This window comes from Ovis aries, chromosome 5 (assembly GCF_016772045.2).
Source record: "Ovis aries strain OAR_USU_Benz2616 breed Rambouillet chromosome 5, ARS-UI_Ramb_v3.0, whole genome shotgun sequence".
Classification (NCBI taxonomy): domain Eukaryota; kingdom Metazoa; phylum Chordata; class Mammalia; order Artiodactyla; family Bovidae; genus Ovis; species Ovis aries.
Window position 1 is genome coordinate 50026365 of NC_056058.1, and position 227292 is coordinate 50253656.

At 43.7% G+C, this 227292-nt stretch overlaps 4 protein-coding genes and 1 long non-coding RNA gene across 30 annotated transcripts; 2 read left to right on the forward strand and 3 right to left on the reverse strand.

Annotated features, from left to right (window-relative positions):
* Window positions 1-6819: 6819 nt before the first annotated feature.
* On the reverse strand, window positions 6820-28630 carry LOC101104234 (mitochondrial ornithine transporter 2). Its single transcript, XM_042250589.2, has one exon. The coding sequence runs from the start codon at window positions 24365-24367 to the stop codon at window positions 23462-23464; it is 906 nt and encodes a 301-aa protein (XP_042106523.1). The 5' UTR covers window positions 24368-28630; the 3' UTR covers window positions 6820-23461.
* Window positions 28631-28743: 113 nt separating this feature from the next.
* Window positions 28744-31010, reverse strand: TAF7 (TATA-box binding protein associated factor 7). Its single transcript, XM_004008893.6, has one exon. The coding sequence runs from the start codon at window positions 30307-30309 to the stop codon at window positions 29260-29262; it is 1050 nt and encodes a 349-aa protein (XP_004008942.1). The 5' UTR covers window positions 30310-31010; the 3' UTR covers window positions 28744-29259.
* Window positions 31011-43342: 12332 nt separating this feature from the next.
* LOC105608309 (protocadherin gamma-A1-like) lies at window positions 43343-52017 on the forward strand. 2 transcript variants are annotated; one of them, XM_060416536.1, is made up of 2 exons: window positions 43343-43734; window positions 45043-52017. In XM_060416536.1, the coding sequence occupies exon 2, from the start codon at window positions 48075-48077 to the stop codon at window positions 50505-50507; it is 2433 nt and encodes an 810-aa protein (XP_060272519.1). In that variant the 5' UTR covers window positions 43343-43734; window positions 45043-48074; the 3' UTR covers window positions 50508-52017. The 2 variants fall into 2 exon arrangements, with proteins under 2 accessions (XP_060272519.1, XP_060272520.1); XM_060416537.1 differs by having other exon boundaries at window positions 45614-52017.
* A 2041-nt stretch (window positions 52018-54058) lies between these two features.
* LOC101105495 (protocadherin gamma-C4) lies at window positions 54059-225676 on the forward strand. Of its 25 annotated transcripts, none has more exons than XM_027970335.2 (4): window positions 54059-56691; window positions 210410-210468; window positions 218547-218635; window positions 223693-225676. In XM_027970335.2, the coding sequence occupies exons 1-4, from the start codon at window positions 54271-54273 to the stop codon at window positions 223917-223919; spliced, it is 2796 nt and encodes a 931-aa protein (XP_027826136.1). In that variant the 5' UTR covers window positions 54059-54270; the 3' UTR covers window positions 223920-225676. The 25 variants fall into 25 exon arrangements, 24 of the variants coding, with proteins under 24 accessions (XP_027826136.1, XP_014951583.1, XP_042106525.1 ...); XM_015096097.3 differs by lacking the exon at window positions 54059-56691 and adding an exon at window positions 59018-61649; XM_042250591.1 differs by lacking the exon at window positions 54059-56691 and adding an exon at window positions 64115-66668.
* On the reverse strand, window positions 141416-144109 carry LOC121819649 (uncharacterized). The gene is made up of 2 exons (XR_006059969.2): window positions 143811-144109; window positions 141416-143563 (listed from the first exon to the last, which is right to left on the reverse strand). It is a non-coding gene; the product is annotated as an uncharacterized LOC121819649 (long non-coding RNA).
* Window positions 225677-227292: the final 1616 nt, after the last annotated feature.

A 227292-nucleotide genomic window follows, 5' to 3' on the forward strand; every position in this document is an offset into this window, starting at 1 on the left:
AAGATGTTTAGAATATCCCATGTGTTGAAAATTTTAAAATTCAGTTTGAAATAACCTGTGGGTCAAAGTAAACATTACACTAGAATTAGAAGCTATTTTGAACTGAATTATTTTGATATATCATAAAAAAAAACATGATGATGCAATTAAGGAGTATTTAGAGAAAAGCCAAGAGCTTTGAATAAACATATTAGAAAAAAGAAAACGGTAACAATTAATGAATTAAATATCTTTCTCGAGAATGAGAAAAACAGAAGAAAATAAATCCCAAAGAAGACAAGAAAATAATTAAGAAGAAACTAATAAGATAGTAAACAAATATCTAAGAGAGAGAATCAAAATACCTAAAAGTTGATTCTTTGAAATAGTAATAAAATAGTCAAGTCTCTGGCAATACACAAGAAAACTAGAGGGAAGGCACCAACAGCCAATATCAGGAATTTAAACAAGAATAGCAACTCAAATTTGTAGACATAGACAACAAAAAGGTAATGAAGAAATATTATGCACAAAGCTATGCCAACAAGCTAAAATTTTAGTTGGAATAAACAAATTCCTAGAAATAATAGATTAACCAAACTATTCATCAAGATTAGAAAAAACAGAAGAGTAAGATATTTCTTTAGGTTTAAATTCAGGACCAGTTGGCTGTACTACCAAAAACTGAAGGAAGAAATAATTCCAATCTTATACAAACATTACCATAGAAAAGAAAAAAAGAAAAAGGGAGACCATTCCCTTAAAAGGTTTAGCATGACCCTGAGACCAGGAAAGGAAAATTAAAAGCCAATATCACTCATTGACATAAAGTAAAAGAGAAAAAAATCCCATGAAAAAATTTTACAGACACAGAAAAAGGATTTGATAAAACTCTGCTTATAATGGGGGGAGGGAGAGAATCTCAAACTAGAAATAGAAGACTTCCTTAATCTTTAAATTATATGAAAACATTTACAACAAACCACATTAAGTGAAATGTTAACAGTTTTCTTCTAAGATCAGAAACAACACACAAATGTCCACTATTACATCTATTTGATACTGTACACAGGTTTGGTGAGCATACGGCAAAGAAATACCAGTTACAAAGAATGCAGAGGAAGAAGAAAAGTTGTTATCATTTGTAGATGATATTAAGGAATACAAAGAAAATCCAAAAGTACCTACAGATAAAATATTATCATTAAAAGGAGTTTATTAAGATTGCTGAATTTGAAGTCAATAACATCGATTTGTTTTATAAAATATCAAAGAGAAATTAACATTTAAATAAAAATAGAATTCATAACCAAAAAGAAAAAATCGAGTAGTTAGGAATAAGCCTAACAAAGTATAAGACTTCTATGGAATAATCATATGACTTTGTGAAGAGACACTAAGATGACTTATATAAATGGGGCAATATTGGGTTGGCCATAAAGTATATTCTCATTTTCCCAGAAGATGCTGCAGAAAAAAATCTGAACAAATTTTTTGGCCAACCCAATATATAGTATTCCTAAATTGGAAGATTCAGTGTTTTAAATTGAGGCTTAATTCAGACTGAACTTGAAGAAAGTAGGGAAAACCACTAGATCATTCATTTGGGTATGATCTAAATCAAATCCCTTACGATTATACAGTGGAAGTGAGAAATAGATTTAAGGGACTAGATCTGATAGACAGAGTGCCTGATGAAGTATGGACGGAGGTTCATGACGTTGTTCAGGAGACAGGGCTCAAGATCATCCCCAAGAAAAAGAAATGCAAAAAAGCAAAATGGCTGTCTGAGGAGGCCTTACAAATAGCTATGAAGAGAATAGAAGCGAAAAGCAAAGGAGAAAAGGAAAGATGTTCCCATTTGAATGCAGACTTCCAAAGAATAGCAAGGAGAGATAAGAAAGCCTTCCTCAGTGATCAGTGAAAAGAAATAGAGGAAAACAACAGAATAGGAAAGATTAGAGATCTCTTCAAGAAAATCAGAGATACCAAGGGAACATTTCATGAAAAGATGGGCTCGAAAAAGGGCAGAAATGGTATGGACCTAACAGAAGCAGAAGATATTAAGAAGAGGTGGCAAGAATGCACAGAAGAACTGTACAAAAAAGATCTTCATGACCCAGATAATCGCAATGGTGTAATCACTCACCTAGACCCAGATATCCTGGAATGTGATGTCAAGTGGGCCTTAGATAGCATCACTACGAACAGAGCTAGTGGAGGTGATGGAATTCTATTTGAGCTATTTCAAATCCTGAAAGATGATGCTGTGAAAGTGCTGCATTCAATATGCCAGCAAATTTGGAAAATTCGGCAGTGGCCAGAGGACTGGAAAAGGTCAGTTTTCATTCCAATCCCAAAGAAAGGCAATGCCAAAGAATGCTCAGACTACCTCACAATTGCATTCATCTCACATGCTAGTAAAGTAATGCTCAAAATTCTCCAAGCCAGGCTTCAGCAATGAACCATGAACTTCCTGATGTTCAAGATGGTTTTAGAAAAGGCAGAGGAACCAGAGATCAAATTGCCAACATCTGTGGATCATGGAAAAAGCAAGAGAGTTCCAGAAAAACATCTATTTCCTTGTTATTGGCTATGCCAAAGACTTTGACTGTGTGGATCACAATAAACTGTGGAAAATTCTGAAAGAGATGTGAATACCAGACCACCTGACCTGCCTCTTGAGAAATGTGTATGCAGGTCAGGAAGCAACAGTTAGAACTGGACATGGAACAACAGACTGGTTCCAAATAGGAAAAGGAGTATGTCAAGGCTGTATATTGTTACCCTGCTTATTTACCTTACATGCAGAATACATCATGAAAAACTCTGGGCTGGAGGAAGCACTACCTGGAATCAAGATTGCTGGGAAAAATATCAATAACCTCAGATATGCAGATGACACCACCCTTATGGCAGAAAGTGAAGAAGAACTAAAGAGCTTCTTGATGAAAATGAAAGAGGAGAGTAAAAAAGTTGATTAAAGCTCAACATTCAGAAAACTAAGATCATAGTATCCGGTCCCATCACTTCATGGCAAATAGATGGGGAAACAGTGGAAACAGTGGCTGAGTTTATTTTGGGGGGGCTCCAAAATCACTGCAGATGGTGACTGCAGCCATGAAATTAAAAGACACTTACTCCTTGGAAGAAAATTTATGACTGACCTAGATAGCATATTGAAAAGCAGAGGCATTACTTTGTCAACAAAGGTCCGTCTAGTCAAGGCTACGGTTTTTCTAGTAGTCATGTATCGATATAAGAGTTGGACTATAAGGAAAGCTGAGCACCGAAGAATTGATGCTTTTGAACTGTGGTGTTGGAGAAGACTCTTGAGAGTCCCTTAGACTGCAAGGAGATCCAACCAGTCCATCCTAAAGATCAGTCCTGGGTGTTCATTGGAAGCACTGATGTTGAAGCTGAAACTCCAGTATTTTGGCCACCTCATGCGAAGAGTTGCCTCATTGGAAAAGACCCTGATGCTGGGCAAAGAGTCGGACACGACTGAGTGACTCAACTGAACTGAACTGAACTGAATATTTTAAAGTTATCAATTCTCTTCTCTCCCAGGACATTCAGTTCACTTCAGTTCAGTCACTCAGTCGTGTCTGACTGTTTGTGACCCCATGAATCGCAGCATGCTAGGCCTCCCTGTCCATCACCAACTCCTGGCGTTCACTCAGACTCCCGTCCATCGAGTCAGTGATGCCATCCAGCCATCTCATCCTCTGTCGTCCCCTTCTCCTCCTGCCTCCAATTCCTCCCAGCATCAGGGTCTTTTCCAATGAGTCAACTCTTCACATGAGGTGGCCAAAGTACTGGAGTTTCAGCTTCAGCAGCATTCCCTCCAAAGAAATCCCAGGACTGATCTCCTTCAGAATGGACTGGTTGGATCACCTTGCAGTCCAAGGGACTCTCAACAGTCTTCTCCAACACCACTGTTCAAAAGCATCAATTCTTCGGCGCTCAGCTTTCTTCACAGTCCAGCTCTCACATCCATACATGACTACTGGAAAAACCATAGCCTTGACTAGATGGATCTTTGCTGGCAAAGTAATGCCTCTGCTTTTCAATATGCTATCTAGGTTGGTCATAACTTTTCTTCCAAGGAGTAAGCGTCTTTTAATTTCATGGCTGCAATCACCATCTGCAGTGATTTTGGAGCCCCCCAAAATAAAGTTTGACACTGTTTCCACTGTTTCCCCATCTATTTCCCATGAAGTGATGGACCAGATGCCATGATCTTCGTTTTCTGAATGTTGAGCTTTAAGCCAACTTTTTCATGCTCTTCTTTTACTTTCATCAAGAGGCTCTTTAGTTCCTCTTCACTTTCTGCCATAAGGGTGGTGTCATCTGCATATCTGAGGTTATGGATATTTCTCCTGGCAATCTTGATTCCAGCTTGTGCTTCCTCCAGCCCAGCTTTTCTCATGATGTACTCTGCATAGAAGTTAAATAAGCAGGGTGAAAATATACAGCCTTTATGTACTCCTTTTCCTAATTGGTACCAGTCTGTTGTTCCATGTCCAGTTCTAACTGTTGCTTCCTGACCTGCATATAGGTTTCTCAGGAGGCAGGTCAGGTGGTCTGGTATTCCCATCTCTTTCAGAATTTCCACAGTTTATTGTAACCCACACAGTCAAAGGCTTTGGCATAGTCAGTAAAGCAGAAATAGATGTTTTTCTGGAACTCTCTTGCTTTTTTGATGATCCACAGATGTTGGCACTTTGATCTCTGATTCCTCTGCCTTTTCTAAAACCAGCTTGAACACAAACATTACATTATTTTAAAATTCATATGAAAGAATAAAATAAGAGCTAGGAAACTTCTTAAGAAAAACAGTAGGATAAAAAATTTGACTTCCTTATTCTTGACTTGTTATATAGCTGTCTTAATCAAGATAGTCTGCTATTGGTGCACAGGTAGAAATTTTGACAAGTGTAATAGATTAGGGAGCTCAAAAACAGACATATATAAATACACATATGGAATTTTTGACTATTACAGAGATGGCAATCCAAAATGTCTTAGTCTACTCAGTAGCTGAATACTGGTGGCTTAAACAACAGGTATCTATTTCTCATCATTCTGGAGGCTGGTAAGTCAAAGATCAAAGTACCATCAGTTGGTTTCTTCTTGATGATGGCCTTCTTCCTGGCTTGCAGGCTACAGCCTTCTCTCTTTATGTACATATGGTAGAAAGAAGCAGCTCTGGTGTTTCTTCCTCTTCTTATAAAGGCACTAATCCCCTGCTTCCCTAATGGTATTGTGGATAAGAATCTGCCTGCCAGTGCAAGGGACAGGGGTTCCATCCCCAGTCAAGGAAGATTCCATGTGCTTGAGATCAACTAAGCCCATGTGCCACAACTACTGAGCCTCCACTCTAGAGCCCTGGAGCCACAACTATTGAGTCCACTGCAACTACTGAAGCCCACAAGCCTAGAGCCTGTGCTCTACAATATGAGAAGCCACTACAATGAGAAGCCAGAACACCAAAACAAAGAACAGCTGCCACTCAAAGCAGTTAGAGAAAGCAGCAATGAAGACCCATCGAAACCATAAATAAATAAACTAATAAACAGAGCATGAGGTAGCTCAAAATTACTTGCAAAGACATCCACAGTTAAAAAAAGGCGGCAGGCACTAATCACATCATGGACTCCACCCTCATGATTTTCAGTTCAGTTCAGTGCTCAGTCGTGTCTGACTCTTAGCGACCCCATGAATCGCAGCCACACCAGGCCTCCCTGCCCATCACCAACTCCTGGAGTTCACTCAGACTCCTGTCCATCGAGTCAGTGATGCCACCCAACCATCTCATCCTCTGTCATCCCCTTCTTCTCCTGCCCCCAATCCCTCCCAGCATCAGAGTCTTTTCCAATGAGTCAACTCTTCGCATGAGGTGGCCAAAGTACTGGAGTTTCAGCTTTCCCTCCAAAGAAATCCCAGGGCTGATCTCCTTCAGAATGGACTGGTTGGATCTCCTTGCAGTTCAAGGGACTCTCAACAGTCTTCTCAACACCACAGTTCAAAAGTATCAATTCTTTTGGCACTCAGCTTTCTTCACAGTCCAACTCTCACATCTATACATGACCACTGGAAAAACCATAGCATTGACTAGACGGACCTTTGTTGGCAAAGTAATGTCTCTGCTTTTCAATATGCTGTCTAGGTTGGTCATAACTTTTCTTCCAAGGAGTAAGTGTCTTTTAATTTCATGGCTGCAGCCACCATCTGCAGTGATTTTGGGAGCCCAAAAAAATAAAGTCTGACACTGTTTCCACTGTCCCCATCTATTTCCCATGAAGTGATGGGACCAGATGCTATGATCTTAGTTTTCTGAATGTTGAGCTTTAAGCCAACTTTACATAAATCTAATTACTGCCCAAAGACCTCATCTCCTAACACCATCACAGTGGGGTTAGGGCTCAATATATGAACTCGGCAGGTGGAGCACAAACATTCAGTCTATAATACAGATCTATGGGAAAGATTAAATGTTCAATTAAAAGTGATTGTCCATACAAAGATTAAATTGAATCTTAATTTAAAAATCAACTTCAAATGGATCTAAGACTCAAATGTCAAAACAAAGACAAAACCCAAAACAACTTTCAAGCTCTTAGTGGAAAATACATGTATTTTAGACCTTGGAGTAGAAATAATTTCTTTAAAAAGGCACTGATGATAGAATAAAACATTTGTTGTTCAATTGCTAAGTCATGTCCAACTTTGTGAACCATGGACTGTAGCATGCTAGGCTCCTCTATTCCCCACTATCTCCTGGAGTTTACTCAAATTCATGTCCATTTAGTCAGTGATGCTATCTAACCATCTCTATTTGTAATAAAATCAAGAAATTTTATTCATCAATAGACATCTTTAAAGGCGTGAAAAGGTACAAACCAGGAGACGATAATCACCATATACACACTGACAATTAATATCAAGAATATATCAATATAAAGAAATTCTACAAGCTTACATAAATAAAAATAACAATAAAAAATGGTAAAAGACATGAACAGACATTTCACAGAAAAAACATATAACCATTAGACACATGAAGAGAGATGTTCTTTCACTGTAATCAGAAAAACACAGCTCAAAACCAAGATGAGGTAGATTTATTTTTTTCTTTTACTCACAGTTGTTTGACAAAAATTTAAAAGGGTAACAATGCCAAGTGTTGGAAAGCATATGGATACAACAGATTCAGGCCTATATAGTGCAAGTGCATGTAAAAACCAGTACAACTACTTTGAGTTGAGTATTATCTATTAAATGTAACAATTCAGTTCAGTTCAGTTCAGTCGCTCAGTTGTGTCTGACTCTTTGTGACCCCATGAATTGCAGCATGCCAGGGCTCCCCATCCATCATCAACTCCCAGAGTTCACCCAAACTCATGTGCATCGAGTCGGTGATGCCATCTAACCATCTCATCCTCTGTCATCCCCTTCTCCTCCTGCCCCCAATTCCTCCCAGCATCAGAGTCTTTTCCAGTGAGTCAACTCTTATCATGATGTGACCAAAGTACTGGAGTTTCAGCTTCAGCATCAGTCCTTCCAATGAACACCCAGGACTGATCTCCTTTAGGATGGACTGGTTGGATCTCCTTGCAGTCCAAGGGACTCTCAACAGTCTTCTCCAACATCACAGTTCAAAAGCATCAGTTCTTCGGCGCTCAGCTTTCTTCACAGTCCAACTCTCACATCCATACAGGACCACTGGAAAAACCATAGCCTTGACTAGACGGACCTTTGTTGGCAAAGTAATGCCTCTGCTTTTCAATATTCTATCTAGGTCGGCCATAACTTTCCTTCCAAGGAGTAAGCGTCTTTTAATTTCATGGCTTCAATCACCATCTACAGTGATTTTGGCCCCCCAAAATAAAGCCAGCCACTGTTTCTTCTGTTTCCCCATCATTTGCCATGAAGTGATGGGACCAGATGCCATGATCTTAGTTTTCTGAATGTTGAGCTCTAAGCCAACTTTTTCACTTTCTTCTTTCACTTTCATCAAGAGGCTTTTTAGTTCCTCTTCACTTTCTGCCATAAGGGTAGTGTCATCTGCATATCTGAGGTTATGGATATTTCTCCTGGCAATCTTGATTCCAGCTTGTGCTTCCTCCAGCCCAGCTTTTCTCATGATGTACTCTGCATAGAAGTTAAATAAGCAGGGTGAAAATATACAGCCTTGATGTACTCCTTTTCCTAATTGGTACCAGTCTGTTGTTCCATGTCCAGTTCTAACTGTTGCTTCCTGACCTGCATATAGGTCTCTCAAGAGGGAGGTCAGGTGGTCTGGTATTCCCTTCTCTTTCAGAATTTTCCACAGTTTCTTGTGATCCACACAGTCAAAGACTTTGGCATAGTCAATAAAGCAATGTAACAATTACCCCTCGATAAATACTTGAGAGTCCCAGAATTTCTATTCCTAGTTATATAGCCCTCAGAATTCTTCTATATTTACATCAGGAAGTATATATATAAGGATATTTACCTTTACATTACATTTTGCTCCTGGGCAACAGGAGCAAAAATCAGAATGCAATCTGTATGTCTATCAGCTGAATAAATAAATCATGGCATATTCACAAAATGAATGTTTCACAGTAGTCTAAATAAATGAATTACAGTAACACAAGATTATTGGATTTTAACAATATTAAGAGAAAAACAGTACCAAAGTATCACATACAGCATTTTAGCCTGATTATAAAACAACTTATTTGTTAAAAACCCTTATTTAAAACAACTGGAAAAATATATTTGTGGGAGTAACATAATACCAAAAATTAAAAAATCAAAGGAATGAAGAATGATGCACCTAAAATTCAGGATGATAATCATCTTCATTTGGTGGGGACCAGGTAGGTCTTCTCTGTAGGAGGGCTATTTGTGTGATTAGATATATAATACTACCAAGGTCCTGGCATTTATTGGGGAGGTGCTGTGTTCACAAATTCTTATTATTATTTTGATAGATAACCACATATATAGATATACAGCTAAATGATATTGGACAGGTAAGTAAATAAACAATGCACTTCAGGTATGGACTACTGAGGACAGTTTATCATAACCCAATTCTGTGAATTTGAGGTCCAACAGGATAAAATTAGAAAAAAACAGCACGTGATAGAATGTAAAGTACATACAATCACTACTTAAGTTTTCTTGCCAAAAATGTTTAAGTTCAACCAAGCCTTTAGACCAACCTCCCAAGGAGACACAGTCTTGAAACCCAGGGACCTTCCTGCCTAGGTCTTCGCAGTAACAGAATAGAATCAATCTGGGGGGAAAACGCTTGGAAATAGTGCAAGGCTATCATTGACACGGATCAGCTTTGACTCCAGATGGCAAAAAGAAGTGGAAAGGTAAGCATAAAAACAGAATCAGAGAATAGAAAAATAAAGAGTAGTGTGTGCTAAAATCCTTGAGCCATTACAAAAGACAGTAATGGCATTGTGGCAGCCTCTGAACTCAAAACCGAATACAAACCTTGCTTCACGGCCTCTCCATGACCAAGTGGGCACCTGAGTCCGAGAAGACTCCCATGTCTGGGTGCTAAAGACACAGAGAAGGCTTTTTGTGGGCAACACCTCTAAGAACCTGAATCAAAGCCCAGAGTGCAGGTTGATGAGTCTGCCATAACTGAAAGGCAAAAAGAACTTTGTTCCAGATGCACAAAAAAAATTTGTAAATCAATGATCAAAGAACTTAAGTGGAAAGATGCTTCAATTAAAGTCTGCTGAGAGTCCAGGTTGCTGGGGAGGGCCCAGTGAAACTACTTTAGGCTGGAATAGAAACTCTGACCATATAGACAATTATCTGGCTTCCCTGTAACTGAAATAATACTCTTTCTGAGGGTAATTTTTCCCCCCATGGAATGTGCATAATTATTATCAGACATCAATTTTCTACAAAACTACTTACCTACCTGTGAAATTTTTTGTCTCAAGGTTCAGACTAAAGCCAGTAATACCAGATTTTCTGAAGGGGTTTTGCAAAAAGCCTTTATTACCTGTCGCCATAAACAGAAGCATTAGAATAGATGACCTCAATCAACCTTGAAGAGATAGGGACACAAAAGGGCCTAAGTCTGCTTTTAAACATTATTTACATCATTCACAAGGAGCATGTATTTTAAAGTGCTGGCATTAGGATGGAGCTGAAAACACAGTGGAACATGGAGCTCAAAAGGCAGATCACAGACATGAATGATAGTTTCACACCGAAATAATTTACTTTCTAAAAGGACTCTCAGAGACGCTTTCTGGGCCATGACACATGAAGCTGGAGAGATCAGAGAGACCAGAGAGCCACAGACTTTGAAAATAGGGATTTCAGAGTTCAGAGGGTGCTTGAGTTGGAAATGCAAGCTCTGAACAGAGGGTACTTTCTGACTTGAGCAAAAAAAAACCTGTGACTGTTTTATGTAACAACTTCCTGATAATAATTATCTCTCCTTCTTAGAGATCTGGGCCAGAAGAAAAAGAACCTACGTTTCTTCCAAATTGAACAACTTGGGGACATTTTCTTGTTTAATTCAAGAAAATGCTCAGGTTTGATCCAAATGGAGTATAGGGAACTGAACTCCATGGCCAGATATGATCCTTCTGACACTTAACTGCTATAGCTTGTGTTATGCTCCAAGCCCGTATCTCCGAACAGACCGAGAGAGCAAGTCCACCACAGTATTGCAAACACAAGAAGGGAGTTTATCTCTAGCGCACTAGGGCCCAAGTCTCATCCCACACAAGGGAATCCGACAAGAGCCCCGAACAAAGGAGTATGGCGGCTTATATACAGGCAGTTCTTTGTCTCAGTTACAGGAGTAGCTGGCGTTACATGATTGGCCAGGCAGGATGAGCGCATATCCTGTCTCTTTCTGGTAAACATGACTCAGGTCCTAGAGTCCGTCGTTTGGTCCCTAACACTCCCCCCTGTCCTTAGATCATACAGAGGAATCTTCCTCTCAGTCTTGAGACACAGTTTGATATTGTTGTCGAAGCATAAACAGTTGTACTGTATTTATGCGTTCCTTTATAAAGGCTGCAAGTCTATTGATAATATATGGGCCAAAGGTAAGCATCAGTAGAAGTACTAGCAAGGGTCCCAGCAAGGTGGAGATTAGGGTGGTCAACCAAGGGGATTGTTGAAATCAAGATTTAAACCATCCCTGTTGAGCCTCACGTTCTGGTTTACATTGGGCTAGTCCTTCTCTCACTTTGACCATAGATTTTTTAACTATTTTTGTGTGATCAGCATAAAAACAACACTCTTTTTTAGGGCAGCACAGAGTCCCTCCTGTATCCCCCCACAGATCTTTCAGTTATGTCTGGGCGCACCTGGACATGCCCAGAATGCATGATTCCGGAGCTTGCCCCTCTTTCAGGGTACATTTACCACCGGCTTAAGGTCAAAGTGTAAGTCTGGCCACCAAGTATTTGGTGGATGTATTGTGGTGGTGGAGTTAAGCATCTCACGCGTTAGTCCATTTTGCAGCTTCCAGGTGATTTTGATGGATTGATGCGGGTTCACGCTGGCAGCTCCGGAGCAGAGTAACTGGGTCATCCACAAGACGGCCCAGCCGAGCTGTCCTGGTCCTGTTGGTGCCTTTGAAGCTTTAGCCTCAGGGGGTTGGACAGGTGCAGAGATGCTTCCCATTCTTTCTTAGCGTCTCCTTGTTCTGCTGAAGTAGCTGGGCGTACGTGGTTGCAATGTACCCAAGGCCCGATACCGTCGACCTTTAGGACAGTTGGGTGGTAAGAAGAACAACATAAGGACCCTTCCATCTGGGTTTTAGTGCCTTGGTTTGGAGCCTTTTGACCCATACCCAATCTCCTGGGCCAATGTCATGTGAGGGAATAGTTCCCTTATTTTGACCCACATGTATTTCCCGGAGCAGTTTCCAGACACGAGTGCACCTCGCTTAAGGCCATCAAGGCCTCTTGGAATTGTCCCAGCGTGGGAGGTGGTAGTTTCTTTTCTTTAAATATTGGACATACAGGGGGAGGTCTCCCATACAGAATTTTAAATGGGGTCAGATTAAGTTGATAAGGAGTATTACGCGCACGGAAGAGGGTGAAGGGAAGGCGGGTCACCCAGTCCCCGCCAGTCTCTATAGCCAATCTAGTTAAAGTTTCTTTTAGAGTCTGATTCATTTTTTTTTTTTACTTGCCCTGAGCTCTGTGGACTGTATTCACAATGTAACTTCCATTTAGTCCCCAGGGCTAGGGCAAGGCTCTGAACTATTTGACTTACAAAAGCAGGTCCATTATCAGAGCCGATGGTCACTGGCAGGCCAAACCTGGGAACTATTTCTTTTAAAATCTTTTTTTGCCACTATCATTGCGGTTTCTCCCTCTGTAGGAAAAGCCTCTACTCACCCTGAGAAGGTATCTACCAACACTAACAAGTACCGGTAACCATACTTGCCTGGCCTTACCTCGGTGAAATCTATTTCCCAGTGTTGCCCTGGTCCTTTTCCCCAATACCTCAGTCCCGCATGTTGTCCTTTTCCTGGCCTCATCTGTTGACACGCCTTACAAGCATGTACTATGTTCTTTACAGTCGTCTGGTGCCGGGGAAATTGCAGGCGCGCAGTTTGAAAGAGCATCAGAGTCTTTTTTTTTTCCCAGATGAGTAGACAAGTGTAAATGCTCACATAGTTGCCGTCCCAACTGAGCAGGGAGTATCAGGTAGCCGTCTGAGTCTCGGTACCATCCATCTTTACCTTTTTGAAGGCTGGTGTGTTTTTGGATCCAAGCAAGGTCTGTGGATGAATACTCAGGGGTTGGGGGCAGAGTTCCCATACCTGGAGGTGGAAGTCCGATCGCCAACACAGGGGTGATGAAATCTTCATCAGCTACTTTCTGAGCTGCCAGGTCTGCGGCACAATTCCCTCGTGCCGTGGGGCTGTCACCCTTCTGATGTCCAGGTATGTGTACTATTGACACAGCCCGAGGCATCTGTACAGCCTCTAAAAGTCTATGGATTTTAGGCAAGTTTTTAATTTTTTTTTCTTCAGCTGTCAAAAACCCCCGTTCCCGATATATCGGGCCCTGGATGTGTACCGTGCCAAAAGCATAGCGACTGTCAGTGAAAATAGTTCTTTTTTTTTTTTTTGGCTCTCTCTAATGCTTGAATCAGGGCAATTAACTCTGCCTTTTGTGCTGAGGTATCCGGGGGAAGGGCCTCTGCCCATATCGTCTGTCCAGAGTCATCTACTACTGCGGCTCGCTCCCGTCTCTGTCCATCTTTTACATAACTGCTGCCATCTGTGAACCATTTTAGCTCACTGTTATCCAGTGGAGTATCGGTTAAGTCCTTTTGCATTGCTGTTACCCCGGCCAGTATCTCATCACAATCATGGAGGGGGCTATTTTCCTCCGGATTGGGCAAAAGAGTGGCCGGATTTAGAGTGCAGGGCATTTGGAAATGAATCCGTGGGGTGTCAAGTAGCAAGGCCTGGTAGTGCGTCAAGCGGGCATTAGAAATCTATTTACCTGGGGGTTGCTTTAAAACTCTCTCTATGGCATGAGGAGTATAGACCAAGAGTCTCTGTCCATAAGTCAGTTTATCAGCATCGTGGACTAAGAGCGCGGTGGCCGCGATGATACGGAGGCAAGGTGGCCAGCCGGCTGCCACTGGGTCCAGTCTCTTGGAAAGGTAAGCTACAGGTCGCTTCCATGGTCCCCATCTCTGTGTTAGTACCCCTTTTCCTATCCCCCACTTTTCATCTACAAATAATTGGAAAGGCTTAGATGGATCAGGGAGGGCAAGGGCAGGAGCTTTTAGCAAGGCTCGCCTGAGCTCTTGGAAGGCCTCTTTTATTGGCTCAGTCCATTTCTAGTCTTTGGTTTGTTTGGTTTTTTTTTTTTTGGTCCCTTCATATAGGGGCCTGGCCTTTTTTGCAAACCCCAAGATCCATAACTGGCAATATTTCACAGTTTCCAGAAATTTTCTCACTTGTCTAGCGTTAGCCGGCTCAAGGATCTGGAGGATGGTTTTTTTCATAGCCTGTGTTAGCCACGTCTGGCCCTGTTTTATCTTATAACCAAGGTATGTAACCTCTTGCTTGGCAATCTGGGACTTTCTGGCACTGGCCCTGTAACCTAAAGTCCCCAAGGTTTGGAGAAGGTCACCTGTTGCCTCTTGGCACTCTTTCTGTAGCCGCTGCCAGCATAAGGTCATCAACATATTGTAATAAAACAATGGTAGGAGGTTCAGCCCGATACTCACGGAGGTCTTTGTCCAGGGCCTCATTAAATAACGTGGGCGAGTTTTTGAAACCCTGTGGTAAGCGAGTCCATGTCAGCTGCACAGGGGTCTGACCACCGTCTTTTCGCCATTTGAAGTCAAAGATCTCTTGGCTTACGGGGGCAAGAGGCAAACTGAAAAAGGCATCTTTTAAATCCAAAACAGTGTACCAAATGTAGTTTGGAGGCAAGTTGCTTAGCAATGTATAAGGGTTAAGAACCATAGGATGAATATCATTCACCCATTTGTTGACTTTTCATAGATCTTGAACCGGTCTAAAATCAGTTCCCCCCAGGCTTTTTCACAGGCAACAGGGGAGTGTTCCATGGGGACCGGCACATTTTTAGGACCCCAGCGTCTGTGAGGCGTTGTATATGAGGAGTAATTCCTTGTCGAGCCTCTTGACTCATGGGATACTGTCGTACCCTCATCGGGGAAGCACTGGCTTTCAGTTTTACAATGATAGGGGGCCTCTGTTTGGCTAGTCCCATTCCTGCTGTTTTAGCCCAGGCCTGAGGGTATCTTTGAACCCATGGTTGTACTTTGGGGCTTATTGTCGCTGGGGCTTCTGGCAAGTAGAGTCTGTATTTATCTTTTAATGCCAGAGACAGGACCTGAAGAGGATGCCCGGTCCCATCTAGAACTGACACTTGTCCGTGGTTGAAATGAATTTGGGCATTTACTTTAGACAGTAAATCCCTTTGCAACAAGAGCGCTGGACACTCAGGTATCACCAGAAAAGAATGAGTCATCTGGTGGGCCCCTAAGTTCACTTGCTGTTTTGTAGTCTATCTATATCGTTTAGTCCCGGTTGCTCCCTGCACCCAGCTACTTTTTTTTTAGACATAGGTCCATCTTTTTGGTTTAAGACTGAGTATTGGGCTCCCGTGTCCACCATGAAGCCAACCGGTTTTCCCTCCATATTTATAGTTACCCAGGACTTGGGGAGGGGCTTTGAGCCCTGACCCCCTAGTCGCTATCCTCACCGGCGTAGAGGATATGACTGTCTAGGGAGGGAGTCTCGTTTTTGGGGTTCTTGGGCCCCTCTTTTAGATTTGGGGGGGGGGCATTTATCTTTTCAATGTCCAAACTCTACAAAACGCACATTGGTTTTTTTCAAGCTTACGCCTTGTCGTTTTTTCTTCAGTTTTTGAGTCAAATTTTTTTCCTTTCTGGAACCTGTTTTTGTTTTTAACCCCAGCAAAAAATATCTGGGCCAGCTCTTTTTTATTTTTACGGTTTTTTTCAGCTCTAATTTTTTTTTTTTTAATACGGTCCTCTCTCTCTTCTGGGGTCTCTCTATGATTAAAAACTCTCTCGGCTGCCCTCACTAGATCTTGCAAGGATTGTTCACTTAACCTCTCTATCTTTTGTAACTTTTTTTAATTTTGGGGGCTGCTTGATTTACAAATGCTAACATAACTGCCGCTCGGGACTCATCTGCCTGTGGGTCCATAGGGGTATACTGTCTAAAAGCTTCCAGTATCTTTTTAAGGAAGGCTGCTGGGCTCTCATTTGGCTCTTGCCTCACTGAATTTACCTTGGCCAAATTAGTTGGCTTTTTGGCAGCCACTCTAAGGCCAGTCATGAGAGTCTGATGGTACACTCCGAGACGCTCCCTACCTTTAGCGCGTTCGAAGTCTCAGTTGGGTCACACCAAGGGGAACCCCTCCTTAATGAGGTTAGGCTGTATTGTGGGCCTCCCATCTACCCCTGGCACATTTTTCCGGGCTTCTGACAGGATCCGTTCCCACTCCTCTGTAGTAAAAAGTACCTGTAACAGTTGCTGACAATCATCCCAAGTGGGATTGTGAGTAAACAGGATAGACTCTAAAAGATCAATAAGACCCTGCGGCTTTTCAGAGAAGGAGGGAGTCTGGGTTTTTCAATTGTACAAATCACTAGTGGAGAAGGGCCAATACTGATATGTCCATTCTCCACCCTCTCTGGCCGCCCCGCCCGGACCGGAAATGCATGAACGGTGGAGGAGGGAACCTCCCGGTCTTCTTCCGCTACGCCGGCCATTTTTTTTTTCGCCTTTTCCCGAGTTCCCTAGGCAGGGCCCCTTTTTCTGGGAGGAGCTGAAGGCTTGGTTCTCTTTCTGGCTTCTCCCAATGAAACCTGTGGAACCTGTGGAAGCAAGGGCGGGGAAGAGGGAAGGGAAGTGAGGGGCTGAAAAACAAAAGGTTTTAGCCAGGCCAGGGGTTTTTTCACCAGGTCCTGTCAGACCAAAATGTATGGAGTTTGGTCTGGCTGGGTGTCCCAAAGGGTAGGGGGCGAGCACCTTCTCTCTGACAGCTCGAATAGTAGGCAGGCTGAAGGTGCCTTCTTGTGGCCAGCTGACATCAAAAGCAGGCCACTCAGCAGAACAAAAAGTTACTAACTTGCTTTTCTTCACCAGCAATGATAGATTCTGTGCTCTAGACTTGAAATCAGAGAAGTGGTTAATCATAAGAGATAAAGGAGTAGAAGTTCTTTGTCCCATGATCACAGAAAAGTACACTGGGAGCCAACAGAGCACACAAAGAGCAACACAGACACCACAAATAGACAAACAGAAAACAAATGCAAGGTGGCCACCGACAATGCACTCAATCTTACCTGGAGGATGTTCACAGAGCCAGCCGCCTCCCCGGCATGAAACCGGGCCCCGGCCTTACGCTGGACTTAATCCAGTAACCAGAGCCAGCCACCTCCCCAGCACGAAACCGGGCCCCAGCCTTACGCTGGACTTGCCTCTGCACTTTACACCCAGATGCCTCCCCAGTACGATACTGGGCCCCGGACTTAATCTGGGCTTCTGCAACGTTAGCACCGGTGCTCAGTGCTCTCATCTCCTAATGAGGTTACTCCCTTTTACCAGGAGAGTTGTCCTCCCCGGCGGGACGGAGATCCCGGACGAGCCCCCAAATGTTATGCTCCGAGCCCGTATCTCCGAACAGACCGAGAGAGCAAGTCCACCACAGTATTGCAAACGCAAGAAGGGAGTTTATCTCTAGCGCGCTAGGGCCCAAGTCTCATCCCACACAAGGGAATCCGACAAGAGCCCCGAACAAAGGAGTATGGCGGCTTATATACAGGCAGTCTTTGTCTCAGTTACAGGAGTAGCTGGCGTTACATGACTGGCCAGGCAGGATGAGTGCATATCCTGTCTCTTTCTGGTAAACATGACTCAGGTCCTAGAGCCCGTCGTTTGGTCCCTAACAGCTTGGTATTTGATATCCCATGAAAGTTGGAACAGAGAATGAATTTCTAGCTAGAGTATCACTGTAGCATTGCAAGATGCAGACCATCTGGCCCTGACAGTAGACCGAAGGGTATAATAAATATACCAAAGGGATAAGATATTTCAAAGTTGAGGAGTACCAGGTAATTCCCTGGCCCATGCCCAGTGGTTAGGACTCAGCACTTTCACTGCTGTGGCCCAGGTTCAATCCCTGGTAGGGAACTAAGATCCCGCAAGCCAGAAAACATGGCTAAAAAAAAAATTGAGGGATACCAGAGAAAACTCTAATTTGAAATGACATATATGCACCCCAGTATTCATAGCAACACTATTTACAATAGCCAAGACACAAAAACAATCTAAATGCCCATTAAAAAAATGAAATAATGCCTTTCACAGCAACATGGAGAGGTTTAGAGTTTATCATATTTAGTGAAGTCAGACAGAGAAAGACAAATATCACATGATATCATTTATTTGTGGAATCTAAAAAAATGTACAAGTGAACTTATTTACAAAACAGATTCACATGGCTATCAAAAAGCAATGGCAGAGGGATAAATTAGAAGTTTTGGATTAACATATACATGCTACTATGTATACACCTGGTAAACAACAAGGGCCTACTGCATAGCACAGAAAACTATACTCAGTGCTTGAAATAACCTATAATAGAAAAGAATCTGAAAAACTATATATATGTACACACACATATATGTATAACTAAATCACTTTGCCATACACTTGAGACTAACACAACATTGTAAGTTAACTACTTCAATGAAAGACATTTTAAAAGTTGAGGGATAAATTTATATTTTGTGAAAGGACATTTAAAATAAGGCTAGGCGTCAGACATATGGATTTGACCAATTTAAATCTTAGACATAAACACCATCTAAGGACTTTCCTGGTGGCGTAGTGGATAAGAATCCACCTGCCAAGGCAGGGGCCACAGGTTTCAATCCCTGGTCTGGAAAGATTTCACATGCCAAGGAGCAGCTGCACCACAACTGCATCACATGCAGCACAACTACTGAAGCTCTAGAGCCCTCGAGCTGCAACTACTGAAGCCCGAACACTGTCAGGCCAGTGTTCACAATAAGCCCCTGTGCCACAACTAGTGAGGCCCGTGCGCCTGGGGCCTGTGCTCTGCAGCAAGAGAAGCCACTGCACTGCGAAGCCCGCACACCACAGCTAGAGAGTAGTCCCTGTTCTTCGAAACTAGAGAAAGCTGAGTACAGCAATGAAGACCCAGTGCAGCCAAAAATAAGTAAATAAATTAAGCAGCGTGAACCTGTAAAAAAAATACCATTTTACCTCAAATAATAGTAATGAATAAATAGTCATCTGTGAGGTAATAGACATTACTAATACTCAATATGTCAGGAAATTTGGAAAACTCAGCAGTGGCCACAAGACTGGAAATGGTCAATTTTCATTCCAATGCCAAAGAAAGGCAATGCCAAAGAATGCTCAAACTGCTGCACAATTGCACTCATCTCACATGCTAGTAATGTAATGCTCAAAATTGTCAAGCCAGGCTTCAGAAATACGTGAGCCGTGAACTTCCAGATGTTCAAGCTGGTTTTAGAAAAGGCAGAGGAAGCAGAGATCAAATTGCCAACATCCGCTGGATCATGGAAAAGCAAGAGAGTTCCAGAAAAACATCTATTTCTGCTTTATTGACTATGCCAAAGCCTTTGACCGTGTGAATCACAGTAAACTGTGGAAAATTTTAAAGGAGATGGGAATGCCAGACCACCTGACCTGCCTCTTGAGAAATCTGTATGCAGGTCAGGAAGCAACGATTAGAACTGAACATGGAACAACAGACTGGTTCCAAATAGGAAAAGGAGTACGTCAAGGCTGTATATTGTCACCCTGCTTATTTAACTTCTATGCAGACTACATCATGAGAAACGCTGGGCTGGAGGAAGCACAACCTGGAATCAAGATTGCCAGGAGAAATATCAATAACCTCAGATATGCAGATGACACCACCCTTATGGCAGAAAGTGAAGAAGAACAAAAGAGCCTCTTGAGGAAAGTGAAAGAGGAGAGTGAAAAAGTTAGCTTAAAGCTCAACATTCAGAAAACTAAGATCATAGTTTTCCCATCACTTCATGGCAAATAGATGGGGAAACAGTGGAAACAGTGGATGACTTTATTTTGGGGGACTCCAAAATCACTGCAGATGTTGACTGCAGCCATGAAATTAAAAGATGCTTACTCCTTGGAAGGAAAGTTATGACCAACCTAGACAGCATATTGAAAAGCAGAGACATTACTTTGTCAACAAAGATCCGTCTAGTCAAGGCTATGGTTTTTCCAATGGTCATGTATGGATGTGAGAGTTGGAATATAAAGAAAGCTGAGCACTGAAGAATTGATACTTTTGACCAGTGGTGTTGGAGAAGACTCTTGAGAGTCCCTTGAACTGCAAGGAGATCCGACCAGTCCATCCTAAAGGAGATCAGTCCTGGGTGTTCACTGGAAGGAATGTTGCTGAAGCTGAAACTCCAATACTTTGGCCAGTGAAGAGCTGACTCACTGAAAAAGACCCTGATGCTGGGAAAGATTGAGGGCAGGAGGAGAAGGGGACGACAGAAGATGAGATGGTTGGATGGCATCACCGACTCAGTGGACATGGGTTTGGGTGGACTCTGGGAGTTGGTGATGGACAGGGAGGCCTGGCGTGCTGCGATTCAGGTTCATGGGGTCACAAAGAGTCAGACACGACTGAGTGACTGAACTGAACTGAATAGACATTAGTAATAGATATTACTAATAAACATGTATATCAAAGCATCACATTGTATACCTTAAATAAGCACAATGTTATCTATCATTTATATCTGAATAAAGCTGAGGTTCGAAGAAGAGAAAGAAATACCATGGAAGTAATTTAAATGACAGAAAGAAACCACAATATAAAAACAAAAACACAATTAAAGATTTTACACACATACGTATCACTCACTTTACACACACACATATAATTTGCATGCTAATCTTTTGTTCTAAACTGTATTCTAGAAAATCACTCTTTTGACTGTAAAACATCTAGACCATCAGATCCTTAAGAACAGAAACCAGACCATTAATATCTGAATCCCCAGAGCTCAAACAGTATACTGTAAATAGTGTAAATTCAATAAATACTTCAATTTAGGTAATTTAATGACCAAACACTCAAATTTCTTTAAGCACAATATTTCAAGTTACTATATTTTTCTCTGAGAACAGGTCTGAAGTGCTACAAGTTGTACCTCAATATTGAACCATGAATTAAGCAAAGAGTAGAAAACAATTCTGACTTAGGTTTCAATTCCTTACTCTTGCTTGTCACAAATTATTTCTATTGAAGATATTTAGTGAAACCTTTAATGGACTACATGTGAAAAGGTCCATTGACAACAGGGCTATCGAGACCAGCCCATGGATGCTGGGCAGGGGCCTGGAGCCTCTGAAGGGTCCACTTCCTGCGGAAGTCATTCCTGTTCTCTTTCCTGCTTTAATGAAGACCTGCTTGAATATAGCCTCGCTAAGTAGCTACTGACCACTTATGTATGTAACATATAACTTAAATGTATAAATAACTCAGAATTAGAAAAATGGTTTTCTTTTAAAGAAAAAGCAAATGGAAGACCAGCCATCGCTCTGGGGCACACCAGACATGACACTGAGCATCTCTTCCCCAAATGTCTGCCACAGCCCCTGTTTGTCAACATCCATCACCCTGACCCTTTTGCCTATGGCAATATGGCTAGTTACTACAGAAACTTGATAGACAGCAAAAAGCTGAAGGAAATTGGGGGTTCCACACCAGATGTACTTTTCACCAGCAGTGATTTACACACATGCTATGGACGATCATTAACATGGGAACCTGCCAGTTTTCAGCTTTACAAACTGCTTAAAAACACTTCTTAAGGAGAGTGACTCTGCTTGTCTTGAATCAGCAAGGAAATGTGAGGCTTACTTTATAAGAATGACCCTCTTACACCATAGGGCCAAAGAACAGATGCACAAGCATGTAGGGGTCAGATGGACTCTGTCATTTTGATTTTTGTCAGTGCCTATATACATACATATGGTATAGTTTAATAAAGTTGTTTTCAATGTTTTATTGTTTTGTAAGGTCTTATGTATAATCACCAGTAAAATTCGCAGATGACCAGTACAAAATTTAGAATGTTCCAACACTGTAAAAAACAAAATGACTAGGAGTTATGGATCCTCAGGTAAGCTTCAGACTGGGTCAGCTCTAACATTAATCACTGTGAACTGCAAACACTTAAGTTCTGTCTAGTTCTGTTTGAGAGGAGAGGACTTCATTCATCCACTGGTAATATCACTTGATCACCATTAGGGAACAAAAAGTTCTCATGGCTTTTGCACTTGCTGTTCCCTGGAAAGGTTTCTCACTGGTGGAGGCAGAGAGGACAATGAATGATCCAAGGGGGATCCTCTGTCCATGGAATAATCCAGGCAAGAATACTGGAGTAGGCAGCTAATCTCTTCTCCAGGGGATCTTCTCCATCCAGGGATCGAATGCGGGTTTCCTGCATTGCAGGCAGATTCTTTACCATTAGCTACCAGGGAAGTCCCCCCAAAGGGGATCAATAACCTCTAAATGGGCCAACAGTAAATCCTGGAATCCTTCCCAGCCCAGGACCCTGAGACTGGAAGCTAAGAACTGTTGTCAGCTACATGGGTCTTCATCAAAGCATAGAAGCACAGCTCCATTCTTCACCATTTCAGTCTAAAGTAGTGCATAGGGGAAGCTCTTTGGGAGAGTAGAGGAATGAAATTTGACACAAAGGCCAGGCTACTTCCCAGAGACCTAATGCCTAACTAAGCCACACCTAAGAGTGTGGAATATGATCCCTCTTTGAAAATGAGTAGCATTATTTTAAGAGTAGAGCAATCTTGGGGAAATCTGGGATGCCTACCCTGAAACTTTAACAAATGTGGAAACCACATCAGTATGCAAGTATATTCTCCTCTTAAAAATCTAGATGAGAAAAAAAGATAAAATCTTGCCATTTGCATCAACATGGATGGACCTTGAAGGTATTAAGTGAAATAAGTCAGACAGACAAAGACAAATACCATACGACTTCATTCATATGTGGAATATGAAAAACTAATAAACAAACAAAACCCAATAATAATAAAAGAACAACCCCAAACCAAACAAAACAAACATAATTACAGAGAACAGAGTAGTGGTTATGGGGGGGAGGGTGAAGGAGGAAGACAAACTGGATAAAGGGGATCAATTATATGGTAATGAAAGAAAAAATAAATTTTTGGTAGTGAGCACATTATAGGGTACATAGAAATATAATCCTATAAATCAGTTACCTCAGTAAAAAATAAAATAAATGAATCATTGTAGATTCAAAAAATTGTAGATGGATATTTTGGTTTTCAAGCACCACACAAAAACTTTTTAAAAACTTTAATTGGCTAGAACAGTGCACATTTTAAGCAGAGTTTTCCAGAGACCCTACATCTTGAGTGGATTAAGCAATCATTTATAAGCACCTTCAGAAACATGCTTAACTCGGTTTTTTCTTGTGACATAAGATTAAACAAAGGAACCAAGGTCTATTTAATTCACACAACACAGAACCAACCAAACTCCATGTACATATGCACATTTATGCAAAAACTCAACTATAATTCTTTTTCCCTCAACTATATTTAGCTTTTCAGATTAGGTACCCAGGACCACCCACTCCCGCTGTGTATCTCACCAAACATAAGAGCAGCAACTTTTCTATTTGAATACAATTATGGGCTGAAATTATATGATATAAAATGAAGTTTCTTTCATAAAGTTTAAGAGTATAAGAAGGAAAGACAAAAGCAAAGCTCCCAGGAAGTCAACAATAGTACCGCACTGGTCTAGAGCTTCATGAAACTGAGTTACAGTCCCCAAAGGCTTGTACTTGGATCCAGACTCACCAAGATACTTCAGTATGCTTCAAACTGGCTCATCATCATTTTCCTGCTGTATTCATAAGCCAAAAATAGTGCTGCATTGGCAGGAAACGCTCGAATCAGAGTAGCTTTCAGACCAGAATATAAAGCTGCTATTCCTTCGGTTCTCACAACACTTAAAAGAGTTCTGATGAATCCTGTCTGTTTTCCAAACATGGAAAGAACCTGAATTCTGGATTTGATACAATCCACGGGGTATATGACAAACCAAAGGCAAATGCCAGCAATTCCACCACTTAACATCAAGGGGACAGGGCCTAGTTCATCTTTTGACCCCCCCGAGGCAAAAAATGATCGGCTCAGTTCATAGCCACCGAAGAAGAAGAAATAGCCTGGTACTACTTGAAACAGAGTACTCGTGAGTCCGTGGTAGAAGCCCCAGGGGCCATCCTTTCTAAGGATACTCTTCACGACGGACCAAACTGTATCATGGCTTTTGGCTATCCTCCCTGACATCTCCAGTTCGTGCATGGTCTGCAGCCGGCACTTCACGAGCTCAGTGGGGCACAGGGCCAGCGCGGCAAACGCTGAGGCGATGGAACCCGCGGCCGCAGTTTGCAGATCATTCAGCTTCGCCTGCTCGTCCAGTCCAGCCACTTTCCTAACGAACTGTTGGCAGAAGCCATAGCACATGAAGAGGACCGAGTTCTCGGCGACGTAGGCCAGCAGCGCGGGGCCGGTCCCCTTGTAGAAGCCCCGCAAGCCCACTTGGGAGTACGTCTTCAGGGCACAGTCGGTGAGGCCCTTGTACAAGCCGGGGAATGTCTGCATCTTCACCTTCATAGTGTCGAAGGGCTGCCCGGTCAGGACGCACGCTGTGCCCCCCAGGGCCCCCGCGGTGAGGTCTATGGCAGCCTGGATAGCAGGACTGGACTTCATGTTCGCCCACCCGCCGGTCTCCGCGGAGTCCACTCTCTGGAGTTTAAGACGGGCGTCCTGTGTCCCGCCCCCTACTCTTAGCTGTCTCTCCCCGGCGGGAGTAGCCGCTTAACCCCAGATTAGGCCTCGGGCCGCCATCCCCGCGCACCGTGGCCCAGCGCTAACCCCCGGCGGTGGCCCAGCGCGCGCCGCTCCTCGCGCCGCGTGACCGCCGGACCCCCGACGCGGCGGTCTGTTAGCTCCGCCGCCTGTTAGCTCCACTCAGCCGGGCCGCCCTAGCCCCCGCGGGCTCGAGGACGGACTAGATAAACACTTCAAATGAATTACAATACAGCAGTTGAAAGCGATTCGATAAATTCCTGAGATTAGGGGCAGAACTCTAGGCGCTGCTGCAGCGAAGGAGGAAATGCCTTCCCTTACGGCTAGACCCCGGCCTCGCGCATTTTCTACTCGCCCAAACAAAATGGGAGGTGCTCCCAGTTGATCGCGCCTGGAGTCAAAGGTCAACCTTCAGAGACAAAGGTTTATAATAGAGAAAACAAACAAACACGCGGTGGGGGCGGGGGTGGTGGTGGTTGTTACCTGACTGTCGGTGTATTCTACAGGTCAGAAAACTCTCGATCGCCTCGGGAGAGGAACGGCGGCTCCGCAAAGGTGCCGACCGCCGCGCCTCTCTCCTGGGGACTGGAAGGGAGGCCTGAGGCGGACAGAAGCCTTATTTCGTGGCAACATCCCCGAGGCTCTGGGCCTGGATCCCTGCGCGATAGTGGACGCAGAGCCCTTATTTCCAGAGGTAGGGCACGGCCTTGTACAATCGGCTTGGAAAAGAGGTATTTATATATAGCTAAGAAAGTTGATAGAAAAGAGCTGTGTGGTTCTGGTGCTTCCGGGCTCTCGTTGAGGAGCCATGCAGCTTTGTGCAACAGAAGTTCTGGGTGTAATTTGACCACAGACCTAGTAGGCAAGATGTGGTTTGGGCCATCAGTGAGGGTACCGCTGCCGGGACACTTTTTCCTCCCAGATGCTTATAATCCAATGCTCTTCAAGTTTACGTTCTAAGCCCTAGGCGGTATTTTTACTTTGGGGGTTAAAAACAAAATGGGGAGGGCATAAAGTGTTTAAATGACTCATTTTGAAAGCTTTCTTTGATCCTCTGGCTATCAGCTAATATTTTAAAGTGAGGCTTCTAAAAGCAGATGGTGCATGGACAGATGTGTTTGTCATCAGGTAGACTTCATTGCCATAGAAAATAGTGACCTGGTCTTTTCTTTAGAGTGCCCAAGTGTACCTGGATTTCTTTCCTCCAGTACCACATGGTTTCTTCAGAGAATAATCTTCCAATCTGTCTGTTTGTCCGTGCTTGGGGATGGGGGAGGGGCAGTGTATGCCTTGAGTACTGATGTAAGGAGACCAAATGGGAGAAGAGGGTTGACATTCTGCAATCAAAAAGACTTTCACCCAATTCCCTTGTTTAAGTGCTGTAGAACCCAGCCTTCATCTGGGTCTTCCTTAGTTCAGTTGACCCATAAAATAAACTCCTTCTGCGGGATGGGTAAGGAAGTCATCTGGCTTCCTTGAGTGAGATAGGGTTCCTGGACATCCAACCGCTCTGAACACAGACTTTTATTATTTGGCTGCATTGCCGGGCCTGTGGCATCTTGGTTCCCCCACCAGGTATCTAATCTGTGCCCTCCGCAGTGGAAGCTGGAATCCTAACCACTGGACTGCCAGGGAAGTCCCTGAACTTGGACTTTAATCCTGTTTTCAGCCACACACCTTCTCTTTTCCTTGGAGACAGCCTGCACAAAGGACCAGGCTCACAGTGTCTATGTCAAGTGCGTTTGTTTCTCCTTGGTATACCTCCTTGTAGACATTTAGCATGAAACTTTCTGCCACCTCTGAATTAATCATTTCTTCACCTGCTTTGGTTTTATCAAAACAGATTGACGTCTCTCACCCCCTGCTGTCTCACCTCCTATTCTTTCCCTTAGGGGCTGCTATGCTATTATCAACAGGCTTTCTGGGAGAGAAAAAAGATTCACAAGAACAATGTGCCATTTTAAACTAGAAAAAAAAATTTTAGTCCTATTATATTTGAGTTTTTAAAAAAATGTTTTGGCTTTTAAAACTGTCCATTAATGACATATGGTTCATTGTTTATTTTTAAAATATTTTAAAATTGTGTTTATTTTTAAAGCACATACTGAGTTTTTTCAAACACAAGAGATGGAGGTTACTGCAGTAAATCATTAACTGGTTCTGCATTAAGTTTATATATGTGTTATGTTTTGGAAAAACCAAATTAGTAATCAGTGCCAGGGACCATGCAGGCATTAACAGAAACATGGTCTGGAACTTCATTGAACAGTCAGACATAGTTGTACAAATATTACTGCCAGAACTCAAGTTCCATAAAATATACTAAACAGCTGGACTTGGAGCTGTACTGTATATACTGTTTACAGAATATACTGTAACATTGCCCAAGACAAAAGGCAGTCTTAACCATCTGAAACCATTTTTTCCTGATTCTAACTTAATCAAAATTATGATGCTTCTGTTTTAAATTTAAGCACACGTACTCCCAAGCATACATGGAAAATAATGGCAATGAAATTTCCAGATTTTCAGTGAAGTCCATCACTCTTAAGAAGATGCATACCTACATCACATGGTCCCTAGATATCTGATTGAGTAGCCAGGTAGGTTTACCAGAGAAAGTAAAGTCTGAACTGAGGGCTGAGTAACAAAAAGCTAGCCATGAGATTATCTAGACTGTTCCAGAAAAAGGGAAATGTAAGTGTAATAAGAGTAAAGCTCTGTAGTGTGAAAGAGCTGGGCATCTGTAATACAGAAAGGCCAACATCTATACTTCCTGTGTGGTGAGCAGTTTTCCTAGTCTGTTTTTACACAGAATTCTTACTGGATACTAAAAAAGATAAAAAGCAGAGTTCAAGACACAGTCCTTCAGAGACTTGACTTGTCACAATTTGTCTCAATTTTTCATCTCAAACATTTGATCTATAAATTCAAAATGTCTAGGCTTTATGACATTTAGAACTGAACATAAAGATCCCCATGTACCTAATCTATAAATACAATGAAAAATGGAGGCCACAGTGATATGCTTATTGCAGCATTCTGTGTAATAGCAAATTTAAAACAGAACAACCTAAGTGACCAGTAATAGGGGAGTGAGTAAAATTAAGAATTTGTAAAATTTCTGCATTGCTTAAAATTTTCAGTGAGTTTTTTCTTTTAAACTTTTTTTTAAAATTCAATTTCTGTTCACAAACTCAGAGAAATATTGAAAACTGTAGCCCAACTATATATCACACTCATCAGACAAGGGAGCTGTGAGAAAAGTGAGTCTTTTTTGGAAACTCTGGGTTTACATGAAGGGAAATGGATCTTAAGTTGTTCTCTTTTGAAGTTATGTAACAGATAATTACTCTTCATTATGGAGGCTTTATGCAAAACCATAAATAAATCAAACAAAAAAAGCTACAGTAAACTCAGTATGCTTATGCTGTAGATGTATGTACTGGAAACAAACTTTGTTTCTGCTGTAGTTTAAGCTTTGATTTAGATTCTTTAATTTGAAATCAGTCAACATTTAAAAGTTTCTTCATACACTTTTCTACCATTTTGATCACTTTCATTGAAGTTTGTAATCCCTATTACGTTTGTAATCCCTGTAACGTTTGTACCCTGCCTAGAAAATAGGCAATAATTTGTTTCTATTCCAGAAATTGTTTTCAAATCCTTTATATTAAGTCAATAGCCAAAATCAAAGGTCCCGAGGTAGATGATATTATCACCTCCACTTTAGAAATGAGGAAATTGAAGCAAACAGATTAATTTACTTGCCCAAGATCACTCAACTCAGGCACTACATCACCTGACCTTGTGATTTTTAACTGCTTTACTCTTCTTTACAGTGACTAACAAGGCAAAATGCCTAATCTCAGTGAATTAACAGCTTAGTAAGGATATGAGCAACAGGTAACTTAGACTCTGGTATGACAGGTGCATAAGAGTACTTATCCCATTAGACTATTATAGAGGAAGAGGAGTAATTAAACTCCTTGAAAAAAATGTAAATAAGCTCAGGATTGAAAACAGTGGAAGAATGGGAGATTAGGCTGGAAAAAACATTCAGATAGTTTAGGAAGGCTCTTTATTTCCTAACCTCCAAATGGAGCAGGTGATACTGCCTGATTTCTTTGCCCTTGCTGTGTTCTTTTCTTAAAATCGAACATAACTGCTTCTTTTCCTACAAAACAGAATCCAATTGGTCAATATATTAAACCCCACCAGGAAACCACTTCAGAAGAGGATAATATCCATTACCCCTAAAAGAGCAAGACACATTATAAAGTGAAACTTAACTTGCTTTTATTTATTGTTGAACGTTACGAAATGACTTGCAATGCAAAAATACGAAAAAATTGCTTTGAATAGCTGGAAAATTAGCTATAGCATCAAAAAACATATGCAAACAAACTTTACTGCCTCCAGACTAGACTCTACTGATTTACCTCAGATGTCATCACAGAGTAGCAATGGAAGCTTCTAAACGGAGAAACAGCCACAAAGTCCTGCAATGAAGCTGTGATTAATAACAAAGTTGAACTTTTCACTCCACTAATCCTACAACTTCTCCACATTTATCTGTCTATACATTCCTACTTCCTATGGGATAAACACCTAGCAAAGTGGTTCCAAAAGACAAATGAGATAGAAGTTCACATTTGTCTACAAGACAAATCCAATAGAAGACAGTGGAAGAAACTGCGAACTGCAAAGTTTTACAAGCAATGAAAACAAAAAAAATTTTCTCTTTCAATGCTGACCTCTCACAGTAATGAAATTAAGTATGAAACCACTCCTCACTTCTCTAGGAGTGATTCTAGCTCTTCTTGCAAAGAGCTGAGCTGCTCCTTTTCCCGGTCTTCCTTTTGTTTCAGTTCATCCAGCACAGCCTGAAATCTGTTTTTGAGAGCCAGGTTTTCCACTTTCATGATGAGATCCTCCTGTCTCTTTGCTCTGTCCTGGGTCTCTTGGAGCTTGCCTTTCATGTTATCAATCTGTTTCTGAATTCCCATAACCAGCTGATTGGTTCCCTCGTTTTCTTGGTGCTGTTCATCTGATTCATTTAGTTTGTCCTGTAGCTGCCTTTCCAGATCTTCTTCAGTGTCTATGATGTTTATATCTTCTTCATCTTGATGTTGTGTTTCATCTTCATCTTCACTGCTGCTGCTGAGGTCATTGAATATCTCCCGAAGCTCATCATGTTCTAAGGAGTCATGGCCCTGCCTGTGGCCAGACATTCCTGGGGAAGAGATATCAAGGCCTTGATTTTCTGTTTCTTTTGTCTCATCTTCAGCAATTATTTCCCAGCGGGTACTGACAGCTTCAGCATCTGTGCTCAGCAACCGCTTTACTTCTTTTTCCACATCTGGAGACTCAATATACTTTTTCTTTGCTGTCTTACGGAATCTTCTCTTTCTCACATTTTTCAGAGGCAGAGTAATTCCATGGTTCCAAACAAATTTTTTCTCTTTGTCCTTATCCTTCTTTTTGCTTGCTTTGGGATCAGCAGTAGCAACTGGTTCCTCCACAGGAGGATAGAGATCACCATCAACTGTAGAGACAAGCATCTGACAGACATCAGCTGTCTTGTAAAAGGTTTTTTTATCAATGGTTTTCAAACTCTCCATAACACACGGCAGGTCTACCAACTTTGCGGCCAAAGGGACTCGGTCCACTCTGACAATTCCATGACGCCCATCAGGGTGTAACTCAATTGATAGTCTGTCCTTCAAGTTGACATGGCCAGACTGTACTGCCCGCCTCACAGTAGAGGCATATTCCGGGGGTAGGCGTAAGATAAACTGGCTCTCTAGTTCATGAGGAGCATCATCTTTGCTCTTACTCATTTTTATTTCTTTGTAATTCACTTTTTCTCTAATAACCACTTGTTGCACTAAAAAGTTCCAGGTACTTCACCAGAAAGACCAGTTCTGTATAAACTTGAATCCTTAATTACAAAGAGTTCTAGGTAGAACATCAGCTATATATCTGTTTTTAATTAAGTCCCAAGTCTTTTTGAAAACGCCGTGACTGAACACCAGTTGTTACTGATGCATTGTCTTACTCGTTTATGTCCATTTAAATCTATTAGCTGCAACGCCAAGTTTCAACCTCTAGATGCCGCTGCAGAACAATGCAGAGAAAGCAAATGGCAGCTCCTACGGATTTTCAGCACAGAAAGTAAGGCTCAGCAGATACGCCCAAACCACAAACTCTCCCGGAACAAAGATATTCAAAACGCGGGGCGTAGTGAGCTCTCTTCGCCTCGGGTACTTACAATCCAGTGACGATTATAAATCCAGATTCTCCGGACAGGAACGAGCGGAAAAAGCCACTCAGAACAAGGCCGGGAGCAGAGCGTCTCTTTCTTGATTCCTTTGTTCTTCCCGGCACTTGGCAAAGCGATCCGCTATTGATTATCGGTGAAATGACTCGGAACTGGCAAGGTGAAATCTCGCAGAGAACCGCAGCTCCGAGCGCCAGACTTTGCAACTCCGCAGCTCGGCGTGCCTCCGTCCGGAGCTGCAGAGCTAGCGGAAAAGAAAGCGTTACGTCACCCCGCAGGACAGGAGGAGTCCGTGAGTGACAGCACGCCTTCGGCGGAAGTGCAGGGCGTTTCAGCGCGCGCAGGCGCAACGCGCGATTACGCCGTTCGGCGTGACTTGTTGTCTCGCGAGATTTTGGTTTTAGGAGAAGGTAGCGATCATGTTTCCAAAACAATCACTGTCTTTAAAGTGTTTAAAACAGAAAGCAATTCTAAGAAAGATTGTCTCGCCTGCCTCTGCTAAGCCAGAGCTTTAACTAGCTCGCCTGGGGCCGGTTACTTCCTTAGGCTTCCGTGTGATTACTGGAGATAGGGCGTCCGTGCGGAAATAGTGTTTGTTTCTGGAAACATCTCAGAGTCTCCCAGACTATATTCTTAAATCTGGAGCCGATAAAAGAATTCATAACTAACCATGCCTGTAGATTTTAAAGTACCCGAATCAGTGGCGTGAGGACGTGCTGCCCACTATGTAATTCTGTGTTTGTTGATAATTAAAGTGTCCTTAGGGGGCCTGTGACTCACGGTCTGTTTGTGTTTTGGAGACTTCCTGAGGCAACAAGGGTGATTTCTCTTTTAATGTGTTAGGTGTAGGTATAAGTGTAAACAGGGAACGTAGTGTTCTTCGGGAGGACCGTGTTCATTTAGGACCGTTGTCTGAAAGACGAATGGTCTGATTAACCTTTAACTGAAGTATTATCGCCTGCCACTAATTTGCCAGTAATTTTTTAGTTTGGAATTAAAAAAAAATTCACCCCTACTGTTGAGCTAACTTTTCTACTTGCCTCTTTAGGTTGTCAGGTATTCTTAACATGGATTTATAGTACTTTGGACTAACAGTGTAAGAGTTTTCACTTCTGTTCATTTCCATTTATTAATAGGGTCAATTTAGTAGAGTTCCACTATCATTAAAATTAAAATTCTGTTCTCTAAAATATCGACACCTGCATCTTAAGTTTAAGGGAACTCGCTTAAGATGTGATTAACATGTAGAAAATTCACTTTATTTATTTTGTACTTATTGTCTCCCTCACCGAAGATTGGAAGGTCCATGATAATTAGAAGGCTAACCGTGTGCTCATCTGGTCCCATTGCCTCATATCAAAACGTGGGGCGTAAGAAATATTTGGTAATTCAATGAAAAAATTGACCCATCCGAAGAACATAAATATAATCTAAATCCTCTAATAATTTGTGGGAGAAAATACATTCTGTATTGCCTTAAAATGAAAGAGAGTCACTTGATAGACATTTCCTCTCCAGTCAAGGGTCCTACAAATTGTTAGGAGGCTGGAGGTTTGCAAACAGCAGATGTGAATGTGTCCCTTTTGGTTTCAGCAGACTTATATTGCGTATCATGGGGTGGAATTTAAATGGCTTGACCCCAGTTTGGTTTTTCATGCTAAGTCTCCAGGGAAATTATGCACTTGCACATAATTGTGCTTTAGTTCTTTGTTCTGTAACGTGTTGAAGAATGTTCAGTTCAGTTCAGTGGCTCAGTGATGTCCAACTCTTTGGGACCCCATGAACCACAGCAGGCCAGGCCTCCCTGTCCATCACCAACTCCCAGAGTCCACCCAAAACCATGTCGGTTGAGTCGGTGATGCATTCCAACCATCTTATCCTCTGTCGTCCCCTTCTCCTCCTGCCCTCAATCTTTCCCACCATCAGTCTTTTCCAATGAGTCAGCTCTTTGCATCAGGTGACCAAACTATTGGAGTTTCAGCTTCAACATCAGTCCTTCCAATGAACACCCAGGGCTAATCTCCTTTAGGATGGACTGGTTGGATCTCCTTACATTCCAAGGGACTCTCAAGAGTCTTCTCCAACACCACAGTTCAAAAGCATCAATTCTTCACTGCTCAGCTTTCTTCATAGTCCAACTCTCACATCCATAATTGGCGGATGGAAAAACCATAGCCCTGACTAGATGGACCTTAGTCGGCAAAGTAATTTCTCTGCTTTTGAATATGCTATCTAGGTTGGTCATAACTTTTCTTCCAAGGAGTAAGCGTCTTTTAATTTCACGGCTGCAGTCACGATCTGCAGTGATTTTGGAGCCCCCAAAAATAAAGTCCGCTGTTTCCCCATCTATTTCCCATGAAGTGATGGGACCGGATGCCATGATCTTCGTTTTCTGAATGTTAGCTTTAAGACAACTTTTTCACTTTCCTCTTTCACTTTCATCAAGAGGCTCTTTAGTTCCTCTTCACTTTCTGCCATAAGGGTGGTGTCATCTGCATATCTGAGGTTATTGATATTTCTCCTGGCAATCTTGATTCCAGCTTGTGTTTTTTCAGCCCAGCGTTTCTCATGATGTACTCTGGATATAAGTGAAATAAGCAGGGTGACAATATACAGCCTTGACATATTCCTTTTCCTATTTGGAACCAGTCTGTTGTTCCATGTCCAGTTCTAACTGTTGCTTCCTGACCTGCATACAGGTTTCTCAAGAGGCAGGTCAGATGGTCTGGTATTCCCATCTCTTTCAGAATTTTCCACAGTTTATTGTGATCCACACAGTCAAAGGCTTTGGCATAGTCAATAAAGCAGAAATAGATGTTTTTCTGGAACTCTCTTGCTTTTTCCATGATCCAGCGGATGTTGGCAATTTGATCTCTAGTTCCTCTGCCTTTTCTAAAACCAGCTTGAACATCTGGAAGTTCACAGTTCACATATTGCTGAAGCCTGGCTTGGAGAATTTTGAGCATTACTTTATTAGCATGTGAGATGAGTGCAATTGTGCGGTAGTTTGAGCATTCTTTGGCATTGCCTTTCTTTGGGATTGGAATGAAAACTGACCTTTTCCAGTCCTGTGGCCACTGCTGAGTTTTCCAAATTTGCTGGCATATTGAGTGCAGCACTTCCACAGCATCATCTTTCAGGATTTGAAATAGCTCAACTGGAATTCCATCACCTCCACTAGCTTTATTCGTAGTGATGCTTTCTATGGCCCACTTGACTTCACATTCCAAGATGTCTGGCTCTAGGTGAGTGATCACACCATCGTGATTATCTGGGTCATTAAGATCTTTTTTGTACAGTTCTTCTGTGTATTCTTGCCACCTCTTCTTAATATCTTCTGCTTCTGTTAGGTCCATACCATTTCTGTCCTTTATCGAGGCCATGAAATGTTCCCTTGGTATCTCTAATTTTCTTGAAGAGATCTCTAGTCTTTCCCATTCCGTTCTTTTCCTCTATTTCTTTGCATTGATCTCTGAAGAAGACTTTCTTATCTCTCCTTGCTATTCTTTGGAAGTCTGAATTCAGATCCTTGTATCTTTCCTTTTCTCCTTGGCTTTTCACTTCTCTTCTTTTCACAGCTATTTGTAAGGCTTCCCCAGACAGCCATTTTGCTTTTTGGCATTTCTTTTCCATGGGGATGGTCTTGATCCCTGTCTCCTGTACAATTTCAGGAACCTCATTCCATACTTCATCAGGCACTCTATCTATCAGATCTAGGCCCTTAAATCTATTTCTCACTTCCACTGTATAATCATAAGGGATTTGATTTAGGTCATACCTGAATTGTCTAGCAGAACTCACGGGTATGAATTTAACATGCTCGCCTCTGCATAATGCTTTATTTAATCCTATAAAATGTGAGGCCGGCCATGCTTATACCTGAAAATAATCCAAATGTTGCTTTGCATTTCAATTGCCTGTGAGTTTTATGATGCTCAAATATCTTTGTCACTGAAAATAATTTGAGATAAATTCTGGGAAATTTAGATTTTCCAAGATTATGATCTATTTCAGTTAGTAAACCTTGAAATAGAAGGTTGTCAGAGATAATTAAAAGAATCAACTGAGGTTACCCCAAAAGTATCTACCTCCTTCAATGTGAAACATACTTTCTGCCTTTGAGTTTAATACATTTTCTGAGTGCTGTTTATAAGGGGTAATTACACTGATCCTAGAGCTAAGGGCACTGCAATATCACCATTACCTTAATGTCTGTCGATAAATTCAGTTTTTTTTTTTTCGTCAAATCCATTTGACATATAGAAACCATTGAGTTAATAAAAGAATTACACTCCTGTGGTTGTTCCATAGAATATCTGTGATACTGGTGAACCAAATATTTCGGTGAAGCAGTAAATTCCCCACTGTGGGAACTAGCCTCAAAGTGCTTCCTACCTGTGATAAAGGAGTCTCACAATCAGGATAGTGCTGTATGTTTGAAAATTCCTCTTAATAAACTTTCAAGTTCCTTATACTATGGAGGTTATGTCGTGTTGGGAGAAGCCTTGTTTATATTTTGGAAACTGAAAATTATAGGAGTGAGGAAATAGAAATTGCCCCCAAAATATACCTTATATACTGTTCCAGCAGTATATAATCAGTGAAAAGCAGGTTAACAATAATGTAGCAGCCTCTTGTATCAAACAGGAAGCTTTCTATAGGAAAAAAGGTCAACCTACACTGGTTTAAACAATAAGAAAATGTGTTATCTCAAAAACTAGGTAGTCTAGAGTAACTCTGTCCAAGAGAAATACAACGTGAGCCATAGGTGAAAGCTATATATGTATGTTAAATTACCTAGCAGCCACATTAAAATGCCAAAAAAAAGCACATTAAATTAATTTCAATAGCATTTTATTTAACCTAATTATCAAAAAATATTGTTAAACATGTAATCAGTGTATTTTTTACTGACTCTTCAAAATCAGGTGTGTATTTTACACTTAAGGCACATTTCAGTTTGGACTAGCACTAGCCCAATGGCCACATGTGGGTGGGTGGTTACAGTATCAGACAGTGTAGTTCTAGAAGTATGGCTGCCTCTAGGCAGGATAGAATCATGGTCTGGCATGAATTGTTTAACTGTTGCTAATTTTGGAGAATGAGCATTTATTTATATTTTCTAATTTTTTCAGCCTTACCCTCACCTCCTTGTAAACTTCCAAAGTTTGTGGTCATAAGAAACCTGCCAGCAGTAACTGAGGAACTTCCTCCCTTGTCCATGGTAAATTCAGAGAGTGGTTCTTTCCAACCAAAATCTTTCAGTTTGATTGGACCAGCTTAGACTATATGCCTATCCCTGGCTCAATAATAGTCACCAGGGGAATACCTTAAGCCTGTATTTTCAAAATGGTGGAGAGGAAGAGACATTCATTGATGTCTGGAGACATTTTGATTGTTGCACCTGTGGGATCTACTGGCATCTCATGGGTGCTGCTAAATATCCTACAATGCATAAAACATCCTCCCTACAACAAAGTTATCTAACTCAAAATATTGCAGTAGTACCAGGGTTGAGAAACCTTGCCCCATGCTTGTTATTTTTTAACTCATGGTTTTTAAAAAGACATCTATTTACTTGTCTGTGTTGGGTCTTAGTTGCCACACTCAGGATCTTCGTTGTGTTTTTTGGGGTCTTACTTCCCAGACCAGGGATTGAACCCACGTGCCCTGCATTTGAAGGTGGATTCTTAACCACTAGTCCACCAGGAAAGTCCCACACTAGGACTACTTTTTAATTATTAATTGCTTTAAGCCATATTCCTAACTAAACACTGGCAAGAGCAATGAGATCACCAGTATGGGCTTAGATCTATCAGAACTTACTATCACTGTAAATAGGTTCAGCTGCCCTTTAAGTACACAGAGGATGGCCCTCTAAAAAGGAAGTGTTAGTAGAGAGGAAAGGGCATGGGCAACTGTCATAATCTATTTGGGCTGCTGTGTCAAAATACCATAACTTGAGTGGCTTATAATCAATGGAAATTTATTTCTCAGATCAGAAGGCTGAGAAGTCTGAAAAAGGCAATGGCAGCTTTGATGTCTGATGAGGGCAGGCTTCCTGATTCATAGGTGGTAGTTTTTTTGCTGTAACCTCACATGGTGAAAGGGATGGGGGAACTCTCTGTGGCCCATTTTACAGAGGCACTAATGCCATTTATGAGGACTCCACTCTCATGACCTAATCATCTCACCAAAGCCCTCTCTCTCAATACCATCACATAGATTAACTTTGAACAAATGAATTGTTTTGCAGGGGGACATAAATATTCAGTCTATAGAGGTAATCAGTAGTATCCATGAGAGCGGATTATTATGAGGATTATAATAGCATGTATGTATGTGTGTGTGTGTGTGTGTATATATATATATATATATATATATATATATATATATATATATACACAATTCCAAAAAGGACACAATGACCAATAAGCACATTAGAAGATTAAAGCTTAACATTACTAATGGAGAAGGCAATGGCGCTCCACTCCAGTACTCTTGCCTGGAAAATCCCATGGACCGCGGAGCCTTGTGGGCTGCAGTCCATGGGGTCGCTAAGAGTCAGACACGACTGAGTGACTTCACTTTCACTTTTCACTTTCATGCATTGGAGAGGAAATGGCAACCCACTCCAGTGTTCTTGCCTGGAGAATCCCGGAGATGGGGGAGCTTGGTGGGCTGCCGTCTATGGGGTCGCACAGAGTCAGACACGACTGAAGCGACTTAGCAGCAGTAGCAGCAACATCACTAATTATCCAGTTCAGTTCAGTTCAGTTGCTCAGTCCTGTCCGACTCTTTGCGACCCCATGAATCGCAGCACACCAGGCCTCCCTGTCCATCACCAACTCCTGGAGTTCACTCATACTCACGTCCATCGAGTCAGTGATGCCATCCAGCCATCTCATCCTCTGTCATCCCCTTCTACTCCTGCTCCCAATTCCTCCCAGCATCAGAATCTTTTCCAATGAGTCAACTCTTTGCATGAGGTGGCTAAAGTACTGGAGTTTCAGTTTTAGCATCATTCCTTCCAATGAACACCCAGGACTGATCTCCTTTAGGATGGACTGGTTGGATCTCCTTGCAGTCCAAGGGACTCTCAAGAGTCTTCTCCAACACCACAGTTCAAAAGCACCAATTCTTCGGCACTCAGCCTCTTCACAGTCCAACTCTCACATCCATACATGACCACAGGAAAAACCATAGGGAAATGCAAATGAAAACAACAGTGAGGTACTACCTCATACCCACTAGGATGACTGCTATAAAAAGAACAGAAAATAATAAATATTGTCGAGGATGTAGAATTGGGAAACCCTTGTGTACTGTTAGTGGGAATGATGTAAAATAGCATAGCCACTGTGAAAAACTGTCAGTGGTTCCTCAAAAAATTAAAAATAGAATTACTATATGATCCATCAATTCCACTTCTGTGTATATACCCTAAAGAATTGAAAGCAGGGTCTGTAAGAGATCTTTATCGCCTTTGTTCATAGCTGCATTATTCACAATAGCTAAAAGTTAGATACACCCAAGGTATTTATCAACCAGTGAATGCATAAGCAAAATGTGGTATGTGTACATACAATGGAATATTATTCAGCTTTAAAAAGAAAGGAAATTCTTTTTTTAATTGAAATATAATTGACCTCAGTTCAGTTCAGTTCAGTTCAGTTCAGTCGCTCAGTCGTGTCTGACTCTTTGCGACCCCATGAATCGCAGCACGCCAGGCCTCCCTGTCCATCACCAACTCCTGGAGTTCACCCAAACTCACGTCCACTGATTCAGTGATGCCATCCAGCCATCTCATCCTCTGTCGTCCCCTTCTCCTCCTGCCCCTAATCCCTCCCAACAGCAGAGTCTTTTCCAATAAGTCAACTCTTCACATGAGGTGGCCAAAGTATTGGAGTTTCAGCTTTAGCATCAGTCCTTCCAATGAACACCCAGGACTGATTTCCTTTAGAACGGACTGGTTGGATCTCCTTGCAGTCAAAGGGAATCTCAAGAGTCTTCTCCAACACCACTGTTCAAAAGCATCAATTCTTCGGCCCTCAGCTTTCTTCACAGTCCAACTCTCACATCCATGCATGACTACTGGAAAAACCATAGCCTTGACTAGACGGACGTTTGTTGGCAAAGTAATGTCTCTGGTTTTTTTTTTTTTTTTTGTCTCTGTTTCTTAATATGCTATCTAGGTCAGTCATAACTTTCCTTCCAAGGAGTAAGCGTCTTTTAATTTCATGGCTGCAATCAACATTTGCAGTGATTTTGGAGCCCAAAATAATAAAGTCTGACACTGTTTCCCCAACTATTTCCCATGAATTGATGGACCAGATGCCATGATCTTCGTTTTCTGAATGTTGAGCTTTAAGCCAACTTTTTCACTTTCATCAAGAGGCTCTTTAGTTCCTCTTCACTTTCTGTCATAAGGGTGGTGTCATCTGCATATCTGAGGTTATGGATATTTCTCCTGGCAATCTTGATTCCAGGTTGTGCTTCCTCCAGCTCAGCATTTCTCATGATGTACTCTGGATATAAGTGAAATAAGCAGGGTGACAATATACAGCCTTGACATATTCCTTTTCCTATTTGGAACCAGTCTGTTGTTCCATGTCCAGTTCTAACTGTTGCTTCCTGACCTGCATACACATTTCTCAAGAGGCAGGTCAGATGGTCTGGTATTCCCATCTCTTTCAGAATTTTCCACAGTTTATTGTGATCCACACAGTCAAAGGCTTTGGCATAGTCAATAAAGCAGAAATAGATGTTTTTCTGGAACTCTCTTGCTTTTCCATGATCCAGCGGATGTTGGCAATTTGATCTCTGGTTCCTCTGCCTTTTCTAAAACCATCTTGAACATCTGGAAGTTCACAGTTCACATATTGCTGAAGCCTGGCTTGGAGAATTTTGAGCATTACTTTATTAGCATGTGAGATGAGTGCAATTGTGCGGTAGTTTGAGCATTCTTTGGCATTGCCTTTCTTTGGGATTGGAATGAAAACTGACCTTTTCCAGTCCTGTGGCCACTGCTGAGTTTTCCAAATTTGCTGGCATATTGAGTGCAGCACTTCCACAGCATCATCTTTCAGGATTTGAAATAGCTCAACTGGAATTCCATCACCTTCACTAGCTTTATTCGTAGAGATGCTTTCTAAGGCCCACTTAACTTCACATTCCAAGATGTCTGGCTCTAGGTGAGTGATCACACCATCGTGATTATCCTGGTCATAAAGATCTGTTTTGAACAGTTCTTCTGTCCATTCCTGCCACCTCTTCATGATATCTTCTGCTTCTGTTAGGTCCATACCATTTCTGTCCTTTATCGAGCCCATCTTTGCATGAAATGTTCCCTTGGTATCTCTAATTTTCTTGAAGAGATCTCTAGTCTTTCCCATTCTGTTCTTTTCCTCTGTTTCTTTGCATTGATCACTGAGGAAGGCCTTCTTATCTCTCCTTGCTATTCTTTGGAAGTCTGAATTCAGATGCTTATATCTTTCCTTTTCTCCTTGGCTTTTCACTTCTCTTCTTTTCACAGCTATTTGTAAGGCTTCCCCAGACAGCCATTTTGCTTTTTGGCATTTCTTTTCCATGGGGATGGTCTTGATCCCTGTCTCCTGTACAATGTCACGAACCTCCATCCATAGTTCTTCAGGCACTCTATTAGATCTAGGCCCTTAAATCTATTTCTCACTTCCACTGTATAATCATAAGGGATTTGATTTAGGTCATACCTGAACGGTCTAGTGGTTTTCCCTACAGTCTTCAATGTAAGTCTGAATTTGGTAATAAGGAGTTCATGATCTGAGCCACAGTCAGCTCCCGGTCTTGTTTTTGCTGACTGTATAGAGCTTCTCCATCTTTGGCTGCAAAGAATATAATCAGTCTGATTTCGGTGTTGACCATCTGGTGATGGCCATGTGTAGAGTCTTCTCTTGTGTTGTTGGAAGAGGGTGTTTGCTTTGACCTGTGCGTTCTCTTTGCAAAACTCTATTGGCCTCTGCCCTGCTTCATTCCATATTCCAAGGCCAAATTTGCCTGTTACCCCAGGTGTTTCTTGACTTCCTACTTTTGCATTCCAGTCCCCTATGATGAAAAGGACATCTGTTTTGGGTGTTAGTTCTACAAGGTCTTGTAGGTCTTCATAGAACCATTCAACTTCAGCTTCTTCAGCATTACTGGTTGGTGCATAGTCTTGGATTGCTGTGAGATTGAATGGTTTGCCTTGGAAACAAACAGAGATCATTCTGTCGTTTTTGAGATTGCATCCAAGTACTGCATTTTGGACTCTTTTGTTGACCATGATGGCTACTCCATGTCTTCTAAGGGATTCCTGCCCGCAGTAGTAGATATAATGGTCATCTGAGTTAAATTCACCCATTCCAGTCCATTTTAGTTCGCTGATTCCTAGAATGTCGACATTCACTCTTGCCGTCTCCTGTTTGACCACTTGCAATTTGCCTTGATTCATGGACCTAACATTCCAGGTTCCTATGCAGTATTGCTCTTTCCAGCATCGGACCTTGCTTCTATCACCAGTCACATCCACAAGTGGGTATTGTTTTTGCTTTGGCTCCATCCCTTCATCTTTCTGGAGTTATTTCTCCACTGATCTCCAGTAGCATATTGGGCACCTACCGACCTGGGGAGTTTGTCTTTCAGTATCCTATCATTTTGCCTTTTCATACTGTTCATGGAGTTCTCAAGGCAAGAATACTGAAGTGGTTTGCCATTCCCTTCTCCAGTGGACCACATTCTGTCAGACCTCTCCACCATGACCCGCCTGTCTTGGGTGGCCCCACACGGCATGGCTTAGTTTCATTGAGTTAGACAAGGTTGTGGTCCGTGTGATCAGATTGACTAGTTTTATGTGATTATGGTTTCAATGTGTCTGCCCTCTGACCTACAACACTATATTAGTTCCAGGTGTACAACATAATCATTCAGTATTTCTGTACATTACAACATAATCACCGCCACTGTTCGTCTAGTTGCTGTCCGAAACCGCACAAAGTTATTATGATTTTATTGACTATATTGTATTCCCCATGCTATCGATTTCATCCTTGTGACTCATTTATTTTGCATCTGTTTGTTTTATGTTTTTCTTTTTTCGGTTCCACATATAAGTGAAATCATATGGGATTTGTCTTTTTCTGTTTGACTTACTTCACTTAGCATTATATCCTCTATGTCCATCTATATAGTAGCAAATGACAAGATTTTTTAAAAGATTTATTTGTTTATTTTTTGGCTATAGTGACTCTTCATTGCTGCACTTGGGCTTTCTCTAGTTTAGGGAGCAAAACTTTGTTGCGGTGCACAGGCTTCTCATTTCCCTGGCTTCTCTTATTGTGGAGCATGTTCAAGGGCTTCAGTAGTTGTGGCACATGGGCTTAGTTGCTGCAGAGCATGTGGGATCTTCTGGGACCAGAGATGGAACAGTGTCCCTTGCATTGCAAGACCATTCTTAACCACTGGACCACCAGGGAAGCCCAAGATTTTGTTTTTATTTATGGCAGTGTACATATGCCATATGTAGACATATATATACCGCATCTTATTTATCTATTCATTTATTGTTGGACACTTAGGTTGCTTCCATTTCTTGGCCATTGTGAATGGTGCTGCAGTGAAAATAGTGGTGCTTAATCTTTCCAAGTTAGTGTTGTTGCTGTTATTATTGTTATTTTCAGAAACATACCCAGAAATGGAATTGCTGCATCATGTGGTAGTTCTGTTTTTAATTTTTTTAGGAACCTCATACTCTTTTTAAAAAGGAAGGAAATTGTGACATAATACTGCAACACGGATGAACTTTGAGGATATATGCTATGTAAAATAGGCAAGTAAAAAAAGACAAATACTGTTTGATTCCACTTATATAAGTTGTTTAGAATAGTCAAAATCATAGAGACAGCAAGTAGACTGATGTTTGCCAGGGGCTAGAGAAAGAGGAGAATGAGGAATTGCCATTTAATGGGTAAACGGTTTCAGTTTTATGAGATAAAAAAGAATTCCGGAGATGGATAATTGTGATAGTTGCATGACACTATGAATGTACTTAATACTACTAAACTGTACACTTAAAATGGTTATGTTGGTAAATTTTGTTTTATGTAAAATCATAATTGAATAATGCAATTACTGATACTTTAAATTTTTTGTCGGTATTTTCTACTTTTTATAGTGGTGATTTCTTTTATATTATACAATATACAGTAAGAATTTCCTTTTCTAATGTAAAATTGTTTTTACAATGGATAATTTCTTGAGTAAAAAATGTTTAAGAAAAAGAAACTTCAGTAGTATTCTTCAAAAGAAAATGTCAGGAGGGAAATTGTGTAAGAATGTTAAGCTGATGTGAATTTTAATAAATTTAAACATTTGTTTTAAATTTTGTAGAAAGACCATTTTATTAATATTTTGTCAAAAAGAGATAGTGACCGGTAGCCTTTATACTGAATTAACTGGTATTTTAAAATAAATCCCGGAAATAAAGGAGGACTTTCAGAAATAACAAGCGGTAGATATCCTACTGGACCTCTGGGTGCCGCTGTCGGCCAATCCGTGGCTGGAGTGAAACAAAGGGGTCCACTAGCTATTCTGACGCAGCAATGTCCGCAGACTTTTGAGAAATGCACCAGGAGCAGACTCTGCACACCATCTCTCCCGCAATCTGCTCCAGATATCTGGGTCTAGAAGGTGAGAAAGAGCCGCTGCCTTTTCTTTCCAGCGCACTTTGGTAATCCGAGAAGCAGCTGTAGTGAGATGTATTCAGACCTTCAAAGCAGCATCAAGAAGAGATGGAAGTCTCCTTACAGGGAAGACGCGGGAGCGAAGGAAACGCTCTTTCCTTTCCCGATGTCTTTGTTCACCTTAGTGAACTGCGCAGAAGAGGCACTGTGAGATTCCTTCCGGGAGATGTAGCCAAGGATTTAAAAGTGGGGATTCGCGCCAAAGATCTACTCGGTGACCAGAACCATGGGTGAGTGCTGAGCAAGGAGCAGGGAGGAGCAAAAGAATGACAGGATAGATGTAGCCAATAGGCCAAAGGGAGTCCCTAGGACCCTTGAATTCTGAAGCGTCACTGGAAATTTTTTTATATAATAAAAATATATAAATATTTTATATTTATATTTTATATATTTATATATTTTATGTAAACTATTTCTATAAAGTAGGGCTTCCCTGGTGGCTCAATGGTAAACAATCTGCTTGCCAATGCAGGAGGCGCAGGTTCCATCCCTGGGTTGAAGAGATCCCCTGGAGAAGGAAATGGCAACACACTCCAGTATTCTTGCCTGGGAAATACCATGGACAGAGGAGCCTGGTGGGCGATAGTCCATGGGGTTGCAAAAGAGTAGGACACGACTTAGCAACTAACCAACAATAATTTACCCTAGATATAAATAACATATGGCTTTGAGCACAGCCATTTTGTATTGAAAATTCTGGAATCCTGTCTTAATAGGAGCAAAGTTTACTTCCAAACTGAAGTAGATATGGATGCCGCAAGTAATTCTCTACAAGTTTATCAGATTAGTTTCAGTTAGACAGCTCTCTCACTGCCAAAAGTAAAAGAGAACACTGGGGCAGTAAATTCTCTGGTTATTTATTGGGAAAATCTGGACCAGTGTAGCAGAGCTGTCATCACTTAGTGGTTAAGAGGAGATTCAGGGGAAGATGCAGGTCTTGGATGCCAAAGCCAGTCCTCCCATAATGAGCTACAAGAGTACAGCAGTCTGTCTGCCAGAGAACCTCCTTGTCTGCATTCTTCAGGTGATCCCTGCGGAGCTAGATGACACCCTTAAGGTAGAGTTCTCCTCCACTTTTCACAGTCTCACCAGGCATACAGAATATATTCCATAATGACGGCACTTGTCTTTGATTTTGAAGAATGACAGTTACATCACAGCATAGAATAGAAGACGGGACAGTTAAGGGCCTTTTTCACAATCCTGGTTGAATTGGAGTTGAGAACTATAGCAGTGCAGATGACTTTCAGCTGGATGTTTAGTCCTATTAGAGATAAGAACTGTTGTTGGTGTAATCAAAACAACAGGACTCAGAGACTTGCTTGAAAAGAGCAGTTGAAAGATATTCTAGAGAGTAATAAACAGAGAGCCAAACAATTCACCAGTGAGAATTAGTAATTCTTTGTAAACCACTGGCAGATGAAGTTCTAAACTGGGGGCTGATTTGGAATTATGAGCTAACTGACAGGACAAGCTGTCCCTCTCCTCCCACACAAGCAACAGCCTGAATATAACCCACATCACCAAAAATGCTCTAGTTTTCCAACAGGTCTACTGTATGGTCCAGAAGACTGAGAGCACTCACCCAGCGCCCCATCCATTGCACACTTTAGTGCTTCCAACTCAAAAATTTGGTGCCCTAAGTGCATCCTGTTTTTCCTGACCAGTGACCTGGTGCTGTTGTCTGACATGTCAGCGAGTGTAGAGCACAATGGTGTTCACTGCAGCCTACCTTTGAGCTGATGCTATGCCCCTCGACCAGGGCTCAGTGACATCCTGAGTCAGCCTGTAATAGTGGACTACCACTGCCAAAACTTAGAGAACACTCGCTATGCCAGGAGTTGCACCTGGAAGTTGTGTCCCTTTTCAGTGGGGCACTGCTTACTGTGCAGCCCGACTACCTGGTCGCCAAGATGGACACTGACTGGGCACAACACCTGACTGTCCTGTCAGGTGCTTCAGACCACCTGATCCAACTCTTCAACCTGAGGATGCCCAAGAGTGAGTTGTCCACTGGGGCACTATGGATGACAGGGATGTTGCTCTCGGGGACTTGCTGGTCACTGTGCTCAATGACAATATTCGTCACACTGCCGCTGGTCTTTGCAGGAGCTATGGACAGACTTCCGTGACCACCCGGCACCTCCTACCAGAGCTGCAGTTTTACCTGGTTATGGCCTTTTGGCCTTGATCTCCATGCTCTTCTTCCTACAGTGACTCTGGCCATAGCCCAGTGCCTGCACTGCTCTTCCAGCCCTGCTTTCAGCCTGGTCCAAGCCTGGATTTGGAGTTGCTCCCACTTTAGCAGGAGAGATTTGCCGTATTCTACTGTCAATACATGGCTTGGCTTCAGATCTTGCAATGTTAATTTCTTCAAATTAACTCGGAAACCTTTTAACTGGATAGTTTCTGTAGTACAATCAGTGAAGCCTTAAATATTACATTGGATTTAAATGTATATGTGTGAATTTTAACACTTTTACTTCATAACTATCCTGCTGTAAGCAGTTCTGCTTACTTTTGTTGTCTTTAGGGGTGTGGGGAGCTCTACAAATTCTCTTGCTAGTTTCTATGTATATTTTGATTTGTTTCATTAGCCAGAAAATTCCTGTGGGCAAAATTTTGTGCCTATTAATGCATGGTCTGAGAAGTTATATTTCCTGTTGAAGAGTTCTTTCTTTGAAATAGTGAAGGAAGTTCACGGCATCTTTAAGTTTCTGCTCTTGGGCTCCATTATACTTGTCTTTGAGAAATGGAAAATTGTAGATTTGGTTATATAAGAACATAGATTCTCTCTCCCAAGACTATTCTGGCCTTTGTTTCCTTTCTTTCCTCATTTTCCAGACCCTTCTCAGTCATGGTGTCCATGGGCTGGCTGCCAATATCTGGCCCAATTTGTTCCTGAAAAATGTCAGCCTCTAGAATGCAGAGATCATTCTTTCCTAACTTTTGTGTAAGTTTAAATAAATGACACTAAGTCTGAGACATTTTAGTTAGTAACCATTTACTAATTTTGCAATGAGTAAAAGAATGAAGGCAGTATAGTTTTAAAATCTTGCTACTTTAGAAAACCAACTTCTTTTGGAGAATGTATTAAGTGTGGATGTAGGAAAATACGTGTTATTCTATACAGACTATCTAAAAATAAAGATGTGGCATTTTTATTTTCAGTTTTGAAAAATAATATCACTGCCTCTTATGTCTCTTAAAGTCTAAATTAGATACTCATGTGACATTTTTCCAATGAAATGTCAAGAACCCAGTGTTTTTTGTTTGGTTTGGTTTGGGTTTTTGGCCACAACTCTTAGTGCCTGGATCAGGGATTGAATCCATGTCCGTTGTAGGGGAAGCACAGAGTCCTAATCACTGGACTGCCAGGGAAGACCCAGCCTAGTGTTATTTTATTCAAAATGTATTATTTTCAGCTGAGTTAAAGGTCTTTTTAAATTCCATATTAAAGGTCTTTTTAAATGCACATAATACATAGATACTACAGTAAAAGAAAAATAGGATGGAGTAAAAAATATGTCCTTCAAAACGCCCAAGATTTCTGCTAAAGATATTCAGAGCACAACATATAGGAAATAGGACAGTCCAATGTGTTAAAGCCTTGCTTCTGCTGCTGCTGCTAAGTCGCTTCAGTCATATCCGACTCTGTGCGACCCCATAGACAGCAGCCCACAAGGCTCCCCCGTCCCTGGGATTCTCCAGGCAAGAACACTGGAGTGGGTTGCCATTTCCTTCTCCAATGCATAGAAGTGAAAAGTGAAAGTGAAGTCGCTCAGTGGTTTCTGACTCTTAGCGACCCCATGGACTGCAGCCTACCAAGCTCCTCCATCCATGGGATTTTCCAGGCAAGAGTACTGGAGTGGGGTGCCATTGCCTTCTCTGAAAGTCTTGCTTACACTCTGAAATTTTATTTTTTCCTTTTAGTTTTTTTTTTTCATCCTCTAGTCAAAGGGCAGTTACTCTTCTCTATGGCTTATGAAATGACTAGGCGGTCAACATACACTCCAGAGGTGGAGGGATGATTAGTCTCCTTTGTGTTATTTCCTGAATAGCAAACAGGGAATGCTTGGGAATTCCCAGGTAGTTTGGGAATCCTACTAGAATATCCAACAGAGCTTGGATTCTACTGTATGATACAATTTAGCAATAAGTAGTTGTAATTAATTAATGAACATAGTAGTTTCTCCTTTTCATAGTGTTAATGTATTATGCTTAGCGAGTTTCTCGACAATAAACTAAGACTTAAGGAAACGTAGTAGCTGAATGAGAAGAGAAAGTTCAAGTGTTATCTAGGAGTGCAGTAACTGGTTAGGACTCTGGGTGCCGCTGTTCACCAGTCTGGAAGATGAAGACAGCACGCATACACCCAGGGCGGGAGGGGGACTTCTTGAACCACCATCACTGCCGGATTGAAAAGTCTCTCTGAGGCTGCCCTGATCATACTTCTGGACCACTTTCTGCTCTGAATTCTCCTGAAAATAAAATTCTGTTAATTTAGACTCAGAGAGCAGGTAAACAATACTCTTGGTGCCGGACTGAGAGATTACGAAGCAAGAGAGCAATGGCGATTCGAGTGAAGGTGCTCGGCTGCCGCAGGCTGGTCCTACTGTTCGTTTTTCTGGGGCTGTTGTTGGAAGCCCAGGCTGGGAAGATCCGCTACTCGGTGTCAGAAGAGACAGACAAAGGTTTTTTTGTGGGCAACATCGCCAAGGATCTAGGGCTACAACCCCAGGAGCTGATGGAGCGCGGAGTCCGAATCGTCTCCAGAGGTAGGAAGCAGCTCTTTGCTCTGAACCTGCGAAGCGGCAGCTTGGTCACGGCGGGCAGGATAGACCGGGAAGAGCTCTGCGCTCAGAGCGTGCGGTGTCTGGTGAGTTTTAATGTCTTAGTAGAGGATAAAATGAAGCTTTTCCCTGTTGAAGTGGAAATAATTGATATTAATGACAACACTCCTGAATTCCAGTTAGAAGAAGTGGAATTTAAAATGAATGAGATAACTGCGCCAGGTACCAGGATCCCCCTGCCTTCTGGGCAAGACCTTGATGTGGGTATGAATTCGCTCCAGAGCTATCAGCTCAGCTCCAACCCTCATTTCTCCCTGGATGCTCAACAGGGATCTGATGGGTCCCAACAGCCAGAGATGGTGCTGCAGAGTCCCCTAGACAGGGAAGAAGAAGCTGTCCATCACTTCCTCCTCACTGCTTTTGATGGGGGCAACCCAGCCCGTTCAGGAACCCTCCGAATTCGAGTTCAGGTGGTGGATGCAAATGACAACCCTCCAGCGTTTACACAAGCAGTGTACCACACGAGTGTACCCGAGAACGTGCCTCTAGGCACTCGGCTGCTCATGGTAAAAGCCACGGACCCAGATGAAGGTGCCAATGGGGAAGTAACATATTCATTTCATAATATAGACCACAAAATGGCACAGATATTTCACTTGGATTCTTACACGGGAGAAATATCAAGTCAAGAACCTCTGGATTTTGAAGAATACACAATTTATCCAATGGAAATTCAAGCTCAGGATGGTGCAGGCCTCATGGCCAGAGCTAAGGTGCTGGTCAAAGTACTGGACATAAATGATAATGCCCCAGAGGTAACCATCACCTCTGTCACCACTTCAGTCCCAGAAAACTTTCCTCCTGGGGCCATAATTGCTCTTATCAGTGTGCATGACCAGGACTCCGGAGACAATGGTCACACTTCATGTTCCATTTCTGGAAATCTACCCTTTAAATTAGAAAAGTTAGATGATAATTATTACCGTTTGGTGACAGAAAAAACAATGGATAGAGAACTTACCTCCCAGTACAACATTACAGTAACAGCCACAGATCAGGGAACTCCGATTCTATCTACTGAAACACACATTTCACTGCAAGTGACAGATATCAACGACAACCCCCCTGTCTTCCCCCAAGACTTCTACTCCACCTACATTTTAGAAAACAACCCCAGAGGTGCCTCCATTTTCTGCGTGACAGCCCATGATGCCGACAGTAATGAGAATGCACAGGTCACTTATTCCCTGGTGGAGGACACCATCCAAGGAGTGCCTCTATCCTCCTATATCTCCATCAACTCAGACACTGGAGTCCTATATGCGTTGCGATCGTTTGACTATGAGCAGTTCCAGGACCTGCATTTGAGATTGATGGCTCGTGACAGTGGGAACCCACCACTCAGCAGCAACGTGTCTGTGAGCATATTTGTGCTGGACCAGAATGACAACACACCTGAAATCCTGTATCCTGCACTCCCCACGGATGGTTCCACGGGTGTGGAGCTGGCACCCCGCTCTGCAGAACCAGGCTACCTGGTCACCAAGGTGGTGGCAGTGGACAGAGACTCTGGCCAGAACTCCTGGCTATCTTACCGCCTACTCAAGGCCAGCGAGCCGGGACTCTTCGCGGTGGGGCTGCACACGGGCGAGGTGCGCACAGCGCGGGCCCTGCTAGACAGAGACGCGCTCAAGCAGAGCTTGGTGGTGGCAGTCCAGGATCACGGCCAGCCCCCTCTCTCGGCCACCATCACGTTCACCGTAGCTGTTGCTGACAGCATTCCAGAAGTGCTGGCCGACTTGGACAGCATTGAAACTTCCTCCCACCCGGACAACTCCAGCTTCACGCTGCACTTGGTAGTGGCTGTGGCCGCGGTCTCCTGCGTCTTCCTCGCCTTTGTCATCGCGTTGCTGGTGCTCAGGTTGCGACGCTGGCACAGACTGCGTGCGCAGACTTCAGCAAGTGTATTAGCGGGCTTGCCCGCCTCTCACTTTGTGGGCGTGGACGGGGTGCGGGCTTTCCTGCAGACCTATTCGCACGAGGTCTCGCTCACCGCGGACTCTCGGGGGAGTCACGTGATCTTCCCGCAGCCCAACTACGCCGACACGCTCATCAGTCAGGAGAGTGGTGAGAAAAAAGATTTTTTGTCAGTACCCCAGTCTTTACTTGAAGACAAAAAGGAAACATTTTCTCAGGTAAATCTTTTGTAGTAAATTTTTATCTAGAAAAAAATAATTTCTGTGTTTACTTACTTGCTTTCACTCTTTACTGCTAAAAAGTCTCTATTTCCCATCTTTGTGTTTGTCTTTGTGTTTATATTTACAGATCCTGGGAAATCATTATTGTTTCTATCCAAGTATATTTATAATTGTTCTTTCATTGAAAAGATCATAATTAATCATAATGTAGTTGGTTGGGACAGAGTTGTGGAAAGAGCATTGCATCAGAAACAAGGAGATTTAGCTTCTAACGTTTTCTTGCTTGCTTCTGGCCAAGTAATTTTTTCTTTACCATGCTCTTATCTGACAGTGATAGAGTCTGACTAGGTCTACAAATATTTATGTGACTGATTCTGTTTTCAGATATCCTTAGATTATAAATATCTCATCTATTCCTAAATTTAATGTATATGTCATCTGTTGGGGTGCTGTTTTATTTGGGAATATTTGAAGAGGTAAAGATGGTCTAAAGTAGTATTTTAAGTTGTGTTAACATAAAATTATGGAAATTTAGGTAACCTGAAAATTTAAACTATTGTTGAATATTTCAGCCCTTTTGCTCATTTATTTTTATATGTTTTATGCACACTCAAGAATACACCAAATGTTTAAGTAAGTTACAAAATGAAGTAATAAAATGGACGACAGAAAATTTCCTCTGCAACATGAGAAATAGTTTGAAGCCTCCTGACTTGTATATTATGCCTATAATGTAAACAACTAACAAAAATCAAATGTATCTTCCACTTTAATGTATTAGCTCTTCACAAGAAATGTATCATAAGTCCATGCTTTAAAATACTCTGTTCCAATAAATTAAAGAGATACATAAAATATGAAATGAAAAAAGCAAAAGCATAATAAGGCACAAATAAAAATAAATAAATAAATGGGCCAAAGATGGGAAGAAAGTGGTGAGCCAGGCTAACACTAAAGCAGGAATTCTGGTCTTGGACTTATCTTGATTGGACAAATCTGTATACAATCTTATACACAACAAATATAGAATGACCATTTTTATATGAAAATATGGAGAATCTACAACAATTTAATACATAATCATCACATGCACAAAAAATGGCAGAGAAAATTTCAAAGTACCAATAATATACATGCTTTATAACATGTGCTTAAGTCACAAAGTGGGTGGTAGGGGGATAGGGGAGAGTTATTAATGATAAAAAGGTACAGACCTTGCATTGTAAGATGAATAAGGCTGTAGGACCCAATGTATAGCATGGAGACTATAGTTGATAACATTACATTGTATAATAGAGATTTGCTGAGTGTAATTTAATTCTCTCATACACACAAAGGTAAGTATGTAAAGTGATGAATGTATTATTAGCTCAGTAGGAGGAATCCTTTCACAGTGTGTATATGTATCAAATCATCATGTTGTACACTTTAAGTATCTTAAAATTTTATTTAAAATTGTAAAGCTGGAAAAATCACAAAGCAAATATTTTAAAATAAAACAAAATGGGCATTTAAATCTATACCACTAAACTACTATTGGACTTAAAAAATCACAATGGAAATAAAAACTCAAAAATTAAAATATTATTTATTTAAAATTGTGGAATGCCTCTAAAAGATATTTAGGGTTAAGTTTACAGACAACCATAAGAATTTCAAAAAACAGATTATTAAAATTAGTGAAGTTAGCTCAACAATCAAGAAATAAAGCAAAAAATATATAATATCAGTATAAAGAAAATAACAGGAAAGGAAACAGAGTATAAATTATTGAAATGCAAACCAGGAAGAATTCTGATGGTGAAGCAATAGAAGCTGACACTAGTGGGGAGAAACTGAATCTTCTGTCAAGTCAAGTGCTGGGACTAATATTGGCTAGGCAGATAGCAAGACTAAAATTCATTTTAGAGATCTTAAAAGAAGACCCAAAATTCTGATTATAGACAAAGACCTGGAAAAAGAAAAGGAAAAGCAAGTGAGACTGGGAAAAAATAAAACAGCTTAACACGAAGCAAGAAGCATGAGTGGGAAATAATATACTGTGTAAAACCAAATGTTGTCAAAGACAAACAGAAAAATCTTTAGAGAAACTGCAAATAACGGATGTCAAGTGGTTACTTAATGAGACTCAAAAGTATCAAAAGACTGCTGAAGAAAAAGTTTTAAGAAACAAACTAGAGGTTCTATTGGAAAACATGATGAGTTGATAAGAATTGTTTCCAATAAATATTTCATCAGTGTTCTCAGAGGAATGGATTGAAAATGAAAAAAGTTCAACAGGGAAGAACTCAAAAGGCAAAAAGACTGAAATAAGACCAGAAGTGTACGATCTTGCTGAAGAATTGATTCTAAGTCCTATCTACTGTGACTTGTGACTAAATGGGATTTATTAGTTGTGGATGCAAGAATATTTCAGTATAAGAAAATCTAATATAAAATTTCATATGAAAAGATTAAAGATAAAAGCTGTTCATTTCAATAGAGGCATAATAAAGGTCTTGAGAACATTCAACACATGATTAAAATCTTTTAGCAAACTGAAAACTGAAGGAAATGTACTTAAACTGACAAAGAATATTTGTCAAAAACTTATAGAACTATCCAAAGCAATCTACAGATTCAATTCAATGGCTATCAAAATCCCAATGCCTTTTTTATAAGTAGAAAAAAGTCTATCCCAAAATTCATATGGGGCATCAAGGGACCTCAAATAGCCAAAACAATCTTGGAAAGAGAACAAACCACCTTCAGTTTCCTTCATGTTTATGCTGCCTCTCACTCCAAGCATTTGTACTAAGGTTCTAGAACACTATTCTAGCCTTTCTTGATTCGGTCATACCCTTTAGGATCCAGGTTCAATCCTGTCCTGAAAAGTGTTTTCTGACCACCCGCCCCCCCCCCCAGGCTGAATATCCTTCCTGTGTATTTTCCCACTGCGCAGAGTTTCCAACCATCATAGCAGTTGTGATACTCTATTAAAATACTCCGTTTACTGTGTCTTCCCTTATCATGTAAATTCCCTTGAGAACTGGGACTGTGTTCATCAGGTGCACCAGTTCTGTCTACAGCATCAATCAAGCAAAGTGTCAGGCAAAGGTTAGTCACTCAATTAAGTGTGATAACTCAATAATTTAAATACAGGTTTTGAAGTTCAATACTAAGCCATTAAGCACAGAAATTTAAAATATATAACACTAGAATATAATGTAGCTAATGTTTTTAGATTAATCTTACTTTCTCCCAATATGGAATTAGAGGTTGAAGATTTTTGGTCTAAGGGCAGAGGCTACCTTGATTAGTGCCTCCAAAGTTCAACAGTGCTTTCCTTGCTACTATCAAGATCACATTCATTCACACCATTCTTATTCATTCTGAAGAGAAAAAAAAGACTCGACTTGAAAGAGCAATCTCTCAGTTATCTTAGAACTGTAAAATTCTTCAAAGCATCTTGAAAGTGACAGGAGTAACACGAAGTAACTGGATTTGCCTGGGAGAATGCAGAAATTACTTAGGCCTCTGGGTGTCGCTGTTGACTACCTAAGAAGTAACCCCGTGAGCCATCCAATCCAACATTACGATTTCCATAACACAAAGGGCTGGGCATTTGGCCCGCAAGGTTCGGGGCGGCAAAGAAATTCAGTCCAACAGCCCACTAGTTCTCTCCACAGTGACGTGGTTCCTTGAATGCTGGTCACCTCAGACCCTGAGGAATAAAGATTGGAATCCCGAGCTGGAGGCCGGAAGTTGCCTGGGAGAAAAGACTGCCGCTCAAGAAATGGCGGCTCTGCTAAATTTGCCCCATCGCGGAAGGTTTGTCCTGCTGTGCCTGCTTTGGGTGGCCCTGTGGAAGGTTGGAGCTGGGCAGATGCGCTATTCAGTGCCAGAAGAGATAGAAAAAGGGTCATTCGTGGGCAGCGTTGCCAAGGATCTCGGGCTAGAGCCTCTGGCACTGGCGGAGCGCGGAGCCCGCATCGTCTCCAGAGGTAGGACGCATCTCTTCGCTCTGAACCCGCGAAACGGCAGCTTGGTCACCGCGGGCAGGATAGACCGGGAGGAGCTCTGCGCGCAGAGTGCGCGGTGTCTGGTGAGTTTTAACATACTCCTGGAAGATAAATTGAGCATTTATTCAGTAGAAGTGGAAATAAAAGATATTAACGATAATGCCCCTCGCTTTGGAGTAGAGGAAGTGGAGCTAAAAATTAGTGAAACGACTACGCCAGGATTTCGGATCCCTCTTAAGAGTGCGCATGATGCAGACGTCGGAGAGAACACTCTCCAAAAGTACGAAATTAATTCAAATGACCACTTCTCTCTGGACGTGCGAAGCGGGGTGGATGGTAACAAGTACCCGGAGCTGGTGCTGGGACGCGCTTTGGACCGTGAGGAGGAGGCCGTACACTACCTCGTTCTCAAGGCTTTGGACGGGGGCGACCCTATCAGATCTGGGACCTCCCGCATCCGCGTGACGGTCTTGGATGTGAACGACAACGCTCCTGTTTTTACACAGCCCGAGTACCGGGTAAGTGTTCCAGAGAATACTCCGGTAGGCACCCGGATACTTACAGTGACCGCCACTGATGCAGATGAGGGATACAATGCCCAAGTGACTTATTTTCTGGAGAAAAACCCTGAAGAAACCTCAGAGGTATTTGAGCTTAAGTCATCATCTGGGGAAATAACAATCACAAAAAGCCTAGATTATGAGGATGCCAAATTCCATGAAATTGATATTGAAGCTCAGGATGGTCCGGGCCTTCTGACCAGAATGAAGGTCACTGTCACAGTTCTGGACGTGAATGACAATGTCCCAGAATTCTACATGACATCTGCTACAAGCTCAGTTCCTGAAGATTCTCCTCCAGGAACCATAATCGCACTTTTCAATGTACATGACAGAGACTCTGGGCAGAATGCATTTATCACATGTTCACTCCCAGAGAACCTTCCTTTCAAATTAGAAAGGTCAGTGGACAATTACCACCGATTGGTTACAACTAGAGTCCTTGACAGAGAACAGTTTTCCTCTTACAACATCACTGTGACTGCTAAAGATGGAGGGAGCCCATCTCTATCCACAAATGCTTACATTTTGCTGCAGGTGACAGACATCAACGACAATCCCCCCACCTTTCCCCACACATCCTACTCTGCCTACATTCCTGAAAACAACCCCAGAGGTGCCTCCATCTTTTCCGTGATGGCCCGTGACCCCGACAGCAACAACAATGCCCATGTAACTTATAGCTTGGCTGAGGACACCCTTCAGAGTGCACCCCTGTCCGCCTACGTCTCCATCAACTCTGACACCGGTGTTCTCTATGCACTGCGTTCCTTTGATTATGAGCAGTTCTGTGAACTTCAGTTATGGGTTACAGCACAGGATGGTGGGAATCCACCCCTCAGCACCAACGTGTCTGTAAGCATATTCGTGCTGGACCAGAACGACAACACACCTGAGATTCTGTACCCTGCACTCCCCACGGACGGTTCCACAGGCGTGGAGTTGGCACCCCGCTCTGCAGAGCCTGGCTACCTGGTCACCAAGGTGGTGGCGGTGGACAGAGACTCGGGACAGAACGCCTGGCTGTCCTACCGCCTGCTGAAGGCCAGTGAGCCAGGGCTCTTCTTGGTGGGGCTGCACACGGGCGAGGTGCGCACAGCGCGGGCCCTGCTGGACAGAGACGCGCTCAAGCAGAGCCTGGTGGTGGCGGTCCAGGACCACGGCCAGCCCCCTCTCTCGGCCACCGTCACGTTCACTGTGGCTGTGGCTGACAGCATCCCAGACATCCTGACTGACCTAGGCAGCCTGAAGCCCTCAGTGGACCCTGACGACTCCGGCCTCACACTCTACCTGGTGGTGGCGGTGGCCGCGGTCTCCTGTGTCTTCCTCGCCTTTGTCATTGTGCTACTGGCGCTCAGACTGCGGCGCTGGCACATGTCGCATCTGCTCCAGGCTTCGGGCAGCGGGTTGGCTGGCGTGCCTGCGTCTCAGTTTGTGGGCGTGGACGGGGTGCGGGCTTTCCTGCAGACCTATTCGCACGAGGTCTCGCTCACCGCGGACTCTCGGGGGAGTCACGTGATCTTCCCGCAGCCGAACTACGCGGACACGCTCATCAGTCAGGAGAGCTGTGAGAAAAAGGATTTTCTTTCAGAACCTCAATTTCTACCTGAAGATAAACAAGAAACATTTTCTCAGGTAAACTCTCTTCCTAATATTGCTGTGAGTTACTTTGCTAAAAGACATAAATTTACCTAATTACTTAGCTGTCTCCACAGTTTACCATACCTTTTCTATTTCCCATATTTCTTTGTGGACATGTTCAATTTTTACGAAATAGTCCTCATGAATTATTTCTCACTAGTTCTAAGCGTTCACATGGTGTAACAGGGAAGAGGAGCTAGAATCATTGTGTCATTAGTATAAATTGGGAATTAGTAGGTGAAGACGATATTTAGGTTATCAAAAGAGCCTCTAGGTTCAAGAGGGAGGGGTCATATGGATACCTGTGGCTGATTCATGTTGATGTGTGGCAGAAACCAGCACAATATTGTAAAGCAGTTATCCTCCAATTAAAAAAATTAATGCATTAACAACAACAAAAAAGAGCCTTAGAAACTAGGGTATCTGCTTTCTCTTACTTTCTTTCTCATCCCTTAGCAAACCATCCCAATCCACCCGAATCAACAGTCCTTTGTTAGATATATGAATGTTGACTTTTGTTTCCTCAAATATCTCCCTCTTTTAAAATTTAATACTTTTATGCTTTATATTTATGAATATTAATAAATACTGTAGTCGTTTGTTTTCATCTCAGTCTTTGTTTTTCATTCAGTTTAGCAGTGAGATTCCTCACATTTTTTTATTTGAATGATCTTCCCTATTAAAAGATGTGTTTAGGAATAGATACGCTTCACCATGTTTCAGGAAGGTATGTCATGCAATCTCTGTTTAGTTCAAAATGTCATTAGCCTCTAAAGTAGCTCTGTGTTCCTTTAAGAGTAATTGAGTTATCATTTGCTGTATTAATATAATTCATGGTTTATATAATAGTTAAGATGTGTCTGTTCCTTGTTACTTTTTATTTTTCTCATATGTGGAAACAACGTTGCCTTTTTATCTTTAAAAATAATATATATCCTCGAGGAATTAAGAGATCATATCAAATAATTGCCCCTAAAGATTCTCCTTTTACGTTTCTATCTCAAAGTTTCCTACTCACAACAGCTGTTGAAAATGTTTCCAGTTCTTCCACCAATATCAGTCTCCCTTACAACCAAGTTTTCCTTCCCCATTCCTCTTCCCATGTTGGCTTTTAGTATGTTAGTTATATACTTAATAACAACAAAAAATACGCTACTATTCTGTGTAACTGGGGTCATCTTTTATTTGGAAATAATCCTATACTAAGCCAGTCATGTATATAATGGTGCCATCATTCTTTAAGATGTTGTGATTCTATACTGTTTAAGGGCATCTGAGGGAAATTGTGTTATTACTATTACATCATTTTCTTTGAGACAAAGTTGGCACTCACTGTGGAATAATACAAACATTTTGCAAGTAAATAAAGTATGAACGGGGGAAATTGAAAACAAAGTTCCTTTTAGTGTGTACAGTAACTCTTCATGAAATAAATGCCTTATGTGTAGCTGTATAATGCATCATGATTGAAGTGACAAATGAGTTCCTATTACTGTGCTTTGGAAAGGAAAACAAATACAGGAAAGGGGTTTCTGGAATACAAAACAAAAGTATCTCTACTAGTTTCAGTTTTGGTCCTTAAAAACATCTTCACACTCTAATTTTAGGCAAAACAGACTACTTTCAGTACCCTGAAGTTCTGTGGTTTCTCTCTCACATCTAGGTATTGCCATATTCTTCTGTCTTATATCCAGGCCTTACCCCTCCCTGATCCACTCCTCTCAGGTTTCTTGGGAAAACCTTTGGTAACCTCCAAGGCCAGGTTGGAGGCCCTCTCATTGCCCTTGGCCTCTGATCTTATGGCAATATCTCACTGCACTATAATTCCTTGTTTGCTTTTATATCCTTATAACTCCATGAAGGAAATAGCTGTGTTTGTATCGTTAAATCTCCAAGTATTGTCAGCTACTCAATTATATGTATGTTTAATGAATGAGTTAAATGGAAAATATTAAAACTAAAATGTCAAGCTATGAAGGACAGATTTCAAGAGGCATGCCTTATAAATATGACTGATATTTCTGTGCAGTTCTTAAACTTTGAACATTTCAAAACAGTAACTTCGGCATGTTTGAAGCAATATTAGCGGCATTCAGGTTAACTCATGGATTATTAAGGAAGATACTTTAAATCTTTTAACATATAGCGATTCAGTTATGTGAAACAAAAACTGAGCCCATTACCTCTGAACAAAAAGAATTTCAGGTGCTTGGAAACTTAAAAATTTCTGACTTAGATCTTTGTCAGAGCGTGCAGTGAACGGTTATGCCTCTGAGCGTCGCTGTTCACCACTCAAGAAGGAAAACGCCGCTGAAAAGCTAGTCCTTTTCCTTGTTTCCAAAGAGCAGAGAACCAGCAAATCACACTCGGAAGATCCGAAGCTGCCTCAAAGCTCACCCCGTCAGTCAGCCAGCTCTGTGACCTATAAATTAGGTCCACGAAAGTCTTCGTTCCTTGAGAAAATAAGACTGAAGTCTGCCTTGGGAAACTGGAAACCAATTCAGAGAAAATAATTCACCAAAACGGAAATGACCAATTACCAGAGAGTTAGAAAGTGCGGAGGACTGGCCCTGCTGTGCGTGCTTCTGGGGACGCTGTGCAAGACCGGATGCGGGCAGATCCGCTATTCGGTGTCAGAGGAGCTGGACAGAGGCTCCTTCGTGGGTAACATCGCCAAGGACCTGGGGCTGGAGCCCCAGGAGCTGGCGGAGCGGGGAGTCCGCATCGTCTCCAGAGGTAGAACGCAGCTCTTTGCTCTGAACCCGAGAAGCGGCAGCTTGGTCACCGCGAACAGGATAGATCGGGAGGAGCTCTGCGCTCAGAGCCCACAGTGTCTGGTGAGTTTTAACATCCTGGTTGAAGACAAATTGAACATTTTTGAAGTAGAAATAGAAATTAAAGACCTTAATGACAATGCTCCTGATTTTCTGACGGAGGAATTGGAAATAAAAATTAGTGAACTAACAGTTCCTGGAACTCGATTTCCACTTAAAACTGCCTTTGACCCAGATGTGGGCACGAACTCTCTGCTAAACTATCAGCTCAGCCCCAGTGACTATTTCTCCCTGGCTGTGAAGAGTGCCACTGATGGGGCCAAGTATCCAGAGCTGGTGCTGCAGCAGGCTCTTGACCGGGAGGAAAAGAAAGTTCACCAACTTGCCCTAATTGCTTCTGATGGTGGTGACCCTGTCCACTCTGGCAACTTGGGCATCCAAGTGACAGTTCTAGATGCAAATGACAATCCACCAGTATTTACCCAGCCTGAATATCGAGTAAGTGTTCAAGAGAACCTGCCAGTAGGCACTTGGCTGCTCACAGTGAATGCCACTGACCCTGACGAGGGATTCAATGCTCAAGTATCCTATGTACTAGATAAAATGCCTGGAAAAATCGCTCAGATTTTTTATCTCAACTCAGTGACTGGGGACTTATCGATAGTAAAAAATCTAGATTATGAGGATGCTACTTTCTATGAAATTATAATAGAAGCACAAGATGGACCAGGTCTCCTTTCAAGAGCTAAGATTCTGGTCACAGTTCTGGATGTGAATGACAATGCCCCAGAAATTACAATTACTTCTCTCACAGAATCAGTTCCAGAAGAGTCAACTGCTGGAAGGGAAATTGCCCTTATCAACGTGCATGATCGGGATTCCGGGCAAAATGGACAGGTCACAGTTTTTGTCCTTGGAAATATGCCATTTAATTTAGAAAAGTCAATAAACCAATATTATCGCTTAGTGACAGCCAGATCTCTGGACCGTGAACAGCAGTCTGAATATAACATCACTCTGAGAGCTACAGATGGGGGTAGTCCGCCACTGTCCACAGAAACACACATCACTCTGCATGTGGCAGACATCAACGACAACCCACCTGCTTTCACTCATGCCTCCTATTCTGCCTACATTCCTGAAAACAATCCCAGGGGAGCCTCCATCTTCTCTGTGACAGCCCAGGACCCTGACAGCATTGAGAATGCCCACATTACCTATGCACTGACTGAGGATACCATCCAAGGGGCACCTCTCTCCACCTACGTCTCCATAAACTCAGACACTGGAGTCCTGTATGCTCTGCATTCCTTTGACTTTGAGCAGGTTAGAGACCTGCAGGTACTGGTGACTGCTAGTGACAGTGGGAACCCTCCACTTAGCAGCAACGTGTCTCTGAGCCTATTTGTGTTGGACCAGAATGACAACACACCTGAGATTCTATACCCTGCCCTCCCCACTGATGGTTCTACCGGTGTGGAGCTGGCACCCCGCTCTGCAGAGCCAGGCTACCTGGTCACCAAGGTGGTGGCAGTGGACAGAGACTCGGGACAGAACGCCTGGCTGTCCTACCGCTTGCTCAAAGCCAGTGACCCAGGGCTCTTCGCGGTGGGCCTGCACACCGGCGAGGTGCGCACAGCGCGGGCCCTGCTGGACAGAGACGCGCTCAAGCAGAGCCTGGTGGTGGCGGTCCAGGACCACGGCCAGCCCCCTCTCTCGGCCACCGTCACGCTCACTGTGGCTGTGGCTGACAGCATCCCAGACATCCTGACTGACCTAGGCAGCCTGAAGCCCTCAGTGGATCCTGACGACTCAGGCCTCACACTCTACCTGGTGGTGGCGGTGGCCGCGGTCTCCTGCGTCTTCCTCGCCTTTGTCATTGTGCTACTGGCGCTCAGACTGCGGCGCTGGCACATGTCGCATCTGCTCCAGGCTTCGGGCAGCGGGTTGGCTGGCGTGCCTGCGTCTCAGTTTGTGGGCGTGGACGGGGTGCGGGCTTTCCTGCAGACCTATTCGCACGAGGTCTCGCTCACCGCGGACTCTCGGGGGAGTCACGTGATCTTCCCGCAGCCGAACTACGCGGACACGCTCATCAGCCAGGAGAGCTGTGAGAAAAGCGAGCCTCTCCTGATATCTCAAGATTTACTGGAAACGAAAGGAGACCCCAACGAGCTCCAGGTGAGTTTCTTTCTTTCTTTTAATATTTTAAGGAACAGTTATGCCAGTGTGGTTATTATAAAATTTTAATACACATTTATTTTAAAATAAAGCAATGAAGTAGCCATTGGTTGTTTTGTTTAAATATGTACCTCTCTTCTTCTCGGATTGTGGTGGGGCTGCACTTCCTTGCCTGGTATAGCTGGGCCTAGTAAATATTTCTGACCAATACACTGGAAGTAGAAGTATGTGACCTTCGCAGAGGAAGTCCTAGTTGTCATTTGTAAGAATTACCAGATCTCTAACTTATTTTTTGAAATCGTGACTGTGCCTCCTATCTAAGTCCTTGAATGACTGCAATGAAAGAAGAGCCCTGTGGTTGACTCAACATTGATGTGTATACCTGTGATAAGTAGATGTTTTTATTTTAATTCGCTGTGATGATGAAGTTTGTCACTTCAGCCTACCTAGCCTATCCTGATAAACAAGTATATAGTATTTTAGGCTCTAATAATATGATGCTTAACTCCTTCCAAGACAGGCCAAACTGGATTCATCCTGATAACATAAAAATGATAGGGTCAAAAAATACAGAGGTTTGTCAAATTCTTTTACCTGGCATGTAGTCCCTACTTGGTGTACTTGTGTGTATCCATATGGATTTCAGCCTTTTCTCTGAAGGTGGGAAGCTCAATTGCCTAAACAGTTATGAGCCTTGGAGTGGCATTCCTTGTCCTTTGAGATAGATTATAAAATGTAAGGAGATATGTCTTAGCCTCTTTAAGAGATTTCCAGACCATCCACTTCAACCATGGAAAAGGAGTCCTAAAACTTTCTTTTAAAATATTTCTATATTTATTTGACTGCACTGGGTCTTGATCACAGCACTCAGGATCTTCAATCTTCCTTGTAGCATCCGGGATCTAGTTCCCTTACCTGGTATCCAACTTGGCCTGCCGCATTGGGAGCATGGAATATTAGCCACTGGAGCACCAGGGAAGTCCCAGGAGTCCTACAACTTTCTTGAGCTATAAATTGTTGACCCCTTTTTGAAATATATGAAATTATTTTCACCCATAAAGTTACACCAGAGTCATCCAAAATTAGGCCTAAATAGATTTCATTAGATCTTAAACAAAGGAGTACATCTCTCCTTCAGTGTGTTAGGAAGGGATACATTCAAAAGTGGGTGACAAAAGAGCCTGAACAAAATAGCTGAAAACAGAGAAGGTTGTAGTCTCACTCAAACCTGCAAATGCATCGCAGAAAATAATATTAAATGGCTAGGGCCACAGGAACTTTAGATGTTCAAAGAGAATTTTCTAAGAATTTCATGTAAAATATAACCTACACATATATTGGGAAAATACGTAGAGTACAAAGGCATCTATTTGTATGGATGATAAGAAGTCTCAGACATGCCATTTTCACGAAAAATGATTTTTTAAGGATAGGCAAGACTTCATTACAATAAAAGGGGAGGAGGGTTTATAATTAAAGGAACAGAAAGTATCAAGACATGAAGTAGGGCAAACAAGGGCAAGGATGTCTTAGGAAATTAATAATCTGTCTTGACAGGAATGTAAAAGGAGTATGGATTAGTGCTGCAGGGTAACAGAATAAATTGTTTGGTTGTGCATCTAATTTGGTAGTGCATTTGAAATAAAGGTGTTTGTCTGTTTTACTTACCTAAGACTGTTTAAGGATTATAGGTAAGTTTCAAAATGGGAGTGTCTAAGAACTTTCAGTTCCTCTCAAAGATTTACCAGTGATCAAATCAAACTCATTACACTTATTAATGTATAAATTGACTGGAACTGAGTATTTGCATTAAGGAATATTTGTGTATAAAATCATATAGTAAAAAAGCACTGACTTCATTAAAATAAATATACTTACCCAATATTTAGTTTCATAAAAGCAGATGTATGCTCAAATACTAGATTGGTCTCTTTAACAAACTATCGGGCTCCTTTGTACTTAATGGGAATGTTACATATACTTTAAAATGCTGAGCAATATAGTCAAATAAGTCTAGGATTTTTACTTTCTCTTTTTTCCAAAGATTAAATGTTTTTATCCACTAACAATAACCTAGTTAGTTACATCCACACTAGTCATGATACTAGTCATGCCAGTGTTTATAAATACAGTAGAATCACTGAAAGTATTTTTGCCCTCCAAAATAAATAAATAAAAGCTATATGCCTTATGGAACATCTTTAATGAAGAAAGAAGAATAAAATGATGGCAACATTTAAAAGATGAAAATCTAGATTTGAAGGGAAATTTTGAATAGTTTGTTCTTTCTAAAAAATAAAAAAAAACACAAGATATATATTAGTAGATTCAAGAGCTTAAACTTTGAGGAACAGGTAGTTGGGTAATATGCAGTTTCCTCAGGCAACCTCCTGGTGCCGCTGTTGACCAAAGGGAAGATAAGCATTTTCAGTTGTGCAGGAGTGGCCGGCAGTGTTTTCTTTCTTGCTTTGTCCTGTACACATCGGAATGCAGACGTACCTCCTGCAAATCGTACCCTCAAATCACAGAAGTCCAGGGTGCTGTGTTGATTATTTAAACATTCCAGAGACATCTTGAAGAGCAGCTTCCCAGAGAGTTCAAGAAATGCTTAGGAGCTTCAGAAAAGCTGAAACAATGAAAAGTCAGGTACTGTTTCTCTTCCTGCTGTCATTGTTTCGCGGGGCAATCTCCCAGCAGATCCAGTACTCAATTCCAGAGGAGCTGGACAAGGGCTCAAGGGTGGGGAACCTGGCCGAGGATCTAAGGCTCAGTGTCCAGGAGTTGCCAGCTCGAAAACTGCGGATTAGTGCAGAGGACTTTTTCAGCGTGAGAGCCGAGAATGGGGATTTGCTAGTGAGTGGCAGGATAGATCGAGAGAAGATTTGCGGGAGAAAATCTGAGTGTGCTGTAGAATTTGAAATGGTTGCTGACAATCCAATGACTATTTTCCATGTAAGTGTTGCAATTCAAGATATTAATGACAATGCACCACGTTTCACTGCAAAAAGCATTGACTTGGAAATCTCTGAGTTAGCCTTACCAGGGGTAAAATTCCCTCTGGATTCTGCGCAAGATGCAGATGTAGAAAGTAACTCACTGAAGAAATATTTCATCAGCCACAATGAGTACTTCTCTCTGTCAACGAAGAAAAGTCCTGATGGAAGTAAATACCCAGAGTTACTGCTGGAAAAACCTCTGGACAGAGAACAGCAGAATTCCCACCATTTAATCCTGACTGCCATGGATGGTGGGGACCCTCCTCTAAGTGGCACTACCCTGATCCGGATACAGGTCACTGATGCCAATGATAATGCTCCAGTGTTCAGCCAGGACACTTACAGGGTTAGCCTCCAAGAAAATGTGCCCCGGGGAACCTCCGTGCTGCAGGTGATGGCCACTGACCAGGATGAGGGCATTAATGCAGAAATCACCTATGCCTTCCTCAATGCCCCAGCAAGTACCAGCTTCCTCTTCATTCTCAATCCAAATACTGGTGACATCACAACCAATGGTACATTGGACTTTGAAGAGACAAGTAGATATATGTTGGGTGTTGAAGCCAAGGATGGAGGAGTACACACGGCTCACTGTAATGTTCAGATTGAAATTGTTGATGAGAATGACAATGCCCCAGAGGTGACATTCATGTCCTTCTCTAACCAGATTCCTGAGGGCTCAGACCTGGGAACTGTAATAGCCCTCATTAAAGTGCAAGACCAGGATTCTGAGCAAAATGGTTTGGTAACATGCTATGTTCAGGAAGAAGTTCCCTTCAAATTAGAATCCACCTCTAAGAATTACTACAAACTAGTGATTGATGGTGCCCTAGACCGAGAGCAGAAGGCAGAGTACAATGTCACCATCGCAGCCACTGACAAAGGCAAGCCTGCCCTTTCCTCCACTAAAAGCATCACCCTACATATCCGCGATGTCAACGACAACGCTCCAGTTTTCCACCAAGCCACCTATGTGGTACACGTGGCAGAAAATAACCCGCCTGGCGCTTCTATCGCGTATGTCAGCGCCTCCGACCCTGACCTAGGGCCCAACGGCCACGTCTCCTACTCCATCGTGGCCAGCGACCTGCAGCCGCGCGCGCTGTCGTCCTACGTGTCCGTGAACCCGCAGAGCGGAGTGGTGTTCGCGCAGCGCGCCTTCGACCACGAGCAGCTGCGCGCCTTCGAGCTGACTCTGCAGGCCCGCGACCACGGCTCGCCCGCGCTCAGCTCCAACGTGAGCCTGCGCGTGCTGGTGGGCGACCGCAACGACAACGCGCCCAGGGTGCTGTACCCGGCGCTGGGGCCCGACGGCTCGGCGCTCTTCGACACGGTGCCCCGCGCCGCGCAGCCCGGCTACCTGGTCACCAAGGTGGTGGCGGTGGACGCAGACTCTGGACACAACGCCTGGCTGTCCTACCACGTGCTGCAGGCCAGCGAGCCTGGGCTGTTCAGCGTGGGGCTGCGCACGGGCGAGGTGCGCACGGCGAAGGCCTTGGGCGACAGGGACGCGGCCCGCCAGCGCCTGCTGGTCGCTGTGCGCGATGGGGGACAGCCGCCCCTCTCGGCCACCGCCACGCTGCTCCTGGTTTTCGCCGACAGCCTGCAGGAGGCGCTGCCGGACCTCAGTGACCGGCCCGCGCCCTCTGACCCCCAGGCTGAACTGCAGTTTTACCTGGTGGTGGCCTTGGCCTTGATCTCGGTGCTCTTCCTCCTGGCAGTGATTCTGGCGGTCGCCCTGCACCTGCGACGCTCCTCCAGCCCTGCTGCTTGGGGCTGCTTTAAGCCTGGTCTCAGTTCAAAGTCTGCACCTGGGGTTCTCCCCAACTACAGTGAGGGAACATTGCCCTATTCCTACAATCTGTGCGTTGCTTCACAATCAGCTAAGACAGAATTTAATTTTCACAATGTGACCCTGGAAACGGTTCCCCCTGGGGATCTCCTAGGTGAAGATCCTTCTATGGATGTAGGTACCAGTAATGAAGACCCCCAAATCGCCTATGATTCCTCTTTTTCCCATCAGGTGAGTTTTTGCAGACTTACTTAACTTTTACTGCTGTATTTTATTTTCAATAGTGCATCATTAGTTTTGGTCCTTGTTCATTGTTCTAGTGATGGTAGTGGGAGAGGAGGTATATTGGATGGGTTGAGATTGGTTTCTTGATTGCTCATTAGTCTTGATGGTTAATTATTACTTATTGTTACTTCTCAATTTGTACTCTCAGTATTTCTATACATCAGCAAATCCTGCTACAAACAGCTTTTTCTGTCACCGCCCTTAGTAATAGCACTGCCCTTACATAGTTGATGTGTAATATACCTTTTTTCAAGATTGTAAATGTACTAACATTTCTTTAAGTTAAAAAAAATTTTAATTTCACCTTCATCAAATACAGTTTAGTTGTTTATCTTTTTCTGTGATGTATTAATATAACCTTCAATAATTAAGTCTCTTAGCACTTTTTTGCTTTTCATATGTAGCAAAGACTGACAGGTTTCATATTTGAATCAGTAACTTTGGGTCTTTTTTCCCATTTTGTAAACTGTCAAGAGTAATTTTCTTGACCATCCTTAAATTATTAGTTTTTATACCCTATCTACTTTGTCACTGCTATCATGCGGAATATAATGGATATTTTGTTGTATACAGAGACTTTTCCATAATTTTTTAACATAGACTTCTAATAAGTGAGTCAGATTTTTTCCAAAACAATTTTATTTTACCTCCCAACCCCCAAAAAGTTGTGGGTCTTTTGAGGACTGTGAAAAATACTTTCAGCCTACTCTCCAAAGTCAGAGAATTTTTAAAGCTCTGAATAATTAATGGAGTTTTGAGTCTGATCAAAATTTATGAGTGATTTCTAGAAACTAAATATTATGTGAGTAGTAATCAAAGAACTGAGTACTTGCTGCTTTATCTCAAATTTTCTCAGATTAGTAAACTGCTCTAAGTATTCATTAATAAGAAAACTATAAAACATGCAATGATTATATAATTATTAAAATATTTCCTTTTTACCAATTATTTCTAAAATCAAAACTAAAGTTATAAGTAATAGTAAGATAATACCTTCTGGGTGTGTCCTAATGTGGAGATCACTGAAACACCATATGCTCTTTATAGTGCTTCAGTTTAACTTTTCTGTCTTTTTACCTTTATTACTTCTTTTAACATCAGTTATATATGCATTCTTTTAGGTTTTGCAGCTTCATTAATGACTCCTTCATTAAGCATTGAAAAATTCTTCGAGTATATACTCAATGAAATGTGCTATTCTAGAGTTTGAGGACTCACTGTGAACATGATCCTCACAGATACAACCTGTGGTCATGAATCTTATATAAAATTAATGAGCAAATATCCTTCCCAAACCTATTATCATATTTGTCAAGCCCATTTGCAAAGGGGTAAAACTAGCTCTTAAACAGTAGATGTTTTCTAACAAGGGAATTAAAAACTTGCCCCAGATTTTAAAGGGTCAATCATGTGAGAAAACTTGTTTCTGTGTAGGTTAAGACTAGAACCCAGATCTCCAACTTCTTGGACACTGTCTTTTCAACTATTTATTCTTCTATTCTTAAAGTATAACCTTGTTTTGGGGAGGGGTAAACATATCTTTTTTTCAATGCAAATTGAAATTGAGCTATGAGTGTAAGTAATGCAACAAACTTAAAAGAGGTAGAAAAAATTCTTGCAAAAAAAAAAACTTGTCTCTGGAAAAATACTTTATCAGCCTTAATGTACAGGAAGCTTTGGGTCAATTATAGATTTTCGCTACAAATTAAACAGCAGATGTTTGGTTTTGATTATTTTGGAGAAAATTGAACATGGAAAGGAAATGGTGTACAAGCGATCCTTTCTTTACCAAGAATAGATTGCAGTAACAGGTTAGGACTCTGAGTGTCGCTGTTCACCAATCGGGGGAAAAAAGAACCAGGAATTTAATCCGTACCACAAGATTTCTGCATCACAACGCACTAGCTTTGGGGTTTTAGAAAGCGTCTTCGAACTGGACCCCCGAGAGCTCCAACATCCAACGGTGAAAGTACCTTATCCTAGACCCCAAAGATCCTGGGAATCCCCAAGCCTCCACCAAGGGAACACTCAAGTGCAAGCTATTCCGCCGCGGGGCTGTCATGGCGTCCCCTCCTTTCTGCCCAAACTGCAGCCGGCTAATCTGGATCTGTGTTCTCCTGGGGGCCCTATGGAAAATCCGGGCCGAACAAATCCGCTACTCGGTGCCTGAGGAGCTGGAGAAGGGCTCCTTCGTGGGCAACATCGCCAAGGACCTGGGGCTGGAGCCCCAGGAGCTGGCGAAGCGCGGAGTCCGCATCGTCTCCAGAGGTAGGACGCAGCTCTTTGCTCTGAACCCGCGAAGCGGCAGCTTGGTCACCGCGGGCAGGATAGATCGGGAGGAGCTCTGTGACAGATCTCCCAAGTGTGTAGTAAACCTAGAGATTCTCTTAGAAGACAAAGTGAAGATTTTTGGAGTTGAAGTGGAAATAATTGATGTTAATGATAATGCGCCCGACTTTGGGGCAGAGCAAAGGGAAATAAAAGTCGCTGAAAATGAAAACCCTGGGACAAGGTTTCCTCTTCCTGAAGCTTTTGATCCGGATATAGGAATAAACTCCCTACAGGGTTACCAGCTCAGCTCGAATGTCCACTTCTCCCTAGACGTGCAAAGCGGAACTGATGAGATTAAGTATCCTGAGCTGGTACTGGAGCACGCCCTGGACCGTGAGGAAGAGGCGGTTCACCACCTCATTCTGACCGCCTTTGACGGAGGCGACCCGGTTTACTCTGGCACTGCCAGGATTCTTGTAAGACTTGTGGATACCAACGACAATGCCCCGGTATTCACTCAGCCCGAGTACCACATCAGAGTGCGGGAGAATGTGACGGTGGGCTCCAGGCTACTCACTGTAAAAGCCACTGATCCAGATGAAGGGGCCAATGGAGAAGTCACATATTCTTTCCGGAAAGTAAGAGATAAAATATCCCAGCTCTTCCAGTTGAATTCTCTGACTGGGGACATAACGATATTGGGAGGTTTGGATTATGAGGACTCTGGCTTCTATGATATAGATGTAGAAGCCCACGATGGACCTGGTCTCCGAGCCAGAAGTAAGGTACTGGTGACAATTCTGGATGTAAATGACAACGCTCCAGAAGTCACAGTTACATCTCTCACCAGCTCTATCCAAGAAACTTCTTCCCCAGGCACAGTAATTGCACTTTTCAATGTGCATGACAGTGATTCAGGAGAGAATGGCCTTGTCACGTGTTCCATTCTGGATAACCTGCCATTCACACTTGAAAAGACCTATGGAAATTATTATCGGTTGTTGACACACAGGGCTCTGGATAGGGAAGAGGTCTCAGAATATAACATCACTGTAACTGCCACTGACCACGGAACTCCGCCATTGTCTACAGAAACATACATCTCACTGAACGTGGCAGACGTCAATGACAATCCACCTGCCTTCCCTCATGCTTCCTACATGGCCTACATTCCAGAAAACAACCCCAGGGGAGCCTCCATCTTCTCTGTGACCGCCCATGACCCTGATAGTAATCAAAACTCAAGGGTCACTTACTCTCTGGCTGAAGACACACTGCAGGGGTCGCCTCTCTCCACCTACGTCTCTATAAACAAGGACACTGGAGTCCTGTATGCTTTGCAGTCCTTTGACTATGAGCGCGTTAGAGACCTGCAGCTACTGGTGACTGCTAGTGACAGCGGGGACCCACCGCTCAGCACCAATGTGTCTGTGAGCATATTTGTGCTGGACCAGAATGACAATTCACCCGAAATCCTATACCCCACCCTCCCCACTGATGGTTCTATGGGTGTGGAGCTGGCACCCCGCTCTGCAGAGCCAGGCTACCTAGTCACCAAGGTGGTGGCAATGGACAGAGACTCGGGACAGAACGCCTGGCTGTCCTACCGCCTGCTCAAGGCCAGTGACCCAGGGCTCTTCGCGGTGGGCCTGCACACGGGCGAGGTGCGCACAGCGCGGGCCCTGCTGGACAGAGACGCACTCAAGCAGAGCCTGGTGGTGGCGGTCCAGGACCACGGCCAGCCCCCTCTCTCGGCCACCGTCACGCTCACTGTGGCTGTGGCTGACAGCATCCCAGACATCCTGACTGACCTAGGCAGCCTGAAGCCCTCAGTGGACCCTGACGACTCCGGCCTCACACTCTACCTGGTGGTGGCGGTGGCCGCGGTCTCCTGCGTCTTCCTCGCCTTTGTCATTGTGCTACTGGCGCTCAGACTGCGGCGCTGGCACATGTCGCATCTGCTCCAGGCTTCGGGCAGCGGGTTGGCTGGCGTGCCGGCGTCTCAGTTTGTGGGCGTGGACGGGGTGCGGGCTTTCCTGCAGACCTATTCGCACGAGGTCTCGCTCACCGCGGACTCTCGGAGGAGTCACGTGATCTTCCCGCAGCCGAACTACGCGGACACGCTCATCAGCCAGGAGAGCTGTGGGAAAAGCGAGCCTCTCCTGATATCTCAGGATTTACTGAAAACAAAAGGTGAATACAGTCTTAATCAGGTGAGTCAAATCTTGCCACACTGAAACGTAGGGAGAGAACTACATAAATGTCTCCAATTATATTTCATATATATGTGTGTGTGTGTGCATATATAGATCAATAAAGCACTTCTTTTTTAGTATTCTGTTGCTTTAAAGTGGAAAGACAGATGATCCTTCAGTAACGATCCGTAACAGTTACTATACCTAAAAGTTATTTATCCTTTGTAATCTTCATTTGGTTACAGTGTCAGTAGCAATTTATTAATTTTATACGTGTAACATCTCACATCTTTAAAGCCATTATTCTTTAGACATTACTGAAAGGATAGACTAGAATTATGAATAGGAAGCAATTGTGTAAACTCATATTAACATATTATCTTGTGTGAGGCTATTGTTTCATCTCTATTGAGTATTTTTAAATTTCCTCTTTTTATACCCTACTGTGTTTTGCTTGAAATTTGCTTTTCTTTCCTTTGAGACAGGTGTTTTCCATTATGCTTAAACAATAACAATTTATAAATATTGGATATATTTAAATTTTGGATATAACTTTCACACGGATAGTTTCTCAATTGGATTGGTACATTTCACATACTGTGTTGTACAGTTTGTGACATGCAGTGACTATGTATGATTTCTTTGGTGCAGGTGATTGTCAAAAATATTACTCATTTAATTCCACTCATATTTAATAGATTGCAGAAGTGATTTTAATAACTTCTAAATTACCTGTTATGGTATCACTGTGAGACCCTTTTTGATTTCTAAGGAAAGCTTAATTGAGAAGAGTTTGAGTTTCTAAATGCTTTTGTCTTCATGGGAAATTGTGGTGCAATCCATAGAGTAAAAGAAGAATGTGTATGATACATGTAACTGGCATGGGGAGCAGAAAAAGAAAATACTGATAATAAATGTATATTGAGAAGCAAATCGTATGTGAGGAGAGATCATTTAAAATAGTGAAGCTTAAAAATATAATTTGGAAATATCAATTGTCCTGAGACTATGACAGACATATTTGGATTCTTGCATTAAAAATGCATTTCTAGAATCAGAGTGATACATCTTTTTTTCGGTGCCTAGGAGGTCGGTAGATTATTTATAACTAGTATAACATGAGAAATACATTGTTGTTTGAGTGGACATTGGGTTTCTTTTAGAAAATAATATTTCTGGTTAAATTGTTACACAATTATATCATGGGATAGTACATAACTATAAGAAATTAAAAATAGAAAACCTCTTTATGTACTACTGTCAGAAAATGTTATCTTCAAGACATAATGAATGAAAGAAGCAAGATGTAGAACATAGAATATTGTTTATTTCCTTTTGTGTCTCCCTATAAAGGGAGACAATTTATAAAATTCTGCTGAATGGTACAAAACATACTAATGGAGTGACACACTAAAAACATAACACTGATTTCTCCTGAGAGAAATGTGTTGTTGAAAGCAGAGAGGGAGAGCCTGGAAAACATGACATGTGTAACTTTTGAATCTGGAACTTTATGAATGTATGCCTATTTAAAAACAAATACTCCTTATAAGTTTTTTTAAAAAAGGAGAAAAAAAATAGTTTTTGCAACACCTTTAGAACACATTAGTGCAGTTTCTAGGAAAAACCTCTGGGCGTCGCTGTAGGTCAAAAGAAGGGAAAGAAGATACTCAGACGCATTTGGGAGCCTCTAAGAGAGTGACTTCCTGCTCAAACCAACCACACAGAGGAGGCCAGTACTGGTTTGGATACAAGAAACAAAAGCAGGAAAAAGTGACCTTACCCCGGATTTTGACACCCCGGAGGGCTTATTTCTCCTCCCAATCAAGAAGCAGAGCAGCAGTGGAGGGAGACGGGATGAGGCTGAGCGCTGAGACGAGCGGCCGGACGCGGTGGCGGCAGGTACTGTTACCGTTCCTGCTGTCTTTATTCCGCGGGGCTCTCCCAGACCAAATTCGCTACTCAATTCCCGAGGAACTGGCCAAAAACTCGGTTGTAGGAAATCTTGCTAAAGATGTAGGGCTCAGTGTCCCAAACTTGTCGGTCCGGAAGCTGCGGATTAGCGCGGAGAAGGAATATTTCGTTGTAAAACCTGAAAGCGGTGAATTACTTGTGAGTAACAGAATAGACCGAGAAGAGATTTGTGGGAAGAAGGCTTTGTGTGTTCTGGATTTCGATACTGTCGCCGAAAACCCACTGAATATTTTCCATGTAACAGTAATAGTAGAGGATATAAATGACAATACTCCGCTATTCAAACAGAGTAAGATTGATTTAAAAATTGGAGAATCCACTAAGCCAGGTAAAACATTTCCACTAGACCCGGCACTAGATTCGGATGCTGGTCCTAATTCACTGCAAAGATATTACCTTAATGACAATGAGTACTTTGATCTCACAGAGAAACAGACTCCAGACGGAGGTAAATATCCTGAGCTGATTCTGAAACATTCTCTGGACAGAGAAGAGCAGAATTTTCATCAACTGCTACTGACAGCTGTAGACGGTGGGGACCCACCCCAGAGTGGCACCACCCAGATCCAAATCCAAGTCACAGATGCCAATGATAACCCCCCGGTGTTCAGCCAGGACGTGTACACAGTCAGCCTGCAAGAGGGTGTGCCACCTGGCTTCTTAGTACTTCGAGTGACAGCCACCGATCAGGATGAAGGAGTCAACGCGGAGATCACCTACTCCTTTCATAACGTGGATGAACAAGTGAAACAGTTTTTTAACTTAAATCAAAGAACAGGAGAAATCACGTCAAACGATGATTTTGATTTTGAAATTGCTAATAGTTACACTCTCCGTATAGAAGCGAAAGATCCTGGAGATCTAGCAGCCCACTGCAGTGTCCAAGTCGAAATTCTTGATGAGAATGATTGTGCACCTGAAGTGATTGTGACTTCAGTATTTACTCCCCTACCAGAGGATTCACCACCAGGAACACTGATCGCCTTGATAAAAACTAAAGATAGAGACTCTGGAGAAAATGGGGAAGTTGACTGCCAAATTTTGGGAAAGGCCGAGTTTATATTGAAATCTTACTTGAAGAACTATTACAAGCTAACGACTGACAGGACCTTGGACCGAGAGGAGATCTCAGAATACAATATCACAGTAATGGCCACCGACAGAGGCAAGCCGCCCCTCTCCTCCAGTATAACCATCACCCTGCACATCGCAGATGTCAACGACAACGCTCCGGTTTTTCACCAGGCCTCCTACGTGGTCCACGTGCCAGAAAACAACCCTCCTGGAGCTTCCATCGCGCATGTTAGCGCCTCCGACCCTGACCTAGGGCCCAACGGCCATGTCTCCTACTCCATCGTGGCCAGCGACCTGCAGCCGCGCGCGCTGTCGTCCTACGTGTCCGTGAACCCGCAGAGCGGCGTGGTGTTCGCGCAGCGCGCCTTCGACCACGAGCAGCTGCGCGCCTGCGAGCTGACTCTGCAGGCCCGCGACCACGGCTCGCCCGCGCTCAGCGCCAACGTGAGCCTGCGCGTGCTGGTGGGCGACCGCAACGACAACGCGCCCAGGGTGCTGTACCCGGCGCTGGGGCCCGACGGCTCGGCGCTCTTCGACACGGTGCCCCGCGCCGCGCAGCCCGGCTACCTGGTCACCAAGGTGGTGGCGGTGGACGCAGACTCTGGACACAACGCCTGGCTGTCCTACCACGTGCTGCAGGCCAGCGAGCCCGGACTGTTCAGCGTGGGGCTGCGCACGGGCGAGGTGCGCACGGCGAGGGCCTTGGGCGACAGGGACGCGGCCCGCCAGCGCCTGCTGGTCGCTGTGCGCGATGGGGGACAGCCGCCCCTCTCGGCCACCGCCACGCTGCTCCTGGTTTTCGCCGACAGCCTGCAGGAGGCGCTGCCGGACCTCAGTGACCGGCCCGCGCCGTCTGACCCCCAGGCCGAGCTGCAGTTTTACCTGGTGGTGGCCTTGGCCTTGATCTCGGTGCTCTTCCTCCTGGCAGTGATTCTGGCGGTCGCCCTGCACCTGCGACGCTCCTCCAGCCCTGCTGCTTGGGGCTGCTTTAAGCCTGGTCTCTGTGTCAAGTCTGCACCTGGGGTTCTCCCACACTACAGTGAGGGAACGCTGCCCTATTCCTACAATCTGTGCGTTGCCTCTCAATCAGCTAAGACGGAATTTAATTTTCTCAATATCACCCCAGAAGTAGTTTCCCCTCAGGATCTCCTCTGCGAAGATACCTCTTGGGTACCAAGTACTAATCATGGAGATGCTGGAGTCCCATTTGCCTCGGATACTATTTTAAAGGTGAGTTTTAATTCAGTTCACTTATTTTGCGGTTTCAGTGTTTCTTAACAAACCACCTGAGTGGAGTAGAAGTCTTCAATTCATATTTCATTGTTTTGTAGGTAGAATTTAAGGTTCTTTTGCCTAAATATCTTAGTCTTATTTAAGCAAATCTTTGACATAAGTTACCCATCTTATGGGTGGGATTTATTTATCCGTGTGGGTGCTCAGTTGCTGTCATGTCTAACTCTTTACGATCCTATGGATGTAGACCGCCATGTTCTTCTGTCCTTGGGATTATCCTGAAATACTGGAGTAGGTTATAGTTTCCTTCTCCAGGAGATCTTCCGGACCCTGGGATCGGACTCACACCTCTTGCATCTCCTACATTGGAAGGGAGATTCTTTACCGCTGAGCCACCTGGGAAGCCCCTTATTTACCCATAGTTACAAACCTTTCTACATAAGATACTTCATTTTCTCCCTCATCTTTACGTTCATTGCCTCTGAAAGTTTATAACTGTTGAGACCTTAAGCTATTTGTTTCTCCTTCAGAGTCTTTATATTAGTTTTATTCATTTTAGCTATGCTTCCTCTTAGAATTATAGTACTTAAGAGTAAAGAGATCTCCCAGTCTCACTAGTTTGGGAAACTGAGAAGCAAAGAAAGAAGAATTTTACTCAATGATATGCCAGTCAACAGCAGAGCATAGGTAGGACTGATATGAACACCAGCACTCTAAGCGTCTTTACAAGCTAAATGTCTTGGGATCCCAGATCTACTTTAAAAGGTCATACAAAGTTTGAGGTATGCAGTGTCTGCTAATAAGAATGTGTTTAATAAATGGGAGAAATGTTTTCTCTGTCATGTACAGTAACAAATTGCTTTTGAAAAATCATACATTGAGAAAATTTTTGTGACCTTTTCTCACACTGTTTACTTAAAACTTCATTTTTAAAATTTTCTAGATATAAATGTAAAATACTTTTATTTTCTTCATTTTCCTGTGAGATGTCTTTAAGTAAAAATTGCTTCTCTCACTTAATGGACTCTCTGAAATCGCCTTTCTTTTTAGTAATGACATATTTCTTTTTTGCTACCATATAAAGATGATAACATTTAATATCTGTCTTAATAGAAAGGCCACTTACTGCCTGCTCAATGATAAGTATCTGGACTTGTTTTTCTGTTTGGGTGATGAACTAAATCCTTTTCAGCCACAGTCACTATACTGATATTCCCCAGGTGTCTGTAACTGTAAAACATCTAACTCCAATTTAGACATAGTAATTAGAAAATATAAATAATGCATAGTTAATTCAACTCAAAGTCTCAGTGTGATATAGTGTAGCTGCCATGTACTTAGTGTGAAAATCTTGAAACTTTCTCAAAGACGTCAGAAGTAACAAAAAGCAAAAAAACCTAAAAACCCTTTATTTCCTCTGCATATGACAACTAATACAATTTGCATAATACTGTGGGCCTTTTTTCAAAGGTCTATTGAGAGCTAGGATTGTTTTCTTGGTGTTCTTATGTACAAATGGGCATATTTTCATAAACATATCCTAATTAAAAATGAGATCTTAAAGCCTACAAAAACTTCTGATGTCCTAATTAGATGGGCTCAATATAAGTAAGTGAATAAAGGGCATAGGCTCAATGGCACATTAAAGAAAACTTTCTAAAGAAGTAAAAAAAAAAAAGAGGGAGTGGATATATGTATACTTATGGCTGATTCATGTTGTATTTAGAAACTAACACAACATTGTAAAACAATTATCCTCCAAATAAAAATTTTTTAAATAGTAAAAGTGCCAGTTCTCAGGCCTGACTCCAGACTAACTGAATCAGCAGTTCTGGGGGCACCAGCATTTCCTTTGTAACAAGCTCTTGAGTGACTCTCCAGGTGACTCTCTCACAGGCAGAAGGGGGGAGAACCAGTTCTGCCTGATCTCCAAGCCACCCCTTACCCCAGACCAAAATCTATGTCTGGTCTCTCTCCAATCTATATGATGTGCATGGCTCATCAGAGTTTCTGCCATAAACCAAATAAGAAGAAGCCTGCCCTATTTGAACAATGGGAACACCCTCTAATCACTTAATTCTCTCCTCAAAGAATGAATGAATAAGAATTTTTTAAAAAGAAAGAATAATTATATTAATTTCAGAATTAATCTTGTAGAAGTCTTTTGTCATTTCAGAATTGAATCTTATTTTGATATAAACAATGTCATGTAATCTATTAAGGATGCAGAAAATTATTAGAAATAAAATATAATTAAACATTTTTGGCATGAAAACAGAATTGCTGTAGTAACTAGTTAGAACTCTGAGCGTCGCTGTTCACCAAGTGGGAAAGAAGCTGCCGCTGATGCGATCAGACTCTGCTCCTTCCGCACAAAACACCCGCGGATCAGAGAAGCTCCTGGGAAAAGTCGCCCTCCCGCACCCCTCTTCTCATAAAGGAATTGTTCCTGTTGGCTTTAGAGAAATAAGGAAACAGCAGGCTGGAACCAGGACTAAGAGAAAACTGGTCTGAGAGAGGCAATGGCGGATCCACTGAGGGGTTGGGGCTGCAGTGAGCCGTTCCTGCTCTTCATGCTCCTGGGGACGCTGTGGGAAGCTGGGGCCGGGCACATCCGCTACTCGGTACCAGAGGAGCTGGACAAAGGCTCCTTCGTGGGTAACATCGCCAAGGATCTCGGGCTGGAGCCCCGGGAGCTGGCGGAGCGCGGAGTCCGCATCGTCTCCAGAGGTAGGACGCAGCTCTTTGCTCTGAACCCGCGAAGCGGCAGCTTAGTCACTGCAGACAGGATAGACCGGGAGGAGCTCTGCGCTCAGAGCGCGCGGTGTCTAGTGAGTTTTAACATCTTGGTTGAGAATAAAATGAAAATGTATGGGGTAGAAGTAGAAATAACCGATATTAATGATAACTTCCCGCGTTTCCGGGATGAGGAAGTAAAAGTAAAAGTCAATGAAAATGCGGCGGTGGGAACACCATTAGTACTTCCCTTCGCTCGAGATGCGGATGTGGGTGTGAACTCCCTCCAGAGGTATCAGCTCAGCTCCAATATACACTTCTCTTTGGATGAGAAAAGCGGAAGAGACGGACAGAGATATCCAGAGCTGGTACTGGAACAGCCCTTGGATCGCGAGAAAGTAGCTGTTCACGATCTTCTACTCACAGCTTTAGATGGCGGAGACCCCATACTCTCTGGTACCACGCACATCCACGTAATGGTCCTCGATGCAAATGATAATGCTCCCCTGTTCACCCAATCGGAGTACAGAGTGAGTGTTCCAGAGAACATAGCTGTTGGCACTCGGTTGCTCACACTAACTGCTACGGATCCAGATGAGGGAATAAATGGGAAATTGACATACTCTTTTCGCAATGAAGAAGACAAAATTTCAGAGACTTTCCAACTTGATTCCAACTTGGGTGAAATCTCAACTGTGCAACCACTGGATTATGAAGAATCCAGATTCTATGACATGGAAGTGGTAGCTCAGGATGGAGGTGCTCTTCTTGCCAGCGCTAAAGTACTAATCACAGTACAGGACGTGAATGACAATGCGCCTGAAGTACTCCTTACCTCTCTGTCCAGTACTGTCTCTGAAGACTGTCTTCCGGGAACCATAATCGCGCTGTTTAGCGTACATGATGGCGATTCTGGAGAGAATGGCGAGATTGTGTGTTCTATTCCCAGGAACTTACCCTTTAAACTGGAAAAGTCAGTTGATAATTACTATCACTTACTAACAACTAGAGCCCTGGACAGAGAAGAGATCTCAGATTACAACATCACAGTAACTGCCACTGACTGTGGAAATCCACCACTGTCTACAGAAAACCACATCTTCCTGAAAGTGGCAGACATCAACGACAACCCTCCCATTTTCCCTCACACCTCATACTACACCTACATCCCAGAAAACAACCCCAGAGGCATCTCGATCTTCTCTGTAAATGCCCACGATCCCGACAGCGGCAACAACGCCCAGGTCACTTATGCTTTGGCTGAGGACAAATTTCAGGGAACACCTCTGTCATCCTATGTGTCCATCAACTCTGACACGGGAGCCCTGTATGCACTGAGGTCTTTTGACTACGAGCAGGTTAGAGAACTGCAACTGTGGGTGACAGCCAGTGACAATGGAGACCCTCCACTCAGCAGCAATGTGTCCCTGAGCCTGTTCATCCTGGACCAGAACGACAATGCACCTGAAATCTTGTATCCTGCCCTCCCCGTCGATGGCTCCACGGGTGTGGAGCTGGCACCCCGCTCTGCAGAGCCTGGCTACCTGGTCACCAAGGTGGTGGCAGTGGACAGAGACTCAGGACAGAATGCCTGGCTGTCCTACCGCCTGCTCAAGGCCAGCGAGCCAGGACTCTTCACAGTGGGGCTGCACACGGGCGAGTTGCGCACAGCGCGGGCGCTGCTGGACAGAGACGCGGTCAAGCAGAGCCTGGTGGTGGTGGTCCAGGATCACGGCCAGCCTCCTCTTTCTGCCACAGTCACGCTCACGGTGGCTGTGGCCGACAGCATCCCAGATGTCCTGGCCGACTTGGGCAGCCTCAAACCCTCCACTGACCCTGACGACTCAGGTCTCACTTTGTACCTGGTGGTGGCTGTGGCCTCGGTCTCCTGCGTCTTCCTCGCCTTTGTCATCGCACTGCTGACTCTCAGACTGCGGCGCTGGTACACGTCGCGTGCCCTGCAGGCTTCGGGCATCGGGTTGGCAGGCTTGCCCGCCTCTCACTTTGTGGGCATGGACGGGGTGCGGGCTTTCCTGCAGACCTATTCGCAAGAGGTCTCGCTCACCGCGGACTCTCGGGGGAGTCACGTGATCTTCCCACAGCCCAACTACGCAGACACGCTCATCAGCCAGGAGAGCTGTGAGAAAAGCGAGCCTCTCCTGATACCTGAGAAGATAAACGCAAAGGAAAGAGAGCTAGAAGTTCTTCAGGTGAGTTTTCTTTTTCAGTAGGGATGCTTGGAGCGTTTTCATTTGTTTTCATCATTTTTCTCCCACATTCAAAATCGCTTAATTATGTAGTGAATCATTATTTATTTGATTTATTTACTGATGAACTTGATTTAATTTAATAATTGATGTTTTCTCCACTTGTTTTCTAATTATATTTTGAGTTTAATGTTTCTTTCTAGAATATGTGGGTTTTTTAGAAACTCTAGCTGATTTCCAGATGCTTAAGTGAAGCAAGGATTATTTTTTTAAAGTGGCTATACATAATCATTTTATCCAAAGACTTTCTTATACCAGAACTGATTGTTAATAGTTGTTTGATTAGTCCAAATTGTTAGATGTAATGTTCTCTTTTGAATATTTGCCTAAGCACCATAGTACATGTGTTTGGAAAAAGTATTCCACAGCATTGGTATTTTAGTACCTGCAATTTAGTAATAATAATAATTTGCATAAATCAGTGGAAGAATATGGAAAACATGGTGAATATCAGAAAGACAGATTAAATTTATAGTGATGATAATATCTGTGGCATGCTAAAATCTGGAAAGCTTGGGTTAAATTATGTAATAATTGGACATGTGTATTTGTTGAGAGAAGAATTCAACAAGATGGAGCCTCTGAATTGTGGTTTAGAATAAATTCTGTGATGCTTCTTAAAATCTCCAAATAATTAGATACAGTCATTAAATACAAATATGCCATACACTTGGCATCTTCTGGTTACACACAACCCCTCCACTTTGCAGGATCAATATGGACATAAATGTTTGCATTTCTGCAAGTGCAGGTACAGTTCCGCTTTATTACAAGAGTTTAAGATCTGCATTTGGAAAGTCAATTAATGGAATAAAATTCAAATGATGAAATAAAATAAGACAGGACAAGAGAAATTAAAGATAAAATCCTCTGTCTTTGTTTTATCCTCCTCCCTCCCTAATGTGCAGCATATATCTGCATTACAGGCTAACCAGAGCTCCTCAGAGATGGGAATGCCTGCCTGACTGTAAAAATCAATATTTTTTTCTTCTGATACTATCTGTGTAACTTCTTAAAAGAATAGTGCTCTTTCCCAGCTCTGTAGGGGGTCACAGTGACTTTCTGCTTGCTTTGTACTGCTTACCTGGACCATGGATCCCTGGTGAACTTTAGACAAAATATCAGTACATTATTATTATATATGATCCTTTGTCTCAAAAAATGTATATTACTGTAACTTCAACTTCTAACAGGTGGAGCAGTTCTCAGAACTTTCTGAGAAGCTGCTTCCTTGGTTATAATCCTCAGTTTGGTTTGAATAAAATTCCCTTTTTTTTTCTTCCTAACTTAATAGTTAATTAAATCTTCACTGACACAACTTTAAAAAGACATGGAGTTTAAAAAATTATTTCTCAGGGATGTACTCATCTTAAACTATGAGATTTTTCTGATGAAATACCACTTATTGGTCTGTGTGTCTCAAATTTCATGAATATGTCTTATATAATGGAAGAATTGTGTGCTCTACTCATTTTTGCATATGGTTTGCTGGAGATGATTTTTAGATCCTTTTTAAAAAAAGATTTTTCAATCTTTTAAATTCTGTGCTTTCAACAACTTGAACATCAGCTGCAAATTATGAATAAATAGGGAAAATCAGAATAAAACATTATTAACAGACCCATAGGTTACATTACTTAATAACATGAAAGGGTTATCATGCATTTGGGAATGTGGGACCACTTGATTTTTCTTTTTTAATATTTATAAGAAGGGAATCTAATTATATATGGGTAATTTTGACCTCACTGCATACAGTGTGCAGACTCACTGAATAGTGAATTCATCCAAAGAGTAGCAAGAGAATCTCTGTGATAGGTACAGATGTCATTCACTCATGCATGAAAACTCACTTTCCATTATTTTTGAAGTAAAAGAATACTGTATAGATTTGGGTATATGCTCTAGGTTCTTTTTCATGCCATGGGAAAAATTATTTTCTATATCTCTATAAACTACAATAGCCTTTACATAATAAAATGTTTGATCTACACACTGTGAGTGTATATACTATGTATACTCTATACTCTTAAATATTTGAATCTTCAGTTTCATATGTGTTGTGAACAAAACTTCCCTGTACTAACTGAAGTGTTCATACAGTGGTAAAAAAAAGAAAGAAAGAAAGAAAGAAAGAAAGGGGGGGCACTTGCTCAGTCATATTTTGAAGCAAAGTCTTGTTATTTTATGTTCGTATAGAGATACCAGTGAATTTCTGTTTAGAATCCTGGACAAATGAGCTTTTCCACTATAAGATGAGTTCTACATTGTTATATATCTTCAAGCTTTATAATGATAATGTATTATGTGGTTAAAAAACTATTTCTGAATTAATATTCTAAGATACCTATCAGAAACATGGAAATTGGAGTGCTTATTGATATGGAAGAGTGTCTATAACAAAGAGTTGAGATAATCAGGTAGTTAAAAGGTGACCAAGAAAAAGTGGACTACCTAGATCACTTTCTCTGGAGTATATCTTTATGAGGATTCATACTTCACTTCCAAAATCCAAATAATTCACCATTGCTGAGCTACATAAGAAGAAACAGTACAATTAAAGACAATGGTAACATAGTGTGGAAAAAAATAAGCTTAGTGAAATAGTTTTAAAATCATGGTCATTTAATAAAAATAGACTTGGAAACTAAAGAAAAGAGAGTTTCTTGCTTCTTACCATACTTCTGTTTTATAAGGACAACCAATCTCCTTGCTATCCATCAATTATTTGGAGAAGATTATAACATCTATCTTTATAATGGGATAAAACTAAAAGCTGTGAGATTTATAACTTTTATAAGTTAGAAGGAAAGAAAGAGCGAAATAACAACACACAGCAAGGTATTTCACGAATTTTCATATTATACTTTCTGCCACCACTTTCATTTGTGTCACTTTCCAGATATTTTATTTGGTCCTCAATTTTACTAAGGCACACAGGAAAGATGTTATTATGGCCTCTGTGTGAAATGGAAACTAAAAGCACGATGATGCAAATAAACATCTTCAGCAAGATACCTCTGGCTTTGAGGAATAAAAAGTCACCTGATTTGGAGGCATAAAGTTCAAGTTCGAAGAAATTATAGCGAGAAAGAAGATACAGTAAATATTTGAAATGCTAAAATCCTTATAGCATGGGACAAATGAGTATCTATATCAGGACACAATGGACCTGTCTTCTAGCCTGCTCTGTATTTGGAGCTGATTTAGTAATCACTAACGCAGTTCTGCAGCCGAGTCGCGGGGTGCCGCTGTTGCCTAGTGCTGAATAAAAAGTATCGGCTCCTCCTGACGCAAAGGAATCGCCTGTGGACCGCGAAATCGCGAGATCTGTGCACTTTCAGCTTTTCTGCGGCGGAAATATCTGTGCGAGAATCGGTCTGTCAAGACCTGTCAAAGAGTCTCTCCTGCTCAGAAATCCTTGGGATAATTTAGCTGTCACAGCTCTTCTGAATCAGAAGGGCAAAGGCGCGGAGGTTGGGATGGGAAACCGCTTGGGACCGAAGCTCCAGGCTGGGCGGAGGCGAATGCTGTTTCTCTTCCTGCTGTCTTTGTTCAGCCCGGCGTTTTCAGAGCAAATCCGCTACTCTATTCCAGAGGAGCTGGCCAGGGGCTCGCTGGTGGGGAACCTCGCCAAGGATCTGGGGCTTGGCCTGCGAGATTTGCCTACTCGGAACCTGCGGGTTAGTGCAGAGAAGAAATTCTTCACAGTTAACACCGATAACGGAGACTTACTTGTGAGCGACCGTATAGACCGAGAGCAGGTTTGTGGCAGGAAATCAATGTGTGTTCTGGAATTCGAAATGGTCGCTGAAAAGCCTTTGAACTTTTTTCATATAACCGTGGAGATTCAGGATGTCAACGACAACCCACCGACCTTTAGCCAAAATGTCACTGAGCTGGAAATCAGTGAACTGACCCCAACTGGAGCCGCCTTTGTCCTGGAATCTGCACAAGATTCAGATGTAGGTGTCAATTCCCTGCACCAGTACTACCTCAGCCCTGACCCCCATTTCTCTTTGATCCAGAAGGAGAACCCAGACGGCAGTAGATACCCGGAACTGGTAGTGAAGGCTCCCCTGGACAGAGAAGAGCAGTCCTGCCACCACCTGGTCCTCATGGCTGTGGATGGGGGTGAGCCAGCCAGAAGCTGCACTACCCAGATCAGGGTAGTCGTGGCAGACGCAAATGATAACCCCCCAGTGTTCACCCAGGACGTGTACAGGGTCAGTGTTCCAGAGAACCTACCCCTGGGTTCCTCTGTGCTAAGAGTGATGGCCACTGACTTGGATGAGGGCGTCAATGCTGGGATCGCCTACACTTTTATTAATGTTGACAAGGCAGTAAGACAACTGTTCAAGCTGGACAGTAAAACAGGGGAACTCACCACCGTTGGAGGACTGGACTTTGAAGAGAGAGAGAGCTACACAATTGGGGTGGAAGCAAAGGATGGTGGACATCACACTGCCCACTGCAAAATACAAATAGATATTTTGGATGAAAATGACAATGTTCCTGAGATAACCCTGGATTCTGAATCTAAATATATAAAAGAAAACACTGAGCTTGGGACTGTTGTTGCTTTGATCAAAACACATGACCTAGATTCTGGATTTAATGGGGAAGTCTTATGCCAAATAAAAGGAAATTCCCCATTTAAAATAGTTCAAGATACAAAAAACACGTACAAGCTGGTGACTGAAAGAGTCCTAGATCGAGAGAAGACTCCAGAATACAATGTCACTATCACAGCTACGGACAAAGGCAAGCCGCCCCTTTCCTCTAAAAGAAGTGTCATCTTGAAAGTTGCCGACGTCAACGACAACCCTCCGGTTTTCCACCAGGCCTCCTACGTGGTCCACGTGCCAGAAAACAACCCACCTGGCACTTCCATCGCCCAAGTTAACGCTTCGGATTCCGATTTGGGGCCAAACGGCCAGGTCTCCTACTCCATCGTGGCCAGCGACCTGGAGCCACGCGCGCTGTCGTCCTACGTGTCCGTGAACCCGCAGAGCGGCGTGGTGTTCGCGCAGCGCGCCTTCGACCACGAGCAGCTGCGCGCCTTCGAGCTGACGCTGCAGGCCCGCGACCACGGCTCGCCCGCGCTCAGCTCCAACGTGAGCCTGCGCGTGCTGGTGGGCGACCGCAACGACAACGCGCCCAGGGTGCTGTACCCGGCGCTGGGGCCCGACGGCTCGGCGCTCTTCGACACGGTGCCCCGCGCCGCGCAGCCCGGCTACCTGGTTACCAAGGTGGTGGCAGTGGACGCAGACTCTGGACACAACGCCTGGCTGTCCTACCACGTGCTGCAGGCCAGCGAGCCTGGGCTGTTCAGCGTGGGGCTGCGCACGGGCGAGGTGCGCACGGCGAGGGCCTTGGGCGACAGGGACGCGGCCCGCCAGCGCCTGCTGGTCGCTGTGCGCGATGGGGGACAGCCGCCCCTCTCGGCCACCGCCACGCTGCTCCTGGTTTTCGCCGACAGCCTGCAGGAGGCGCTGCCGGACCTCAGGGACCGCCCGGCACCCCCTGACCCCCAGGCCGAGCTGCAGTTTTACCTGGTGGTGGCCTTGGCCTTGATCTCGGTGCTCTTCCTCCTCGCGGTGATTCTGGCGGTCGCCCTAAGTTTGCGACGCTCCTCCAACCCTGCCACCTGGAGTTGCTTTCAAACTAGTTTTTGCTCCAAAACTGGACCTGGAGTCCTCCCCAACTATGGGGAAGGGACTTTACCTTATTCCTACAATCTGTGTGCTGCCACACATTCCTCAAAGACTGAGTTTAAATTTCTCAATATAAAGCCTGAAAATGCTCCACTACAAGACCTTCTATGTAATGAAGGCTTTTGTCTTGAAAGTAACAGTAATGACAATCTCCAAGTGACTTTTAATTCAGTCAACTTGCAACAGGTGAGTTACTTCAAAACCTTTTCCTCCCATAAATATCATTAAGTTTCAAGTTAAAAAGTATGCAGGCTAACTTTAGCAGTTTTTGGTGTTTTATTGATTCTTCTGGGCATAAAATGGGGATGAGAGGGTGTTTTAGAAATTCTTTGATCACCTATCTGTGTTGCAATAGTTCTTTCATAGAATGTCACTTAGTAATACTCTTGAAATTTCTATTAATTCTAAAACTGTTCAGAAACATTTTTAATATGCTAGTATCTTACATTCTCACTGTAAGATGTTATTTACATCTATCTAGACAATTAAGTGGTTTACATAAATTCAGTGTAGTCAGTCCTAAACACTATGTGTTATACATAATATAAATATAAGAATACTTTTTCATGGTAGCCTATATATTTTCACTTTCATTTTGCATTTTCTTTAAAGTATACACAAATATTGGCTAAATAGTGCAGTTCTTAATCTATGTTAATAAAAATAGATAATATCTAAAAATGACAACTCCTGTAACGTAGTTGTGGATTGGTTCTAAACATGTTCGTGGTTGTTGGTGCCCTTATTTAAAATTAGACAAATATAAACGATGGTGGAGTGTGGAGTTCAAAATTTACAGAAAAGTGTAAAAGTATTTGTGTTCTCCAAGACCCTAAGAGATGTCACAAAAATAAGCATCATTCCAAGGAACATTTAAATTTTCAGAATACGATATTTTATTCTTCCAAATGCTTTTCATTCTCGGGGAGAGAAATATTGAGTGTCATCTATGCAGATTTAGCAGAAATAAGGCCCTATGTATTGATGGTTTCCGCAGAACGGTGCAGTATTAAGTTAGGACTCTAAGCGTCGCTGTTCACTAACCCGGGTAAAGAAAGCAGTGAGAACTCGAGTTATAGCCTCAAAGCACAAAGCAGATTATACAGGAAAAGCTCTGCCGCTGCGCAGAAAGTCTTCCCTAAATCGATTCGCATCTGATCGCTGCTTGTTTACTGGCCTTGACCGCCAATTCTGAGACGCTCTAAACTGATGCGAACGTGTTCCCCCTGCTCATAATCCCAGGGAAGTCCAGAACGAGCCAGTAATGGCGGTTCTGCAAAGCCCCTGGCATTATAGCGGGTTGATCCTGCTCTTCATACTCCTGGGGACGCTGCGGGAGGCCAGGGCCGGGCAGATCCATTACTCCATTCCTGAGGAGCTGGACAAAGGCTCCTTCGTGGGCAACATTGCCAGGGATCTCGGGCTGGAGCCCCAGGAGCTGGCGGAGCGCGGAGTCCGCATCGTCTCCAGAGGTAGGATGCAGCTCTTTGCTCTGAACTTGCGAAGCGGCAGCTTGGTCACCGCGGGCAGGATAGACCGGGAGGAGCTCTGCGCTCAGAGGGCTCGGTGTCTGGTGAATTTTAACATCCTTGTTGAGGATAAATTGAATCTTTTTCCCGTGGAAGTGGAAATAGTGGACATTAATGACAATGCACCCCGATTCTTAAGGGAAGAATTGGAAGTAAAAATTATCGAAAACGCAGCCTTATCCTCTCGATTTCCACTAATGGAGGTCTATGACCCGGATGTGGGAGTGAACTCTCTCCAGGGCTTCAAGCTCAGCGAGAACAGTCACTTCTCCGTGGAAATGCCGGGTAAAGCTGATGGGCCCAAATACCCAGAGCTGGTGCTGGAGCGCGCGCTGGACCGGGAGGAACAGGCCATTCACCGCCTGGTCCTTACTGCCACGGATGGCGGTGACCCTGCCCGCTCCAGTGTGGTTCGAATCCTGGTAACTGTCCTAGATGCAAATGACAACGCTCCAGTCTTTACTCAGCCTGTGTATCGTGTGAATGTCCCTGAAAATCTACCAGTAGGTACACCAGTGTTGTCGGTAAATGCCACGGACCAGGATGAAGGCGCCCACGCGGAAGTAACATATTCTGTAGTGAGGATAACAGAAAAAATCTCAAAGACTTTCTGCCTGAATGTTTTGACTGGAGAGATATCAACTTCTGCAATTCTAGACTATGAAGACACCAGCTTTTATGAGCTGGATATTGAAGCCCGGGATCGCCCAGGTCTACAAGACAGAGCCAAAGTCTTAATTACTATCTTGGATGTGAATGACAATGTACCAGAAGTGGTAGTTACATCTGGAAGCAGATCAGTTGCTGAAAGTACGCCACCAGGCACAGTGATCATTCTTTTTCAAGTATATGATCGAGACTCTGGACTGAATGGGCTGGTAACATGTTCTATCTCAAGAAGTTTGCCATTTGAACTGGAAAAATCAGTAGACAATTATTATCGACTAGTGACGAGTACAGTTCTAGACAGAGAACGGGTATCCACATACAACATCACTGTGACAGCCACCGACAAAGGAATGCCACCTCTGTCTACAGAAATGCTCATCTCTCTAAATGTGGCAGACATCAATGATAACCCACCTGCTTTTCCCCATACCTCCTACTCTGTCTACATTCCTGAGAACAATCCCAGAGGTGCCTCCATTTTCTCAGTAACTGCACATGATCCTGACAGTCGTGAGAATGCCCAGGTTACCTATTCCTTAGCTGAAGACACCATCCAGGGGGTACCTCTGTCCTCCTACATCTCCATCAACTCTGACACTGGCATCCTGTATGCATTGCACTCCTTTGACTATGAACAGTTCCGTGACCTGCAGTTGAGAGTGATTGCAAGTGACAGCGGGGACCCACCACTCAGCAGCAATGTGTCTCTGAGCATATTTGTGCTGGACCAGAATGACAATACACCTGAGATTCTGTACCCCATCCTCCCTACTGATGGCTCTACTGGTGTGGAGCTGGCACCCCGCTCTGCAGAGCCAGGCTACCTGGTCACCAAGGTGGTGGCAGTGGACAGAGATTCAGGCCAGAATGCCTGGCTGTCCTACCGTCTGCTCAAGGCCAGTGAGCCAGGGCTCTTTGTGGTGGGACTGCACACGGGCGAGGTGCGCACAGCGCGGGCCCTGCTGGACAGAGACGAGCTCAAGCAGAGCCTGGTGGTGGCCGTCCAGGATCATGGGCAGCCTCCTCTCTCGGCCACCGTCACACTCACAGTGGCTGTGGCCGACAGCATCCCAGATGTCCTGGCGGACCTAGGCAGCCTGGAGGTCCCGCACGACTCTGACGCTTCAGGCCTCACGCTGTACCTGGTGGTGGCTGTGGCTGCAGTGTCCTGCGTCTTCCTTGCCTTTGTCATCGTGCTACTGGCGCTCAGATTGCGGCATTGGCACCTGTCGCGTCTGCTCCAGACTTCAGACAGTGGGTTGGCTGGCGTACCCGGCTCTCAGTTTGTGGGCGTGGACGGGGTGCGGGCTTTCCTGCAGACCTATTCGCATGAGGTCTCGCTCACTGCGGACTCAAGGAGGAGTCACGTGATATTCCCGCAGCCAAACTACGCAGACACGCTCATCAGCCAGGAGAGCTGTGGGAAAAGCGAGCCTCTCTTGATTCAGGAAGATTTTTGTAAAGAGCAAGACTCTGCTGTTCAGGTGAGGTTATTTGTTTTTATTGTTCTTATTTGAGCAGTAAAAGTTAAAATTCTCTGGGTTCAGTGCCTGATACTCTTAGTCTTTTGCAGTGAATTATATAGTTTTGAGAAGATTTTTCTTTTGTATCAGTAGAGGTCTATTAAATCTTAGTTTTCTCAAATTTCACCCCCAAAACCTTAATAAAGTATGTCCTGAATTTCCTTTAACGTTTCTCCTCTTGGCAAGCTCTTTGTGCCATGGGTTGCTTTCCTCTTGCTTCTTATTGTTTTTCTATTATGTGGCATATCTGAGATTCTTTGTTTTATAATGTGGAAAAACCCAGAATTATGGTATCTGATAAGGAAGATTTTTTTTCTTCCCAGTGTTAAGTAAAGCAAGTATTTTCTAAAATGGAATCTATGAGAGATATTTTCCCTCTTAACTAATTAGGAATCAAAAATGATTTTATAATAAATAAGAGTAATTGATGTATGAAAACCTGAATAATATTCCTAGAACTATCTGTTATTCTTTTCAGGACAATCGCAATGTCTATAGCCTTCAAGTTAAAATTTAAGTTAAAAAGACTTGTCTTATCTACCTCACATAAACTCTGGGAAAAGAAAATAATTTTATTAAAAAACATTCAAACTATAAAGTAGTACAGTGAGCAAGTATTTGTTTATATCACCATTTTTATAATTTTGGATTGTTAACAAATAAGTATAAGTACCTGATGCTGTATGCCTACTACAATGATTTTTTTGCAGTCTTCGTGTTTAATAGTATTTAAAAATGAATGTGAATTGTTAGATCCACCTACAAGATATATCTCTAAAAATAGAGGACTAGTGAATGAGAGTGAAGGATTAATAGTATTCAAATAAGAATTTAAATGATTTAGCACATTTAGCTCATATAAAGTAAAGCTTTTGTTACATGGGAACTCTATTCAAATATTTAAGGAAGGAAGAGTTGTCATTTAAAAGAATGATTACTCAATTCATCATAGTGCAAAGGTGTGAATAAAACTATGACATGATGAGTAGAAAGCAGCAAAGTTCTGAGTTGTTAAACAGAAAATGAATTGCCTTAGGAGCTAGAAGATTCTGTTACTGGTGCTTTGCAAAAATAAGTTGATGGTCCTGAGATTAATGGAATACAGGAGATAATATAATTTGATGAGTTGTTGGACTTCAAGGTAGCCAAGCTCTTTTCCAATCCTGAGTTTAGGGTTCTATTATTTGATAATACAGTGGATTTGCCACTTGTGCCTCTTAATTTGGTATGCACATGTAAAACAGACAATTCAGAAAATGCCTTGAAAATGAATGAGAACCTCATTTGTAACCTGAAATTGTCAGTATTCATAAAGAAAGATAATACTGAGTTGTTATCTTTAGGTTAACTGCTAAGGATAGTTAACGCATGGTTTTCTAAATCAGTGTTTACTTTCAGCAATTGTTATAAAATTATTTATTTCAAGGTTTCAAGTGTATATGACTAACCTAAAGATTACAGTCATACACATTTCAAATATAATTTTTTGGACAACATTTGTGATATGATACTTTAGTGGTTTAATCAGAATTTAATCGTAAATGATTTTAAAGACGACAATCCTGGGTATTGGTCATGGGAGTCAGATAGGCTTTTATAGAAATATTAAGATTTGTTTCATGTACTCTGAGAATGTGTTATTTTAGTATACTACCAACTCTGGATGATTAAGCTAATCTTATACATCCATTGTTAAAAAGCAAAGCTCACTAATGGTCTCATGGCTGGTAGACTGGTTTATTTTCTTATCTGCTGAGTAACTGAGATATGAGGCTAGTTTTCCTTATTCTCTTAACTGAATTACCTGTGAGTATTTCATTTAATCAAATAAAACGTCTCACTGACAGAAAACCTATTAGATTCTACTCTCACAGTAGTCATTCGTTCATATGAACTGACCAAGTCTTAAATCCTGGCAATCTTGAAATTTGCTACGTTGTGACTGAGGCTCCTTTGACTTACATACTACAGGTCATTATTAATAAGATAAGAATTCTGATTAGTTTGAGCATATAATGATTTGGAAGCACCAAGAAAAAAAAGTCCACCAAAGTATTGGGCTGCTTTATTACCCAATTCTGATCAAATGTTTGGAATGGAGATCAAAGGGGAAAGAGTAAAATCTCTGAGAGGATCATTGGAAGAAATATACATCTCTGCCTGGGGATGAATACTACACAGAACACCAAACAAATGTTTCTTCAATAGAAAAAAGTTGCTTAAAGAAAAGAGAGGACTTCCTTGGTGATGCAGTGGTTAAGAATCCATCTACCAATGCAGGGGACCTGAGTTGGATCCCTGGTCCTACAAGATCCCACATGCTTTGAGGCAGCTAAGCCTGTTGCTTCACAAGCACTGAAGCCCTAGAGCCTGTGCTCCAAACAAGAGAATCCACTACATGAGAAGCCCATGTACCGCAATTAGAGAGTGGCCCCTGCTCACTGAAGCTAGAACACAGCATGGCTAAAAATAAATAATTTTAAGGGAAAAAAAAGGAGCAAAGTAAATAACTTACTGCCTGGGAAGACAAATAAACTTTTCATAAATTTTTTAATGTAAATAAATGATTCTTCCCAACAACTCAACCAATAACACACTCCCTTTAAAAGTACAACATTATTTCAATCTTATACAGTAATTTTATGTTATATTTAAACACCTTGGTGGTTGAGTTCATTTCAGTTCAGTTCAGTCACTCAGTTGTGTCCAACTCTTTGCCACCCCACGAATCGCAGCACACCAAGCCCCCCTGTCCATCACCAACTCCCAGAGTTCACTCAGACTCGGTTCATCGAGTCAGTGATGCCATCTAGCCATCTCATCCTCAGTCGTCCCTTTCTTCTCCTGCCCCCAATCCCTCCCAGCAGCTAAGTCTTTTCAGTGAGTCAACTCTTTGCATGAGGTGGCTAAAGTACTGGAGTTTCAGCTTTAGCATCATTCCTTCCAAAGGTGGTTGAGTAGAGATCTTTAATATTTTATTTTATGTTGTAGAGTAACTTTAAGAACTTGAGTATCTCCTTTATCTAGATTTTAGCTCTAAAGAAGGTACCCAGAAGTGTTAGGTTAATCAAGACTTTTTAAAAATAGTAGAATAAGAGACGAATATGAGATGATGCTATAAATTTTGAAGTATCAGGTAGGAAAAAATCATGACATTGGGACTCATGATATCTGTATATGAAAGTTTTGGTTGAAAATGTCTGCAAGTACTCTTGATCTTTAATGACCACATACTTACACCAACAAGAAATTCAAGATTGCTACTGAACAAATAGTTTTAAATTCCTATTTATGTAGTTAATCTGAAATACTCATATTGTTTCCCTTGAACAAAAAATAAGATCTTTTATCTACTTGAAAGTGAAAGTGAAGTCGCTCAGTTGTGTCCCACTCTTTTCGACCCCATGGACTGTAGCTTACCAGTCTCCTCCATCCATGAGATTTTCCAGGCAAGAGTACTGGAGTGGGCTGCCATTTCCTTTTCCAGGGGATCTTCCCATCCCAGGGATCGAACCGGGGTCTCCCACACTGCAGACAGATGCTTTGCCATCTGAGCCACATAGTGAGAGCAAATATGATATGAATTATTTTGATAGATTAAAATGGCATTTCATTCAATTATTCTCTGTATTTTGAGGTAATGCCATCAAAGACCAGAAATAGATTACTTAGTTGCAAACTTGTCACCAACTGAGGTAAATTTTTATAGTATTACTTCTAGTTCTCCCTTCTGGTGCTGCTAGCTACTCCCCAGGGCTTAAAATAATTTATAAAACAAGGCTATTTCTTACCAGGTCTTCGTTTCAAAACAGGCCACTTTCTTCTGCAGCTATGTGAAAGAAACTTTGTTTTATTTCTGCCAGCAAAGAGTAACCTCGGATCCATCAACAATTGAGTTTTACTTCATTAATAGCAGTGGAGCAATGAGTACCTCTAAGGATCTGCTCAGGAGAGTCCAGCATGTATGCTCAAAGGTTGTTCAGAGACCCATCTTTTCTCAAGTATAGGGTATGATGATTATTTAAATTGCATAATTAAAAGAAGCAGTGACACTAACGCTTATGAATCCACAGCCAGTAGAATCTGCAAATTTCTGTCTTCTCTACAAGATGAGTTGCTTCTATAGGTAGTTGTAGCTGCTTGGCTTCTCATCTATTTCTGTTGACACTGTTTGAGCATATAGCATCAGTCAAGGCCAACGATGATTCCATTTTTTTCTTCTTAGGAAACTAGGAGTGTGGATATTTCTATTTCTACATTGGTTCTGTGATTATAAAGTCAAGGATAAAGCAATTCCCTCTCATTTTAAAATTTATTAAAATAAAGGAACTAAACGTCGCTAAGGTTTCATTCAATAAAAAGTTATTACATTACTCCTCTGCGTATTAAAGATAAAATGGGCTCTCTGCCTTATTACATAGTTGTGTCTAGAACATAAAATATGTTCAGTATTATTGAATTAATTTAATATGCTGATATAAATGTTTCTACATAATGTCTTACATATACAGGCCTTTTACACACCTTTTAAAAATAAATCATATTGTTTTATCTGCATGACTGATTTTTATATATGTGAACTGAAGTGTAAGGCAGTGTCTAAGAATCATTTCAAAGTTGCAGTGCAGAGCAGAGAATTTAAAAGAAATTATCTGGGATTAATAAACACCCATCCATGAACATTGTTACATTAAGTCACAGTTTCTTAAAATTTATTTTAAATGATATATCAGAGATGCATGAATTGAAGAAATAAAAGAATTTCAAAGGATAAAACAACTTTTTGAAAAATCAGTTACTTTGCTTCAGTATGGTGCAGTAACTTAGTAAGGACTCTGAGCGCCGCTGTTCACCAATCAGGGGAAAAATGGTTCACAAGATCCGCCGGAACCACTGAGCTTTCACAGCACAAAGAAACGCCAGACTGAGATAAACTGTCTTCCAAGCTGCACTAAATTCAGGCCTCTATACCACTGGATTCTGGGCTTCTTTTCCGAATACACAGGGCTTCACGCAGACGTCCTGGCATCCAGAAATACAACAAGAGATTGGCCAGTGTCTAAAGATCAGCAGGACAAGAATGGCGGCTCGGCAGAGGGGCGGGGACTACAGAGCATTCATCCTGCTCTCCATCCTCCTGGGGACCCAGAGCGAAGTCTGGGCGGGACAGATTCTCTACTCCGTGCCGGAGGAGACAGAGACAGGGTCTTTTGTCGGTAATATCGCCAAGGATCTGGGACTGGAGCCCAAGGACCTGGCGGAGCGCGGGGTCCGCATCGTCTCCAGAGGTAGGACGCAGCTCTTCTCTCTGAATCCGCGAAGCGGCAACTTGGTCACCGCGGGCAGGATAGATCGGGAGGAGCTCTGCGCCCAGAGCGCGCGGTGTCTGGTGAACTTTAACATCCTGGTGGAAGATAAAATGAATCTTTATCGTATAGAAGTGGAAATAATGGATATTAATGACAACTCTCCTAAATTCTTGGCGGAAGAAATGAATGTGAAAATAATGGAGAATACAGCTCCTGGGGTGCGATTTCCTTTAAATGAGGCTAGGGATCCGGATGTGGGCACGAACTCTCTCCAGAGCTACCACCTCAGCCCCAATCGCCACTTCTCCCTGGTTGTGCACACCGGAGAGGATGGAACTAAATATCCGGAATTAGTGCTGGAGCAGGTACTGGACCGGGAAGAAGTGGCAACTCACCACCTCCTCCTCACCGCCTCTGATGGCGGTGACCCACCACGATCCGGAATCGCTCGTGTCCAAGTAACAGCGGTGGATGTGAATGATCATGCGCCAATCTTCTCTTTGCCCCAGTACCAAGTAACTGTGCCTGAGAACGTGCCAGTGGGCACAAGACTGCTGACGATAAATGCTGTAGATCTGGATGAGGGAGTGAACGGGGAAGTGACGTACTCTTTTCCGAAAATTACTCCAAAAATTCTACAGATATTCCAGCTGAACTCTCACACAGGAGAATTATCAACCCTAGATGGCCTAGATTATGAAGAATCTGGCTACTATGAAATGGAAGTTCAAGCTCAGGATGGTCCTGGTAGTATGACAAGGGCTAAAGTACTGATCACAGTTTTAGATGTGAATGACAATGCCCCAGAAGTGACTGTAACATCTGTAAGCAGCTCAATCCCCGAAGACACTCCTCCTGGAACAGTAGTAGCACTTTTCTACCTTCAAGACCGAGATTCTGGGAAGAATGGCCAGGTGACCTGCACTATTTCAGAAGATCTGCCTTTTAAATTAGAAAGATCTATAGACAACTATTACAGATTGGTGACAGCAGAGAACCTAGACCGGGAAAAATTCTCTGCGTATAACATCACGCTGAAAGCCACAGATGGTGGAAGCCCACCCTTGTCCACGACAACTCACATCTCCATGAGCGTGGCAGACACCAACGACAACCCACCTGCCTTCCTGCACTCCTCGTACTCTGTCTATGTGCCTGAGAATAACCCCAGAGGCACCTCCATCTTCTCCGTGACTGCACATGACCCTGACAGCAACGAGAATGCCCGTGTCACATACTCCCTATCTGAAGATACTCTCCAGGGGCCATCCGTGTCCTCCTACGTCTCCATCAACTCAGATACTGGTATCCTCTACGCACTGCACTCCTTCGACTATGAGCAGTTCCGTGACCTGCAGTTGAGAGTGACTGCAAGTGACAGTGGGGACCCACCACTCAGCAGCAATGTGTCTCTGAGCATATTCGTGCTGGACCAGAATGACAACACACCTGAGATTCTATACCCTGCTCCCCCCACTGACGGTTCTACCGGTGTGGAGCTGGCACCCCGCTCTGCAGAGCCAGGCTACCTGGTCACCAAGGTGGTGGCAGTGGACAGAGATTCAGGACAGAACGCCTGGCTGTCCTACCGCCTGCTCAAGGCCAGTGAGCCAGGGCTGTTTGTGATAGGACTGCACACGGGCGAGGTGCGCACAGCGCGGGCCCTGCTGGACAGAGACGCGCTCAAGCAGAGCCTGGTGGTGGCCGTCCAGGATCATGGGCAGCCTCCTCTCTCGGCCACCGTCACACTCACGGTGGCTGTGGCCAACAGCATCCCAGATGTCCTGGCAGATCTGGGCAGCCCGGAGGTCCCGCACGACTCTGACGCTTCAGGCCTCACGCTGTACCTGGTGGTGGCTGTGGCTGCGGTGTCCTGCGTCTTCCTTGCCTTTGTCATCGTGCTACTGGCGCTCAGACTGCGGCGTTGGCACAGATCTCACATGCTGCAAGCTTCGGGAGGTGTCCCCATAAGTGTACCAGCATCTCAGTTTGTGGGCGTGGATGGGGTTCGGGCTTTCCTGCAGACCTATTCGCATGAGGTCTCGCTCACCGCAGACTCTCGGAGGAGTCACGTGATCTTCCCACAACCCAACTATGCAGACACACTCATCAGCCAGGAGAGCTATGAGAAAAAGGATCCCTTGTTAACATCCATAGATTTTCGTGAATGTAAGGATGAAGCCCAAAGTATTCAGGTGAGTTCAGTCATTCATTGATCTTTATATCGTCGAGAAATTATATTTTGTGTAAATGTTATTGTTTTGCAAAATACTTGATTTGAAGATGGAGTTAAAACTTTCAAGTGATAAAGCAAGATTGTTTATTTCAGTGGTGATTTTTTAACATGGAACACTTATTGACAGAGTGTTTTAGTACCATATTTACGGTGAAAGCATATGGACAAGATTGTGAATAAGTGGATAATCACATTTTTTATGTCTTGTCTTTATGTTCCTCATGGTGTTCTTAATTCATGTATTTTATAAATGAGAATGAATTGTTAAGTCTTACTGCACAAGGTTAGCAAGAAAGTACACCTCAGCCTTCTCAGGATTCTCTTTAGATTAGATCTGTAAAAGGTTGTTGAAGAAATTTTCAGTCTGCAAGCTTTTTTTGCTGTGCCCTGCTTCCACTTCCATGTACCTCTCTTTGGTGGCCTTGAAACATCTCAGTTGCTCTTGACCTATTTAAACTTTAATCACCTATTAAAGCCAGATTCTGGTAGAAGTTTTGTTGATGCTTAAAGGATGAAATTTATGTGTCAGGCTTCACTAAGATCTTTATCAGTGACAGACATGGAGTCTAATGGCATACTAAAGATCGTTGTCCAAAATCAATAAAATGAGATATCAAATAAAGTGTTAAGTGTTATAAGTAACATTTGTGAAATAGGCCATTGCATGTTTTTAACCCAAATTTTGATGTGCTGTTTTAGTGATGCAGTCACGAAAAGTGTGTATGTGAGCTCTACAAGTGGGGGAGTTGGGATGCTGGCTTTATAAAACAACCATGTCATACATTCAAGTCCTAGAGCGGTAGTGAATTTTATTTATTGGCTCTGTTGAAAAAGTCATGGAGAAGGAAATGGCAACCCACTCCAGTATTCTTGCCTGGAGAATCCCATGGACAGAGGAGCTTGGTAGGCTACAGTCCACGGGGTCGCAAAGAGTAGGACACGACTGAGTGACTTCACTTAAAAGCAACATTGAGCAAAGATTTGCAGAAGGATTCCTAAAATATATGAGTTTGATTTATATGAAGTTTTAAAAACATGTAAAACAACAGGCTATACACACACATAGTAAATTAAGAAGCAACACTTAAGATAACCACTGAATTCATCGAGGTGGTCTATCCTCTAGAGGATAGAAATACAATTGCAGAAAGGGGCTTTAGTGCCATATATATGAACTGTTTCTTTGAAAAACTGAAGGAACTGTGCAGAATGTCAAGATTTGACAAAACTGAGCAAGTGGTTATTATATCATTCTCCATGTTTAAAATATTTCACAAAATTGTAATATAGTTTTGATTTTCCTATTGAATCATAAAGGAATTTAGTAGATGCAAATAAACACCATTAGAGTAAAGCAAAAAGAAAAAAGAAAAGAAAAATTCAGTTAGAGACAATTTAATCTGTAATTAACTACATCTTCACTTGTTACATAACATTTTAGTAAAACTCAATACAGCAGTTGACTAGTATCAGGAAGTAGTTGATGACAAGGTAATCTTGTTTATTGGGGCCTCTTGAGTGTTAAGCGAACAATTTTTTTCTAGCATAATGTCTAGCATATGTTTTTCAAGGTGCTGGTTTGCATCTAAAGATCTGTGCAATCCTGTGGAAGTACATTTCATACATTCTGTAACATTCAGATGTACAGTCACTAGGGGGAGAGGACAGTGTTACATTCTGTGGGGCAGAAATGTGATTATCAGATATTTTGAAAAAGAACCCTCTAAGTGAATTTATTAATTATTAAAAATACTTTTAAACAAAGGGGAGAGATCATCACTAAAGTCAGTGAGCTATTATACATTTTCTAGGGACTGTTTCCTTCAACTGTCATTATGGGATGTGATAAGTACAGAGGTGGGAACAAGTGCCTCAGTACAATAGACCATGCTTAGTGAGTTTGTGATGCAAAGCAAAATATAATTTTCCCCTGGTGGTTTTGGAGACTCAAGTTGAATTTTATACCCAGGAAAATAATCATGCAATGGGAAGGAGAGGATAGGCTCTTTTCTGAAAGGCTATAATCATTTCTTTAAGTGAGATATCAGAATTGAAAACCAAATGTTACTATAAAGAAGTTGCTAAAATTATTTTGGAACAAGAGAGCGAAGTATAAGTTGTGCATTTTGAAAGACATAATTTCACCATTACTGTTGCCCTCTGGGAAGAAAAATGGAAATAGGTACAAAAAAAAAGTAAGGAAGTTTAAGGGAAAAGGTGACAAGGAAAGAAAGATGAAACCTTATCCAATATATTGCTAATTAATAAGTATTTACAACAGCTATGATCTGAGATCCTTTAAGCCAAATCTGTGTTATAGTTATCATCCTATTACTAGTTCGGATTTGAAGGTTGGGGAGTAATTATGTCAACGTATAGAAGTTTATATATTAAACCTACCGATTGACCTAAAAACCTGGAAAGTTGGGATGATGACGCTAATAGTACGAATTAAATATTACCAAATATGCTTGCGTACTCAGTCGCTAAGTCATGTCCAGCTCTTTTGACACCACGGATTCCTCTGTTCATGGGATTTCCCAGACAAGAATACCGGAATGGGTTGCCATTTCCTTCCCCAGGGGATCTTCTCGACTCAGGAGTCAAACACGCGCCTCCAGCATGACAGGTGGATTCTTTATCCCTGAGCCACCTGAGAAGCGTGTTATTAACCATACTTACGTCTTTAAAAAATGATTTTTCAACTGGATACACGGTAGTAATTACGGTAGCTGGTTAAACTGAAGCAGCAGGGGCTGCAGTTTCACAGTGCGGACTCTGGGCGCCGCTGTTGGCCAAAGTCGAGAGCTTGGCGCTGGCGATCCCGTCGCGCAGCCGCAGAGCACTTTCCCTGTCAAGACTCGCTAGTATTGTCTTTCCACCGATTCCTCCTCTGGAGAAGAAACCCTGCCTGATCCTCACCCCGAAAATAAAGCTGTTGGGAGCTCCGGACGACTGCAACATTATTTGTAATCCGGCGTCTCCAAGCCGGTGAGCAAACTAAGGAGGGGAGCAAGAGGGATGGGGAGCTGCGCTGGGAAGAGCGGCTGGGCTGAGAGGCGGCCAGTGCTCTTTCCGTTCCTGCTGTCTTTGTTCTGCCTGGCGCTCTCTGACCAAATCCACTACAGGATTCCCGAGGAGATGCCCGAGGGCTCGGTGGTGGGGAATCTCGCCAAGGACTTGAGACTCAGTGTCCACGAGTTACCGACTCGAAAACTGCGCGTCAGTTCGGAGAAGCCTTACTTCACTGTGAGCGCGGAGAGCGGGGAGTTACTTGTGAGCAGCAGGCTAGACCGGGAGCAGATATGCGGGAAGAAGTCAGCTTGTGCTCTGGAATTTGAGGTTGTTGCTGAAAATCCATTGAACTTTTATCACGTGAATGTAGAGATCGAGGATGTCAATGACCACACGCCAAAATTCTCGCAAAGTTCCTTTGAGCTACAAATAAGTGAGTCCACAAAGTCCGGGGCACGATTTATTTTAGGATCTGCCCATGATGCAGATATTGGTACCAATTCCCTACAGAATTACCAGCTTAGTGCTGATGATCATTTCTCACTTGTGATTAAAGAGAAGTTGGATGGCAGTAAATACCCTGAGCTGGTACTAATGACGCCTTTAGACAGGGAAGAACAGAAGTCCTACCACTTGACCTTGACGGCCTTGGACTTCGGGGATCCACCCCTGAGCAGTACTGCACAGATACAAGTCCTGGTAACTGATGCCAACGATAACCCTCCAGTGTTCAGCCAAGAACTATACAGGGTGGAGCTTCCAGAAAACGTGCTTCCAGGCACCACTGTGCTTAGAGTAATGGCCACTGACCAAGATGACGGTGTCAATGCGGAGATCACTTTCTCTTTCACTGAAGCAGGCCAGGTTACCCAGTTTGACCTGAATTCTAATACTGGGGAAATTATTATTCTAAATACGTTAGATTTTGAGGAAGTGAAAGAATATTCCATAGTTTTGGAAGCAAAGGATGGTGGAGGAATGATTGCCCAGTGTACAGTGGAGATAGAAGTCCTAGACATAAATGACAATGCCCCAGAAGTGATATTCCAATCTCTACCGGATTTTATTATGGAGGACACCAAGCTGGGAACACACATTGCTTTGCTCAAAATCCGAGACAAGGATTCCGGACACAATGGAGAGGTTATTTGTAAATTAGAAGGCGATGTTCCATTTAAAATACTGGCTTCTTCAAGAAACACATATAAATTAGTTACAGATGGAGTTCTAGACCGCGAACGGACCCCTGGGTATAACATCACCATCACAGCCACCGACAAAGGCAAGCCACCCCTCTCCTCCAGCTCGAGCATCACGCTGCACATCGGTGATGTAAACGACAACATGCCAGTATTTGAACGGGCTTCCTATGTGGTCCATGTAGCAGAGAACAACCCTCCTGGTGCCTCCATCACTCAAGTAAGCGCCTCTGACCCTGACCTAGGGCCCAACGGCCACGTCTCCTACTCCATCGTGGCCAGCGACCTGCAGCCGCGCGCGCTGTCGTCCTACGTGTCCGTGAACCCGCAGAGCGGAGTGGTGTTCGCGCAGCGCGCCTTCGACCACGAGCAGCTGCGCGCCTTCGAGCTGACGCTGCAGGCCCGCGACCACGGCTCGCCCGCGCTCAGCTCCAACGTGAGCCTGCGCGTGCTGGTGGGCGACCGCAACGACAACGCGCCCAGGGTGCTGTACCCGGCGCTGGGGCCCGACGGCTCGGCGCTCTTCGACACGGTGCCCCGCGCCGCGCAGCCCGGCTACCTGGTCACCAAGGTGGTGGCGGTGGACGCAGACTCTGGACACAACGCCTGGCTGTCCTACCACGTGCTGCAGGCCAGCGAGCCCGGACTGTTCAGCGTGGGGCTGCGCACGGGCGAGGTGCGCACGGCGAGGGCCTTGGGCGACAGGGACGCGGCCCGCCAGCGCCTGCTGGTCGCTGTGCGCGATGGGGGACAGCCGCCCCTCTCGGCCACCGCCACGCTGCTCCTGGTTTTCGCCGACAGCCTGCAGGAGGCGCTGCCGGACCTCAGTGACCGGCCCGCGCCGTCTGACCCCCAGGCCGAGCTGCAGTTTTACCTGGTGGTGGCCTTGGCCTTGATCTCGGTCCTCTTCCTCTTGGCGGTGATTCTGGCGGTCGCCCTGCACCTGCGACGCTCCTCCAGCCCTGCTGCTTGGGGCTGCTTTAAGCCTGGTCTCTGTGTCAAGTCTGAACCTGGGGTTCTCCCCAACTACAGTGAAGGAACTTTACCTTATTCGTACAATCTGTGCGTTGCCCATACTGGAAAGACAGAGTTTAATTTTCTAAAATGTAGTGAGCAGTTGAGTTCAGGACAAAACATGCTTTCTGGTGATTCATCTGGAGCCTTATTTCCCTTTTGTAATTCCAATGAGTCGACTTCTCATCAGGTGAGTTTCCTGTAAGTATAACCTGCTTTTTATTGTGTCGACAGTTCTCCATATTCACAGGAAAAATGTGGCACATCTCTGTTTTAGTTCAATTTGCTTCACTGAGGTTTGGCGATACTCCAGTTTTATTTTGTTTTGTTTTTTCACATTGATGATTTATGGCAAGCCTGAGTCAATCAAGTCTATAGGCACCGTTTGTACAACAGCATTTCCTCACTTCATGTGTCTGTGTTACAGTTTGGTAAATCTCAAATATTTCAAACTTTTTTTATTATAGTCATCATGTGAAAGTGAAAGTGTGAAAGTGTTAGTACCGCAGTCATGTCCCATTCTGTGACCCCATGGACCCAGGACTGTAGACCACCAGGCTCATTTGTCCATGGAATTCTCCAGACAAGAATACTGGAGTGAGTAGCCATTCTCTTCTCCAAGGGATCTTCCCTACCCAGGGACTGAACCCTAATCTCCTGCATTGCAGACAGGTTCTTCATCATCTGAGCCACTAGGGAAGCCCTGTGCTGATCTATAATCAGTGATCTTGGATGTTACCATTACAAAAAGATTATGTTTGACCCACCAAAGGCTCCAGTGATGGTTAGTATTTTTTAGCAATAAAGTATTTTTAATTAAGGTATGTACTTTTTTAGATATAATGCTATTGCATACTTAAAACATAACTTTTATACACACTGGGAAACCAAAACTTTGTGACCCACTTTATTGTGCTGTTCTCTTTATTGTAGTGGTCTGGAACCAAACATAAAATGCCTCCAAATGCATCTATACAAATTTTAAATCTAAACATTGTCTTAAGAATGTAGTAACCAGTCAAAAAGCTGTCATACCATTTTTCAAGGGAGGTTGAATTCAGAGAAATTATGTGTCTTTTAGTGGTATCATACCAGGTTCATATTATAAAGCAGTGAAGTTGTGGTTTTTTCCATAGGGGAATCTTTTGGCAATGTTATATGGTCTCCCATAAAGCTACTGAGATTTGTCTCTAAATTTTTCTTTCTACAGATTAATAAATGATTATATTTTTCAACTAGACATACTGTAAATGTAAAAGTAGGCAATCATGTAAATCTTAAAAGAAAAGCTAAAATTAGATATTTTTCTTAATTGATTTAGCTGTTATTGTTTCCGTACTAATCTGATACTTTGTTTCCTATATTTCTCTTTTGCTTCAAAAGCACTAGAATAAGGTCGATTAACCTAGATTTTTATGTAGATATACCTACTGTAATTGTATTCATTGTACTGTGTGTATATATGCATGTAAAATCATTTTACTTGACTAAGTGCAGCACAGGTTCACTATGCTCATCAGAAAATAAAGGCATGTTCTCCTTACTTGCAGCATAGGTTTTTCAGGATTAACCTGTAATAATGCTCATTCTATAGGCTCCTCCATCAAAGAAAACGCAAATGTTTTGGCCTCTGTTGTTCCTCTCACACATACTTCTCCTACATAACTTCTGAAATGTCTTTTTGCAGACCTAAACTAATATAGCTAGAGGTCTTCTAGTCATTCTACTATCTCTAGGAGAAAATGGAATGTTGAAATCTTCAAATTTAGACCAGATTAACAGTCTCAAGTGGATACAGTTACATATACAAGATAGCAATACATTGTTTCAGGCTTTTGCTATACTTCCCTTAGTAACTGCTTCAATTAATTGCTATTTTACAAACTGCTGAAGGAAAAAGACATTTATTCTTGCACTGGTACATTTTGACTCCTTAGTGATAATTATGTGTTTTCTTGCTTTTGTGATTCTTTTGATCGAAGTAGTAATTAAGGTAAAATTACCTTTAGGCTATTTGTTTACCTTTAGAACTTAACTAAGTTGGCTTTAAAATGTAATCACCTCTCATGGGCAGAATAATAGATAGAAATTTGCTTTCGATTATATATTCATTTGTACCTTTCAAGTATTTTCTATTCAAATAGAAGTTATATAAAATTTAAATAGTCTGTGATATAACTTGAAAGTAAAAGCATTTATCCTATTAAAATTTCACAATATTAATTTCAAAACACTACTGTGTGACTAAAGTGGCATTTTAAAAAGAAAATTAAAAGGCAACCACTCTACAGAAAGTTTACTATATTGATTAATCGGTTTAAACCAAATAAAACAACTTCTGAATCAGTCATCTCCAATAGGTATATTTTAGCCTAAAAATGAATTAATTTCCAGTAATGGGTGGGAACTTTTACTTAGTTGATAATAGATATTGAAGATATTAACAATAATGCTTAGAGCATAATAAATAAAATTTTATTTTTAAAACAGTAAATACATTACAGAACTTTGAGTAATTTCATATAATATAAATCCCAAAATCTGGTTATGTAATAATAGTTTGTAAGACTTTAACCCTATTTCATTCCACACTTCTTGGAAATTACTTTTAAAATATGAGTTCAGGGATAATTTATTCCAAACAGACTACAGAAAACAAGTAGCAATTTTTCCCCTAGCAATCTAGCGTAGGATATTACAAATATAAGTGACTGCAGTAACTGCCTAATACTCTGAGCGCCGCTGTTCACCTACTTGGAGATAAAGTAACCAAAAACCAGCCGGAAACTCAGGGCTCTCACCTCACAGAAATCCGCAGATCTCACAAACCAGCTGGAGGAGGACTGCGGCAAAATTCCATCCCTAAATTTGGGATACTCCAACTTTCCAGAAGATGATCTCTATAACTTCAGAAACAAGGTAAACAAAACATATATGCCCAGTGAAGATTCTGAGTGGATTCCATAGCGAAAGAACAATGGCCGCTCCAGAGAATTATGGAGGACGCGCCGAGCTGGTACTGCTGTGCGCGCTGCTGGGTGCGCTGGGAAAGGCCGGGAGAGGACAGATACACTACTCTGTACCTGAAGAAACCGACAAAGGCTCCTTCGTGGGTAACATCTCCAAGGACCTGGGGCTGGAGTCACAAGAGCTTTCGAACCACGGAGTCCGCATCGTCTCCAGAGGTAGGACGCCGCTGTTTGCTCTAAATCCGCGAAGCGGCAGCTTGGTCACCGCGGGCAGGATAGACCGGGAGGAGCTCTGCTCTCAGAGCGCGCGGTGTTTTGTAAATATTAACATCCTAGTTGAGGATGAAGGGAAACTTTGGGGAATAGAAATAGAAATCACTGACATCAACGATAATAACCCGAAATTCCAGGTCGAAAATCTGGAAGTAAAAATTAACGAAATCGCTCTGCCGGGAACACGTTATCCACTGCCAGAGGCTGTGGACCCGGATGTGGGCTTGAATTCCCTGCAGAGCTACCAGCTCAGCCCCAATAACCACTTCTCCCTGGACGTGCAAACTGGAGACGACGGAGCTGTAAGCCCAGAGCTGGTGCTGGAGCGCGCCCTGGACCGCGAGGAGGAGGCTGCTCACTACCTGGTCCTCATCGCCACGGACGGAGGCGAACCGCGTCGCTCCAGCACAGTGCACATCCGAGTGACAGTGTTGGATACAAACGACAATGCCCCGGTTTTTGCTCAACCGATTTACCGAGTGAAAGTCCCAGAGAACGTGCCCCCGGGGACCCGGCTGCTTACTGTAAGCGCTAGCGACCCGGATGAAGGAACCAACGGGGAAGTGGCTTATAAATTCTGGAAAATTAGTGAAAAACAATCTCCATTATTCCAGCTGAATGAAAATACTGGCGAAATATCAACAGCAAAGAGTTTAGATTATGAAGAATGTGCATTTTATGACATGGAAATACAAGCTGAAGATGTGGGGGCACTTCTGGGGCGGACCAAAGTACTCATTTCAGTGGAAGATGTCAATGACAACACACCTGAAGTGACCATTACATCTTTGTTTAGCCCAGTCCTGGAAAATGCTCTTCCTGGGACAGTAATTGCCTTCTTGAATGTGCATGACCGAGACTCTGGGAAGAATGGTCAAGTTGTCTGTTATACACGTGATAATTTACCTTTTCAATTAGAAAAATCAATTGATAATTATTATAGATTGGTGACTTGGAAATATTTGGACCGAGAAAAGATCTCTATGTATAATATCACAGTGGCAGCCTCAGATCTAGGAACCCCACCTCTATCTACTGAAATTCATATTGCCCTGCAAGTGGCAGACATCAATGACAATCCACCCATTTTCCCTCATGCCTCCTACTCAGCCTATATCCCAGAGAACAACCCCAGAGGTGCCTCCATCTTCTCTGTGACTGCTCATGACCCTGACAGTGGCAGCAATGCCCAGGTCACTTACTCTCTGACCAAAGGCGGCAGCATGGTGGCGCCTCTCTCCTCTTATGTCTCCATCAACTCTGACACTGGTGTCCTATATGCTCTGCACTCCTTTGACTATGAGCAGATCCAAGACTTGCAGCTACTGGTGACAGCCAGTGACAATGGGGACCCTCAACTCAGCAGCAATGTGTCCCTGAGCCTGTTCATACTGGACCAGAACGACAATGTACCAGAGATTCTGTACCCCATGCTACCCACTGATGGCTCCACGGGTGTGGAGCTGGCACCTCGCTCTGCTGAGCCAGGCTACCTTGTTACCAAGGTAGTGGCGGTTGACAGAGACTCAGGCCAGAATGCCTGGCTGTCCTACCGCCTGCTCAAGGCCAGTGAGCCAGGGCTCTTCACAGTGGGGCTGCACACAGGCGAGGTGCGCACGGCGCGGACCCTGCTGGACAGAGACGCGCTCAAGCAGAGCCTGTTGGTGACGGTCCAGGACCACGGCCAGCCCCCTCTCTCAGCCACCGTCACACTCACCGTGGCCATGGCAGATAGCATCCCAGATGTCCTTGCCGACCTGGGTAGCATCAGGACCCTAACCAACTCTGAGGATTCAGACCTCACACTGTACCTGGTGGTGGCAGTGGCTGTCGTTTCCTGCATCTTCCTTGCCTTTGTCATCGTGCTGCTGGCGCTCAGACTATGGCGGTGGCACAAATCAAGACTTCTCCAGGCTTCCAGTGGTAGGTTAGCAGGCCTGCCAGCCTCAGGATTTGTGGGCATGGATGGAGTACAGGCTTTCCTGCAGACCTATTCCCATGAAGTCTCCCTTACCTCTGACTCTCAGAGGAGTCACATGATCTTCCCCCAGCCCAACTATGCTGACATGCTCATTAGCCAAGACAGCTGTGAGAAAAATGATTCCTTGTTAACATCCATAGATTTTCATGAATGTAAGGATGAAGCTGCTTCTGTTCAGGTGAGTTGGATTCATTGTTTATGTTTATTTCTTAGAGGAATTATATTTCTTATAAATTTAATTTGTGTTTTGAAACATGCATTGTAAAGAAAGTTTAAAGATAGCTTTTAAGGTATACCGCAGAGTTTGGGGTTTATGTTAGTGATACAATAAAATTGAGTTCTAATCATCATAATTGTTTCATCTGCTTTCCAAAGGCTTAGACAAAATTGTTTAAATATGAACTCTTAACCTCTTAAAACTTTTCATATTTTACCATAATTATCATCTATTCACTTAAGAAATAGCTACCCAACCACGTAAGGTCAGTTCATTTTATATATAGGAATATGTGTGTGTGTGTGTATACATGTATATGTATAGACACATAAAGGTATATATAAATCAGAACTTACAAAAATTATTGAGGTTTCTAAACCGTTGTATTAGCTTAGTAAAAGTAAAAGACATCTCAGAATTTTTAGGATTCTTAGAATTTCACCTAAAACTAGGTTCTTGAAAATTTCTTCAGTTTAAACCTCTTTTATGAGCTCTGTGTCTGTATCAGTACCCTTCAAAGCTTTAATACTTCTTGTATTTCAAAGCAAACATATTTTAAAGGGTGGTGCTAGGTAAGACTGGTTCCTAAATGTTGTGTGTGTGTCAGTGTTCACCCAGGACTCATACCAATGGAGACATGGCATCTAAAGCCTAAAATGGCCATTGCCCTCCCCATCAAATATGAAATAAAATGTCATCTTAAAATCGTTGAAAATGACCTCTGTAAAGTGCAGAAGAACACATTTCATTAGAATTCCAATGAGCTGTTTTGACGGTACAGTCATGTGAAATGTGCCGTGTTCTTATGGTTAGAGTTTGAGAGTGTTAGTTTTATGAAAAGAAGTTACATGTACACAAATTTTAAACAAGCCAATCAGTTCAATTAAAAATGATTCAATTTGGACTTCTGCATCCCTTGTTATAGCATTTAAATAAAATGAATGGTTGATTTGTCATTAGATGAGAGTGGAAAGTTCAATGAATTATTTGTTATCAACTAAAAAGACATTTCTGAGGGATTGTGCTGTGTTTCCTCCAATCCATAGATAATGGTAGGAATTAGCTTTATATTCTGTAGTGTTTAGGTGTACAGTCACTTGTGGAGACAACTATTTTGTTGACACTTTGCAAATTTAAAAAGTAAATGGAAAGTTGCCCCAGTACTCTTGCTGAAAGCATTCACTAATTGCAAATAATAATAATAATAACCAATGGAGTAAAATAATTAGAACAAATGTCACTATATTCAGTGAATTTATATAAATAAATTTACCATGAACTCAGTTCCTCCAATTCTGAAGCCATTGCTTCAGTATAACATGTATACATAGATAAGGAAGTGATGCATTCTACTAGAATATCCCTTTGTGACTTTGTATTGAAGGACAGACAAGTATTTCAATACATTTTAAGGGTGAATTTATATAAGATGTTGGGTATGACATAAGCCAGTTAATTCTGAGAAATGAAGTAGGAGGTACACCAAATAATCTCTGACTACATCATAGGGACAGTTTTTTTGAATAACTACTTCTTGAGTTAGAAGAGTAAAAAGAAATTATTTTGTAAAGAGAATGTTGATATATCTATCAGAGGAGATGTTTGAGGATTGGTACAAAATTACACAACTTTACAAAATAATTTTCAACAGTATTGATGTTCTCTAATATATGTGACATGAAGTAGCAATGATTAGGTAGACATGTGAGGTAAACATAGGAATTAATGAAAGAAGCTTTAAATTTTTTTATATATCATAGCTAATTAACAGAAATGAGTCATGGAATTTGTAGACAACAAACTCTCTGAGAGCAAGACCTGTGTCTTATTCACTGTTATATTGCCACTGACAGGGACAGTGCTTAGCACAAAGCAAAAGTTCAGTGTATGTTTGCAGAATGGTGAAATAAATGGACCAATATATATTGACTTTGTAAACAAACCCAACATGATATTTCTAACAATTTAGAAAAAAGACTTTAAATAAGTCTTGATGATTTAAAATATTAAATATATTAGCATTAAAAAATGGATTGTTAAGTTAGGCCCACAAGTTTATAATTATGAAAGCTGGTTAAACTGAAGCTTCAGGGGCTGCAGTTTCCCAGTGCGGACTCTGGGCGCCGCTGTTGGCCAAAGTGGAGAACTTGGTACAGGGGACTTCCTCGCGCAGCCGCAGCTCAAGTTCTCTGGCTCAGACTCGCTAGTGTAAGCCTTTCCACCGTTTCCTTCTCTAGAGAAGAAACCCTCCCTAACCCTCAAAGAGCTGTTGGGAGCTCCGGACGACTGCAACATAGCCATTATTTATAATCCGGCGTCTCCAGGCCGGTGAGCAAACTAAGGCGGGAGGGGTGGGGCGGGTGGTGGTGGAAGCAAGAGGGATGGGGAGCTGCGCTGGGAAGAGCGGCTGGGCTGAGAGGCGGCCAGTGCTCTTTCCGTTCCTGCTGTCTTTGTTCTGCCTGGCGCTCTCTGACCAAATCCACTACAGGATTCCCGAGGAGATGCCCGAGGGCTCGGTGGTGGGGAATCTCGCCAAGGACCTGAGACTCAGTGTCCACGAGTTACCGACTCGAAAACTGCGCGTCAGTTCGGAGAAGCCTTACTTCACTGTGAGCGCGGAGAGCGGGGAGTTACTTGTGAGCAGCAGGCTAGACCGGGAGCAGATATGCGGGAAGAAGTCAGCTTGTGCTCTGGAATTTGAGGTTGTTGCTGAAAATCCATTGAACTTTTATCACGTGAATGTAGAGATCGAGGATGTCAATGACCACACGCCAAAATTCTCGCAAAATTCCTTTGAGCTGCAAATAAGTGAGTCTACGCCGCCAGGCACGCGATTTATATTAGAAGTCGCGGAAGATGCAGACATTGGCTTAAACTCTCTGCAGACTTATAAACTTTCTCTTAGCCCTAGTTTCTCGTTGATAAATAAGGAAAAACAAGATGGTAGTAAATTCCCGGAACTGGTATTGGAGAAACCCTTAGACCGGGAACAACAGAGTTACCATCGTTTAGTCCTGACTGCCTCAGACGGTGGCGATCCACCCTTAAGTGGCACTACTGAGCTCCAGATCCAGGTCACTGATGCCAATGATAACCCCCCGGTATTTAGCCAGGACGTGTACAGAGTCAGCCTTGGAGAAAACGTGCCCCCAGGCACCACTGTGTTGCAGGTGTCAGCCACCGATCAGGACGAGGGCGTCAACTCAGAAATTGCTTATTCCTTCTACAGGACCGGGCAAGTCTTCGGTCTGAATTCAAAGAGTGGGGAAATTACAACGCTAAAAACACTGGATTTCGAAGAAATCAAAGAATATTCCATTGTGGTGGAAGGGAGGGATGGCGGAGGACTGGTTGCACAGTGTACAGTTGAAATTAGCATTCAAGATGAAAATGACAACAGACCAGATATTACATTCCATTCTCTAGTCGAAATGATTCTGGAAAACGCAGTGCCGGGAACTCTGATTGCTTTGATCAAAATACATGACAGAGATTCCGGGGAGAATGGGGAGGTTAATTGTCGATTAGAGGGTAAAGTACCTTTTCAGATAATCTCTTCCTCCAAAAATTCATACAAGTTGGTAACAGCCGGGATCCTGGACCGAGAGCAGATCCCGGAGTACAATGTCACCATCATAGCCACTGACAAGGGCAAGCCGCCTCTCTGCACCCATACAAGTGTTACCTTGCATATTACTGATGTCAACGACAATGCTCCGGTTTTCCACCAGGCCTCCTACGTCGTCCACGTGCCAGAAAACAACCCGCCTGGAGCTTCCATCGAGCAAGTCAGGGCCTCTGACCCCGACCTAGGGCCCAACGGCCATGTCTCCTACTCCATCGTGGCCAGCGACCTGGAGCCACGCGCGCTGTCGTCCTACGTGTCCGTGAACCCGCAGAGCGGAGTGGTGTTCGCGCAGCGCGCCTTCGACCACGAGCAGCTGCGCGCCTTCGAGCTGACGCTGCAGGCCCGCGACCACGGCTCGCCCGCGCTCAGCGCCAACGTGAGCCTGCGCGTGCTGGTGGGCGACCGCAACGACAACGCGCCCAGGGTGCTGTACCCGGCGCTGGGGCCCGACGGCTCGGCGCTCTTCGACACGGTGCCGCGCGCCGCGCAGCCCGGCTACCTGGTCACCAAGGTGGTGGCAGTGGACGCCGATTCTGGACACAACGCCTGGCTGTCCTACCACGTGCTGCAGGCCAGCGAGCCCGGACTGTTCAGCGTGGGGCTGCGCACGGGCGAGGTGCGCACGGCGAGGGCCTTGGGCGACAGGGACGCGGCCCGCCAGCGCCTGCTGGTCGCTGTGCGCGATGGGGGACAGCCGCCCCTCTCGGCCACCGCCACGCTGCTCCTGGTTTTCGCCGACAGCCTGCAGGAGGCGCTGCCGGACCTCAGTGACCGCCCGGCACCCCCTGACCCCCAGGCCGAGCTGCAGTTTTACCTGGTGGTGGCCTTGGCCTTGATCTCGGTGCTCTTCCTCTTGGCGGTGATTCTGGCGGTCGCCCTGCACCTGCGACGCTCCTCCAGCCCTGCTGCTTGGGGCTGCTTTAAGCCTGGTCTCTGTGTCAAGTCTGGACCGGTGGTTCCTCGAAACAGTGAAGGAACTTTACCTTATTCGTACAATCTGTGCGTTGCCCATACTGGAAAGACAGAGTTTAATTTTCTAAAATGTAGTGAGCAGTTGAGTTCAGGACAAGATATACTTTGTGGTGATTCGTCTGGGGCCTTATTTCCACTATGTAATTCCAGTGAGCCGACTTCCCATCCCGAAACTCTAATGGCGGTGAGTTCCATTTAAGTATCTACTCCTTTTCATCATCTTTGCAATTTTTTTTATTCACATGAAAATATATTGCATTTTTAAGTCTAACGAGTTGCTTAGGAATAATTAGAGCTCATCCGAAAGCTGTATATCCAGCCTTCAAGGGGAATGGTTAATTCAGAATAGGTATGTGACATAATATCTTACTCAGTTAAGATTTACCAAGTTGAGAGAGTATGCTCTATGCTTCACAACAAAAGTCTTTTTGCCAATTTCTTATCTCTTTTCTAATCTAATGAAATTTACCCATTGCTTTTTTATTCTTCATTTAGCATATTTAGATGTTTGATATATATAAGTAAACATTAAATTTAAACTAGGTAGTCAATTCATTCTTTAAAGCAAAAAAGCTACTACTAGATATCTTCCTTTACCAATTTCACTGGTACAGTTTACATCTCTTGCTTATATTTATTCCTCATGTCTAGTTCCTTAAATCTACCTATCTGTGAGTCTTTGAAGTCCTTAAAATTTAAAGAAAAAGTACTGTGTGAGAGAGACTCAGTGAACTCATCAGAAAGTCCAAGTCATTATCTAAGTTCCTTCAAATTTCCTTGAATGCAAAATCCTCTTCTTTATAGTTAACAGAAGGAGATACTTGAAAAGAGAAAAGGAAATGCTGCTCCCTGTATCACTTGCTCTCACACCTGACCTATTTTTTTGAAGCAGAAAGGGGAAAGTCACTGTATTTGTCTTATTACTTGGAGCCCTAAACACTAGGTGACTAGAGGTTTTCTCATCGTTCTGTCTGTAGGAGGGAAGGAGAATTCTGAATTATTTTTAAGGCAAAAATCTACTAATTTCAAGCACATAAAAGATGCCATTACATAAGCATCTGTCTTTTGCTTGTTTTCTGTTAGGAACTGCTTCAGTAAATAATTTCTTTACAAATTGCTGAAAGAAATTTCTTATTGTGGTACTTAATTTGTTCTACATCTTGTGTTTCTTTTCCCCTCAAATTACTAATTTAGATGACCCTTATAATAAGAAGTTTAAGATTATATTAATATTGATAATTTCTTGGTGAAAAAACTGAAATGGAAACTTACTTTTCAGTGTATGTTATTTGAATCTTCCAAATGCTGTAGGCTGTGCATGCACTATGAATTCACATAGAAAACTAAATATTTTAAAAATCAAAATAGCTTAAAAGTTTAACAACCATAACTATGTAAATTTTAAAAATCCCAACCTACTTAAAGTTTAGCAATATTAGATGAGAAAATTTAGTACCATTATGTAATTAAATTTTGTAAACAAAATCTTAAGGAAACTTTACTCCAGGATTCTCACCATGAAAGTGGATGTCTTATAAAACAGCTTCAAATTGAGTAATCTATATATTCATTCAATATAATTATGTAAATATAAATGTACATATAAAATAAGAAAATATGGATATATTTCCAAAGAGGATTGCACATTTTAATTACTTCAGAAAATAACAACCTATAGAAAACAGTTGAAACATTATAAAAAATGAAATTTGAATAATTTATATATCTAGAAAGAGCAAAATGCTATAAAAAATGATAGTAAGGTTGTCTGATATTAATGACATTTAATAGAAATTTCATGTCATTTCATTTCCAACTAAAATATCCACAAGTGGTCATTGCTTTTGAAATATAAATGCACGACGCAGAGAAATCTAAAATCATAATAGTAAGAGAGTAGTGTTTTGTCAGTCATCTATAGCAAAAGTATTTCGCATCTCAGTGGGTGTAGTAACGGCTTAGGACTCTGAGCGCCGCTGTTCACCAACTCTAAGAAAAGCTCAGTCAGCTTTCGGTCCGGTATTAGGGTCTGCAACTCCACAAAGCCGCTCGGATCCCACAAACAGACTCCGGGGCTGTAGAGTAACTCAGCCTCTGAACTTGGGGCACTACGGGTTTCTCCTGAGAAAAAAAAAATCGCCCTAATTTGCAGGAGGAAAACAGAAGCTAAGGAATCAGCGTTCACAGGAAGTATTCTGAGGGGAAAACCTTTAGAGAAGCAACAATGGCCGCTCCAAAGAATCGCCTGCACCGCAGAAGAATGTTCCTTTTCTGCCTTTTCCTGGGGATGCTGTGGGAGACGGGGGCGAGCCAGATCCGCTACTCGGTACCTGAAGAGACAGAAAAAGGCTACATCGTGGGGAATATCTCCAAGGACCTGGGGCTGGAGCTCCGCGAGCTGGCAGAGCGGGGAGTCCGCATCGTCTCCAGAGGTAGGACGCAGCTGTTTGCTCTAAATCCACGAAGCGGCAGCTTGGTCACCGCAGGCAGGATAGACCGGGAGGAGCTCTGCGCTCAGAGCGCGCGGTGTCTGGTGAACTTTAAAGTCCTGGTTGAAGACAGGGTGCAACTTCACGGAATAGAAATAGAAGTCACTGATATCAACGATAATAACCCGAAATTCCAGGTCGAAAATCTGGAAGTAAAAATTAACGAAATCGCTCTGCCGGGAACACGTTATCCACTGCCAGAGGCTGTGGACCCGGATGTGGGCTTGAATTCCCTGCAGAGCTACCAGCTCAGCCCCAATAACCACTTCTCCCTGGACGTGCAAACTGGAGACGACGGAGCTGTAAGCCCAGAGCTGGTGCTGGAGCGCGCCCTGGACCGCGAGGAGGAGGCTGCTCACTACCTGGTCCTCATCGCCACGGACGGAGGCGAACCGCGTCGCTCCAGCACAGTGCACATCCGAGTGACAGTGTTGGATACAAACGACAATGCCCCGGTTTTTGCTCAACCGATTTACCGAGTGAAAGTCCCAGAGAACGTGCCCCCGGGGACCCGGCTGCTTACTGTAAGCGCTAGCGACCCGGATGAAGGAACCAACGGGGAAGTGGCTTATAAATTCTGGAAAATTAGTGAAAAACAATCTCCATTATTCCAGCTGAATGAAAATACTGGCGAAATATCAACAGCAAAGAGTTTAGATTATGAAGAATGTGCATTTTATGACATGGAAATACAGGCAGAAGATGGTGGGGCATTGAAGGATCGGACTAAAGTACTCATTTCAGTAGAAGATGTCAATGATAATAGGCCTGAAGTGACCATTACATCGTTATTTAGTCCAGTGAGGGAAGATGCTCCTCAAGGAACAATAATCGTTCTTTTCAATGCTCATGACCGGGACTCTGGTAAGAATGGACAAGTTGTCTGTTCCATCGAGGAGATTCTACCTTTTCAGTTAGAAAAGTCAGTAGAAGACTATTATAGATTGCTGACAGTCCAAAATCTTGACCGAGAAAAAACCTCTGAATATAATATCACAGTGACTGCAACAGATAGAGGAACACCGCCTCAGTCCACGGAAATTCACATCATCCTGCACGTGGTTGACGTCAACGACAATCCACCCTCCTTCTCTCAAACCTCCTACTCTGTCTACCTCCCAGAGAACAACCCCAGAGGCACCTCCATCTTCTCTGTGACAGCCCATGACCCAGACAGCAATGAGAATGCTCGAGTTATTTACTCCCTAGAGGAAGACACCATCCAAGGGGCGCCTCTCTCCTCCTATGTTTCTATCAACTCGGATACTGGTGTGCTATTCGCACTGCGCTCCTTCGACTATGAGCAGTTTCGAGATCTTCAAATGCAGGTGAGGGCAAGCGACAGTGGGGACCCACCACTCAGCAGCAACGTATCACTGAGCATATTTGTGCTGGACCAGAACGACAACGTGCCAGAAATCCTGTATCCTGCCCTCCCTACCGATGGCTCCACAGGCGTGGAGCTGGCACCCCGTTCTGCAGAGCCAGGATACCTGGTGACCAAGGTGGTGGCAGTGGACAGAGACTCAGGACAGAACGCCTGGCTGTCCTACCGCCTGCTGAAGGCCAGCGAGCCAGGACTCTTCTCTGTGGGGCTGCACACGGGCGAGGTGCGCACGGCGCGGGCCCTGCTAGACAGAGATGCGATCAAGCAGAGCTTGGTGGTGGCAGTCCAGGACCACGGCCAGCCCCCTCTCTCTGCCACCGTCACGTTCACGGTGGCTGTGGCTGACAGCATCCCCGACGTCCTGGCTGATCTAGGCAACCTTGACTCTCCTGCCAACCCCGAGGACTCCGGCCTCACACTCTACCTGGTGGTGGCGGTGGCCGCGGTCTCCTGTGTCTTCCTCGCCTTTGTCATTGTGCTACTGGCGCTTAGGCTGAGGCACTGGCACGTGTCGCGTCTGCTCCAGACTTCAGACAGTGGGTTGGCTGGCGTGCCGGCGTCTCAGTTTGTGGGCGTGGACGGGGTTCGGGCTTTCCTGCAGACCTATTCGCACGAGGTCTCGCTCACTGCGGACTCAAGGAGGAGTCACGTGATATTCCCGCAGCCAAACTATGCGGACACGCTCATCAGTCAGGAAAGCTGTGAGAAAAGCGAGCCTTTGTGTGTTTCAGATGATTCCAGGTTTCCTATAGAAGACACCCCTTTCGTTCCAGTGAGTTCGACTTTTTCTTTACTTTAAAAAAAGTTGGTTTTCTCTTTAAGTGCTTTCATTTAAGGTAAGTTGATATTAACATATTTCTCACCATACATTTAAATTTTCACTAAGCCTAATTTTTTGCTCTAACACCTATAAGAGTCAGACGCGACTTAGTGACTGAACAACAATATAGGAGGCATTGATTACATTGTTGAAACAATCTTTGCTTTTTCATAATAATTAACCTAGAGTCAGTGGAAACCCTCTTGGGACAGCCCTCATCATCAGGCACTGGGCATGGCACTTTGGCTAAGGTTGCTTGAGTGGTGACCACAGTTCACTACTAATTCTTAGGGCAGGTTTCTATTCCTGAAATTTATTATTTTTGTTGTCTGCAATGGCTGCATTGTGAAATTCTTACTCTAAAAACATGTCTACAGCTGGTGCTATTTTTGTAAGGGTAAGTTAATAAGAAATACATTCTATTTGGAGAACTAAGTGAAAGCTCAAATTCAGTGCTTCTCTTCTGTTTCTGTGACCAGGGAACACCCTTTAGAGGTGATGTGTTTCAGGTCACATGTTTGTAGAAGTTGTTTGCATTTAGAGATCATTTCTGAGGATGATTCAAGCTTCAGTGATTATTTCCATATCCTCATACAGTATGTTTTATTCTTTTAATGGTGAAAAAATGCTCTTTTTAAACAATAAACATTTAATTTTGGTGAAAAATTTTAATACCATTGGTTCTCACCCTCTTAATACTATAATTATTAATGGTTTGAAACTCTGCTATAGTTTATATTTGCTGAAGAGCAGTTTCGTAGATTGGACCCCATGAGAAGACAAAACATGGGAAATAAAAATTATTCTTCAACTGTTACTTATGATTCAACACTACAACCTTTGAGGCTAGAAATAAATTTGGATATGGGAGATGCTTTAGGAAAATATTCTCAGGAACTACTAGGGAGGTTCTAAGAATAGTCACTGGCTTTTAGATATAAAGAAAATAATTATTATGTAATGTGATTTTTAACACAATGTGATATCAAGTAATAAATGACATTGTAGGAGACTTTGAAAACAATATTTGAAATTGACTCAAAATTCTACTTTAAACATGCTGAATATAAGGGCTAAATATGTCTGTCCATCATACAGATGTTTTAATTATTTCAAATGCTCTTTATTCCTAAACAAGTAGGAAAGACAAAATACATTGCTCAGGGTCATATTTTTAACCATGCAATAGGAAAACTATCATTTAAGGTTTCTGTCTTGGGGAGTAACCTTTAGTACTTGTTATACATAAATACTAAAATATGTGTTAATGTGAAAAAAGTAATAACAGAAATATTTATGAAGACTGTATATCATGGTAGGTGACTACTATTCTCTGCCATAAAAGGTGATTTGTCTTTAAAAACAGTCCACAAGGCTCTTTGGATGGATGATTGGGCAGACTGTGGAAAATGCTGAGTTCTTGTTTTCTTAAATCAGGCAGGACTTTTGCATTGGTAAACAGTTTATATAATAAGCTTAAGGATAAAATTCTTCCCCATATTAATGTCTTGTCTTTAAAGAAGAGTTAATTACAATATCTTGGATATCTTCAAAACAATGAGGTAATGGAATATGTAGTAAAGAATACTACATATTGATCATCTATGCAGTTGGGTGAGGGGTAAATGAAGATTCAATAATAATGCTCCCTAACTTCTTTTATAAGTTTGAAATTTTCCACAGTAAACTTCTTGAAAAACTTAAGTATAAAGACACTGCCTATATACTTTACTGAAACTAAAACTTGGGCAATTACATAACTATATATCTTTAGATAGATATATATTCTGGGCTTCCTTGGTGGCTCAGTCGTAAAGAATCCGCCTGCCAATGCAGGAGACACCGATTCGATCCCTGGTCCAGGAAGATTCCCCGGAGAAGGAAATGGCAACCTACTCCAGTATTCTTGCTTGGAAAAAAAAAACATGGATAGAAGATCCTGGCGGGCTACAGGCCATGGGGTCGCAAAGAGTTGGACACAACCTACCGTCTGAAAAACAACACATTCTGGAGAGAAATTGTCTCAAGACGAAAATGTGAGACTGCGATCCCACACGAGGCCTCTGGGCGCCGCTGTCGGCCAGTGCAGGGCTAGCGCTGACACCCGAGATTCCTGAGCCTCTAGGCTGGGATTTCCAGCGCAGCTACCAACAGAGAGAAGGAAACCCGCTCACACACCCAGGCTCCTGGCTGGGCACTCTGTGCCCAGCACAAACGGATTCCCAGCTCCGCCTGTCCTGGGCCGAAAGTTCTTCTAGTGATGCCATGAACTGCAGTTTCTTTGGCTTTTCGGAAAGATTGGGACCCACCGAGAACTAAAGCGCGCAATGGGAGGGAGCTGCACGCAGACACGCCCGGCTGACTGGAGGCAGGTACTGTTTCTCTTCCTGCTGCCTTTGTTCTACCCCGCGCTCTGCGAGCAGATCCGCTACTCGATTCCCGAGGAGCTGGCCAAGGGCTCCGTGGTAGGGAATCTCGCCAGGGATTTAGGGCTCAGTGTCCTGGATGTGTCGGCTCGAAAGCTGCGAGTTAGCGCGGAGAAGCCGCTCTTCAACGTAGACGCGGAGAGCGGGGACTTACTTGTAAAGGACCGAATAGACCGTGAGCAGATATGCAAAGAGAGAAAAAGATGTGAATTGCAGTTGGAAGCCGTGGTGGAAAATCCTTTAAATATTTTTCATATCATTGTGGTTGTTGAGGATATTAATGACCATGCTCCTCAATTCGATAAAAAGAAAATACATTTAGACATTTTTGAATCTGTATCCGCAGGTGCACGAATATCCCTGGACCCTGCCACTGACCCCGATATAAACATGAACTCAGTTAAAGATTATCAGATAAATCCTAACCCTTATTTCTCATTAATGGTTAGAGTTAATTCTGACGGTGGCAGATACCCAGAATTATCCTTGGAGAAACCCCTAGACCGAGAAGAGCAGCGATCCCATAGCTTGATATTGACTGCCTGGGATGGAGGGGACCCTCCACGAAGTGCCACCGCTCAAATAGAAATCTCTGTCAAGGACACCAATGATAACCCCCCGGTGTTCAGCCAAGATGAATATAGACTTAGCGTTAGTGAAAATCTACCCCCTGGGTCCTCCGTGTTGCTGGTGACAGCCACTGACCAGGATGAGGGGGCCAATGCTGAAATAAACTACTACTTCAGGAGCACTGCTCAGAGTACAAGACACAAGTTCTCATTGGATGAGAAAACAGGCATGATTAAGAATAACCAGTCATTGGATTTTGAGGATATAGAAAGATACACCATGGAAGTGGAAGCAAAGGACGGAGGTGGTCTCTCTTCCCAATGTAAAGTAATCATAGATATCCTCGATGAAAACGACAACATCCCGGAAATAATCATTACTTCTCTCTCTGATCAGATTTTGGAGGGTTCTCTACCAGGAATGGTTGTTGCCCTTTTCAAAACACGGGACCGGGATTCTGGAGGAAACGGTGAAGTCACCTGTCATGTCGGAAGAGATGTTCCTTTCAAGATTTCTTCTTCTAATAATAATTACTACAAGCTGGTGACAGATGGGGATCTAGACCGAGAGCAGACTCCGGAATACAACGTCACCATCACAGCCACCGACCGGGGCAAGCCTCCTCTCTCCTCCAGCACTACCATTACCCTACACATCACGGACATAAACGACAACGCTCCGGTTTTCCACCAGGCCTCCTACGTGGTCCACGTGCCAGAAAACAACCCGCCTGGAGCTCCCATCGCGCAAGTCAGCGCCTCCGACCCTGACCTAGGGCCCAATGGCCATGTCTCCTACTCCATCGTGGCCAGCGACCTGCAGCCGCGCGCGCTGTCGTCCTACGTGTCCGTGAACCCGCAGAGCGGAGTGGTGTTCGCGCAGCGCGCCTTCGACCACGAGCAGCTGCGCGCCTTCGAGCTGACGCTGCAGGCCCGCGACCACGGCTCGCCCGCGCTCAGCGCCAACGTGAGCCTGCGCGTGCTGGTGGGCGACCGCAACGACAACGCGCCCAGGGTGCTGTACCCGGCGCTGGGGCCCGACGGCTCGGCGCTCTTCGACACGGTGCCCCGCGCCGCGCAGCCCGGCTACCTGGTCACCAAGGTGGTGGCGGTGGACGCAGACTCTGGACACAACGCCTGGCTGTCCTACCACGTGCTGCAGGCCAGCGAGCCCGGACTGTTCAGCGTGGGGCTGCGCACGGGCGAGGTGCGCACGGCGAGGGCCTTGGGCGACAGGGACGCGGCCCGCCAGCGCCTGCTGGTCGCTGTGCGCGATGGGGGACAGCCGCCCCTCTCGGCCACCGCCACGCTGCTCCTGGTTTTCGCCGACAGCCTGCAGGAGGCGCTGCCGGACCTCAGTGACCGGCCCGCGCCGTCTGACCCCCAGGCCGAGCTGCAGTTTTACCTGGTGGTGGCCTTGGCCTTGATCTCGGTGCTCTTCCTCCTGGCAGTGATTCTGGCGGTCGCCCTGCACCTGCGACGCTCCTCCAGCCCTGCTGCTTGGGGCTGCTTTAAGCCTGGTCTCTGTGTCAAGTCTGGACCGGTGGTTCCTCGCAACTACAGTGAAGGAACTTTACCTTATTCGTACAATCTGTGCGTTGCCCATACTGGAAAGACAGAGTTTAATTTTCTAAGATGTAGTGAGCCATTGGATCCCACTCAAGACATAGTGTGTGGTGATTCTCCTGGGGCCCTAATTCCACTTCATAGTGGGAATGACTTGGCTACACATCCTGAGACCCTAACACCGGTAAGTTTCATTTTTTTCTTCTGTAATATTCTATTTTTTTCATATTTTGGGGGTACTATTTCACTTTTACATCTAGAATCATATTTAGAAAATCCATAACTAATCACTGTCTTGTCTTTTCAGTTTTTACTGACTACATTTTCAACACTCATTTTGTTCATAAGTTGCTCTGTAATTCAGAAAGGATGTAACTAAATTGGAGATATCTTTTCAAGCCTAAGTTAGCAAAACAGGCTGTGGTCTTGGCTTCTTACCAAGTAAATAAATAATTTGAAGTTTAATAATATTCAAATACTCCTTAAATATCAAAGCAGATACTCATATCAAAGAAACATGTGTTGCAGATAATTCTGTATGTGCATTCTAGTATCTTCATTTATTTTAACATTTTTAAAAACTGTTGGGACTTCCCTGGCAGCCCAGTGGTTAAGACTCTGTGCTTCCAATACAGGAGGTAGGATTTCAACCCTTAGTCAGGGAACTAAGATCCTGCATGGTGCAGCCAAAAACAAAATAAAATTAGATTTTAAAAATATAAATAAAACTGTAAGCATTTGAGGGGACGTAGCAGATCCATGAATCCCTGAAATTGCATGCAAAGTTACAGATGTATGCAGTTTTCCTGGCAGAGGAGTAAAAACTTTCATTCTATTGCCAAGTGTTGCTATGGGCCCCAAATCTTAATACTAACTACCCTAGAGGAATTTCTCTCTTCAATTTTTGGTCCTTCTGGTTTTTCTTTTATATATATTTTTCTTGGTACTCAAATTATATTCTTTCCAAATCTTTTTTCCTTTTCATTGAAGATAAGGAATTTCCCAGAAAGCAAATGAAATGTCATTGTGCTCTGTGCACAATCTCTGACTCTGATTATCTTTGAAGACAAAAGACAAAATCTTTAAAGAGTTTAATGGGGGGGCATAGTGACATAAATGTTTCTAAAGAACCTGTTCTCTCTTTATGAAAGAAGTGAACCTCCAAACTCCTCATCTTTGAGGAGAGACCTACTACTGGATTGATGGGAATATACACCTGAAGATGTGTGGGCCAGTATATTTTGGACTTTCATATAAAATGCAAAGAGATTATTTATAGTGCCATCAACACCCTGGTGAAAACAGGTCATTTGATATGCTTATTTCTTTAAAAACCCACATCACCATTTCTAACTCTGTTTTTAAAAATCGTTTTATAGCACTTGTATGTATTCTCTTCCCATTGCAATAGAGACATGTTCCTTTTAGTTTGTGACTACCAGCTCAACTCATTTGGGTCAAGTTAACTTCTAATAACCTATAATAAAAATACATTTTCCAAAAAAATTCATTGAGGCACAATAAAACTATTTTAGAAACATTTGAAAGCCTTTTTACACAATCTTAATGCTAAACAAATATAATTAGTTAACCAACATAAAACTTAAAAATCTTAAGTGAATTAAAAGGGATTATCATAATAATCTCTATATGAATGTCTACTAAACACTGTTGGACCATTTAAATCAGAATTTCAAATAAAATTGTAAGGTTTTTCTGAATATAGTTAGACGCTCATAGGAAATAAAAGAAGCATTACTTACCTTTGAAAGTGGATATATTTCTATTGGGAAAATAAGTGTTGCAAATATAAATTTAATCGACCATTATTTAATACTCTGTAGTACTTTCGTTCCACTTTATTCCACCGAGTAATGGCAATCCACCTCCAGTATTCTTGCCTGGGAAATCCCATGGACAGAGGAGCCTGGCGGGCTACAGCCCATGGGGTCGCAAAAGAGTCGGACGCGACTTAGGGACTAAACAACAAGAAAACTACAGATATCAGTGGAGAAACCAAAGAAGAAATGTAAAATAAAATAAAATATATAACAAAAAATAGAGTTCCCGTTGTTTTCTATTGCATACATAAATGGGTGCAGTAACTTCTGAGGACTCTGAGCGCCGCTGTTCACCTACTAGGAGAGAAGGGCAGCCAGCGCTCAATCCGGATTCTCGGGGCTCCAGCTACATAAAGCTCCACGGTTCCTGAAAACCAGCTCCAGGGCTGCAGCGAAACTCATCTCAGAATTTAAGGTGCGCAGGCCGCAGAGACTTCCTGCAGCCAGAGTAAGAAAAAAGGAACCAGCCAAAACACAGCGTGCCCAGTGAGGACATAGCGAGAATCCCGTCACCAGACAACAATGGCCGCTCAAAGGAATCGCTCCTACCTCAGCGCGCTGGTCCAGCTCTGCCTTCTCCTCTGTTTGTCGTGGGAGACCGAAGCTCGGCAGATCCGCTACTCGGTTCCCGAGGAGTTAGAGAAAGGCTCTTTTGTGGGCAACATCTCCAAAGACTTGGGACTGGAGCCCCGGGAGCTAGCGGAGCGAGGAGTCCGCATCGTTTCCAGAGGTAGGACGCAGCTCTTTGCTCTGAACCCGCGAAGCGGCAGCTTGGTCACCGCGGACAGGATAGACCGGGAGGAGCTCTGCGCTCAGAGCGCGCGGTGTCTGGTGAGTTTTAACATTCTTGTGGAAGACAGGGTGAAACTTTTCGGAGTAGAAATAGAAGTAACTGATATCAATGATAATGCACCAAAATTTCAAGCAGAAAATCTAGATGTAAAAATTAATGAAAACGTCGCTCCAGGAATGCGTTTTCCTCTCCCGGAAGCTGTTGATCCAGATGTGGGCGTGAACTCCCTACAGAGCTACCAGCTCAGCTCCAATAAGCACTTCTCTCTGGCAGTTCAAAGCCGTGTCAATGGCGTTAAGTCCCCTGAGCTGGTGCTGGAGCACGCCCTGGATCGCGAGGAAGAGGCAATGCACCGTCTGGTTCTCACTGCCGTCGACGGGGGAGACCCTCTCCGATCTGGCACTGTCCTCATCAGTGTGACTGTTTTCGATACAAATGACAATGCACCAGTCTTCAGTTTGCCTGAATACCGAGTGAGTGTTCCGGAGAACTTGCCTGTGGGCTCACGGCTGTTGACAGTCACCGCCACCGACAGGGATGAAGGTGCCAATGGAGAAGTGACATATTCATTCCGAAAACTACCTGACACACAATTGTTGAAATTCCAACTAAACAAAAATACTGGGGAAATAAAGCTATCAGAAGATCTAGATTACGAAGAAACAGGTTTCTATGAAATAGAAATACAAGCTGAAGATGGAGGGGCATATCTTGCAACTGCTAAAGTATTGATTACAATAGAAGATGTAAATGACAACAGTCCAGAAGTAACCATCACATCTCTGTTTAGTCCCCTGATGGAAGATTCACCTCTGGGGACTGTTATAGCTCTTTTAAATGTGCATGATCTGGACTCTGGGCAGAATGGACAGGTCACCTGTTCCATATTGGGGAATCTACCATTTAAATTAGAAAAATCAATTGATAGTTATTATAGATTGGTGACACACAAAGTTCTTGACAGGGAACAGATATCCTCTTACAATATCACATTAAGAGCCACAGATGGAGGAAGTCCACCCCTATCAACAGAAACTCACTTCATCGTGCAAGTGGCAGATATCAATGACAACCCACCTACCTTCTCTCACATCTCCTACTTTACCTATATCCCAGAGAACAACCCCAGAGGGGCCTCCATCTTCTCAGTGACTGCACTGGACCCAGACAGCAAAGAAAATGCCCAGGTTATTTACTCCCTGGCTGAAGACACTATCCAGGGGGCACCACTATCCTCCTATGTCTCCATCAATTCTGACACAGGAGTCCTATATGCACTGCGATCCTTCGACTATGAGCAGTTCCGTAATCTGAAGATGCAAGTGATAGCCACTGACAGTGGGGACCCACCACTCAGCTCCAACGTATCACTGAGCATATTCGTGCTGGACCAGAATGACAATGCGCCAGAAATCCTGTATCCTGCCCTCCCTACCGATGGCTCCACAGGCGTGGAACTGGCACCCCGTTCTGCAGAGCCTGGCTATCTGGTCACCAAGGTGGTGGCAGTGGACAGAGACTCAGGACAGAACGCCTGGCTGTCCTACCGCCTGCTCAAGGCCAGCGAGCCAGGGCTCTTCTTGGTGGGGCTGCACACGGGCGAGGTGCGCACAGCGCGGGCCCTGCTGGACAGAGACGCGCTCAAGCAGAGCCTGGTGGTGGTGGTCCAGGACCACGGCCAGCCCCCTCTCTCGGCCACCGTCACGCTCACCGTGGCTGTGGCCGACAGCATTCCTGATGTCCTTGCTGATCTGGGCAGCTTGGAGGTCCCGCCGGCCTCTGATGCTTCAGACCTCACCCTGTATCTGGTGGTGGCGGTGGCCGCGGTCTCCTGCGTCTTCCTCGCCTTTGTCATTGTACTGGTTGCGCTCAAGCTGAGAGGCTGGCACAAATCACGTCTGCTCCAGGCTTCCGGAGGCGGATTGGGCGTACCAGCCTCGCACTTTGTGGGCGTGGACGGGGTGCGGGCTTTCCTGCAGACCTATTCGCACGAGGTCTCGCTCACCGCGGACTCTCGGAGGAGTCATGTGATCTTTCCGCAACCCAACTACGCGGACACACTTATCAGCCAGGAGAGCTGTGAGAAAAAAGATCCTCTGTCTTTGTTAGATGATTCGAAGTTTCCTGTAGAAGATACCCCTTTGGTGCCAGTGAGTTCTATTTTTGCTCCTTTTCTCACCTTTAAGAATTATGATTAGTTTTACTCTTTAGGTTTGAAGCATGATGGCGGGATCCTAATCCTTTTTTTTTTTTTTTTCACTTTTTCCTCCATTTCGATGGCATTCACTTCTTGCTAAAACATTGAGGAATGGAACTTGATGGTTATTAAGACTGATATGTTTTTACTTTCTGGTAAATATTCACTTAGTCCTAGTGAAGGTTTATTATCATAGACTGTTATGCTTAGCTTCACAGAGTCTTGTGTTTTATAGTTTTGTTTGGCAATTCCTAAGAGGACTTTCATACAGAAATGTCTTTTCAATTTGTGTGCTCTCCTGGTGGCTACACGCTGAAATCCTTAGACAAGCCTGCCTCTTGTTTTGAAGTCAGGCCTGGTAAGAATAGGTAAATGTCAGAAACAAATGCATTAGCCTTACTGGAAATCCTACCCATTTTCAGTAATATTCCATTAACAATTCATAACAACGTGTGCTTAAATTTTTGAAGTATAATCATACCTGGTAACACTGCAGCATCCATTTTGCCTGTGATTCTCATTTCATACTGTCATGTGGAAGATATACCATTTTAATTTTACTTTCCTTGTTCTATAGGGACTCTAGAGAACCGATAAAAGGTATTATGTTAAGCAGACTTGAGGTTCTGCTTTCTCTGTGCTTTTTTGTTAAATTCTCCAGTCTCTAAGGCTGAAATATATACATAATTTAGGGAGATAGATTGGTACATGTTCCCAAGTACAGGAGCAAAGATGTATGCCAAAGTCATTTCAGTGACTATAGAGAGAATGGAAGATCCACCTGAAACTCTGAAAACTCTGAAATTTACAGTCAAAATAAGCTTAAAGTTAAAGTCATTTCTGCATGAGAAGTGAATCAAGCAGAGAAGTGCACAGAATTCTAAACAGATGGTCAGTGGAATTACTGATGAGTCCATTTAAAGTGATGATAGTGATGTATTTGGTTTGATCTCTTACTATTCTATTAATTTATTATTAATATTCTTCTAAACTAATATGGTAGCATAAGGTCAAATCATGCCCTAATGTGTTTTAAAGTGTTTATGAGACCATGATTTTTTCCCCATGTTGTTCAACTTTTGTTCAAGGATATGTCTGTGGAAAAAGAGCATAGTTATTATCTTTGGAGTTATAGTTAATAACTTTTATTTTTTAACTTCCAAATAATTGAATCTTTTAAATTTCTGACCATGAGAGTCAAAATTATTCTGCATATATTTCAAATAATCTATTATTTTGAAAAAACACAGGTTTAAAAAACCCTACTCTTTTGGCATGGTAGCTATTGTTAGCAATTATGTTAAAATATGATTATTTAAAAGCAATATAGGTCACCTTAGATGATGGTAATGAATATTAAAGTGGTTGCATTCTAGTTCTTAAGTATGGGGGGATAGATTAAGGCTAGATTGAAGACCAAAAATAATTTTCATGCTTATCTTTAGTACTTTCCTTTGTGGGAACTTACTCTTAAAAGGATCTACTGTGATTGCCTCTGGATAGAACTGGATAGAAGCAGGAGGTGGAATAGGAGACCTATTTTGCATTCTACATTCTTCTGTGCCTTTTAGATATTTTAAAGAACTATTTCACCCTATTCAAAATCTATGTAAATTTTTAACATATAAAATATTGGTTTAGCCAAAAAGTTCGTTCGGGTGTTCCCGTAAGATATTACAAACTTTTGGTCAACCCAATATATAATAGTTTTGACCATGTGAAAAAAATTTTCATGAAGAAAACAGAATCACCGGAGGAATAAGGTTCAAATATTTTAGCTGCGATCACCTTGTCTTTAATAAAAGACTTCCTGAAATAAAGCAGAAAACGTAAGCTACGGTTCCACACGAAGCCTCTGGGCGCCGCTGTCGGCCAGTGCAGGGCAAGCTCTGAAGCCCGGGATTCCTCAGCCTCTAGCCAGGGATTTCCTGCGCAGCTACCAACACAGAGAGAAGGAAACCCGCTTATACACTGGAGCTCCTGGCCGCGCAGATTCTCCCTAGCATACAAGGATTCTCAGCCCCTAGACTGGGGGTTCCGCCTGTCCTGGGCCAAATGCTTTACCAGTGTGCCATGTGCACTTTCTCCAACTAGAAAGACTGGGACCCAGCAAGAACTAGAGCGCGCAATGGGAGGGAGCTGCACGCAGACACGCCCGGCTGACCGGAGGCAGGTACTGTTTCTCTTCCTGCTGCCTTTGTTCTACCCCACGCTCTGCGAGCAGATCCGCTACTCGATTCCCGAGGAGCTGGCCAAGGGCTCCGTGGTAGGGAATCTCGCCAGGGATTTAGGGCTCAGTGTCCTGGATGTGTCGGCTCGAAAGCTGCGAGTTAGCGCGGAGAAGCTGCTCTTCAACGTAGACGCGGAGAGCGGGGACTTACTTGTGAAGGACCGAATAGACCGTGAGCAGATATGCAAAGAGAGAAGATGTGAATTGCAGTTGGAAGCCGTGGTGGAAAATCCTTTAAATATTTTTCATATCATTGTGGTTGTTGAAGATATTAATGACCATGCTCCTCAATTCCATAAGGATGAAATATACTTAGAAATCAGTGAATCTGTCAGCCCGGGGACTGGAACAATTCTTGAACCTGCAGATGATCCCGATATTAGTATGAATTCACTGAGCAAATACCAACTAAGTCCTAATGAGTATTTCTCGTTAGTGGTGAAAGACAATCCTGACGGGGGCAGATATCCAGAACTGGTATTGAAGAAAGCCCTGGACCGAGAAACCCAAAGCGTTCACCATTTGGTGTTGACAGCCTTAGACAGCGGGGATCCGCCGCAAAGCGGCACAGCTCAGATCCGAGTCCTGGTGGTGGATGCCAACGATAATCCCCCTGTGTTCAGCCAAGATGTGTACAAGGTCAGCCTTCGGGAAGATGTGCCCCCAGGCACCTTCGTGCTGAGGGTAAGCGCTACCGATCAAGACGAAGGCTTCAATGCAGAGATCACCTACTCATTCCTTGGTGTGGCTGATACAGCCCGGCACGTGTTCTCTCTGGATTCTGCTACAGGAAACATCATAACTCATCAACCCTTGGATTTTGAAAATGTAGGACGATACGCCATGGTTGTGGAAGCAAAGGACAGAGGATCCCTCTCTACACGGTGTAAAGTAATTATAGAGGTTTTGGACGAAAATGACAACAGCCCAGAAATAATCATCACCTCTCTCTCAGATCAGATTTTGGAGGATTCCCCGCCAGGAATGGTTGTGGCTCTCTTCAAAACACGGGACCAGGATTCCAAGGAAAATGGAGAAGTCACGTGTAATTTAAGTAGAGACATTCCGTTTAAAATTCATTCTTCTTCTAATAGTTACTACAAGTTAGTAACAGATGGGGCCCTGGACAGAGAACGGACTCCGGAATACAACGTCACTATCACAGCCATTGACCGGGGCAAGCCGCCCCTCTCCTCCAGCACTACCATTACCCTACGCATCACCGATGTCAACGACAACGCTCCGGTTTTCCACCAGGCTTCCTATGTGATCCACGTGGCAGAGAACAACCCACCCGGCGTTTCCGTCGCGCAGGTCAGCGCCTCAGACCCTGACCTAGGGCCCAACGGCCACGTCTCCTACTCCATCGTGGCCAGCGACCTGGAGCCACGCGCGCTGTCGTCATACGTGTCCGTGAACCCGCAGAGCGGAGTGGTGTTCGCGCAGCGCGCCTTCGACCACGAGCAGCTGCGCGCCTTCGAGCTGACGCTGCAGGCCCGCGACCACGGCTCGCCCGCGCTCAGCGCCAACGTGAGCCTGCGCGTGCTGGTGGGCGACCGCAACGACAACGCGCCCAGGGTGCTGTACCCGGCGCTGGGGCCCGACGGCTCGGCGCTCTTCGACACGGTGCCGCGCGCCGCGCAGCCTGGCTACCTGGTCACCAAGGTGGTGGCGGTGGACGCAGACTCTGGACACAACGCCTGGCTGTCCTACCACGTGCTGCAGGCCAGCGAGCCCGGACTGTTCAGCGTGGGGCTACGCACGGGCGAGGTGCGGACAGCGCGGGCCTTGGGCGACAGGGACGCGGCCCGCCAGCGCCTGCTGGTCGCTGTGCGCGATGGGGGACAGCCGCCCCTCTCGGCCACCGCCACGCTGCTCCTGGTTTTCGCCGACAGCCTGCAGGAGGCGCTGCCGGACCTCAGTGACCGGCCCGCGCCGTCTGACCCCCAGGCCGAGCTGCAGTTTTACCTGGTGGTGGCCTTGGCCTTGATCTCGGTGCTCTTCCTCCTGGCAGTGATTCTGTCCATCGCCGTGCGCCTTCGAAGCTCTTCCAGCCCCAGCGCCAGGGGCTTCTTTGGGTCTATTCTTTGTTCTAAGTCTGGTCCTGAGATTCCTCATAACTACAGTGAGGGAACGTTGCCCTATGCCTATAATTTATGTGTGCCTGGGAATCAAACTAATCCAGAACTTAATTTTCTCACATCTGTTAAACACTGTCCTGCCACACAAGATATTCTCAACAAAGATAACTCTTCAGTGCTATTGGATAGCATTTTAACTCCTAGTGTTGAAGCAGATAAGAACACTTTTAAACAGGTAAGTACTTAATACTTTTTATATTCCAGTATGCCAATATATTCTAATATAGCACTGTTATTTTGAGATTTTAGATTCCATCTCTTGATAAAATTCCTAAAATAAATCTATTTCAAACTCAAAGGTATTACTGTTAAGACTAAAGTTTACGATGCTGCAAACCCTCTACTATTCAAATATATTTTAAGGTAAAGTATATAGAGAAGGCTTAGGTCAATTTTTCATGAAATAGAATTTTTTTTCTTTTTTTTTTCTTTTTTTCGGTGGTGGCGTGTGGGATATTAGTTCCCTGACCAGGGATTGAAGCTGCACCTCTTTGCACTGGAAGCATGGAGTCTCAACCACTGGACCACAAGGGAAATCCCTAGAATACCTTTTAATTAAGGATATGGACTACAGTTACAGATTGATGTTGTGGTATTTTAAATGACAACTCTAACGCGATCCATATTCTCTCCAATGTTTATCTTACTCAACAAAGAAACATTGGTAAGAATTATAGTCATAATCCTAACTGATGATTTTGTTGGAACCGTGCTAGTCAGTCCATAAAAACCAAAGGGAATCAAATCTAACTTGCAGGTGTTCAGTTCCAGTAGTCTGAAATTTTTTTTAAGATTAGCAAGCCTTTTTAATAATTATTCTTTTCATAAGTGCCCTTGGTAAACCTTTAACATCATATCACATAACTTTATTGTCTGCAATTTTATGCTTTACAAATGCTTGTGATTCTCAAAGAGGGGAGTGTAATAACTTCCGAACAGGAACAATAGTTGCGTTTTTAGTTCTCATTGCAATAATAAGATTGGGCTCCAGGCGCCGCTGTTCACCAATTAGGGAACGGGAAGCTGCAAGCTACAGAGTCCCTCCCTCCCCGCTACCTCTACTTCACAAAGCTGAGTGAGGTGGATACTCACAGATCCTGATGCTAAAAACTTGAAAGTACTTCTCTTCGCTCTCTAATATATTTTTGGATGTAGTCGGCCAGGGACTTCGCAGATACATAAGCTGATTCAGAACCAAAAGTCTCAAGAAACCGCGGAGTATCGGCTAAGTCATGGCGAATCGGCAACTGCTTCTGGATCGCAGCGGGCTGGTCCTACTGTATATTTTCCTGGGGACGCTGCAGGAGTCGGGGGCCGGGCAGATCCGATACTTGGTGCCAGAAGAGACAGAGAAAGGCTTCTTCGTGGGCAATATTTCCAAGGACCTGGGGCTGGAGCCCAGGGAACTGGCGGAGCGCGGAGTCCGCATTGTCTCCAGAGGAAAGACGCAGCTTTTCGCTCTAAATCCGCGAAGTGGCAGCTTGATCACCGCGGGTAGGATAGACCGGGAGGAGCTATGTGAGGCGGTTTCCTCCTGTTTTTTAAACATGGAGATACTTGTGGAAGATACCCTGAAGATTTACGGAGTGGAGGTGGAAATAATGGATATTAATGATAACGCCCCTAGCTTCCAGGAGGAGGAAGTAGAGATAAAAGTCAGTGAACACGCAACTCTGGGATCGCGATTTCCTCTTCCTAACGCTAGGGATCCAGACGTGGGAATGAACTCCCTCCAGCGCTACCAGCTCAATCCTAACAGTTACTTTTCCTTGCAAGTACGAGGCAGAACGGATGGGGCCAAGAATCCTGAGCTAGTGCTGGAGAGGAGCCTGGACCGGGAAACACAGGCTGCTCATCACCTCCTCCTCACAGCCTTAGATGGAGGAGATCCCATCCGCCAGGGCACTGTTCCGGTTCGCGTGGTGGTCCTCGATGTAAATGATCATATCCCCAAATTTACACAATCTACATATGAAGTGAGCGTTCCTGAGAACCTCAACTCTGGAACTCGGGTGCTCACGGTGAATGCAACTGACCCAGATGAGGGAATCAACGGGCAAGTAGTGTATTCATTCCGAAATGTGGAAAGCAAAGCTTCTAAAATATTCCAGTTGAATTCTCTATCTGGAGATGTCTTAATAGAGGGTTCTCTGGATTTTGAGAAATATAGATTATATGAGATGGAAATTCAAGCCCAAGATGGTGGAGGTCTCTCTACCACTGCTAAAATGTTGGTCACAGTTGTGGATGTGAATGATAATGCTCCAGAAATAACTATCACATCTTCTACTAATTCGGTGCTGGAAAACTCTCCTCCCGGTACGGTGATTGCTCTGCTAAATGTGCAAGATCAAGACTCTGGAGAAAATGGTCAAGTTTCCTGCTTCATTCCAAATAATCTGCCTTTTAAACTAGAAAAGACTTATGGAAATTATTACAAGTTGATAACAAACAGAGCATTGGACAGGGAGCAGGTTCAGAGCTATGATATAACACTGACAGCAACAGATCAGGGAAGTCCACCCTTGTCTACAGAAACTCATATTTTACTGAATGTAGCAGATGACAATGATAACCCACCCACTTTTACCGACTCCTCTTATGCCGCCTACATTCTGGAAAACAACCCCAGAGGGGCCTCCTTCTTCTCCGTGACTGCACTTGACCAGGACAGCAAAGAGAATGCCCAGGTCACTTATTCTCTGGCAGAGGATACCCTCCAGGGAGCACCTCTGTCCTCCTACATCTCCATAAACTCAGACACCGGCATTCTGTATGCCCTGTGTTCCTTCGACTATGAACAGTTCCATGAAATGCAGTTGTGGGTGACAGCGCATGACAGTGGGAACCCACCACTCAGCAGCAACGTATCACTGAGCATATTCGTGCTGGACCAGAATGACAACGTACCCGAAATCCTGTATCCCGCCCTCCCCACGGATGGTTCCACCGGTGTGGAGCTGGCACCCCGCTCTGCAGAGCCTGGCTATCTGGTCACCAAGGTGGTGGCAGTGGACAGAGACTCGGGACAGAACGCCTGGCTGTCCTACCGCCTGCTCAAGGCCAGCGAGCCAGGGCTCTTCTTGGTGGGGCTGCACACGGGCGAGGTGCGCACAGCGCGGGCCCTGCTGGACAGAGACGCGCTCAAGCAGAGCCTGGTGGTGGCGGTCCAGGACCACGGCCAGCCCCCTCTCTCGGCCACCGTCACGCTCACCGTGGCTGTGGCTGACAGCATCCCAGATGTCCTGGCTGATCTAGGCAGCCTAGAGTCTCCAGCCACCCCCGAAGACTCAGGCCTCACACTCTACCTGGTGGTGGCGGTGGCCGCGGTGTCCTGCGTCTTCCTCGCCTTTGTCATTGTGCTACTGGCGCTCAGACTGCGGCGCTGGCACATGTCGCGTCTGCTCCAGGCTTCCGGCAGCGGGTTGGCTGGCGTGCCGGCGTCTCAGTTTGTGGGCGTGGACGGGGTGCGGGCTTTCCTGCAGACCTATTCGCACGAGGTCTCGCTCACCGCGGACTCTCTGGGGAGTCACGTGATCTTCCCTCAGCCGAACTATGCGGACACGCTCATCAGTCAAGAGAGCTGTGGGAAAAGCGAGCCTCTTTTGATAACTGAAGATTCAGCTACAGATTTAGGCAAATGTGATCCTACTGGTAATCAGGTGAGATTTATTTCCTGCCTTCCAATTGTTGATATCTGTGCATAGGTCTTTTAAGATTACTTTTTTTTTTTCCCCCTGAGCCTGTTGTATAAACTGTTTGGGAGGGGTGTATGTTCTTGTATAAAGCAAAGCATGTGAAATTCTGTACTTTACCTTTCATCAGGTTATCATCATTTTCCAGAAAGGTTTTGTGAAAGTTTCTTTTTTTTTCTTTTGGTCCTGGCAGTTTCTTTGTTTCTTTGTTTTAATTTCAGAGGTCCAGTTCTGTTATCATTGGTTTTAAATTGAATTTTAGTAATATTTTTCTATCATCAGTGTTTGGCTATCAATGTAAACTGGTTGTGTTCAAGTTAATGATTCGTAAACATTTTTATTTATTTCACTTCAGCTTTGTATTGCCTCCACGGATTTATAATTATATTCTACCATTATTTGTTTTACTTCTAATATTCATGTTGATTCAACAGCATACTTACTCTAGCTCTTTTTCTTCATCTATAATACATATACACACATACTCACACATATACACTTTTGCACACATCAGCTTTTTTTTCTGAGCACAAAACAATTCTCTTTTGACTTTTGGTGACTAGAATTATGTTTAGCTTCTGTCGATTATTTTAACCTTATCTCATTTCTTTGCCTCATTAAAATAAGACATATGACTCCCTTTTAAATATGAGGTTCTCTTGGGAGAGAAAATGTAGAACATATTTTCCCCCTTAAGTTCTAGACATCTTTTCTGTTTATACAGTGAAGTCATTAGATTGTTCTGAAGAAGTAGTTGAGTTGTAGAGCTGGTATTATTTCCTTTTATTCTTTTACTTGAACTTTAGGGTCTGTGTATTGTTGAATAATTTTTTTAATGTAGTAAATTCTCCTATAGAAATAACTTACTTTTGATCCAGTGCTTCTCAAAAAGTTTATTGCCAAATCTGCTAAACATGTTTACATTTTTTAGATTTATTCACATGGACTATTTTGTGAGTATAAGAGATGGAGTGGGTATTTAGACTTCATGAGATTAATTTAGCTGGTATTCCTCTGGATATTTTTGTTTGTTTTCAGTATGCTTAGGAGTCTTGGACTCATCTTTATTTCTTTTGCAAACTCACTTTAAAGCATTTTATTGAAGTATAGTTGATTTACAATGTTAATTTGTGCTGCATAGAAAAATTGATTCCATTCTATGGAATACACACACACACACACACACACACACACACACACACACACACACGGCTTCCCTCATAGCTCAGTTGATAAAGAATCTACCTGCAAAGGCCCCATTTAGATTCCTGGGTCAGGAAGATCCTCTGGAGAAGGGATAGGCTACCCACTCCAGAATTCTTGGACTTCCCTTATAGCTCAGCTGGTAAAGAATCTGCCCTCCATGCAGGAGACCTGGATTCAACCCCTGGGTTGGGAAGATCCCCTGGAAAAGGGAAAGGCTACCTACTCCAGTATTCTGGCCTAGAGAATTCCATGGACTGTATACTACATGGGGTCTCAAAGAGTTGGACACAACTGAGCGCCTTTCACTTTCCCTATATACATATGCTTTTTTCTCATTATGGTTTATCACAGGATATTGAATATAGTTCCTTGTGCTATACAGTAGGCCTTGTTGTTTATCCATCCATCTTTATAATAGTTTGCATCTGCTAATCCCAAACTCCCAATCCTTCCTTCCTCCACCCCTTCTCCCCCTTGGCAATAACAAGTCTTTTTTTTTTTTTTTTTAAGTTTTTTTGAGTTTTTTTCTTGACTGATTTTTAATATTTTGATTTATTTATTTGGCTGTGCCAGGTCTTAGTTGCAGTATGTGGGATCTAGTTCCCCAACCAGGGATTGAACCCAGGCCCCCCCTGCATTGGGAGGGCAGAGTCTTAGCCACTGGGCCACCAGGGAAGTCCCGACAAGTCTTTTTAAAATTGAAGTATAGTTGATTTACAACATTGTGTTGCTGCTGCTGTTGCTACTGCTGCTAAGTCACTTCAGTCGTGTCCAACTCTGTGCCACGCCATAGACGGCAGCCCATGAGGCTCCCTTGTCCCTGGGATTCTCCAGGCAAGAACACTGGAGTGGGTTGCCATTTCCTTCTCCAATGTGTGAAAGTGAAAAGTGAAAGTGAAGTCGTGAAGTCGTGTCTGACTCTTAGTGACCTCATGGGCTGTAGCCCACCAGGCTCCTCCAGCCATGGGATTTTCCAGGCAAGAGTATTAGAGTGAGGTGCCATTGCCTTCTCCAACAACATTGTGTTAGTTTCATAAAACTCATTTTTATATTAAATATTAGTACACTTAGTCACTTGGGCTTCCATCATGGCTCAGATGGTAAAGAATTTGCCCACAATGAAGGAGACCTGGGTTTGATCCCTGAGTGGGAAAGATCCTCTAGAGAAGAGAGTGGCTACACCAGTATTCTTGCCTGGAGAATTCCATGGACACAGGACCCTGGCGGGCTACAGTCCGTGGGGTCACAAAGAGCCAGCCACAACTGAATGATTAACACTTTCACTTTTTTTCATAGTCAATTCTTACATTCAGAACCACCTTGTTATTGAACCTAATAGTTACCTAATAATGTGTTATCTGAAGCAATGCCTAGGAAAGTTAAGGGAGGAAAGGAAACTTTTCTAGGGTATTGATCTCAGGAATCATCTCCATAGTCAACAGTTCAGCTCAACACTCTCACAGCACTTCTAGATATTTGGCCCAGATTACTTGCATATTTACCTTTCCTTTTAAGATATCCCTTCTCATTTCAGAACTGACCTTACTATAATTAACTTTAAATTGAGTATCTAATGTTTGAGCAAAAAGAATTTCAGCTGTAAGGAAAGGAAGTCCTGCAACAGATGCCTAAATTTGTCTTGAAGTCAAGAAAAATGTTGAGCATCATAGGATAGAATTTATGCCTATGAGATTCCAAACTGAGGAAAAAGATTTAAAGCATTTTACTTGAATGGAAACTAGTTGAATAAAAAGAATATGAGGCTTTTGCTGGGAGAGAGAGGTTGTTCCATATTTTAAAAAAGCATAGCCTGAACTAGTTAGGAGTTGGCAACAAAGATCTTAGAGAACAAAATGGAAAGGCTGGTTTTGACACTTGAGATTAAGAAGGTTATGTTGATTAGAGGTAAAGTTCTGTTGAGATGCAGCATAAGGTACAGTTAAATAAAAGAATAAAAGTAAAACCCTCACATTTCATTAAATTCCTATAGTAACCTACTAGGGTACACTTTTATATTATCTTTATGATGAAAGCGTAAAACACTTCATAATTCTTTTCAAAAATCTCTTTGATAAGTAACAAGGAAGACTATGGTATTGGCTATTCTTATCCTGAGTAATGCCCTATACAGCTCTCATCTCTTCTTCTCTGATGAAAGGCGAAACTCATATGCATTTCAGATTGAAGATAATACTGGGTATCATTTCACAGGTGTCAGATTTTCTCCAAACCACTTCGTGGGGCTGTTTTTCCACGTGGTCTTTTTTCTAAGTCTGGAGAGAAGACTGTCTTTGTTCTTCCAATATGTGTATTTCCTCTAATTAGAAAAAGACAAACTTTCCTCATTATTGGATTAATGGCTCTTCTATAGGATCTCACCTCTAAGTAACCCTCTTTGGTAATAAACACTGGAAAATAGACCTATCCAAAACTCCTAAACTGCCTCATTCACCATACATCAGTTCAACATATCTGCTAGAATACTGAATCCCATTATTTGCAAGGCTTCGGACTGCAGTTTGCTAAATAGACTCCGAGCGCCGCTGTTGGCCAATGCGCTGCAAGAACTAGCTTTCTGTGTCTACCCGGGTGATTTCCTGCGCAGTCACAGAAGAAAGTCCGAAGGAAGAGTAGCCGTTCTCAGGCTCGCTACTCCGCAAATCTGATTCCGGAATACCGATTGGGTTGTCTTCAAACTGGGAGCTTTGAGTTTTCTATGTGGTCGATGTAAATATTTTAAACGCAGTTTGCAAACCATCTCTTCACGTCGGAGGCTGCAGCATCGCAGAGAAGAATGGGAAATAGGGCGAAGCAGAGAAGCAGTGCCCGGCGGCGGCAAGTACTCTTTCCTTTCTTGCTGCCTTTGTTCTGCGGGGCGCTTTCCGAACAGATCCGCTATTCTATTCCAGAAGAAATGACCAGAGGCTCCGTGGTGGGGAATCTGGCCGAGGACCTGGGGCTGCATGTACAGGATTTATTGACCCGCAACCTCAGAGTTAGTTCTGAGAAACTATACTTTACTGTAAACACGGAGAATGGGGACTTACTTGTGAGTGACAGAATAGATCGGGAGTCACTCTGTCCCCAAAACCCTTTGTGTGTTGTACCCTTGGAAATTGTAGCAGAGAATCCTCTAAATGTTTTTCACATAAACGTGATGATAGAAGATATAAATGACAATCCACCTCGTTTTCCCCAAAATAACATCGTTTTACAAATCAACGAGTTTGCAATTCCAGGAACTCGGTTTGGTCTGGAATCAGCTGTCGATGCAGATGTAGGGTCTAACTCTCTCCAGAGTTACCAACTGAGCTATAGTGAGCATTTCTCTCTGATGGTTGAGGATAAGACTGAAAGCAAGAATGCCCCAGAATTAGTGTTGGAGAAGCCGCTGGACAGGGAGCAACAGAGTTCCCACCTCCTGGTCTTGACAGCAGTGGACGGGGGTGATCCCGTCCAAACTGGCACCACTCAAATCAGGGTCAAGGTCACTGATGCCAATGATAACCCCCCATTGTTCAGTCAGGATGTGTACAAAGTTAGCCTGCGTGAGAACTCACCCCCAGGCACTTTTGTGCTAAAGGTGAAGGCCACTGACCAGGATGAGGGCATCAATGCAGAGATCACCTACTCCTTCAAAACACTAAGAGGTATTGGAAACATGTTTGTGCTGGATCATCAAAGTGGAGAAATTAAATCCAACGGTCCTATAGACTTTGAAATCAGTAGCAGTTATACTATAAGCATAGAAGCCAAGGACGGTGGAGGCATGACTAGTGAGTGTAAAATTATATTGGACATTGTAGATGAGAACGACAATGCCCCAGAGGTGGTTTTCACTTCGGTGTCTAGTTCCATAACCGAGAATGCAGAACCCGGAACCGTGATTGCTCTGTTCAAAACACATGATAAAGATTTGGGAGAAAATGGGGAGGTCACATGTCTCATAAAAGAAAAAGTTCCTTTTCGAATTGAATCTTCCGCCAATAATTACTACAAGCTTGTGACAGATGGCGCCCTGGACCGGGAGCAGATCCCGGAGTACAATGTCACCATCGCAGCCACAGACAGGGGCAAGCCGCCCCTCTCCTCCAGCAGAAGCGTCACTCTACGAATCACCGATGTTAACGACAACGCTCCAGTTTTCCACCAGGCCGCCTACGTGGTCCACTTGGCAGAGAACAATCCACCCGGCGCTTCCATCGCGCAAGTCAGCGCCTCCGACCCTGACCTGGGACCCAATGGCCATGTCTCCTACTCCATCGTGGCCAGCGACCTGGAGCCACGCGCGCTGTCGTCCTACGTGTCCGTGAACCCGCAGAGCGGCGTGGTATTCGCGCAGCGCGCCTTCGACCACGAGCAGCTGCGCGCCTTCGAGCTGACGCTGCAGGCCCGCGACCACGGCTCGCCCGCGCTCAGCTCCAACGTGAGCCTGCGCGTGCTGGTGGGCGACCGCAACGACAACGCGCCCAGGGTGCTGTACCCGGCGCTGGGGCCCGACGGCTCGGCGCTCTTCGACACGGTGCCCCGCGCCGCGCAGCCCGGCTACCTGGTCACCAAGGTGGTGGCGGTGGACGCAGACTCTGGACACAACGCCTGGCTGTCCTACCACGTGCTGCAGGCCAGCGAGCCCGGACTGTTCAGCGTGGGGCTGCGCACGGGCGAGGTGCGCACGGCGAGGGCCTTGGGCGACAGGGACGCGGCCCGCCAGCGCCTGCTGGTCGCTGTGCGCGATGGGGGACAGCCGCCCCTCTCGGCCACCGCCACGCTGCTCCTGGTTTTCGCCGACAGCCTGCAGGAGGCGCTGCCGGACCTCAGTGACCGGCCCGCGCCGTCTGACCCCCAGGCCGAGCTGCAGTTTTACCTGGTGGTGGCCTTGGCCTTGATCTCGGTGCTCTTCCTCCTTGTGGTGATTGTGGCTGTCGTCCTGAGCTTTCGACGCTCCTCTAGCCTGGCCACCTGGGGCTGTTTTCAGCCTGATCTCTGTTCTAAGACTGGACCTGAGGTTCTCCCCAACTACAGTGAGGGGACTTTGCCCTATTCCTACAATCTGTGCGTTGCCGATTCTCAGAAAACAAGGTTCGACTTTCTCACCTTGACGCCAGAAGTGGCGTCCACACAAGATCTCTCCAATGAAGCTTCTTTGGTAGTAAGTGTCACTGAGGAGAATAACAAATTAAGCTGTAACTCTGATGCTTCTATTCAAGTGAGTTTTAATGAAGGCCTTTCATCTGCATATGGGTTTGGATTGTTTTTAAACAAATATGTAACAAAGAAAAAATCTTAAACAGATTATATCTACTATCACTCACTTTTGTTTGCCCACTCTGTCTTTTTCGTTTCTTTCTGGGTATGTCAACAACTCTTATTATTAACCCTCAAGTATTTAAAATACTTTGACAATTTCATCTGAGTTATTCTATTATCCCCACACAAAATCTCTCTTATTGTGAGATGTGGATAGTATAATGCTGCTGACATTCAAATATTTTTAATGGAAGCACGATTTTTTTTTCCTGTGGGTGTTTCTCTTTTTTAGAACATCAATATCTTAACATATAAGGCTTTTCTTTACTCTTTTAACTACAAAGTGAGAGGGGAATGCATACAAACGTTAACATTAAGGACATAATAATGACTACATAATATTTAGGTACATTTGCTAAGGATTCTTTGAGTACCACTGAACAGATAAATTTTATGTCCTACCTTTTCTCAGAGCTACCTGTTGATTTCATTGCAGTGTTGAAGATGTTATTTATGGTATACCTGCCAAATATGCTTATTCTCATAATATAAATATTTACATATGTGAAAGCACAATAGATTTTTCCCCTATATTTTGGTGGGCTTCCAAGTATATTACCAGTAAGTATCAGTAACTGGAATTTGGTGTTTCCCAGAAAAAGGTGAGTTTATAATGTTTTGGTTTCTAATTTTCCTAGACATTCTCTTTTTTAACTGAAGTATGGTTGATTTACAGTGTTGTGTTAGTTTCTTATGTACAGCAGCGATTCATATATACATATTCTTTTTCAAATTCTTTTCCAATGTGGTTTATCACAGGATATTGATCCTAAACATTCTTTTGAAATATATTAGTAGAGTCCTACCCATATCCCCAGCAAATGCTAGTTGGAATGCTTTCTTTTTTTATTTTATTGTGATTGTGCCCCTCCTACTATCTCATTGCAGCTTTTCCTTTGACTTTGGATGTGGGGTATCTTTTTTGGTGGGTTTTGCATCTTTCTGTCCATGGTTGCTTAGCCATTCATTGTGATTTTTGGCGCTCTTGAAGGAGTAGGTGAGCACATGTCTTTCTACTCTGCCATCTTGAACCAGTGTCTCTGGAATGCTATTTTGTTCTAAAAATGTGTGTCTTCTTCACTTGATTTCCTGTCAAGTGTGATTCTGATAATCTGTACAATCACATTTCTTATTTTTAGGTTGCCATATTATTGTAAAATTTTGATTTTTAATTGCTAAATGTCAACAACCTGTTAAAGTAGTTCTTCCATTTAGGCAAATTTAAGAATCTACCGAAAAATTTTGCCCCAGATTTTAGTTGACTGAGAATTTTTAAATTATTGTTATATAATTTCTCAAAACATGAAACGCCTTATGAGATTCCCATAATAGGTATGTATGTGTGTTGGGGGTGATACCAAAGCCGGTGTACTAAAATTACATGGTTAAATTTACTGTGTATAGAAACTTCATGTAAAAGCTCATCAGAAAAATCAGAATATACATACAGCTACAGAAAATAATCTCAGGAAGGTGGCTGTTTATGAGAAGTTTAGGGAAATAAAAAGAAGTTCACTGAAATTCCAAATAAGATGAATACAGTAGTTTTAGTTGGGTCCACTTTCATCCCTATTTGAAGAACAGTAGGTGGAGCTATTTAAGGTCTAGAAACAAAAATGGTTTCCCGGACTTTAAGACTGTGCAGTAATTGGTTAGGACTCTGAGTGCCGCTGTTCACCAACCAGGGAGAGAAGAGCAAAGAGAGATCCTGCCAGCCGTGCACGCGCGTGAAGCACAAAGCACAGAAAAAAATTAACCATCTCTCGGACTGTGAGGAAACTGAGCAGAAGAGCTCGGGTCCCCAAACTGCAGATTTTAAGGACGAATGAGCCGATCCGGACTTCGGTGATCAAGGGAAGAACTGGAAGTAATACTCAAGGAAAGTGACAATGATTCCTGCGCGAATGCACGGGGACTGCAAAAAGCTAGTCTTGCTGGGAGTTCTCCTGGGGGTTCTGTGGGAAACTGGAGGCACACAGATCTATTATTCAGTTCCCGAGGAGCTGGAGAGAGGCTCTGGGGTGGGGAACATCGCCAAGGATCTGGGGTTGGAGCCTCAGGAACTGGAGGAGCGCGGAGTCCGCATCGTCTCCAGAGGTAGGACACAACTTTTCGCTCTGAATCCGCGGAGCGGCACCTTGGTCACGGCGGGCAGGATAGACCGGGAGGAGCTCTGTATGGGGACCGTCAAGTGTCAACTAAATCTGGAGATTCTGATGGAGGATCAAGTGAAAATATATGGGGTAGTGGTAGAAGTGAGGGACATTAATGATAACGCCCCATATTTCCAGGAAGGTGAATTAGAAATAAAAATGAGTGAAAACGCAGCTAAAGGGATGAGGTTCCCCCTTCCCCACGCTTGGGATCCGGATATAGGGAAGAATTCACTCCAAAGATACGATCTCAGCAGTGATACTCACTTCTCCCTTGACGTGCAAAGCGGAGCAGATGGTAATAAGTACCCGGAATTGGTGCTGGAGCGCGCCCTGGACCGCGAGGAAAAAGCCATTCACCACCTGGTTCTCACGGCCTCGGATGGGGGCGATCCAGTCCGCACTAGCACTGCGCGCATCCGTGTGATGGTCCTTGATGCGAACGACAACGCACCAGCGTTTGCTCAATCCGAGTACTGTGTGAGCGTTCCGGAGAATGTGGCCGTGGGCACTAAACTGCTTCTGGTAAATGCCACCGACCCTGATGAAGGATCCAATGCGGAAGTGATGTATTCCTTCCGGTATGTGGACAACAAAGCGGCCCAACTTTTCGAGCTAGATAGTAATTTAGGGACAATTTCAACAATAGGGGAGTTGAACTACGAGGAATCAGGATTCTACGAGATGGAAGTGCAAGCAACGGATAACGCAGGATATTCTGCACGAGCCAAAGTCCTGATCACAGTTTTGGACGTGAATGACAACGCCCCTGAAGTAGTAGTCACCTCTCTCTCCAGCTCCATTCCGGAAAACTCTCCCAGAGGGACGTTAATTGCCCTTTTAAATGTAAATGATCAAGACTCTGGGGAAAACGGACGAGTAACCTGTTTCGTCCAAAGGAATCTGCCCTTTAAATTAGAAAAGTCTTATGGAAATTATTATAGTTTAATGACAGACACACTCCTAGACCGAGAACTGGTTCCTAGCTACAACATCACTGTGATGGCCACTGACCGAGGAAGCCCGCCCCTGTCCACGGAAACTCACATCACCCTGAACGTGGCAGACATAAACGACAACGCGCCTGCCTTCTCTCAAGCCTCCTACTCGGCATATATCCTAGAAAACAACCCCAGAGGAGCTTCCATCATCTCTGTGACCGCTTATGATCCCGACTATGGAGAGAATGCCCAGGTCACTTACTCCTTGATGGAGGACACCCTCCAGGGAGCTCCCCTGTCCTCCTACGTCTCCATAAACTCAGACACTGGCGTCCTGTATGCGCTCCGCTCCTTTGACTATGAACAGTTTCGAGACTTAGAGCTACAAGTGATGGCACATGACAGCGGGAACCTTCCACTCAGCAGCAACGTTTCTCTGAGCCTGTTCGTGCTGGACCAGAACGACAACTCGCCAGAGATCCTCTTCCCCGTCGTACCTACCGATGGCTCCACAGGCGTGGAGCTGGCACCCCGCTCCGCAGAGCCCGGCTACCTGGTCACCAAGGTGGTGGCAGTGGACAGAGACTCAGGACAGAACGCCTGGCTGTCCTACCGCCTGCTCAAGGCCAGCGAGCCAGGGCTCTTCTCGGTGGGGCTGCACACGGGCGAGGTGCGCACAGCACGAGCCCTGCTGGACAGAGACGCGCTCAAGCAGAGCCTGGTGGTGGCGGTCCAGGACCACGGCCAGCCACCTCTCTCGGCCACCGTCACGCTCACCGTGGCTGTGGCTGACAGCATCCCAGATGTCCTGGCTGATCTAGGCAGCTTAGAGTCTTCAGCCAGCTCCGACGACAAAGGCCTCACACTCTACCTGGTGGTGGCGGTGGCCGCGGTGTCCTGCGTCTTCCTCGCCTTTGTCATTGTGCTACTGGCGCTCAGACTGCGGCGCTGGCACATGTCGCGTCTGCTCCAGGCTTCCGGCAGCGGGTTGGCTGGCGTGCCGGCGTCTCAGTTTGTGGGCGTGGACGGGGTGCGGGCTTTCCTGCAGACCTATTCGCACGAGGTCTCGCTCACCGCGGACTCTCTGGGGAGTCACGTGATCTTCCCGCAGCCGAACTACGCGGACACGCTCATCAGCCAGGAGAGCTGTGAGAAAAGCGAGCCTCTCTTGCTCTCAGGCGATTCCGTGTTTTCTAAAGATAATCGTGCATTAATTCAGGTGAGTGCATATCAAGTATTCTCTTAGCTTTGAGCAAGATTATGGGTGATTAATATTTATTTGGAATCTATTAAACGGACCCCAAGCAATTTATATGAAGATTGCGGACACCGATGACAACCCCGGCGGTCTCCCTTCAGGCCTTCCCTCACACCTTATTTATAATAATTTAAAATATATATTTGTATATCCATATATTAAATTTTATATCTACTTTATGAAGTACTTTTTAATACTCCATATAATTTTTCTAATTTAATTTGCCAACTGTACCAATTCTTATGAGTTACCAACTCTTCCTGGTTTTCATTGCTGTTTTAATTTTTCATTGGCCATGCGACAGTTTTATGTTGAACATCCAATGACAATTTATCTGTTAAGAACACAGATTCTTCTAGAGGGGATAAATCTCATTCAATGAAAAGTCTGTAAATGATATTTTATGTGAAGTTTTATAAATAGAGAGACATCTAACTACACACAAAATTGTTTAACAATTTCATAAATTACATTTAGTCTCTTTTAAAGTGCAGTGATTCTTTCTGGTCATTAGAGATGTATACATTATACTTTCTCAGAATCCTAAGTCATTTCATAGTGATAGTGAAGTCGCTCAGTCGTGTCCGACTCTTTGCAACCCCATGGGGTGTAGCCTACCAGGCTCCTCCGTCCGTGGGATTCTCCAGGCAAGAGTACTGGAGTGGGTTGCCGTTTCCTTCTCCAGGAGATCTTTCCAACCCAGGGATCAAACCCGGGTCTCCCGAATTGCGGGCAGACACCTTACCATCTGAGCCACAGGGGAAGATTTGAAATTATTCACAAAATCCCAAATATCATGAGTTTATTCTTGTGCAAGCAGAGACATTACTTTGCCGACTAAGGTCCGTCTAGTCAAGGCTATGGTTTTTCCTGTGGTCATGTATGGATGTGAGAGTTGGACTGTGAAGAAGGCTGACCGCCAAAGAATTGATGCTTTTGAACTGTGGTGTTGGAGAAGACTCTTGAGAGTCCCTTGGACTGCAAGGAGATCCAACCAGTCCATTCTGAAGGAGATCAGCCCTGGGATTTCTTTTGGAAGGAATGATGCTAAAGCTGAAACTCCAGTACTTTGGCCACCTCATGCGAAGAGTTGCCTCACTGGAAAAGACTCTGATGCTGGGAGGGATTGGGGGCAGGAGGAGAAGGGGACGACCGAGGATGAGATGGCTGGATGGCATCACTGACTCGATAGACGTGAGTCTGAGTGAACTCTGGGAGATGGTGATGAACAGGGAGGCCTGGCGTGCTGCGATTCATGGGTCGCAGAGTTGGACACGACTGAGCGACTGAACTGAACTGATTCTTATGCATTTAAAACTTTCTCACTGAAATATACACAGTGTAAGTGTTGTCATGAGGAAAAACTGAAGAGATTATTTTTTTAATCCCTATTATAAATTTCAGGAATACAAGTCTATATGTATTCCCAGGTTAGATATCTCTTTTGCCCATTTTATCTACATGGATGATCTTAATGATGTTTCTGTGAAATAGTCAGAGTAGACAAATTGTGTTTTGAGCACATATTTGATATCGTGGTAAATTTATAGTAATTCTCTCTTCATGTGTAAAATTTCCCATTATTCTCACATACATGGAGAATTTTCTTGAAAATGTACAAATTCTGTTTTCTTATATCCTTATGCTTATTGTAGAATGTCGAACAAAAATCAAATGCTATATTAGTCTTGGGAAAGCATTGCTGGAACCTATGAGAAGCCTGATTTCTTTTGGTGAATTCTTATAAAAGGATAGGAAAGTATAGCATCCTAATTATTTTCTCCTGACTTGTTGCCTTTCTATTTTCAAAAATACAATAGTTCATTAAAACCTAGACTTATAAAAGAGATTGAAAACCATTTGGGGAATGAACAATAATCAAACTGCCCTAAAATGAGACAGTTGCTGCTACTGAAATTTACATGTCACTTTATGGTTCTTAACCAAGACAATAAAAGGAAGCATAGAATGGGTCTACCTGTCAATTTTTTTAAATGAAGTTTTTGAGCTTATTGAAAACAGAAGTTTGTATTGACATTAAGTTCCAGATGGAATTTTTGAAAATAATTTTTTAAAGTATTTATTTACTTATTTGCCTGTGTCAGGTCTTTTTGTGGCATACAGAACCTTCAATTTTCTTTGCAGCATTTGGGATCTTTAGTTGCAGCATGCAGGATCTTTTGGTGGCGTCGTGGCATCGGAACTCTTAATTGCTTCATGTGGGATCTAGTTCCCTGACCAGGATTTGAACCTGGGCCCCCTGCATTGAGTGCACATAATCCCAGCAACTGGAGCACCAGGGAAGCCCCCCAAATGGAATTTAGTAAGAAGACCTTTCTAAATAATATCAGGGAAAACAGAGAGAAGCATAACTTCTATTGTTTTGTAAAAGCTATCATAATGTTTATCAGGTGGTCAGTTTCATGTATCCATTGATTCAATGAAAGATGTAATATGCAATAGAAATTATTTGGAAAGCTGAACTAGTCCAATTATGTTTATTTCTATTCACATAACCTCATTTAGGGAGAAACCATTAAGAGCTAGGGTAATGATTAGTGATGACCCTTAGGCTGTATCTCAAGTATCAGTGATCTCAATTATGCTTCCAGTATAAGCTAAATTGGCTTCATTAAATTCACTTGTTGAGTGAATGAATGGACAAATTTATGTGCTCTGGATATTACCTAATATCGGTACTCTAAGATGTAATATGATAGAGAAACAGCAGCTGTTTAATGAAGTAACTCCTGTGTGATCTTTAACATTATTTAATTGCTTACAGGTTCAGCAAAATAAGAATTGTAATATGTAATCTGAAAGACTGTAGTGAAGACTAGTGATAACATATAATATAAACCATCTGGTTCATAATATGTACTTAATTAACAGGAAATGCTCCCCTTTCTTTAAAACATTGTCAGTAGAAAAAGAAGTTGTGCTTTCATTATCACAACACTTAATGTTCTGTTGGGAAAAGTAATAACTTGTGTGCGTCTCCAGATAATACAATGGGATGACCCGTGAGTGGAAGTAAAACTTTTCTAAGAAGTTTATGAAAGCTGCTGTAAAAATCTTAAGCGCTTAGGCACATTCTTGATTGAGAAGACCCTGTTTAAAGTTGTAAAAGATAGAGGGAGGATTGTTTTCGATGAGACAATTTTATGAGTGTGAAGTTTGCTCTGTCTGAACCATGGTTTTACTTAAACAAGGATCTTATCTAAGGACCATTTACTCCAGTAGAATTGTGAGGATGGTTTAAGTGGAAAATGGATCACTGAAACCTAAGAGCTGGAGTTATTTGGTTTTGGCCACCTGAGGATTTAAGTTACTAGCTGCACAAAATATCAATCTTAGCTTTAGGTTATTTGTTGATAATTTTGGATTGATAGATAATTGGGATATTTGTTGATTGGTTTTTTAGAGTAATTAGGCAGTAGGTTTGGATGTTTATGTTTCTTCTGGTTTCAGTAATGAAATTATGTAAAGAACTTTTATCTTCCTCTGTGTTATATGAAAGGTGGATATGCATTCATTTAATCTATTAAGTTAATCAAAGTATTCAACTACCACTTTAAAGTTGTAGTTCCACTATTTTATAGCACCTAAAATTGGACTAATCTGTCAGCAGACATTCTTCCTTGACTTCCACTCTATGAGAGATATTATCTTCCTTGAAGCAGCAGTGGCCTAGGGTCCTTGCTGAATCTGTACAACTTGTTGAGACTACTCAACTCGTAGGTTATTTTAAATGGCACTAAAAGACTAATGATAAATGAGTAGATTGTAATACAGTTTCCTCAGTTACATTTACAAAGTATAACTGTGATCATAAATTGATTAGTTTTGGTGAAAAATCTGCTTTTTCCTCATGCAAGATATCAAGTTCAAAAAAGTAAATGCCTTCATGTTAAATATGTGCCACTCTTCATATTTCAATTATGTATCCCAATAAAGCTATTTTTAAAAAATTTTAAGCAGTCACATAATTGTGAAAGGATGTTGATCAAACTAATGACTGTATAGTTTAGGAAAGAGACAGATTTACATCCTAATATTACACTTAGAGTTTTTACACTCACTTTTAGGAAGCCATACCTAATGAAAATTTATCAATAATAGAGCACACTCTTCAGGACACATTTAAAATCACTGATAGGAAAAAATAGCCAATGGCAAAGATAACTGAAAAAAATCTTTGAGAGAGGATAAGATTTCTGGAGACTAAATTAGAAGATCTCTGGCTCAGGAAAATGTGATGAAATTGCCATCAGATGGACCATAGAGCAGGTAAAATAATTTCAGCTCAGTTCAGTCGCTCAGTCATGTCCGACTCTCTGTGACTCCATGAATTGCAGCATGCCAGGCCTCCCTGTCCATCACTAACTTCCAGAGTTCATTCAAACTCACATCCATTGAGTCAGTGATGCCATCCAGCCATCTCATCCTCTGTCATCCCCTTCTCCTCCTGCCCCCAATCCCTCCCAGCATCAGAGTCTTTTCCAATGAGTCAACTCTTTGCATGAGGTGGCCAAAGTACTGGAGTTTCAGCTTTAGCATCATTCCTTCCAAAGAACACCCAGGACTGATCTCCTTTAGAATGAACTGGTTGGATCTCCCTGCAGTCCAAGGGACTCTAAAGCATCTTTTCCAACACCACAGTTCAAAAGCATCAATTCTTTGGCACTCAGCTTTCTTCACAGTCCAACTCTCACATCCATACGTGACTACTGGAAAAACCATAGCCTTGACTAGATGGACCTTTGTTGGCAAAGTTAAGTCTCTGCTTTTCAATATGCCATCTAGGTTGCTCAGAACTTTCCTTTCAAGGAGTAAGCGTCTTTTAATTTCCTGGCTGCAGTCACCATCTGCAGTGATTTTGGAGCCCCCCAAAATAAAGTCTGACACTGTTTCCACTGTTTCCCATCTATTTCCCATGAAGTGATGGGAAGATGCCATGATCTTCGTTTTCTGAATGTTGAGCTATAAGCCAACTTTTTCACTCTCCTCTTTCACTTTCATCAAGAGGCTTTTTAGTTCCTCTTCACTTTCTGCCATAAGGGTGGTGTCATCTGCATATCTGAGGTTATTGATATTTCTCCCGGCAATCTTGATTGCAGCTTGTGCTTCTTCCAGCCCAGTGTTTCTCATGATGTACTCTGCATATAAGTTAAATAAGCAGGGTGACAATATACAGCCTTGACATACTGCTTTTCCTATTTGGAACCAGTCTGTTGTTTATATGTAAAAAGAAATCAGTGTTTCCACAGTTTCTCCAAGAGAAGCCATGAAAAGATCTAATATGTTTAATAATCATTGAGAACAAGTGTAATTTCTTAATTCATCTTTAGTTCTCTGAAAAATTTCACACAGTAGTTTGTATACCTTCTAAATAATAAAAGGCTTGAATTCGGTGGTTAGAAAGTAGTATCCTGGGGGAAAATCATAATGCAAAACCCATTTTACTTGTGCTTTCCTTCTATATCAAACTCCCAAAAAGAGCCAACTCTCTGATCTATCTATATAAATCTAAGGAATTGGAGATTAATTAAAATTTTAAAATAGATGCCACAATCCATAAGATTTCTATATTATGAAACTTCCTAGAAGCTTTCTATATGTTTACAACTGAAGATCCAGCCAGTAGTTCATCCTGAGACTGTGTATATGAAAAAAGTAAAGTCTTTTCCCCCACCAAAGAATAAAAAGAGAAAAAACATTAAAAATAAATAAAAAGCAAGACTCAACCTAATAATATTTTTAAATGACAAGAAGAAATAAAAAGAAGTAATCACTTTGACTGCATATGCTGGAGTCATCGAGAATATAAATCTCCAAGAATATTTAATTGCCCAAGTAAGACTGTACTACTTCCTTTCAGCTTGCAGATTCCAGTGAGAAACAGCTTTTTCTCTTTGCTCTCAACTCTTCAGAACCTCAGCTTCTGATTTCTTCAGTTTGCAGTTCTAGAGTAGAGACCCAGAGTACTGCTATCAGCCCACGTGGAAACAGATGAACAGGAGATCCCATTATGTTTCTTCTGGGTGGGTATCCTAATCAGACCTTGCAAAAAATCTGGGGCTGGTTGTCCAGAAATTAATGGGCTCAAAAGTTTCAGGTTAATGTGGAAAAACAATACCTCACTTGATATGAAGCAAGTGGGGATGGACCTGGAGCTGATATGCCCACACACTACATTTTGTATCATACATTATAAATGGTAGTTGAAAATTCTTTTAATGTTTTTCACATTAATATATTCAAAATATAAATGATAATACTCCCCAGTTCAGCAGGAATGCTGTTGAGTTAAATATGTTAGTTGACTCAGCCTGGAGCAGGATTTGCAATAGTACCTGCAAAAGATCCTAATGTTGAAAGCAATTCCTTTGCAAAATTATCACCCTAGCGGCAACTGTGTATTTGTCCTCAAAGTGAGAGACCAACAGAGGAAAGGAGCAGACTGAACTTGTTAGAGAAATCACTAGCCTGAGAAAAGCAGAGGTCGAATCTCTTAGTCCTGGCAACATTAGATAGCAAGGAGCACCAGAAGCAGAACTGCTCAGATCCCAACACTGGTGGTCAACACCAGCTACAACCTCCGATTTCAGCCAGAATGTATACAGAGTCAGCCTTCAAGAAGACATGCCACTGGGCATCTCCGTGCTGAGACTGAGGGCTGCTGACCTGGACAAGGGCATCAAAGTGGAAATCAGGAATGCCTGTGGAGCCCAGCATACCCATATCCAGTTTGGCCTTCATCATGGTAGAGGAGAAATGAAAACTTCAAGTAAATTGAAATATGAAGAGATTAGGAGCCTGGTAGGCTGCAGTCTACGGGGTCGCACAGAGTCGGACACGACTGAAACGACTTAGCAGCAGCAGCAGCAGCAGCAAAGAGTGTTCCATGGTTTGAAAGGAAGGAATGAGGGTGTGTGTGTGAGGGCAGGGAGGGTGGATTGATTTCCCAGCATTGTTGAAATCAAAATTCTAGATGATGACAACGAAGTACTGGAGATTTTTTTTGCCATACCTGATGGCTTGTGGGATCTTAGTTCCCCAATCAGGCATTGAACCCTGGACCTCATTAGTGAAAGCTCAGCATCCTAACCACTGGACCACCAAGGAATTCCCCCAGAGATAGTTTTTACTTCTATTCTTGTAATTCCTGAAAATTCTGCCCCTCAGATAGTAACTGCTCTGTTTTAAAGCACAGAATCCAGATTCAGAAGAAAACAGGGAGGTCACGTGTCTGGTACAGGAAAATGCACTTGTAGAATTGAAACTTCCACCAGTAATTGCTACAAGCTTGTCGTGGATGGGCCCCTAGAGTGGGAGCAAACCCTGGAGTACAATGTCACCATCACAGCTGCTGACCGAAGTAAGCCACCACTCCCCTCCAGAAGAAGCATCTGGCAGCCCAGTGGCTGGTGGTGTTGACAACAATGAGCTAGTTTTCCCTCAGGCCTCCCACATGGTCCACGTGGATGCAGACAACCCTCCTGGCACCTCCACCGCCCAAGTCTGCATCTCACATCCCAATCTGGGACCCAACAGCCATATCTCCTACTCCACTGTGACAGATTCAAATACTTCAAGCGAATTTGAGCTAATGCAGAATGCCAAATCGAGACTGTTCCTTGTGACCAGGGAATTATACAAATGGATCCAAATAATGGTAGCATACCATGTTACCAAACTTGCAGATTATAAACAATTCAAGAATTATATAATAACATTTGCAAGTAAAACTCCCTATTATATTAATACTACAAGTTTTTTGGAAGCTTGCAGTCTGAAATAGAACAACCACAACCACACACATGAAAATAGTTACCTTTGGAAAGTGAAAATAGGAAAAATGGATAATATGGAAGCTCTGAAAAAAGTGAAAGGAGGATTACTGGTAAGTAAGGAGAAAGAGAATATTAGGAAGAAGATGCATTGGAATGTGTCTGATTTTTAGTCATGGTAGGGTTCCTTGTTGGTGTGGATTCTGTTGTCCAAGATATGTTAATTTTATTATAAATTCTGCTTAGCTGTTGATTACTAAAAGGAATTCAACAAGTCAGATAATTTGGCATCTTCAAACTGGATTCTGATGCTTACCTGAAAAATTTGCTAAAGCTTGAAAACCAAGAAAAGGCAAGCATTTCAACAATATGTCTCACTTTATATACTGGATTTGCCTTATTTAACATTGTTCTGGCAGTATGTTAGAGAAGGCAGTGAATATTCCTGGTGAACAAAGGGCACATATTTGATACCTACTGACTCTTCTATCTACCTTATTTAAAGTAGATTTTTGCATATGTGGTACGAGGCAGTGATTCAGTGAGGTAGGGTTCAAGGTTCTTTTTTCCCATACGGATGCCCGGCTTTTCCAGCATCACTTGTCAAAAAGATTTCCCTTTTCCTGTTGAATTGCTTTGGTTGAAAATTGTTTGATCAATATATGTGGGTCTGTTTCTAGATTCTCCATCATATATCATTGATCTGTCTATGCCTTTGCCAATACCACTCTGGCTTGATTATTCTAGCTTTGTAAGTCTTGATGTCAGGTAAGTAAGTCTTCCAAGTTTTTCCTCCTTTTTCAGTGCCGTTTTGACTATTCTTAGCCCTTTGCCTGTCCACATAAATTAAAATTGTCTTGTCATTTTCCATAGGGGAAAAGCCTTCAGGGATTTTAAAGGGGATTGATTGCCTTGAATCTATAAATCTACTGGTGGAGGGGTTATCTTAACAATGTTGAGACTTGCAATCCAGGTGGATAGTATATATCTCATATTTGTTTATTTAGATCTTAAGTTCTATCAACAATGTTTTAGGTCTTGTATATCTTTATGCATTTGATGGTTTGGGATATTATTGTAAAATGTATTTCTTATTTCATTTTCTGATTGTTCGTTGCTCGTTTATAGAAAAACTATTGATTTTGTATATTGCACATGCTTTTGAAAAGCATGAGGTGTGAGATGCGCTATTCTCATATCGTGTGAGAATATAATGTAAGAGAATATAGTATTAGCTTTAACCACCTCTGCATAAGTTCAGCCTTCCTCTTCTCTGCAGAAATAGGTTGGAAGAGTCCACCCCAAACTAAAGAAAATACTGGTGTCTGCCCTTAGTCTAGTAGTGGATTGATCATTCATTCATTTCTGTAACAAATATTTATTAACTGCCTACTATATGCAAGGCACTGTCCTAGGTGCCAGGGATGCAGCAATAACAAGGCCACTATGATTTCTGCATTAATGGGCCCCCATTCTAAGATACAAACTTTTACAGGTCTGATATATGCCACCAAGGAGAAAAGCAGGGTGCGAAGAGAGCTTGTAATAGAGAAGGCTATTCTGGTTTGAAGGGTCAGTAAGTCTTCTATCAGGAAATAATTCTTAGCATGCTGTCTGAAGGATGAATATAAATTAGCTAGGTAGCAAGGAGATTAAAGAAGAAATTGTCAGCCAGAGGGAATAGTAAAGGACTTAAAAAAAGAAAAAAGGTAAGCAATTATAAAGAGCTACAGAGGCTAGAAATGGAAAATAAGTGAAATACTTTTTAAGTAATCTTGTACTTAGGAGCTATTGAAAGATTTTATAAAAGGCAGAGACACGCTATGGTTTCAGTTTTTAAAAGATTACTCTGATTGCTGTGTGGTGAATTGATTTATGAGGGTTATAAATGGAAGTAGGGAGAACAGATGATAGACCATTCCTGGTAAGAAATGATGCTGGACTGCATTCAAGAGAAGGTTGTAGACATAAATTGGGTAGATTGGAGATGTATTTAGGAAACATATTCAACAAGACCATAATGGAGTGGGTGGGATGTAAACTCCTTAAGGGCAAGGGACTGTTTTGCTTATTGTTACAGTCTTAATTGAACTAATCTCGTTACCTGGCACGTGATAGATTCTCAATGAAATACTGTTGACTGAATAAATACAAAGGATGAAAAGGAGGACATGAGAGTCATTTCCAGGTTTCTGAATTAAGGAACTGGATGCACAAAGGTACCATTTAGTGATATGTGGAAGGCTAGAGAAGGGTAGATTTCAGAGAAATCGAGAATTGAGTTGTAAGCATGTTAGGTTTAAGAGTCTGAGAAACATCCAAGTGCCAATATTGAGTGTGGTTGGACATACGGTCACCATTTTTAAAAATGACTTTATTGAGGTATTATTGAGATATTAAAAGTTGTACTTACTTAATATATACAACTTGGTGAGCTTAGAGATAAGTATACTCTAGTGAAACCATCACCACAACCAATGCCACAAATTTCTATCACCTCCAGAAATTTCCTCCCACCCTCTCTATTTCCCCTGGAGAGGGAAATAGCTACCCACTCCAGTATTCTTGCTTGGAGAATTCCATGGACAGAGGAGCCTAGCGGGCTACATCCATGCGGTTACAAAGAGTTGGACGCTACTCTTAGAGGGACTAACACTTTCTCTTTTTTGTGTATGTGTATGGTAAAAACATAACAAAGTGATTGCTGCTGCTAAGTCACATCAGTTGTGTCTGACTCTGTGCGACCCCATAGATGGCAGCCCACCAGACTCCCATCCCTGGGATTCTCCAGGCAAGAGTACTGGAGTGGGTTGCCATTTCCTTCTCCATGTATGAAAGTGAAAAGTAAAAGTGAAGTCGCTCAGTCGTGTTGGACTCCTAGTGACCCCATGGACTGTAGCCTAATCAGGCTTCTTCGTCCATGGGATTTCCCAAGCAAGAGTACTGGAGTAGGTTGCCATTACCTTGTCCGAACAAAGTGATTATGTGTTCTTAAAATCTTTTTATGAAAGGTTTCCACTTGCTATAGGAAAAAATACCCAATGTATGACTGCGTGCTATTGCATGAGCTGACTCCTGCCTACCTCTTGAACTTTTTCAAGGCACTCTTCCCCTCATGCTCTACACTATGTTCCTTTTCCAGTTCAGTGCAGGAATGATGCATTTTTTTTTTTCTTTGCCTGAAACACATTTTCTCCCCCATTATTCCTCTCTTCACTAACAGAAATCAGAAATCTTACTATGCAGATATGCAGAAATCTTACTATGCAGATATGCAGAAATCTTACTCTCTTTTTTTTGAGAACCAATACTGTTTTTTTTTTAATTAAACTTTTTATTTTGAATTGGAGTATAGCTGATTAACAATGTTGTGACAGTTTCAGGTGGACAGCAAAGGGACTCAGCCATCCATATACATGTATCCGTTCTCCCCAAACTCCCTTCCCATCCAGGCTGCCACATAACATTGAGCAGAGTTCCATGTGCTCTGTTTTATTATTTTGATTTTTGAACCATGTAAATGTGTTTCCTATCATAAAATAAAGAAAATTACTAAGATTGAGGTAGATTGCAGATTTACAAGGACTTGAAAAGATGTCCCTGAGATATTTTTAAGTGGGAAAAGCAAGTTGCAGAACAGTGTATGTATTGTAAAGTGATCCCTGTCGTGGAAACAAACATATACAGAGAAATGTTTGAAAGTAAAACATAATCAGGTATTAACAATAGTAACCTCTCGGGGGTGAGTCTGGAGGTAAGGTGAGGGTGGTGAGGGGAATCTGATGTTTTATTTTCTTAAATCTCCTTTTAAATCAAAGTAGTATTTATATACAGTGAAATGCAAGGATTGTATTTTCGCGTTTTGGCACTTGTATACACCCATATAATCTACCTACATGAAAATATGAGAAATTTCTATACGCTCAAGGGCAAAAGAAGTTCTATGACCATTAATAATGTTGATTTCTGGGAATTCCCTAGCAGTCCAGAGGTTAGGGCCCCAGGCTTCCACTTCAAGGGGTGAGGGTTCGATCCCTGACTGAGGAATTAATCCCATAAGCCTCACGGCGCTGTCCAAAAAAATCACTGTTGGTCTCAACTTGATGCTTAAACACTGTTATTTCACATAAGAAATATTTATTTAGATCAGGGGTCCTCAAGCCCCGCGCTGTGGACTGGGAGTGGTCTGTGGCCTGTTAGGAACTGGATTGCAGAGCAAGAGGTGAGCTGCTGGCAAGCAAGTAAAGCTTCATCTGCCACTCCCCATGGCTCACATTACTGCCTGAACCATCTTATTTCAACTGCTGACCACTGAAGGGCCATTGCCAACCATTGGTCAGGACAATAACTCACTTTTTGCACTTGCCACAGGATCTCCCTCCGAGGGGAACACATTAAATGTTCCCCTTTAATGTGTTAAACACACATTTACACACAGGGTCCTTTAATGACCCTGGGACTGACAGTTAAGTCCCCAGTGGTTTGGGTTTGCATATGCCACGGGGTATGTGAGCAATAGAATAAGAAAGAAACTTATAGATTTCATCTGTCTTCTATCTGGCCCCACCTCAGACTATTAAGGTAATTAATCAGAGATACTTCCTGGAGAAAAGCACTGCTGTGTTAACCTGTGGTCTTGTTATTCCTCCTCTTCAGTACTCAGCACAGCTGGGGATGCTGAGAGAGGACAAGCCAAGACCAAAAACTCAGGCAGGGCTAGTATTATCTCAGTGTTGTTACTGCTTGTATTTTGCTCAAAGGTCATGATATTTTCTGTACCGTGCCTATTAAACAGAAGGCAATGGCAACCCACTCCAGTACTCTAGCCTGGAAAATCCCAAGGACGGAGGAGCCTGGTAGGCTGCAGTCCATGGAGTCGCTAGGAGTCGGACAAACGACTGAGTGACTTCACTTTCACTTTTCACTTTCATGCATTGGAGAAGGAAATGGCAACCCGCTCCAGTGTTCTCGCCTGGAGAATCCCAGGGACGGGGGAGCCTGGTGGGGTGCCATCTGTGGGGTCGCACAGAATCAGACACGACTGAAGTGACTTAGCAGCAGCAGCGGCAGCCTATTAAACATCTTACATTTATCCCTAGGCGGAGCAGAGGGAATCTGTTCACAGACTGGGCAACAGCGGTGGCCTCGCTATGAAATGTGTCTTATTGCTGGCTGTGCAGGGAGATGCCTCTATTGATGTAGAGTAGAAAGTAGAAGTACTGGCTAAACATACATGCCTTAAATAATACTAGACATGCAATAACTCTCCTGTCTGAGGAGACGCACCAATGACACAAGTGGTCCTTCAAAACAGGATGGCTCTGGACATGCTAACAGCAGCACAAGGTGGGACCTGTGCTTTCATTCAAACTCAGTGTTGTGTATATGCCTGGTGACTCCCACAGTATTTCCTCTGCTATGAAAGCTTTAGACCAGAACAACACGACCATAGATTCCTTCTCCATCGACCTGGTAAGCACTTGGCTCTAGAATTTGCCCCTATCCTGGCGAATGACTATTTTTGCCATACTAGGTATCTCACTCTTGATAGTGTTTAGCTGCAGTATTGCGTTTGTGGTATGTGGTTGCAGTGCACTTCCGCGTACCTGATCCCAGGAATATCCTGGAAGAGAGGGTGGACCAAGTTGTAAGGGTCATGTCGAGTATGTAGGGGCGGAGTATATGATCAGGGCACTCAGGACGGCTGTTTTCTTGCTCAGTCCATCTGCTGTTTTACCAGTCCGGGCATCGCTTACCCCCTACTCACGTGTATCCACTCGTCTTAATCATAGGGTTTAATCAGTAGCTAAGTGCTTGCCCCCTGCCCCATTAGCTGGTTTCCCTGGTAACTGATAAGCCAACCTGACGTCATTTCCCCCCTATAAATGGTAGCCTCCATTTCCTGTGAGTAGCGACGTTGTTCCGAGAAGGCAATGGCACCCCACTCCAGTACTCTTGCCTGAAAAAATCCCATGGACGGAGGAGTCTGGTAGGCTGCAGTCCATGGGGTCGCTAACAGTCGGACACGACTGAAGCGACTTAGCAGCAGCAGCAGCAGCGAAGTTGTTGCCAAGTCCTGACTGCTGTGTGCTGTTCACAGTGGGGTGTTGCTCCACGACCTTCTGACTTCTAAAATTCCCTGTCCAACAAATTGTTGATGTCTCTGTCACGGTCTCCGGACTTTCTTCACTTTCGCAGCTGGGCAACTGCAGAGCTAATAGGCCTGCGGGCTGCAGCCTAACATGGTAAAGGGAAACTTAATTAGTTTCTTAAGTATCCTTTCAGCGTTTCTTTATACAAATATGGGTGAATTATGGATATGTGTTTTTATTTCCCCACTTTTCTTACAAAAGAGATAACATACTGTACACTGTTTTACATCTTGCTTTCTTCACTCCTCAAAATGTATCCTTGAAAAATATTTTCATATTAATACACTAAAAAGTTTTTTTTTTAAACACCTGCTTAGTGTTCTGTTGTGCTGTTAATCAGTCTCCTGGTTAATAAATTGATACATGGATTGTTCCAGTCTTCAAACATTACAAACAGCTGAGTTGAATAGCCTTGTACCTACATTATTTTGTATGTTACAGTAAATTTGTGGGATAACTTTTCAGAAGTGGAATTGCTGTGTCAAAGGAAAAAAATAGGCTTGTAATAGGTACCTTCACAGCAAGTGTTTTTAAACTTTTTATTTAGAAATATTTCAAATTTACCAAAGGGTTGCAAGAATTGTACAAAAAGTTGTATACGATTTACCTACTTCCTGGTTTTAAATGTTTATTTGTTTGGCTTTGTTGTAGGACGTGGGAGCTTTAATCTTCATTGGGGTGTGTGGGATCTCTAGCTGTGGCATGCAGGATCTAGTTCCCTGACCAGGGATAGAACCTGGGCCTCCTGCATTGGTAGCGTGGAGTCTTAGCCCTGGACAATTAGGGAAGCCCCTACCCACTTGTTAATATTTTGTCTTTTGCTACATTTCCTGTATCATTTCTCTCTTTGTCATTCATATGTGTGTGTACACATGTGTGTATACCTATTTATGTCTGTACACGTTACTATTTTTATGAGTCATTTGAGAATAACTTGTAGATATGTCTCATTATTTCTGAGCACTTCATTATGTGTTTTCTAACAAGACATTCTTTAGATAACTGAATATCAATAACGAAAATCAGAATGTTTAACATTGATACAATATGATTGTCTGTACTTTGTATATTCAAATTTTACCCATACTTTACAGTAATTCTTTCAAGTCCAGGTGCACACATTGCATTTAGTTGTCATGTCTCTCTAGTTTACCTTAATCTGAAACAGTTCTTCAGCCTTGCTTTGTCTTGCACTGATATTTTCAAAAAACAACAAGTCATGGATTCATAGGATGCCCTTAATTTTGGTTTGTTTTATGCTTCCTTGTGATTGTATCTAAAGTAGGCCTTTTTGGGTAGTGTATTAGTTGTCCATTGCTGTGTAACAAATTAGCTCAAGACTTAAAGACTTAACAAACATTTATTATCGTAAACATTTTGTGACCAGGAGTCTGAGTTTGGTTTAATTCCTCAGAGGTTGCTGGAATGAGGGCCTCAGCTTCTTGCTGGCTGTTGGCTCGAGTCCTGCCTTAGTTCCTTGTCGTGTGCACCTTTTGCGTATGTTTGTGTGCGTATGTGCTCAGTTGTGTCTGACTCTTTGTGACCCACCAGGCTTTCCTCTCCATGGAATTTTCAAGGAAGGAATACTGGATTGGGTTGCCATTTCCTCCTCCAGGAATCTGGCTTCTATCAGTCAAAGTACTGTGCTCAAAGTTACTTGTAATATGCTTACGTTATTCATTTGAAATAAAATTAAGTGTATTTGTTTCTATTGCATGCAATTTTAGTTTTTCCACACTCTAAAATTGATGAGTGCTGATTAGTATTTTTGAATATGTAAAGCATTTACACAATTAAAATCAAAACTATTTGTTTTAAGTTATACTCAGGAAATTGTCACTCCTCGTTTATCTCTTCTGCCTCATTCTTAAGTCACTGTCTCCATAGTATCAGTTCAGTTCAGTCGCTCAGTTGTGTCCAACTCTTTGCGACCCCATGAATCACAGCATGCCAGGCCTCCCTGTCCATCATCATCTCCCGGAGTTCACTCAAACTCACGTCCATCGAGTTGGTGATGCCATCCAGCCATCTCATCCTCCCTCGTCCCTTTCTCCTCCTGCCCCCAATCCCTCCCAGCATTAGAGTCTTTTCCAATGAGTCAACTCTTCACATGAGGTGGCCAAAATACTGGAGTTTCAGCTTCAGCATCATTCCTTCCAAGGAACACCCAGGGCTGATCTCTTTTAGAATGGACTGATTGGATCTCCTTGCAGTCCAAGGGACTCTTCAAGAGTCTTCTCTAACACCACAGTTCAAAAGCATCAATTCTTTGGCGGTCAGCCTTCTTCACAGTCCAACTCTCACATCCATACATGACCATTGGAAAAACCATAGCCTTGACTAGATGGACCTTTGTTGGCAAAGTTATGTCTCTGCTTTTCAATATGCTATCTAGGTTGGTCATAACTTTTCTTCCAAGGAGTAAGCGTCTTTTAATTTCATGGCTGCAGTCACCATCTGAAGTGATTTTGGAGCCCGCCAAAATAAAGTCTGACACTGTTCCCACTGAATTTCCCCATCTATTTGCCATGAAGTAATGGGACTGGATGCTATGATCTTAGTTTTCTAAATGTTGAGCTATAAGCCAGCTTGTTCACTCTCCTCTTTCACTTTCATCAAGAGGCTTTTTAGTTCCTCTTCACTTTGCCATAAGGGTGGTGTCATCTGCATATCTGAGGTTATTGATATTTCTCCCGGCAATCTTGATTGCAGCTTGTGCTTCTTCCAGCCCAGTGTTTCTCATGATGTACTCTGCATATAAGTTAAATAAGCAGGGTGACAATATACAGCCTTGACGTACTCCTTTTCCTATTTGGAACCAGTCTGTTGTTCCATGTCCAGTTCTATATTAACTGAGTAATTGCATAAAGTACAAATTTTGCTGTTGACCCTTTTGTCCACAGATTACTTTGCAAATAATAAATGTGCACCATGCTCAGTGACCAGTCACGTGGCTTCTTCCAGTCAGATAGTGACAGGTCATTGTGCATCCGTCATTTAGCTCATGCACAAATAGCAGAGCATACACTTGTGTTGGCTTCTTGTCTCCCAGTGATAAAACCACGTGACACTGTACAAAAATGTATGGAGGGAATTGACCGACAAAAATGAAAGTGCAGCCAAGAAACAAAAGTGTTAAGACTCTCAGTAAAATCTGAATTGAACAGAGAGTTACAGAATAAATGGTGACCACAGAAATGTTGACACTTGCCTTTAAGAGTCTTGAGAAATACAGCCAAAGGAAGCTAGTGGAGGTGAACATAATAACACAAGTGAGGACAGTGGCTGTGATAAAACAGTGAAGATGCTCAGGAAAAGTACACCACCAGCAGAATGTTCACATTACAGGAACTCTCGGAGAGATACTTCTGACTTTGAAAGCTCAAAGGACACATATAACGTTGGAAGTTGATCCAAGCATTAAAAGGTGTATGACAGTTGGGCAAGGCATAGAAAAGATGCTTGCTCTGTAAGTTATAGGATGAGAAGAAGCCAAACCGTCTTCAAACTCTTCTTGATAAGTTTTTGTGTTTTGGCTGTGTTGGGTCTTCATTGCTGTGCGTGGACTTGCTCTTGTTGAGGTAGCTTCTCTTGTGGAGCACAGGCTCTAGGGCACTTGGGCTTCAGGAGTTGTGGCGGATAGGCTTAGTTGCCCCAGGGCATGTGGAATCTTCCCAGACCAGGGATAGAACCTATGTCCCCTGTGTTGGCAGATGGATTCATTACCACTGGACCAACAGAGAAGTCTGATAAGATTTTTATTAAGAAATAAAGCCCTTTAATTCTCATTGGTTCTAGTGTTTTAGATTATGATGTGGTAATTAAATATTGCTGTTTAATGTCCCTACAAGGGATTCTTTAATGATGTCATTTTAAAAATTGTAAAGATCATGGAATAATCATATTTCCCCACATTGTTTATTAAGGTCACTTTACACAGTTTCAGCTTACATGGTCATTTTTACAGTCCAGCACTGCCTTGCAGAGTGAGAGCTGATTGTATGTACTCTTTTGAACTTTGCTTTAAAATTTTTTAAAAGTCAATTTCATTGCAGTATTATATGTGTGTGTGTGTGTGTGTGTGTGTGTAATGTACCTTTTACAATTATACAGCCAAGGTGGATTTTGACAGATAGTTACACCTGTGTGACCACTGCTATAATCAAAATATAGAACATTTCTGTAACATTAGAAAGTTCTTTCATGCTCCTTCAGAATCAGATCCTCACATCCCCGGCTCCAGGCCAATACTGATCTGCTTCCTGTCACTGCGATCCAGAATTTTATTTAAATGGAATCCTACAATATGTACTCGTTTGTATCTGCCTTCTTTTACTCAACATATGTTTGGAATTCATTCATACTGTTGCATGTACCAGTAGCTTGTTCCGTTTTATTGCTGAGCAGTATTGTGTTATGTAGGCTTCCCTGGTGGCTCAGTGGTAAAGACTCTCCCTGCCAATGCAGGAGATGTGGGTTTGACCCCTGGATGGGAAAGATCACCTGGAGAAAGGGATGGCACCCACTTCTGTATTCTTGCCTGGAAAATTCCACAGGCAGAGGAACACGATGAGCTAGCAGAGTCGGACACGACTGAGCATGCACACATATGCATGTTGCATTATGTAAATATCACAATTTGTGTATCCACTCACCTGTTGATGGACAATTGGGTTGTTCTCAGTTTGGTGGTGTTCTGGATTAAGGTTATATGAACATTTATTGTACAAGTCTTTTTCTGTGTGGCACAGTGGTCTTCCAAGGTGGCACAGAGGTAAAGAATCTGCCTGCCAGTGTAGAAAACACAAGAAACACAGGTTTCATCCTTGGATCAGGAAGATCCCCTGGAATAGGAAATGGCAACCCACTCCAGTGTTCTTGCCTGGAAAATTCCGTGGACAGAAGAGCCTGATAGGCTACAGTCCATGGAGTTGCAAGGAGTCAGACATGGCTAAGCACAGCACAGCAACCTCTTTTTGTAAAAAAAAAATATATATATATATATATATGTGTGTGTGTGTGTGTGTGTGTTTTATTTCTTGGATAAATAACTAAAAGCATGATTGCTGGGTCATATAATACAGAAAGTTTATATTTAGCTTTAGAAGAAGTTTCAAAACTGGTTTTCAAAGCAGTGATATCACTCTGCATTCACATCAGGAGTGTTAGAGAGTTCCACATGCCTCATATCATCACCGATGCTTCCCATTGCCAGACTTTTAAATTTTAGCCACTGTAGTGGGTGTGTAGTACTCTATCATTGTGACTTTGTTTTCCTGTTGAATAAAGATATTGAATATCTTTTCATGTGTTTATTAGCTATTTTTCCTTTTTTAAAAAATTAGTTAGTTTTTGGTTGTGCTGGGTCTTTGTTTCTGTGCCCGGGCTTTCCCTACTTGCAGAGAGTGGAAGCTGCTCTCTAGCTGCAGTGTGCGGGCTTCTCATTGCAGTGGATCCTCTTGTTGTAGAGCATGGGCTCTAGGTCTCACAGGCTTCAGAAGTTGCAGCGTGTGGGCTCTGTAGCTGCGGCTTGCTGGCTCTGGGTTGAGTGGGCTTCAGTAGCTGCAGCACAGGGGCTCATTAGTTGACCCTAGAGCATGCAGACTCCAGTAGCTGAGACACATGGGCTCTAGAGCTTGGGCTCAGTAGTTGTGGCACACAGGCTTAGTTGCTGCACGGTATGTAGAATCCTCCCAGAACAGGCATCGAACCTGTGTCTCCCGCATTAGCAGGTGGACTCCCACCCACTGTGCCACCAGGGAAGCCCCTTTATTAGCTATTTGTATGTTTTCTTCTTGAAGACTGTTTGGATCTTTTGTTCATCACTATCTGAGTTGTCTTCTTAAAATTGAGTTATGAAAGTTTTCAAAAAATATATTCTGTATCTGAGTTTTTTAGCACATGTTTTGTGGTTATTGTGACTTGTCTTAAAGGCTGACTTTTCATTTTCTTAGTATCTTTTGAAGAGTCAAAGTTGTAATTTTGATAAAACTCAGTTTAGCAATTTCTTTTATAATTGTATTACTTATGTTCTGTTTAAGAAGTCTTTGGCTGTTGAAAGTTCTTATTTTCTCCTGTATTTTCCTTCAGAAATTTTATAGTGTTATCATTTATAGTTTGGTCTGCAATTCGTTTCATGTTTATGCTTGTATATGGTGTGAAGTAAGAGTAAAGTTTTATATTTTTCTCAAGGGATAGTGAGTTGTCCCTTTGAAAAATTTTACTGAGAACACTATCAGTTCCCCATTAAACAATCTTGGCACCTTCCTTAAAAATATTTTGACCATAGATTTCTGGAATCTCTTGTTCTAATGCATATATATTTGTAGCATTGTAATAAAGCCTTGAAATCAGGTAGTATTCTCCAATTTTGTTTTCCTTTTCAAAATTGTTTTTGCTATTCTAGATATTTTAATTTTATATAATAAATTTTGTCATCATCCTGTCACTTAAAAAAAAAGCTTCTGGATTTTGATTAGGGTTTCATTGAATCTATAGCTTCAATTTGGGAAAAAGTAGCTATTAAATTTTTCAATCCATGAACATGAAATGTCTCTTAAGAACGCTTTCATTTTTCTAAGCGGTATTTTGTGATTTTCAGTGTGCAGATCATCTTATGTTCTGTTTTTTTTTTTTTTTTGAAGTATCAGTTCAGTTCAGTTGCTCAGTCATGTCCGACTCTTTGTGACCCCATGAATCGCAGCACGTCAGATGTTGTGCCAACCTCTGCTGCACAGGAAAGTGACTGTTAAACACACATATGCATTCTTTTTTTATACTCTTTTGAGATAAACCATAATGGAAATTGGATGTAGTTTCCTGTACTATACAGTAGGACCTAGTTTATCTATTTTAAATGTAATAGTTTGCACCTACCAATCGCAAACTCCTAATCCATCCCTCTCCCTCCTCCCATCCCCCTTGGCAACCACGTCTGATCTCTATGTCTGTGAGTCTGTTTCTGTTTTGTAGATAGGTTCACTTGTGCCATATTTTAGGTTCCGCATAGAAGTGATACCATATGATACCATCTTTCTGACTGACTTCACTTAGTATGCTAATCTCTAGTTGCATTCATGTTGCTGAAAATGGTATTATTTCTTTTTATGGCTGAGTAGTATTCCATTCTGAAGGAGATCAGCCCTGGGATTTCTTTGGAAGGACCAATGCTAAAGCTGAAACTCCAGTACTTTGTCACCTCATGCGAAGAGTTGACTCATTGGAAAAGACTCTGATGCTGGGAGGGATTGGGGGCAGGAGGAGAAGGGGACGACAGAGGATGAGATGGCTGGATGGCATCACGGACTTGATGGACGTGAGTCTGAGTGAACTCTGGGAGTTGGTGATGAACAGGGAGGCCTGGCGTGCTGTGATTCATGCGGTTGCACAGAGTCGGAGACGACTGAGCGACTGAACTGAACTGAGGCTTCCATTGTATATATTTACCACATCTTTATCCATTCATCTATCAGTACATATTTAGGTTATTTCCATGTTTTGTCTCTTGTGAATAGTGCTGCTATGAATATAAGGATGCATGTATCATTTTGAATGGTGGTATTTCCCTGGTGGCTCGGATGCTAAAGAATCTGCCTGTAATGTAGGAGATCTGGGTTTGATCCCTGGGTTGGAAAGATCTCGTGAAGAATGAAATGGCAATCCACTCCAGTATTCTTGCCTGGAGAATTCCATGGATAAAGGAGCCTGGTGGGCTGTAGTCCATGGGGGTCACAAAGAGTCCAACACGACTGAGCAACTTTCACTTTGTCTGGCTATATGCTGATGGGTGGCATTGCTGGATCATATGGTAATGCTATTTTTAGTTCTCTGAGAAACATCAATACTGTTTTCCATAGTGGCTGCACCAACTTGCATTCCTATCAACAGTATAGGAGGGTTCCCTTTTCTCCTCACCCTCTCCAGCATGTGTTATTTGTAGGCTTTTAAATGATGACCATTCTGACTGGTGTGGTGTATGTTACCTTATTTGTAGTTTTGATTTGCATTTCTCTAATAATTAGTCACATTGAGCATCTTTTCATGTGCCTACTGACCATCTGTATATCTTCTTTGAAGAAATGTCAGTTTTTTTGATTGGGGTTTCTGTTTTTTGTTGTTGTATGAGCTGTTTGTACATTTTGGCAATTAAGCACTTGTCAATTGCATCATTTGCAAGTATCTTCTCCCATTCCATAGATTGTCTTTTTTTTTTGGTTATGGTTTCCCTTGCTATGCAAAAGCTTGTAAGTTTGATTAAATCCCATTTGTTTATTGTTGTTTTGGAAGACAGACCTAAGAAAACATTTGTATGATTTATGTCAGAGAATGTTTCCCTATGCTCTTTTCTAGTTTTATGGTGTCATGTCTTATGTTTAAGTCTTTAAGTCATTTTAAGTTTATTTTTGTGCATGATGTGAGGGTATATTCTAACTTCATTGATTTTACATGCAGTTTTCCAGCTTTCCCGGCACCACTTGCTAAGAGACTGTCTTTCTTCCTGTTTAATATTCTTGCCTCCTCTGTTGAAAACTGTACCTGTGTGTTTCTTTCTGGTCTCTCTATTCTGTTCCACATGTCTGTTTTTGTACCAATACCACATTCTTTTGATTACTGTAACTTTGTAGTATGGTCTGAAGTTGAGGAGGGTTATGTCTCCTGCTTTGTTTTTTCCTCAGGTCTGCTGTAGCAGTTCTGGGTCTTTTATGGTTCCATTTAGGTTTGGGATTATTTTTTCTAGTTCTGTGGAAAATGTCATGGATAAGTTGATAGGGGTCACAGTAAATCGGTAGACTGATTTTGGGAGTATTGCCATTTTAACAATATTAATTCTTCCAATCTAAGAGAATGGGTTGTCTTTCCATTTCTTTGAATCTTTTTAAATTTCCTTTATTATTGTTTTATAGTTCTCAGTGTTTAAGTCTTTGCCTCCTTGGTCACATTTATTCCTAGGTTTTATTTTTATTATTCTAAAAAGTTTTTTTTTACATTCCCTATCCAGTATTTCATCATTAGTGTAAAGAAATGCAGCTGATTTCTGAATGTCAGTCATCATCTTATGTTTTGATAAATTAATTGCTTAGCATTTAATGCATTTAATGTTTTCTGCTATTCTAAATAGCATTTAAAAATTTCATTTTCTAATTGATAATTGCTGTATATAAAATTATAATTAATTTTTGTATATTGCCCTTCTGTCCTGAGTGCTCAGTAAGTGGCCTAATTAGATCTACAATTTTTTTGGTAGATTCTTTAGGTTTCTCTGCATATACAAATATGTTTTCTGCAAATTAAGACAAAGCGAGGATGTCTACTTGCACTTGCTCTATTGCATTGATTAATACTTCGAGAGCAAAATTAAATATAAATGGTGGGAGTGGAAATCCTTGTTTTGGTTCTGATCTTTTCTGAGGAAAAGCATTTACTCTTTCCACATTAAGACTCCGTGAACTTAGATTGAGAAAGTTCCCTCTATTTCTAGTTTGTTGAGAGTTTATCATTGATGAGTGTTAAATTTTTGTCAAATTTTTTCATCTGTTGAACTGATCGTATAACTTTTCTATTTAACTCTAATATTGATTTTGAATGTTTAATATTGTTGTTTTAAAATGTTTAATCATATACCGATTGAATGCATTATTAATAAAATAAAATATAAATATATTAATCACACTGATTTTGAATGTTTAATCAACTTTGCATTTTTAGAATATACTCAACTTGGTCATCATAGTCTAGTCTTCTGTTTATTGCTGGACTCAATATAGTAACTATGTATATTTTTTCATGAATGTTTATGAAATATACTGATCTGTAGTTTACTCATAAGTTCTTTGTCTGATTTTATTAGGGTAACAACTTTTGGTTTCATTGATTTTTTTCCTCTACATGTCCATTTCATTAATTTCTACTCATCTTTATTATTTCCTATTTTTTATTTAACTGCTTAAGGTTGTAGCTAGGATCATTGGCTTTTCTTTTTTAAAAAAATATAAGTATTTTAAAAAAATACAAGTATTTAAATAAATTTTCTTTGATCTTTAGCTGCAGCCTACTGATTTGGGATTTGACATTTCCATTATAGTTCAATTCATAATATTTTATAATACATCCTGCAATTTCTTATTTGACCCATGATTTATTTAAAAGTGTGTGGTTTAATTTCCAAATATTTTGCTGCTGCTGCTGCTAAGTTGCTTCAGTCATGTCCAACTCTGTGCGACCCCATGGATTGCAGCCTACCAGGCTCCTCTGTCCATGGGATTTTCCAGGCAAGAGTACTAGAGTGGGTTGCCATTGCCTTCTCCATCCAAGTATTTTAGGATTGCCCAAATAACTTTTCATCATCAATTTACTCTGTCTTGATTGATCTTTCTTAAACACCTGAGAACAATGTGTATTCTGCTGTTAGTTATCTGGGTCAAATTGGTTGATTGTGTCATTCAGGCCTTCTGTATCTTTACTGATTTTTGTGTACTCTATCACTGACAGAGGAGAGACGAAATCTCTAACTAAAAATATAGATTTCTCTTTCTCTGTCCAATTATATCAGTTTTGATTCATTTGTTGTTTCATCTGTTAAGCTATATTGTTTGGTACATATACTTTTCTTAACATTTTATTTATTTATTGGACATGCAGCATGTGGGATCTTAGTTCCCCACCCAGGGATTGAACCCATCCCACCTCCATTGGAAGCTCAGAGTCTTAACCACTGGACCACCAGGGAAGTCCCAAGTACATGTACTTTTAAAAGCTTTTATTTAAAAATCATTATAGACTCACAGGAAGTTGCAAAGACAGTACAGAGAGGTCCCAAGTATTCATCACCCAGCTTCCTCTAGTAGTATCTTTCTTTTTAGTTTATCAAAGCCAGGAAATTAACATTACTATAATCTACAGACCTTATTCAAATTTCAGCAATTTTTACATGTATTCATTTGTGTATGTATATGTATAGTTCTATGCAAATTTATCATCTGCATGTATTTATGTAACTACCACCACAATCAAATACAGAATTATTCCATCACTGCAAAGAACTGCCTCATATTACTCATATTACCCTAACCCCCAGTGGCAACTAATCAGTTTACCATTCCTATAATCTTGTCATTCTATATATACCATTATATAAATGGTAGTGTATACTATGTAACATTTTGAGATTAACTTTTTTTTTTTTTACTCAACATAATGCTCTTAAGATCCTTCAATGTTGTTGCAGGTATCAAAATCAATGTTTCTTTTTACTGCTGAGTAGTATCCCATTAGGGATAAACCACAGTTTAACTTCACCTCTTGGAAGAAGTCTAGGTTGTTTCCAATTGGGGGCTATTACAAATAAGCTGCTATGAACATTGTGTACAAGTTTTTGTGATATGTTATATTTCTATAGCATATATGCCCAGAAGTGCAATTGCTGTATCAGATGGTAAGCCTATGTTTAGTTTCCACAGGATTTTACCATTAGAGTCCCAACAGCAATTGATGAGAGATCCAGTTTTCCCCATATTTTTTTACCAGCATTTGATATTGTCACTTTTTCTATTTTATCTGTTTTAATAAGTGTATGATATTTCTTGGTTTTAATTTCTGTATTGGCTAATAATATTTAATCTTTTCAAATGCTTATTTGCCATCAATTTAGTGAGAAACCTGTTTTTGTGTTTTGCCAATTTTCTATTTGGATATTTTTATTACTGTTGAATTTTGAGAATTATTTTTATAATCTAGATGTGAACTTTTGTCAGATACATGATTTGTAAATATTGTCTTCCAGCCTATAGCTTACTTTTTCATCTTCTTCCTAGGTTCTTCCTAAAGCAAAAACTTGAAATTTCAATGATGTGCAATTTATCTTATGGATCATGCTTTTGGTGTCATATCTAAGAATTGTTCACATACCCTAAGTCCTGAAGATTTTTTTCTCCTATGTTTTCCTCTAACATAGGCATTTAGGTATTTATACAAGAAATGAAAAACATATTCTGTCTTTTAGATTGAAAATCAATTCTTTTCTCTTTTTGGTCAAGCTGTGTGGTTTCTGGGATCTTAGTTCCCCAAACAGGGATGGAACCCATACCCCCTTCAGTGGAAGCATGGAATCCTAACCCCTGGACCACCAGGGAATTCCTGAGAGTCAATTTTTTTAACTGTGGATGACCATTGGTCTCAGTACCGTTTGTTGAAAAGACTACCTTCCTACATTGAATCACTTGCGCCTTTGTCACAAATCACTTGACCTTGGGACTTTCCTGGGATCCAGTGCTTTCACCACTGTGGCCCAGGTTTGATCCCTGCTCAGGAACTAAGATCTCACAAGCCTCGGGGCCAAAACAAAAACAAACCAGTTGGCCAAACAAAGTTGAGGGGAGGGTTATGCTGGGATTTAAGAAAGATGTTTTTCACTCCTCAGGAAATGGAAGTATGAAAGAGTTGGTAGGAACCATGTTAAGACCACAGAAGAGGCAGGCAGCCTTAGTGTGAAGTTATACCATGAAGAATACCACTGTGTTTTAAATAGAGGAAGGAAAGAAATTGGTCTTTGTGACATATTTATGCTGCTGGATCAAACTAATCATGACACCTACTTACTCCTGGACTTGAGTTATGTGAGCCAATAAATCTTTATGGCTTAAAAAAAAAAAACTGGCCTTACTTTTGTAGGTCTGTTTCTCAGTTCTCTATTTCGTTTCATTGAACTATGTGTCTTAATTACTGTGACTATTTTGTAAGTCTTAAAGTGAGTTAGATTAATTCCTCCAACTTCTTTTTCAAGATTGTTTTAGCTATTCTAGGGCCTGTGCCTTTACATATAATTTTGGGATATGCTTGTCTATATTACAAAAAAACATTTGCTTGTATTTTGATAGGAGTCACAACTTAAAGTGGGGGGAGCTGACATCTTTACTGAGTCTTCCAGTCCATAAATATTGTGTGTCTTTCTCTCCATTTGTTTACTCTGATTTCCTTCATCAGTGTTTAAAAAGTTTCAGCCTGCAAGTTCTGTGCATATTCTGCTAGTTGTACCTAGAGTTTTACTTTTTGAGTAGTTGTTAGTGGTGTCAGGTTTTTAATTTCAGTTACACGTGTTCAATGATAGTATATAGAAATAGAATACATTTTTATTTGTTGAGCTTGTATCCTGCAGCTTTGCTGAATTCACTTTCTGGTTCTAGTTTTCCTGTCGATTCCTTGGAATTTTCCTATGTAGACAATCATGTTATCTGCAAGAAGCACAATATTACTTCTTTGTTTCAATCTGTGTGTCTTTTCTTTCTTTTTCTAGCCTACTGCACTGTCTATCTAGAACTTCTAGTATGTTGAAAAATAATGAGAGTAGACATCTTTGTCTTACTGGGGGGAATTTAGTCTTTTAAGTATAGTATTTGCTTTAGGTATGTGTGGATGCTCTTTATTACGCTAGGAAGAGCGCCCCTATTCCTTGCTTTCTGAGGGTGTTTTTTTCCCATAAATGGGTATTAAATTTTGTCACATGCTTTTTCTGCATCATTGTGTATGATCATGTGGTTTTTCTTCTTTGGCCTATTGATATAGTGAATTATATTAACTAACTCAAATATTGACTCAGCCTTGCATCCCTGAAATAAACTCCACTTGGTCATGAAGTGTAGTTCATTTGGCATATTGCTGAATTCTATTTGCTAATAATTTTTAAAGAGTTTTTGTACCTATATTCATGAGTATTGTTTTGTAGTTTTCTCTTTTTGTGCTTTCTTTGTTTGCCTTTGATATCAGGGTAATAGTTACTTCTTAAAAGGAAATGGAGAGTGTTTTCTCTGTTTTCTCAGAGACTGTGCAGAATTCATGTCCATTCTTCTTTAAAAATTTGGAAGAATTTTAGTGTGGGTTACTTAAAGTGACTCAGACTTCATGCAAATGAGAGAAAGTTTTCGTTGAAATAATTGGATTTCAGGGTCTGGATGGTTAGGAAATTAGGGAAAATCATATGCAGACCCCATAGCATGTTCAAGTGTGCCTCCTTTGAGCAGAGATTTGGTGTGTGTGTGTGTGTGTGTGTGTGGCTAAGAGGAAAACAGAAAAGTGAGACAATATGCCCATTAAACCATTATATCTATTGTATATTGATTATACGGCTTTCCTCATACTTGGAGAGAAACTGCTAAGACCTGTTTTTCCCCTAACTTCTAGTTATCATTCTTGTCCTTAAGTGTCATTTCTGATGTCAATGACTTCAAAAGGTCATTTATTTTATCTGAGTGAAAATAGTGGCATTAAGACTGTGGAAATTATGTAAAACCTGAAATAGTGTCTAGTAGCAGCTGATGATTATAAAGCACCTTGACGTAATTACTCATGCCAGACAAACCTCTTATTTTCTGTTAAGCTGTGCATATTTAAAGGGTTGAAAATCATTTCTTTGACTAAATTTTTTCATATAACTTTGGCATTTTCTAGATAATAACCATGACTGGATATTTCAGTTGAACAAAAGCAGTTGTAACCTGCCTTTTGTTTTTTAAGATCACTGAAAACTTGAATTTGATAAAAATTTTATGATAATTTTGTGCTACTTGAAGTTTCTAAAATTATATTGTATGAAACATGTATTGTGTAAATATTTGATGCTGGGTTCATGAAGTGATGCTTCTGAAATCAAAGTTTCTCTTACAACATGAAGTTGCAGAAACCTCAGTGTGTATACTCAGATATTTAAATGATTGCCTCCATAGATTGTCTACTTTTTAAAACTGGAAGTACAGAATTTTCTTCTGTTAAAAATTGTGTGTTCCTCAAAGTTGTAGCTGGAGAAAGTATGCTGTTGGAGAATCAGTTAGTGTGGGACAAGTTGATTAAACAGTGTCCATGTTGCAACATGCCTTTGTGCCAAGACAGAGCAATTTCATTGCAATCCTCCAAGTGGGGTCAGAGCTCTAGTTCTTGTTTAATTAGACTCTAAAACAAGGTCTAAAAATTTAATGCAGTTAGAGATTGGCCCAAAATCTGGTACATACTGTATTATACCACTTATATGTTGATTGCCTTTTCTCAGTTGCTTCAAACATAACACTGTCAGTTGAGCTTGAATCAGATTTGAATGAATTAATTACTGTTGAAAAAAGATGCCCTGTGAAACTATCTTTTTGATTAAAGCCTCATTTGACTTAAGTGCTGAAAGCTCATTGATTTTTGTTTCAAATGCTACCTATAGTTGTTGATCAGCACTTGTATTCTGCAGCTTGCTTTCCTAGGATTGGGAATTTGTGACTTGATGTGTAGTAAATCAGCAGGTGTACATTTTGCTTATTGGTATGCTGTGATCCAAGGGAATCTGAAATGTCTTACCAAAATAAAGCTTACGTTTTTTCTTACACTGGATAAAACTTTTTAAAAAATGTGGTAGAATTCTCCAGTACAACCATCTGGGCCTAGAGATTTCTTTTGGGGAATTTTAAGCTCTGAATTCAGTTTCTCTACTAGCTATAGAACTATTTAGATAATCCAGCGTGCTGTGGTTCATGGGGTTGCAAAGAGCCGGACACAACTGAGCAACTGAACTGATACTATACTGGGTAGCTTGTAGCATCTTTTAGTTTTGAGTAATTGGTCCATCTCATCCAGATTGTCAAGTTTATGTATAAACAGTTGTTCGTAATATCCCCTTATTTTCTTTTTAATGTCTGTGAGGTCTGTAGTGATACCGATTGTTTGATTGTAGATATTGGTCTTGCTGGAGTTTGTCAGTTTTGTTTTCCAGTTTTATTGATTTTCAAAGGAACCAGCTTTTTGTGCCATCAGTTTTCTCGATTTTTCTATTTTCAGTTCTATTGATTTATATTTTTCTTTTAAAACAGTTCTATTGAGATATAATTTACATGTCATAAGCTTCACTCATTTTGAAGGTGACAGGTTAGACCAGTTTTAGTACTTTGGACTGCTGTACAACCATTTGCTCTATCCAGTTTAAGAACATTTCCGTTAACCCAGAGATTTCCTTTGCGTCTGTCGGCAGTGCATTCTCACTCCCACACTGCACACACCATGTGGCATGTGGGATCTTCGTTCCTCAACCAGGGATTGAAGCTGTGCTCCCTGCAGTACAAGTGCAGAGTCTTGACTGCTGGACTGACAAAAGAAGTCTCAAAATACGTAGTTTTTTTGTGTGTGTTGGCTTTTTTCACTTGGCATAATATTTTTGAGGTCCATCGATATTGTAGCATGTATCAACACTTTATTCCTTTTATTGTTGAATAGTATTTCATTGTATGGATATACCACATTTTGTTCATCCATTCATCCATTGATGGACATTTGAGTTGATTCCAGTTTGGGGCTATTGTGAAAAAATGTTGCTGTGAACATTTGCTGCAAAGCCTTGTATGAATACATGTTTTAATTTATCTTGGATATGTACCTTGGAGTTCAATTTGATTGATTTTTGCTATTGAATTTAGTATTTTTTTGCTTTGTTTGCTTTGTGTTTATTTAGCTCTTTTTCTCATTCCTTGACCTGAGATCATAGGTTATCGATTTGAGAATTTTTATCTTTATTTAGTGCTGTGTATTTCCCTCTCAGGAATGCTTTAGTTGCACCCTATAAATTTTGATATGTTGTATTTTCATTTTCATTCAGTTGGTGAATTTTTAAATTTTCTTTGAGACTTACTCTTTAGCCCATGGATTATTCAGAACTGTGTTTTACATCACGTCTGATTTTCCTGTTGACTTTCTGTTACTGAATTTTAGTTTAATTCCAGGGTGTTCAAAGCATATATTATGAGTGATTTCAAATCTTTTTAAGTTGTTGAGCTTTGTTTTCAGGTCCTGGATATGATCAGAATGTTCCATGGGTACTTGAATAGAATATGTATTCTGTTTTAGGGTAGAATGTTCTGTTAGTGTCAGTTAAACTCTGTTAGTTGATGGTGTTATTCACTTTTTCAATATCCTAGTTAGTAATTCTAACAATTATTGAAAAAGAATTTTATCAATTGTTTACCTATATGTTCTTGTTAGTAGTTCCATCAGTTGGCAAATTGTTGAAGTCTCTATGTATATTTTGGTGAATTTGTCTATTTTACCTTTCAGTTACAAGTTTCTGCTTCATGTGTTTTGAAGTTCTTTGGTTTGGTACATACGCATTTAAGATGGCTGTGTCTTCCTGGTGGACTGACCCTCTTACTATGTAATGTCTGTCTGTGTCCCTTTTAATTTTCTCTGGGTAAATAGATATGTGAGATTTTAAAATTTTCTTGATACTTGATAAATTGTCCTTTTTGTCATTTTGAAATGTCTCCATTTATCTCTGCTAACACATACTGTTTAAAGGTCTACTTTTTTCTCATAGCCACTCAAGTTTTCTTACAGTTAGCATTGCATAGTATATCTTTTTCCATTCTTTCTATATAAAGTGTTTTTCCTGTAGAAGGACATAGTTGAGTCTTTTTTATCCATCACTGATCTTTAGTTGGTATGTTTAGATTAGTTCCATTTAATGTAATATTGATCTGATTATGTCTATCATTGTGGTCTTTATTTTCTCCTCTATTGTTTTTTTTTCCTTATGAAACTTTAAAAAACTTTTATATTGGATTATAGTTGATTTACCCTGTTGTATTAGTTTCAGGTGGTACAGTTGACTCAGTTACACATATATCCATTCTTTTTCAGATTCTTTTCCCATGTAGGTTATTATAGAATTTTTAGTAGATTTTCCTGTGCTATATGGTAGAACCTTGTTGATTATCTCTTTTGTATATAGTACTGTGTGTATGTCAATCCTAACTCCTGATTCATCCCTCCCACGTTTCCCTTTTGGTAATCCTAAATTTGTTTTTGAAGTCTGTGAGTCTGTTTCTGTTTTGAATGTAACTTCATTTGTATCTTTTTTTTAAGATTCCACATATAAATTATATGATATTTATCTTTTTCATATTTCCCTTACTTGGTACGATAATCTCTAGGTCCATCCATGTTGCTGCAAATGGCATTATTTAATTTTTTATGACTCATATTCCATACCACATCTTCCTTATCCATTCTTCCACCAGTGGACCTTTAGGTTGTTTCTGTGTCTTGGTTATTGTAAATAGTGCTGCAGTGAACATTAGGATGCATGTATCCATGAGGTTTTGATACAGCAGTCTGCATGTATTTATAGACACACACACACGAGATTGTTTTAAGTTGCTGGTCTCTTAATTTCAAATGCATTTCTAATATCCTGCATTTATACTCTCCTTTTCTCATGATTGCTATTTTTTTTCATCCTTCAACATTATTTCTTCAAATATATTTTATTTCTGATGGCTGGTTTTGATAATCATATGTGTGGATAATTTCCTTCATTTCGTGTGTGCTTGCCTTTATCAGTAAGCTGCTTTCCCATTCTTAAATTTTCTTGTTTCTATTTGTGGCCTTTTCTTTTCCACCAAGAGAAGTTCCTTTAGCACTTGTTGTAAAGCTTATTTGCTGGTGCTAAATTCTGTCAGCTTTTGATTGTCTGTAAAGTTTTTGATTTCTCTTGTCAGGTCTGAAGAAGAGTCCTGCTGGGTGGAGTATTCTGGGTTACAGTTTGTTTTTTTTTTTTCCCTTTTATTACTTTAAATATATCATGTCACTTCCTTCTGGCCTGCAGAGTTTCTGCTGAAAAATCAATGGATAACCTAATGGGAGTTTCCTTATATGTTGTTTGTTGGTTTTCCCTTACTGCTTTTAATATTTTCCCTTTGTGTTTAGTTTTTGTGAGTTTGATTAATATGTGTCTTGGCATGTTCCTCCTTGAGTGTATGCTGTATGGGACTCTCTGTTCTTCCTGGACTTGAGTGAGTGTCTCCTTTCCCATGTTAGGGAAGTTTTCAGCTTATAGTCTCTTCAGCTATTTTCTTGGACCCTTTGTCTCTTTGCCTTCTGAGACTCCTATAATGTGAATGTTGGTGTGTTTAATGTTATCTCAGAGGTTTCTGAGACTGGCCTCATTTCTTCTCATGGCAGTAATTTCTAACCATCTATCTTTCAGATCACTTATTCATTCCTCTGCCTCATTTATTCTTCTGTTGATTCCTTCTAGTGTGTTTTTTTCATTTCAGTTATTGTATTGTTTATCTCATTTTGTTTGCTTTTTAGATCTTCTGATTTATGGGGTCTCAAAGAGTTGGACATGACTGAGCGACTGAACTGAACTCTTTGTTAAAAATTTCTTGTGTTTTCTCAGTCTGTGAGTCCATTCTTCTTCTGAGATCTTGGATCATCTTTACTGTCATTGCTCTGAATTCTTTCTCAAGTAGACTGCCTATCTCTACTTCACTTAGTTCTTCTGGGGTTTTATTTTGTTTCCTCATCTGGAACATACTTCTCTGTTACCTCATTTTGTCTAACTTTCTGTGGCTGTCTTCTTTCCACAGGCTGCAGGATCATAGTTCCTCTTCTGGTGTCTGCCCCATGGTGGGGGGATTTGGGCCTTGTCTCTGTGGTGGGAAGGGCTGTGTCAGGGGGTGTGTTTAGCAGTGGCTATGAGCTCAGGAGCCTGAGCTGCTGCTGATGGGGCTGTGTTCCTCTAGCTGGTTGTTTGGCCCAAGGCATCCCAGCACTGGCTTTTAGGCTGTTGATCAGCTCTTGGTGCCAAAATGGCAACCTCTGGGGGAGTTCATGCCAATCAGTATTTCCGGGGGCCTCTGCCACCAGTGTTCTTGCCCCAACAGTGAGCCAAAGCCAACCCCACCTCCCCAGGAGACCTTCCAATATCTGTGGGTAGGTCTAGCCCAGTCTTCTGTGGAGTCACTGCTTTGTGCTGGGTCCCTGTGCATGTCGTATCTGTGTGCATCCTCAGGAGTGGAATCTGCTTCCCTCGGTCCTGTGGAGCTCCTGTACGCAAGCCCTGCTGTCCTTCAAAACCAAATACTCTGGAGGCTCCTCCCCCGATCCCAGACCCTCAGACTGGGGAGCCTCATGTGGAGATTAGAACTCTCATTCCTTGTGAGATCCTCTGCAATACAGCCTTTTTTTCTTTTTCTCAGTTTGTGGGTCACCCACCTGGCCAGTATGGGATCTCTTTTTTTTTTTTTTTTTTTGTGGCAGTGTCATGCAGTTTATAAGGGATCTCAGTTCCTTGACTAGGGATTGAACCCAGGCCACAGAAGTGAAAGCACCAAATCCTAAGCTCTAGGCCACTGAGAGAACTCCCTGTAAGATTTCTTGAAAGTGCCCCTCCTAACACTTTGTTGTGGCTTCTTTGTCTTTGGATGTAAAAACTCTCTTTTGGTAGATCCAGCCTTTTCTGTCGACGGTTGTTCAGCAGTTGTTTGTGATTTTGGTGTTTTCATGAGAGAAGGTGAGTTCAAGTTCTTCTGCTCCACCATTTTGTCCAAGATTGAGGTGCTGCTTTTAGTCTGGATGATTGCTGCTGCTTTTCTCAGTGTGTGCTGGCTGTTATCCCCTTGATGTGTGTGGTAGGTGAGGCAGCCCTGTACATGCTCCTGATATAGCAGGTGGGATGGCAGTAATTGGTGCCTGTTGGCCAATTAATTAATTCCTTCTTTGATTGTTTCCTGTGAGTGCTCTCCATCCATTGTTTATTCCTTCTTTGATTATTTCCTGTCTTCTTTTATATTATTGTTTAGTATTCTGTTTTGTCTCAGATACTAGTTTATTTGGTATCCTCCTTGATTTTCAAGTGTTTTTCTAAGGTTTACACTATACATCTTTAACTTATGTTAATAAATATAATAGAATTTGAGTAATATTATGCCAGTATAATAGTATACTTCCATTTCCCTCCTTTTCTTTTTTTGGTGCCATTGTTGCCCTGTTTTACTACTGTATTATTTTAAGCCCCACGCTGTTCTTTTTGCTTTAAATAATTAATTATCTTTTAAAGAAATTTTAAAATGATAAGTCTTTAATATGCAACTTGCATTTTTATCATTTCTGTCATTGATTCCTTACATAGATCCATGTTTCCATTGATCACCTTGTTACATAGATCACCTTTTCTTTTGACTAAAGAACTTCCTTTAATGTTTCCTGCAGTATAGATCTGGTTGCAGATTTTCCAGGTTTTTATTTGAAAATAATCTTTATTTCACCTTCATTTTTGTAAAGTACTTTTGGTGGATATAGAATTCTGGGTTGCCAATTTTTTTCTTTTAATACTTTAAAGATTATAGTATTATACTTTAAAGATTAAAGTATTATACTTTAAAGATGATAGTTCCTCTTTCTTATGCCTTGCACTATTTTTGATGCAGAGTCTGAGATCTTTCTTTTGTTTGTTCTCTTTAATTTCCACTGGCTGCTTCTAAATTACTCTCTTTTATCAATGGATTTCAGAAATTTGATTATGATGAAACTTGGTGTGTTTTTCTTTATTGTGTTTTCTTTATAGTGCATTTTTGTGGTGTATTTAATCCTACTTCTTGATTCTGTGGGTCTATAATTTTCTTTGAATTTAGGAAGTTGGGGCTATTTTCAAATACTATTTATCCCCCCCACATACACATATACAAAATTAGAGAACTCAGATTTCACTTATATTAGACCACTTGATATTTTCCCACAGCATAAAGGGCTGTTTATCTCTTTCAGTCATTTTCCCTCTGAAAATTGCCTCCAGGTTAAAAAACAAAAAGATTCTGGGTCTCATCTCAATGCTTCCCTTCTCTCAGTCTTGCACTCCTTTTGTGTCAATGTCTAAGAACATTTTTCTACATATTTTTATAAATTTTATATTTGCTTAAAGTCATATAGCTAGTTCCACATTGTCAGAAGAAGAGCTTTTCACTTTGCTTTTTGCATCAACAATATATTCTGGAAGTCATTCTATATCATTTTACAAAGATCTTTTTTGTTGCTTCACAAAACTCTGTATTTGTTCATATCATCGTCTATTCAACCAACTAAGGTTTTCCATTTAAGTAGTTTCCAGTCTTTTTGCAGTTATAAATAACACTGTAATTAATAACCTGGTGCATGTGTATTTTCATAGTTTTTGAGGTGTATATTTAGGGTAAATTTCTAACACTGTGATTGCTAAGTCATAGGGTAAGTACATATGTGATTCTGTTAGATATAACTATTTCCCTACCTACAGATTGTACCATTTTGCATCGGTAGATGAGAATGCTTATTTTTCCATAGCCTCATCTACAGAATATGTTGCCAACCTTTTTAATTTTTGCTAATCTGATCAGTTTTTTAAAATCTCAATCACTTTGATTAGAGTAGGTCTCATTACTGTTGAAGTTAAATACCTTTTCATATGTTTAAGAGCCAGTTTATTTCTTTTAAAAATTGTCTGCTCATTTTTTAATCTCATTTTTCTATTAGATTTTTTGAGTGTTTTGTCCTAAATTTTTAAAAAGTTATTTATACGTTTAGTATATTAGCCCTTTGCCCAAGAAATAAGTTGTAAATATTTTCTCCCAGTATGTAATTTTCTTTCAATTTTGTTTATGGTATTTTTGTATAGGAACATTTCCCCCCTGCATTTTTATGTAATCAAATAAGTCAGTCTTTTCCTATATACATTTAGGTTTTCAGTAATAGTTAGAAAGCCTTGTCCCACACTCAGGTTATAGAAAAATCCATTAGTTTTCTTTTAGTACTTGTATGTTTTTGTTTGTACATTTAGATCCTTGATCTATATGGACTTTATTCTTGTGTGTGCTGAGATACGGAACTAATTTTATCTTTTTTTTACCCCCCTAAATGGCTATCCAGTTTCCCAGTACTTCTTTTTTTTGAACTTCATATTTGTTTCAGTGATTTGAGACTACATCTTGGTCATGTACTAAGCTTCTGTATTGCCAGAAAGTTTTAAAGATCAGAAAGTTACACTTCTTTCTCACTCAGTTATCACTATATATTGAAGTCAATTACTTCATTTAGAAAAAATAACTCATACAAGACTACCTGTTTCAAAAAATGCGTAATAATTTTGGTAACAATATAGTAGCATACTAGGGGAAAATTTTAAAAATTTCATCTCTCTAAAGAGACTTAAGGCCTCTTGGGATGTTTTCATGTGGACAAATTTCCTGGCACATTTAAGTTCTGTGGTATAATAAACAGTAATTGTACTAATGTGATCAAGACTAGAAGAGAAGGTCATTCAAATTAAATGAGAGGTAGACCTCTTTGTTTTCCCTTAAACCTGTAAATCACTGATCTTGTTCCAAATTATTAATGAAATACTTTCTTATTCTTAAGGTTCATAGATCTTTTCAAATCAAATATGCAAAATATTTTTCACATAAACTTCAGATGAACATCACAGAAATATTAACGCTAAACCATTCAGCTTCCTCCAAATCCTTGAATATCCCACCTGTCCAAATTCTGATACATGTTGATCTATTGATTATCTGTTCTTACATAATTGCTCCTTAAATTATCCCTTAATTTGACCTTGAGGATGTTCCTCAAATAGGCAAACTGGATTGAATTCAAAGATTACTAGATGGTCCAGTGATTAAGACTTTGCTTTCCACTGCAAGGTGGGGGCGGATTCAATCCCTGGTCAGAGAGTTAAGGTCTCACATGCCTCAGGGGCAAAAAAGTGAAAGTGGCTCAGTTGTGTCCAACTCTTTGCCATCCCATGGATTGTAGCCTGCCAGGCTCCTCTGTCCGTGAAATTCTTCAGGCCAGAATACTGGAGTGGGAAGCCATTCCCTTCTCTAGGGAATCTTCCCAACCCAGAGATGCAACCCAGGTCTCCCGCATTGCATGCAGATTCTTTACCATCTGAGCCACCAGGAAAGGCCCAGAGGCAAAAAACCAAAATATAAAAAAGAAGCAATATTGGAACAAATTCAATAGACTTTAAAAATGGTCCATAACCAAACAAGTCTTTAAAAAAAATTAAATTGATTGTTGCAATCATTTAAAAAGAAAAGATTGTTGTTGTTCAGTTGCTAAGTCATGTCCAACTCTTTGCACCCCATGGACTGCAGCACACCAGGCTTCCCTGACCTTCACTGTCTCCCCGAGTTTGCTCAGACTCATGTCCATTGAGTTGGTGATGCCATCCAGCTATCCCCTCCTCTGTCACCCCCTTCTCCTCCTGCCCTCAGTTTTTCCCAGCATCAGGATCTTTTCCAATGAGTTGGCTCTTTTCATCAGATGGGCACAGTATTGGAGTTTCAGCAACAGTCCTTCCAATGAATATTCAGGTTGATTTCCTTTAGGATTGATGGCTTGATCTCCTTGTAGTCCAGGGGACTCTCGGGAGTCCTCCAGCACCACAATTTGAAAGCATCAGTTCTTCAGCAGTCATCCTTCTTTATGGTTCCAACTTTCACATCCATACATGACTACTGGAAAAACTGTCGCTTTGACTAGACAGACTTTTGTTGGCAAAGTGATGTCTCTGCTTTTAATATGCTGTCTAGGTTTGTCATAGCTTTTCTTCCAAGAAGCAAACATCTTTTAATTTAATGGCTGCAATCACCATCTGCAGTGATTTTGGAGGCCAAGAAAATAAAGTCTGTCACGATTTCCATGTTTCCCCATCTATTTGCCATGAAGTAATGGGACTGAATGCTATGATCTTAGTTTTTTGAATGTTGAGCTGTAAGCCAGTTTTTCACTCATCTTTTTCACCTTCATCAAGAGGCTCTTTAGTCCCTCTTCACTTTCTGCCATAAGGGTGGTGTCATCTGCATATCTGAGGTTATTGATATTTCTCTCGGCAATCTTTCTTTCATCTTGTGATTCATCCAGTCCAGCATTTCACATGATGTACTCTGCATATAAGTTCAATAAGCAGGGTGACAATATATAGCCTTGATGTAATCCTTTCCCAATTTTGAACCAGTCTGTTGTTCCATGTTTGGTTCTAGCTGTTGCTCCTTGACTTGCTTACAGGTTTCTCAGGAGGCAGGTAAGGTGGTCTCATATTCCCGTCTCTATGCTTTAGCATAGTCAATGAAGCAGAAGTACATGTTTTTCTGAAATTCCCTTGCTTTTTTCTGTGGTCCCAACAGATGTTGACAGTTTCACTTCTGGTTCCTCTGCCTTTTCTATACCCTGCTTGTACATATGGAAGTTCTCAGTTCACATACAGTTGAGGCCTAGCCTGAAGGATTTTGAGCATTACCTTGCTAGCATGTGAAATGAGCAAGATTGTGCAGTAGTTTGAGCATTCTTTGGCATTGCTTTGGGATTGGAATGAAACCTGACCTTTTCCAGCCCTGTGGCCACTGCTGAGTTTTCCAAATTTGCTGGCATTCTAAGGGCAGCATGTTCACAGCATCATTTAGAATTTGAACTAGCTCAGCTAGTATTCCATCACCTCCACTAGTTTTGTTCATAGTAATCCTTCCTAAGGCCCACTTGACTTCACACTGCAGGATGTCTGGCTTGAGGTGAGTGACCACACCATCGTGGTTATCCAGGTCATTAAGACCTTTTTTGTTCAGTTCTTCTGTGTAGTCTTGCCACCTCTTCTTAATCTCTTTTGCTTCTGTTAGGTCCATATCATTTCTGACCTTTATTGTGTCCATCTTTGTATGAAATGTCCCCTTGTTGTCTCTAATTTTCTTGAAGACATCTCTAGTCTTTCCCGTTCTGTTGTTTTCCTCTATTTCTTTGCATTGTTCACTTAAGAATGCCTTTTTATCTCTCCTTACTATTCTCTGGAACTCTGCATTCAGATGGGTATATCTTTCCTTTTCTCCTTTGCCTTTCACTTCACTTTTCTTGGCTATTTGTAAGGTCTCCTCAGACAACCATTTTGCCTTGTTGCATTTCTTAACTTTGGAAATGGTTTTGGTCACCACTTCCTGTACATTGTTACAAACCTCTGTCCATAGTTCTTCAGGCACTCTGTCTATCAGATCTAAACCCTTGAATCTATTTGTCACTTCCACTGTATAATCATAAGGGATTTGATTTAGGTCATACCAGAATGATCAAGTGGTTTTCCCTACTTTCTTCAGTTTAAGCCTGACTGTTGCAATAAGGAACTCATGATCTGAACCACAGTCAGCTCTCAGTCTTTTTTTTGCTGATCATGTGGAGCTTTGGCTGCAAAGAATATAATCAATCTGATTTCGGTATGACCATCTGATGTCCATGTGTAGAGTCATTTCTTGCGTTGTTGGAAGAGGGTGTTTGCTATGACCAGTGCATTCTCTTGGCAAAACTGTTAGCCTTTGCCCTGCTTCATTTTTGTACTCCAAGGCCAAACTTGCCTGTTATTCCAGGTATCTCTTGACTTCCTACTTTTGCATTCGTCTCCTGTGATGAAAAGGACATCTTTTGGTGTTACTTCTAGGAGGTCTTGTAGGTCTTCATAGAACCATTCAACTTCAGTTTCTTCAGCATTAGTGGTTGGGGCATAAACTTGGATTACTGTAATGTTGAATGGTTTGCCTTGGAAACAAACTGAGACCATTTAGTAATTTTTGAGATCACGCCCAAGTGCTGCATTTCAGACTCTTCCGTTGACTATGAGGGTTAATATTAAAAAAAAAAAAAGATTACTAGATGATATTTGGGTTTTTAGAGGATAATACCTATGTTTTCCCTTGAATTCATTAATTTAATAGTACCATGAGTAAGTTTTTCTGATATTGATCCTTTCGGAGTAAATAATATTAGGTAGTTATCTAATATTTTAAAACATAATATTAGGCAATACTTCTCTGTGCCAGGCAAGGCCATGTTCATGGATATGTGAACTGTGCAGTCATACTGGTCCCCATTCTTTGAAGAGCCTAGCATTTGGTTTAACGCTCTGCTGTCAACGTTTTGAAACTGTAGTAATTTTTATTTTTTAATTTTTAAATTTATTTTTGTTTTTGACTGCGCTGGGTCTTTTTGTACATGGGCCTTCTCTAGTCACAGTGAGCCATTACTCTTTGCTGTGATGCTTGGGCTTCTTAATGCAGTGGCTTCTGTTGTTGCAGAGCACGGGCTCGGTAGCTGTGGTACATGGGCTTAGTTGACCCCCCCGCATGTAGAATCTCCCTGGACCAGGGATTGAACCCATGTTCCCTGCATTGGCAGGTTGAGTCTCAACCATCGGACCACCAGGGAAGCCCTGTAGAAATCTTTTTTCTTAATATATGTATTTTATTGAAGTATAGTTGACTTACAATGTTTCAGGTGCACAGCAAGATGATTCAGTTATATGTATACATGTCTATTATTTTTGAAATTACTTTCCATTATAGGTTATTATAAGATATTGACTATAGTTCCCTATGCTATATAGTAAACTTCTGTTGCTTGTTATATATCTATTAAAATTAGAAATCTAGCATTCTACTCATACTAAGTCAAGCAAGTGGGTTCAAAATGTCATAAATTTTTGTTAGGCAAAAATTCATAAGTTTTCTAAAATACATATATTATACATATTATTTATATATGTGTATACAAAAGCTTTTCTACTGTATCTTGATAGAAGCTTGAGAAAGAGCATAAAAAAGAGATGGAGAAATTGGAAAACATAAGCTAAATGAAATGGTAGCCCTGAATACTGAATATGAAATAGAAAAAGTGAACAAACTAGATAAAAGTAAAAGATCATCATATAGTTCAGTTGTTTTTAAACATGGCTGCTCATTAGAAACATATCTGGAGCTCTGAAGAAAAAGCAATACCTGGACATTTGTATTTTTCAAAAAATTTCAAGATAATTCTGGTATGCATCTGGATTTTAAAGTGATTACAGGTTTTGCTATTAAATAGTAGTTTTGGTAATATAGGGTTCTTTTATTTTTCTTTTCACCAATCATACAATGGTATTATGTGAGTAATAGTTACATAATCATAATAGTGAAAGATGTTTATCAGTTTTCACAATTGTCAGACAAAAAATAAGATAATTACAATTGTAAGTCATAATGGGAACATGATTAACCTAACAATATACAATAATTACATACAATTTGGGGGGTCAAGCAGAGTGATGTGGTAAGTGGAAGTGCATACATGCACATGTCTTCATCCACCAGCCAGTCTATGTCTTTTGGTTGGTGCATTTGATCTATTTACATTTAAGGTAATTATCCATATGTATGATCCTATTACCGTTTTCTTAATTGTTTGGGGTTTATTTTCTATAGGTCTTTTCCTTCTTTTGTGTTTCCTGCCTAGAGAAGTTCCTTTAGCATTCATTGTAAAAGCTGGTTTGGTCGTGCTGAATTCTCTAAGCTTTTGCTTGTCTGGAAAGATTTTTATTTCTCCATCATATGTGAATGAGAGTCTTGCTGGGTAGTGTGTTCTTGGTTGTAGGTTCTTCCCTTTCATTACTTTCAATATATCATGCCATTCCCTTCTGGCTTGTAGAATTTCTGTTGAAAAATCAGCTGATAGCCTGATGGAAGTTTCCTTGTATGTTATTTGTCTTTTTTTTTTCTTGTTGCTTTTAATATTTTATCTTTGTCTTTAATTTGTATCAGTTTGATTTCTGTATGTCTTGGTGTGTTCCTCCTTGGGTTTATACTGCTTGGGATTTTCTGTGCTTCCTGGACTTGGTTGACTATTTCCTTTCCCATGTTAGGGAAATTGAAAATCGCTCAGTCATGTCCAACTCTTTGTGACCCCATGGACTGTACAGTGTGTGAAATTCTCCAGGCCAGAATACCAAGTGGGAAGCTTTTCTTTTCTCCAGGGGATCTTCCCAACCCAGGGATTGAACCCAGATCTCACACATTGCGGGTGGATTCTTTATCAGCTGAGCCACAAGGGAAGCCCAAGAATACTGGAGTGGGTAGCCTATCCCTTCTACAGGGGATTTTCCCAACCCAGGAAACGAACCTGGGTCTCCTGCATTACAGGTGGATTCTTTACCAACTGACCTATCAGGGAAGCCGAATTCCCATGTTAGGGAAGTTTTCAGCTATTTTCTCTTCAAATGTTTTCTCAGGTCCTTTCTTTCTTCTCCTTCTGGGACTCCTATAATGTGAATGTTGATATGATTAATGTTGTCCCAGCAGTATCTTAGGCTGTCTTCATTTCTTTTCATCCTGTTTTCTGTATTCTGTTCTATGGCAGTGATTTCCACCATCCTGTTCTCTAGATCATTTATGCATTCTTCTGCCTCAGTTATTCTGCTGTTGATTCTTTCTAGTGTATTGTTCATCTCTGCTTATTTGTTCTTTAGTTCTTATAGGTCTTTGGTAAACATCTCCATTGTTTTCCTAAGATCCTGAATCATCTTTACTAACAATATTCTGAGTTCTTTTTCTGGAAGGTTGTGTATCTCCACTTTATTTAGTTTTTCTGGGGTTTCATCTTGTCCCTTCATCTGGGACATAACTTTGTGCTTTTCCATTGTGATTAACTTTCTGTAATATGTCTTTTGTTTTAGTTGCTGTGGGACTGTGCTTCTTCTTGCTTCTTCTGTCTGCCCTCTGGATGATGCTAAGAGGCTTGTGTAAGCTTCCTGATGGGAGGGACTAGCCATGGGAAAAACAGGGTCTTGCTCTGGCGGACAGGGCTTTGCTCAGTCAAGCTTTAATCCAATTATCTGCTGATGGATGGGGTTGCACTCTCTCGCTGATGGTTGTTTGGCCTGAGGTGACCCAGCCCTGGGGTCTGCAGGTTCTGTGGTTGGGTTAATGGTGAACTCCAAGAGGGTTTATGCCAAGGGGGACCTTCCCAGCTTGATGCTGCCTGTGCCCCCAGCCCCGTGGTGAGCCCCTGCCAGTCCATGCCTCCACAGGAGACCCTCCAACACTAGCAGGTAGTTTTGGTTCTGACCCCTGTGGAGTCACTGCTTCTCTCCTATGGGTCTTGTTGCGTGCAAGATTTTGTTTGTGACCTCCAAGATTGGAGTCTGTGTTTCCCCCAGTCCTATGAAAGTCCTATAATCAAATCCCATTGGCCTTCAAAGCCAGATTCCCTGGGGATCCCCAGGCTGGGAAGCCTGACATGGGGTTCAGAACCTACACAACAGTGGGTGAACTTCTTTGGTATTATTTTTCTCCAATTTGTGGGTCACCCACTGACGGGGTATGGGATTTGATTTTATCGTGACTGTGCCCCTCCTATCATCTGGCTGCAGCGTCTTGTCTTTGGACGTGCAGTATCTTTTTTTGATACTAGTTCTAGTACCCTATCAGTGGTGGTTCAACAGGTAGTTGTACTTTCCCCCTGTAGTAATTTTTAAACAAGGAGTTCCCTTGTTTTCATTCTGCACTGGTCCTGCAAATTATGTAGCCAGTCCTGGTACCAAGCAATGTATTTAGTAAGGAGATATTTTTGAAAAGATTTAATAGATATTTTTGAAAGATTCTTTAGGTTTCCACATGCAAAATGGAGTTTAGGGAAAGTGAAAGAGGAAGTAAGAAGACCGGAGGGGAAGCTGACAGTATTTAAGATGGTAGCAGTAAAGGGGAAAGTAATCAATAGATTCAGAGTATAGTTTGGAAGTAGTAAGGATTGACATGAACTGGTAATGAATTAAATGTAGGAATATAGAGAAAGATGTTAAGAATGACCTGAGAATTTAGTTCTTATTTTTTTACTTTGGCTGCATGTGTCTTCCTTGAGCCCTGAGGGCGTTCTCTAGTTGTGGCAAGTGGGCTAGGGATTGAATCCACTTCCCCTGTGTTGCAATACAGATTCTCAAGCATTGGACCACCAGGGAAGTCCCAAGAATGACCTGAGAATTTATTTTGGGGGGGCATGTTTCCTTTTTCTTTCCCTGTTCCCCCCAACACACACCCTTAAGCCTAAGGAAACAGGTTCTGAGAAGACAGCACAGTGCCCTCGGCCTCCGGGGATCCAAGGACCACATGTGTGTCCCAAAGGAAAGTGTGGCAGGAGTGGTGGGCCAGGGTGCACTAGGTGGGTGGCGGTAGCTGTAGTGGGAGTATCGACTCATGGCGTTTGTGTGGGCGTGCCGGACTGGTTCAGCCTCCGTGTTCTACGGGCAACCGGCCAGCAAAATCCACATCTTCCATCTCAGACCGCTTGATGAAGGCGTGGTTCATGAGCATCTTCAGGTCTGCTAGCTCGGTTGGGTTCTTAATCAGGCATTTATTTACAAATTCCTGGAAGTCCTGGGTGAACATGCCCGTTGTGCAGCTTGGGAGAAGGCTCATTGATGATGTAGTCCAGCTGCTCAAACATCACCATGGCTGGCTGGCTGTCCATCCTGTGACTGCTGATGGGGCTTCCAGGGTGACCTGAGAATTTCTGACTAGACTAGAAGTGGCCCTTATTAGATGAGGAAGGGTGGAGAGAAAACATTTTTTGAGGGTGTGGTTAAGAGTTGGGTTTGACACTATACTAAGTGAAAGAAGCCAGATACAAAGGCTATGCATTTGTTTTTTATTGCAGTATAGTTGATTTGCTGTGTTGTGTTCATTTCTGTGCACAGCAGAGTGACTCAGTTTTACACGTATACATTCTTTTTTATATTCTTTTCTGTTATGGTTTGTCTCAGGAGATTGGATATAGTTCCCTGTGCTGTACACATAGGACCTTATTGTTTATCCATTCTAAATGTAGTAGTTTGCATAGACCAACCCCAAACTCCAGATGGTCTTTATCCCTCCTCCCTCCCCCTTGGCAACTACTAGTCTGCTCTCTGTCTGCAAGTCTGTTTCTGCTTTGTAGATAAGTTCATTCATGCCTTATTTTTTATTGGTTTTTATTTGATATGCGAGATCTTAGTTCCCCAATCAGGGATCGAACTCATGTCCCTTGCATTGGGAGTGCAGAGTCTTAACCACTAGACCACCAGGAAAGTCCCATTTGTGCCGCATTGTAGATTCCACATATAAGTGACATCATAAGGTATTTGTCTTTCTCTGACTTACTTTAATTATTATGAAAATTTCTAGTTGCATCCCTGATGCTGCAGATGACATTACTGTGTTCTTTTTTATGGGAGATATATATCATTGACTTACTCTGATGCCAGAATTTTATCTGCCTTATTGATTTAATAGGATAGGAACACAGGAACCCTTAGAAGGTAGTTTGTTTTCAAAGGATGTATGACTGGGTTCTAACTTATAGTTGACTGTCTTATTCATTATCCTAGTCATTACTGTTTTGTTTGATTACAATCTTAAATGCAGAAAAATTCAGACTCTTTATTCCCTGGCTAAAGGTTTTATATTTTGGATATCCCAATCATTTTATAAATGTTCCAGGTGGTAAATAAAACCTGGTCATTTTTCTTTTTTGGGGGGGGGGCATAGTGAAGAAGGGATATTATCTTTTATTAGCAATGCAACGTCTTTTTGTGGCATGCCTCATGATCTTGAGAAACAGATTGATCAAGTAAAGGAAAACTTTAGAAATTATGCTTTCTGATTGAGATTATGCTTGTTGGGACAAATAGGATAGAAAAATTTCACATTGCTCCCTCATTGTGAAGAAATAAGAACTACGCAATAACATTCAATTTAAAAAGATACCTGAATTATGTTTTTAAATTTCACAAAACAAAGGTAAACCAAACGGTGGTAGCTCCTGTAGATTTCTCTCTACTGGGGAATTGACCGGAATGCTACAGTCGCATTTGTTAAGAAAGAAAACTAAAATTGTTATTATACCTCAAAAAAAAAGCTAAACGCCTCTCTACTAGTAGAGTCCAGCTAGGTGAGTTTTACCTAGTCCTCCAGTAGACCAGGTAACGTTGTGTTGTTTTTCGGTTAGGTTTGAACCCCGTTTTAGAGATTAAAGGTAGCGGTTAAAATGTTTAACAGGCCTTTGTTTGGCTTTTAGACTTGTAGGAAGGCAAGCTTCATCACCTGGTAGTTGGCTTTCCAGCTAAGGTGGGTTTCGGATGTGCAGCTTCTGCCAAGGAGCTCTGGCTGTAAACTCTGGAAGAAAGCCAAAGGAAAGAAGTTCCCAGCGCTAGTGCTTGTCCCGCTCGGAGAGTCCGGCGCTGGCGCATTTTTCGTGCAGTTATTGGCTGGGACTCTGCGTGCCGCTGTCGGCCAATGGAGACGCTGGAGATCTGGCCCCGGCCCGTCCCCTCTCGGCGCCGGGGGATGAGGCCGAGACTGAACAGCCGGCGAGCAAATCAGCGGCATCCAGAAAGCCATGTCCGACTCGGAGCCCAGCGCCCGAGCGCTAACCCGCTGAAAGTTTCTCGGGAAAGAAGCCGGGACGATCTGGACCCTCCTAAGAGGAACTGTCTTTGAGTGAGATGGTCCCAGAGGCCTGGAGGGGCGGACTGGTAAGCACCGGGAGAGTGGTGGGAGTTTTGCTGCTTCTGGGTGCCTTGCACAAGGCTTCCGCCGCGGTCATTCGCTATGAGATCCTGGAGGAAAGAGAGAAGGGTTCCGTGGTGGGGAACGTGGTCAGGGACCTTGACTTGGATCTCGGCAGCCTGTCAGCTCGCAGGCTCCGGGTGGTGTCCGGAGCTAGCCGAAGATTCTTTGAGGTGAACTGGGAGACCGGAGAGATGTTCGTGAATGACCGCCTGGATCGAGAGGAGCTGTGTGGGACCCTGCCCTCCTGTACCATAACTCTGGAGTTGGTAGTGGAGAGGCCGCTAGAGTTGTTCAGCGCGGAAGTGGTGATCCAAGACATCAACGACAACAATCCCTCTTTTCCTACTCGGGAAATGAAATTGGAGATTAGCGAGGCCACGGTGCCGGGAACGCGCTTTCCGCTCGAGATCGCGCATGATCCCGATGTGGGAAGCAACTCTTTACAAACCTACGAGCTGAGCCGAAACGAGTACTTTGCGCTTCGAGTGCAGACGCGGGAAGACAGCACTAAGTACGCGGAGCTGGTTCTGGAGCGCTCCCTGGACCGGGAGCGAGAACCAGATCTCCAGCTGGTGCTGACGGCGTTGGATGGAGGAACTCCGGCTCGCTCCGCCAGCCTTCCTATTCGAATCGTTGTGCTGGACGCAAATGACAATGCGCCCACCTTCAACCAGTCCTTGTACCGGGTGCGTGTCCTGGAGGATGCACCCCCAGGCACTCGCGTGGTGCAAGTCCGTGCAACGGATCTGGATGAAGGCCCCAACGGCGAAATCATTTACTCCTTCAGCAGCCACAACCGCGCTGGCGTGCGGGAACTATTCTCCTTGGACCTTGTTACCGGGGTGCTGACAGTCAAGGGTCGGCTGGACTTTGAAGACGCCAAACTCCATGAGATTTACATACAGGCCAAAGACAAAGGCGCCAGTCCCGAAGGAGCATACTGTAAAGTTTTGGTAGAGGTTGTGGACGTAAATGACAATGCCCCGGAGATCACAGTCACCTCCGTGTACAGCCCAGTCCCCGAGGACGCCCCACTTGGAACTGTCATTGCTCTGCTCAGCGTGACCGATCTGGATGCTGGGGAGAACGGGCTGGTGACATGCGAGGTTCCACCAGGTCTCCCTTTTAGCCTTATATCTTCCCTCAAGAATTACTTCACTTTGAAAACCAGCGCAGCCCTGGATCGGGAGACCGTGCCAGAATACAACCTCAGCATCACGGCTCGAGATGCGGGAACCCCCTCCCTCTCAGCCCTCACGACAGTGCGGGTGCAAGTGTCCGACATCAACGACAACCCTCCACAATCTTCCCAGTCTTCTTACAATGTTTACGTTGAGGAAAATAACCTGCCTGGTGTTTCAATACTAAACCTAAGTGTCTGGGACCCCGACGCCCCACAGAATGCTCGCCTTTCCTTCTTTCTCTTAGAGCAAGGAGCTGAAATAGGCCTAGTGGGTCGCTATTTTACGATAAATCGTGACAGTGGCGTCGTGTCATCCTTAGTGCCCCTGGACCATGAGGATCGCCGTGAGTTTGAGTTAACAGCTCACATCAGTGATGGGGGCACTCCTGTCCTGGCTACCAACATCAGTGTGAATGTGTTTGTCATTGACTGCAATGACAATGCCCCCCAGGTCCTATACCCCCGGCCTGGCCAGAGCTCAGTGGAGATGCTGCCTCGAGGTACTGCTGCTGGCTACCTGGTCACACGGGTGGTGGGCTGGGACCCAGATTCAGGGCACAATGCCTGGCTCTCCTACAACCTCTTGGGAGCCCCCAACCAGAGCCTTTTTGCTGTGGGACTTCACACGGGTCAAATCACCACTGCCCGCCCAGTCCAGGATACAGATTCGCCCAGGCAGACTCTCACGGTATTGATCAGAGACAATGGGGAGCCATCGCTGTCCACTACTGCGACCCTGACTGTGTCAGTAACTGAGGAATCTCCTGAAGCCCTGGCTGAGTTCCCTGCTGGCTCTGCCCCCAGGGAGCAGAATAAAAATCTCACCTTTTATCTACTTCTCTCTCTAATCCTGGTCTCCGTGGGGTTCGCAGTCACAGTATTAGGAGTGATCATATTCAAAGTTTACAAGTGGAAGCAATCCAGGGACCTATACCGAGCCCCTGTGAGCTCCCTGTACCGAACACCAGGGCCCTCTCTGCACGCAGACGCTGTGCGGGGAGGCCTGATGGCCCCACACCTTTACCATCAGGTATACCTCACCACTGATTCGAGACGCAGTGACCCACTGCTGAAGAAACCTGGCGCTGCCAGCCCCCTGGCCAGCCGCCAGAACACTCTGCGGAGCCTTGATCCAGTGTTCTATAGGCAAGTGCTGGGTGCAGAGAGCTCCCCTCCTGGACAGGTAAGGGTTAGCAAGTCACCCTGGAATGATATGAATGCTTTTTGATTCCTGCATCACTTCTAGGAACGTATGTAGCCATCTTCATTTTCAGTGATCAAGACGTTTTCCTAATGATGCATCCACATTTTTACTTGGCTTTTCGTAGATCAAACGTTGTGCCTTTTGGGGGAGGGAGAAGGCCCAGCTAGAGTGTGCTTTGTGGTCCCACACAGTGTGGAGTTAATTCACTCATCTGTGGACACAATTCACACCCTCAGCATTCACTTGCCATAGCAACTAACCAATCCTGCTAAAGGGCCATTAAGCTTTAACTCACCATCTCAGCACTCAGAGCTTAGCTTGGTATCATTTGCATTGAGTACAAGTTAATGGAAGCCTCTAGCCAGTAGCAGCTGCTAGGAGTATAAAGACCACCTCATCTGTCCATCTTTCAAATGATTGCCACATCTGCATTAAAACTAATGGTTTGCTGATCATTTTCCTTTGACTGGACAGATCCTCTTCCTCATTCTCAGATGGCTTTCTATGAAAGAAATAAAATTCTAGAGTCCTTTAAATTTTATTTCAAGGACACTACAGGAAATTATGTGGACATTACTTACATGTGCATTATAGAAAATTTGGAAAATATGGAAAAATATAAGAAAAAATTAAAATTAATTTTATTCCCAAATCCAAAGGTAACCACCATTCATTATAAAAGTAAAAGTAATATTTACTTTGAAAATAAATTCAGAAGGACATAAAGTACAAAATGAAAGTTCTTTTTGCCCTAAGTGTTCATTCCTATCCTTTCACCATTATTATTATTATTTTAGTATAAATGTAGTGTGACAGGCAAATTCATACCCTGAGAAAAAAGATAAAGCTTTCATTTATTCAGGATAGTGTCCAGGCCTTTGTTTTGGAGTGCAGCTTAAACATACTTCCATCTGTGGGAGAACAACTATAACTTTGTTACTAATAAGTGTATTATTGCTATCAACCTTTGGGTCTGGCAGTTAGACATAAGAAGCTCCACCACTTACCATCCATGAGTCCATGGCCAAGTTAATCTACTTTCTAGCCCCATTTTTAGTATGTGGAAAAGAAGTAGCAAGAGTTTTGTAAGATTAGTGCATGATGCAATATATGCACAGTGTTTGTTGTGTCATAGTTCCAAAAAATTCTTTAGCTACTAACCTGGAGACAAAGCAGAGGCATAAATGGAAAGGCTAAGGAAGGATGAAAGCCAGAGAGAAGCAGCTGCTGCTTTTCTGGTCAGACTGGAAAACAACGGGCATTTTCCTTTGAATGATGTTCTCAAACGTGGTTGCACACCAGGATTACCTAGGGACCTTTTAAAAATCCTGAAGCCCAGGCCACATCCCAGATGGATTAAAGCAGTCTGTTGGGATGGGACACAGGCATTGATATTTTTTGAAGGTCCTCAAGTGATTCCAGTGTGAAGGCAAATTTGAAAAGCATTGCCCTAAGATATGCCTGTCCATCAATTAGCATGTTTTTGAAACGAAGTGTTATTTTGAAGTTCACAGAACCAGCAGCCAGCCTTGTTTTGCCAGACTGAACTTTAAAAAATTCTATAATGTTATTTCTCAACCTAAAAGTATTATATAGAATAGCTCTAGGAAAGCACTGTAGGGAAGATGTGAGATATTTCAGTCATCTAAGGAGAAAAATCTTCCTCAACCACTAGCCCCTGGGCAACTATTTCTTTAAAAATTTAGAGCTCAGCAATGGATGTGGTGTTTCTTTTAGGGGTGAAAACATTTTCCTATAATACTGTGGTGTTTGCATCATTTTAGCATATGTGAATATACTAAAAACCGTTGAATTGTACATTTTAAAGGGGTGAATTGTATGGTGTAATGGATAACTTATGTAGCTCAATACACCTGTTTTAAAAATCTAGAGATAGGAGAATCACACACTTGGCATAAAAAGGTCAAGTCTAGGATATATAGGATTTGGGCTTTATGATCCTCCAGTTCAAGTATTAATAATATAGATATGTTTGTTTTGGTGTCAACTTGCAAATAAAAGGGATTGAGATCTATAAGAGGTCAGTTCTTGGATATTAAAGCCAGCAAAAAGGGTCAGGTGATGGCTACAGGGATGACACACTGTTAGGAAAATGATTTAAGATGTTACAGAAAGATTTTGTTTCTTTCTAGACAGACCAGAGGTGAAAGTGGGGAGACCCTAATACTGCACTTGATAGACTTTACACAAGTCTCCTAACATTTCTGAGCTTGTGTTCTCAAATATAAACTCTTCCAAAATTGTGTGAGAATGAAAAGTAATGTATATAAAATGTATACTCAATATAAAATACTTATAAAGTACGAGCATTCAATAGATACTTGTTGAACTAACAAGTGATAATAGCACTAATTCACCATGTATTGGTGAATGTACCAGACAGTTTAAAAGATGAAAAGGCACAGTCCCTGCTCCTATGGCACACGGAGTACCTTAGGAGACAGACATGTACACACACCCACAAAAATGATAAGGGAAATCTATATAATACAGGAAGCAATGGGAGCAAAGGAGAAGAAACACTCCAGTCAGCCTGGGGAAATCAGGAAGAATTCATACAGGTGATGATGCTTGATCTGAGGATGAAAGTTGAGTAGTAGTTTATCAAATAATAAAGGGGAAAGGCGAGTAGAGAGGGACCCTTGCAGGAAATTCTATGTGGAGGGATAAAGTTTTTTTTATTATTGCTGAACCTTAAAGTGTATTTGTAAAACAACTTTTGCAGGAGATAAAGTGAAGCAAGTAGGCAGGAGTTAAATCTTGAGTTACCTTTAGGCTATGCCAAGGATTTTTTATTTTATGCTATATCCATGATAGTCATTGCAGAATTTTGAACTGATAAAATGTCGTCAGAGTTTTTGTTTGTTTGTTTTGGAGTGATTATTCTGGTAGCCACAAATGTGTGTGTGTGTGCTTACTCAGTTATGTTCGAATCTTTGCAACCCCATGAACTGTACCCCGCTAGGCTCCTCTGTCCATGGAATTGTCCAGGCAAGAATGGTGAAGTAAGTCATCATAATGGATTGGGGATGTTGGGACTGGACACTAAAGAAGATTTGAATACGTACTCAGTCATGTCTGACTCTTCACCACCCCATGGACTTTAGCCCACTAGGCTCCTCTGTCCATGGGATTTTCCAGGCAAGATTACTGGAGTGAGTTGCCATTTCCTCTCCCAGGGGATATTCCTGGCCCAGGGATTGAACCCGTGTCTCCTGGATTTGCAGGAAGATTCTTTACCACTGAGCCACCTCGGGAAGCCCTGTAATGTAACATGGGGCTATTATATTACATTTAGAACATTTAGGAGGCTATTATAGTATTTGAGAAGATTGAGAAATGCTTGAACCAGCACAGTGACAAGTAGAGATGGAGGGACGTAACTATAGTGAAATTATCAGCACTTATTCATTGACATGATAAAGGGAAGATGGAAGAGGAATGAGTCAAGAATGATCCTCCTTACCCCTCCCCACTGGCAGCTTGGGGGCAAGATGGTGTCATTCTACTGAGATAGTGAATCCTGGCATAAACACTTTATAAGTCAGACTGATTTACACCTGTCATTCTCATGGGAGAAGGTTTAGGTGTTTGGGGATGAAAGAACACAGAAAGCAGATACCTCCCTTTGAGACCAAAATGTTGTTTGCTGGCCTCACCATCGAAAGGATATTCTTGAAGATCAAGGGCTTGGGAAAACACCTGGGAGGATAACCTCTGGTTTTGCTACTGGTTTTGGAAATCCCATGGTCAGAGGAGCCTGGCAGGCCATGGAGTCACCAAAAGTCAGATACGACTTTACTAAACACTACCACCAACAATAATTGGCAGCCTAGGTGAGGATTCAGATGAATTTTTTAAAATCTCACATGCAAATCAGGATAGATTTTTCTCTTTGTATTCTGGCGTGTTTGTGACTCCAGTTACAGTTTGCAGATAACTACAGTGTGAGTTTGAACAATCTTCTGCATTTGTGCAAGGTGGTAGCCAGGCTCCAGGGAGGGTGAGATCAAGTCTTCCTTGCCAAAAGGCCCCCTAGGGCTCGGTGAAAAACTTGCTGTTTTGAAACAGTCACAGTTGGTAATTAACAACATATCAAGCATACCATGGTGTCAAATAAAGGAGATTTGTAGGCACTGGTGCTGTTGGTAGCTGATCTCAATCATTCAAGAAAGCTATTAAATCTGTGAACATTGGCTAGTCCTTAGCGTCTCCCAGACAAGCTGATTCTTTACTGATCTGGAACATCTTCTTCTCCTGACTTCTCCCCCTCTCCTTCATTCCTTCCATACTGTCCTTGAAATCAATGAATGGCAATTTAGTATATCATCAGTGACTATCTGAGTAAGAGAGGTTTGGTTTCTGCTGCGCCTTCTGTTACAACAGAAATGTGTACTGCATAAATTTAATAGGCTGCATTAATGTGTAAGCCTTTTCTGCAAAGAGATGGATATATTTCTGCATAATCTGCAAAGGGGCAGAGTTTTTTGTATAAAGCAGTGCTATCTAATTAGCTGTTGCTCTAATACAATCAGAATGAGGCAGAAGCTACTCCTTTAGAATATTGGTGGATGACAACACTGGCTTGAACAAAGTGACCAGTCTCAAATGGCTACTCACTCTGGGCTGCAGGTTGCTAGGGCTCTCAGGCTGTCGCTGTTTTCCCCGCCGAAAAGGGGCGGGGTAAGATGGGGTGGGGATTGGTGAATTAGAAAACAAAAACATATATGTTGTCTGCCTCTCTATAGAGGTAATAACCCATGGGGGGAAAATGCTGTTGAGCGGGAGGAAGGCGAAAAGATAGGTGGGTTTTTGTTTTTTGTTTTTTTCCCCTTCTTCCAATACTGCGTCGCATTAACCCTGCTGCTATTGGGACGTTCTCTGCTTAGCCTATTGGCTGAGACCAGGAGTCGCTGTCTGCCAATCGGGTGGAGGAAGGCAGACAAATCTACCCCGCCACCAGCAAAAAACGGCGCGTAACCCTTGCGGCGCCGGCCCAGCCGCGCCAGAGCTGGCGTGGGGAAAGGGAGATAGGTGTCTCCAGCTGCTGTGGCTGTTTGGGGCGGGTCAGCTTCTGGGGCTTCTCAGGACCAGATAGAGAACTAGCGGGCAGCAGCAATGCTCGGCAAGGTGAGAGCCTGGGTACAAATCTGCCGGGGGGCTACCCTTTTGTTCCTTTTTTGCCACCTGGGTTACGTTGGTGGGCAGATCCGATACCCGGTCCCAGAGGAGTCACAGGAAGGGACTTTTGTGGGGAATGTCGCCCAAGATTTCCTGCTGGATACCGAGAGCTTGGCAGCTCGCAGGCTGCAGGTCGCTGGAGAGGTGAACCAAAGACACTTCCGTGTGGATTTGGACAGCGGTGCCCTGCTCATCAAGAATCCAATCGATCGAGAGGCACTGTGTGGGCTCAGTGCCAGCTGTATTGTGCCCCTGGAGTTTGTAACAGAAGGGCCTTTGGAAATGTACCGAGCAGAGGTAGAAATTGTGGATGTGAATGATCACGCCCCCCGATTCCCTCGGCAGCAGCTGGACTTGGAAATTGGGGAGGCAGCTCCTCCAGGACAGCGTTTCCCCTTGGAAAAGGCTCAGGATGCAGATGTGGGGAGCAACTCCATCAGCAGCTATAGACTAAGCTCCAATGAACACTTTGCCCTAGATGTAAAGAAGCGCAGCGACGGCAGCCTGGTCCCAGAGCTGCTCCTGGAGAAACCTTTGGATCGGGAAAAGCAGTCAGACTACCGCCTTGTGCTGACTGCTGTGGATGGCGGGAACCCCCCAAGATCTGGCACGGCAGAGCTGCGGGTGTCAGTGCTGGACGTGAATGACAACGCCCCAGCCTTCCAGCAATCCAGCTATAGGATTAGCGTCTTGGAGAGCGCGCCAGCTGGCATGCTGCTCATCCAGCTCAATGCCTCTGACCCAGACCTGGGTCCCAGTGGTAACGTCACCTTTTCTTTCAGTGGTCACACCCCTGATCGTGTGAGAAGCCTCTTCAGCCTGCACCCCACTAATGGAAAGCTTACCCTTCAAGGACCCCTAGACTTTGAGAGCGAGAATTACTATGAATTTGATGTGAGGGCTCGAGATGGGGGCTCTCCAGCCATGGAGCAACATTGCAGCCTTCGGGTGGATCTCCTGGATGTGAATGACAACGCCCCCCACATCACAGTGACCTCAGAGCTGGGGACTCTCCCTGAGAGTGCAGAGCCTGGCACTGTGGTGGCACTCATCAGTGTGCAGGACCCTGACTCAGGTTCAAATGGGGACGTGAGCCTCCGTATTCCCGACCATTTGCCTTTCACCCTCAAGTCCGCCTTCAGGAATCAGTTCTCCCTGGTGACTGCTGGGCCCTTGGACCGAGAGGCCAAATCCAGCTATGATATCATGGTCACTGCTTCTGATGCCGGGAGCCCTCCTCTGAGTACCCACAGGACCATTTTCCTTAACATTTCGGATGTGAATGATAATCCACCCTCTTTCTTCCAGAGGTCACATGAGGTGTTTGTTCCAGAGAACAATCGCCCAGGGGACCTGCTCTGCTCCCTTGCGGCCTCTGATCCCGACTCTGGCTTGAATGCACTTATCTCCTACTCTCTCCTCGAGCCCAGAAATCGAGATGTGTCAGCATCCTCCTTCATCTCCCTGAACCCCCAGACGGGAGCTGTTCATGCTACTCGATCCTTTGACTATGAGCAAACACAGACACTGCAGTTTGAGGTGCAAGCCCGGGATCGGGGCAACCCACCCCTTAGTAGCACTGTGACAGTTCGTCTGTTTGTGCTGGACCTCAATGACAATGCCCCAGCTGTACTCCGCCCTAGGGCTCGGCCTGGTTCCTTATGTCCCCAAGCACTGCCTCCGTCAGTTGGTGCTGGCCACCTAGTCACAAAGGTGACCGCTGTGGACTTGGACTCAGGTTACAATGCTTGGGTTTCGTACCAGCTCCTGGAGGCCCCAGACCCCAGCCTGTTTGCAGTCTCCCGCTATGCCGGGGAGGTGCGGACAGCTGTTCCCATCCCAGCTGATCTCCCGCCGCAGAAGCTGGTCATTGTGGTAAAGGACAGTGGTAGCCCACCACTGTCTACTTCCGTCACTCTCCTGGTGTCCTTGGAAGAAGACACTCATCCAGTTGTTCCTGATCTTCGAGAGTCTTCGGCTCCAAGGGAAGGAGAATCCCGCTTGACCCTCTACTTGGCTGTATCTCTGGTGGCAATTTGCTTTGTTTCCTTTGGCTCATTCGTGGCGCTCATCTCGAAGTGCCTGCGTGGGGCTGCCTGTGGAATGACCTGCTTTCCTGCTGGCACCTGTGCCTGTCTCACCCGGTCTCGAAGGAGGGAGGGGCTTCCTCCTTCCAGTGGGATCCTCCGAATCCAGCTAGGGTCAGATGATCCTATCAAGTTTGTCGATGTGGGCGGCCACTCTCATGGCTGTACACCCTTGGCTTCTGCACCCACTCGGAGTGATAGCTTCATGATGGTGAAGTCACCCAGTGCACCTATGGCAGGGGAACCCGTTCGCCCAAGCTGCCCACCCTCTGATCTTCTCTATGGGCTAGAGGTGAGACCTTTGCAGGCTCAGCCAATGCTTGAGGGTTATTCTGATGTAGGCATGTGGCTGGGCCATATCGCAGAGAATATATTGGTCTCTCTGTAAGAGCCTGTAGTGATGTTGCCACTTCTGTGAGTGGTAACTGTGTGGTAGATGATGTGCTTTAGAAGCATTTTGTGAATTAACCAGGGAGTTTTCACAGATTAATACTTGGGGTGGATTATGCCCTTATCTGAGAGTAAGAAATGAAAGTGAGTGATCAAGAGATGGGGTGTTGTGGAAACATGCTGCTGGAATGTGGAGCACATGGAAGGCTCTCGTGTACGAGGTGCACCTAAACCCAGGTAGTGACTTTCTCTCCTCTTCCTGAATGAGGGGCCAGGGTCTGGAATACCTTAATTCTAGGTTACCATTCCCCAGTGGGCTGAGGGAAACTTATGTCTTTGCTCCACAGTGTCATCTACTCCCTTATCCACTGTGAAAGGGACTCTCTGCTTGAAATGTCGTTGTTTGGTGTTAAGTCGCTAAGTTCCATCTGACTCTGCAACCCTGGACTGTAGCCCACCAGGCTCCTCTGTCCATGGGATTTCCCAGGCAAGAATACTGGAGTGGGTTGCCTTCTCCAGGGGATCTTTCCAATCCAGGGATCGAATCCACGTCTCCTGCATTGGCAGGTGGAGTCTTTACCACTGAGCCAGCAGGGAAGCCCCTCTTGAAACATAAGGGGAAAGAGCCAAGGGATTAGAGAGGCGACAAGGTGGAAGCAGGGGTCTTTTTGTCCCAGGTCTTCAGGTCTCCCAATCAAGTCCCCATTGGGATCAGAGCTAGATGCAGTCGATTGGGGCAGAGGAACATTACCTCTTTGGGAGTGGGGAAGGCAGTAAGTGAAATCACTAAGTATCAAAACCTGTCTTACTGCTGAGGAATTCATGGAGACAGCCAATCTGGGAGTCTTTAAGTAGAGTTCTTCTGAATTGATGAAACCATAAAGCCTAGAGGCCATGCCTAGATTCTACTCATCTTGCTTGGGTGACCTGGATCAGTCCTAGAAGTGTTCTCATCCCCCACCGCAAGCTGTGATGCCCATTCCATAGCTCATGTGGAATCTCAGAAAAAGTGAATCCTTATAGCCATCAATGACATTGACATTCCTCAAAGTACTGCTGGAGAGTCCGAGCAAGACTCTGAAGGGTCCTAACCAATCTTTTCTTTCACTCTGGCAGTGTTTGGCAGGATGGGGTAGGGAGGGGGTAACGTGGGCTTTGCTTCCTGGAGAAGGACAACATTTTGATGGTTCAAGTGAAATAGTGGGAGTTTCTGAAGTTACACAGGAAGTTGCTGGGACAGAACCCTGAGAAGTTTTGTACCACTTTGTCTTCCCTGTTGAGCGCCATCTGAGCTGTCAAACTTTGCTGCCAAGGGAACTGAATCAACCTGCAGCACGAAATAAGTGGGGAGGTAGGAGGCTTCTGTGACATGGATTTGCAGCGCCGGTTCCTAAGGTTTCCAGGACTGAGGAGACTTTATAATTGGTTGAGAGCAGACAGACTTTTGGGCCAATCAGACTTAGAGCCGAGGTGGGGGATCTGATCTTCTTGGCCGCCTCTCCTCCCCCAGCTCCCCAGCTCCACTCAGATTCAATTCCCCTCCCCACCAACCCACCCCCGCCATTTGGTGACTAAGAAGAACTGCTGCAGGCAGACAAACCTCGGAGCAGTTTTTAAGAGGCTGGAAGGAGACATAAGAGATTTCAGCTGCTACATTCCAAGCCCTGGGTCTACCTTGGAGACAGGACAGCACAGAGTCAGTGTCCAGGAAGGGACTCCTGGGTCATGGGGCCCAAGACACCCCCACAGCTCGCTGGGAAATGGCAAGTGCTGTTCATGTTGTCCTTGTGCTGCTGGGGCTGGGTGTCTGGGCAGCTCCGTTACTCTGTGGTGGAGGAGTCTGAGCCAGGGACGCTGGTGGGGAGCGTTGCTCAAGATCTAGGCTTAAAGGTGACGGATCTGTTGAGCCGCCGGCTGCGGCTGGGCGCTGAGGAGGATGGGCAATATTTTTCCCTGAGCTTGATGAGTGGTGCCCTGGCAGTGAATCAGAAAATTGACCGAGAGAGCCTGTGTGCAGCCAGCACCAGCTGCCTGCTGCCAGTACAGGTGGTGACCGAACACCCCCTGGAACTAATCCGTGTAGAGGTGGAAATCCTGGATCTCAATGACAACTCTCCGAGCTTTGCCACCCCTGAGCGGGAGATGCGCATCTCAGAGTCAGCTGCACTGGGGGCACGGTTCCCACTGGATAGTGCCCAGGATCCCGACGTGGGCACCAATACTGTGAGCTTCTATACTCTAAGCCCCAGCAGCCACTTTTCTCTCAATGTGAAGACCCTAAAAGATGGGAAGCTGTTCCCAGAACTGGTTCTGGAGCAGCAGCTAGACCGTGAAACCCAGGCAAGACATCAGCTGGTGCTCACTGCTGTGGATGGGGGCGTCCCAGCCCGCTCAGGGACCACCCTTATCTCTGTCACTGTGCTGGATATCAATGATAATGCTCCAACCTTCCAGTCCTCAGTTCTCCGTGTGGGACTCCCAGAGAATGCACCCGTGGGCACACTGCTGCTCCGCCTCAATGCCACTGATCCAGACGAGGGCACCAATGGCCAACTAGACTATTCTTTTGGAGACCATACGTCTGAGGCAGTGCGGAACCTCTTTGGCCTAGACCCTAGCAGTGGAGCAATCCATGTGTTGGGTACCATTGACTTTGAGGAGTCAAGTTTTTATGAAATTCATGCAAGAGCCCGTGACCAGGGACAGCCAGCCATGGAAGGCCACTGTGTGATTCAAGTGGATGTGGGGGATGCCAATGACAATGCCCCAGAGGTACTACTGGCCTCTTTGGTCAACCCTGTCCTGGAGAGCACACCAGTGGGCACAGTAGTGGGATTGTTTAATGTGCGGGACCGAGACTCGGGGAGAAATGGTGAAGTGAGCCTCGATCTCTCTCCAGACCTGCCATTTCAGATTAAGCCTTCTGAGAACCACTACTCACTCCTAACCAGCCAGCCTTTGGACCGTGAGGCCACATCCCACTATATCATTGAGCTGCTGGCCCATGATGAGGGCTCGCCTCCCTTGCACACACATCTCACCATCAGGCTCAACATTTCAGATGTAAATGACAACGCACCCTACTTCACCCAGCAGCTCTACACGGCTTACATCCCAGAAAACCGGCCTCCAGGCTCCCTTCTCTGCACCGTGGCTGCCTCCGATCCGGACACTGGGGATAACGCCCGCCTTACCTACTCTATTGTAGGGAACCAGATTCAGGGCTCCCCAGCCTCCTCCTTTGTGTATGTCAACCCCGAGGATGGGCGGATCTTTGCCCAGCGTACTTTCGACTATGAACTGCTGCAGATGCTGCAGATTGTGGTGGGCGTTCGAGACTCTGGCTCTCCCCCGTTGCACGCCAACACCTCTCTCCACGTGTTTGTCCTGGACCAGAATGATAATGCTCCAACTGTGCTGCACCCTAGACCGGGTCGGGAATTCTCACTCCCCCAGCGTCTCCCTCGCTCTGCCCCTCCTGGCTCCTTGGTCACCAAGGTGACAGCCGTAGATGCTGATGCAGGCCACAATGCCTGGCTCTCCTATTCGCTGTTGCCACAGTCCACAGCCCCAGGGCTGTTCCTGGTATCTGCACACACTGGTGAGGTGCGAACAGCCCGGGCCTTACTGGAGGATGATGCTGACACCCAGCAGGTGGTGGTCCTGGTGAGAGACAATGGTGACCCATCACTCTCCTCCACAGCCACAGTACTGCTGATTCTGGAAGATGAGGACCCTGAGGAAATGCCCAAATCCAGGGACTTCCTCACACACCCTCCTGAGCGTTCAGACCTTACCCTTTACCTCATTGTGGCTCTTGCGGCCACCAGCCTCTTATCTTTAGTCACCTTCACCTTTCTGTCAGCTAAGTGCCTTCGGGGGGATGGGGATGGGGGTGGGGGTCAGTGCTGCGGGCGCCAGGACTCGCCCTCCCGGGAGTTCTATAAGCAATCCAGCCCCAACCTACAGGTGAGCTCAGACGGCACACTCAAGTATATGGAGGTGACGCTGCGGCCCACAGACTCGCACAGCCATTGCTACAGGACGTGCTTTTCACCAGCCTCCGACGGCAGTGACTTCACTTTTCTAAGGCCCCTCAGCGTTCAGCAGCCCTCAGCTTTCGCGCCGGAGCCCGACGCCTTCCGGTCCCGCTCTAACACGCTGCTGCGGGAGCGGAGCCAGGTGAGGGCTCTGCGCTACCCTTGGGGGCGGAAATGGAGACGCCGCCCACCCACATCAGGGACTTTGAACTTGGCATCCGCTCCCTCTGGTGGGGCTTGACTCTAATGTCTGTCGAATGTCGGGACTGTTTGGATGGATTGATTGTGCGGAAGCAGAGGTGTGGCCGAGGCAGGGATGGGGCGCTGTGCCTGGGGAGGTGATGGCGACTGTGGGTGAGGGGGAAGAGAAGATAGGGCAGATAGAAAAGCATGGGATCTGGCGATCACTCTGGCGTTTTCCATCAGATCCGGGTCTGGGTAGAGGCAGCCACAGATCCCTTTCTGCAGCCAGCCTCCTTCCTAGGCTTCAATGCGGGCACGCTCTGCTGGTTTTGAGGTTTCTTCTTAGGTTTCTTCCCACTCTCTTGACCGGTGACTTCACTGTGATTCACAACCCTCTTTATTCTCACATCAAACCAACGCGTCTGTGGTTGGCCCATGTGCCACGCACAGCGCACAGGCTCCCCACGCCTCACCTGTGCACGCCCCTCACACCTGGCCGTCCTAGTCCTCATACACCGACTTTAACTGCCAGCCGCTTACAGAGGGCTGTCCCGACAGCTCGCAGCTTCCCTCCCACCTTGCTGCCAGCCTCAGAGGTTTTAACCTGAGAGAGACACCGGGTCTTGGCCACCCCGCTTATCCCTGCCCCGGCCTGGACTGGTCACCTCCTGGCGGGCCTCTTCGTGGCCCGAGTCGCTAGTGCTGCAGCCACTGGCGCGCTCTAGGCGCGGGGCGGGCGGGACTCTGTGACCCACAGGCTGGTGGGTCGGTCTGGGTCAAGACACTGAGCAGAGGTTGGTGGGCGCCTCCAGCCCAGAAGTCTCGCCCAGGAAGGCCAAACTGCCCTGTGGCTGAAGGGGCGGTGGGGCCGGCCTGGGACAAGTGAACAGACCTCTGTAGAACAGGCCGCCTCGGCCCTCTGTGGCACCACCGACCCATCCTATGGCTGGAAGTGGGAACCTGGAGCACCTAGGTTCTGGACGCTAAGACAGAGGCGTTGGTGCCGTCGTGCCCACAGTGTGCCCAGCGATCTGCCCTCAGGGCTTTGTGTGCTCAGTTGCTTTAGTCGGGTCTGATTCTTTGCCACCCTATGAACTGTAGCCCACCAGACTCCTCTGACCATGGGATTTTTCCAGGGGAGAATACTTAAGTGGGTTGCCATTTCCTTCTCCACTTCAGGGACTTTGGAGGTGACCAAAGCTTCCCTCATAGTTCAGTTGGTAAAGAATCTGCCTGCAATGCAGGAGACCCAGGTTCGATTCCCGCATCGGGAAGATCCCCTAAAGAAGGAAATGGCAATCCACTCCAGTATTCTTGCCTAGAAAATCCCAGCCAGAGGAGCCTGGCAGGCTACAGTCCATGGGGTCGCAAGAGTCAGACACGACTTAGCAACTAAACCACCATAAACTGCCACCAAAGTATCTAAGACTCTGGCAAGCCCTTTCTATGGCAAGTATCTAAGATTCCTTCCTTCTCCTGCTGTTGGAAAACCATGACCTCTGCCAGAAACCAGCAGGGTGCTTTCATATTTGGGGAAACGTTTGTTGTAAAATAACGTAATTTTCTATAACTCCAGGAGCTTTTAGTCAAAATGTGTCTGTACTCCACCCTGCCCCTACCAAACCAATTATATTTTGGAGCAACACCACCATGGGATTCTGATAGCTGATTGAGAGAACCTTACTACGGATTTCCTCTAAGAACCAAAGCATCTCCTTTGCTCTTCCCCACACTTATGTTGGGTAGGTACTAGCACTCCTCGCCCTCCCTTATAACTGAGTTTCACAGAGATCAAGTGACTTGCTCAAGTTCACATGGTAAGTGATAGACAAAGATCTAATCTAGATTTGTTTAACTCCAGAATCTGTGCTTTCAGTCACTTGGTACTTCTAGGAGAACAGGAGGGATGGTTTACATCTGCTGGGATGAGGCAAAGGAGAACATTCTTTCCCCTTTTAGGGCGTTGCTCGTGGAGAAAAGTCTGCTGGGGCTCCTTATCCCTGAGCCGCCCTAACTGGACAAACCTGGACCCGCTGTCCTTATGGAGGCTGTGGGTTCTCCTCAGTCCTGTCCTCCGGTCTGTCATAGCTCCTGCGTCTCGGTTTAGATTCTGCTGTGTCGAAGAATACTGTGACTGAGAGCTGGGCATCCCTGTGCCCTTCCCACGGCATCTGCAGAATGGTGCTGGCGACTCCTGTGGTACCTGGAATGCTAAGTTTCTGGGTTTCCTCACATCACTGCCACCTGTGAGACTTAGAGTGTGTCATTTGGCAGCCCTGAGTCTTCCTTCTCCCCAGTGTAATTGGAGATGCTCACACCTCTCTCTCCTCTCCTGGGAGTGAGTGTGAGAATTAACTACCAGAGCAGTCCAGAATGGCGAGCAAACAGCTCTAGGAGTGCTCTGTGAGACTGTGTGATGGGATAACACACCCTCTGGCAAGGCTGGGAGGAACTTGGAAGTGAGGTGGCTGGCTCGAGTCCCACACCTTCATCCAGGTGGGGGATGGCTACAGATCTGTGCTTTGGGAGCCCTGGAGATTGACTTGGCTCTGCTTGGAGGCTGTGGGAGCTTGATCTCTGCTGGGCTCCATCCCAGCAGTTCTCTCTGTCCCAGACAGAGCAGCCTTGTTCTCTCCTCCTTAGTCATAGCCATTGTCTGGCACAGAATTCTGGGGGTGAGAGGTGTCCTGGGGCTTGGATGCCCTGCAAAGGCCCAGTCTGGCGTGACTCCTAAATTAATAATGTATTTAGCTGTGGGAAGGGATCCTTGAGAGAGAGGGTCTGAAGGAGGTGTCCTTCTGAATGTGTAAAGGCCCAGCCTGGCATGAAAAGGGTTACCAGGAATAGCAGCCATCTTGCCGCAGAGGGTGCTTTGTTCCCAGCTGAGGAGCTGAATGAAATTCTTTCTAGGGCTGGTGGAATTCTCATCCAAAAGCCTCCCCTTCCACTTTGAGGGCCCTTCTCTGTGTACGCACACACACACACACACACACACACACACACGCACGCACGCACGCACGCACCCACCCTGGTTCCCCTTGAACCTCAGCTCAGAGTTCTGAGGTGGGGGGCAGGGAAGAAGGGGCAGTTTGCTTAGGGAAGGAACGTGGGTTTGTTCACTGAGATTGGATAAATGTCATTTTACTTCTTTGTCTCTGGGATCTCAGACCTCTGAGGCCTAAGGATATAATTCATCTTTGAGCCCACCCCACCCTCACCTTAGCCCTTTTGGGTACTCAGCCACTTTCCCTCTGTTTTCTCCACAGCAAGCCCCACCCAACACGGATTGGCGATTCTCTCAGGCCCAGAGACCCGGCACCAGCGGGTAGGTGACTGCCTCTCCAGCCCACCCTCTTCTCTGCGACACTTTCCTCAGTGATGATGTGGGAGGAGATCGGGGAAGAGAAGGGGAGGGCTCAGCTTTGGCTACAAATGGCTTCCTCCCTCAGTTCCAGATTTCAGGAAGGTTTTGGGGTTTGGGGGGATGGTGCACAAACCCCAGAAGGAAGAGGCTCCTACTGTGGCTGTTTTGGGAACACACACTCATCCCATTCCCTTAGCCCCACCACAGAAACCTTTTCTTGTATCTTGGGGGCTGTGTGAGAGTGAAGCATGGTCATAAGGCTGGTCTCTGGGTGGAGAGGAGGCTTTTTATACCTATCTGGCTCTGTCCCCCTGGCCCAGATTTGGCTGCCCTCCATCCTGACTGGGGTTCAGGCAGAGGAATCTGGGACAGAAGGAGGAGAGGAGGAACTGTCAGTAGTCAGAGGCTCCTCCAGAGCCTGCAAGAAGGAGCTGAGGCTGAGAGGAGGGAAGCCAGGCGGCTGCAGGTGGGGGAGGGGCAGGTCGCCCAGGCCCCCTGGCCCTGCCTTCTCCGCCTGCAGACCTCTGGTCTCTCCACTCTCAGCTGTCCTCAGCTCAGAGCCCATCTCAGTGTGCCTCTCCCTCCTCCTTGTCTCTCTCCCAGTTTCTGTCTTTATTGCTGTGTCTCGGTCCCTGCCATTTGTGTCCACCTGCGCTGATCTGTGCCTTTCGCTGCGCCTGCTATGGCTAGGTGCTCAATAAATGTGGAATCGGTGAATAAATGTGGCTCCTCCTTCGTCTCAGTCTCTCTCCTTTTCTCTTCTGTCTCTGCCTTCCTCTCACTGCCCCTGACTTCTCTGTCTCTCCTCCTTTCATCACTTCCTAGTATTCTTCTGCCTCCAGTCTCCCTCTCTCTCACTGTTTTTGCTTTCCTCTCTGTTCTCAGCCTGTGTTTCTTTGTTTCTGTATATCTAAGTCTCTTTTCTGTCTCTTTTTGCCTCATTCTCTGTTGCTCTTTCTTTATCTCTAGGTCTTTTATCCTGACTTTTACTCTGCGTCCCTCTCCCTGTCTGTCATTTCTTAAAACTTTGGGCAAGCCAGCACACACATAGGCGCCTGTACCCGCCAGGCGCTCTCCCTCCCCTGCCCCTCACACACAGAGCCTTTGATCCCTGCTGTCCCCAGTACACCCACCCATCCAGGCTGCCCCAGCTGCCCAGATCAATCTGGTATGAATTCCTGCTAAGACAGGAACACCCTGGGGCAGGGGTGGAGTTGGGGAGGACTTCAGCAAAAGACCTGCAGTTGGTCTGAGGGGAGAGGGGTGGGCTCTGGGCCAGGCCTCCCTGTTAGAAGTTGGGAGCCTGGTGGAGACCAAGAGGCCCAGAAGACAGAGGTGGGCAGAGCTTGGGCTGCCTTCCGCAGCTCCTTGCTAGCTGGACACTTGCTGCCCACGTTCCACTCAAATGCTACAGGTGCTGAGTCTTCACTGCCACCAGAGCCCAGGACACCTTGGTGCAAGGTGGAGACTCAGGTGTCAGGCTTGTGAATCCTGCCTCTGGTATCCTGGTCTCAGGCAGCTCCTGGCTGAGGCCCCTAGAAGGCAGCAAACCTGACGATTTGGACTGCCCTTGCCCTCCTCTTGACCCCGCTGTCTCCTTTCTCCCTGCTGGTCTTGCCAGCCTTCCTGCAGGTTATCCATTAGGTCATTTGTTTATTCGCTCATGTATTTATTTATGCAACAAATATTTATTGAGCATCTACTATGAGCCAGGCCCTTTGCTGAACACTAGTGTATAACAGTGAACAAGCGATATGATCCCTGTACTCATAGGCTTCCATGCCAGCAGAGAAGACAGAAAATTGACAACAAATTACACTGAAAACACATCTAGTTACAAGTCTTAGTAAGTTCTAAGACAGTTATGTGAGTGTAATGGGGGGAGTGGTAAGGAAGGGAAGTGACGTTGGAGCTGAGGTGATGAGAAACACAGGGCAGTTTGTGTTTCCTTGGCCCTCCACCGCCCCAGGCCGTGTGCTGGCCCTGAAGCAGAGCTCACTGCTGCCTGGGAGCCTCAGCGGTGGACTAGGATGTGCCTCTGGATTGGGTGCTTACCCCGCCCTCCAGTCCCTTTTCATCATGTGAGAGACATGGCAGCCTAACTACACGTGGGAGCTCTTGAGATGGAGGAAGAAGGCTCAGGAACTCTCCCTTCCTCGGATGGCTTGAAGGGGAAGGAGTCAACATTTCTGATTGAGCTGCAACAGGGGCCCAGACAAAATCATTGTTCGGGGCCTGGTTCAACAACTATGATTTCCCTCTTTCATTCATTCAGTAAATAGCAAGAGGTGGTGTTTTTAGGTATAGGAGATATAAGATAGACATAATCTCTGCCCTCAGGGAGTTTATAGTGTGTTGAGGGAAACAAATATTAATCAAATAATTACTCAAAAAAAATGTGAGATTCCAGCTATCCTAAGTGCTGTGAAGAGCGTACAGTAGGTCTTGAGAGTATACAGTAGGGATGTGACCTAGCCAGCGGGGCAGGAGGACATCAGCAAGAAATGAGGTTGAGAATCAACCAGCTGAAAGAAAGGGAGGAAGAGCATTCCAGGTGGAGGAAGGAGCATTTGCAAAGGCCCTGTGATGAGCCCTCTCATGATCAACAGAATGGTGGGAGTGTTTCCCTGCTGCCATTCTGATGAGTCGATGGGAGTGGGAGGATGAAGAAGGGCGGTTTCTCTCATTCAGGTGAACCCTGGTTCTGGCCCATCTTGGCCACTGGCACACCAGGTTCAGAGCAGGGCTAGTGTTGAGTTCTTCAGTAAACCTGGTTCTGGTTCAAGCCAGTGCTGTGGCACGTTGCCTGGACTAAAGGGAGTCTGCTGAAGTCCTTGCCTGCCAGGGGTTCCTCTTCTCTTCCACCATTGATGCTCAGGTTGTCTGCTTGGCTTCTAGTCCCAGCAGCTGTTGTCTCAAGCCTGAGCCCAGCAAGCCAGTTCTCCTTTCTCAGGCTGTGCCCCAGGCCCCTCCATGCCGCTGTTGCCAGCCTCTGCCCAGAGGAGACTCTCCACTTGGCTTCCCCTGGTCCCCACACTGTTCTCGTTTGATGCACCACACTGCCCTTCCCCTTCTATTCTGCCTTCCCTGGGGGACACTGTCTTTCCTTCTGTTTGGGCAGCCATTCAACAAACAAACCAATAGCAATTTACTTTTTTCTGCTCATAATCCTTGCTCATTATAGAAACATGAGAAATAGAGAAAACAGTTTTTAAAATTACTCATAATTTTACAACCCAGGGAAACCACCACTAACTTTTTTAATGCAGGAAATTTCAAACCTGTGCAAGAGTAGAGACACTGGTGTAATGAGCCTCTCTGGCCTCACTCTCCATCTTCAACTAACCCCCTGACTTATTTCGCATTTCCCTCCTCCCACCGAATTATTTTAAAACAAATCACAGCCATCGTATTTCATCAGTCTTCACTATCTTTAACAGATGATTCATTTTTTAAACACATAAACACTGAAAATAATTTAATTAATAGTAATAAAAATATTAATATTATCAAATATTTAGTCTGTATTCAGATTTCCCCAGTTATATATTGCTCTCTGTTAACCTGTTTGTGTGCTTATCCAAATTAAGGTCCACATTTTGTATTTGGTTGAGAGTCTCATGTCTTAAGCTCTCTTAATATTTTTAAATGTATTTCAAACTTTTTTCTTGGTACACTTAGCACGCGCAAGTGGCTGCTCTTGCTTTTTCTGCTCTTGCTTCTTTTGTTTCTGCCGCTGCTGCTTTTTAAAATCTAATCATCTAGACGAACTGATCACAAACTTGTTCACAAGATATCAGCACATTTTAATCCCAGTTAAGTAGTATATTTCTCACTAGTTTTGTTTGTTTTTGTTAGTAATTGAGCTCATACTGTCCATCATTATTGTAGCCTTTTTTTCTCTTTGTACCACATCATAAGAAAAGTTCTTCATAACTCATTTAATTGTTGCATAATAGCCTCTCTAATGGGTAAACATTTTAGCTGGTGCAGACAGGCTTTTATTACATTAAAAAGATACACATGCACTTAGATTGAACACAGTTAAACCCAGGCTAAGGTCAGGGGTGACTTCCCCATATTTCTCCTTGTTTTGAGCAGGATGCAGGGAGCGTTTAACCACAGCCTGGCCTCTGGGGTTGTCCCTCACACACACACCCCCAGCACGCCAGAATACAAACTCCTTAGGGCAAGATCATATCATCTCTTAAATCCTAGGGCCTGTCACAGGCACTGACACTTGGAAAATGGTCAGTTAGATGTAGTCCGTCTCCTTCACCATTATTTTTCACTGTTCCCCAAATCCTGGAAGAGTTCCCATCCCTGCTGAAGCCAAGTATGTTGTCATGTATAAGATCGTAGGCTTTGGAATCACATTAGGCCAGTTTTGTGTGATTTCACAATAGCTGCCTGTTGCCAGCTGTGTGATTTTGGGGAAGTCTCTCAACCTCTCTGAGCCCCGGTTTCATCTGCTGGGAAATAAGGATAATAACACTTACCTGTGGGTGTTTCTTGGGCTGAAATAGACAATATGTATATAATTTAGTCAGCCCAGTACCCAGAAGTAAGAAGCTCTCAGTAAACAGCTCAACAAGAACTCTCTCTCTACTCATCTCCTGCCCATGTGCTTGGCCTCCAGCCTTCAGTCATTTCCTAAGAATCTCCTCGCAGCCCCGCCCAGTCCGTCATGGTTCCAGGCCCACCTTTCCACTCACCTTCATTCCCTCAACACTATCACCCACCAGCACAGGTATCCTCCTAACCTGCTGTCTGACCCTGTTGTCCACTCCAAGCCCCCTGCTGCTCGCCCCATCTGCTCTCTCCACTGGATCCGCATTAGGCCCTTTGTCTCAGCCTGAGCCCTCCTGCCTCAGCCCTGCACCCCCAGGCAAGCCCAGAGAGAGCTCAGTCTGCCTGCAAGTGAGGACTCCTGGGTTGTCATGGAGACAGAAGTGGCTGAGGCTCCATCACTGGGCTCCTCCCCTCCCAGAGGTGCCCCCCATCCCTCGGTCTTCTCATGGGAGCAGCAGTGATCTTCTTTTTTTAAATGCCAGTAACTTAATGGTTTATTAGTCACTCAACAATATTACAAATATTTAAAAATTACTTAATGTAAAGAGTTGGCAGCAAACTAATCTATTACAGAGTTAAATTACCAGTACAACAGACTGGAGATTTAGACACCTGGAAGATAACAATAAAAGAAACTAAAATATGTTAATAAAAAATTCAAGTTGGAGGAGTTTACCTACCTTAACGGTGATCTTTAAATGCTTAATTGACAACCCCCTTTTGTATACGTCAGAGACTTCCCAGAGCTCTTAGGATAAGAACACAATCTCCAGTGTACACTTTGTAGCTCCACCACCACATCCTAGAGCAGCCACACTGGCTTTGTTAGTGCTTTGAGCTCGCTGAGCTCCGCCCAGCCTCAGAGGCTAGGGCTTTTTGCTCCTTTTGCTTGGAAAGCTCTCCCCACACTACCCTTCTCCTAGTTGACTCTATTGTATTGCTCAAACCTCTTAAAGTTGAAAGAATAGTATGATGAACATCCAGATACTCTTTAAAACTTAGATTCATCAGTCGTTAAAATTTTGCACATTTATTTTCTCTTTTCTCTCTCGCAACATGCACACAGATACCCCCTGAACCATTTGAGAGTTGCAGACCTAAAAACATTTGAAATACTTCAGTATCTCTCTCCTGATAACAAGAACATTCTCATACATAACCACAAAAGAATGCTCACATTCGAAGACTTTAATGCAGTAATACACAGTCCAATTGCAGATTTTCATAAACATTCCCCAAATGTCATTTTAACCTGTTGTATTTTTTTAACACCAGAATTCAATCAAGGAACATAAATTGCATTGGCTTGTTTACCTCTCTTTCATCTTCTTTAATCTAAAACAGCCTCCTTGCCTTTGGGGGGGGTGTGGGTGTGGGTGTGTGTGTGGGTGTGTGTGTGGGTGTGTGTGTGTGTGTGTTTGTGTGTGTGCTGTGCTGTGCTGTGCTGTGCGGGTGGTGCTACTCTTTGTGCTGGGCATCAGTTCCTGTTGGTGTGTCTCAAGGTCAGTGATGCTCAGCTTGTTCACCAGGTTGAAGTGGTGCCCCCAGATGTCCGTGTTACAAAGGTGCTTTCACAATGCTGGTGACTAGTCAGTGATCCATGGGTGATTTTCTATCCTCCGACTTTTCTTTGACTGGCATTCTCCTCCAGATCACCTGGATGGTTTCTTCAGATTTAAACTCCCTGTCTTTTCTTTGGGGAAGCCTGCACTGACTGGCTCCCTAACCCCGATGAGGTCAGTACTCTCTTACACCCCTGCTCTCTGCCTCCGTAGCACTTGTCACAATTACAATTCAGTGATTGTGCAGTTATTTACTATCAGCCTGTCAGTGGAGACGGAACTCTGGGCTGTTTCAATCATGTTCACAGCTGCAAACCCAGCACCCAGCCCCGTGTCTGGTACACAATAATTGCTCAATAAATACTGGTTGAATAAGTAAGTGAACCCAGAGTTCCAGCTCTTGCCACTCTGCAGAGGGAGAAATGACATTCCCGCTTTCTCCTCCAGCCCTAAATCTTCATTTGCTGGAGAGACAGGAAAGAGGGCGCACACAGCAGCTGGTCTGGGCCTTAGACTTGTCTGCTGCCTGAGTTGCGAATTCCAGATCAGGGAAAACCACAAGCATGGACAGACCTCGGAAAAAGCGTAAAGCTGTTCTTGACTCTGCTCAGCCACCGTGACAAAACACACACACTTTTACACTCCGTCCCTCCCCCACCCCAACTAGCGTGCCTTCAGGGCCTGCCCTCCAGCCCCTCCCTTGGTGCAAAATGCTTTTTACCTCATAGTGACCTAACTTTCTCAGTAGGGCTCTCCTCATTAATTCAGGCAACAAGCATTCATTGAGGAGTTTCAGTGTTCCAGACAGTGCAGAGGTCAACTAATAGACTGTGTGTCAGGCTGCTTCCGCTTCCCCTCAAAAATGGAAATCGTTTGAGCCTTGGAAATTCTCTTAAACGCATAGGAGTAAAATTACTATGGGAAAAAAATCCAGGTTGGGGTACCATTCTTTAGAGTTCAGGTTAACGTTTTTAACAATTATGAATCACCTCGTGTTTTTTTCAATGTTTAGAGCATCTAAAGTTGTTAACTAGGTGCTTCAGTAGGAAACAGGCACAGCCCTGTTCCCAAAGCTCAAGGAACTGGCTCTGTGGGTGGAGCGGATTGCGGGGGATAGGGGGTGGGACAGTGGCAGTCCCCGTGGGCCTAGAGCTGCCACAGAGCAGCCAGTGGGGGTGGGAACACGGCAGAGGCACCTAACTCAGCCTGGGTGGGCCCAGGGGTCCCCTCTGACAAACTTATTCGCGTCACGGTACCAAGGCAGAGGTAGGAAGCTTGCATTCTAGGAAGCAGTATCTGACCAAAAGGAGCTGGTAAGAGAGAGTGAGGAATCAGGAAGGGGACTCAGAAAGGGTTCACGATAGAATGCTGGGAGTGGGGTTCTTGGGGAATAGGAAGGGCTGGTTCTCAGGCGCCTGTGGATTTTATCCTGAGGCCTGAGTGAGCCGCCAAAGCATATCAGGGTTGAGTTTTAGCAGCCTCTCCCCCTGCCCCAGTGTCTCGTGGGCCTCCCAGCCTCTGCCTTTGGGTTCTCTCTAGGTTCTCAGGCCTTTCCCTAGCTCTGGCGTTTTCTCTGTTTCCCACCCTCCACTGTCCTCTGGAGAGGGTCCGCTCTCCCTTCCTGTGAGCTGCTGCTCCCTCGCGGGGGTTGGGGGCAAGTGTGTCCTGCCCGCTCCCTCCAAGGGCCATGGTGTCTGAAGCGACAGGTAGAAAGCTGGTTTGGGGGACTGGCAGGTGGGGCTGGCTTCTGAAGGATTGTGTAAGCTCCCTCCTACCTTGCTGAAAGGGGCAGGTCTTGGGTGAGAGCTAGGGTTGGGCCCTAGATCTGGGGGCCCTGAGCGAGGACAGGAGGGGCGGGGTGGGGTGGCTTGGGAGAGCACGCTCACCAGCCCACTCTTTCCGCAGATCCCAAAATGGCGATGAAACCGGCACCTGGCCCAACAACCAGTTCGACACAGAGATGCTACAAGCCATGATCTTGGCCTCCGCCAGTGGTAAGTTGTGCCAACACGTGTGGAGTGGGAGACCTGGGGTCCTGGGTTGCATCCCACAGCACCGTGCCCCGAGACTGGCTTCCAACCTATACGTCAGCTGGTCTGAAACAGCCCTTAATTCCAGGATATAAAGACAGGTTAGGAGTAGCTGAGGGATGGGGGCTCTGGGATGCCTGGAGGGACTGAACAAGAAAAGATCCTTGGAGGAGAAGTAAGGAGCAGTGGTTACAAGTGTTGCCCCCGAAGGGACACCTATAGGTCGGGTCCTAGCTCTGCCACTTACAGTCTTTGTGCCTTTGATCAATTTGCTTAATCTCTCTAAACTTCAGTTTCCTCAATCAAGAAAATGGGAACAGAGACCTCAAAGGGTTGCTGTGAGGATTCAGTGAAATGATATGCCAAAGCACAGAGTATTGGGGCCTGGGGCCTGATCCATACCTGCCCTGAAGCCATGGAAGTGGGTGTGGATACTCCCAGTAGGAAACACACGCTGGACCTGTGGGACCCCTCTCTTTTCTTTGTTGCCCCCACTTCCAGAGCAGGATTTTGGTTTTCCCACAAGGTAACAAAGACCTTCAACGATAGAGATTCTGGTGATGCTGCTCTTCAGGGATGACAGCCAAGAGACCTGGGCATGGAGGGAGAATGACGTCATTAGTACGGAAGAGCGCAGGCTCTGGAGGCAGGCTGGCCTGGATTCCGGTCCCGGCACCACCGCTTGGCTGCGAGTCCTCCAGCAAGTGACTCGTCCCCTCCGGGCTGCGGTCTCACTGACTGTAACATCGGTATAGGAACAACAGCTCAGGGGAAGGGCACAATGGTGAAAATTGATAGATGGTGTCTCTTTTGACCCATGGTGGGATAGAAGGTAGAATTAGAATAATGCCTGTTAAGCACTAGTTTCTGGAGCAACTAAGGGCTTCCCTTGTAGCTCAGTCGGTAAAGAATCTGCCTGCAGTGCAGGAGACCCGGGTTCGATCCCTGGGTTGGGAAGATCCCCTGGAGAAGGAAATGGCAACCCACTCCAGTATCCTTGCCTGGGAAATCTCATGGACAGAGGAACCTGGTGGATTGCAGTCCATGGGGTCGCAAAGAGTCGGGCACGACTGAGCGACCAACACACACACACACACAGAGGCTGGCAGAGGACTCAGGCACTGGCCTTACTCAGTGAACTGAAAGCCCCACTGTCCAGTGTCTCTGGAGGCCTGGTTAGTGGAGAATCAGGTAAAGTCACAGCAGTAATCGTTGCTGTCGTGCCTGCACGCTGCCCCAACTCATGCTCGGCAAGCTTGATGGGCCTCATGTCGGTGGATCTTCTCACAACTCTGCAAGGCAGGTCTGAGTCCTTCCATTTGACAGATGAGGGGACTGAGAAGCTGCTTGCTCGAAGGCCCCCATTTTGAGCTGTACACTGGAGATTCTAACCCAGCTTGCTCCTAAGTTCATGCCCTGTCTGCTCCAGTGACCACGTCTGCCTTTCCATCCAGCCTCAGTTTCCCTTTTAGATGAACAGATTTCTCTTAATACTGCACTATTCTCCCAGATTGGAGTTCTAGATAAAATATAGGATGGCCAGTTAAATTTTAACTTCAGATAGACAACAAATAGTATTTTAGCATAAGTAGGTCCCATATGTTAGAACTGGGACATTACTATACTAAAAAAAAAAAATTTTACATGAAATTCACATTTAACTGGGCACCCTTTATTTTCATTTGTTTAATCTGATAAGGCTTCCCTGGACGTCTGTGAGGCCGTGGGGGCCAGGCCCATGGCTGATGAAGAGGAAGGGAGCAGCGGCAGGGGCACCAGTCTTCTGGGAAGACAGGGCTGGCCCAGGTTCCAGGGATGAGGAGGGGTAGTGGGGCTGCTATAATTCTAGAGAGGCCAGACCCTGAGTGTGAGAGGCAGGTGGCGGGGTCTGAGAAGATGCCAAGTTGGACTCTTGAGGGAAGTAAACAGACAGTAAGGTATATTTAGCTGTTGTGGCTTTAAACTGTAAAGCCAGGAAGCAGCCTTTTTAGCCTAAATCCAGATTTTAAAAACAGAAACGGAGTCAGTATTTATAGCCCCAGACCCTCCCAGGAGGGCCCTGGGGTCACCGCAGGCTGCCTCCCCTGTCAGGGTTCCACCCCTCCAGCCCACACAGGGCCTGACCCAAGAGTAAACCCTGGCCCTGGGGGATGGACCCTGGGGGTGGAGGTGGCAGGGTCAGGCCCTACTCTCACTTTCACACCCGATTCCTGGCCCTGGAGCCAGAGAGGTTCCTGGAGTCCAGCCCGGCCAGGCCTGTGGGGCTGCTGAGGGCGAGCGAGTAGGGAGAGTAAGTACACTTGGGAGGCTTTTTACATAAACATTTGAGGGGAAGGTGTGCTCTCAAGGAGGCTGCGGTCTGTGGCTCAGCCGGCCCTGGTGAGTGTGAGCAGGCCTTCCGGGCTGTTTGGAGCTTCTGCTTTCAGCCCCTGGGTGGGGACAGCAGGGCAGAGGGGGAAGCTGGGGCTGGGAGACGTTTCCCTGAGGTGAGGCTGGAGTGGGAGAGGGGAGTGGAGGCGGACAGTGCCTTAACCTCCTCCAGGCCAGAGCACCCCCAGATTCTTCCTTGCTGCTCTTCAGAGTCTGTTTCTTCTTGCCCTCAGGGAAGATCCCAGTTCCTGCCCAAACTAAGTCTTGCAGGGTAGAAGGAGGTGCCCTTGGAGACTTATTCTGCAGGAGATCAGAGCCTGCAGTCCAACTGAGGGTGGGGTCAGACAGGACCTTGATCAAGGTCACATGGCTGGCTCTTAGTGGCAGAGCTGACTGGACAGAACTCCAGGCTGGCCTGTTTGTGTGTTACACTCTGGGTTTCCCAATCTTCTTCCCTCCTGGCCAGCCCCACTTCAGTGCATCCCATAACGCAGGCCAACATCAGGTGCTGTGCTTCTAGGGAAGGGGTGGCAGGGGCTGGCTTTGTCATTTTTGTCTGCTCGGGTGCTTCTGAGAGATCCTGGGTGTGTTGTAGGATGTGGATGGGCCTAGCTTCCAGTTATCCAATCCTGCCCTTCCTATCTTTCTATTTCTGCCTCCCTTCCCCCTTTTTGTGCCCATCTCTTCCCCCCTCTCTCTCTCTCACTGGCGCCTCTGACGTCTCCCCTCTTTGCCCCTAAATCACTTGGGAACCCTGGCTCTTGAAGCCAGATCTGGGCCCCTCCTCCCAGCACTTATATCCCCAGGCAGGGGGGTGGGGCGGGGCGGTGGAGGACTGACTCCCTCCTGGAGTTAATTAGAGAAAATGTAGAAATGTCAGTGGAATGAAAGGACTGGGGGAAGGAGAGAAGGAAGTGGGCGCTGCTCCCTCCCCCCCAGCCCACTTCCCCACCCCCCTGAAGGCCCCTGGACGCAGGGATTTGGGACTTGAAATGGAGGTTGTGGAAACCTGAGCCTGGAATGAGGAGGCGGAAAGACTGGGGCTCCTCTCTCCTTTGCTTTCCCTTGCGTCCCTCCCCCTCTGATGCTGTTCTTTGAAAATATTTCCTGTCTATTTCTCAATCCCTGGTTGATGTCCCAGGATTACTCAGCCTCTCTGGCTTTAGGTACCCTCTCTGCGCACTCCCAGGGTCTAAGGTGGGTAGAGGAAGGCCAGGTCGAGGAGCCCTTCTGCTGGATGGGGTCTGGCTGGGCATTTCTGGGGCTTTAACTCTCTAGCTGCCAGAGGACTCCAACAGGAGCCCTCCCGAACTCAGCAGAGTCACCAAAACCCCATGTTGTTCTTTTTTTTTTTTTTTTTTTAACCCCTTGGACAGGGGGCATGGAGAGGAGAAGCCGTGACACCCGGTATGGTGACAGTGACAGTGATGAGGGTGATGGTGATTTTGGCAACAGCAAACCTTTAGTGAGCTCTTTCCAAGTACCCAGGCACTTTCCCCTGGAATCCTCACCAAACCTCAGTAAAGTAGGGTCTTCTGTATTTCTCTCCCTTCAACGTGCCACACATCACCTGGAGCCACATGTCACCTGGATATGGTGTTCAAATGCAGATTCTGAGAGCCTGTGATTCTGTCAAGCTCCCAGGTGATGCTGAGCCAGGGGCGGAATTTGCAGTCCTTGGGACCCCATTTTCTCCTTGTGCAGAGCAGGAAGCCAGGCTCTGTGATGTCACCTACTCTGATATTGTGAGCCTGGGGCCACATTGGACCTAAGACAGTTGGTCAGTCATCATCTTCTCAGCCTCTCCCCTTCTTCACCTTCAGAGTAGTGATGAGGTTCAGGCCTCTGCTGGTGGTGACCATACCCTACAGCTGCACCTAGGATGTACTTAGGCCTCACCCCCACCACTCCCCACCCCCCTGTCCTGGCTGGTGTGGCCTTGGGCAAGTCTTCTACCTCCTCTGACCCTGACTTCTCTCATCTCTGTAGCAGGGTTCTGGCACACACCTCCCTGGAGTGCTGCGTGCAGGTTAGACACCATCGTGCACGTGCAGCTTCTAGCAAGGTCCCTGGCACAGAGTAGGCATCGATTGCTGTTCTGAAATGAATCCCTGGAAGAGCCCCCACCCCTCACTCAAAACAGAATGACTCAGTGCCCACTCTGTGTTTGGCACTGGGTGAAACAGGCTAGGAACCTGCAGGGACCATGGACGTCTAGCATGGAGACCAGAGAGGCTGCCCGGAGAAAGGCTCGGCCAGGGTCTCAGGAGTCAAGTCTCAGCCTGGTGAGATGATGGCTAGCGTGTTTGATGCCCTTACCAGACAGTGGGCACTATTCTAGGTGCTTGATGTATGTAATCTGAGTTACAAGGTGCTTGTAATCCTGGTTAGCCTTCACCAAACCAGAGGAGGGTAGGTACCGTTATTATCCTCATTTTGCAATTCAGAAATCTGAGGAGACACAGGGAGGTTAGGGTAGGCTTGGCTAGTAGGTAAAGAACTGGGAAAACAAACCTAGGTGGCCACTCTGGAGCCTCTTAGTTCTACCCTGTGGGTCAGGATGACATGTCCAGTGCTCTCCCTGCTGGTGCTATAAGAGAGGGACTTGGGGACCCTGAGGTTTAGCCCCTGACTTTCCCTTGTCTCTGCAGAAGCCGCTGATGGGAGCTCCACCCTGGGAGGGGGCGCCGGCACCATGGGCTTGAGTGCCCGCTACGGGCCCCAGTTCACCCTGCAGCATGTGCCCGACTACCGCCAGAATGTCTACATCCCTGGCAGCAACGCCACTCTGACCAACGCAGCTGGCAAGCGTGATGGCAAGGCCCCGGCAGGGGGCAATGGCAACAAGAAGAAGTCCGGCAAAAAGGAAAAGAAGTAACGTGGAGGCCAGGCCCGAAGCCACAGGGCAGCCTCCCTCCCCAACCAGTCCAGCCTCTCCCCACCTGTGCCCAAGCCTCGGATTTCAGGGCTCACCCCCAGGAAACTGGTAGGGGCCCAGGCCATGCTCCCCTTGGGAAATGGAAACAAGTGCCCGGTCAACACCCCCCTCTCTGCCCCCAGGGGATTGAATATGCAAAGGGAGTTCTGCTGGGAACCCCCATCCAATCACTTGCTGTGCCCATGGGGGTAGTGGGGTTTGTGTAGACACCATTTATCACACCCCCTTCAGTTACAGCTGAACTCCTCCATCTTCCAAATTCAATCAGGCCCATCCCCTACCTCCCTCCTACCTACCCTACCCTTCTCTTTTTTAAGGTGGTTGGGGTGTTGAGGTACCCGGTGACCTAAAAAGGCTCATAGTTCTGAAGAGTTGGAAGGGCATCATGACTTCTTGACCTCTCCTTCAATTCTCAAACTTCCCCCAAAAGCATGGTTTGGTGCCAGTCCCTTCACCTTCTTCCAGAACCTGCGACCAAGCTCAAGTTTTGGGGAGACATGGTCACCATTCCCATGGTACTGATGCTTGCTGGATTTAGGGAGGGCATTTTGCTACCATGCCTCTTCCCAACACCCTGGGGACCAGTCTTTTGTTCTGTTCTGTTTGTCATCATTTGATGTTCCCACTGCATGCTGTGACTTCCCCCTCCCCAAACAAGAGACCCCACTGCATGTTCTGAGACAGTGTGGGGTGCTAAGACAAAGAAGGTTATGGGTGTGGATGGGGGGTGGACAAAGCTTGGTCCCATCAGTTAACAGGGTCTTGCAGGAGGCTCTGTATGCCCCAGGGTACCGACCAGATCCCCAGGTTCCAGCCAGAAGCCATGCCCCAGGCTGGACCCTCATCTCTCATGTACAGGGCAGCCTGGCAGCCAGCGGTGGGCTGAGCTTCCAGCACCGGTGGGTTTGAACTGGCCTTGTGGTCCAAGGCAGCTCTGAGCAGGATTGGGACAGGTCCCCTGGAGAGGTCAGAGGGGCCTCTGTGGGTGCTGGGTACTCCAGAGGTGCTGCTGGTGGAAGGATCCCTGTGGCCCCAGTAAGGAGGGAGGGGCCCGCTCCGCTATTTTTGGTCCCTGGGTTGGGAAGGACGAGAGCTAGAGCAGGGACCAAGTGGACAGAAAGTGTCAGCCTGAGATCAGGGCTTCTCCACAGGGCCCCCCTTGCCCCAGCGGCCCCAGCCCTTCACCTTGCCAGGTGCCATTCCTTCTCTGTGAAGGCCACTGCCCAGGCCCCCAGTCCGCCCCCTCGTGGCCAGAGCCTGGTTAAAGTCCCCCAGTGCCTCCTTGTGCATAGACCTTCCTCTGCTCACCCCTCTGCCCCTGGGGTCCCGCTCACCCAGCGGGGCTTCTCAAGAACCCCACTCCAGCCCTTACTTAGTATAGAAACCCCCTCCCTCTTGCGGCTGGTGTAGAATAACCAATAGTGTATAGTGCGGCGTATTTTTCCGTGATGGCGAGCGGGCGGCGGGCTCCAAGCAGCCGTCCGTCCCCGAACCCGCCCGCGGCGGCCCGTGCTGTGTTTTGTGCTGTGTCCACGCGCTGCGGCGCCCCCTTCCCGCGTACTGACTCCTCTAAGCGCTTCTCTTTGCATAGTCACGTAGCTCCCGACCCCGCCCCCTTCCTGTGTCTCACGCAAGTTTTATACTCTAATATTTATATGGCTTTTTTTCTTTGAAAAATTAAAAGGTTTCTTCTGAAAGGTGGGCTGTTTCTGTGTAAGAGATGAGGGCTCCTGGTGTGTATGGATGGAGTGATGAGCTCGGAGTAGTATGCTGGAAGAGCAGGATCGGGAGGCGATGATTGCGTTGCGTCTCGGTTTTTGTCGCTGCCTGAGTATCTGTGTATAATTGTTAAATGCGGCTGTGTATGCGTGCAGCATGATTGTGCACATATAATCGGTGTCTGATTGACCGTAATGGTGCCTGTGGGACTGTACCGTGTGTGTGTAATCGGCTTCGGGTCCGCAGTGGAGGAGGGATTTCTGAGCGCGACGTGGCAGTGCGCAGTTGTCTGTCTGCCGCTGTCTCCAGGCAGAAGAGCAGACTCGTGCGAGGGGGCGGCGCGCGCTGAACAGAGCTGGAGCGGGGGCTGTGGACGCTTCCTGAGTTCCGCCTCTTCCCTGCTCAAGTGACCACCCTGAGCGCCCTCCCGGCTGCTCGGGAGGAGGGTGGACTCTCCTTTGCCCACCCTCCCCCCCACGTCAGGGGGCTTGGGAATGCCACGAGGGTGGGAGGGAGGGAATGCCAGAGGCCCAGTGTATAGCTTGCGCCTGTTTTTCCATCTGGAATTCACATTCTAGGTTACTCTGTAGCAAAGCCATGGAAACGGCAGGGTTCGCCGCTTCCTTACGTGTGTGCAGGAAAGGGGGAGGGGGCGTCCAGGGGACAGAGGGCACGCCGGACATTGGATTGCCCGCAGACCAAACGGCCTCCCTTCTTCTCTCGGCGCTTTCACTACTGGCCTAGCCCACCTCCCGCCTCCTCCAAGGAAAGAGAGATTGGAGGTTGCTGCCGCCAAAGCTGCAGGCAACAGAGTGGGAGGAAAGGCCAGAAGGCGCGGAAGGATAGAAAGACCCACTAGGGTTATGAGGCAAAGTCGGTGAGGGCAAGGGCATGCCCAGCGGCGGGGTGGGGGTGGCTGTCTCTGGACATCCTGTGTGCTTTCCTGTAGTGGGTCAGGCGTCTGCGAGCGCCTGAAGTCCGTTGTCATGGAAACCGAGCCTTCCACATAAGCTTCTGGGGGCAGCCTTCTTGCGGGGGAGGAAGGGTGGTGTGCGCGTCCTAAGATGGAAGCAGGGTTGTTTCTGAGAGCCAGGCTGCAGAGGGCGGGGTGTCGGTCGCCTGGGTTCTATTCCAGGCACGGCAGGAGACTGGCAGAGCAGAGCATGTGAGCAGCTGTGGTTGGTCCCGATTGGTGAGTGTGCCTGTGCGGCCTAAGCCAGAAATGTGCGGCCTCCAAGGGTAGGGAGGAAGGATGCAGGGAGCCCGCCTCCACATCCCCAGCCATCCTGAAGAGGTAGCTGCCCAGGCTGCAGGGCTACTTAATGAGGCTTTTAGTTCCAGAGCTGTCCAAATGGCCTCGTGTCCTCTCCAAGCCCCTCCTTGTCTATCCTGGGTCTGGGCTGTAAGGTTTCTTTGTGCAGGCCACTGCGTGCTCAAACAAGTCTGAGCATCAAGACGTCTGTCTTTTGACCTCTGCTGGGCAGGCTCAGGTTTCCTGAGCCCCAGCCGGGAAGGTGGTCTGTGGCCACCAAGTGTGTCTGCAGGGAGAGGAATGTGGGAGAACATCAGTCACAGGCTTCCCTTAGCAAGAGAG

What these genes read in the sequence shown, in the direction of transcription:
- LOC101104234 (XM_042250589.2), bottom strand. Translation starts at nt 24,367, where the DNA reads ATGAAGTCCAGTCCTGCTATCCAGGCTGCCATAGACCTCACCGCGGGG.
- TAF7 (XM_004008893.6), bottom strand. Translation starts at nt 30,309, where the DNA reads ATGAGTAAGAGCAAAGATGATGCTCCTCATGAACTAGAGAGCCAGTTT.
- LOC105608309 (XM_060416536.1), top strand. Translation starts at nt 48,075, where the DNA reads ATGGCGATTCGAGTGAAGGTGCTCGGCTGCCGCAGGCTGGTCCTACTG.
- LOC101105495 (XM_015096090.3), top strand. Translation starts at nt 204,646, where the DNA reads ATGGGGCCCAAGACACCCCCACAGCTCGCTGGGAAATGGCAAGTGCTG. An exon ending in TGCTGCGGGAGCGGAGCCAG is followed by an intron (nt 207,103 to 210,409) that starts GTGAGGGCTCTG and finishes TTTTCTCCACAG; the next exon opens with CAAGCCCCACCCAACACGGA. An exon ending in GATCTTGGCCTCCGCCAGTG is followed by an intron (nt 218,636 to 223,692) that starts GTAAGTTGTGCC and finishes TTGTCTCTGCAG; the next exon opens with AAGCCGCTGATGGGAGCTCC.